The sequence below is a fragment of the Sus scrofa genome, chromosome 14, assembly GCF_054392235.1.
Source record: "Sus scrofa isolate SSC_HxYL_T2T_F1_AM1 chromosome 14, Sscrofa_HxYL_maternal_Yorkshire_Landrace_v2.0, whole genome shotgun sequence".
NCBI classification, from domain to species: Eukaryota; Metazoa; Chordata; class Mammalia; order Artiodactyla; family Suidae; genus Sus; species Sus scrofa.
Window position 1 is genome coordinate 54,846,665 of NC_139396.1, and position 288,358 is coordinate 55,135,022.

At 45.5% G+C, this 288,358-nt stretch overlaps 3 protein-coding genes across 27 annotated transcripts in view; all 3 read right to left on the reverse strand.

Moving 5' to 3' along the window:
• HSPB8 (heat shock protein family B (small) member 8) overlaps positions 1 to 8,559 on the reverse strand; it is a 13,460-nt gene extending 4,901 nt beyond the window's left edge. The window contains exons 1-2 of the mRNA XM_001929585.6: positions 7,817 to 8,559; positions 1,315 to 1,378 (exon numbers count right to left, since the gene is read on the reverse strand). Of these exons, the coding sequence (XP_001929620.1) occupies positions 1,315 to 1,378; positions 7,817 to 8,183 (431 nt within the window). The 5' untranslated portion in view covers positions 8,184 to 8,559. The remainder of the gene's footprint in view (positions 1 to 1,314; positions 1,379 to 7,816) is intronic.
• A 13,953-nt stretch (positions 8,560 to 22,512) lies between these two features.
• Positions 22,513 to 185,703, reverse strand: SRRM4 (serine/arginine repetitive matrix 4). The gene is made up of 13 exons (XM_021072457.2): positions 185,206 to 185,703; positions 73,717 to 73,863; positions 68,647 to 68,733; positions 64,573 to 64,644; positions 61,596 to 61,622; positions 59,814 to 59,864; positions 56,567 to 56,665; positions 53,535 to 53,691; positions 38,883 to 39,187; positions 34,173 to 34,376; positions 31,050 to 31,160; positions 30,308 to 30,448; positions 22,513 to 28,547 (listed from the first exon to the last, which is right to left on the reverse strand). The coding sequence occupies exons 1-13, from the start codon at positions 185,334 to 185,336 to the stop codon at positions 28,244 to 28,246; spliced, it is 1,836 nt and encodes a 611-aa protein (XP_020928116.1). The 5' UTR covers positions 185,337 to 185,703; the 3' UTR covers positions 22,513 to 28,243.
• Positions 185,704 to 270,082: 84,379 nt separating this feature from the next.
• Positions 270,083 to 288,358, reverse strand: part of SUDS3 (SDS3 homolog, SIN3A corepressor complex component) — a 423,529-nt gene continuing 405,253 nt past the window's right edge. For 14 of the 25 annotated variants that reach the window (XR_014825532.1, XR_014825527.1, XR_014825537.1 and 11 more), the window contains one exon: positions 270,083 to 270,793. The gene's annotated coding sequence lies outside the window, so the exon portion shown is untranslated. Of the gene's footprint in view, positions 270,794 to 284,207; positions 284,385 to 286,615; positions 286,814 to 288,358 lie in introns of all 25 variants that reach the window. The other 11 variants (XR_014825529.1, XR_014825519.1, XR_014825517.1 and 8 more) reach the window with 3 other exon arrangements.

Consider the following 288,358-nt stretch of genomic DNA (forward strand, 5'->3'; position numbering starts at 1 on the left):
CTTGCTCATCGTTCCCCTCTCAGCAAGGTTTGATCTGGCTGTGGTACTAGGGAAAGGGGTAGGTCTTGGGGATAGCCAGAGAGCCAGTGCACTTGAAGAAAACAGGCGATTGCCTTATCAGGAAGTGTCCGCAGGCTTCTAAGTACTCCAGAGGCGCCGGGTGGGTTAGGGATGGGCACAGGCTGGAAGAGACAGGACTGCAGAATCCTAAAGCTGAAAGAAGTCTCAGAATTCAGGGCATTCAGTCTCTCTAGACACAGGGCATCTTTGTCATGGTGCGGGGAGGAGTCAGGGAGTCAGTAACAACGACAATAATATCCAACCGCCACTTTCAAGGACCTCATCTCATTTTCTGTTGGTAACTCCGCAAGGCTGGAATGAGCATCCATCCATCCCTTTCACGGATGAGGAGAGGGTGTTCCTTGCTCAAAGGATGAACACTGTGAACCCAGAGTTCAAGGGCCTGTTTGGGGCCATTGAAAATGCTAATTTTAAGGACCTCGGGTACATCGCTTCACCTCCGGGAAATTTAGTTTCCCTAGAATACATGAGGGTAATGTCTCTTTTCCCCACTGCATCCCTCTGTGGCAAAGCCTAAGTGGGACTGGGAAAAGATTTTGGGGCCAGGAGCCCCCGCTGAATGGGGGAAGGTGCATGTGTGAAGCCCCAGGCCATCAGCGTCTGTCTCTTCCTCCTACAGGTATGGCCATCAGGGTCTTGGTGTCGCTTTGATCCAGGGACTCAGCCTGGTGGTCTTCCTGCTGCTGGCGTGATTCCCCAGCCTCAAAACCCCTCTAGACAGTGAGAGAGGATGATGTCAGGGTACCTTCCAGCTGGATTTTTAGGGATGCTCCAGGAAAGGGACACATTCTCCCAGCCACAGGAGACCAAGAGCAAGCAGCCTTCGAAGGATGCTACGGGGGAGCTGGGGGCATGCGCAGAGGGTCTCTATGACGGCGATGGAGATCCTCTCTGTCATGTCATGGGAGTGTGTGAGAGCCCTGATTTTCATGGAATTGTGGACAAGTCATTTTGTCTCTCTCAGTCTCAGATTCCTCATCCACAACGTGGGATTGCTAATCCCACCTCATGGGGCACTGAGCCGATCAGATGGCACATGGTCTAGGCACCCTACCCTCCTTCCTGGGAACCTAGTGCAGGTTTCCTGTGATATCTTCTACCCTGTAGGTGTGAGGGTTCAACTCCCTGACCTTGGAGGCAGGGGTGTCTTGAAGGAGAGAGGCCCAAGAGGGAGAGAGGCACCCCCATCCCGACTCCAAGACTACCCTGAAATCCAAATGCCCAGTTACTTACTGAATTTTCTTGGTGAAGTTCTTAGAAACGATGCCGCCTTCCTGCTGCTTCTCCTCGTGTTTGCCTGGAAGGGAGAGGAAGGCCACCTGTCAGCACCTATGTCCCTTGGGCATCGTTCAGGACTTGGCTCCCACTTCTCTTTGTGGCTGAGGGCTTGGTCTAGAGGCTCCAGTTGTCTGAGCCTCCAGTCCCTCATCTTCTAAGTGGACCCCATTCGATACCACCTCCCAGGCTGCTGTGAAGATGCAGTGAGATGAAGGGCAGGTCATGAGGCCTTGACTGTGGTTTGTGGACAATGATGAGCTACACTCAGGAAATCACAGAGACTATCTCCTGCTTCCCAAATGCGGCCCTGCATCTTCCAGATCTTGCATCTCACCCCTCTCTCCCAGTTGATCAGGGGAACCCTGAGGCTCACAGCCCAGAATGGGTAGAGGAAAAAAAGTGAGGCTAGGGAGTTCCCCTTGTGGCTCAGTGGGTTAAGAACCCAACGCAGTCTCTGTGAGGATGCAGGTGCGATCCCTGGCCTCACTCAGTGGGTTAAGGATCCGGCGTTGCCGTGAGCTATGCTGTAGGTCACAGATGCGGTTCAGATCTGGTGTTGCTGTGGCTGTGGCTGGCAGCTGCAGCTCTGATTCGACCCCTAGCCTGGGAATTTCCATATGCCGAGGGTGTGGCCCTAAAAAGAAAAGAAAAAAGTGGGGCAAGTTTGCACCCAGTTGGTTTTATAACACACAGAGCCCTTTCCCAGCTCTGAGGATGGGCTTCTTTCGAACCCTTGTTTACTGATGTGAAAACTGAAGTCCAGGGACAAGTCCAAGGTCACTTAGCTAGAGGGTGGCAGCCCTGGCCTCAGAATCAAGTCTCTGAACCTAAGCCAAGGGCTGGGGTCCAATGCCCCTCTGCCTATTCCAGCTTCTGATGTGTTTTTTAAGCCCCATTATCTGGACCTAGTTCTGGAACTGCCTGGAAGCAAGGCTTCAATGTGCTAAAAAACAAAACAAAACAAAAACATCCAAAGGGGGCTTTCCCTCAGAAATGACACACGAGCCCCAAAGATGTTAAAGTCTGCCTGCCCTTCCTCCTCCAGGCTGGCAGGCGAGGGCTTTTTTTTTTTTTTTTTTCCATTCCTTAGGAAGAAAGAATGTGATATTACAAGAAGGCTTAGACCTAAACCGGCTGTCATCTTGCAATTTGTATAACAAATTCGGAGCCTACTGGCCCCTCCTCACTTTTTTTTTTTTTTTTTTTTTTTAAATGGAGAAAGCATCTCTAGTTTCTCTTTAAAAAATGGGATTAGTGCCCAGCTGAGCCATTAGGGACTTGTTACTATTCACTCCTCATCTGTGGGGCCACATTCCAGCTCCAAGAATCCTCATTTACATGGGGACATGGTTCTGAGGGGCTCTAGAGTCTAGACTGTAAATAACCTTGTGTAATATGCTGTTTTACTGCAGTCAAAGTTCTTGGTTTAAGCTGACAAGTTATAGGCGATTACATCATTAATTACATTTTTATTATTCATTATTCCTCTATAATTTTTTTTTTTTTTTTTAGGGCTGCACCCGCAGCATATGGAAGTTCCCAGGCTAGAGGTTGAATCAGAGCTATAGCTGCCAGCCTACACCACAGCCACAGCAATGTGGGATCTGAGCTGCATCTGTGACCTACACCTTAGCTCACAGCAACACCGGATCTCTGACCCACTGAGAGAGGCCAGGGATCGAACCTGCATCCTCATAGATACTAGTTGGATTCATTTCCGCTGTGCCAAAACAGGAACTTCCCATTATTCCTTTAGTAATAACTTTTTCTGATTATAAGACAATGCATGAATATGTTTGAAAATGTAGAAAATAAAGGAAAAAAACCAAACCCCTCTGTAATTCCATCACCCCAAGGAAACCACATTTTGTACATGTTCCAGACTTTTCTGTTACTTAGAAATGCATAAATGTTATATAGTATAGATATATCACCTATTTATTCAAATAAGATCATATTGTATATTATGCCTGAAATGTGTTTTTATCTCTTTCTGACATGTTACAATTATTTTTCCATATGACACCAAGTATTCTTTGACATCATGACTTTTAATGGCTCCTTTAATCATAAGCTTTGGCTGAGACAGTTTCTGACATTGGAAGAAATTCACTGCACTGAATTTTTTTTGGCCTTGCCAGAGGCATGCAGAAGTTCCCTGGCCTAGGATCGAACTTGAGCCACAGCAGTGATAACACCAACTCCTTAACAGCTAGGCCACCAGGGAACTCCTGCACTGGATATTCTTCTTCTTCTTTTTTTTAAACAACTGCATATGGAAGTTCTCAAGCTAGGGGTCGAATTGGAGCTGTTGCTGCCAGCCTATGCCACAGCCACAGCAATGCCAGATCTGCTGCATCCGTGACCTACTGGGCAGCTTACGGCAATGCTGGACCCTTAACCTACTGAGTGAGGCCAGGGATGGAACCTGTATCCTCATGGATACTAGTCGGGTTCTTAACTCCCTGAGCCACAGTGGGAACTCCTGAATATTCTTATAGCTAGGTTTTCAAATCTGGCTTGATAATGTCCTAGAATAAATTCCAAGTTCTAGAATTTCTAAGGCTTGAGTATATACTGCTAAATTTCCCTTAGAAAAGGCCGCATCAACGTAGTCGCCTACCAACTGGGCAGAGAGGGGTACATTTATAGGAATTCGTTTTCAAAGCAGAGTGCCTGTCTAACCAGAACATACTATTCCATGATCATGCTGCCACTTGAGGCTGAGTTTATTCTGCCTGCCAAGTCCGTGACCACCAGCTGCCCAACTCTAACACAGGCCCGTGGCCAGAGGAACACTGTCTGTGTCCTGGTCCCTTCCCCAAAGCCTAGGCCTCCAAAGACCTGCTTCCTCAAGGGACAGACCAGTGCCTCTGACTCAGCCTTTTTGCACACTTGGTGTCCTGGAAATAATAAATGATGATGATGATGATGGTGGTGAGAATAATAATAGCAAACTCTTACACAGCGCTTCCTTGTGTCCACAGCTGTTCTAAGCACCTGACTGACACCAACTCTAATTTCTCATAAAAATCTTAAGAGCAGGTACTTTATTATCTTTTTTTGGGGGGTGGGGTCTTTTTTTGTCTTTTTAGGGCCAAATCCACGGCATGTGGAGGTTCCCGGGCTAGGGGTTGAATTGGAGCTGCAACTGCGAGCCTACACCACAGCCACAGTAATGCAGGATCCGAGCCATGTCTGCGGCCTACACCACAGCTCACTGGATCCTTAACCCACTCTGAGCAAAGCCAGGGATTGAAGCTGCATCCTCATGGATACTAGTCAGGTTCATTACTACTGGGCCACATGGGAACTCCCTCCTATATACATTTTCTACCACAGAAATATTTTATTTTTACAAACAGAAAAAAATAATGATGATTCTTAAAAAAAAAACAAAAAACAAAACTCATCTCATCTGGAAAAGGGAACCACCAGTTTCTCAATATGCCACTAAGAAATGTAGGTGACAAGGAGCAGGAATCAGCACTTCAGGGAAAGCCATCAGCCCCACTAAAGAAAGAAGGTACTATTTCCAGAGGCGGCAGAGGCCCTGGGACTAAGGAGAAGGGGCGGAACAAACCCTTGGGGCTTTCCAGCCCCTTCCTTGGCCAGGGCCTGGGCCAGTGGCCCATGAAGAGAACATTTCTTGGCTAGTGGCTGCAGGGTTGGGAAGAGGTGTGTGTGAGACAGGATGGAAATCGGCTAGTCTAGCATTTTCCAAATACTCCCCTGGAACTAGACACTCATATGTGGTCAGATAAGACAGGGCCGCCTCTCAGAGACTCATAAACTGCTTTAGGAAATTCAAGGCCCTGATAAGTCCTGCAATGAGGAGACCTGTTTATAATTTTGTTTCATCGGCTACCTTCTAAAATCCTGGGAAACCCTCCCAAACCCCCATTTATCAGATGTGTAGTGATATCTTAAAACCCATCATTTAGCAAATTCTGATCTAGTCTAACTCCTCATAAGACCACGGGTAAAGGTGAGGCCCAAGAAGTGGTAAGATTTGCCCCCAGGCCATTCAATTAGGAGCAGATTTAGCCAACCTGACTCAGAACTGTCTAGGCAGGCCTGACTTTGAACTTCAGAGCTTGTTATAGAGAAACAGGTGATCATAGGTGCGTTACTGTCTTTGGGCCTCAGTTTCCCCATCTGTAAAATGGGTGTAGCAAACCTATATATATTTCCTTGGTGGTCCACAGGAGGAACTGGTGAGCCAACATATGTCTGCATTTAGCACTGCTTGAGGAAGAATAGCTGTGTCATTAAGTGAGGTAGGATGGGAGACTGATCTGGCTTCCCATGTACCTTGAAAGCTGCTTTTTAACTGGAGCCCCTGACATGGATCTGTTTTTTTTAAATCCCTATTATACAAGTCTCGGGGGACTGGGATGCCATCAAGCCGAGGTTGCTAATGCAGGGCTATGAAACATGTACAACCTAGAAAGGCCTTGTCTGTCTGTCTGTCTGTCTTATTTTAGCCTCCAATGACCCCGTTTTACAGATGTGGAAACGGAGGCTCTGTGACTGACTCAAAGCCTCTGGATTAGTAAGGTACTCAGCTGGGATCTCAGCCTGGAGCTGCCAGACCACACCCGTTAAGAAGCACTTAGAAAGGAGGATAGATGAAAAAGCCCTCCAGGCCGCACAGAGGTCTCCTGGGCCAAAGGGCATGGGAGACCCTTCACCCTGGGGTGGAACCCTGATTAAAACAAAGACAAGAAGAGTGGTGATAATAATCACCTTGTTTGCAGAGTGCCAGGCAGACACTATTATTAGCTCCCTTTTACAGACACTCTGCATTTATTATCATAGGGTGTCTGTGCATATTTAATCTTCTCTACAGCTCTGCAGGATGGATATTATTATGACCGCCTTTCTTCAGATGCGGAAACTGAGGCTCAGAATGGTGAAAAGACTTTCTTGTCCATATCCAACCAGAGAGTGAACAGCGGTGGTGGGATTTGAACCCAGGTCTCGAAGAGCATCTAGCATATACAAATGTGGATATATGTATTTGTGTGCCTAGCATTGTAATGACAACATCAACAACAATAACAATACTGATCCTTTGTGTTCTAGGCACTCTGGGCACACTTCACGTGCATTATCTCCTTGAAGACAACAATCCTTAGGCAGTGTAGCCATGTCTGAACCCCAATTTCCAGATAAGGAAACAGCACAGAGAAGTGGTTTCAGATGCCTGGCTCCCCAGCCAACTCACAAAGCCCTGACTGCCCCCTCCATCCATACAAGGACCCACCACACCTTCCGGAGCCACTGATATTTATAATTTTGCCCTGGGAGGTTTTGAAAGCATTATCCCCCCCCTACCCCCACACCCCCCCCCCAACCTCCCGCCCCAGGCTTGTTCCTGCCCAACCTGTCTGCAATGGCTTTTATTGATTTTCTGGCTGGTGGAGCCTGCCAGGAACAAGCTCTTTTTAATGGAGCGTTAATTGGGAGGGAAGGGACTGAAAGCCTTTTCCCTGCCACCCTGCTTAACAGGGACTGAACCTCCGACTCCTCTTTCCTGTTCTGCAAAACATCCTGTCTCCCAGGCTGGGATGTGGCGTGGGCAGCCCCAGACTCATCCGACTGCTGACTCACGGCGTGACCTTGGAGGAGTCCCTGCCTAGGCCTCAAACTCCTCAGCTGCAAAATGGGACCTGACACCCATGCAGCATCTCAGGGCTAGAGTGAGGATGATTTGTGAGCAGGAATATACAGGTTGTCGCCCTGGGCACCTGCTGGGTGCTCAGCAAACCATCGATTTGCTTCTGGTCTCCTCACCCTGGGCATGATTCCTGGTCGGCCTTGAGCAGGTTTTGGGCCTCTATTTCCTCATTTGTGAGGAGATAGGCAGGACTCACCTCCTCTGGTTATGTTCAGAGATGCCACAGGCAAAGTGCTGAGCACAGTTCCTGGCAGAGAGTGAGGGTCTATCAGGGTTACCAAGTTGCCTCCCTATACTGACGACTCTGCCTCAGTTTCCTTCCTGGGGACCAGAGAAGGTGTTTCTCTTGAATCCTGTGCTAGGTACTATCATGACACAGCAACAGGCACCCCCCTCCCGGACAGTGTCTTGATGCTGGGGTGCAGGAACCCCACTTTCTTTCCGGCTTTTTCCACCTTTTATATCTGCAAAGCTTTTTCTTTATATTAAATTCTATCAAAACTCTCCATGTGGCTTTTTCCCTCTTGTTCGCTGGTTGATGCAGTGCCCAAAGGACCCAGCAGCTGAGCCAGGTTAAAATTTCTCCTGGAAGCCAGGAGAGGAGTGCTTTTCGGTAAAGATAGCTTGTATGGGCTGCATTCCTGGGCCCTGAAGTCACCTGTGTCCTGCTGTCACAGCTTCCCTTCTTAGGGAACGGTCCCTTGGCTATTCCAGGTTGAAGCCCACACTGCCCCCCCACCCCAAGTCTCTCTCCCCCCACTGCTCCCCACTCACCAGACACCTCCACGTAGCCATCCTTGGTCTTTACCATCAGCTCCTCCGGCTTAAAGCTGTGCACGTTGACACACACTTTCCAGGGCTCCCCAGGGAAGGGTGGGGGGCTCCTGCCCTCGGCAGGGACCCCAAATCTGGCCATCGACGTTGGCCCCCGGGGCACCATGCCCGACCTCAAGGTCCCTGGCCAGGCAGAGGAGAGACGAGGCAGGGCCCAGTCGGGCCAAGAGGCAGTCAGGTCGTCTGGGAAGGGGTCCATGCCAAAGCCATCGTCCAACAGGCGGGAGGACAGAGGGGAGTCTCGGAAGGGGTCCCGGCGCCGGCGGCTGGCGTAGTGGCAGGGGAAGGGCATCTGACCGTCAGCCATGGTGGCCGCTGAGCTAGAGGGGAAACGGAGGCTCAGAGAGAGGGAGCCACCTGCTCAAGGTCTCACACAGCAAGGTGGTGTGGGTATGCGGGTCTTCCAAGCTTATTCTTCAGCTTCGGAATAATGCTGAACCATCCACTGCCAGGGACGGAGGCTGTCACACCAGGCCGGGGTCCCAGCCTCCAAAGACGCTCCAGCCACCAAAGCCGACCCCTAGCTGGTCCAGCAGAATTCTCCAGGCCCCCTTCTCCACACCAGCCTCCCCGGAGAACAGCCAGCCACCCTCCGCCCAGGCGGTCCAGGCTCTCAGCCAGAGCCGCTGGTGGAGCCGGGAGCTTAATAAACACCGAGGACGCAGGCCTAGAAACTTCTCCTTGCTTCTGGGCTGGGAGCCTTCTATTTATTGCTGCTGGGGGCTGGAGGCGGGTTTTGCAAGTGCCTCCTGTCACAGGAGTATTCGGAGGTGATGAACCAGCCCCCCGAGAATCCCGCGGAGGGAACAGCTGGGCTCCCAGGGGGCTGGGAGGGGCCTTCTCTGCCAAGTTCTGCCAGCCTCTCCGGACACTCCTCCCCCAGCTGCGCTCCGCTCCGCCCCCCTCCCGCTCCCGCTCCCGCTCCCTCTCTCTCCCTCCTCGGGAGCCCGCCCCCAGCAGGGCACTAAGGCCTGGCTATTAATAACCCTCGCCTGGCTGAGGGCTCAGGTCACCCTCTGGAAATACCTTCCCCAGAGCCTGCTGCATCCTGCCTACCCCCTGGGGACCTGGAGAAGGGGAGGAGAGAGACAGGAGCCTAGCGGTTTTGCAGGAAGATGGCCCAGGGTTGCAATCCCTCCCCACTTCTTCTTTTTTTTTTTTTTTTCTTTTTTTTGCTGTGCCCCCAGGGCAATCGAAAGTTCCCTGGGCCAGGGATCGAACCTGCACCACAGCGGCAACCCAAACCGCTGCAATGACAGCGCCAGCTCCTTAACCCACTAGACCACCAGGGAACTCCTGCCATCCCCACCTTCTAACCCTCCAGCATCTTCAAGCTCTTGGAGCTCACCTTTTGCACCCTCTGAGCGGAGTCACCATTCTTCCCCAGGTGGCTGTGAGCTGTCAGTTTTCCCTCCTGTAAAATGGAGAGTAATAATAGCCTCCTCACCATGAGGTCATCCTCCTTAAGCATTCGGCAGACTGACATTTTATATTTTCAATGTTGCTTCTCAATGACATAAAACTTGCTAGATGCCAGGCCCTGATCTAAAAATGCTTTACAAACATTCACTGGCTTCATCCTCACCAACAGTCCTGTGAGGCAAGGGTACTGCCTTATCCCCAGCTTACAGAAGGGGAAACCACCATAGGGAGTGTTAGCCAGTGGTAGCTTCTATTACTACGATGACAGTTAATAATGATAATTACCCAAAGATGCTGAATTCAAGGAGGGTGTCCGGTCTGAAACTCCAAGCCCAGAGAAGACCTCTTTTCTGGGTTTCCCTGCCCCTCCGTGCCCTTGAATTTACACCTTGTCCTTTGATCTCAAGGCCCCTTGAGCTCCCATTCCAGTTTTTGATCTGTCCCCAGCAGGTGTGCTGTCTGGGGGCGTGCCATCCTCTCTCTCAGGGCTTAGGGTCTGGGCCCCGCCTTCCTTGTGGGGTGGGGTGGGCTGGGCTGGGGGTGTTAAGGAATTCAGTGAGTCATGGGTTGAGAAATCCTTTTGGTATTAAGCTGGGCCCACGTGAGGCAGTTTGCTAAAAATAATAGTATGGAAAACAACAACAGTCCCCATCATTCCTGCCTGCTCTGTACCTGCCACGCAGTGAGCAGCTGCCCTGAACCCTCACCACTGCCACGCGGGCGCCGTCACCACGCCCATTTCGCAGATGAGGAAACTGCGGCGAGCGTGGTCCTCGCACACCGCTGGGGGGCGGCACGACCTCGGTGGGGACCCGAAAGTCTGTGCGGAGCTGAAGGATCCAGACCCCGCCGCTACTGCCACTGCACCCCCCCCCCCCCCCGCCGCCCAGTCTCTGGGCCCAGGAAAGGAGATTGGGGCGCCCTCGTCCCCAGTGACTAGGGTGAGGTCACCGGCTCGAGCTTCAGGCTGACGTCAGGGCCGGGCACAGGGCCTCAGCTCTCTCTGTAATTACAGCTGGGTGGGGCGAGGCTGGCTGGGTGTGGAGCCGCGAGGGGAAGAATCACTGCGTGACACAGAGAAGAAAGCAGGTCCTGCCCAGGACCTGGGCGGGGGCGGTTTCTGAGCAGGTGGAATAGTGTGGGGGTGGCTTTGAGTGGGTGGAGCGGTGAGTATGTGTTTATGTGCGGATGGGACTGTGTTTATTTACCGGCGAATTGGCTCATAGGTGTGTTCCAGAAGACCCTGCTCCTTCCTCCCAGACTTCCTGTCCTCCGAGCCTGGGAAGGGGTAGCGAGCACACTCTCAGCGCTCTCCCTACCCTCTCATTTCAAGGATGACTGCAGCGTCCAGAGCGTCCAGAGCGCAGGAGGAAAGGGATGCAGAGCAGCTAGGAAACAGCAACAGCAATCATTAGCATTTACCTGGCACTTCCCAGATGCCAGGCTTTGTCCTATGCACTTTAAATGTATGTGTAGTAACTTATCTAATCCTTCCTACAACTCTGTGAGAAAGGGACTTTTATTATCCTCATTTAACAGGTGAGGAAACTGAGGCACAGAGGGAGAGTGTATCTCGCTCCTATCTGCATACCCAGTTAAGCAGCAGAGCTGGGATTTGAACCTCAGAAGCTTGGCTCTTTATCCCTCCGCTGTACTGACTCTTCTAATCATAGTCATGGCTCACATTTATTGAGCACTGCCTGTATACCAGGCCCTGTGCCCAGCATTTTCATTCATCACCTAAATGAATCCTTATGGTTCAGAGAGGTGAAGGCACCTGCCCTGGGCCACACAGCTGCTGAGGATGACAACTAGAGCCAGTGGGACCTGGGAGCCCACAGTCACAACCAGAATGGGACAGTATTGCCCAAGCCTTGTCGGGTGATCCTCCTGCCTGTCCTCCTGTTTCCCCCTTGGACACTTTCTGTGTTTCTGGGTCAGGCCAGCCTTCCATTTTGGGAAGCTGAGCAGGGAGGCAGCTACTGGTCCTGCTGACCTGGTCACCTGGAGGGGAGTCAGTGAACACATGTGAAAAGTGGTGAAAACTGTCAGCAGGCAGAGAAAATATGGGAGCAACTAACTATATTATATATAGGATGGACAAACCACAAGGTCCAATTGTATAGCACAGGGAACTATATTCAATACAGACCATCATGGAAAAGAATATGAATAAGGGAGATCCTGTTGTGGCTCAGTGAGTTATGAATCCGAGTAGTATCCAGGAGGATGTGGGGTCCATTCCTGGCCTCGCTTATTGGGTTAAGGATCCAATGTTGCTGCAAGCTGAGACATAGGTCACAGATGTGGCTTGGATCCTGTGTGGATGTGACTGGTGTAGCCCATCATCTGCAGCTCCGATTCGACCCCTAGTCTGGGAACTTCGATATGCTGCAGGTGTGGCCCTAAAAAGACCATATATATATATATAGGAATCACTTTGCTGTATAGAAGAAATTAGCACAACACTGTAATCAGCTATTCTTCCATTTAAAAAATAAAGTAAGCTTAAAATCAATTTTTAAAAAAGGAAAAGAAAACATTATGTGAGTTCCGGGAGAGAGGCTTTTACGAGAGGAAAGCCCTCGTGGTGCTGGTGGGGGCGGGGGGGGGGCATGTTATACCCCAGGTCCCCAAACAAGTGTTTCTTGGCTGCCAGCCTCTTGGAGCTTTCACATGGGAAGGGCCACAATTAATTCTCACAGACAGCCTAGGGGGAGTGTGACATCACCCTGCATTCTGGAAGCTGGGGCCCTGGGAGGAGAAAGAACAGCCTGAAGTCACCCAGGTAGTGCTGGATGAAGACACAGGCTTGTCTGCTGCCGGATTATGCAGTAAGAAACCCAAGTTCTCTCCCTCCCCAGCCTCCTACACCTTCACTTGCAGGTCTAGCCCTGATGGGGGTAGGGTCTGCCAGAGCCGAAGGGAGGGCTCTGTGAATCCCTCCAAGATATGGCTTTCTGGATGTCCTTTTTTTTTTTTTTTTTTTTTTTTTTCCTTCCTTATGGCTGCACCTGTGGCATGGAAATTTCTTGGTCAGGGATTGAAGGGACTGAATCTGAGCCACAGCTGTGGCAATACCAGATCCTTAAACCCACTGTACTGGGCTGGGGATCAAACCTGTGTCTCTGCAGTTACCCGAGCCACTGCAGTTGGGTTCTTAACCTACTGCACCGCAGTGGGAACTCCTGGATGTCATTTCTGCCTGATGTTTTATTGACAACTCCAGGGGGCTGGAAGTCTTATTCTGGTGTGTGGAAGCAGATCCTGGTGGCCTCCCACATTCACTCAGCCTCCAGGTCCAGAAAGACACATCTGGGAGTTCCCTCTCCAGCCAGCTTACCCCCGGCAAATCGGGAGTGAGTATGCTCACCTCTTTTTCCCTTCCTTTTTTCTCAGCCCCCACCCCTCTGGATGACTTATGGAATTTCCAGCACCCTTGGCTCCATGAGGGCAGGACCCTTGGTCATGTTGTTCACAGCAGCATCCCCTGTGCTTGGAAGGGCACCTGGTGCATTATGGGAGCTCAGGAGATCTTGGCCAAGTAGATGATATCTTATTATCACTGTGTCTGAACTGCCTTGCTCACATGTGACAGACTCTGCACACAGTGGCAGCACTGGAATATTATTTAAAATTTTGGAAGTATTTAGAAGGTGCCAGGCACCAAGCTGAATGCTTCCCAAGCATATTTTTATTTAATCTTCAAAACAGCCCCCCTGCCCAGAGGCTTGTACTATCATCACCCCCATTTTATAGATGAGGAAGTGGAGGATTAAGGCATGATGTAACTTGCCTGAGGCTACCAGCTTGTGGGTTCTGAACCCAGGTGGGGCTGAACTTCAAGCCCAGTGCTCTTTCTTCTGCTGCACACCCACACAAACACTGGTGATTGATAAATAAAATAAAAAGCAACCCACACAATCCCTCCATAAACTATGCTCTCACAATCCCATGCAGGTAATGCTTATTTATTAAGCTCTAGCTTCCACTCACTGTAGTCTCCAAAATCCTTTCCAGAGGACTTCTTCTCAACACCCCATATGTAATTACAATAACCATAATAATAATAAATATAGCAAACATTTACCATTTTGTACCACTTATGTTTTGTATGTATCAACTATCAACTTATTTAATCCTCAGCCAAATTGCTCTAGGATCAGTATTAATACCTCCATTCATAGATGACAGTATTGAGGCACAGAGAGGTTAAGTAATTTTTTTCGAGGTCACACAGCCACTAAGTGGCAAAGCAGATATTCAAATCCAGGCGAGCTAGGAGTTTCCACTGTGGCAAAATGAGACTGGTGGTGTCTCTGGAGCACTGAGATGCGGGTTTGATTCCCGTCCCGGCACAGTGGGTTGATGATCTGGCGTTGCTGCAGCTGCAACGTGGGTTGCAACTGCAGCTCAGATCTGATCCCTGGCCAAGGATCTCCATATGCCTGGGGAGGGGGGGTGGGAGCAGCTAAAACAGAAAAACAAAAAAACAAATCCAGGCAAGCTGGTTTGAAAGTCTGTGCTCCTAACCTCGCCGTGATTTTGAGAATAAAAACAAAACAACAAAACAGCAATGATCCCACCATTATTCAAGAGCTGTTATGTGCCAAGCTCTGCTAAATGTCCCTTATGTCTTCTCTCTTTTCATTCTCTAACAACCCTATGAGGCTGTAGGATATTGCCAACCCCCTTTGATGTTGATAAGTCTAAGGCACAGAGTCAGATCCGCACTGACTGGTGCCCAAGCCTATACTTTTAGCTCCCCAGTGAGCTGTGTGCCCAGCCTGAGCACCAGCTCCAAACCCAGAGGGACCTGATAGGCCACAGCAGGCCTGCAGGTCATGGCCCACCACTCCCTCCACCGTCTCCCTAGGCCTGCTCTAGAACTTTCTCCCAGTCCTTCCAGACTTTCTCAGTAGAATAAATGACACCAGGCCACACTGACATTCGGGAGCCTGGAGTCTGCCTGGGATGAGCCATCATGGTGTCAACCAGAGAGATCCCTACATGTTATGTGAGAGCTGCTCAGAGTCAGGGGTGGGGCGGGGCCTCAGTGGACCCCGTGGGACCTCCTCTTAGCTGCATGTGGCCCTGGGGGAAGGGAGTCAGGGGTCAGCTCTCTCCACCCACCTTTAAAGATGGACAGCCTCAGCTAATGGCTCTCAGGGGCCCTTTTACTTACTTTCCATTATTTAGTCCTTTATCAGGACTCCTGAGATCCTCTTTTGTAACTCAAATAGTTATTGGGAGCCAGGGAACTAATCTCCCAACTAGCCTGATTTAAGTGAGAGTGCCAGCATTTACTGCTTATAAAAGAAGGCAAAGCATAATGAATAGGAATGTAAACAGACCTGATTTGAACCTTGTTAGCTGTGCTGCTCTGGGCAAGTGTCCCAGCTTCTCCGAGCCTCTGTCTTACCAGCTGTAAAATGGGGGTGATGATAACATCTATCTCGCAAGGTAACTGTTGGCATGGATCATGAGGGGGACATGGTTGGGGAGGGAGACATGGGCCAGGGGACGTAGTGCCCTGTAGACCCCACTGAGGAATTAGACTTTGTCCTGGGCCCTTTGAAGATCCACTGACCTGTCTGGAGGGGGACCGTGATGTGATGAGATGCAAGATTCTAGAGAAATCACCAACTGCTTAGGAAGAGTGTATTACTGGGCAAGACTCCAGGAACACTGGCAAAGACGGTTGTAAGATCCAGAAAAGATGGCAGCCTGGGCCAGGTTGTTGGCTGAGGAGCACAAAGCATGGGCCTAATCCTTGACATTAAAGAAGCAGAAGCATTTTGACCCTCAGTGGGCGGGCAGGTAGGAGGGGATTATGTCAATAGCATTGCCCAGTTTTTAAACCTGGGCAACCGGGTAGGTGGTGTTGCCACACAACGAACATGTGAGGACACGTGAGGACGAGCAGATGCAGGGGATGAAGAGACTCAATGCGTTCATTCACTCCTTTATTCACTCACAACGTAATCATTAAGCGCTTATGTGCCAGGCACCAGCCTAGGGGCTAGAGGGAGCCGTGAATGAGGCCCAAGTCTCTGCTCACATCTGTCAATCAACAAAGAATCAGATCAACAATTTAGTCAATTTTAGATACTGAAAAGTCTTGTGGAGGAAGTAAAGGCACTTGGCTGCATGTCTCATCTGATTTCCTGCTGCCGTTCACCCCTTGTTCCCCGGGGCTTAAGTCCCCGTGGCTTTTTCTCTGCCTGGCAGACAGCAGAGTCACCTGTGTTCTGTCCCTGTCCCTGTCTGAGGACCTTCCCACTTCCCCGGATTTCACGTCACTTTTGCCTCTATTTCAACTTCGCGCACTCGAAACAAACCTGAGGATTTTGAAGTTAAATTTAGGATGACCAAAGGGGAAACCTGGAGTGGGGAGGGGGAGGGATAAATTGGGAGGATGGGATTGACATACACACACACTGCTGTGTGTAAAATGGATAACTAACAAGGACCTACTGTGGAGCACAGGGCGGTCCATTCAATGTTCCGCAATAACCTATGGGCGGGGGGATGGATGTATGTGCATGTATATGTATATCCATATGTATATGACTATATGTGTATGATCCAGTTTGCTCTAAATATGACACTCGTACAACACTGTAAATCAGCTATACTCAAAAAAATTTTTTTTCACTCACTCGGACAAACCTTTTCCAATCCTGTTCTCTCACATCAGCTGGTTTCTTTTTCTTCACAGCCCTGGCCACTAACTGAGAATGACCTTTCATCATCACTCTATTGTTTGTTTTTTACCTGCCTCTTCCACTAGAGCGAAAGCTTTGGGAGGGCTGAGGTTGGGGACTTCTGTCATTCAGGGCTCTGTCCTTGGCACTAAAATAGTCCCTGGCACAGTGTTGGTATCCAGTAAAATTCTGGGCACAGGGTAGGTAGCAGTGCCCTTTCTGATCCCACTGTGGTTGGGAAAAGCCATGTAACTAGTGGCGGTGGCTGGTGAGCTAGGAGCAGATGTGACATCTGTCAATTCCAGTTTGAAGCATTTGATGTACTAGCCCAGGGAGACCTCGGCTCCACAAGGGGGGACCCTTGAGTGGGTCCCCTTTCTTTCTGCACTATGATCACCATGACAGGTGTCCCCCAGCTGGCACACAGTGGACATAGGTGAGAAATAAATATTTGGGTTTTTTTAGGGCTACACCTGCAGCATATGTAAGTTCCCAGGCTAGAGGTCCAATCAGAGCTGTGGCTGACAGCCTATGCCACAGCCACAGCAACAGAGGATCTGAGCTGCATCTGCAACCTATGCTGCAACACTGGATCCTTAACCCACTGAGCAGGGCCAGGGATCGAACCTGAGTCCTTATGGATACTCGTTGGGTTTGTTATTGCCGAGCCATGATGGGAATCCCCCCCCCCCCTTTTTAAAATTTATTTTCTTGGCTGCACTTGAGGCATGCAGAAGTTCCCTGGCTAGGGATCGAACCCGAGTCACAACAGTGACAACACAAGACCCTTAATCCATTACATTATGAGAGAACCCTAAGCTTGTGCCTTTAAGCCTGAAATTTGGGGTTTATTAATACAGTATGACCTAGACTATTCTTTATTTATTTTTTATTAAAGTATAGTTGATTTACAATGTTCTGTCAAGTCCTGCTGTTCTAGGCTATTCTGATGAGTAGCCGTCCAATTCTGCCTTCTTGTGCTTGTTGGTTTTGCCTCAAAAGAACTTTCTTGGTGTTAATATCATTCCGAGGGGTAAGTCATTCTATCTCCTCTGCCGAGAGAACCGGTTGGGAAAGTGGTACCTATTCCTCCCAGTTGGGGACATTTATGCTGAGTGCCACTAGGAAGAATTTGGGTGGAGTGTGGCTCTGAGATCTGGAAAGACAGTGATCTTGAGGGCCCCTCTCCCACATCTCTCTGAGGTCAGAGCCAGAGCTGGTTTGACCATTTGGTGACCATGACACCAGGCAGCTGCTTTGGAAACTTTTTTTTTTTTAGGTCCGGGAATGACAGCTCTTAGGAAGGACTCAGCTGGAGAGAGTTCTCACAGTTTGTGCTGGGAGCAGGAGTGGGGGGCAGGGGAAGGTTGGAGCCCTCAGAGAGAATGTTTCGAGATGGATAAGGAGAGATAGAAACAAGATAGCTCCTTCTATCTTTGTTTCTTCCTAGTGTTCAAGTCCAAAGACCTTCTGCCTGAGTTGGTGTGCTGCTGCTTCTCCATGCAGTCCCTAGAGACAGACACCCTTCCTTCTCATCACCCCATCTCTCTGGTCTCCATTCCCAAAGCCACCTCATGGGCCAAGGAGCCACTTGTGTTCTGGCCATCTTTCCACATTCTAGCCAGCAAGAGGGAAGGGATGAGGAAGAAGGAAAAGACACAACAAATCTCTTTTATAGAAATTTCTGGAAGCTACCATGCAAAAATTCTGCCTTTTCTCATTGGCCGAAATTAGCCATGCAGCCACCCTAGCTGCAAGGAAGCCTGGGAAATGCAGTCTTTATTCTAGGTGGTCATAAACACAGTTAAAAATTGGGGGTTTATTACTATGGATGAAAGGGCAATGGCTATTTGGGGACAACTAGAAACTCTGCCACATCTTAAGGTAGATTTTGCTGAAGATTCCTAAAGGCTTCAAGTTGGGTTCTTCTGGAAAACTGGTGGGAAATATATACTTCTCTGCACCAAAATGCTACTGTTTTCTTCCATAAAAACTTTGCATGGGATTTCACATGATTCACAGACTCTCTGAAGCCCAATCAGGGGAGGTCATGGATTTCTGTAGGTACAGATTACTTAGAGATAAAGTTTGAGGTGAGACTCTACAGAGAAAACAAACGTGTGTGTGTGTGTTTGTACACCCATTCCAACTCCTTTCCATTTGGCACTGTGCATATATTTGATGTGGTTGCTATTGTTTATTTTGGTTTAGATTCGAGAGTGGATTGTCAAAGGGACCCAGTGTCATACCTTGAGAAAGCATTGGACAAGTTTCACTGTTGAAAGAAAATGATGAAAAGAAAAACCACCCTGAGTCCTCTGACCAAGGCTGGCCACAGGTATAGAATGGTTTAGAGCCAGGATTCAGAAGGAGTGGAAGCCCCTATTGTTGTGGGAGAAATGCCTCCACAACGCCCACGTCTTTCCACTAGTGGATGGATGTGCGAACTATGCTGGTAAGAAATTGAAGAAATGTCAGGGTGGGGATACATGTGGGGAGATTGTCAAGTTCTTAGGAGAGTTCAGGTTCTTCTAAGTGGAGGAAATATTTATGGAGGGCGGCAGCTGGGAGTGCCTATCTTGAGGATTTGGTATTTGAGGTGATGAAAGGGGAGAAGAGAGGCTGATTGAGCTTTTGCCAAGGTGACCTGGAACCCTCCCAGAAACTTATTGTGAGCTTATCTAGGTACCTGTGCCAGCCCATCCCCATCCCCCCACATTTTTAGGATCAGTAACAATGACACTAACTCAATCAGGCATTGGACTAAGGGCTTTCCATGCGTCACCTCTATTCATCTCTGTGGCAGTCTTATGAGATAGATGCTTTCATTATCCCCACTGGAAACATGAGTCATCTGAGGTTCAGAGAGGTTGAGCCACTTACAGAGACACACAGCTAGGAAGTTGCAGAGTCGGGTTCAAACCCAGGTCTTTCTGTCTCCAAGCCCTCACTCTTAGCCACTGCCATTTAAAAATCATGCCATTTTTTCCCCATCCATAGGAAATACACCCCAGAGCCTCACAGGGTGCTGGGTGAACAGCAGGTGCTCACATCTGTCTGCCTCACACCCCATGCTGCCTCCTTTCACTCCCTGGGAGGGACACAGCTCCTGGGCGGGATGTGGGGGGAACAGTGTGTGCGCAAGAGATCCCACATGGGACAAGTCACTGCTTTGTCACTGCCCTTCTTAATCACGCTCCCCATTCCCCCACCACATAAAGTAAAAATTAACCCACTCAGAAATGCATGGGAATTGGAAGCCTGGGGCGGAAAGCTGGCAACCCCAAACAGATTCAATTATTTCACAGCCGCCCAGGGCCAGGCGTGGGGCTCCCTGCTGGGCAGGGCTGGAGAGGGTGAATGATGCAGACAAGGCTCCCGTCCTCTTGGATATGGGCAGCAACATGTAAACAAGCAAACACACTAATTACAGACAGTAGTAAGTTCTATGAAGGCGGGGGGTGGGGGTGGGGTGGGCAGACAGCCTGCATTTAGGCAGATGAAGTCACTCCTCCATCCCATCCAATGTACTTGCCCCCTGCGTGGGACCCCCGCTCTTCCTCCCACCCCTTTCTTGGGCCCCCTTTTCAGGCCTGGCCAACCCCACTCATTTCCCAGGCATTAGCCTACGTGTCAGTTTCTCTTTGATGCCCTCCTTGAATTGCCAAGGCTGTTCTGGCTGTCCCTTTGGACTCATCCTCATTTTAGTGTCCAGCTGTGCCCCTTACTGACTGTGTGACCTGAGGCCACCTATCTGGGCCTAAGTTTCTACATCTGCAAAATCGGCATAAAATAGTACTCACCTCTTAGGGATGTTGTGGGGATGAAATCAGGTAAGTAATTTGCATTCACATCCATGAGATACTTGGCATGGTGCCCGGCACACAGTAGGTCTTCTGTAAGTGGGGGTGTTGTTGCTAGTGGCATCAGTACCATGATGGCAGCTTGTACCATACTGCAGTCTATCAGATCCGGATGGCAGATGACATTTTAGGTGCCATCTAACGTGGTGATCCTCAATCCTGGCTTCATATTAGCGTGACCTAGGAAGTCTTTAACAAGGCTGCTATCTTGGGAATTTCCTGGCTGCCTAGTGGTCAAGATTTGGTGCTTTCAACCCTGCTGCCCGGGTTCAGCCCCTGGCCTGGGAACTGAGACCCCACATCAAGCTGCAGGACGAAGCCAATACTGTCTGGTGCCGATCTTTAGCCATTTTTATTTGGGCGGGGTGGGGGGCGGGACTTGTACCTGGGAGGCTTTGTAAAGGTTGCAGGTGTTTCTAGTGAAGAACCACAGGCCCAAGCCAACTTCTTTGATCAACTTCTTTGATCAGGTGGAGTAATTAGGGCTGGGAGAGGGCTTGATTTGTTTAGGTCACAAAGCAACCTAGGGGCCCCCGCCTCTTGGGAAGTTTTGTTTTCTGATGTTGCCCCCATTTCCTGCCTGTCTGATGGCCTTCACCCAGGAGAAGGGCTGTGTGTACTCTGGGGCTGCCTCTGTTCCATCCCTGGGCAGTTTCCAACCTGGCCAGAAAGAGAGATGCTTCTGGAAGCAGGTCTATCTCCCTTGGAGAGATGGTGGGTCGGGAAGGGGTGTCTGTTCAGGGCCAGTTACAGGAAGAACAAACACAAGGATTCCCGTAATTGGGCGCCAGGACACAGGGACAAGGGCAGAGACCTCCTCCATGAGTCACTGAGGGGTGGCTGGTGTCACAGGGATTACCTACGGGCAGACGTGTTTTCCAGAAAAAGCCATCATGGGCCCTTGGGGGGGCTCGCCCTTCGTTGATGGGGCTCACACCTTTGGAGGTGGAGAGGTGCAGCAGAAAAGGCCCTGGAGCCCAGAGACTTAGGTTCAGATATCCACTAGCTCCATGGACTTCTCTCGCTGAGCCTCAACTTTCTGCTCTGTCAAATGGGGCTAAATGGGGTTGTTAGGAAAATGAAATAAGTTAATGTACACAAAGGGCTTGGCACATGGTAACTGACCCACAAAAGGTAGTTATTATTATTATTATATTATTACTATTTATTTATTTTTTATTTTTTGGCCTCACCTGTGGCTATGGAGTTCCCAGGCCAGGGATTAGATCTGAGCTGCAGGTGCAACCTACACAGCAGTTGTTGCAAAGGTGGATCCTTTAACCTACTGTGCTGGGCCGGGGATTGAGCCTGTGTCCTGGCACTGCATAGAGGCCACCAATCCCATTGTACCACAGCAGGAACTCCTTATTACTATTATTCATTGATGAAGACTCAAGAGAGGACACTGGCAGTTGCCTCAACCAAGCCAATTTGGGAAGAAAGAAATTAGTGTGTATGTGATGGTGTGAGGGGGCGGGGAGGGAGTGGTGGCGGCTAGCAGTGGATTTACCCCAGGGAGATGTGGAGCCCGGCCAAATGATTCCCCGGGGAAGTTTCCAAAGGAGGGATGCTGGTAACCTGTTTGTGTCCCATCTTTCTCCCCTAGCTAAATTAATACCCCACTTTGGTGTAAACAGGTGCTGAAACAACCTCCCAGTAGCCCTGCCTGGCCTCTGGGATGATTGATATATATGTGTGTGTTTGTGTGTGTGCAATTTTTGACCCACATAGTATGGCTTTGAAAAGAGAACGTTAATGAACATTTAAAAAATCAGGAAATTCTATCTAAAAATTCAGGTTCTTTTTTTTTTTTTTTTTTTTAAGGCCTGCACCTGCAGCACATGGAAGTTCCCAGGTTAGGGGTCGAATCAGAGCTTCAGCTGCCAGCCTACACCACAGACATGCCAGATCCAAGCTGCATCTGTGACCTACACCGCAGTTTGCAGCAACATCAGATCCTTAATTCACTGAGTGAGGCCAGGGATGGAACCCACATCCTCACAGAGGCAACATTGGGTCCTTAACCCGCTGAGCCACAATGGGAACTCCTGTGTCCCCATTTTACAGATGAGCAAGCCAAGCCCCACATGGGGTGTGGTCCCTTCTCCATGGCACACCTCGGGTAACAGCAGGGGCCAGACTAGAATCCAGGTCCTTGGACTCCCACGTCTGTGCCCTACACTGACCTTCCTCCTGACCATGAAAACCTCAGAGAAAAATAATTCTACTGAAGAAAACTGGTTACGTATTGCATAAGCAGATGTGCTGTGGGCAGAGCAGTGAACAGCCTGGGGTCTGGAGTCGCCTTGCCTATATTCTATCATTGGCTTTGTGACCTTGGCTGGTGACTTTGCTATTCTGGGCCTCAGTTTTCTTCCTGGTTGAAAAGAAATCTTAACACCTATGCCTCATCAGCGTTGTGCTGGAGACTAAGATGATGCATATAAAAGGCTCAGGGAAAGGTGGATGCTTGGAATGTACGTATGAAACCAAAATACTTAACAGGCTTGTTTTGAAGAGGAAAGGAACGCGAGAGGAACACTGAGATGACGTGTGGCACACAGCAGGTGCTGCTTGGCTGTTCTCTATCCCCGTCATCCTCCCTCTGCTTCTGGACACCCTAGGTAGACAGGACGCGGGGTGGTGGATGAGAACACCATACCGTGGAACCTTTTATTAGAACAGAGACATGTTTCGTACAGGCTGAAAAAAATTGGAAACCCTGGGAAAGTTATGCTTAGCTGGGGACACCAGATATCAAACAAGCCATGGCCGCTGTGTCACTGGGTAGAGAGGACAGGTTCCCAGGATGCTGGAGGACACAGGAGCTGCTCCCCCTCTGATGCAGGCAGAGGCCGGCTGCTCAGGCTGAGCTGGGCTGGTGGTGGGTCCCCCGGGTTGGAGCTTGTTCTGGCCCCCAGGGCTGATGTGGTCGATTGTCCTGGGTCCTTGGCCATTGACTGCTGGAGGAAACGGCTGGGCATTGGGAGAGAAATGACGCAGCACAAAGGCCCCATAAGAAAGAGCTACCGAGAAGAGTGCGGGGCATGGAATCAGGCAGATTGGAACTCAAGGGGGCCTGGGCATGTCAGATGCCCCTTCCCGGGCCTCAGTTTTCTCATCTGAAAAAGGGCAATATGACCAGTGTCACTGGTTTGTTTGAACAACTGTACAAAACATGGCCTGACACGATGTGTGGTAGTGAAATCCAGAGCACAGCCAAGCCATCCTGGTCTCTCCTCTGATGACAATGGATGGCTGGGTTTGGGGAGAAATTCCAGCTCATATAGAGGACTTTAACCCAGGCCACTCCCCTACTCCCACCTCGTCCTGCAAATGAAATCCATGCCTTGTTTCTATTTTTTCTTCCTTGGGAGTGACCCTCCAACCTACACACAGCAGAAGACATGAGGGATCCTGCGTCTGACAGTTGGGAGCTCACATGTCATAGTCAGAACCCCCTGCCCTCCACCCTCCTGAGAACACTTAGGCCATGTCCCATTTTCAAATGATAAGACTGAGGCCTGAGATCCACTCCATTTCGCCCAGACAGACACACACAGGCAGGAGAACCACAAAGCGATACTGTTCTAGTCTCTTTGGCTCAGCTCGTTAGAGGATGAGGCATAGCGTTTTGGCCAGAGAAAAGGGATTACAATTTTTGTTCTTTCTCTTTCTCTTTCAAGGAGTTGTGACTTTTTAATAGAAGTTAGTTTGTGCACAGGCATTCTATTCCTCAATTAATTTCCATCTAAATGAGGTTTTCCTGGAGATAACTGGTGTTTTAGTTCCATTTGAGCTTAATTTGTATGACTGAAGCCTCCGTTTCTGCCAATTCCCATTTGCGTGGTGATTCTAGCACTCATTACCTGGGCGAAAAGCCCCCACCGCAGACAATTGCACTGGGAGCTGAGACCGACCTGATTTCCAAGAGCAATTCCAGAGAAGAAGAGCTGGTCTCTCACCTCTCCCAATACCACTCAATAAACAGGAAATAAATTATTAAATAAGCCACATTCTGATGAGGAGGTCCCCATCATTGGTATTTACAGTGCAAAACAACTACCACCAACAAAACAAAAACCCTTAAAAACCCAAACACAAAACAACAGTATCACAGGCTCATAGGTGGGAAGTGAAAAGGAAGAGGTTGTGACAAAGCGTGGCTGGATGACACTATCTACCATAAGTTCTGCATCCTTGACACCGTTGGCCAATGGAGGAGGGGCCGTGGTTTGAGGAATCCTGCTATTTTTTTTTTTAAATCAGACAACATTTTCCATTCAGCTGGAGAAGAAAGCAAAGCAAGACACAGGCACGTGAAACTATTTGGAATAACTGTGGCAAGGAATACAGCAGAAGAAAAGATGGAAGTGGGACTTAAGGAAAAAAAAAATGTACTTTCCCAAATGTACTTCGGGAGCACCCAAAATTTTGACCTCTTCAAGCAAAGCCTTTTGGGGAAGTAAGTAAATGGGGCGATGGGGGCTGAGACTGAGACCTTCTGAATTTTGCTTCTGAAAGACTGACTTTAAAAGAGGGACAGGCACGCTATCCAACCTGGGAGAACTAGAATGTTGCTGGGTGGGGGATTTAAACTAGCTTTTCTGAATCAACTGAAGGGAAGTCACATATTGCTTTTAGGTTTTAGTCTCATGACTGAGCATCTCCTAAAACTGTTTGAGGACCTTTTCCCTTTTCTTCTCTAAGTCTCAGTGAACTTACTCTCCGTCTTTGATGAAGTGCCCAGGCCTCAGGTCAATGTTTTGCGTCATATGTGGAAAACTCCTCCACTTCCCAAAGGTGGAAACTTTGGCTCAGAGAAAGGAAGCAGTTTGCCTCACTCACCCAGGGAATAATGCACAGCCAGAAGGTCAAAGGGCCGCATGTTACTTGGCCTCAAGCCATAGCTCCCTCCCACTTTCCATACTGGTGTTTAAAATACGTCCTCCCCAGGTGATGGGTCTCATTCTCTGGAAGCAGAAGGGTAATGAGAGTGAAGCAGGGCAGAGAAACAGCAGTGTCAGGGACCAGGGGTTCGGGTGAAACAAGGTTACCAGGGCCCCAACAAGAACGGACCAAAAGGAAATATAAAGGAAATCCGAGAGACACACCAAGTGTCAGGGGGAGAGACAGACACAGAGATGCCCTGGGAGGCATTCAAGCTCTTGCAAACTTTCCCCGAGTTAGGAGGACTCCCTTGCTTGGCTTGCTCGGGTTAGGACAGAATAAAGTCACATTGCCAGGGAAACAACCAGGGATGTTGCAAAAGTCACACCAAACCCAAAGCTGCACTGGGCCAGCTGGCCACTTCAAAGCAGTGGATAGGACTCTGGAAAGGGTGGGAGTCCTCTCTGGCCAGAAGATACTGCTAGTTGGTCAGAGAGGTAGGGCTGGTAAAGACCTCTGGATCCTGGTTCCCACGACAGGTTCTGAAATGACCTTCTTGGAGGGAAAATCTGGCTGCTCCCTTCATCTTGTTTGTTTTGTTTTCTAATATCAGAAATAGCTGTGTGCTCTCTCCTGAGGTCACAGAGAAAGGCTCTGGCTTTGGGTTTGGGTGTCTCTCCCAGAATGGCTGATAATCTTGTCAAAGCAGGTGCGTCCACAGAGCATGCTGTGGGGAGAAATTAACTAAGGGGGAAATCAGAAGCAAGTGTAACTTATATGAAACCAACTAGGTATGCTCAGAAAAGCAAATGATTTCAGCCACTAATATATGCCCTAGATTAAGGCTGAGGTTAAGGTGTGCACATCTGTCTCACATCGGGTGCGTCAGTAAAGGACTTTTGCAGGTATTTTAGACTGCAGCTTTTGCCTTACATGCTGACTTCAGACTCCAACCTGATGCCACTGTGTCAGTTCAGCACCTTAGCTCATAAGCCTCTTGTTTTCATCTTTCTGACACCTCAGTTAGGTAGCAGGTGGGCAGGGGGCTGGGGAGTGGCCCTGAAATTCACCAGACATGGACTTAGTCATGAACCTGTGGCCTGAGGTGCTTCTGAGCTTAAAGCTCTGTGGGTCACCCCTTTGGGAGAAAAGGCCCACATCTCCACCCACATCCAGCCTCTCAAATCCCATCCACAAAGACATGAGGGAGAAAAAGAGATGCACAAAAATGTTAGCAGTCCCCCTCCTCCACCCACCCACCCACACATACCCACCCACACTCACACACACACACACACACACACACCCTCTTCATATAAATAAATACTTGAATACTGCTGATGGCAACTGAGAAAGAGAGCGTGCATTACATAAATAAATAAATAAACATAAATAAATAAAATAAATAAGAGGTTCGATAGGAGCCCCAGGCAAAGGGTCCCTCAGAGTTGCTTGGATGAAGGCAGTCTGGATGGGAGGGGGGGGCTCTTGGATCTGTCACTGCTGTCCTGCTAAGGAGGTTCCGTGGCTCCGGAAAGCCTTTGTCCCCACAAAGGGAGACTGGAGTCCAGGCTGGGCTCCTGGGCGGGGAAGAGGGTTATTTACAGTTGCTGTACATGCCCTACCAGGGCACCTGCCCCTGTCCCAGGCACCTGCCACCAGGCCTTCTGTGGCGACAGCACTGGCATCCATGAGTCTTGGCGGGTGGAGCCCAGGTCTGGGCCAGAGGGCATCATGGAAAGGCCAGGTCCTCCTCTGTGCCTCGGTGCCTGGCTCCACTCTGCCTGGGGAAGAAGGACTTTCCCAGTGGTTGCAGGGCAGTTTCTGGCCCTGTGGGTTGATGTGATGGGGAAGACGGGTGGGTGGGGGGGAATGGCACTGCTTCCAAGAAAAAGGAGTTTTTTTAAATGTTCCCCCCCACACACACACACTGGGTGTTAAGGGATGAAGACTATTTGGTTCTCTGCTTCCCAAAGCCCCGCCCTCCAAAGCTGGGAACTGTCCCTTCCTGCCCTCTCCCTCCAAGCCCTGGCCAGCGGCTGTCTGTTGCCACCACAAACTTGAAACTCACCCGCAAGGCTCCGGAAAGCCAGTCAGCTGGTGAGGGGGATGCCCAAGAGGTTATTTTAAGGACCTTCTCCCTCGGGCTCCTGTTCTCAGTGCCTTCCGTGGCTGAAGCAGCTGGTGGTATTTGCCTGCTGGAGATTGACTTACCCTTGCTGCCCAGCCCGGGGCCGGGAGAAGGTTGGGGGGGAGGACAGAAATGAAGGTGGGGCTTTCCCAAGCCCCTGAGAAACTCCAGAAACCAGCGGGAGCCACGGAGCATCCAAGCCCTTTCCCGCCCCCACCCCAGACTCCCGAGATTTGGACCTTTTCCCCGCAACCTGAGCCACTGTGCCCCATCCTGGCAAAATTCCTGAGAGGCAAAGGGGGTGACTTAGGCTGAGGGTGGGTGGGTGCTTGGCTGCACTGGGTAGGATCCAGGGTGTGGCAGTCTGGGCAGTGGGGAGGGGGCGGGCAGGCGCCAACCAAAGGGTAAGGCCAGACTGGCTGGCGCTGGCAACTGGCAGCCGGCCATGGCGCTGGGGAATGTTCAGCAGATGGTCCCGTGGAATTAGGCTGTTGCCAGCTTGTGGGGCCCAGGCAAATTTGGGAAGTGGGGGCTGCAGACCAAGCTGTCCTGACGGGCCACTACGTCCTTTCTCAGAGGTCACGGGGTCCCTGTGAACAGCCAAGAGGCATTTTGTGTAAATCACGGGGTGGCCTCTCCATGGACAGAAACCACTGGGCTCCTCTTCCAGACCAGGCTGCGATACTGGGAGCAGCAGACTGACCCCACCCCCACCCCCTTTTGGCTTCTACCCTCATGACCAGAGAGCCCGTGTCCTATCTCTAACACCTACTACCAAGTGAAAGAAATGTTCGTGGCCCCTACTCAGACCATCCCCTTCCAGGACCCAAGAGCCTTCTAGCTTTTGCTCTGGCCTGAACGGCCCTGGGTCTCTCCTAATACCCACCCCCCATGCCCAGCGGGGTCCATACCCATGCAGCCATGAGATTGAATGTGGGGAGAAGGAGGGCAGGTGTGATGAATTACAGCTGGCCCTCAGGATGCATCCTGCGAGCAGTGGGGAGCAGAACTCTCTGTATGCTTTCCCGGCCAGAACCAAACTTTTGAGTCATGGACCCACGGCTTCTTGCAAACCTTTGAGGTTTTTCTGTGCCCACAGAAGGTGGTTCTCACCATTTGCTCAGGCCTGAGTGGAGCCCATGGGGTGGTGTGGTGGAGGCTCCTAGCAGCCCGACATACAGGTTGAAGCCCCCATACCCTCGATTCCTCCTCCCCAGGAGAGCAGGAAGGACAGGGCCCAGGAGCCCTCAATGTCTATCACCAAGGAGAAGGCAGGGCAGGCAGGGAGTTGGGGAGGCTGGCAGAGTGAAAGGGGCACCCCCTGCAGGCAGTTGGCTCAAGGGAGGGCCCTTGCTTAGCGCCTGGTGCTGGAGTAGCTGTCTGCTGAGCTGTAGCTCCCACTCCGACTCCGGCTCCGGCTTCGGCTCCGGGAGCCCAGGCTGGGGCTGCGGGAGCTGCAGCTGCTGCTAGTGCGGGTCCTGCTCCGGCTCCGGCTTCGGCTGTGGCTCCGGCTTCGGCTGCGGCTCCGGCTTCGGCTCCGGGAGTAGCTCCTGCTGACTGAACGGCTGCTGCTGCTACTGTACCAGGAGGAGGTGCTGCTGAGGCCGCTGGAGGAAGAGGGGCTGGGCCGGTAGTAGGGGATGGGGCGTTTCCGGGCACTGCAGAGACCAGAGGGAGAAGGCATGAGGGCAAGACTCTCCCAGCCTCAAGCCAGGGAGCGTCGGCATTGTCCCAAAAGACATGTCCCAGCTCCTTAGGGAAAAAAAAAAATCCCATTACTCTTCTCTTGCAGACCTGAGAAGATTAAGGAGATGGTCTCAGTCTTGTGCTGATATGTTTTGAAAAGTGGTAATCTCACATTCTTAACACAGCCAGGCTGGGCTCAGAGAACCTCCAGCTGGCAAAGGAATGTACATCTAAACTCTAGTCATAGTTTTGCTTCACTATTTTTATTTTTACTAGAACCTTCTATTTATGGCAAAAAAAAAAAAAAAAGAGGCTGATTTTCCATTTACCGTAGTGTATCAAGTTTCCTTTTGAAATAAATGTATAGACCTCTTTAAAAAGGGCATGTCTATTTAAAGAAAATTAAGTAAGTAGTGCACTTCATAAGCAGACACAAAAATGGTGGGTGACTAAAGTTTGGGAAACACTGAATGGGTTCATCAAGAAGGACTATTTGGGGGTGAGTAACGAAACCAGAGAGGGTTTTGGAAATGCCACTCTCTTTACCTCAGCCTTCCTGCAAGTCCACCCCAAGGACACCCGGGAAAGTCAATGCAGTGGGTGCAGGACTCCGTTCCTGTGGGCCAGGCCAAGGCAGGGTGTTCTATGAAACGTCTGAAATGGTGATGCCATTATTCTGACTTTATTTTCTGGGGCACAAGTTCTTTTTCCTCCTTCAGGGCATCTCCAGGAGGAGGCATGGGCAGCCACAATCCCCCTTTCCTTGTGGGTCTCTGCCCTGAGTAGCTAATACTTGGAGGACCACGAGGAAGACTAACTGATTGTCAAGGGTCATTTGTAGGGCAGCACTCAACCATTCTCTCCATTTTGAGGACGGAGAAGTTTGTGTCCACTCAGACCTCAGGCTTCTCTTCTAGGACTTTTCTCATCTAAGATTTTACCTGTTACAGGAAACTTCATCCACTGAGTCAGACCATTCAGTCCACCACAGTGGTAGACAGCGGATCCTAGTATTCTGCATCTAAGTTTACAAAGTGCATTCCCATCTCTTTGCCCCCTTTCATTTCGTCCTTATGATACTCTTGGTAGTCATTTCCTCCCACAGTTCATGGGTGAGAAAACTAAGGTTTTGGACAGGGGCGAGACTTTCTCACTTCACTTGGAAAGTGGCACGGCCAGGGTTCCACTCCAAAATGGTGCTCTTCCCCTTGCCCTCCAGGCTTCCAAGTCCTTTCTGCACCTTGACAATCCTATTGGCCTTCTCTACACTAGGTTCAGGGTATAATTATCTATGAATCTATTCAAGCTTTCATCAAGGCCTGTGGGTCTAAGGGTAGAGTGTGTGGCCACTACTTGACTCCATCCCCACGAAAAGTCCGGGTTCTGTCCTTAGCTTGGGTCCCCATTCCAAGTTCTGCCTCCTCCTTCGATTGCCCAGCCCTGCCTCCCCGCCCCCATCCCTGCCAAACCTGACTAGGTCATACCTGATTCCCGGCCCTACCCTTGGCCAGCCATCTCACCCCGTCATAGGTCCCGCCCCATCTTGCAAGCCTGCTGGGTGGGGTGAGGGGTGGGTGTCACCCGCCCAAGGCTTTGAACCAAAATCTAATTTCAACGGTTGGGGGAGGTCCCTGACCATCCAGAAATCCAGCCTGAGGGCCCAATTGGCGGTTGGGTGGGAAGGGAGTGGAAACGAGGGTGGAGGTGGGCACCGGGGCCCTCCTGGCCTCACCTGGTTATCCTCCGAGCCTCCAGGTGGCTCGGGGAGTCTCTCCTGCGCTTCCGCATGGGCGAGTAGGACCGCCGTCTCCGACGCGCACGCTCGCGCTCCCGCTGCTGCGAGTCCTTCTCACTGTACTTGGGGTCCCGCTCCCTGAAGGGGTGCGGTGGTGGAGGGGTGTTACCGGGGAGCTGGGCTGCTTGGCTTTTCTATGTGAGCGTGTGGGGGAGGGGCACTCACTTCTTACCCTCGCTTTCCACCCCTCTGGGGCTGGGAAAGGGGTCTGACCGGGCCCCTAGGGAGGCGGGAGGGAGTAGGACAGGGCTGTGGGGAGAGTCTGCGTGGGTAGGTGGGTACTGCGGAGGGGGTGCCGCCGGGCGTGTGTAGGGCTATCAGCCTTCGAAGGCATTGCAGGGGTGAGGATATGTTAGGTGGGCCTAAGTGCCTAGTAAGAATCAGAATCCCGGCTCTCAACAGAGGGATGAGGGGTAGAATTAGATGTAGGAGGAGACTAAGGGCTGGGGATGTGAATCCTGGGGTGCAGCTGTTGGAATGTTTGGGGTGACTACATTAGGACGCAAGGAGATATATTTGAGGCCTCACTGCCACTCCTGATATGACAAAGGGAACCACTAGGATGAAGAATCATCTCCCCATCTGTAACCGCTTAATTAGAGGCTGGGTTGGAGAGGCAGATCTGAGCGAAGAAGTGGGGCCTGGGAGGAGGGGCCTATCCTGGGGGCGGGGCCAGTACCTGCTGGGACTGTAGCGGGAGTAACTTGGGCTTCTTCGGGATCTCGAGCTTCTGCTAGGCGGGCTCCTCTTGCCAGATTTGGAGGAATAGCTGGGAGAGCGAGAGTAGGACCTGGGGGAGGGAGAGAGCCTCTGAGCGGCCTGTTGAACTCTGCTTGCTGGGGTTGTCCCGTCGATCTAGCTATTTTATTCGCTTGGTCCTCAGCGCCCCCCCCCTTTTTTTTTTTAAATTTCTGGAGGCCAGGCAGAGGAGCCCGGCCTTCCCTGAGAATGAAATCCTCTACCTTTTGTATATGGTTAATAATACTATCAACAAGTTCCCCTTATTGAATTCTTAGAATCCTGGCCACTTAATAGCTGTGTGACCTTGGGCGGATGATTTTTCTCTGGGCCACTGTTTTCCCATCTGTAAAATCGGGGTAATAATACTTACCTATTAGAATTTATAGAATTGTAAATTAAATTAAATTAGGGTAAATCACTTAGCATCTGGGCATATAGCCAGCACACAGGAAATACTGGCTATGCTTATTATGTATTTTACTATGTGCCAGACTTTGAACTAATGTTTTATGTACATCTCATTTAATCCTCAACACTTCCTAGGCTTAGGTACAATTATCAATCCCACTCTATAGATGGGGACACAAACGGAGAGGTGATGTCATTTGTTCAAGGTCACTCAGCTGGTAAAGGGATTTGAATCCAGGTTTGATTGGCTCTGAAGCAACTTGAACCCAGATCTGTTTGGCTACTACCTGCTCCTGACTAAAGGACTAACTCCTATGCTATTCCCAGGCCTCTTCCCTCTCTTCTAGTGCCTCCCACTTTTAGAGAACTACTGCCTCAGTTGCTCCACCAGTTTCCCAGGAACATCCGCCCTCTTTATCAAATAGTGATTCTTTCAAATAATTTTCATCTCGCAATTGCAGATTTGATCTGCTGGTAGTTCCTGCCAGGGTTGAGAGGGATTGTATGGCCATGTTGGTGTTCAGTGGGAAAGAGGGCTGTGATGGATTAGCAATGTCTGCTCTGGGCACAGGCATAGTGGTGGGGGACGCTCTCTCATGCTCTGTGTTTGCCAGGTTTTCCTCATTGGAATGCAGCAAACTTCTCCTATCCTTTTCAATTTGAAAAGAAGTCTTGCTATGACTTGCCCTCACCTCAGTGTTCTTTAATCCCTTCCTTCTTTCATAGGTGATCATAATAACCATCCACGTTAAATAGCGCTCTGGAACTCTGTTCTTACATGCTTCCCAGGATGATGAAAGGAATGTGGACAAGGAACAGCTCCTCCATTCTTAGTCCCTGAGACAGTGTCTGACCATAGCCCCCGGAAAATTTGCTTTTGCCCGCTTGCTCTTTGGCTATACACTGAGAGACACTATAAAAAGGAAGAACAGGCTTTTGGACACTTTGAAAGGACATCAGGCATTTCTACCCACTGCACCACATGATGTGCCTTTTCTATAGAGCCATATGAATCATTTTTCATACTTAAAAATCAAAAGTAACTGCTCTTCCGAGCCATTGGTTCAATTTTTATCTTCTTTGTTAATAATGTAAATGGGGAAATTTTCCCTTTTTGCTTTGCCTGCCAGGGAGCTCAGAGTCACATTTGCAGCCCACCTCCATAGCAACTATGGTCACTGTCAATACCTGTGAGTGACTGGTCCCAGGAGCCCTTGCATATACCAAAATCTGCAGATACTTAAGTCCCTTATATAAAACGACAGTGTATTGAACACATAGGCCTTCTATAACCAGGGAGGTGAAATCTGCAGATGCACAGGACTGACGATACAGAATGGTAAGACATGTCTTTGGGACTGAACCTTCCTCCTGATTTAATTTCATCTCTCAATTTTTCCTTTAGCCTGACTTCTTGTTCTGTTTATGTCATTCTACCACGTTGACTATTTCTGTCAGCTTCCTTGCCTCCTTATTTTGAATGAACTGGTCTTGAAATAATGACCTAAGTAAGCAACTGTTTTTTGATTACATGGTTGCAAAAGAGGAATAGTTGAGTTGCTGTTGGGAATTCTTGTTTCTAGAGGGAAGTTGGACTCCATGAAGTCATGGGTTGATTAAATTGGATGGACTCTTCCAATTCCTGAGATCTCATGGCTCTGTACTCTGCTGTATTATTATTCCAAATGAGAAAAAAAATCAAGCAATAACCAATAGTTATTGGAATTGAGTGGTGAAAATTGCAGAAGTGGGACAATTTATCTTCCTGTATCCATGTACACTGCAATGTGCCTTTACAGCTCCCCCTAAGAGCAGCATCCTTTGTTTCTATCTGGATTGGTCTTGTGACTTGCTATGGCTAAGAAAATGGCAGAAGAGCTGAGGCCTTGCATCTACTGCTATCTCTTGGAATCCTGCCATCACCATGTGAACAGACAAACCTGCTGGAAGATATGAGGCCACATGGAGCAGATATGAATCAGCTGGGGTCATCCAAACCAGCCAGCTCCCATCCAACCACCAGCTGATGGAAGACACATGCATGAACCCAAGGAAAAACAGAACTGCTCAGCTGAGCCCAGCCCAAACCCACAGAATCTGGAACTAGGTAAAAACTCATTGTTACAGCACAGGGAACTATGTCCAGTCTCTTGGGATAGAACATGATGGAAGACAGTATGAGAAAAAGAATGTATGTATTTGTATGACTGAGTCACTATGCTGTACAGCAGAAATTGTCACAACACTGTAAATCAACTATAATTAAAAAAAAACAAAAAACCTCATTGTTAAGCATGCTACATTTGGGGACAATTAGCCAAAGATCATTGATACACAGGAGCTCATCCTCATGCCAATAATGACAGTCGAAAATGATATTATGTTCCAAGTCCTGATAAGCATTTTACAGTCCTCAGAACAACCCTTCAGGGCAAGAAATGTTATGGTTTTCATTTTGCAGATGAAGAAACTAAGGCTCAGAGAGGTTAATTAAAACTCAAGGCCACCAGCTCATAGCGAATGGATAGAATGGGCATTCAGACTCAAGTCTGTTCTACTCCTCTCCCTCGGGGGTCAAAGGGCACCTCCACTTTCTTTAACTAGTTCTCTCAGGAAGAAAGCACTGCAGAGTCAAGGTCAAAACTGCACTCACCTTTTCCCAGAGGAGGTGGATCGGCTCCTGGTGTACCTGGGGGAGGCCCTGGGGTTTGGGGATCGGGAGGAGTGGCTGGAGGAATGGGTGCTGGCATAGGAGGAACTGCGGGAACACTCTCTCATGGGGGAGCTCCGGGCCATGGATGGGACCAAAGCGGATTTCTTCACCTCGGTGCATTCCGGGCATGGCGACTGGAATCCTCTGCAGTGGGGAGAATGGCTGTTAGCACTGGCCTGCCCGCTCTGAGAGGATACCCACCTCCCTACCTTGGCGCAGGCTGTGGTGCTCTCAGACGCATTTCCCCATCTTAGCACCTCTGCAAAGACTTCCCAGACCGTGCTTGTTGGAGAAGCAGAGATTGAGTGGACACATACCACAAGGTGTCTGATGGGCATGATCACATCACGTGATGGAAGATTGATTCCCTCTTTTTCAGTCCCTCTGATTATAGGAATGAGAAAGCCCGGGTTGGGGACTAGTGGGTTTTTACTGGCTCTTTAACACTTGCAATCTCCCAAAGAGAGAGAGCTGTAACTAACCAGAATTAAATATATTGTTTTATTATTATTTTATTTTGGCCACATCTATGCCACGTGGAAGTTCCCAGGCCAGGGAGTGAACCCATGCCACAGCAGCAGCCTAAGCCATAGCAGTGACAATGCTGGATCCTTAACTGGCTGAACCACCAGGGAACTCCTAAATACATTGTTTTAATCATGTACCTTCTATTTAGGATACTTGATAAATTTTCTATTGAAGATAATACTATCAGTTTCTTTACTTTAAAAAGTGAATTAAAGTAAATAAGAGTAACAGTCATTCGTGGATATAGAACAATTCAAGGAGATATAGTTGGCTGATGGTTGGGGAATTGGTGCAGCCCATTTTGCAGATGGGGGAATGGAGACCAAGAGAAGGGTGGAGGCTTGTTCAAACTTACCCAAGGGACAGGGTCCTATCACATTCTCACCTTGCCTAGAGCCATGCTGGGTTCCTGCTGGTTCTCAGTAAGGACAGGTTCATTGGGATTGAGCCAAGCATCAAGTTCAAATTATATTAATATGGTTTTGTCATGACCCTGCTCACCCTCCAGTCTCAGCTCTGGCACTTTCTTCCCTTGACTCCAGCTATAAGGGACCACCTGTTCCTCCCGGCGTATTCCTGTGTCCTTCCTAGTCTGCACGCTTTACAATATTCCCACTGCCTGGAAGCTTGTTCCCTCCCCTCTTCACTTAACAACTCTTTCTCACAGTGCTGGCTTCCGATCCCCTGCAGTCTGGTTGTGTGACCTCCAATGGGTTATCACAGCCCCCAGCCCCATTGTCTTCTCCACCTCAGATGGCTCACTTAGGGCCTAAAGTTGTTGTCTCCCTCCCCAGACATTGAGCTCCCTGGGGATAGGACTCATGTCTCTCTGGACACTATATCTTGGCACCCAGGACCGAGCCTGAAATTTATGTCCAAGGTCATTGGTAAATAGCTGTGGAATAACCACAGTGAACCTCTGAGCATCTGGGTGCTTCACAAGCATCATCTCACTCATTCCTCCCAGCAACCTTATGGAATTAGCACTGCTTTATCCCTTTTTTATGGAGAAGACCCAGAAGGGCAGTTACTTGCTCAAGGCCTCTCAGTCTCAAATCCTGACCTGTCCAGCTCCGAAGTCCACGTCCCTGCTGCCTTCTGAGCTCTTGCCTTTACTGTCTGTGGTTCCCCTGATTTAGAGCTGGTGTCTCTGCCACTCTGCTCACAGCTGACATGACGTAAATAGTCATGAATTTAAAGATCAGATCCTTTATATTTCAAAGTGAAAGGCTGGGTCTAAATTATTTAATTTGGTTGTCCATGTAGATCACGCTAAGCAGGTAACTGCTAGATGCCATTCAGGCTTAACTCTAGTTCTGGAGACAGATCTGTGTTTCAAACCTGGTCCTTATTAACTGAGTTTCTTAACTACTCTGAGCTTCAGTTTCCCCATCAGCTAAAAAAGAGTTCTTCTGGTACCTATCCCATAAAGGCCATATAAAGAGTTTAGGAAGTTCCCGCTGTGGTGCAACAGGATTGACAGTGTCTCAGTAGCATCTGGACACAGGTTCAATCCCTGGCTTGGCGTAGCAGGTTAAAGGATCCAGTATTTCCACACCTGCGGTGCAGGTCACAACTGCCGCTCAGATCTGATCCCTGGCCCAGGAACTCTGTATGCCACAAGCCAGCCAAAAAAATTTTAAAAATTTTAAAAAAGGGAGTTCTGGAAGATCTCCTGGTACAGCACTTGTCAAAGTACCTAGCATTTAGTCAGGGCTCCATAAATAATAGCTGTTGTTATTATTATTGTTATTGCTATTCTCAGTATTTCCTGCATCATGGCCCTGAAGTATGTCAGTAGATATCTGGCAACATCCCTGCCTGTTCCTGGAGACACTGATGTTTGCTCTGAACCAGCCCCAGCTCCCACTCAAACTTGGGTGTGTGCTGAAGCAGGCAAATCCAAGGCCAAATGTACATATCGATGCCAAGCTGTTTGGCCAGGACTGAAGTGGGCCATACATTGGGGACAAAAGGTGCTGTATCCTTGAAGAAGCTGTTAACTGCTTTGAAGCTAGGGCTTTGGCTAGCTTCCTGATACCCTGGCCACTATGGACCAAAGCAGACTGCCATCCCCAGAAGAAGGAAGACCCCCATCATCAGCATGGCAGGGTGCCCCCGCAAAATTTCTTCCATCTCTTCTGCCCTTCTGCATCTGCCCCACTGGTTAAAGGTTCCCGGTTTGAGCTGAGTGGCTGGCATATAGGAGGTGCCTGGTAACCGTCTAAGGCACAAGGAACTGGATGCGTAGTACAGAGTAAGTGTGCAGCGAATTTTACTAGCTATTGTTGGGCCAGTATCCTCTGTGATGAGTCTTTTGCCGTGATTTCTTGAGTGAGAGAGTGAAGGGGGTGATGAAACAGTAGAATTAGAATTGGTTCATAAGGAACTTCATGGAAGTGTTTCCCACAGGAAAACTGCATCTAGCAAGTGTGTTAAGATGGGGAAAAAGTTGAGAAGTCTAGGAGTTCCCGTTGTGGCGCAGTGGTTGACGAATCTGAATAGGAACCATGAGGTTGCGGGTTCGGTCCCTGCCCTTGCTCAGTGGGTTGGCGATCCGGCGTTGCCGTGAGCTGTGGCGTAGGTTGCAGATGCGGCTCGGATTCCGCGTTGCTGTGGCTCTGGTGTAGGCCAGTGGCTACAGCTCCGATTCGACCCCTAGCCTGGGAACCTCCATATGCTGCGGGTGCAGCCCAAAGAAATAGCAAAAAGACAAAAAAAAAAAAAAGTTGAGAAGTCTAAATGGTAAGTGGTCTGATAACTTGATCTCCCTTTGCCTAAAATTGTCCCATGGACTATATATATATATATATCTGGTGTATGTATATGTATATATATATATACATATACATACACCAGATATACAGGAATTGTTAAATGTACTTTCCACACATAATCTCTCCCACTACCATATCCTTTACCAGAGTTGTACATACATTACAATCAAAAACCTATACTCACACATCATTATCACCCAAAGTCCATAGTTTACATTAGGGTTTGTGCTTGTGAACCCTGTGGGTTTTGAAAAATGTATGATATGCATCCACCATTCTAGTATCATACAGTAGGGTTTCAGTGCCCTAAAAATCCATCCTTCTCTACCCTTGAACCCCTGGTAACCACTGATCTTTTTACTGTTTCTATAGTTTTGCCTTTTACAGAGTGTCATATAACTGGGAATCATAGAGTATGCAGCATTTTCAGATTGGCCCTTTCACTTAGTAACAGGCATTGACGTTTTCGCCATGTCTTTTCATTGCTTGATGCCTTGTTTCTTCTTAGCGCTGAATAAGATTCCACTGTGGGCATGTACCAGTTTATTTATTCATTCACCTACTGAAGGATATCTTGGTTGCTTCCAAATTTGGGCATGAATAAAGCTGCTATAAAAAATTCACGTCCAGGTTCTTGTACGGACACAAATTTTCAATGCATTTGGGTAAATACTATGGTATATTTTTAAATGACAGTGACTTAATGTTAGACTTTTTCCTGTGATTATTGATCAAATTGACATGTTTTTTTCTTGCTGTGCCTCCATCCCTCGTCCTGATAACAGTATCTTGCCTTTCCTTCAGAGAACTAGATTTCCCCCAATTTCTTAAATGGGAAGCCTCATTAGCCCTCATGGTGGCATGTGACAAATTCTAGCCAAGAACACTGCGTCCCCTGGGCAGTGTGATTGGCTGAGGGTGGGCAAATGACCCAAACTGGGCCGAAGCAGAGCCAATGAACACTTGCCCTGATAGTTTGCTGAAATCTGGGGGAAAGAGGCATTTTTCCTTCTATTAGCTGGCTAGACTGATAAAATGTTGACTGGATGGCATATTTGCCAGTACTTTGGGAGGATCCGCTTGAGAATAAAGCTAAGAGAGAAGGAAGCAGAGCTGAGAGATGTCATAGGAAATACAGATTCCCAGTGACATATTTTTGAGACCCTGGATCCAGCTATATACCCAAAGCTGATATCCTTCCCCTACTTCAAATTATGCCCATTTGAGTTTTTTCCCTCTCTATTGCATATAAGACTCCTGGGTCAGAGTGTGTGGTTCGAGGGTGAGAGTGTGAGATGGTGGAGCTCAGGTAAGAGCCCATCTCCTCCATTCCAGGTGCACTGACCTTGACTCTCTGCCCCTGCTGGTCGGGGAGAGATTCTCCGAAGTGGCCCCTTTGTTCTGGGGTGAGGAGGTGGTGAAGGAGTTCCCTGAATCAGAGGTGTGGCCGCTGTGTGGGTCCCGGCTCTTGCTCAGGCCCCCAGTGGGGCTCCCCTTCTCCAGACCCCGTGACCTGGCTGAGCTGATCTGCGTGGAGGGTGGTGAGGAGGTGTCATTGCCTGAGTCATACTCCTGGGAGCGTCCTCTGGAGGTGGTGAGCGGGCTGGCTGTTTTGGTAAAGAGGTCAGCAGCGGACCCCGACCCAGTGATCTGAAAGCAAAAACATCCGTTGGACACTGCTGAGCGCTAGGCCTGTGGGCTGTGTCTAAATAACCAAGAAATGTTTACCATCATGATGCACTGTAACGAAAGGAAAGAGAGAAGAGAGGAAAGAAGAGACGCCAAAAAACAAAAGCACAAATTCCTGAAAGAATACCACAGAAAGGAGATCTTTTTTTTTTTTTTTTTTTTTTTTTTTTAACCCCCTGCTAGGATAACTGGAAGATTTAGGTATCATGCAGAGAAAAAGCATGCGATCCAGATTAAACAAAAGAAAAAAGGAAATTATACAAAATTTAATTTCTAATGAATTAACTCAAACAAAAAGACAACTTAAGAGAAAGGGGGTGTGTGCGTAAACACCCTTAACCTAAAACAATAATAAAAATAAAGAAAGGGGGGGAAAAGAAAGGAGGCTATGGGCCTGAAAAAATATATATCTTGGAACTTAAAAACAAAAAAAGGAGATAAAGCCAAAATTTCAAACGTCAACCAAATCCTCAACGAATTTGACTACTTTTTTTTTTAAGAAAAAGTTGCCTGAATAGAACCCTAAACAAATATCACATGGGGAAAAGAAATGAAATAAAGATGAGAGTTCATTTTAAATATAAAGTCAAGGTCACAAAACGATATTTTAGTAGCTTCCAACTAAAGGGGAAAAGAAAGGGGGGGGGGACAAAAAAATGGAAGTCAAATCGTCTGACTGAAAACAAACGAAAAAAAAGCTCTCTACAGATATTTGCGTGTGTCCTTTTCCCCCTGGAGAAGGTAGCTAAGGTTCTCGAGTGGCTTCTAATAAATTCTCTCATGTCTTTGCGGATTATATCCACTTACCAAGCAAGAACTCCTCCTTTAGTAGGTAGGTAAGGTGTAAGAGAAAGGGAAGAGCGGGCAAGGTGAGTCCATCATTAGAGTCGCAATTGACAAGAAAAAACACACACCTTTCTGTACATCCTCACACTTGGCCCTGACCTTGGGGTTTGGGTTTTTCAGTGTTCCTGACAGGTGCAGCATCACTTCGGGTTGGTTTTCTCAGTAAGGGGACCTCAAGCCATAAACACTAACTTCTTCAGTCTCTTAATGCCCAAGCTGGATCAAGAAACCATTGCTGAAAATGCAAATGGCGGCTGGCGTCTGCATCTATCTAAGGTGTCAAGACGGAAGGGGCGGAGGGGACACAGGGAGGGTGTGCTTGCAACACACTGCTTTGGGAGGGGCTTGGAGGTTTGGTTTGGGGGTGACTTGGAATTAGGAGGGGTCCCCAGGATTCTTTGTGGGGCTGATCTAGGACAGGTGAAAGCGTAAAAGGAGGTGACGGAGAGCCAGCCCTCAGGAAAGCTATGGCGTGTTTAGAAGCACAATGGGTGGTTTTTCTTTCACCATTCAGACCAGTCTCACGGCTGGGATGACATTTGGCTTTGATTCTGGAGCCCACCGACAGTTCCATGCTCAGCTGAGGGCAAGAGAGATCCCTACCCTGTGTCTCCTCTAGCAATAACCATCCCTGTGGGGTGAGAAATCTTGGAGGCTGAGAAGGTACCATTTGGAAACCATTCCCCCCAAGATTACTCTGGGTACCTGAAATTCCAGAATTTTCTGTATAAGTTGCCCCTGAGCCCCCTCCTACGGTCTCTGCAGGCTCCTCCATGGATCTCTTCTCCCAGGGATGGGAGTGGAGGAGGGGCAGACCATGCTTCAGGCGTGTACGTTCCTAGGTCCAGAGTGGCTATTGGAACAGAACTTGGACGCTCAGGCTGAGGTGTCCATATGCATGGGTGGGAGGTCCATTATGGTGCTGGACAGTGCAAGGCATGGGGAGGGGGAAGGAGGGGCCAGGGCCGTGGCAGATTCTCCAGATTCTCCCCACATGGTTGTGCTGGGGCCTGGCACTTTGAGGGGTCTGAGATTCTAAATCCAAATCTGACTTTCCAGATTCTTTTCTTTTCTTTTTCTTTTTTTTAGCTTTTTAGGGCCACACCTTTGGCATATGGAAGTTCCCAGACTAGGGGTTGAATTGTTGAATTGGAGCCACAGCTGCTGGCCTATGCCATAGCCGTGCAACGCGAGATCCGAGCCTCGTCTGCGACCTACACCACAGCTCACGGCAACACCAGATCCTTCACCCACTGAGTGAGGCCAGGGATGGAACCCAAATTCTCATGGATCCTAGTCAGGTTTGTTAACCGCTGAGCCACGAAGGGAACTCCTCCAGATCATTTTGAAGGTGTGTTTGCCAAGAGAAGAGAACACATTTCATCTAAGTTTGCAGGTTTCATTTATAAATATTTAGATACATAGTGTGTGGCTCTCCTCTGTACTCTTGTCCCAGGCCCTGCAAATGTTAGCGTAGAATTCACCAGCCAAAGCCTGCTTGCCCCTCCCAGTGTCTCCCGTGTGCCTTGAGCCTAAAGAAGGGGGGCTTTGGGGATTTCTTAAGGAACAATTTCTGCCTCCTCAGCAATTGGTCATGAGGGTGAGATACAGAGACACTGGAATTGTGAGATAAACAGAGATGACTCCACCAGCTCAGGATGTCAGCTCCTGGAGCTGGGAAGGAGGGACTTCCTTTGTGGATTCTCCCAGGAGGCTTTGCACACAGACAAGGTGATGGTCCAGCTTTACCAAGTCCCACCCAGCATAGCTGCCACTGTACCCAATTGGCAATCTGGCTATCTTTGCTCTGGAACAAGGGACCTCAAAATAAGGTCGCCCAAATGGGGTTTTCTAGAGTGAGATTTCTTTAAAAATTAACGTAAAAGCCCATTTCTCATCCGCCTCCGTTTTGTCTTCCTGTTTGCCAGCTGGATGTCCTAACTTTCCCACCTCTGGGAGTTCAGGGGCAACATGTGTATTTCTACCTCTGTCCAGAATGAGAAAGCATCAGGCCAGGCAGCTGGACCCTGGGACCTTGGCTTTCAGGCTGGGGCTTGGACTGGGGATGGGCTCATGGAATGAATCTTTGCCTCAGAGCTGGTGAATGTTTGGTAGCCCTCCATGCCCTTCCTGGAGGCAACCAGGCTGGAGTTAACTGGAGTGAAGGTGCCTATGAGTATAATGCTTTCCATTATCTTGTGGCTTGCTTCCTGGAGGCATCCAAGCTGGGCCTTTTTCTGCCCAGGTATTTGACCCTGACTACTCATTTCAAAGCATATGCCCTGGTGCATCATGGGTGCCCAAGGGCAAGGATTTCCTGAACATAAGGCCCCTCGGGGCTAGTGAATATAGAAGGGGACTTTGCCTTCATCATATTCTCAACCCCATACCCTGAGCTCACAGGGACGCTTTTAGACTGTCTCTACCTGACCATGACCACCATCTTGTGTGATCAGAACTTGTGAGATGTCTATAAGTCATCACGCTTTTTCCATCATCACCAGAAAACAGAGATAAAGGTGCCACTGAAATGTTCTCATTGGGTTGACAGTGGTGGCTGAAAATACCAACTTCTTTTGCTTGTTTAAAAGACCCATTTCTTTGGATGAATCTAAATTCTTTGACATGCATGACAATGTCCTTTACAACCCAGCCCTGTGTCCTTCACAAACCTCATCTCTTCCATACACATCCCTGGCCCCCAGCCCCCACAACCTTAAGCTGATTGACTAGGAAGTTTTCCTGGTTCTGCCACTACATCTTGCTCTCCCCAACCCCAGGTCATTTGCATATGCCATTTCCTCTGCCTAGAACATTTTCCCTCTCTTCCTCACTTCACATGGCTAAATTTATTCATCATCCAGTTTACAGATCACCTCCTCTAGAAAGCCTTCTGAATCCCAGGCCAGGATAGCATAAAACTCTCTACTTCATTCATTCTCTCATTCATTCATTCATTCAAAAATGAGTGGCTTCTGTATGCTTCAACACTGTTACTCAGCGGGGAAATGGCTTGTTTTACTGCCTGTCTCTCCATCTGGGTGGGAGCTTGTTGAAGGCAGAGGCCATGCATGACTGGTTCAGCACTGTAACATGGCTGAACCAGTGCCCCCACCAGGACCTGGCACAGAGCAAGTGCTCGGTAAATCTTGCTGACTGAACAAAGCTGCTTCCTAATCTCTTGGAAATCTGACTTTGGAAGCCTAGCCCATCCTAACTTCATTCATTTTTGGAGATGGCTGGGTGATCAGGCCTTGGTGGGATCCAAGTGGGTGACTGCCAACTTTGGGAATTTAATGGATTTTTTTTTTTCTTCATTTTAGGGCTGCACCTGCAGCATATGGAAGTTCCCAGATTAGGGGTCAGACTGGAGCTGCAGCTGCCGACCTACGCCATAGCCACAGCAACGCCAGATCCGAGCCATGTATGCGACCTACAACACAGCTCACAGCAACGCCAGATCCTTAACCCGTGGAGCAGGGTCAGGGATCAAACCCACGTCCTCACGGATATTACTCAGGTTCTTAACCCACTAAGCCACGATGGGAATTCCCAGAGATTTAACAGATTTTTAAGGATGGACTAGCCTCCGTCATATTCAACACTGTTCTAGGAAATGAGGTGGACCCTTGGCTGAAAGTTGGGGTCTTGAGATGGGCTCAGGGCTGGGTTTTGAGCCAGAGAGAAACTCTGGGATCAAATTTTAGGTTCAGGCCCATGGCAATGAGAAGGAATGCCCTTTACTCCCCCATCTGGCCCCCCTCAGACCTAAGACCCTCAAACCACACACAGGGGCTCAATCTACAGATGCTCAACAGCTTGTTCTAGGCTAAGGTGAGAAGTTCTGGATCTAAGGAGCCTTCCAGGTGAGACAAGTAGTGGTGTCTCCTTATTTCCTTTTCCACTTGCTGCTATTCTGGGAAATCAGGTTAAAACCTGAACCTGAGGTCTGTCCACTCATATACAAAAGGGCTGCTGGCCCTTACAGGGACTCTGTTCAGATGCTAGAAAGGCATTCCCTCCGCATCAAGAAGTGAAAAATGGTGCCTCCTCCGGTCAGACAAATTGGAAAAAAGATCCACCTTTCTCTGGGCTGAGATGGCCCCATGTCAGTCTGCATAGCTTGCCTGACAAACGGAGGGCAGGGGGGTTGAACTCCAAGGCCAGCTGCCCTCGTACAGGGCACAAGCAGCATAAGGCAACATTCCTAGCAGTTCCTGGATACACAACTCTCGCTCTGTTTGATCTGCTGTAGGATTACTTTGAAGGCCCGGAGGAGAGGTGGTGGCCTGAAGACATTCGTTCCCGCCTCCCTCAGCTGACCTCTCCTGGGTTTGTCTTTCCCTGTCTTGATGGGCTCTGTCTCTGTTTCCAGGTGATAGAAACATTTTCAACACTCATTAGGGATGTCTGGATGGTTTAATGGCCTCTTAGCTTCAGATTCCCCCTTCTCTAGAACTCTCCATTCACCCCACACACAAAGGAGGAAAGATACAACTGAGGGGTGGAGGGGGGGCAAGGGCATATTGTGGAGTGTGTGTGTGTGTGTGTGTATGAGACGCCATCATAATGCAGAAGAGACCTTCAAAGTCAAGGACAACCCAACAGGCAGAAAACAGAGGCCCCTGTGCTTTTCCTTCTTGTGCACACCTCTCATTTCTAAGGGTCTCCTTCCTAGTCAGATACTCACTCTCACTTTGTCATGGAAGATGCAAATGGTTGCCCACTGGACACTGATATGACAGGACGGCTCCCCCCCTTACCCCGCCCCGTCTCCTCTTATGGATAATCGGCCTCTCCCTAGTCACCTTTGCGTTCTTCTTCCTCTGTTAGGAACTTCTCTCCTGTGCACGTAACTGCTCTCTGCTCCTGTATCCCCAGCTTAGCTGCAAAACGGTCTCCAATTCGCCTGCTGGGAGGTGTCATCCTGGACCCACCATGATCCAGGAACAATGCCTTCATGGTACCCGGGACCCCTACCTAAGACCTAGGACCCTCATACCAGGGCTTTTTTCTGTGGTCCACTCTCATCCCTTCCTCCATCTCAGCCTTGCCTTTCATGTCTTTACAGAGGTCTACTTTGGGGGTTTGGCAAAAAAAATCTGCCCCTGGAAGATGTGCTTAATCACCAAGTGAAATAATACCTGTTTTGGTATGGATTCTCCTAGCAATGGAGACAGGAATTTGAGTGCTAGAAGTTTATTTGGGAGGTAAGGAACCTTTGTCGGGGAGTAGGGCACAGAGCTGGGGGAGAGAAGGAGCCAGGTAAATATGCGTTATCAACCCAGAGGCCTCTGTCTTCTGCATGTCAGGATGCCCTTGACTTGAACGTCTCTTCTACATTATGGTGGCATCACACATGGCGGGTGGCTGCAGAACACTCTGGGAACCAGTACAGAACTGGCTCCAGAGTGCATCCCAGCCAAGAAGGGAGCTGGGATACTTATACATGAATTCCTTGACACTCATGGGTTACAGGCTGTACCCAGGGGTGTCAGTTCTCTAGTAGGTCCAAACCGCCTGACGGCCAAGCACAGTGGTCTCTGGCAGCCAGATGACATGACCTGGAGGCTGGCAGTTGGCAGTGTGTGAGGAAGGGTGAGGGGGTAAATGGCCAGCCTCTGTCTCAACACCCCAGATCACCCCTGCAACACCAATAGGCCAAGTTATGCTTTGTTTCAGATATGCTTTCTTTAGGCCCCTTAGGGGCCAAACAAATTTACGTTGGACAGTAAATCTGCACAAGCTATCAACCTGGTAGACTGGGGCAGATTCACATCACAGCCCGAATTCTAGTTCATGTTGAAAAAGAAGATCTGGCCAGACTGAGCTGATATTCCTGCTTGGTCATCACCGGCCTTGTGAGCAATTGCTGCCCCTGTTGACCAGGCACAAGTTCTCCTGGCCATGGGGCCCAACTGGGTCCCTGCAGCTAATATCTCTGAGCTGCCTGGCCCCCGAGGCATCTCAGTTGGTGACCCTCTGGTCTAAGTGTTGGCTGATATCTGGATCTATGTGAATGCAGCACAAAGTGCCTCCTGCATGGCTCAGCTCTCCCTTCCAGAACTAGGAAATGGACTTCTCCATTTTCCTCCCTGCTGCCTTTCCAGACCTTCTTGGACTTTGTCAATGAAAGGAACCAGGAGCCGTATCCAGACCCCAGAGCCATCACAAGCTCTTCACAAGCTCTTCCCTTCTCGGTCAGGATTGCCAATTTCAGATTTTTTTTTTTTTTTTTTTAAAGGGCTGCCCCAGCGGCCTATGGAGGTTCCTGGGTTAGGAGTCAAATCAGAGCTGTAGCCACAGGCCTATGCCACAGTAATGCAGGATATGAACTGAATCTGTGACCTATACCACAGCTCACAGGAATGCTGGATCCTTAACCCACTGAGTGAGGCCGGGGATTGAACCCATGTCCTCATGGATACTAGTCTGGTTCTTTACTGCTGAGACACAATGGGTACTCCTCAAACTCAGATTTTTTTAAGGGACAAAGTGCTTTTCCCAAACTCATGGCCGTGGGGAGAAAACAAACGCCTCTGTTCCCTTTATTCCCTGTTCACCCTCCAATGCGAAGCTCCAATTTTCTTTTCCTCTTGGACTCCTAAGCTGGCCTCTTCTCATTCCTTAATACATTCTGCATCAACCTTGGATTTTTTTTTTTTTCTAGTAAGTAATTACACCCCCCGCCCCAGACGAACTCCAGCTCCTGGTGTTTCAACTGGGAGTCTCTCTCAGCCCTCCAGGGAAGCCGGCACTGTTATTTATTGTTTTTGTTTCAAATCATTATTTAATCAAGAACGGGGGAAAAAAAGACAACCTCTCACTTACACTTCAAAATTTAATTTCAGCTGAATTCTGAGATCAAGAGGCAGCACGGCCTAATAGGTTACAAAAATACAATCAAGAAGAGAATTCCAATTAAACTGAACAAGTCCATTTACTGAGCTTCAAATGGCCCCATGGAGAGAGATGGCTATAAATTTTTTTTTTCCCTCCCTGCCATATGGGGGACTGGAAATTCTCATGTGAATGTAGAATTGCATGGCAGGGCTTTTAGCTAGAGGGTTTTGGTTATTTCTTTAAAAAAAAAAACAAAAAACCTTTTGTTTCACAAAGACATTGAGTTTATTTTTCTTCCTTTGCACACTAATTAGGAAGACAGCAAAAGAATGGATTCATTGACCTGTTAGGAGTTCATTTGAGAGGAGGTTGGGGGGATGGAGAAAGAGAGGGATCTGCTGAGGATGGTGGAAAGATGACAAACTAGGGCCCAGGGAAGTGGGGATCTCACAGGGCTGGGCACTGAAGTTGACCTTGGGCCCAGGGACATGGTCTGGCCTCCTCTCTCCTTCCATCAGACAGCTGAAGGGGCCTGGCAGCTGAAGCCTCATCATTTCTTGGAAGCCCCCCTTGATGGCCCATTCATTCTTGAAAATTTCTACATGGATCCAGTTAGGCAAATTTTCCACCAGTCCAAATGGAAATGATAAAAAAAAAAAAAAAAGTTCTATGGAATGAGTTTTTCATTCAGCTGAATGCATGTGATATAAAGGCTTATACTTTCTTCTGAGGCCATGCCTGTCCTCCCTCTTCTGATGGTAAATGTTCCTTTCATTACAGAAAATGGTGGTTTTCTTTTTTTTTCTGCCCTTGCAGTAAAAGTAAAAGTTGACAATGCTGTTCCACTTTCCATTAAAAAAAAACTTGGTCCACAAACCTCTGAGTATCAAGCCCCCTTCTTCTGCATTTTAGTCCCTCTCTTCTTCTAACCTACAGTAAATAGCATTGGCTAGCGAGTCTCAGTTTACCCAAGAGCCCAAAGGCTTTTGCAGAATGTGTGAGAAGCTGGGTCAAAGGTCAGAAGGCTGGGCCATCCACCTATGTTCACTCAGCCTCATTTCCCCCATTTGCAAAATAAGAGGCAGACTTCTGTCCTGCAACTCTCCTGGGGTTGTTCTGAAGTTCACCTGAGACCTTGGATATGATTCAGCTTTTTGAGGCTGGAGATACTTCAAAACCATTTCTGGGTTTATTGGGAGCAAGTTTAATTAGGCTGTTATGATGACAAATCCTAACACTAGCAACTACTGTATACAGTGTTAAGTCCCAAGCATCAGATCAGGCTATATTTTTCTCACAGAACAGAAGCTGCATAAAGATGGAAACCTGGTCTGTCTTGTTTGCTGCAATTCACCATGTGCCTGGCACACAATAGGTGCTTCATGCATCTTGAAAAACTGAATGGACACCTTACCTCACTCCACCCTCATGACCACTCTGTGAATTAGGTATGATTATTAGTTCCGGGTACAGAAGAGGACACAGAGGCCCATCAAAGTGAAATGACACAAGAGAGGTCAAGTAATTAAACACACGGACTCTGAGGGCAGACTTTCTGGGTTTGAATCCTAACTTCTCCATTTAATAGCTGCCTTTTCCCCAAGTCTTCTAGGCTGGAGTTTCCTCCTTGGAAAATGAGGATATCAGCGGAAGCTTCCTTGAATGTCTATTATAAGAAATACATGAGGTGACACATGAAAATAATTCAGCCTAGCACCTGGCACATAGTAGGTGCTCAGGAAGCATGAGTGATGGCTATGACACAGACTCCCAGGGAGATGAAATCAAGAACTCTGGAGTGTCTGGATCTGTCCCCAAACTCCTGTCTTTACTACTGTCCTTTCCTGCTTCCTCCTGGTCACAAATTTGATGAGGTCTTCCTTTACAGAACACACATTCTGTTTTTTTGTGGTATCTGTGCAGGTTTTTGTTGGCGAGGATTAGGGCAACTGTTGGCTCTCTGGAGGCAGAAGGAGGAGAAAAGGAGACTGCCCTCTCCTTAGTCTAACATTAGTCTAGATCATCCCCCTTCCCATTCCCCCTCCAGTTAGGGTGGACTTACAGAGGACACCACACTACAAGGAAAGGACTTTGCCAAACCTTGGGGTCACCAACCTCTCCATCATCCAGTTGTCCCTCTGGCCAGCAAAGTAAACTTCTGAGAAACAAGCCATGGTTCATATTAGCTCCCCTTCCTCCTAGGTGGGCTACTTACCTAAGACACTTCACCTCTCTGAGCCTCAGTTTTCCCCTCTGAAAAATAATGATAATAATGGCCCCGACCTCAAAGAACTGTTCTGTGAATCAAATGAGGAAAAAAAAGACTATAACTTATGTGACAGTGCCTGGCACATAGTGGTATTTCCCTCTCTTTATTCATCAACCATCTTAAGTGGGTGAACTCCTATCCACCCTTCAAAGCCCAGCTCACATGTTCCTTTATTGGTAAAGTCCTCTCAGACACCAAGACCTCTTGGTCCTTCCTCTGTGGTCCTCCTACATATTGTACTTGCTTCTATCACCTCTGGGGGTGATATTCAAAATATTCAACAACTGTTTGAGTGTGTGTACTGCCCCATCTGAAGGTAGCTGGGCTTGGCACTGAAGGGCTGTCAGGTATCACTCTTTAGCTGCTGGACTATGAGAAGGTCCAGAAGCTACCAGGGAAGGGAAGGAGTGGTTTTGTTGACTGAGGGACAGGCAGTAACAAGCTCTATTTATCAACTGGCGTGCAAGTACTTGAACAATGGAGGAGGTAACAGTACTCACAGGCTCATTCTCAGCTCTAGTGACAACGCATCCTGCTGTATTAAATCCTACTTATCCTGCTGATGACTAGATGGTGAGGCCTGGAATTCAGGAAGAGTGTTTATTCATCTCTCTGATTCCGTAATGTCTTGAACAGAGATGACTGAGGGTAGTTTAAGACCTCAGGTTCAATGCCTCATTCATTCCTTATCTACCCTCATAGATAGATAAGGAATGAATGAGGCACAAAGGGTTTTGATGCCTTGGGACCCTTTATTTGAATTTCAGCTCTGAGAAAGCCAGAGCTTTGGATTACCTTTAGCTCACCAATTGGGATTTCAACAAGACATAACGCATATTTTCATATTCATATATGCAAGGAGCCCATCTTGATGTCATATGCCCATCCTTGATTTTTTTAAAGAGCTATGCATATGAGATGCCTGAGGCTTAGAAGAGCCCCCATTCTTTGGCTCCTGTTCACCTCCAATCCCATCTCCAGCCCTGGGATTCTATCTCCATCCTGACTCCAGTCTTCCTTTCCACTGGCTGCTTCCACTGGCTGGCTTCTCAGTTGTCACCTCCTCTGCCCCAACCTCATGCTGGCCCTAATGCCCTTCCCTTCCTGCTTACCTCCCATCCTATCTCGACATTCATTGTTGTGCATTGTCTTTCACACTTTTCACATTGTCTGTCTTCCTCATAAGAAGGTACAGGCTGTTTGTTATTCACTGGGTCCTGAGAGCCACATCAGAGCTGACTCTTTATAGATACTCAGTAGATAATTGGTAGATTTGGGCAAGTGATTGAACACGTGACTCAATGACAATAACTTTGCTACTCTCTTAGGCAGAAAGCTTGGAAACATCTTGGGGCTGACACTCTTGGGAAAACCTTTGGTCCCACCTGGCATCCTCTTCCATCCTTGCCTGTGCAGGAGAAGATGAGAGAGAACCCAGCATGGACAGCACTCAGAGGATGCCCCCAGGAGTCAGGCAGCCATGAGCAGGGTGGGGCTAAGCATTTGGGCTGCAGCTGCCATGGAGGATGGGAGGAAACTGAGAACAGGGTGAGCAGGGGTCCTAGCTCTAGTCTCAGGTCATCCACAGACGAACCTGGGCCTGGAGCCATTCTGCTATTACTCTTACTCCACTGCTACTACCAGTGTCGCTACTACTGTTGCTACTGCTATTACCATTGCCAGTATTAATACTACTGTTGCTTCTGTCCATGGCCAGCAACTGTTACCTAGCATCCACCGCTCGCCTGTTATAGTCTAAAAGTCTTACTGACATTGAGTCACTACATCCTCCCAACATCCCTCTCATGAGGTAAGTCTTTTTTTTTTTTTTAATGCTTTTATCCATATATATATATTTTTTCTTTTTAGGGCCACACCTGCAGCACATGGAAGTTCCCAGGCTAGGGGTCAAATCGGAGCTGCAGCTGCCAGCCTACAACATGGCCACAGCAATGCTGGATCTGAGCTGTGTCTGTGACCCACACCCCAGCCCATGGCAATGCCGGATCCTTAACCCACTGAGCAAGGCCAGGGATCAAACCTGCATCCTCAGGGATACCAGTCAGGTTCGTTACTGCTCAGCCATAAAGGGTACTCCCTATCCTTATAATTTTAAAGTATAGTTGATTTACAATGTTGTGTCAATTTCTGTTGTACAGCAAAATAACACTGCTCCTATTTTCTGAGTTTCACCTCTGTGCCAAGCACTAGGCTCAACCGTTTACAAAATTACTTTGCTTTTGTTCCCAAAACAAGACTTTTGCAGAAGAGACTTATTATCTGCATTTTTTAACAGATGAGGAAAGTGGAGCTCAAAAAGGTTTAAGTAACTATCCCCAGTTCAGAGCCAGCCTTTGCATATCTAATCATAATCCTATATTTTTAACAACTCTGACTTGCCAGAGCCCATGGAAGTCATTTCTTTCCTGTGAGTTCAGGTCCTCTTTGAATCAGGACATTGGGTTGGGTGAGCTCTTAAGGCCTCTGCCTTCTAGGTATGGATGAGCTTTCTGCTCTTCTAACAGGGGCTGGGCCCACAGGGGACATCAAGACTTTAAGAACCAAGAGCCAATCTAGTACCTCACTAGCTAGTGTGGGAGGACTACAGTTTGGGGGGTGGGAGGGTAGGTGAGGATCAACATTCAGCTTTTTTGCAATATCTTGGACTGACCCATTAGGAAACCATCCCAGAGGTGGGAAAACTCAAGTCGGCTGCTCCCAATGGCACTTTTTCATGACGGTCAGTTGGGGCCGCTGTGTAGACTGCCACAAAGACCATGACCAGGGAGAGGGGGTGGCTTTTACTAACTTAAAAAACATTTTTCCACCTCTTATTGCTTGTTTTTAAAAATTTATTTCTACTTTTGCAACAATTCCCCCGGGAGCCAAGTGGCCTAATCATGCTCATTTTCCAGTTGAGGAAGCTGAGGCTGGGAGAGGTAAAAGGATTTGTCCAGCCAAACCAAGCCTTGAGCCCAGGCCTCCAGACTCTCTGCCTTACTGGGAAGAACTTTCATAGGATATTCATGGATGGGAGAATACAGGTGAGCATTTTTCACCTGCAAATATTGAGCAAATGCAGGTATCTCTACAAAGGAGGGGACTGGGATAACTTGTGGGTGGTTCCTGCTGCACAGGGGATTTGGGCAAAATTAGACCTTGGTGACATAGACTGCCTTGGCTGGTAGAAAAGAGTTTCCCAGAATGTACTGCAGATAATAACTATTGTGTCAGCCAGACCCAAGCAGTGTTTATCACCCCCTTCTCTTCTTAAACCTCCCAGCAAGAACCCCCGAGCTTCTCCCTACTTCCACCTCATCCTTTCTAAGGGAACAGCTCTCTGCAGTTTTCAGATTCAGTCCTAGCTAGAGGTGACGGGACCCTTCCCAGTGGTCAGCTGCAAGTGCAGGCCACATCAGTGTTGAATCTCCTCCTGTTTCTGCATCTGTCCCTTTAAAGTCCACAAAAGGCCTTCGAACACTTTCTGTTGTTGGAGGTCCCCAACAAGCCCACATGGACATAGTCTGATCTCAAACATAGCAAGGAGAAAACTGAGTTCAAAGAGGTGAAGTGACTTTCTCAAAGCCACACAGCCAGGAGTGGCCAAGCTGGGACCTGAGTCCAGATCCAAGTCCAAATCCCTCACTCAGTAAACCTCCTGAAATCACATTCCAGCCCCTCCTTCTTGACCTGAGGGACCATTCTCCGATCCCATTCAATGCCGGGTTGCAAAACTGGATTCACTCTTGCTCTGCTCTGTGGCTTTCCTCTGGACCTTAACCTTTCTGAACATTGGCTTTTCTGTCCCACCTGTGGAAGGGAGGAGTGAGGGTGGCTGCGTCCTCAACTCCCTGTGACTTCATGTGGACGTGAGAGGTCAAGTGCTATCAGCTCCTTGGAGGAAAATTCTCACATACGTTCAAGGCCATGTTTACACAAGTGAAATCAAATCCTGGATGCTCAGACTTCATCATTGCAAAGCTAGGCTGCCTCTGTTACAACAAAGACCCTCCTCTTTTCCTTCCTTCCTCCCCAAAGACCTCCCTACAGTGTCTCACACATGCCTTCCTGCAGATGTCACTCTGGAGACCAGTATGTGTTTTCAATGCTTCCAATAAAAAGCCTGGGTGTTTTGGTTTTTCCCCTCCCCCTCTCCCCCCCAAGTCCCCAAGCCGAGTGCTGCCAAAGGCTGGCGAATGACCATGTAGTTATCAATAAGGAGGTCTGAAACCAGGGGGGTAGTTGCCCGCCACTGAATTGAAATGTGTCATACACTGCCCTGAACTTGTGCCTCCACCTCCCCCCAGTGTCACGGCCAAGACAGACAGAGGAGGCTGTGTGAATACTTACTACACCCCTGGCCGACAGGAAGCTGAGCATCTGGAGGGGCTGGCTGGGCGGGGGGCTGGACCGGGCCTCGGGGCTAGCCTTGTAGAGGGTCTTGGAGCAGCGACGAGAGTGCCTTCGGTGGGACTTCCGCCTTTCCTCGGGGGACCGGCTGCGGTGCCTGCGTGTAGGGGAGAGAGACCTGAGGGTCTTTGGATGGGGAGCTTGGCAGACAGGTGGCTGAAGGACCACCAGGCTCTGAGGACAAGAGAGTGTGTTTGGGTGCGTCTATTTGAACTTCCTGTGCATCCTTCCCTCCCGCTTTAGTCCGTTCATTCATCTTCTCATTTGTTCACTTGATAAATGCTTATTCATGTACCTGGCACTGCTCAGGAGGCCAGGGACACAGCTATGAAGACAGAAAAGGTCCCTGTTCTGACTCATCCTGTGTGCCTCTGTGATCGTCTTTTCTGCCTGCCTGTCTGTACGTGACGGGGTGTACGTCTGGGTGTGTCCATCTGTGTTTTCATGTGTTTGTCTACAAATATAACCACGTCGATCTGTGTGTCTTTGTGTGTGTGACTTCACCATCTGTGACACAGAAGCATCTTACTGACTGTCACCCAAAACTTTTGAAAAAAAAAAAATTTGACAGAAATGACAGAGATACCTTCTGCAGGCTTGTCAGATCTAGATCTGGCTGCTGGTCTGCAGTGGAAAAAGCAAAGGAATCTGACTCCTCAGAAAGGGTGCATTTGGACTCTGCATTAGCTACTGGTTCTCAGTCACAGAACTAATAAAAATAAGACCTTATGGATTTGCATGGCATTGTAAACCCCTCTGCAGGCTTTTCCTGTACAACTTGAAGACATATAGACAAGGCAGGCATTCCTTTATCTTCAGATGAGAGAGCTGAGGCTCAAAGAGGTTTAGTGACCTGCCTGAGGTCACACAGCTTGGACGTGGCGGAACAAGGGCCCCCGTGGGAACAAATGCCTCTGGTTCTCACGCTGGAGTGTCCCTCTCTGCTGTGGGGCCCCAGTATCATTCTTCCACTGAGTCTGTGACCCGAGGGTCAGCTCTCAGGTTGCACCCATGCCTGTACTCAGCCCAACAGGTGCTGGGGAACTGGGGCTGCAGCACCCGCAGATGTGACAGCAGAAGGAGGGCTGGAGTGGGGGCCTGAAGCGGAAGCTCTTTCTGAAAGAGATAAGTCTCGGAGAAGGACGAATGCAGTGCTTAGAGGGTCTCCAAGCAAGCCCTGCACTATCCTCCGGCCCAGGCCTAGGCTGCAGGTGGGGGGTTCCGGCTGGGTCACACAGACCTGGGCGCCAGGGTCCCAGTTCTGCCAGTCACCGTGCCCTTGCTCGGGTCCCTTTGTCCACCAAAGCACAGGTCTCTCAGCTGTACATGTCAGTAGCATAGCTGAGCTGAGCGCCTCAGTGCCCTCCCGACAAGGCCACTGTGAGCACCCTGTACTTGAACGAGCCTCGTTCCCATTCTTTGCAATGATGCTGCAACGCACGCCCAGGGAAGTGGAGGATGTCTGTGTCCAGGGTATTAGAACCTATCATGAGCGTGTGGTGGGGAACTCTGGGGAGCATTTAAAGGATGGGGGGTTTGTTCTGGGCTGGATGCTGTCAGAAAGCAGAGGTCATTCTTGGACTGGGTATCTTCATAAGTCTTAACCTAGACAGAGGGGAGATGAGACTGAGGTCAAGGCTATGGTCACTGAAGAAGCAGCTGGATCTCCTCCAGGTTAGAGAGATGCTGGTGTCACTGTTGGATTTTGGACAACGTTCTTGCTTCATCCAGGCTCAGACCCGATTACAGAAGGCTCTTGTGTTTGTCTGCATCCCTCAGGGTCACAGAGTACCTCACTGTGTGACAGTGATGCTCCTTGACACTATCGCTATTCAGTGGGAACACCAAGGCTACGTGATGTCATGGGCTGAGCTTCTCCTTCTCAGATGTTTTCACACTTGGCTCCATGTTCACATCACCTGGGGAGATTTAAAAATCCTGCTGCTCTGTCCTCTGCCTCATCCAGATTAGATCAGAATATCTAGAGGTAGGATCCAGGCACTGGCCTTTTAAAACAACGTCCAAAGCGAATGCAGCACAGCCAAAACGGAGTGGCTCTGGTCCAGCTCATGGTTTTATTGGAATGATTAGGAGAGAGAACGTATTTGAAACTGTACCATGGTGCCGGGTTCAGAGCAGACTTCAGGCAAATATTTGTGCTCCTCCTCCTTCCTCTGGATATTCTGATTTAACTGGGATGGGGTGGGACCAGGATAGCGAGATTTTGAAATCTTCCCAGGTGATGTAAACATGTACCCAAGCAGGAGAAGCACTTAAGAAAGGAAAGGAGCCTCTGTCATGCAGAGGCTGGTCTGGTACCCTCCAGGGGACATTCCCATGGGACCTCAACAATTTCAAACATCAACATCAATAGAGCTCTGCTCCCTTCTTCTTGTTCTTCTCACCCACCAGAGCCTCTTCTGCCTTCTCAGGCCGGGACAGCCAACATGTCAGCATAAAAAGGGTCCAGGTCAGGAGAAACAAGTTTCAGAAGGGCCTCAGAACTATGTACTTTGCACCGTGCGACCTTTCATAGGTTGCTTGGCGTCTCTGTGCTTAGAACAACTCTTAGTGATGAGAAAGCCGAGTGGAGCCTGACTTTCCAGTTCAATCTGAGCTCTGTCACTTAGTAGCTTGGTGCCCAGAAAATTCCTTCCCCTCTCTGTGCCTCAGTTTCCTCATCTCTAAAATGTGGATAACAGTAGTGCCCATCTCGCTGGGCTGCAGAGGGGATCGTGCGGTGGATACCGTGCCAGGGGCCCTGAGGAACCCGTGTGTTAGCAAGTCCTGGGACTGGTGTTCCTGGAAGTGGAGGCGGCAAGTCCTTGGGCCTGCAGCCTTTTCTCTATGAGGAAGTGACCACAGCTGCCAGGGAAAGTAGCTTGGCAGTAGGGACAGTGGGAGGCAAAGCTGATGGTGAGGGGGCTCTAGGTGGTGACCGGGGTGGGGAGGTGCTTGGGGCCAGGGGTTACCTGCTGTCACAGCTTGAGGAACGGGATTCAGAGCTCTGGGACCTCGAGGGGCAGTGGTGGTGGCGGTGGCGGTGAGACTTTCGGGGCCGGCTTCTTGATCTTGGGTGGGGAATGGTTGGTGATGACAAGGGAGGAATGAAAGGAGAGAGAGAGAGAGAGAGAGAGAGAGAGAGATTGATTTAGATCTTGTGACACATTATTCTCCTGCACCCAAGTCACTGTCCCTCCCAGAGTCCTGTATCTCCCCACCCCCACCCCCACATCACCCCTCTTCCTGCCTGTGTAACTGATTGTTCTGAATGCAAGTGGGCGGAAAGGGGTCCTCTGGGGGAGACAGCCTGACTCTTGGGGCTCTGCTGGAAGCAGAAACATCCCCTCCACTCATCACCTCTCTCTTGCCTAAGGCAGGAGTCTCCATTTCAGACAGTTTTTTGAGCCAGTCAGATACCATAACATGTGAATCAGTCAGGCACTTGGAAAATATCAACTGAAGGGCATCAGCTGAAGAAAGTGGCTTTGCCTGGATCTTCGGTGGTGTGCTGCTGGATCTTCTCATTTCCCAAGCAAATGTAGAAATTGAGATATTTATGTAAATTATTCCTATCTTATAGGGAAGCTCTTTTTTTTTTTTGAAGACACTGTTTGGGGGCAAACAAAACACATTAGCAGAATACATTAGGCCTTTGGGCTGCCAATCTGTAACCTCAGATCTGGAAAATTAAATCTGGATTCTTAGCATGGAGTCAAAAGCCCTCTTTCAGAGTGAGTTACCAACATCATTGACAACAAAAATGACAGTGCCAATAATTGCTGCCACTAAAACTGGTATTATAACAGGTTACTTCAGCTCTCTCTAAATTAAAATAATGACTGAGAAGTAGCAGTAGCAGGGACAGTGGTCCCTGAGGATGTACAGGGGATGTCAGTAGTTTGGGCCAAGTCAGGAAGCCAGTGGGAGCTAGAGATGATTCTATCAGGAGGTACGATGGTTAACCCAACAAAGGACTCAGAGATTCTTGCAGTGTCTTTGTCAGACCATATCCCTTTTCTGTTTAAAACCCTCCCACTATCCTCATGTCAAGTCCAAACTCTGACCTTGAACCCCCAGGACCTTCAGGAGCTAGCTCCTGACTAGCTCTCCAGGGCATCTACAGCCCTGGTTTGAAAGGCTCAAGCAACCTCCAGATGCTCATGTTGTGGCCCAGGAGTTTCCCAGTTCACGAAGTCCCAAGGATGGTGGTGATGATGGCAAGTAGCTTGTCTCCAACACACACTGTGCCAGGCACTGTGTTCCAAGCATTTTCTGTAAATGGACTCATCTATTCCTCATAACAGCCTATGAGGTGGATTCTCTTATTACTCCCATTTTACAGATGCAGAAACTGAGGCAGAGAGTTGAAACCACTTGCTAACCTGCAGCCTGAAATGGGTACATCCATCCTTACCCTCAGCCTCGGGAGCCCCTCCCACAGGAAGCCTCCCCTCACTCCCAAGCCCTCTTTCCAGCACCCAGGCTCCCACTGTGCCCTGGGCTTCCATCGGCCACTGCTGTGCTGTGACTTGTCCCATGTCTGTCCCCTGTGTACTGTCGCACTGCGGGCTCCTGAAGGCTGGGAGGAATATTTGCCTACTCTCTGTCCTGGGGCCTATGCAGGGTCTGCTGTCTGTTAGGGCCTCTCTAAGAGATGCTGAATAAGAGGAGGTCAGTTACTCTGATGGTCCTCTCTTTAAAAGCAGCCTTGGCCATGGGTCGTGGTATGAATAACCACCTTGATCTCAGGGGCACCTCGTTTTTCTTGCTTCTCCCTTTCCTGACTCTTGCTGTTTGGCGCTCACAACCTTTTTCATGTCCTGCTAGTGATTCCTGAGACTCATCTAGCTCTTGGTGCTGGGCAGGGTGGCCATCTTGCTGACCTCTGGCAGGCGATCTGTGCCACACTGGCGATCCTCCCAGAACTCTTAGGGTCTGGGCCCAGCCCCGGCTCAGGGACTGTCTCTACTGCAGTGCCACTGGACAAGTGATGCTGGATGCTGATATCTCGGGGAATGGGCACTCTGTCTGTGCCTAGTGTGAGCATACACCCAATACAGTTGACCAGTGACTGCCTCTGGAATTGAACCAGCTTGATGATGGGGAAGTTCTTCCTAGAGTTAACTCACAGCTCTACTGCTTCCTTCTGGAGTGTTCCCCAGGTCCCAGGGTGGTGCCTGAAATGCCCTCTTTTGCACTGACCTTGGGTGAAGAGGCCCTTCGTGCCAGCAGAGCCGGGCGCCCTCCCTCTGCACTCTGCCTCCTCTTTTCCCTCCCCAGCAGCCTGCTGCCTTTCATCCCAGTGCCTTTGATTCTCACTTTAGAAGCTTCTTGGCAGGAGATAAAATATTAGTTGATTGGAAAACACACGCACTAACATTTGCAAGGGTATAAAGTAGGTGGGTTGTGACCAAATTTACTTTTAATTTGGCTGGGAACTGAACTCTGCAGGCAGCGCTGGCTGATTTGAATTTCTACTACCTGCTATAAACCGTGAACCAGCTGGGGCCCGAGGAGGAAGGTAGGGGCTCCACTCTTATCTCCATGCTCTGAGCCCAGTGGCCAGGGCCGGACTCACACGCATGCGCACGACCATGCCCCCGTCCCCACTCATGCTTGCACAGCACACGTGTGCCCAGGTAAAAGCCACACTACCTCCTCCCTGTGAGTAATAAACAAGCAATGCACACGCAGAGGGCACGGGACCATCACACAGTAGCAGGCAGGCCACCTGCATGCACAACATTCAAGCTCATGCTCACATCAGCACAGGCACACATAATGCATTCGGGTGAACACAGATGTACACTGCACACACACACATACTATGCACCCATGTTGCACACAAGTGTTTGCACGGGGGAAAAAGTACAGATATTTACAAACAGGTATACATCCATGTACAAATATGACACAACGCCCACGCCGGCACACAGAATTCACACACAATGGGCACGCCGGGCACACACGTGCACACTGCTGGGTGTCATGCACCACAGACACACATGCACAGACACAGCACACGCGCTACCTGTGCACTCAGGCACGCCAGCCCCACAGCTGCAGGTCTGCACACAGCTCTGTCTTCCCCTTCCCTCTGGCCCACGCCCTCTCCCTTTCTCTGTTTCTTTGGCAAGTCTTAACACTCTGGCCCTTCTGGGCTTTCAGTCCCCAGCTCCCCATCTGGAACATACGTTCCAGGTGGAATCTACTTACTGTTTTTTGTGCCTCTTCTCTTCCCTTCTTTTGCTTTTGGGGCTGGAGGAGCTGAAGGAGAAATAGCCTATTAGTGGAAAGATGCAAAATTCCAGCAAATGGTTAAAATGAAGTAGTTAAACTGCTTAACCCATGGTGGTCCCTGGATCCAGGTAGTTTGGGAATGGACCCCGATCATTTCTAACACCAGAGTGGTTGCTGCCAACATTTTTACCCAGTGGATTCAGCCAGAGACACCAACCACCGCGTAGAGACGGAAGTAGGGGGATGGAGGAGGCCAAGCTCGGCTTTGGTAGCTTAACGATAACGGTATAGTAAAGCGAATCATATCTGCCATTTTGTGAGGTTTTATTACCAGTAAGCACCTGCTGATACTTCCTGTCAGCCATCTCATTTCAGTCTCCTACAGCCTATGGGTAGGGGCATATTTAATAAGCACTCATTTTACAGCAGCAGAAACTGAGCCTCAGAGAGGCTAAGACACTTGACCAGGATGACACGGGGGGGCTGGAATGTGGCCCCAGACCATATGCTCCTGGGGCCCATCTTGACTGTTGTTCAATCAGTTTCTTAGAGAAAAGAGCAGACCATCCAAGGAGATATTCTAAAGCCTCCCAAGCTTGGCAGATTCTGAAATGTTCTGCCCATGAATATTCAAGTATCTGGGGTTTTTTTGTTTTTGTTTTTTTTAACTCGGAGTGCTAGGATGTGGGTAGAATGGAGAGTGATGACTCAGGGTCCCAGAATAATCAAATGGAGGACCCAGAGGGGGTTCTGCTATTGGATAGTTCAAGTCAGACCAGCTTCAGAGGGTCACCAGGAACACATCACGGGCCCAGGTCCTGGGAAGGGAAAACCTGATTTCCTCCAACTGAAATCACATCTTGACATTAGCTGTGGGGTTTATCTCCCTGTCTGGGACTCGGCCTGGGCAGTGGAAGAGCTGAGGAGAGGACCTCACTGAAAGATCCAAGTTCACATCCTGGCTCGACACTCAGTTGCTGTGTGACATCCAACAGGGTACCTGTCCTCTCGAAGACCCAGTTTCCTTGACCTTGAAATGGGGCCACTGCTCAAGGTGTTGGGCTGAATGGACGGATGACATTGGTAATCAGTGTCTCCATGTTAACAGAATGAATGAAAGGGCTTCACACTCTGCCAACTGCTGGAGTTGGGGCTATTGCTATCAAGGAAGACACTGTGGGATGGTGACCCTTTGTCTGACAGATCTGGTTTTGCATTTTTGGCTCTGCCACTTTCTGACTGGGTGTCTGCGGACATACCTGCCACACCTCCTATCTGAGTTTCTTCATCTGTGAAATGGAAATAATAAAGATCTCCTCTCCATAGGGTCATGTTGGGGATTGATGAAGATGAAACATATGTATATGGACAGGGCTTAACGCAGGATTAATTAACAGTGAACACCCCATAGGTGATAGCTTTTTGTGCTCGCCCAGTGTTTCCAGGACACTAGAACTTGGCCTCTGCCCCTCGGCTAGGATCTGGGAAGGCTTTGATGGGTGACTGGGGAGGGCATTTGGTAGGAGCTGGTCTAGCAGCAGCCATCTGGCCTGGAGGAAAGTGCAAGCTGGCTTGCAATTTTTAGGGAAACCAGTCCATGGGCCTTCATTTTGGAGGAAACGAAGGCCCGGGAAGGTGAAGGGGGCATGAACACGGCAGGGGGTGGGGGGGTGATGGGAGCTTGACCCCACACTCGGCCTAAACCTGGTTAGGAAAGCAGAAAGCCAAGGAGACAGCCAGAGGCAGCAAGATGCTTACCTGTGCCTTCTCTTCTTGGAGAATGACCTGATTGAGGGGGAGAAAAAGGAAAAGAGAGAGAGGAAGGGAGGGAGAGGAAGGAGGAAGGAAGAAAGGAACAGAGGGAGGGAAGAAAATAAATATAAGTGAGTCTGAAGTTTCTTTTCCTGGGATGAATGCATTTGTGATCATGCTACAAGGGGGCCGGGACACCTGCTGAATCCTCCTGCTCTTTTAGATTTGAAGATCAGATGGGAAACAGTGGTTTGCATTTGGAATTTCCAGGTCAAAACCTACCAGTGCTTCAATCCTCATCCAAATTTGTCAGGAAGCCTGTCCTGGATAAGGCCATGTGAGGGGGCCAGGAGCCAGTTCCTCTGCCTCTACCCTGTGTCCTCTCCCCAAGTCACACTTTAGTCTTTTCTCCCCCTACTTGGGGATCCATCGTCATCACCATTATCATCATTTTCATCGTCATGGGAACACCAGCTTCCATATGTGGAACTCTTACTGGGGGCCAGGCTCCATGCTAAGCATCTCTCACACACAATCTCATTCAATCTCCCCCCCAGACCTGGGGAGTACGACTAACAACCATTTGACCAAGACACTGAAGCTCAGAGAAGTTAGTTAAGTTGCCTAGGGCCACACAGCTTCACCTGTGTAATTCTGATTCATTCCTCAGAGCTCCACTCAGGTGTCGTCTCCTTTTTGGATCACTTTCTAATCCTCCCAGGCTGGTTTGGTGCCTCCTCTCAAGGCCTAGGTAAGGTTTTTTGTTTTGTTGTGTTTTGTTTTGGCTGTGCCTATGGCATATAGAAGTTTCCTGGGCCAGGGATCAAATCAGAGCTGCAGCTGTGACCTATACCACAGCTGTGGCAACACTCGATCCTTAACCCACTGTGCCAGGCAGGGCATCGAACTCATGCTGCCTCAGAGACAATGCCAAATTCTTAACTCATCATGTCATAGTGGGAACTCCCCTGGGTGAGCTTCTGCGCTTAGCCCCATTATAGCACAGACCTCTGCATACTATGATTACCACTTTCCCCACTAGAATGTGAGCAACTTGAGGCAGGGGCTAGGTTCTGGTCAGTTCTGTACCCAGAGCCCAGAATCCTCATTCCTGACATACAATGGGTATTCAATAAACAGATTTGGAAAACGGGGTATTTTTTTAACCCTGAAGGTTAGGTGATTGAAGGGAGGAAAAAAAAAAAAAAAAGAAGAAGCAGCTCAATGCATCCTCTACCCCCAGCTCCCATCTCCAAAAAGGTTAACGAAACATTTCAGATGAGATCAGGCGCATTCGGGGTGATATGGCTGCAGACTAACCAACTGTTTCAAGTACTCAGAGAAAATGGACTAGAATTAGAGTGGTGCTCAGTAGATGAGGGTTTGGAAAGAATCGGCAATAGCGTTTGCTCCCCTAATTCCCCATTTTACAGACCTCCTTCCCTTGAAACCTCCAACATCCTCTGGGCCAGCCAGGGCCAGCAGACAAAAAGCCTGTTTCTAACCTTCTGGCCTATAGACTCTTTCTCACGAGAAGAAACCCTTGAATGAGAAGCCACTTGGCTTCCAAGATCCAGATATAGAAAAAGGCTTCCACTTCCCACCCAACCCCTCAACTGGGACAAACTGCTCAGCATAGGTAAGTGGCAAGTTAGTCATCTACAATCATGGGCAGGCCCTTGCCTCTACAAAGGACCCTAGGTTGGGAAAGGTTTCAAACACCAGATTAACAGCCGTTCATGAAAGGGTTTGTGTTGAGCACAAACGCAGCATCCACCGAATGATCAGGCAGGTGGTGAACAGAATCAGTAACAATAAAAACTGAGTGGAAATCACTCTGGCACAAGGGCTGAGATTGTGCTCACACCCCCGGATGGGGAAAAGCCACGTGGGGGCAACTTTGAACCTGGGGTGAGATGTGGGGGTGGGGTGGGGGACCCAAATGACCTCTTACCTTTTGTTCTGTTGTGATTGTTTAATTGCACAAGTAATCCACCACCGAGGTAGGAAAATTGGAAGATACAGATCAGCAAACATAAAATGTAAACCACTCTTTCCCTGTCACCCACAGCCAACCACAGCAAATATTTTAACTTGCAAAGACAGCATCAAACTCCCTGCCCCAAGGGGCCAAACAGGCTTTGACCATGTGTGTAGACGGAGGGAGCTGGCTGAGTGGGGACCGTGCAGACCAGAGTACCCCTGCTCTGCCCCAAAGCACAGCAATTCCTCAGCTCCAGCTGAAGCCTGCCTGTGGGAAAACTGGCCCAACGAAGAGAGAGCTGCTGATTTTATAGAGGAGCTGGAAAACTGATTTGGGGATGGCAAAATCTTTCAATTACAAAATGATGGCTTGGCCCATGAACCATAGACTTGAGATCTCTGGTATATAGCTTTCTTGTCTTTAAGAAAAATAATTCCCCATAAACATACCCGAGGGAGCACCTTTAGAAATGTGTGTCCAGTTCATAATGCCTCTTAACTCCTGTCCAGGGGGGTGACAATCCCAGATGGCATGTTTCACATGACCCATCTTCTAGGACATAATTAGACCAACCAGAAAAGTCTCTTGGGAATTTGGACTAAAGAAGAAGACAGAGATTCAGTGCTTTCTCGTGGCTGGGCCTGCAGCATGGCGAGATGGGCCCGGGGTGCAGGATTCACGACCCCCACCCCCACCCCCAGAGGTTGTGTCAGCTTTCCACTCATCAGTTCCAGCCTCTTAGAGAGGCCTGGCTGGTCCCTGAGATATTCCTGTGTCCTTAGAACAAATCTTCCTCTGGCCCTAGTTAGCACTGGTGGGTCTGGTCCTTGCAACCAGAGTCCCAAGTTTATACGAGATGGAAATACATGACAATACATAAAGGAATATTTGACGTAAATGAAATGATAAGCTTCCATGTGACCTTCCAGTGCCATCCGCTGCCACCCCAGCCCCCACCCACCGGGGGCATCCCTGTTGGCAAAGGAGAGAGGACAGTACCTATGACGCTTATGTTTCTTGGAACTTTTCTTCTTCTTTTTCTTGACGGGCGATGGGCTATAGGATGGGGACCTGCCATGAAGGGGAGACGCATTTTCAGAGAGAGGCTTTGGAAGGCCAAGGTTGGTTTCATACAGACCCTTCTCCAGCCCCCACACACAGCCTCAGCTCTTCCAGTAATACCCATCAAGGAGGATAATTAGTCTGCATTTGTTTTCAATGTTACCGTGGTTTTCATTTAATTAATTAATTACTTTATATTGTTATTATTATTATTTTTTGCCTTCTAGGGCCTCACCCGTGGCATATGGAGGCACCTGAGCTAGTGGTCAAATAGGAGCTGCAGCTGCCAGACACAGCCACAGCAATGAGGGATCCAAGCCACGTCTATGACCTACACCACAGCTCACAGCAAGGATCTTTAACCAGCTGAGCAAGGCCAGGAATTGAACCCACGACCTCATGGATACTAGTTGGGTTCATTATCACTGAGCCACAATGGGAACTCTCTATTTTTATTTATTTTTATTTATTTATTTATTTATTTATTTATTTATTTATTTATTTTTTTTGTCTTTCTGCCATTTCTTGGGCCAGTCCTGCGGCATATGGAGGTTCCCAGGCTAGGGGTCGAATCGGAGCTGTAGCCACCAGCCTATGCCAGAGCCACAGCAACAAGGGATCCAAGCCGCGTCTGCAACCTACACCACAGCTCACGGCAACGCTGGATCCTTAACCCACTGAGCAAGGCCAGGGACCAAACCCGCAACCTCATGGTTCCTAGTCAGATTCGTTAACCACTGAGCCACGACGGGAACTCCTCTATTTATTTTTATTTTTTTATTTTTTTTTATTTTTTGTCTTTTTGCTATTTCTTTGGGCTGCTCCCACGGCATATGGAGGTTCCCAGGCTAGGGGTCGAATCGGAGCTGTAGTCACCAGCCTATGCCAGAGACACAGCAACGCTGGATCCCAGCCTCGTCTGCAACCTACACCACAGCTCACGGCAACGCCGGATCGTTAACCCACTGAGCAAGGGCAGGGATCGAACCCGCAACCTCATGGTTCCTAGTCGGATTCGTTAACCACTGCGCCACGACGGGAACTCCTCTCTATTTGTTTTTAAATGCAAGACCTCTTTTGTGGGTTTTTGTTTTGTTTTGTTTTTGGCCACAGCGTGCAGCAGCTTGATATGGAATCTTGGTTCCCAGACCAGGGATGGAACCTGGGCCGCGGTGGTGAAATCACTCTGTCCTAATCACTAGACTACCAGGAACTCCTACCATGTATTTTATATGTATTATCTCATTTAATTCTTCCACACACATCTTAGGTAGGGACAACTGCTACCCTCCTTTCTCAAAGAAAGTGAGGTTCAGAGAGGTGAAGGGACTTGCCCAAAGACACACAGCTAAGAAGTGGAGGAGCTGAAATTCAAGCAGAAGCCTCTCGGATCCCAGGGGCCTTGCTCTCAAGCACTGGAACACCCCATAGCCACCCTCCTGGTTGGGCCATCCATATTTATTTTTGTCTGCTGTCCTCTCTCAAGCTACATATACTTTAACTGTCTCTTCTCTGCCTCACCCTGTGGTCTCCCTGGTAAGACCAAACCCCTGCAGGAGATCTTGCCAGGACATATTCAGCACAGGGGACACTATCAGGGCACCTGAGAAACAGGCCCACCCTGGAATCATGACTAGGACTCAAGGCTGAGGTTCAGGTGAGCCAGGTTCCAATCTTGACTTGACCATTAATTCACAAAGCCACCTTGGGCATGGCACCGCGCACTCTAAGCCGCCAGTTCTCCCACTGACAAAATACCAAGGTTGAAATACACTAGGAGTCACTAACTCAATGGCCAACAGAGGACTGCCTTTCAGCTAGCTTAAACGGATTTGGCAGGGGTGATACAGTAGGGAGTGGTTGGGGCCTGCAACAAACCAGGGAGCACCTGACTGAGAGGGTGGCTGCTCCTCAGATCAGCTGAAGGTCCCAGGTAGGAATGTAGGCCTGGGTTTCTAAAGCACCTGCCTTTTCAACAGAAGTTGCCAGAAAAACATTTTTATATGAAATCTCCTAGTTCTTAAATATTGGCCACCAGTTAAAAAGACAAAAAGCACCTTGCAGGTCAAATAAAACATGTCTGCAGTTGGGAAATGATCTGCCTTAGGGAATCAGAGTGCCTGACCCCAAAGAGTGCTCAGCAGACACAAATGAATGAACGAATGAATTACTGGAGCCTGATGTCTGGGGTATCCTTCTTTGAAATGTTCCCCTGATCACCCCTAAAATCAGGAGCTCAAGCCACTTCCCCCAATGCCACCCGTCACCCTAGAATGGCTGGAACTCAAGAGTTATTCACATTCCCCTCTGGATCCTCTTTGGGCAGAGCCTCTTAGAACTAGGTTAATGGGGTGTAGAGGGAACAAGGTCCCAGAAAACCTGGAGGTGGAACCGGTGTATTTGAAGAGGCCTGGAGGGGGCAGCAGAGAGCAGGTGGGACTCTGCTCTCTGCTGCCCCCTCCAGGCCGCTTCAAATACTGCTTCTGCAGTTTGCTGTGATTTTCAACTCGCCCCTCTACCGACATCTCTCTGACCACCCCTTGGGGTATGGAACTGAATCTGCTGGTAGTCTAGGGATTGACAGCCTAGAAGAAAATCTGGGAATATTTATTTATGTATTTTCTTTTTAGGGCCACACCTGCGGCATATGGAAGTTCCCAGACCAGGGGTCCAATCGGAGCTGCAGCTGAGGCTTACACCACAGCCACCGCAACACAGAATCTGAGCCATGTCTGACCTACACCACAGCTTGCGGCAATGTGGGATCCTAACCCACTGAGCAAGGCCAGGGATTGAACCCCCATCCTCACAGAGACAACTGTTGGGTCCTTAACCCACAGAGCCACAATGGGAACTCTTGGGAATATTTTTCTTTGCAAAATTTACATAGGAAGGAGTTCCCGTCGTGGCGCAGCAGTTGACGAGTCCGACTAGGAACCATGAGGTTGCGGGTTCCATCCCTGCCCTTGCTCAGTGGGTTGACGATCTGGCGTTGCCGTGGGTTGTGGTGTAGGTTGCAGACGCGGCTCGGATCCTGCGTTGCTGTGGCTCTGGCATAGGCTTGTGGCTACAGCTCTGATTAGACCCCCTAGCCTGGGAACCTCCACATGCCGTGGGAGCGGCCCAAGAAATGCCAAAAAAAAAAAAGACAAAAAAAAATTTACATAGGAAAAATTTATAGGGTACCAAAGAGTCAAGAGCTAGCCAAAAAAAAAGTCCATTATCCTTGGCATTTGCATGTGGTAGAAACAACCGAGGAGCCTGGGATCAAGTGTGTCTGTAGGTCCCATCACCTCCTCTCTGAGCTTTTACTTTCTCATCTCTAAAATGGAGATAATAATTGTAAGAGAAGTGAGTCATAATGACTATAGTTAACAATACTGTATTGTGTATTTGAAAGTGGCTAAGAGACTAGATCTTAAAAGTCCTCACTGAAAGAAAAACAATTGTACTAGGTGAAGTGATGGATAAGTCAACTACGCTTATTGTGGTAACCATTTAGCAATACACACATATATCAAATCATGGCACCTTAAACTAATATAATGTTATGTATCAATTCTATTTCAATAAAATCTTGGAAATTTAAAAAAAATAAAATGGGGATAATAACACTCGTCTGGTAGATCAGGGCCAAGGGTGAACGGGATCATGGAGATCACAGCCATTACATGGGAGAGTTTTCCGAAAATAAGTAAATAAGGAAATATTCATGGTCATGACTACACTTTGGATTAACTTTACTATGTGCCAGATACTGTGACAGCTGATTCCACATCCATTTTCTCGTCCAATTCGCACAAAACCCCAAAAGGGAGGTATTTTCACTATTTTACGGAAGTGGAAATAGGCTCAGAGAGTGAAGAGACTTGCCTAAGGTCACACAGCTGGTTAAGAGGCAGAGCGAGGATGTGAATCTCGGGGAAGTCACTGTCTGACTCCCAAACCCTTGTTACCCCTGTTTTGTCCCTTCCCCCACCTTCCGGCTTCCATGCCCCTTGGGGCCCTCACCTCCTTCTCTTCTTCCGGGTAGCTTTCTTCTTTTTCTTCTTCCCCCGGGAGGAAGGTGGTGGTGTGAAGTCTTTGCTGCGGGAAGCACTGAGAGGAACAGAGAATCAGGCATTAGAGGACCCAGGGTACCCCAAGCCCTGAACCAGGACTGCGTAGCCAGGAAAGGATCCAGTTCTTTGAAGGGCGAAGGACCCATGGCGAATACCTAATTACTACTGCATGGCTGATTTGGTTACACTTCAGATTAAATGCCTCAATAAGGAGTTAATGATGACCTAATGAGACAGACGCTATCCGTTACCCAAAGACCAATTGATTATTTAAAACAGAGTTAGAGAGGTTAACTGCTCCTTAATAGATTTATTATTGAATTTGCAAATGACTCACCTTGGTAAATAAATCAGTTTTTAAATAATTAATCGGCAGTTCAGCACCCTTCCTCCCCAATACATCGTATCTGTAGTTCCTGCTGGAAATTAAATAGGAGGCGGAAGGTATGTTAAGTAGCAGCTGATTATTAAAAGTATATTTGCCAGTCTAATGTAACGAGATACATATCTTCTATCGCCTCACAGAACCTCAAAAACCTCCACTCTTCAGGAATAATTATTTCCCATTCAATTAAATTCAAATGCTCAGGCTGCAGTTAAATGAAGTCAAGTTATCTCCTTTTATAATTGGGGCAGGCTCCAGGGATTTTTTTTTTTTTTTTTAAAGCACTATCCCATAGCAAAAAAGATATGGTTTTGGATGAAAGACTGCTTGGGAATTGAAATATGCTAACCCAGCTGAACCTCACTGGGAATATAAATATGAATATTATTGTCATTATTAGTAATAAAACAGCTACCCTTTAATCACTTATTATGCACCAAAGGCTCTATACCCTTTGATACTCACAAAAGCACTTAGAGGGTGTTATGATTTTTATTGTTTCATTCTACAGGTGAAGAAAATCAGGCTCAGAAAAGTTGAAGTGCCTTGCTTATGGCTGCACTGTTAGGGAGTGTCCTATGAGTTAGGATCTGAATCAAGGTCTGAGAGCTTTCCCACAAAACCAGCTGCCTTCTCAAATGTGTGGCCGATCTTTTAGAAGTTACTCGACTCTATAAAAAACATCAGAGGATTCCCGTTGTGGTGCAGTGGTTAACGAATCCGACTAGGAACTATGAGGTTGCGGGTTCGATCCCTGGCCTTGCTCAGTGGGTTGGGGATCTGGCGTTGCCGTGAGCTGTGGTATAGGTTGCAGACGCTGCTCGGATCCCGCATTGCTGTGCTCTGGCGTAGGCTGGCAGCTACAGCTCCGATTCGACCCCTAGCCTGGGAACCTCCATATGCTGCGGATGCAGCCCTAGAAAAGGCAAAAAGATGAAAAATAAAATAAAATAAAATAAATAAATAAAGAATAAAAAACATCAGAAAATGCTGCTGTACGTAATTCCATTCTAAGAATCTGTATCACTATAGTTAGTGGGGAAAAAATGATACAGTGATTAGGATATAGGCAGGAAATAAAACTCATAAATATATCTAGGACATTTTCAGGAGAATCATTTTTGGCAGGTTAAAAATAAAACCCATAGGGATTCAGTACCTAGCTACTTAACTGCACTTACATGTGATAAAACACAAGACACAGATACATATCCAGGCCTCTTGTGTAAACATGGCAGGCCACTTCCAAATTTTTCCTTCATTGAGGGCCTGACCCAGAGTAAGAGCCTAATAAACATTGTTGAGTGACCAAATGAGGGATCCATGGATGAAATAATGTAGACACTTGTTATATCACCTTGTTTCATATAAACACTTCCCAGTGTGCGGCTACCAAGAATTTTGAGAGAAACCTGAAACGTTTAAGGTATAAATGTTTAAGAAAAAAGAGAAAACCTTTTAAAAGTGTGTCTTACAAAATAGACAAAGATTTTGTTTCAGTGAGTTACTCTCACTTCATTCTGAAACCCCAGAGTCTCAGAGAAGCAAGGTTTGGGAACCACTGTCCTAAATAAATGCAGCTTTAAGTGAGAAGGTAAAATAAAAAAGACCTACAGAGAAAGGCAAACATCATATGATATCACTTATGTGTGGAATCTTAAAAAAAGAGATACAAAATGAACTTATTTCCAAAACAGAAATAGACTCACAGACATAGAAAACAAACATATGGTTACCAAAGGGGATAGCAGGGGGGAGGAGAAGATAAATTAGGAGCTGGGGATTAACAGATACACATTACTATATATAAAACAGATAAACAACAAGGACCTGCTACAGAGCACAGAGGACTCTACTCAATAACTTGTGATAACTTATAATGGAAAAGAATCTGAAAAAGAATCGCTTTGCTGTATGCTTGAAATTAACACAACATTGTAAATTAATGATAACCTCAATTTTGAAAAAGTACTGTTAGAATTTTTTTTTTTAAATCCCTTGAATCTGGGTGGATTTGAAATCCACGAGGGGGATAAGCAGCCCCCTCTGTAACTCCCAAATGCCTTTCTTCTACCTCTTTATTTTCCGTGTACCAGTTCTCCTAGGCGTGCCCTCACACGCAGTGGTGGTGGGGGGGCCAAAACAGTGGTGAAGTGCGCCACGTACATGAGCAGCCGTTCAACACGTGTCGGTTCTGTATACAGTGGCTACAATACAGTTGTTCAGTACGCAGGGATCAGACATGTGGAGGGTACATACATAGCCGTACAGAATGTTGGCTCTAGAAACTGACACACTTGGATGTGAACTCCTGCTCTATCGCTTCCTAGCTGGGCAGCCTCTCTGAGTATCATTTTCATCATCTGTAAGATGCGAATAAAACATGATACCTGTGCCCTGAGCTCATCACAAGGAACAAGGGGGCTGACTCATGCAGTGTGCCTTGGGCTGGCACAGAGCCAGTTCACAGTGAATGCAGTGCCTGTTATTATCATGATCATGATTTTGATCATCACCAGTAATACAATTATCATCAATACTGTGGTTTTAATCATGTCAGAGAGTGGATCACAGAGCAAGGGGCCTAGACACCCCACAATCAAATGGATGACATGGCATCATTTTTAGATTATCAGGCCCAGAAGAACCTTCTTTTCTGGCTCCAAAGAGACTCCAACTAACACTTGAAGCATCTCTTATTTTTTCTTTCCTTTTTTTTTTGTCTTTTTAGGGCTGCACCCTCGACATATGGAGGTTCCCAGGCTAGGGGTCGAGTCAGAGCTGTAGCTGCTGGCCTATGCCACAGCCACAGCAATGCCAGATCCGAGTCGAGTCTGCGACCTACACCACAGCTTGAAACAACACCGGATTCTTAACTCACTGAGCAAGGTCAGGGATTGAACCCACGTCCTTCTGGATACTAGTCTGGTTCGTTAACCTCTGAGCCACGATGGGAACTCCTGAAGCACCTCTTATATTCTGGGCTTACTCTCAGGATCTGTACACCTGATGTGATTTAATCCTCACTGACCTTGAGAATCAGATCTCAACACCCCCATTTTATAGTTGTGAAAACTGACCTCACAGAAGAAAACAAACTTGCCCAAGGCCACTCAGTAAGTGGTAGTGTCTGAATTTGAATGCAAGTCCCTGCAACATACTAACTCCTCTCAGCTGTTAGGAGACGATGTTTTGAAAGGATGCGAATTCCCTCCCCCTCCCCTTCTCTCTTCCATCTCCTTCAACCTCTTAGGGAAATGACCTTTTTTTTTTCTTCCTGTTTCCTGCAGATAATTCTCTGGAACCGATGTTGAACATTGCTTCTCTAAGCCGATAGGACTTAACTGTTTCTCCCTCCTTGAAATCACAGCCTAACAAACTAAAGCCTGTAGCCAAGAACGAAGCCATGGTGGGGATGCAGCCTTCATCCCTGAAGCCGCTCTGGCTTCCCAAACCACTGCTTCAGGATTCAGATTCTTTACCAGAGACCCCTGTTCATTAGCCTTGGGGGCTGGGAATCCTCTGAAATGGCACACAGAATTCAGGGACTATTCTTGGCCCTCACTGTTTCCATCTAATTCTCAGATTTTTTTTTTTTTTTGCTTTTTGCTTTTTAGGCTGCACCCTTGGCATATGGAAGTTCCCAGGCTAGTGGTCCAATCAGAGCTACAGCTGTCGGCCTATACCACAGCTCACAGCAACACTGGATCCTTAACCCACTGAGTGAGGCCAGGAATCAAACCCGTACCCTCATGGATGCTAGATGAATTCATTTTGTGCCACAACAAGAACTCCCGTTTTTCGGGTTTTTTTTTTTTTTTTTGTTTTTTTGTTTTTGTCTTTTTAGGGCTGAACCCATGGCATATGGAAGTTCCCAGGCTAGGGGTTGAATTGGAGCTGCACCTGCCAGCCTACATAGCAACGCAGTATCTGAGCCATGTCTGCAGCCTACACCACAGCTCATGGCAATGTCAGATCCTTAACCCAATGAGCGAGGCCAGGTATGGATCCCATGTCCTCATGGATCCTAGTTGGGCTCGTTACCGCTGAGCTATAATGGGAACTTCTCGGATTTTTTTTTTTTTTTTTAGTTTTAATTTTTTAAGTTAAAGTATAGCTGATTTACAATGTTGTGCCAATTTCTGCTGTATAGCAAAGTGACCCAGTCATATATATATTCTTTTTCTCACATCATCTTCCATCATGTTCTATCCTAAGAGACTGGATATAGTTGCCTGTGCTGTACAGTAGGACCTCATTGCTTATCCATTCTAAATGTCAGATTCTTTTTAATTTAAATTTTAATTAAAGTATAGCTGATTTACAATGTTGTGCCAATTTCTCCTGTATAGCAAAGTGACCCAGTCATACATATATATGTATTCTTTTTCTCACATCATCTTCCATCATGTTCTATCCCAAGAGATTGAATATAATTCCCTGTGCTGTACAGCAGGACCTCATTGCCTATCCATTCTAAATGTCAGATGGGTTCTGATTTGATTTAAGGACCTCAAACAGGAACTTGCGAAAGAGAGAGGGGAAGAGAGGTCAGAGAGGCAAAACTTCAGTTCTCCATCCTCAACTTGACCTTCCTCGCTGGACTGAAGAGGGGAGTGGGGGGCAGGGTCTCACCTGCGGGCTCTGGCGGGACTGGGCTCCCGGCAGGCTTTCTCTCTCTCCCAGCTGTTGGTGCCCAAGACTCCAGTGGCCAAATGCTGGCTCAGCTTTTCTGAGGGTCCATCCTGAGCTGGGGCCATGGGGCTGCTCTGGGGTTCTGTCCTGTAGGGGAAGAAATAAGGAGGCAAAACTGTTAGGATGTGATGGAAATTTTTAATGATCCTCAAACACTCAGAGCCGTCTTATTATTTCCCACTTCCCTTGCAGTTGACTTGGGGCCAGAAGATCATTTGGGGCCCATGGTCTCTGAGTGGGAGTGGCATATATTGTTTCCTGTTTGAGGCCATAAAGTCTGTGTGCCATCTCCAGCTCTCTGTCTCCCTCTGTCACAGGGACCTTGGAGGCCACATATTCTAAAAGGTGAGGCTGCTTGATGGAGGAGAATGGCAGAACCACATCAGACTTCGCACGATAGAAATAAGCCTTCAGGAGTTCCCACTGAGGCTCAGTGGGTTAAGAACCCATATAGTATCCATGAGGATGCGGGTTCCATCCCTGGCCTCACTCAGTGGGTTAAAGGATCCAGCATTTCTGCAAGCTGCAACATAGATCACAGATATGGTTCAGATCTGATGTTGCCATGGCTGTAGCATAGGCCAGCAGCTGCAGCTACGATTTGATCCCTAGCCTGGGAAACTCCATATGCCATGGGTGGCCCTAAAAAGACAAAAACAAAACAAACAAACAAACAAAAATGAAAGAAAGACGTTTTCGTTAGGTTAAGCCACTGTGACTTAGGACTTTATTTTTTTACTGCAGTGAAGCCTATCCTATCCTGACAGAATCATTGGGAGAGGCTGGAAACCAGCATTTTACTTTCTTCCTCAAGGCTTATTTGAAGGCCAAAGCTGGATGGGATGAGTTCCACCTCCCCTTTGCCATTTCTATCCCATTTTTGTGCCTTATCAGTGTAAGGTGCATAGAGACATATTAATTCAAACACCATGTTCACCATTTAGGAGCTAGGTCCTGGGATCAGTCCCTGAACCTCTCTCTGAGTTGCAGTCTGCTCCACTATCACATAAGGAATATCAGCCTGTATATTGCTGAGTTGCAGGGAAAATAAAATGAGACAGCATATGCAAACAGAAAGGCTTAAACAAAGTCACTTCCCTTTCCCTTTGTTTCCCTGTGAACCACACCTCCCATTTGGTGTCCTTAGTGGGTATGAGGTCACCCCTTGGAATGGCAGTTCTCATGAAGGTGGGAAGTTCTCTCCTCTACGTCTGCCATGAGGTCCAGTCGACACTGGGAGACAGATGACCTGAGCCCCACCTCCTTTACTGAATCCCAGAGAAGGGAAGGAAGTTGCCTAGTTAAGCAGCTTTTGACTGTCCTTCACACCTCCTAACCAGGACGAGTCAGGTGTCTGAGAGCCACAGGTGGATCTGGAATCTTGATCTCCAGCTGTCAAGCCCTCCCCGCACCCCCCTCCCCAGTGGCCGATCTCAGGTCAAGCATAGATCAAAGGCATCAGCATTTCTCCTGCACCAAGCTCCTGCAGCCAGTGCTTCAAGATTGGTTTTAGGACTCAGGATGAATGCCTCTGATAAGCCCCCTGGTCCTTAGGGCTGCCACGAGAGCAGGCCAAGCCCAGTCAATATCGAAGGAAGGGCAGCAAAACACATCCGTCTCTGTCAGCCGCTTATCGGTGCATCTTTAGCAGCAGACTGGGAGATATTTCAAGCCCAGGAGGGCTGGAGATTCTGGTCAGATCTGCCCCGCCCTCCTCACCACCAACTCCATGCTTCCAGAACTCCTGTTTCCCCTACACCTCCCCGTCCTACTTCCCCCAGGATGACGGTTCCATTTCCATGCCTTAGTTTCCTCTGGTCTGTCTGTGTGGAATGCTGTCCTGGCTCTTTTCAGATAACTCAAAGCTTTCAATTTTTTTAAATTTAAGTATAATTAAAATTATTTCCATATAATTAAAATTATTCTCTTCTAGGTAAGCATTTCTGTTTTTCTCCAAGGGTTTCTACTTTTGGCTTTTTAAAAAATTAAAGTATAACTGATTTACACTGTTGCATCAATTTCTGCTGTACAGCACAGTGACCCAGTCATATCAATATACACATTTTTTTTTTCACACTACCTTCCATCATGTTCTATCCCAAGAGATTGGATGTAGGTCCCTGTGCTATACAGTAGGACCTCATTACTTATCTATTCTAAATGTAACAGTTTGGATCTACTAACCCCAAACTCCCAGTGCATCCCATGCCACACCCCCTTCCCGTGGGCAACCACAAATCTGTTCTTTATGTCTGTGAATCTTTCTGTTTTGTAGATAGGTTCATTTGTGCCATATTTTAGATTCCACATATAAGTGATATTATGTGGTATTTGTCTTTCTCTTTCTGACTTACTTCACTTAGTATAACAATCTCTAGGTGCATCCATGTTGCTGCAAATGGCATTATTTTGTTCTTTTTTATGGCTGAGTAGTATTCCATTGTGTATCTGAACCACATCCTCTTAATCCATTCATGTCAGTGGACTTCTAGGTTGCTTCCATAGTTTGGCTATTGTGAATAGTGTTAAAGCTTTCAATTTCTGCCCAGACTCAAGCAAGGTTTGCCTCTCCCCAGTCTTGTCCTAGCCTAGGCTAACCTAACACACATTCACTCCAATTCCCTGAGTGCCTGCAGTGTTTCCAGGCCAGTTCTAAGTGGGATGCAGCAAACAAGACAGAGATGTCCTCCATGATCACAGAGTTTAAATTTCAGGTGGAAGGCAGGTAATAAATGCATAAGCAATTGTTAATATAGCTTATCTGATGGTAATAAGTTCTGGAGAGAATAAATCAGTGTCATCGGAAAAGGAAATGGGAGGAGGTGACTGATTTTTTTAAGTACCAGGGAAGGGCTTTCTTAGGAAGTAACAAAAGAGTGGAGACTTGAAGGAATGGGTACTCACCTGTCAGTTTGTACTGGCTTTAAAATGTATTTACAGGAGTTCCCGCTGTGGCTCAGTGATAAAGAACCCAACTAGTATCCATGAAGATGCAGGTTTGACCCCTGGCCTCACTCAGTGGGTTAAGGATCCAGAGTTGCCATGAACTGTGGTGTAGGTTGCAAATGCGGCTTGGATCTGGTATTGCTATGGCTGTGGTGTAGGCCAGCAGCTGTAGCTCTGATTCAACCCCTAGCCTTGGAACATCCATATGCAAGGGGTGCAGCTCTAAAAAGACAAAAAAAAAAAAAATGTGTTCACAAATCCTTTGACACATACCATCAAACGATGGAGACTAATTTCCCTCCCTTTGAACACTGGATGGGCTAGTGACTCACTCTTAATGAAGAGAATGTAGTAAAAGTGATAATGGGTGACTTCTAACATCCAGTCACCAAGGCAGCTTCTGCCTCTTCCTCTTGGATTAATCCAAAGGGAACAATCCTTAGAGAGATGCTTTGAGAGAAGCTGGTTGCCATGTTGTGAGGACCCTCAAGCAGCCCTGTGGAGAGGCCCACGTGAAGAACTGAGGCTTCCTGACAAGAGCTAGCACAACCAGCCACATGAGTGAGTCACCTTAGAAGTGGATCCTCTGACCCCATCAAGCCTTCAGATGAGACAGTAGCTGTGGCTGACATCTGACCACCATCTCACGAGAGGTGGTGATCCAGTCACCCAGCCAAACTCCCGACTCATGAAAACTGCAAAACATGACCGTTTGCTGTTGTTTTAAGCCACAAATATTGGGGATACTTTGTTGCTCAGTAATATATAATCCCTCCACAGGTATCTGCAAGAAGTGGAATGTATATTGCAGGCAGAAGGAATAACAAGTTCAGAGACACTTGGCATATGCAAGGAATGGTAAGTAAGGGTTAGAGCAATAAAGAGGATAGGTGAGAGGTGAGGTCTTTGTAGTTCGTGGGAAGACCTTTGAGTTCCATGTGGCCAAGATGGGTGATGCAGTCTGGCTTTCATTTTGGGAGGTTCTATCCATTGGCTTAGGATAATGGGAGGAAGAGAGGGAAGGACAGAGAAGGGGAGACTATGGCAACAGACCAGGCTGAGAGCAGGGTGGCAGCAATGGAGGTGAGGAGATGTCATCAGATTCTGATTTACTTTGAAAGTGGAACTAGCATCCTTTGCTGTTGGTTCAATGTGAGAAGTCAGAGTAGGAGAAGAGGAAGGGTCAAGGAAGACTCCAAGGCTTTGGGGAACTGGGAGAAGGGAGTCACTATTGATGAGGCAGAGATGCTGCTTCAGGGAGCAGGATTTGGGAAGATCTAGCCCCCTTCTGAGGATATGAGAGTCCCTTTGCTACCATGACTCCAGCTCTTAAGAATACATGTTGTTGTGGCCATTTCATTATCTTCTCTTGCATGAGACTGTGAGCCTCCTGAGGACAAGACCATGTCCACTGTCCCAGAGCCCGCTGCTTGACAAACACTCAGCTCCATTTGTTCAAAAACCAAGGAAAAGAGCAAAGGCACTGGCTAAAGAGAACATTCATTTATTTCAAAAACTTCAAAAGAGCTTCTGAGATGCTCCAAGCCAATCTCTTCATGTTGCACTTGGTGGAAATAACCCAGCCAATGCCTCCATCTACTCAGATGGCTCAATCAATACCTTCTCTGATTTTTCCCATATTTCCCTTAGAAAAGAGATCACTGAGCATATCAGTGGAGGCGTACTGCCCAGCACAGTCCTGAGTTGGACCCACCCAGGAGAAGGGAATTGTGGACCTTCTGGAGCACTACAGGAAACCTGACACAAATGTGTGCCCAAGGCAAGCTTGCACTAGGCAGAAACTGAGAGCTGATGTGAGCAGTTGGGCGGTGAATAAATACACGATAAATAGTGCTGGCATTGGGCGGAAGGCCTCCGTGACTCGTGCTCATAAAGACATGGGTTATCTCCAGGGTAGGGCAAGCTGGTGATGCTACTGCCAACCACTGGGGAACAAAGCTTAAGGCGAGGACAAGGCCTCTTCCTTCACTGCTGGCTGTAGGTTTTCAGGATCAGGGATGGGGAACCCCTGACAATGGTGTGATAGGAGGCGGTATAATGCAGTAGCTGCTGTATATAAGCAGACACTCCCTGCTGTGGTAGTTTGTTCTTTTTTCCAGTAGCATTGGCTTCCCCTTCCTGGCATTGGGTACCTCACCTGGGATTATAACACAAACAACAACAGAATAAATTCTACCAGGCTGACAGAGAGTGGTGAGAGAAAGAAGGAAGGAATCCTTCTTCATACAACACAACATTTAAGATTTTTTTCAACATGTTCTGACACTTTGCTTCTCAGCTTTTTGAAAACTGAAAGAAACTTGGGGAGCGTGTAGTCCAGGCTTTGCCAAACCTGGCACCATATCAGAGGCCCCAAGGAGCTTTTTAAAATACAGATTCCTAGGTCCCACTTTTGCCCTAATAAATCACAGTCTCCAAGGGATGATATGCAGGAACCCACGTCTTAAAGAAACATCCTAGATAATTCTGCCTTCTCTTGGATCAAGAATAAATTCAAAGTGGAGTGTTCATTCTGGCTCAGTGGGCTAAGAACCAACTGGTATCTTTGAGGATGCGAGTTCGATTCCTGGCCTTGCTTAGTGGGTTAAGGATCCAGTGTTGCCATGAGCTGCAACGTAGGTCTTGGATGTGGCTTGGATCCCCCATTGCTGTGGCTGTGGTGTAGGCTGTCAGCTCTGGCTCTGATTCGACCTCTCGTCTAGGAACTTCCATATGCTGCAAATGTGGCCCTAAAAAGGCAAAAAGAAAAAGAAAAAAAAAAAAAAGGATGAATCCAGACTGACGATTTGGATTAAAAGGCTCTGAATGATTTGGTCCATGTCCCACTCTAGACCCATCTCCTACCCCTCTCCTTATCCCTTAGTCTGTTCCACTTCTGGCTGTGCCTCAAATGGAACAGGGCCCTTGCTCAGGGCCTTTGCTCTTTCTGTTCCCTCTAGCTAGCAGGCTATTCTTCCAGCTATTTGCATGGCCAGCTCTTCCTTTCACTCAAATGTCACCTCCTTGGAGAAGCCCTTCCTGACCCCCTATGTAATCTCGCTCTCTCATCACCTGCCTCCATCACAGTGGCCTTCCTTCTCAGTAATTGTCACTATTCAAAGTGACCATTTTACTTGTTTATCTGCTAACTGTTTGTCTTCTGGCCTGGAATGTCAGCTTCATGAGAGTGGGAACTAGTCTTTCTCTCACCACTGTCTCCCCAAGGATCTAGTGCCTGGTATAGCATACCTTCTTGCTCAATAAACATCTGTTGAATGAATGAATGCATTTACAAATAAATTCTGATGACCAATCTCATGTGAGAACCACAGATCAGATTCAACCTTTCCTCACACATAAAAATGTAGAGAGGTCCAGAGAGAAGGATCAGTCTGAGGCCACCCAGCACTTCAGCAAACTCAGGCCTCAGCCATGGCACCCCCCCACACACACACCACCACCACCCCACTCATCTTTCTTCCTCATCTCCAGCTTTGCATCCTTCCAGGGCTTTAAGAAAAACTCTGTGTTCCATCTTTGTTGAGGAGTACTGGCCGCTGCCTCGTTTTTACCACGCAGCCCTTTGATGTTGCATCGGAAAAAAATACTTAAAAGAAGGCAAGATCTTCAGGGGACAGCTAAAACAGTGAAGTCAAGGGCCGGCACACTCCACTTCACAGAAGGAGGGAGGGAGCCACGACTGCCGGATTCCTCAAGGCCTCCCCACTTCGTTCCTGCTAATCAGCGACCTGGAGCTTAGATGCTGCTCTCCGTAGCCATGGCAACCAGCAGATTCCCAGCCTCTGATAAGAGGGCTGAACTTTCTGCAAAACTCTGCAACATGCCTGGCTCCCTAGCTCCTTCCCTGCTTCTCCCATCAAAGCTCCTGACACCAATAAAGTGCGCCCTCAGCCCAGCTGGGAGCCTCAAATGCTTAAGTGAGTTAAACACCATTTGGGGAACCGGAGACAGCATCAGGGGAGAGGGAGGACCTCGGCCCCTGACCACCTCTGGGCAGAGTGGGGAAACTGAATGAGGTCCTAAGAAGCAAGGAGACTTATCCAAGGTCACCCAGAGACTCACGTCAGTGCTTTGGCTTGGACGGTGACCTTGTGACCCAGTCTGGTGCTCTTTCCACATCTTCTGATCATAACAACAGCTGGTACTTACCAAGCACCTACTCGATGCCAGACACCCAGCTAAGCCCTTCTCATGCGTCATCTCATTTAGATGCCAAAGAAACCCAGAAGAAGGCCCAGCCATCCCCACTATGAAGATGGAGAAACTGAGACCCAGGGATAAAAATGGCACAAGCACAAGCTGCCCTGCCTGTTTATGAGAATCAGCTGAGAAAAAAGGAGAGTCATCTGGAAAACACTCTGAAAATGTAGGGAAGGAGTGAATGGAGCATAGGGTGAATCTTAGACAGGGATGTGCTCATGTGTTTAGAGAAGGGGCTGTATCAGGATTTGGCCTGTACTTACATGCCATACCTAGAAATAACATTTGGCTATTAAATTCAGGACATCTTTGACACTTATATTCCCCATCTCATGAAGAGCTTCTGGTCGTAGCATGCTTGCAAATCCAGTGTCTCAATGGATGCTGACAAGGCTCTTGGAAAGGCACTCAGCTTGGTGAACTTAGTCCCATTATGCAGATGAAACACTGAGATCTGCTTTCCATCCAAGGCTTATGCCCCTGGTCCTCATTCTACACCTGCATCCAGGGCTCTGAATGATCTACCCTGTCCCTGCACTTAGCCAGACCTACCATTTCCTTGTTACAGTAGAGAATGAAGGCCCAGACTCTCAGCTCCCAGGTATACCAGAGAGCCCAGGGCTTAACATATGGCTGACCCTGACCTTGGACAAGGTGGACTTGACCGATTTGTGCCTTGACTCCTGGGACTTTAGTCCGGGCCCCGTTCACATTCTGGCCCAAGACCTCGGTACCAAGTCCTTTTCAAGGTTAATTAAGCCTGATTGGGGATAATCTGCGGGAGGTTTGCTCTCAGAGTTGGAAAGGGCATCAGAGTTCAGGGGAGGACCAGGGATTCCAGAGAACCACTGCAGGAAACATCCTCTGGGAGCAGGGTGGTGATGCTCGGCTTTGTAGGAACCAAAGGGGAAATAAAACAAGTTGTATGAGGCTGGCATTTTTCTCATTATTTCCTTCATTTATTCAAGAGGTGCTTCCTAAACACCTACTGGGTATCACAGTTCAAGAACCCAAAAGTAACTAAGACCTACCTGTGCCCTCAAGGAGCTTCCAGCCTGGAAGAAGAACACTGATTCCTCAACTAGGAATCACAATGGGGTATTTTAAGTTCTCTGATGGAGAGAAGCTCAGAGCACCATAAAACCACAGAGAGAGCACCTAATCCAGCCTGGGGACCATGAGCAGGTGGCCGTGGGAAGTTTCCTAAAAGATGTATGGAGATTGGTCACGTGCAAAGGCGGGTCCCAGAAACACAGCGAGGAACTTCACATAACCACCGGGGAAGCAGTAAGTTGGAAGAGATAGCTGGGGAGGTGGAGAGTGGAGGGTAAGACTTGGGACTGGCTTATTTCACTTAGCACAAGGCCCTCAAGGTCCATCTGTGTTTGCCTCGCAAATGGCAAGACTTCCTTCTTTTTGTTATAACTGAATAATATTCCATTTTATCTCTATTTCCATCCATTATATACAATAGGTATTGTATATATCTATCATATACATATGCATATGATATAGATCACACTTTCTTTATCCATTCATCCATTGTTGGGCACTTAAGTTGTTTTCCAAGTCTTGGCTACTATAAATAATGTTGCAATAAACATGGAAATGCAGAAAAAAACAGGAGTTGAGACTAAGGAGGCAGACAGGGGCTAAATTCTTCACAGCCATGTGGACAGGTGCTTCTCACACTTCCATGGGCATGTGAATCACCTGGGATCCTGGTAGAATGCAGATGCTGATTCAGTAGGTCTGGCTTAGGGCCTGAGCATCTGCATTTCTAACCAATTCCCAGGTGATGCTATGGCTCCACGGACCACACTTTTTGAGTAGCCAGGTTGCAGATCTCATAGAGGATTTGGACTAGATCCTGAGTTCAAGCCCAGCCCTCTGGTACCCTCTGTCTTCAGGTAGCTGGTGAGAATGGTTTAGTTCCATTCTCAGGGCTGGGAGCATGTGAGTGTGTGAACGTGTGTATGTATGCGTGGTAAACATGCTGGTACATCAAAAGTTGTCCGGTTCCCAAGTTCAAGTCAAAAGATCAAAGAACCATATAGAGAAAAATAAGCTCAGCACTTCTTACCCAGCTCAGCCAAGCAGGTCAGGCCCCCAACCTGCCTTGGTTTTGAACTCTCATCACATAACACATCTGCGGCTGGCCTCCCATCAACCCCCAATCCACCCAGTCATTTCTCCCTTCACAGGCTGGGATGTCAATTGCCTATTTGCCCAGTAAAGGTTCAAAGTCCTGAGAGGGGGACTTGGACTGGGTTCTTGGGGGCTGTCTGAAATGCAGGCTGCCCCCAGCTCGGGAGATGGCTGAATTCCAAAACGTCGTGGATTCGCTCTTGGACAAGCTGTGAACGTGATGCTAGGAAAGTGCACAGGTCCTGCAGTTCCACTGACCTGGAGTCAAGCCCTGATTCTACCAAGCTGTATCACCAAGGGCCAGACCAGCACCTCCTGCTCTAGCCTGGGGCACCTTCAAGACCTTTCTCTCTGCTGAAATTGCAGATAGGGTTTGGGTTTGGTTTTGGGTTTCTCCAGGGAGGGTGAAGTGCTGATTAGTTTTTCTTGCCCTGGGAGGGATTGTGCTAGGTGAGTGAGTTCCTCTGAGGCATCATGACAGCCACTGCTGGAGGAGGCACCAAGCAAGGCAGCTCTGCTGAAAAGAGGCAGAAGCCCTCAGCCTAATAGGAAACTTTCAGCCCAGAGCAGGAGCAGCCTTGGTTCAAGAGTGGAGAGAGTAAAATCTGGTCCCCAAGGGGGCTGGCACGGACTGTTCACTTATTCTTCATTCAGTCACTGATTCACCCAGTATTTACTGAGCACCTACCATGTGGAGGAAATGTTTGAGACATAGCAGGGAAGACAGAAAAAAATCCTCTGCCACGTGGAGTTTTCATTCTACTGGGATGGGCGGAGGGAGGAGGAAAGGAGAAAATAAGCAGAATTAAGTGGTAACTAAGTAGAGCATTCCAGGGCAATGGGAGCTATACAGAAAAGAGATGGGGCAGAATCAGGCAAAGTGGGAGGTTACCATGAGCGGGCTGCAGTTTTAAATGGGGTGATCAGAGAAGGCTTCATTGTTAAGGGGACATGTGAGTGAGACGTGAAAGTGATGAGGGAGTGAGCCTCGTGCATGCCTGGAAAAGAGCAAAATAGGCAGAGGGCACAGCCAGTGCAAAGGCCCTGAGGTTGGGACATACTTGATGCACTGAGACTGGAAAGGAGTGAGCAACAGGGACAAGGGCAGGGGGTGATGTCACAGAGGTAAGGAGGGATCAGATCATGGTCTGGGGGGCTATTGCAAGGACCTAGCTTTTTCTGAGTGAGATGAGAAGCACTGTAGGGTAGGGAGAGAGACGATAAAATCTGACTTAGGCTTTACAGGATCTCTCTGGCAGTTTGCTGATTGTAGATGGCGAGGGAGCTGGGGTAAATGTGGGAAGACCCATAGGAGATTTTTTTGCGACAACCCACTTGAGAGAAGATAATGGCTGGGATCAGTGTTATCCTTGCTGTAGTGGTGAGAAGGGGTAGGTTTCTGAACAGAGAGTGAAGTTGGAATCAGCCAAGTGTGATCATGGATGACTTCAAGGTTTTTGGTCTGAGCAGCTGGGAAGCTGACAATAACTGAGTTAGGGATAGCTATGGGTGGAGAAGGGTGTTTTGGAAGGTTCCCCAGAGCTCAGTTCTGGACATGTTAGGGCTTTTTTGGCTGCATATGCGGCATGGGGAAGTTCCTGGGTCATGGATTGAACCTGAGCCACAGCAATGATGACACCAGATCATCAACCGCTAGGCCACCAGTGAACTCCTGGACCCATTAGTTTTGAGATGCCAATTAGGACACCCTGGTGGAGATGGCAGGTGGGCAGCTGGGTACATGAGACCGGAGTTCAGGGAAGACAGCAGCACTAGCATTTAGAGGGTATGAGAGCTAGCAGACTGGTGCATCTGGGGAGTAACACAGAACACCTGGAACTGAGGTGGGCTCAGGTGGGGGTGGGATTTCAGAATAAGGAGATAGCTCCATAGAAGTCCCAGGCCTGGTGGACTGGCTCTTAAAATATACTCAGAAAATGTGTGATTCCTCTAACTCCTTCCTTTAGGTGCCGTGATTCATTTATTGTTCCTGCATTCATTCATCCATATCTTCACTAGCTACTTATTTATTCCCAGGTTCATTAGTCATTCACATGCTCATCTGCTCAGCATCATGTCACTTCTGGTGAAGGGTCATTTCAAGACGATCCAGACACAAGTCTTTCCCGTAAGAAGTTGACAGTCCAGAAGAAGAAGGCAAAGGGTCGGGAAAGAAGAAACTCTCACATGCAGTGAAAGTGACCCAAGGAAGGAGACGTGCCGAGCTGAGAGAGGGCCCATGTGCCCACAGGAACAGGACAGGCTGCCCAGAGGGGCTGAGCAGCTAGAGCTTGGTGACCAGCTTTTCTCGCAGACTCTGCCTGGGCACTCAGCGGCTGGGCTGGACCTCAGGCAAGTCTCCTCCCCTCTCAGAGGACTTCACAAGTTGTCTGTCCCTCTGAGGACTGTTGTGAGGATGAGATGGTGCAATGCCTGCCCAGTGCTGAATTTCTGGCACGTGGCTGCCCTTGACACGCCAGGGAGAGATCCTGCTGTTCTCCAGCCTCACTGCTTATTCTGATCCCCTTTCCCCAAACTGCTCAGGATGAGGGATTCTGGGAAGTGGAAAGGCAGGAGGTCACAGGGCTCTTGAGTGTCCTCAGGGATCCTCTTTACCCTGGGGCCTTTCTTCCCATCACCCAGTTGTAAGATGAATAGCCCAGGGATGAATTTCTCTCTTCCTGTCTTTTGGGAACAACCACTGGATCCTTTCATCACCGAGAACTACAGATGCGGTGGTGGTGATGGGGAGCGGGGTGTATCTGAGAGTATAGTGCAATCAGGACTTTGTGTTCCTGCAGACACACACAACACCCATCCCCGCCTTCCTGGGGCAGAGGTCTGGTAGAAAATTCCTAACTAGCAGAGAGTGAGCTGCTGCTAAAATCTGCAGAGAGGAGAGAATGGACAAGCCACAAATCTTGATGGCCGGCGGTGAGCAGGCAGCCAGCTCCTGAGGTCTGGGCTCGTTAGTTTTAAAATAACACAGCAGAGGAGTGAGATAAAGGGCTTCAGCGGGGGAAGCTGTCAGCCACCGCTCCTTACATGGTTGGAACCACAGAGGGGCCCCGTCTCTCCTCCTGGGATATAGAAACAGAGACTGCAACCTGGGCCAGTGGGCTATGCTGCCAGATCACGGAAACAGAACTTGTCAGCTCTAAGCCAGCCCTTGGAGGACATAAACTCTACCCAGGAGAGGCCGAGGTCCAGAGGGAGCCAGGGCTTTCCTCAAGGACACACGGTGAGTTAGGGGCTGAGCAGGGACCAGTCAGTTTTTCTGTAGCTGCAGGGAATGGTGGTGGTCAGATCTTAGCTGGTGTGAGTCTTGGCTGCAAATGCCTCAGAGGCACCCCTTCCAGAAGGTTCTGTCCACTCCTGAGGTGGCAAGGCAGCCCCTAGCCAAAGACTAGCTGACTTAGGAGTGCAAAAGACCTTCCCCCTGGCTTCAAGGAAGGACTAATTCTGTAGGGTGATTCACACTCCAGAACTCCCTGTAGGATCAGGCTAAGGCTGGACTCAGGCTGAAACTACATCTTTGCTTAGCTTTCTGCACTGTCCTAGCCAGCTTCCTCATTCCCTTTTTCCTGAGAGGACACCCTCAATAAGTCTGTGCACCCAAATCGCTGTCTCAGGCTTAATTTCTGGCGAATTCCTTCAAGACAAGGCCCAGTTTTCCTCTATCAAAATACTAAATGCATATCGAGAGTTAAGTACTATATTGTTCAGAGTAAAACAGACATGAGTTTAAAGCTCTGCTTTGCTACTTCCAGGCTGTGTTGATCCAGAGGAGATTACTCAACACTATCGAACAGTTTTTCCCGCTGAGGATGACAAATGTTCATGGGTATGTTAAAATTACCTTCCTCATGACAGTAAAATACTTAGCACATTTTCTGGACACATAAATGCTCAAAATATTATTTGACGATGATGCTGAGGAGGAAGAGTGCAAAATGAGGATGTGGAAGAGGAAGATGAGAAGGTGGAAGACTATGATGATGACAGCAGATGAATGGACAGGTTGGTCCATGCCAACTCCGCCAATCAGCAGAAAGCTCTCAGGAGACTCCGCCTCCAAAGCTCCTGTGCCAATCATCAGCGAGTTCTCAAATCACACCCTTCTGTTCGGCTGGCTTAGGCTTGTCCCAGAGGTCCCCTCCTTTGCCATTATCGTTCTTCTCTGACAAAGGATTTCCTCTGGGAGAGAGGGATCTCTGGAGAGGCCTTCACCCGGAAGTGACCATTTCTCATTGCAGGCCCAGGCATCGAGCTGGACCACCTGTAGAAAATGGCTCTTCCACAGTAATTCTGATTAAGCAGTTGATGGGAAAGGTCTGTCCCTCCACTGGGATTTTTTTACCTGCCTTTTAAAAGTCAAGCCCATTACCGCAGGATTGCGAGTTTATTAGGGAACTTTATCTTTATTAGGCAGTCAGCTTCATGACTATCTCCCACCAATCCTGATCGGTTCCCCTGGGCTCCAAGAAGACTTGGAGCTGTGGGGGGAGGGGTGGCAGGAACAGACCAGGAGGTCTCAGGACAGCCCCCACCACATGTGCAGAGGTCTGTTTCAGCTCTGTGGTTTCTTTGCTGACCACAGACAGCGCCTAAACAACCAGGAGCTGCAAGGAGCTTTGGAATCCGGCACCCTGCAGTTTGAAAGCTGGTTTGGCTGTTCTCAAGCTGTGATCTTGGACGAGTCACTTCATCTCCCTTCTGCAAAATGGGGTTAATGGTGGTGTCCAGCTCACAGAGGTGATGCATGTAAAGTGCTTAACACTGTTCCTGGTGCAGAGCAAGCACTTAATCAATGTTAGCTGTCACTGTAATTGCAATTATTCATTGTAAATAGCCTTTGGGGCAGAGTCTCTCAACTCCCCTATCTGCTCAAGCTGATCTCCCTGCCTGCAGAGCCCTCTCTTTCCTGCTCTGCCAGAAAAAGCCTCACTCAGCCATCAAGCCTCAGCTCAGTGGTTTCTGACCACCCCCACCCCACTGCTATTTCCCAATAGGAAAAATTCTCTACTCCAGCATCTCTTTTTGCTCCAAGATACTGCAGCGTAACCTTGACCAAGGTCCCTCATCTATTTAAGCCTCAGTTTTCTCATTTTTAAAGTGGGGATAATACCTTATGTATTGGGGTAGTCATGGGAAATATATAGTTTTTAAGCTAAGAACAACATCTTAACTCATAATTATATAATTATAATCTCGATTAGCATGAAAGAGACTTGGTCTCTGCCATTGGAGAAGGGATTTCTGCTTGGTGAGGAGCCTTATGGGTTATCCTTTCACAGTTAGCTTTGGGGAGTATATGGCTCCCAAGCTGCCTGGAATAGCTTGGGACCCTGAAGACAGGGGACTTTCCCCAAAGACCTCTTGAAAGCCCTCTGATTCAAAGACTTTTGTGGTTCACAGTCTCCTCCAGGTCTGGTGCACCTCCATCTCTTTGCCTCTTTCTGAATACATTGTAAGTGGCTTAGTAGGACCCAGAACCTCCCCACATGGCCCATTAGTCCCCAGTTTAAGGATGAAAGTTGTCATCTCTAAACACAGCTTCCGAGTTAGTATGCAGAAGCATGGATATACCAACTTCTCCAACCCACAGTGTTAAAGGGACCTCACGTTTATTGAGCACCTACTGTGTGCTAACTCGTCATCATATATTTAAAAGCCATCATTTCCTTAATGTCCCATAATAAGCCCTTGAGGTGGGTATGGTAAGGGCTGTTTTTAGATGAGAAGAACCAAGGCTCATAGAGGTGTGGCGACTTGCCTAAGGACACACAGCAAGCAAGTGATGGAGCCCAGCATTCTCGAGGAGACCAAGTATCCCTGGTCTCAGACTGAGGATGGCTACATGGTCCAGCTTTTGGTGTAACTGTGTCTCTTTCCCCTGTGACCATGTCTCTGCCTCCCCACACTGACTGGTGTTCTGTCTTCTTCCTGTTTGTTTGCCTGCCCCCGGTCCCCCCCGATGCTGTCTGCACAGTCTATTGACAGAGACACTCAATCAATCAGCCAACTTGCTCCGACAGCTCAAAAACACCCCATTGACCAATTTTCCCTCTAGCGCCTTTCCTCGGACCATGAAACCTCACTAATTTGGAATTTGCAATGATTTCTGACACAGAACCTGCATTTCTCATTCTTTGGGGAAAAAAAGTCTGAATGAAATGTTAACCCATGGACCCCTGGGGGCTTCTAAGCAAGACCCTGAGAGCCAAGAGGCCCTGTTTCCACTTCTCCTTTCTTTGGTCCTTCTCCTGATTTCTGCCCCTGCCGCATCCATTTCTATATTGGATTATAACTCGCAGCACCATTGTCCAAACTGGGGGCACTTGGTGATCAAAATGCTAACACTAATAATAATAATAACGGTGTATGTTCATGGAGCACCAACTGTGAGCCGGCAGTGCTCTAAGAGCCTTGCATGCATTTGCTCTGATAATCCTCATCACAATTATTCGAGGTTGGTATAGTTATCAACCCCATTTTACCAGTGAAAAAACTGAGGCAAGAGGAGATCCTGATAATAGGTGGTGGAGTTGGAATTTGAACCTGGGCAGTCTGCCTCCAGAACCCATGGTCCTAGCCCCTACCCCATTGTGCCTCTAAAGGTGACCACTACGGGGCCACATGTAGACTTTTGGTACCCCAGGAGTTACCTCCTGTTCTGAGCCTCTAAAAGCATCATCCAACAGGACAGATTCTACAGCTGGGTGATGGGTGTGAACACGAGCCAGGGATGGGAAGTCAGTGGAAAAGCTGCCTCCCAGCTTCCAACTCTACTGTGAGGGAAGCACAGAGCCTTCAAAAGAGACTGGTGTGAGGAATTGGAAGAAGGATCTTTCCCAGGTTCAAAATCCTCTTTTAGAGTGTTAATTGCCCTTGGGGGCCAACATCTAACCAAAGCCCTGGTTTCTCTCTGCAGATGTTTTGTTCTATGTTGACAGTTGTGCGAAACACAGCTGGAAAGCTCTGTGCGGTTGTGCCTGCCCCTTTCCTGTGCAAAGGCCCTGTGGCACCATTCTGCATGAGCCCAGAGTGGACTGGCCTTTGTGGACTTACAGTGGGACATCCTCATTTTCATGGAGGAAAACCCTGCCCACTCAGGTTGCTCTGGAATATGGTTTCAATGGAAAAGAAAGGCCAGACTGTTAAAAAGAAAAAAAATCATTGACATGGCTTGATTTCACCAATTACTCATTACTCTGTGGGGTTTTGACAGAGCCTTGGTTCCCTGAGCAAATCCCTCTCAGCCCCTGCAGCCTAAAACAAGTATGGGGACCTGGCAGGATTGAAGCGGAGACCTTTAACCTAGTCCAACCCTCCTCAACCGTAATGAAACCTCTTCCCTAGGAACTGTCACATTTTCATCTGTGTCCACTAAGACTCTCCACATGAATGAATATATAGGATGTGTCCAGAGGTGTGTGTATAAGGTGGGGGGCAGCCAGGACTCAGATGTTCTCAAGATCAGAATGTGTCATGTGATAGTGCAGATGTGTCCAGGGTGACCCTATAATTCATTGTCCAAAATGGGGCACTTGGGGATCAAAAGGAGCACAGACAGACGATACCCAGGGTCGATGGTCCTCCTGGCTCTCTCCCTTTTCTGACCTTGAGACTCCAATGTCCAGTTGTCTCTTCTATCTCTCCTGCTGGAGTTCCCAGAGGCACCTGAGGCTTACCTGTCCAGACCTCAACACATCACCACCCCCACAACCTGTTCTCCTGCTCCTCCTTCTACCTTCTCCTGCCAGCGGCAACCTGGCCATGCCCTGGACCCTCCCTTTCTTGTGCTCTCATGTCCAGCCCAGCAGCAGATTGTGACCGTTTCACCTTCAAAGCATCTCAGCATCTGTCTCCTCTCCAATTCCACTGTCACCTCCCTGGTTCAAGCCCTCATTGTCCCTCACCCAGACAACGGCAAGGGCTTCCTCTTTCACTCTGGCCCTACCCTGCCCACTCTCTGTGCCATAGGCGGGGTCCTTTTCTGAAATGCAGATTCAGTCACATCACTCCCTTCTTTAGACCCTGGAGAAGCAAGTCCAAACTACGTGACAGCCTGACCTCTCCAGGTATGCCATTCTCTGCTGCTTTCTCACTTACTGTGCCCAAACCATCTGAAATCCGTGCAGGGCCCCGAACAGCCCCTGCATTGGCAGAGTGTGAAACTTAAGGGTGCGGCCTGGCACCAGATCACTGGGTTCACACCCTTGTCCTGCCACTCCGTGACCTTGGGCAACTGACTTCACTTCTCTGGGCCTCAGAGCTTCATCTCTAAGATATGAATAATGAGAGGACCTTCCTCCTAGGGTTATTTCAGGGATGAACAGTGAATAAATGTAAAGCTCTTAGAATGGTGCTTATTTCTTACTAATTAAGAAATAGCATCATTTCTCTCACCTCCTTCAACCTAAGAACCTCCGGCCATTTTTCGGATTTCAACTTAGAATGCCACCTCCTCCAGGCAGCCTCCCCCGACTACTCAGACTAGTTACATTCTTTCTCTCTGCTCACAATATCGTTCATCATAATTGTTTGTTTAATTCTATGTTCACCTCTCCTGGACTGTGACGCCTTTGAGGCAGAGCCTGAACTTTTTGCAGCACTGTATCGGCAGCACCTGGAAGGTGCCAGGCCCATTGTATCATCAGTAAATATTGATTGAATGGCAGAACTGATTAAATAGTCCAAGCCAGCAAGGGAAAGGCTAACTGAGGGGACAGGCAGTGGATGTCAGTGTGTCTCACTGTCAGTGTGGCTACTTAGAGCTGTTTGGAACAGTTCCTGAGTCCCAGGTCACTGGGATTTGTCCTAGAGGTTTCTCCAAGATGGGCAGGTACTAATGGGCAGCTGCCCACCGCCACCAGTATGTTCCACACAGAGAAGGCACATGGCTCACTGCTGGTTTCCTGCTGCAAGCACCCCTACCCCCCGACCCCATTCCCATCCCCACCTTTCAGACAACCAGCTCCTTGGCTCCAGGAAGTGGAAGACAAACAGAACCCCTCTGCTGGATGTTCAGGAATCCCCACCCCCACTGAGCTCTCCTCCAGGAATTCCCCTCCCCCACCAGTTAGACTCGCTAGACCCAGAGGCCTGGGTTCCAGTCCTAGCTTTGCCACATACTTGCTAAGTGGCCTTGGGCAAAGGAATTCATCTCTCTGTGCATTGGTGTCCCCACCTAAAAAATGGAAAGCATGACAGTGTGTACATCACAGGGCTATGACGAGGATTCAGTAAGGACATGAAATTTGTGACATGCATGGTACATGGCAAGAGCGCAATAGTGCTTTTCCAGACTTAAAAAAAAAACGCTTCTCAATCCATGTCGTGTTCTCGCTCTTCTCCCCATGTTCGATGCCTTCCTCCTGCATCCCTGCTCCACGAGCCCTCCTGTGGTGTGTGTGGGGGGTGTCTCCACTTTCCATCTAGACGCCCCAGCTGCTCTTCTCGCCCCTGGTGCAGATCCACAGTGGACACCTGGAATGTTCTGGGCAGCTGCACTGTTGGCCTGGCTCTGGGCCGGTAAGTTTGAGCCCTTTTCTGAAGAATCTGCTGACATGCAAATGGACCTGGCCTTCTCAGGAACTGGACTATCCCCTTATATAGAGCCTTAGAGATAAGAGTTCAGGGGTGAGCTGCTTATTTGCAATGTGCTCCCAGCATGCTTTTGGTGGGAAGTGGGGAGGGAGTCAGGGAAGGAAGGAGCCACCATCACTGTGGGTACCCAGAGCTTAATCCTGCTGCACAGCCCTGGGAACCAGTGTAGACACACAACTCTGCATTCTTTCCCCGGAGGTGCCTGGAGAATTTACTCTTCAACTCCCATCATCAGGACTGGCAGGCTGCTTCCCAGGGGCACTTATTCCTGACTGTGTTGGGCGGAGCAGGCTCAGTGGCAGAAGAGAACCCGCACGTGTGCAGTCTCAGACCCTGTTAGCTGGAAGCCAGATTGGCATCCTCAGAAAAATGGGTGCTGAGCAGGGGACATGGGTGTGGGGACATCACTACCTAAGCCCCGTCTAGGTGATGAACCAGTCTGCAGCCCATGGCCACACCCCAGAAAAAAGGCCACCCAGCAGGAAAAGGGGCGTCCTGAATTCTTGGAAACACCAGACTTCACTCCCCTTGTCAAATCCTCTCACTTGCCTCCCTTCCTTCCTCCTTTTTTTTTTTTTTCTTTTTGGCTTTTAGGGCCACACTGGTGGCATATGGGGGTTCCCAGGCTAGAGGTCAAATTGGAGCTGTAGGCGCTGGCCTAAGCCAGAGCCACAGCAAAGTGAGACCTGAGCCATGTCTGCGACCTACACCCCAGCTCAGGGCAACGCCAGATCCTTAACCCACTGAGTGAGGCCAGGGATCAAACCCTCAACCTCATGGTTCCTAGTAGGGTTCGTTAACCACTGAGCCATGACGGGAACTCCCTTTCCTCCTTTCTTTTCCTCCTTTCCCAGACATTTCTTGAGCTCTGGCTCTGCTAAGCATACATGGGGTGTAAAGTTGAGCAGGACACTACGGTCCCCCAGTCTAAAGCCTTCTTCCTATTAAGTGCAGAGAGGGGATGTGACCTACTTCATGCAAGGTGGCAGAGAAGTAAGCAGAACACTGGTCCCCTGACCTCTTGTGCCTCCGGCTCCTCAAGGCTCTTTCCAGAACTTCATTCCTGCCCGGGTCCACCTCTGCAAGGTTGACGAGGTCAAGCTGGGCTGCTGGGGGCAGGGCTGGCAGCAAGCAAGGCCTTAGTCTCACAACTGCCTGGGGCTGAATCACCAGCCAGGCTGGCTTGGCTCAGCATTTCAAACCCATTCTTACACGCTGGAACAGTCTCAGGAAGAAAATAGGTTTGTGCCTTTCGTGGCGATTTGAAAGAGGGGGGAAATCACATACACATTCTCCGTCTTGCCAGAGAGCCACCCAGTTAAGAAGATCAATCAAGTGTTTTCAAGCCAAAGCCCAAATAGGTCCATGTTTTCCCAAATGACATCAGCCGAAAGGAAGATGGGAGAGAGGGAGAAAGAGGCCATGAGGCTAGGGTGGGAGGGGAGGGGCCAGAGAAGGGGCGATGTGGCTAGGGTTGCGGGTGTGGGCATGGAGCACCACTGTCTGTCTTCAGTGTGTGGAGGGGAGGCTGGACAGGTTTGGGGTTCCTTGTCTTGGTGAAGGGTCTTGTCCTGTGTTGAGAGGAGCTGCAGAGACCCCCGGCTGGGGGTTCAGCCCCCTCTCAGTAACTCGTGGATAACGAGGCTGATTGTGAGACCTGCAAACCAGAGCCAAGGGGTACTACTGACTCAAGGGACAAATGTCTCCTTGCAGAACAACTCAGCTGTTGTCAGCCACAGCATGACAAGCTGCTCCATCACGATCCATTATAAGCTCTGTCATGAGTTTGTTACTAATGATTATTAAAGATGGAAATTTGGGATTGGTTTCCAATTGAGATAAACGTCTAAATACATGAATCTTCATCATCTTAGCTAACAATAGCTCCCTTCTAGTGGTAACCTTGGAGTTGTCCTTGGCTTCTGTCTCGCAAACCCCAGGTCTATCCTGTCGGCAAATTTAGATGCTACCTGCAAAATCTATCCAGAATCCGAACACTTCTCTCCTCTTGTGTGGCCAACTCCCCCATCCAAGCCCCTATCATATCTCGCCTGCATTATTGCAGAGGCTCCTAATAGGTCTCCCTCCTTCCATCTGTGCCATCCTGCACCCCGCTCCCAAGGAGGCAACAGGAGGAGAGGGGTCCTACTACAACTCAAGCCAAGTCATGCACTCCTCTTTTCAAAGAACTTTCAGGGGCTTCCTTAAAGCCAAACTAATTACAAGCCTCGTGCAACCTGGCCCCTGTTACCACTCTGGCCTCATTTCCTACTCCTTTCTGCTGCTCTCTCTGCTCCTGCCCCAGTGGCCTGCTTGCTCTTCTTCCAATATGCCAGTTAATAATTCTGCCTCATGGAGTTTCTGTTGTGGCTCAGTGGTTAACGAACCCGACTAGCATCCATGAAGATGTGGGTTCGATCTCTGTCTTTGCTCAGTGGGTTAAGAATCCAGCGTTGCTGTGAGCTGTGGTATAGGTCACAGATTTGGCTCGGATCCTGAGTTGCTGTGCCTATGGTGTAGGCTGGAGGCTACAGCTCTGATTGGACCCCTAGCCTAGGAACCTCCATATGCCACGGGCATGGCCCTAAAAAGACAAAAAAAAAATTCTGCCTCAGGACCTTTGCACATGCCATTCCCACTGTCTGGAACACTCTTGCTATATCCACACAATTTCCTCATCTTTAAGTCTTTGCTCAAATGTCACCTTCTCATTTTTTCCCTGATAACCCTATACAAACCCTATTTAAGATCACAACCCCTTCTCATTGTATGATTATATGATTATCTCTTATTTACTTCCCTCTATGGTACTATATATTATGTAATATAAGATAACCATTTATAGCCTTATTTTGTTTATTTTATGAGTTCCCGACCCCCCTCTAGGATTGAACTTTCATGAGGGCCAGGGATTTTTTTTTTTTTTTTTTTTTTTTTTTTGTCTCCATTCACAGCTGTTTCCACAGACTCTTTTTTTTTTTTTTTTTTCTTTCCTTTTTCTGGCCACACCTGAGGCATGTGGAAGTTCCTGGGCCAGGGATCAAACCCAAGCCACTACAGTGACAATACCAGATCCTTAACCTGCTGAGCCACAAGGGAACTTCTCCCCCAAATCTTAAATAGTACCTGGCACCAAGTAAGGGGCCAATTAATGTGAAATGAATTAAGTAGATTCATGATTCCTCCTCTAAGAGAATCCTTTACCCTGAGTTGTCCTGTTTTATTGAACAGGAAGGAGAGGTGTGAAGTGAAGTTTAAACACTGAGAGTGGTGACCTGATGTCATCTTGGTTTATGCAGGGGTATGTGACCATTATCTGTCTCATGTCTGGGCTGCTGAAAAAAAAAGCTTGAGAACAATAAGACTGATGAGCAGATTTACAGCACTGCATGGCTCTTAATTGCTGTTTGGCTTAGAAGAAGTTGCCTGCCCTTTCTGAGAGCCAGCGGGGGAACTGTGGGACCGTCATCACAACCAGAGCCCTTGGGCTCAGGTCCTGATTCTGCCACCACTGGCTAAGGGACCTTGGCCAAAGAGCTTGATTTCAGAAACCTGTTTCTGCGTGTCCATCATAGGGAGAAAGAGGCCGCCTGCCCCCCGTGGGAGGGATGGCATTTCTGAGAATGAGCTGCGGAGCTGAGACCTACATTGAAATCTTGGCTCAGCCACTCCCTAGCTGTAAACTTTATTTCTTACCTTAAATGGAAATAACCCAGTCCCACAGGAGGGTTGTGAGGATTAAATGAGTTACTAGGTAGATGATGACATAAAAATAATAAGTACTTATATTCCAGTCGTTCTAAGTTTTTATAGATAGATAACTCTTTTTTTGCGTGTATGTGTGTGTCTTTTTAGGGCCGCACCCGCTGCATGTAGAGGTTCCCAGGCTAGGGGTCGAATCCGAGCTGTAGCCACCGGCCTATGCCACAGCAACACAGGATGTGAGCCTCGTCTGTGACGTACACCACAGCTCAGGGCAACACCGGATCCTTAACCCACTGAGCGAGGCCAGGGATCGAACCTGCAACCTCATGGTTCCTAGTCGGATTCGTTTCCGCTGCGCCAGGACAGGAACTCCCCGATAGATAACTCATTTAATCTTCATCACAATGCTATGAGGACATTATTATTGCCCCCGCCCCCTTTTTTGGCCATGCCTGTGACATGTGGAAGTTCCTGGACCAGGGATCAAATCTGAGCCTCATCAGTGACAATGCCAAATCCTTAACTGCTAGGCCACCTGGGAACTCCCTGTCTATTGTAAACATGAGGAAACTGAGGCCTTGGGTGGTTAAACAATTCACCCAAGGTCACACAGCAGGGCCAGGTTTCAAAGGTCTAAAATAAGCCCTTCTTCCTCCTCTTGCTCCAGCCCTAAATAGAGCCACCTGGGTCCTTAACATCCTCTTGCACCAGCTAACAGAAAGTGGGGCATAGGACCAGCCCACACCCGGCATTCTTGAGGCGTGGCCCCACATCTTGAAGCACCAGAGTTCTCCTGAGTATCTGAGTGGAGAGGTGCGTCAGGTAGCTGAATTGGGGTTGATTGAATCAAGGAGAAAATCAATTAAATTTAAATAAAGAAAAAAGATTGGAAATCAGGCACAATGGCTTCTTAATTACAGCACCTCATCACTGGCTGGAAAAAAAATAACTCTAGTACATTTCATTTCCTATATGGCCTTGTGTATCTGAAGTGAGAGGCTCCTAATGAAATGCACGTTTCCCCACTTGACTAGTAATTGACTAGGCGATCCCGACAGTTTCATGGGTGGAAATGATCAGGCATACTAGCCAGAGCTTTTTAAGGATGTGACAACACAGGACGCTTTGGGGGCTGACTGAGGGGCAGTTGACCCCAAGGTCCCTTTTCCTTGCAGTACAACTCACAATTCTCCCAGCAAAGAATGCAGCCACTGGGCAGGGCCAAGTGTGCAATGCAGCAGGCGAGTTTGATTAAACGGCTTTTCTCTGCACAGTTCGGAGTCATTGCACACGTGGCCAGGGAAGATCGCCGGCAATCAGCGACCAAATGCCTCAAAGAAATTGCTCTGACAAGTATCCCCGCCATTCAGATCCTAGATTATAGCCTTCTAATTGGTCTCCCTGTCTCCCATCTCTCCCCCTCCAATCTTTCACGTCCACAGCAGCTAGGGGCATCTTTATAAAGCACATCTCATTGAGTCACTTCCTTGATTAAAACACTTCATTGGATTCTTGTTGAGAATAGGGCTGTCCAGTCTCCCTACAGCCTGGCTCAGGAGACCAGACATAATCTTATTCCAGCCCATCATTATTTCTTCAGCCTTTGCTTGCCCCCTCCTGCTTCCTTTATTTCAAACATATTGACCCGACAGACTTCTTCCAAACCTTCCATGCACTCGTGGTTTCATGTCTTTGCACACGCAGTTCCCTCTGCCTGGAATACTCTTCCCTCCTTTCCCACCTGACTAACTTCTGCATCACATCCTCCCAAACCACTCTTTCACCTGGTTAGGTCTGCTTTTCAGAATAGCTTTCTCCTATCGTGGCAAACATTATTTGGAATAATAATTGTCTGTGAGTTCAAGCAGGGCAACTCTTACATCAATTGAATTGTTTTGTCCCCAGAACCCAGCACAGTGTCCATCCCTGCTTAAGGACTGTTGAATGACTGAGAGTAGGCTTGCTGGAAATGGTTGTGATAATCTGGATGATATGCAACCTCCTTCTTACAAGGTAAAACATCAAATACAGCATCTTTCATCTGGGATGCTTTATTGCCTTTTTGGACCATGGGTGAATGTGATAAGGCTCATATTTTGCTTGTTCTTCTGGCTCTCTTAGGATGTGGAAGCAGTGACTACAGCTCTTGGGGTCATCACTGACTCCAGTGATTCAGTCGTTTAGTCGACCAGCCCTCATTTACTGTACACCTGCCATTGCCCAGAGTTGTGCTGGACACCTGAACTTCAGAATGCTGACAAAGGTGCATTATCTGTGCTCGAATAGCTCACAGCTCGGTACACGACACATATGCAAACGGATGCTTCCAACACCAGGTCATAAAGAAGGAATCAGTTGAACAGCTTCTATGCCAGAGCAGGGGAGTGAGGCACAGAGATATGCTGTGGCTTTCCTGGAAGTCACAAATATGAAAAACACACATTCCACCTGCCTTCTCTCAAGATGCCCATGTCATCTTTAGGCGGGAGAGAATCTTCTGAGCCATCAAATAAGATAGATGCAGTGAAGCCACCAAATAAGACAAATCCAGTGAGGTTATTCCTTGGATGGATAAGCCTGAGTGCATCTGGGAGCAGGTGTGCTTTAGAGTAACAGTACAGTTAGAATTAGTGAAAGACAGTGACTCTGAGAAATGAAGGTCTACTCGAGACCCACCATATGGTGTTGGAGAGAAGTTCTCTTAAAATCCCTCTTATTGTCTGTAGTTGTGAAAGGCAAGCGTTGAACCACTCATTGAATTCATCCATGCATTCGTTCACTGAACAAATACCAGACATTTAAATGAGCCAGGCAGTGTGCTATGATTTTTGCAGACATTTTCCCATTTAATACACCACCCTTGAATTAAAGTTGATTTTAAGGTATTCTAATTTCTCCCCATTTGCATATATAGAACCTGGAGTCAGAAAGGAAAATAACTTGCCCAGGTAGTCAAAATGAATAATAATGATAATAGTTAACATTTGTGGATCATTTGTTGCATGCTTGATGCAGGGCTAATGTGTTCATATGTCAATTTTAATCCTCACAACAAAGTTATAGGGTAGGTACCCTTAATGTTTCATTTTACAGATGAGGTGACTGATATCTTAAAAGGTCAAGGAACTTGCCCAGAGTTGACAGCTGGTGCATGACGGAGTCAGAATCTTACCCTAAGTCTGCTTGAGTCCCTGTTCCAGTAATCCATCCACTGATCACCTACATGAGAATCAGCTGGAACAGCTGTGTAAAATGCAGGCTCTAAGGCCCACACAGCCCTCCAGAATCTGAGGCCGAGGCCCAGGCATCAGCATTTGATACCAGTTGCTCAGTGATTCTTATATTCACTAAAGTTTGAGGACTTTGCTGCCACTCTTTGGGTAGGGGCCCGGCCATTTTCTCAAAAAAGAAAATATTCCATATGACTTTCTCACTCAGTTGATTTGGAAAAACATAATGAAAGGAAGAAAATCAGTGCAACTCTCCCTTAGTCCCAGGAGGGCTGCGGGAGATAGAAAATGAAGACGGCAAAGACATTTTGATGCCAATCCTCCAGCAGATGTGTTTACGCAAGTCGGTTTGATTACAGGTGCTAAAAATACCCCCCTTTAAATTTAGGAGCCCAGAACATTTCCCAGTGCTTTACCAAAAAAGCCGGTTTTTTAAACATTTTAATTCATTCCTAACCCCTACCTTCTTCAACTAGTTATTAGTATTGATGCTGGAGTCCCAGAGTTTGTTATTGAGAATTATAATGGCAAATCACGAAGACATTTTCTCTGATTACACAGATTCTCAGAGTATTTGGCTCCCATCTCTCTGCCAGCCGTTCCTCTGAATCAGCAAAGCACCAGCTGTACTCTTTGACTTCCTCAGGATGGTCAAACACCAGACCTCAACAACTTCCCAGAATAAATCTTCCATCCAGAGGGATCGGCCCCCATTTCCTTCCCACCTGTCCCCCAACTCTCTTATTATGATTTTGTACTTTACATCTTTGAATCATATACTGTTAAGCCCCAAGAGGTTCAAAGACTCAATTCACAGATGAGGAAACTGAGGCACAGAGAGAAGGGGAGTTATTCACCGGAGGTGGCAAAGCATGTGTGTGATCAGGCTGGTCCGGAGCCCAGAACATCCTGCCTCCAAGTCTAGGGTTCTGCCCATTACACCTGGCTGCTTCTCCTGGAATTTGATCTCCACCACTTACCAGCTGTGACCTTTAATATAGCTTACTCAACCGCTATGAGCCTCAGTTTTCTCATCTGTAAAATAGGAATAGTAATACGACTCACCTCACTTTTTGTGAAGATTAAATGATTTTATCTATGTAAAGCACTTAGTAAACCCTCAAAAAATGACAGCTATCATCATCATCATTATGACAGCTATCATCATCATTATGCAGTCCATAACACATATTGATCAATGAATGGGTATTAATATCAAAATTTTTTATCATTTTTTTATCCTGTTTACTTTTTAATTTTTTTGCTTTTTAGGGCTGCACCCATGGCATATGGAGATTCCCAGGCTAGGGGTCAAATCAGAGCTACAGCTGCCAGCCTACACCACAGCCACAGCAACGCCAAATCTGAGCCACATCTGCGACCTACACCACAGCTCATAGCAATGCCGGATCCTTAACCCACTGAGTGAGGCCAGGTATTGAACCTACAGCTTCATTCAGATTCATTTCCACAGCTCATAGCAATGCCGGATCCTTAACCCACTGAGTGAGGCCAGGTATTGAACCTACAGCTTCCTAGTCAGATTCATTTCCACTGCACCACAACAGTAACTCCTATCCTGTTTACTTTTTTTAAAAAAAAATTTTAAATTCTATTTATGGCCGCACCTTCAGCATACAGAGGTTCCCCGGCTAGGGGTCAAATTGGTGCTGCAGCTGAGGCCTATGCCACAGCCACAGCAACGCTGGATCCAAGCTGAGCCACCTCTGCGACCAATGCTGCAGCTTGTGACAATGTCAGATCCTTAACCCACTGAACGAAGCCAGGAAGTGAACTCTTATACTCAGGGATGCTATGTTGGGTCCTTAACTCACTGAGCCATGACAAGAACTCCGTGCTTACTTTTTTTTAATAAGAAACAATGCCTTGTAGTAAAAAACATAGTCAAGTGTTTGATAAATGTTGGTTAGATGTTTTAGGAAAGAATAAGAAAGATCCAAAATTATGAACCTTGAGATTCTGATCATGATTTATTTCCATCAGAGATGAGGGATGCTGACCATTGGTTAACCTTCACACAACACATCAGCCCCTATAGAAGGGACAGGCCTTGATCCCTGGTCCTCCTTCAAGACTCACCTGAATGCTCCCCAGTCCCACCTTCTCTGAGCTTCTCCCACAAGGTGTGGCTTAGAGAAAACCTTCTCTTCCATCCCAAAGGGAAGCTTATTACCCTCACTCTGCCTGTGACTACATACTTCAAGGGCCACCTGCCTTGTACTTGGTGTGTCACACACACTTGATGGAATGAATTAGTTGGCTTATTTGCAGTCAGCTCCTGGCCTTTCTAGGCCTTCTTCCTTCTAGACCAGTACTAGCATCTTCACAGAAGAATCACCAGGGAGCTTTTAAAAAATTGCCATTGTTTAGGCCCATCTCAAAAAATTAAACAGAATCTCTAGGGCAGGGGCTTGGGTATTGATTTTGTTTTTCTTTTCTTTTTTTTTTTTTTTCTTTTTGCTTTTTAGGGCCACACCTGTGGCATATGGAAGTTCCCAGACTAGGGGTTGAATTGGAGCTGTACAGCATGGATCTGGTCTCCATCGGCAACCTACACCACACCTCATAGCAACACTGGATCTTTAATCCATTGAGTGAGGCCAGGGATCGAACTGGTGTCCTCATGGATACCAGTCAGGTTCAGTTGGTGACAGCTGAGCCATGACGGGAACTCCCAGCACTGACATTTTTTAAAAGCATCTCCCTCCTCTCGGGCATTTCTTCTCATGTAGAGCCAGAGATGATGATAACCACTATTTTAGTCCATAAATTTATATACATTTGTCTTTACATTTGCAGCTAACAAGCACTTAATAAATGTTTATTGAATTAGGTGGCAATAACCTTTTATACTAAACACCATGGCCCTTGTTAGCTCATCAGGGTGGTGCTTCTGATCTATTTAATCTCTGAGTCTCAGTTTCCCCATCTCTCCCTTGGGGGTGAAAATACTATCTATTGCTTGGAGCTATTTGTGGTGAGCATTAAATGAGATCACATGGGTGATATGCCTAGCTGGAGCCAGGAACATCACAAATGCCCACAAAATGTGATTCCCCACCCCTTTTCCCTTTACTGGTCCCCTGGCCAGCAGTCAGAGGAGAGGAAGGGAAGCAGTGGGAAGTGTACATAGCACCTATCACTGCCACACCCTCACCACCAACACCATCACTGCCAGCAACAGCACTACTTTTTTTTGTTCTTTTTAGGGCTGCACCTGTGGCATGTGGAAGTTCCCAGGCTAGGGGTTAAATTGGAGCTGCAGCTGCCTGCTGCCTGCTGCCTGCCTGCTGCAGCCACGGCAACGCCAGATCTGAGTCTGCTCTGTGACCTATGCCACAGCTTGTGGCAACGCTGGATCCTTAACCCACTGGGCAAGGCCAGGGATTGAACCTGAATCCCCATAGATATTAGTCAGGTTCTTAACCTGCTGAGCAACAATGGGAACTCCAGCAACAGCACATTAATAATGAACACAAACTCTCTTCAGACTTTTTTTTTTTTTTTTAACATACATTATTTCCTTCAAGCCAATGATAACCCTATATAGCTAGGATCACAGTGCTGGTTATCAGACGAGAAAAATGGAGATTCCAAAAGAGTATATGACGTGTCCAAGGTCACACAATGAAGCAGAAACACCAAGGTCAAACCCAATGTTTTTAAACACCTCCTTCATATTCGTCACTGCACTTCCTGCTTTTTCAAAGGGCTATTCATTTTGAAAACTAGCTCTCTGACTCCTGGAGAGTCACATTCTTTTCTTCTTTGTGTGCCCAGCTGAGATGACACATACCTCTTATCTCACACGTCAGCTCAGATCACCAGACAACGGAGAGGTGGGCTGTTCGCTGTTGACCCATCTCCTTTCTTTGTTCTCCTTTGGAGGCGATAATAATTGTGGCCCTTTTGAATCCATCTGAGTTAGATTCAAATTGGGACTCTGGCTCTGACTCTGGTTCTGGCTCTTGCTCTAGCTCTGTGACTTCGAGGCAAATGTCTTGACGTAGTTGAGCCTCAGTTATTCCTCCTGCACAATGGGGCTGAGAAGCATGGGCAACTCACAGGGTGACAATGAGGATTACATGAGAGTGCCTTAAACCCAATGGGGACTCCAAACCCAATAGTGAGTGGTATTAATAATAGTTGTTGTTCCTCTTTGGAGAAGAAGGTCTAGCAGCCCAGAGGCCAGCTACCTGCCTGTAACCAGAGCAGACTGGCTGGGTCCTGGCAATGTCCAATATCTCCGTTCAATTACCTCCATCTGTGGGTAAAACAGCCCCTGCATAATGGACTGATTAATCTCCTTATCACATGGAGCACACAGTGTAATTACATCAGAGAATTCAGATCCCCAAGCGCAACATCAATCAACTCAGAGAGGGCAGCTTCAACCTCCCCTCCCTAGCAGCCCAGGGAAAAATAATACGTCTTCCATCTCTGCCTCCCCTGCTCATCCTTCCCTCCAGGGCGAGACTGGGACTAAGAATACCTGTCTGGGTGTCTGGGTGAAAGGTTGTCTGGGGAGAAGGTAGGGAAGGAAAGTAAGAGGAAGGGACTTATTTTTTAGGTCTGTGACCTCTCTGGTTCTGTGACAGCTGTCACTCCCCAGCTCCTTTTTAAATATGGTTGCTAACTCAAGTTTGGAGTGCATTAGTAGTGGCAAGGTGGGAGAAAAAAAGCCACATTTTTTTTTTTTTTTTTAAGGAGGCTGTACAGAAGAGTAACAAATACTCGTAGTTATCTTTTATGGAATTCCGACTATTCTCCCTCACTCAGTGGGTTAAGGATCTGGCGTGACTGTGGCTGAGGCATAGGCTGGCAGCTGCAGCTCTGATTTGACCTCTAGCCTGGGAACTTCCAAATGCTACGGGTGTGGCCATTAAAAAAAAAAAAAGGAGTGATTTCTTGGTCAATTGGGTGAGCTCAGAGAGAGCCCCAAGGAACCCAGTCTGGAAACTACAGACATAGGGAGATGTGAAGACTTCCCAACTCTCAAAGCGGAGGAACCTATGACTCAGGAGGCTTGTTCACCGTGGAATCCCCTGTGCCCGAGAAAGAGATGTTGAGTGGACAGGGGATTCAAAAGTCAATTCAATTAATGGACAGGTAGAAAGAGGTCAGTTTTTTTGTTTGTTTGTTTGTTTGTTTGTTTTTTCCTCCCCTCCTCTGTTTTAAGATGCTCTGGGAGCAAAGAAGGCTGCAGACATGCTTTGCTTGTGCTGCCCAGTCCTTTCAAACACTGAAGTTCATGGCCGTTTCAAAAACAGGTGTTTCAGGGACACATTTTAATTTTAAGAAAGATGGATAATGAAGACAAGGAACTTGCATGGCTCTCCCAAGGCAGCTATCAGGGAGATTAGGTGATAGCTACCTCTTATGTCATCTTAGTTACCACTTATTGTCCTCAAAAGTGTGAGGGATGCACAGAGCTGGCCACACCTGGCAGGGCTGGACCCATAATTTGGGCAACAGTTGGTAAGCTGGTAGTGGCTTTCTATTCCCAGCACCTTCTAAGAAATAAACTGGCCTATATATAAGGCTGGACCAGAAAGCCAAGGCCCAACTTCCCTCCTCTAGCCAGGAAGAGGCAAGTGGCTTGACTTCTCATTGGCTGGGGGTGCTCCAGGAATTGCCCATATAGGCCCACACCCCATCCTCTTTTCCTGGGTAGGAAGAAAACAGCTAGCCTCCCACCTCCTCTCTTTTCACACAGGACTCTTTGTTCCCAGGTTCCAAAATGCATGGTTAAGCCCAAATTGGGTTTGGGGAGGGCTGTGAAGCTGACTCTGTGGACTCCAGCTGCCAGTATTAAATTTCCATCATGGAAATCCACAGTTCTCAAATGTGTGTCAACAGCCTGTGCTGATCTGGCTACTTTGGAATCATGGAAGGCACTTTGTGTAAATACAGGTTCCTGGGCCCCACCCCCCGGGGATTCTGATCTAATAGGTCACAGTGGAAGAGGGGTAGCCTCCAGTATTTCTATTTATGGAAAGCTCTTCAGACCAGATTCTAGTGCCCAGCCAGGGGTGGGAGCCGTAGATAACAGGCTAAACCACTCCTTCTTCCACCCGCTCTGCCTTCCAACTCTTTACATGTTGACTTTGCTATTTGGGGCTTTCCTGTTTCTATTTTTGCCTCACCTTGAACTTCCCCCCAAGGAGATCTCCCTAGGCCTAGTGGCTCTTTCCCTGCTCTTTTCCCCCCAGAAATCTTGAATTATATCCTTTGGGCTTGGCTCAGACCCCCCTCCTCCCTGCAGTTCCCAGTTCCCCAGTGCTACTACCCAAGCAGAAACAAAAGGCACTCCAGAATAGTATCTCTGGGGAGAGGCATGGCCCCCACCCATCACAAGCCTTGCATGGGGATTTCTTGTTCCTTCTCCCTGCATCCCCCTCCTCTCGGTTTCGAAGCCTCCCCTTCCTTTTAGGATCAGGTAAGGGGAACAAGTGCCACGTTATCTCTTGGCTTTGGAAATCCATCAGCTGTTCCTGACACCTCCATGGTGGCTCCTTGGAAGAAGTCAAGGAGGAGTAAGAGCACCACGCCCAGGGATCCTCTTGGATGGGAGATAAATATCTAAGACTCCCACAGCCGTGGACACGGCAGCTCTTCAAGGTGATTCTGCACATGCACAAAAGGAAAAGAAAGTGGGGTTCAGGCGAGGGCTCCGCCCCCACTCTGGCTACCCAGCCTTTTTGCTTGTAGATGGGGCCGGTTTAGGGAGGGGATAGAAGGAGAAAGAAGCTGGATGGAGGACTTGGCTGTGGTGTGAGCAGTCTGCACAAAGCCTGCTTTTTCTCCCTTTTTGTCCTCCAGCTCCCAGGCTGGGTCAAAACTGTGATAATGGTGGTTATGACGATGATGAGAGCTAACGGTATTCAGTGCTTGCCATGTGCGGGCTCAAGCCAGGCACTGTTCTACCTGCTCTATTTCCATTTGTTCCTTGCAACAGCTATGACATAGATCCTATGTTACCATTGCTGGAGGAGAAAACCGAGGCTGGGGGAAGTTGTGAAATGTAGCCAGGCTCACAGAGTGGCAGAGAGAGGTGGAAGAGCCAGGTGCTTTCTGAGTCTGAATCTGGAACCTGACACTAAGTGCCAGGTTATGCTGGCTCTGGTTATCCTAGGCCCTGTCCCCACTTCGACGTCCCTAGTGGACTCGTATTTTGTGAACATCTGCTAGGCAAGGTATGTGCCACCAGCCAGACAAGAACTTGCCATACAGCTGGGTGGCCAGATTGAATAAAAATGAACCTTTAGCTCTAGTATGCCAGGCACTGTGCTAAGAGCTTTATAGAGCTACCCAAATCTCCCAACCACTCAATGTCCTTTATCTTACAGGTAAAGGAACCGAGGGTCAGAGATATATATATATATATATATATTTTTTTTTTTTTTGGTGTGCTTGTGGCATGCAGAAATTCGCAGGCCAGGGATCGAACCTGTACCACAGCAGCAATCTTAGCCACAGCAGTGACAATGCTGGATCATCAACCCTCTGAGCCACCAGGGAACTCCCCAGAGAGATTAAATTACATGCCCCAGGTCACATAAGGTGTAGTGGAGGAGCTGGGACTTAAATTCATGCCTTTTGGCTTCCAGAGCCCAAGCTCTGACCCAACAGATTCATGAAAAGGTAACAAACCACACTAGGGCAGTTACAATAACCTATAGCATGATAAGAAATACTGGGCTCCTGAGTCTTATTTGTACAAGTGTTGACTGAGCACCTACTATGTGGCAGGCACAGTAGTGGGCACTGGGGATAGGCTGTTGAGAAAAACATACAACTTCTTTCCTTGTGGAGATTACAGTAAAGTGGAAGATGCAAAAGGTATGTCATTAAACCGAAGAACCCAGAAGAAAAATGGACAAGCACTAGGGGGGCTGGAGCAGAAATGAGTGCATGAGAGAGAGTGAGGAGAGATGGGCAGGACAGGTAGGAGCCGGCTCTGTAGAACATAATGGGCTATGGGTACCATTTGGACTAGATTCTGAGAGTGGTAGGAAGCTCTTGATGGACAGTGAGCCGGAGAGTGACGTGGTCAGCTCCACTCTGGAAAGAACTCTCTGGTATCAGTCTATGTGTGATGTTATACATGTGTATGTGTGTCATATGAATGTGTGGAGTCATATGAATGTATGGGTACCAGAGGCAGGGATAGGAAGGCAGGTAGGAGACCCTTTCAGGGATTCTGACAAGATATGATAGAAGGGTTAAGCAAAGAAGGGGGGTGGGTTGTGTCACTTGTTTCCAGGCACAAGTTCCTTTCCTAAATCCAGTCAGTTCTGCAGGTCCAAGCAACCTCAGGTGAAGGGATATGCATGATTCAGTATAAACACATCCCTGCAACCTGAGGAGGCAATGTTTCTACATGGATCAGTGGTCCTCAAACTTGAGCATGCCTCGGAAACACCTGCAGAGCTTGTTAGAGCTCAGGATTCCAGGCCCCACTCCTGGAGTTTCCGATTCAGTAGTCTGGGCTGGCACCCAAGAATGTGCATTCCTAACAAGCTCCCAGGTGATGCTATGTCTGCTGATGGTGCGACCACATGTTGAGAACGTGTAGTATGAAAAAAAAGAGCAGCCAGGGAGTTCCCATTGTGGCTCAGTGGGTTAAGACCCCGACTAGTATACTTGAGGATGTGGGTTTGATTCCTGGCCTTGCTCAGTGGGTTAAGGATTCAGCATTGCCATGAACTGTGGTGTAGATCACAGATGCAGCTCAGATCTGGCATTGCTGTGGCTGTGTTATAGGAAGGCAGCTGCAGTTCTGATTTGACCCCTAGCCTGGGAACTTCCATATGCTGCAAACGTGGCCCTAAAAAAGGAAAAAGAAAGGGGTGGGGGAAGGACGCAATTTGCAGCTACTTGCGTTCAGGGTTGAATCCAGTATCTGTCCCTATTTAACTTGGGTAGAACTGGATTACCTCTTCAGCATTCAGGTTTTTTTTTTTCCCCCATCTACAAAATGGAACCAGTAATATAAAAATTATGACTTTTTGCATATTTATAGCAAATCGGGTAAAAAATTTTTTACTAGTACTTGACACATAAAAGAGGCTCAATAAGTAATAGTCATTGCCACTGTTATTACCCAGATAAAAAGACTAAACCAGCACTTAGCCAATGATACATTAGGATTGGGACTGAAAAACAGTATCTTCAATGAGCATACAAAACCTTGGAGCCACTAAAGTGACAAGCAGCTAATATCAGTGAATAATAACAAAAATTTGGTAACACATATTAAGGTGTTATTCTTTGCCAAGAAAGACTTCAAGGACAGACAGGAAACAGAAGTATTCATGGTTGCTATATCAGCTTGTCTATTTATCTACCTATTAAGTGGGAAATCCCTTCATTAATCCACCATTTTTCCATCCATCCATCCATCCATCCATCGATCCATCCATCCATCCATCCATCATCTATTCATCCAATCATTTACCCATACATTTGTCTAAATCTCAACTGTTCTAGGTACTATAAAGTTCAATGAAAAAGACCCTCAGTCAAGTGGGTCTAGCATTTGTGCCCTTCTGGCATTCCAACTGGCTTCCGTTTCCATATTTTATCCAAGGAATCTGACTCATCCGGATCAGTCTACACCCTGGTGGAGGTGGGCAGGGGTGAAAAAAGGGCAGCATGTCCTCAGCTAACATGAAAACTAAAGGAGAGAGGTGGTTAAGAATTAAGGCCCCAGAGACAGACAGATCTGAGGTAGATTCCTGATTGATGGCTCTAACACTTATTGCCTGAGTGACCTTGGAAAGGAAACTTTGTGAGCCTCAATTTTCTTCTCTAGAAAAAATGGCAGTGTCAGAGTTCCAGTTGTGGCTCGGTGGGGTTGTGGGTTCGCTCCCTGGCCTTGCTCAGTGGGTTAAGGATCCGGTATTGCCGTGGGCTGTGGTGTAGGTTGCAGACACGGCTCAGATCCCCTGTTGCTGTGGCTCTGGCATAGGCCGGCGGCTACAGCTCAGATTAGACCCCTAGCTTGGGAACCTCCATATGCTGCAGGAGTGGCCCTAGAAAAGGCAAAAAGACAAAAAAAAAAAAAAAGGCAGTGTGACTAATGCCCACCTCATGGGTGCAGTTGTGAGATAATACCGAACATATATAAAGAGATTGGCATGATTACCAGTATATACTAGTTAAATGCTAAACAAATCGTAACTATTATTGTTAGCAGTGGAGCAGGGAACATAAGGGTCAATGAGGCAATTTGCTCAGATCAATGTCTTCTTTATCATCTGAAGTCAAACTTTGCTTGGGGTTTTCCCTGAGACTATAACCACTCCCCCAAAAGAAACAAGAAAGTAGCCTTCCTCTGACCTTTTCCACAAATTTCTGCATAATAAATCAGTATGTGCTTTGAGGAGCAAGAAAGAAAAACACTTATCGATACAAGTCTGATATTAATAAAGCAATTTCTGATATTAATAACATGCATTTCAAAGCATGTTTATATTTTTTCTCTCACTTAATCCTGAAAAAACCCTAAGCTTTAAGTAATCAAAGTTTTCTTTGCCTCATTTTGAAAAGAAGGAAAAAAGCCCAGAGAGGTTAAGTAGCTTACCTAAGGCCACACATCAAATTAATAGCAGGGCTAGTTTTCCTTCAATGTTCTTTCCATGATACCACATGACAACCTGAGTTCAATTTCTTGGTTTTACCCTTTTCAATAAATAGGAAGCCAGAGGATATTGGCTGGCTCCTCCAGGTTTTGTTTTTGTTTTTCTTTTTTTTTTATTTTTAAAAATACTCTAATGCCATCACTGGAAAAAATATGTATATGTGTGCAATTTGGCTACTGTGAATTATTAATGACAATCTCTTAGTGTGTCAATTCCATTCCTTTTTTTGAAACATTCCTTTTGGCATTGGCAGCAGCACTGAAATAAATAGTTTATTTGCCAATAACATAGCTTGTTAAATTTTAATCAAATAGAGTTTTGTAAGCACGTAGTTACTGGGATATACCCCTTGGGAATGAGAGAGATCACTTTAGAAATGAATGAATAATGGAGCCTTTGGAAGCTAAAATGAAATGGCCAAAGGAGCCTTGATGTGAATTATCCCTATTTGAGTTGTAAATCAATGAGTTGGTCTCACCTCACTCCCATTAAAATTTCCTTGTTAATTATTTTCAGAAGATAATAGGAACCACCAATGTGGGGGTATTATTTCACTTCTTATTTTCTTTTGAAAGGCATAAGCTCTTCTTACAATGTTTTAAGCATGGAGTCCAATATCATTGCGTGTTAAATCCTGAGGATCTGGTGTTGTGACTCCAGAATGGAGATGAAGGGCCAGACCCGTGGCTTCGATTAATTTCTCTCTCTTTCTCCTCTCTTCTGCATGCTCAAGAGAACATGGTATCATATTTTGTGTATGATGTTGGACATTACTTGTCATCAGGAAGATGGAATTACTGAGCTGTTTCTGTTGATGGAAAGGGTTTTAGGCAAAACCTTTTACTCTTACTCACAATATCCCTCATATGGACCAATGGCTAGCACGTGAGAAATGCTTGTATGGGCTGTTAATTAATATCCAAGTTCTTCTTTCAGGCACATAGTAGGATTGCACTTATTCTCCCCCTTAAATTTAGGCATGATGCCATGACTTGCTTTCACTGATGAAGTACGAAAGGAATTGATATGTGTAATTTTTGGAATGAAGCCTTTAAAGGCAAGTATGTAGTTCACTATTTTCCCTTTCCCTCTGCCCTAGCAACTACAGACTTTCCAAATGGTAGAAGTTCATTCCATGTGGGCTCTTATGAGAGGACAACGAGGAGCAGAGATTCCTGTCAACCCATGATGAACACGTAATGTGAGCCTGAGAAGAAACCTTTGTTGTTTTCAATCCCTGACATTTGGGGGTTGGTTGCTACTTCAGCACAACCCATCTTTACCAACAGATGCAGGATAAAGTCTCATGCATACGTTGCCATAGGAATCACATGCATTTATGAGCATGAGATCAAATTTGGGACTTCTAGTTCCTTGGGGGAAAAGAAAGTGGCTTGTTCATCTTGGAACATCCATTGCCTAGCAGAGTGCCAGCTATTTAGTAGATACTGGTTGTGTTTTCTGAAGAAATGATTTATAAATATGGCAGCATAATTTCTGGAGTTCAATGGTTAAGATGATGATAACAGTAGTGGCAATTTATTGATGATACTAGCATCTATTGAAGGCTTACTATGTGCCTAGCACTATGCTAAATAAGCTGACAAGCAATATATTATTTAGCCCTTACAGTAACCCCATAAGTCAAATATCAATGCTATCTTAATTTTGCATATGAGACAGCAGTGCCATGAAGCAGGTAAGGCAATTGACCAGGGCCATTAATAAGGGGCAGAATGAGGATTCAAATCAGGATACATTTATTCCATAGATTCTCAATGAAGGTGGGAGAATCTGCCTTTGGGGGGACATTTGACAATGTCTGGAAACACTTTCAGTTGTCACAACTGGGGAAATAGACCAGGCATTTTAGTAGATAGAGACCACGGATGCTGCCAACATCCTACAATGCACAGGAAATTTCTCCAAACAAAGAATTATCCAGTCCAAAATGCCAATCATGGTAAGAAACCTTGATATATTCTTATGATGCTCTTATCCACTATGTTACACTGTCTCTGAACATACCTATCTCATCAGAAATCAGGGAGACAAGAGCTTCAAGATTCCCACCTCATCCCCCTGAAAGATTTATTGGAAATAAGTACCTGTGTTTCTGACTTGATCGCATTATAAAATATAGATTTATATACAATTTTTCAGAAGCACACATTTCCCATATAGTGAGAGATGCTGGAATGGTTATGTAACTAGTAGTTTCAATAGGTAAGGATGGCTGGAATTGCAGACAGGTACTGGTTCATGGTTGGATTCACCACACACTTAAGTTGTTTAATCAGCACCTGCTGTCCTTGGTGCTGAACTACTGTCAGTCTCTCAGGGACATGAATCAGCAAAGCCCCTGGGTTTGAGCGGAAATTCTGCCCACGTGCTCACGCAGGGCTACACCTTTTTGCTTTTCTAGCCTCCGCACTTCAAGGACATTCTGCCCCCACCTTTGGAACAAGTTAATTAGCATGTGGGAAACTGCTATTTTTTGAGTCCATCTCGAAGAATTTTCGGTCTGGGGCTTGACAATGTGGTGATTGTTTTCCTTCCATTATTCATCCCTTCAACCCCTCAAGGACTTTTCTGCTGCTGAGTACACAGCCCTGCCACATATCCTGATGTGTGTGCACGTGCGCGCGTGCACACACACACAGACACATACACACACCCCACATTAAGATGTGCTGGAAGGAAGAGGCATACTCAGACAAGACCAGGACGTAGGGTGTCTGAAAGGATGAGGCTGGGATATGAAGTGATAGAATATAGGGCTTCATTATTAAAGCAAACTAGCTAGTGGCCAGGATTTGGTTGGTAGGTGAGGATTGTGTTCTTTCCTCCCGTCTTAGACTATGGGCTTTATAGGTTGATAAAATGTTCGATAAGATTAGGAGTGAGCTGACTTCATCCCAGAAGCCTGTCTTTGGAGTTCATTATGTCCTTCAGGAAGTTGGGAGAGCTGATATGTGAGAATGTGGAGGATCCAAAAAGGGGAGTAGTTTTATGAGGCTTAGGATGGGATGGAAAGTTGAGTGTTTTGGAGATGAAGTCCCTGTCCTCCTTAGGCTTTTTGGAGGGACACATTTGGGAAGGACTCCTGGCAAAGAAGTTATAGACAATGCATGGAGGAAGGTGACTAAGTCCCATTCAGCTAACAGACCTCACTGCTGAAACACCTTAGGGCCTGGGATGTTCTGCATTGTGTAGATTCCAAAAAGTATAAGGACTAATTCTGACGTGTGTGTGTGTGTGTGTGTGTGCCAAACCCAGATACAACAGCAGAACATTCATAGAGCTCTGACCCCTGTAGAGAATGTTTGAGGTATAGAAAGATCCTCAGGGAGTTTGGATAAATGGATGAAAGTGTACATGGATGTATATGTATATGCTTGCACCTGTGCACATACACATCATTATCTATTCCAGGGAGAATGTGGTAATGTGTACATGGATACATCTGAAAATGCCCATGAGTATCTATCGGTGTGGGATAGAAGTGTCATATCAATAGCAATTTCTCCTTTGGACCCATGGTTTTCCTAGACAATTTTTTTAAAGCTTTGTTTCTGCTGTTTTATCCATCCATCTGCTGAAGTGGTTGGTTGGTTCCAGAGGAAAGGGACTTTTGCATCATAGGCTGATATGTGAGATGTTCTCAGGTCCTAGTCTCCTTTGATACTCATTACACTTGTGGAATCTCAATGCTGAAGGAGCTTCCAATCACTCCAATTTATTGATAAAGAAGCTGAGGTCCAGAAAAATGAGACAAATCCATACAAAATCACAGGGCAGTCAAGGTCAGTGCCTGGACTGGGCCCACCCTTCCACTCTCTTACTCATGTTTCCTCAGCACCAAGGGATTGGATTGGCATCAAGCAGAGAACCGACTCAGAACCTGGGCAGCTCAAATCTCCTCTAATCCCCAGCATAAAGGAACCTTGCAGCCCTTCTCCTTTCCCCAAAGATGATGGAGATTTCCATCTTGGAATCTGGTCTGCTCCGGGCTCCTAGGATCTGACCTGGTAGTGGACAACATCTCTTGGGAGAAAGATCCAGAAGAGAGGTCAAGAACCAGATTGGCATGACACAAGACACCCAGAGGACACAGCTCCTCCCCTGCCTTTAAGATAAGATCAAACTCCTATGATGCTCAGGAGGGTCCAATCCTTTCCTATATCTTCCCAGATCCCTCTTCTTCAGCTCCCAACTTCTACCCACACTCTAGCCATGGTGGCATTTCCCAGAACAGGACAGGCTTTTTCTCACCTCAGGCTTTCCACACATTGGGAATACTTTCCACTATCCCTCTCCTCTTTCCTGGCCAACTCTTGCTTATATCTCAAGTTTTGTCCTAATCATTATGTCCTCTGGAAGTTTTTCTTGGCTCCTCAAATCCTTGATAAATGCCCCCCTCTGTTGCCCTATCACTCAGAAGGAGGGCAACAGGTAAGTTCTTATCTGGCATCTGCATCGGTTGGCTCAGCATTGTAGCCCCAGAGTCTCACTCAGTGCCTGTCTGAATGAATGAATGAATGAATGAACATCCTTCAGAGTTTCCTTAACAGAGTTGGCGAGGGACTGAGTGTGATGTAGAAGCCCTTGGAAGTGTGTAGAAAAGTGGACACTTAATTGGTAGAAGCAATGCCTCTTAAGCCAAAACCCAAAGAGAAGTGGTTTCAGGGCTGAGGACTGTCCCAGAAGCTCTGAAATGCTGCTCTGCCATTCACAGGTCTTGTGCTTGCTGGGCACGCAGGAGGGCTGGACGGAGGTGTCTCCAGCTAAATAGCTGCAATCTTGGGAGAGGTAATTGCAGGATTTGAAGGCAACTTTTCCAGGTCTGACTCTGCTCAGGGGAAGAAATGATCACAGGCCTCTCAATTGGAGGCTGCCAAGCGTCAGACAGCTGCAGGTGGGGTGGATGGTACTGAATTTTTCTGCCATGGGCAGGGCCAGCCTTACAGAGAAGGTGAAGGGTGTTAAGGGGACAAGGTCTCAGGATGAAAAAGGTGGGAGGGAGGAAGGGAAAGGCAGAGGGAGGGGGTAGAGGGTGTGCTCCAGGGAGGAGAGTGGCTGACTGGCCTCCAGCTTTCTGGAGCATCAGAAGAGGTGGGGAGGGAAGGGAGAGTTCTGATATGAGGAATGCTCATGTCATTATTTCTGGAAATTTATCTTATGATGGACCCTCATCTATAGAAGAGCTATAGAAGGGATGAGATGACCAATGGGGTTTTTTCCCCCTTAAGCTGCCTACATTGTTTTTCTTTGAAAAAAACTCAATTTTTATTACATTTATAGTTGTACAACAAACATCACAACCCAATTTTATAGCATTTCCATCCCAAACCCCCAGCTCATCCCCTGAGCTTCCCCCCAATGGGCTGAAGAACCTGAGCAAGTTATTTAATCTCTTTAAGCCTCCACCTATCCCTCTGTAAAATGGGTACAACTCCTGTACCAGTCTCAGGGACTGTCTCATTGTCATGAGGGTTGAAAATGAGATAGTCCACATAAGGTACTTTATACAGTGTTGGGGATACAATATGGGCTCAATAAAGATTAACTAGTATAATTCACGTCTTGTGTTACTAATTACCTATGCACTCCCAGTGCCCCCACCTCTGCCAATGTATGGCACATAGTAGATCTTAAGAAAATATGGCACAAATAAAGGAATGAATGGCTAAAGGAATGGATGGATAAGTGAATGGAATATCAACAAAATATTTTTTATGTGCTCAGGGCTTGCTATGGAGCAATTTCTTATATGAGTTGCATCTGTTGGTCCTTCTGCTTGGAACGCTCTTCCTCATCTTCTTTCCTGGTGATTACCGTTCCATAAGTCAAGATTCAGCTCACGGAGTCTATTTTCCAGGAAGAGTCTCCCTGGCAACACTTGGGGAGAAATCATGGTTGTATCTATTCTATAAGCAGCTATGAGGGGTAGAAAGGATCTTGGGCCCGGGAGTCTATGGCTTGGGTTTCCATTTCTGTTCTGCTCCTAGTCTGAAGAGTGACCTTGGAAAAATCCTTCAATGCTTTTGAAAATGGAAATACAGTTGGTTTGCAATATTTGGGTGTAAAGCATAGTGAGTTAGTATTTTTGCAGATTATATTTGTGTTTCTATCTTGCCATCAGTCAGGGATGATGATGCTTATCATATAATGTTGTTTTCAACATGCCTCTTCTTCAAAAATATTTATTGAGCTCCTCTTATGGTTCAGGCACTGTACTGGGCTCTGGAGAAAACTGAGTGAACAAGACAGGCAAGCTCTCTATTAAAATGGAGCTCACAATTTAGCAAGGAAGACAGAAATCGATGCTCTGAAAAAAAAAAGTATATATAATCTGTGATACGTGCAACAAAGGAAAGGGGAAGGAGGGAGAGACAAGGAAAGTCTTACTTGAAATCTGAGTGGCAAGAAGAAAATAACCATTCAAAAGAGAGTTAAGAGCCAGAGCAGCGTGTGCAAAAGCCCTGAGGCAGAAGAGAGAGCTTGGGGTGGGTGGGGTTGAAGAACTGAAAAGAGGTAGAAAGGCCGGAAGCAAAATGGGGCAGGAAAGCAGTACGGTAAGGTCAGCATGGTGAGCAGACGAAGTAGGTCTGCAAAGCCTTGCTGGCCGCAGCAAGGAGATTATAAATGAGACCAGGGATATCAGATCTCTTAGTAAAAGGTCAAGCCACATGGAAATGTCACGTAAGACCCTGGCTATGGACTGTAACTAGCCTTTTGGTTTCTCCACTGGCAAGGTGAGGGAATGTCACCTGTCCTATCACACGCCTCCCCTGAACCACCCCCCACCACATACACCCCAGCTGTAATGATGGGCATGACATCTTGCAAGTGAAAGCAAGTGACACCACTACATGACAGCATACTGTACCTAAGCCTTATTGTGGCTGCGCCAGGGACCGTGGCCCTGGTTATGGCAGCCCTTAGACAAGGCTGAGCTATTATCAAAGGGGAGGAAGCATCCTGCAGACTGTTTTGGAGCCGTGATGTATGTGGCTATTCTGGGCCTGGTGGGAGGGAGGCTGGGAGGGGTGCTGGCCGGAAGAGCAGAGTTATTTCGGGACATTGCAGCAGGCAATTTGTAGCCAGAGTACACAAAGAAAAATCTGGATAGAATGGAGGGGCCAGAGACCCTGAGATGCTGGAAGCTAAAGGACGTCCTTAGATGGCCCTAGAAGAGACGTGCTCCTGTTGTCAGGCAGCATGGCATGGGTCCTGGAGGCAGACAGGGCTGGGATGGATGCCTGCTGGGTGCTAGGCAAGCTGCCAAATCACTTTATATGTATCGGCTCATTGCGTCCTCCAAATGACCTTATGACATAGCCCCTGGCTTGTTCCCATTTTACAGATGAGGAAACTGAAGCCCAGAGAAGTTAAGTGACATGCCACGGTCCTGGTGCTATTAGGAGAAGAATCAGTTCTCCAGATCCCCAACCATCTGCCCTGTGTTATTCTCCCTGCCTCTTACTACCCATGACGGAACAGAGCTGTCAGGACAACTACAGGAGATGGTATCTGCAAAATACCCGGCACAGCTCTGGCCATATAGTATCTTGGCACATAGACATCTTGGTGAGATGTCATTTGATTTCACCTGCACTCTCTGAAACCACTTATTTGAAAGTACATACCAAATGTGAGGTACTTTATCCTTGTGGGGAGATAAAGGCAGGTCTTAAAAATCCAGCAGGGACTGGCTAAGTTGTGGTTCTGAGAGGGGCACTAGCCATTTGGAATAAAAAGCCAAAAAGTGTGGTTTTTTTAAAATAGAATCCGTGGAGGAAAAAACAAAAGCTACAATATTAATTTCATATACAAATGGCACTATCACATGTGCTCTTTCACATAGTCTTACAACGGGTCATGGCAAGAAGTTACTGCCCAAAGGAACAGCTAAAAACATAGAGACACATTAGGGTTTATGGGGTTGTCCAAGTCACAAAGAAAGAAGTAATGAAACCCCAGTCAGCTCCATCCCGGTGGAGGCCTCTTGCCCAGGAATCTTCTCAATGAAGATTAAAAACAAGATTTCAGTTTCCTCTGCTGAGCATCTTTTCTCCACTGTTATGATATGAGCAGTGGACTCTTCCTGAGTCCTGAGGGACCATCCCCTTCTCTGCTCTCAGTCCATCTCATTCCTGCAAAGGTACCTTGACCCCAGCTCCACAATGAGGCCATGATACAGTCCTGGTCAATCAAAGCACCACATGTCCATGGCCACAGTGATAGGTTCGGAAAGAGGCACCTATTCAAACCAGGCCAACAGAGCCAGTGAGACTCAATTGTGGGGCTTCTACTGACACCCTTGAGGGGGTGGCGTCTCCTTCCCAGAGGTTATTAAGAAGGATAAAATGAAAGCTTGGAACTCCTGGTAACCATCCTCTAACCCCAAGAGGAGAGGTTGCCTAAGAAATGAATAGGAGGACAATACTGTTTAAGCTTCTGGATCCAGCTAGGCCTGAAGATATTTAACTTTTCAGTTATGAGAACAAACACATCCTCTTTATTACCAGAGCTACCTCTGGTGTGGTTTTTGTCCCTATAACCAAGACTCCTAATTAATGCAATCACTTTCATCAACAAAAAAAACATGATAGAAGGTAATATGAGAAAAAGAATGCATATATATGTACGCCCGGGTTACTCTGCTGTACAGCAGAAACTGGTACAACATCGTACATCAACTATACTTTAATACAAAAAATAAAGTAACCACCTATGAAAGCCCCCCCCCCCGCCCCCGAAGAAATTTTTGCTGAGGGTCTACAAAACATAGGAGATTTTGGCATCCTTGAGAATAGTTAAGAACATATATGCTAGAAACAGGATCCCAGGTTTGAGGACAACCTCTGCTGAGTAATAGCTGTATGACTTTCAGAAAAGTACTCCACCTCCCTGTGCCTCATCTGTAAAGTGGGAAGATAATATCCCCTACTTGGCTGAATCACTGGGACTATTAAATGAGATAAGACATGGCTAAGGCTTAGAACAGTGCCTGGCACACAGTAAATACTCAACAAATGTTACTATTGGAATGTGGATCAGAAAGAAATTGTTTTACCCCAAACCTGAGACACTCAGAGGAACCATGTGTACCAATTGATAAGATGGTCACAGTGAGAGCTGTCACTTTTTGAGCCCCTCCTGGGTGCTTTATACGATTATCTCACATCAATCATACAAGACAGGTCATTTACTATGCTCACTTAATTGACTATAAAACTGAGACGCTGAGAGTAAAAAGCCTTATTCAAGACAACACAGTTAGTAATGGAGATGGCACTTAATGGAGACTTGCTTTCTTCAAAGCTGGGTCTACCTTAAGACAACTCTCCTAAACCTCAGCTGCTCACACAAGACCAATCATGTTTGTTGACCATTTATCCATGTGTTTCTTATGCTCACATTTGCTTAATTACTTTTTTTTTTTTTTTTAGGGCTGCACCTGCAGCATACAGAAGTTCCCAGGCTAGGAATCAAATCAAAGCTGCAGCTGCCAGCCTACACCACAGCCACAGCAACATGGGATCCAAGCCATGTCCGTGACCTACACCACAGCTCAAGGCAACGCTGGATCCTTAACCCACTGAGCGAGTCCAGGGATCAAACCCGCATCCTCCTGGATACTAGTAGGGTTTTTAACTCACTGAACCACAATGGGAACTCCTTAATATTATTCTTGACACTAACATGTTTTTCAATTCAATACATTAAGTTTAAAAAGAAACCTAACATCACAACTGTAAATGGAAAATGAGTGTCCTGTTCAGAAACAGAAGATAGCCTGAAAAATAGATTGCATGTAAACAAAAGACATTATTAAATTCAAGCCATACACTGCTACCTGCTTTGAGCTCTGGACCTGACACCTGCTCCTTCTTTTGTTAAGAAGATTAGCAAGTGTTGAGAGGTGTTAAAAACATAGCAGTCCCAAACTTAGACATCACTTTGATAGTCAGAAGAATAGAGAATGAATTGAAAGGGCAATCACATTCTCACTGAGTTATTACATGTTATTTCATGCTGTGTCCTTGGGGCCACCTGAAATATCTCAAATAATAACATGGGTCCAAAACTTCGGAAAACACAGTACTCCCAAATCCACTTTATCTATCCTCTAAAGACCCTCCCTTTCTATACTCCACCATGTTCCCCATCCCCTCACCATTGAACATCCTACATTATCAAGATGTCTTCAATTCACAAGGATCTTTTCCCACGGGAGTCTCGGAAACACTGTATCACACCCTGACATACACACCCACCCAATTACCACCTGACAGACACATATGGTCCTTATCAGCTGAAATTCATTGCCCTGCCCCTCTGTTTGGGATGAGCCAGCACCCACTCACTGCTATGCAGGATTCATCTACATCCACAGAAGAACAGCCACTGTTGCCACGGTGATATATTCTAAACAAGGTGGGTGATGTAATGCTCCTTGGGAGGTAGCATCAAAGAGGTAACTGTGGCACACTGCTTCTGATTGAGACTCCTAGGAAGAAAGACTTCACATTGAATCGAATGTACTCCCAAGAGTCAGAAAGAAGGATATGATAAAAAAGTGCCTAGTGAGCTCTGAAATGTACACTCTGGCTGTGTGGCCTTGGGTGAGTCATTTAGGCCAGATCCAGATACATCAAGTGACTCCAAACACCAGGACTTGCCCATGGTCACATAGATAGTAACAGAAGTATGGACAGACCCAAGGGACTGAGGGACTGTATCTGTACCATTCTGTACCTAACTGGGCCATCAATTAGCATTTGCCAAAACGCGTCCCAGTGAACACTGGTGCTACATGCTTGCTCCTCTCAAATAGTGTGGGGATGGAACCAGCTATGCCAATGCGATGTTGAGAAACACCAGGTTAAACAAAAAGGACCCAGTTTTGTTGCTGCAGGACTCATCATGGCTTTTAATGTGCTAAGTGCAGTGTGGAAGCCTGGGAAGGGACTATGTGAGGTAGCCTTTCTCAAAAATGCGTGGCCACATAATATTTTTATGGTCTAGTAGCTAATCGTGCATGGAGTAGCTGGGAAACATAGCTCCATGGAGTAATCTCAGAATATCTTCAATGAGGGGAAACTGACTCCTTTCAGAAAACTCTGAGGGTTAGAAAATTCTTCCATCCTAACTGAGAAAAACATCCTCCCTTGTCAATTGCACCCCCGAGTTCCATTTTGGCTCCCTTTTGAGACATAGAACATTTCTGAGCCTTGTTCTTTTTTCCGATAAACTGGGAGTGATTCTAGTCCTAATTAAATCCCAGAATTGGAAGAATTACATAGGAAAACTCAACTTCATAAACTGTCAAGCCTTGCAGATACGTGAGGTGTCATCTATAAAGCAGAGTCAAAACTGCTTCAGGGAGAAACTGTTAGGACCAGCCCTCATGAAGACAGATAATTTAGAAGAGATTTCTCAACCTTGGCACTATTGTTTCAGGGACCATCCTATGCACTGTAGGTGCTGAGTTGCATCCTTGGCCTCTAGCCGCTAGACACCAGTAGCAACTCCCCAGTTGTAACAACCCAAATCACCTTCAAACATTGCCCCTTGGGAGATAAAAACAATGGGTGAGAGCCATTGTTGTAGAACCGTAAGCTTTCTGTGATGATGGAGACAGTCTATATCTCGTATCTGTACTGACCAGTATGGTCGCCACTAATGCACATGGCTATTGAACACTTGAAACACAGCTGGGGGGACTGGGGAAGTGGATTTTTTATTTTAATAATAAATTTAATAATAAGTAAATTTATACATTTAATAATAAAATTTAGTATTATTTAATTTTTAATTTAAATGTAGATAACCACAGGTGGTGAATGGGTACCATATTAAACAGTATAACTCCAGATGATGTAATTTGAGGTCCATCTGTTACATCACAAATATTTATTGAGCACCTACTATGCACCAACTGCAATGCCCCTTACTGGATCTATAGTGAAAAATGACAAGATAGGCCCCCTGGGCTCACTAAACTGGTAGATACCAGCAAGTAAGCTAGTGTAGAAGATAATGTGTGCTTTGGGATTGCATGACAAAAGATATCTCCTCAATGAACCTGTCCCTCTGCCTGAAATCCTACCACATGCATTTCACTGAATTGCAAGGTCTCCAAAAGACAACACATTTGTTATCTCAACAGCAAAATTTATTAACACACATGGTGCGTCAGCCTAGGTTTGTTTATGTGATTAGCTACATTGATCAAGTTCCTGAAAGCTCTTTGTTTTTCTTTTATTTATTGGCTGTGCCGGTGGCACATGGAAGTTCCCCCGGCCATGGATCGAACCTGTGCCACAGTAGCCACCAGAGCCACAGCAGTGACAATGCTGGATCCTTAACCTACTGCTCCACAGGAGAATTCCCTTAAGAGATCTTTGAAAGCAGAGTCCTGTCTTGCTCATCATTGTCATCCCCAGAGCCATGGCAGAGCGCCTGACACAGGTGGGTGACCTGCAAATACTTCCTGAAAGGAGATCCAGAACAGCCTAAAGACAGTGAAGGTTCTAAAAACCATGTCATGTCAAGCACAACGGAACAACCTGACTGAACCTGACCGGGGCAGTACACCAGTACCTGGCACTGATTATGTGCTTAATAAATATTTGTTGACCAAATAGTGTGGGGGAGGGGGAGTGAGAACAGCTCAAATCCTTGTCAGTCCCTAAAAGGTGAGGTTTAGAATACGAAGAATGTGTGATTGGCATAGATAAGAGTATGGGGCATAAAAAGAATACTAATAATTTATCACTACTTTTTTTTTTTTTTTTTTTTTTTTTTGTCTTTTTAAGAGCTGCACCTGTGACATGTGGAGGTTTCCAGGCCAGGGGTTGTACAGGCGCTATAGCTGCCTGCCTATGCCACAGCCACAGCAACATGGGATCTGAGACATATTTGCAACCTACACCACAGCTCACAGAAACATGGGATCCTTAACCCATTGAGCAAGGCCAGGGATCAAACCTGCATATTCATGGATTTGTTTCCACAGAGCCATGACTGGAACTCCACTACTTTTATTATTACTCTTTGTTATGGGGGGCTGAATTGTGTTCCCCTTCCCAAATTCATATGCTGACATCCTAACTCCTGGTACCTCAGACTCTGACTATATTTGGAGATAAGGCCCTCAAAGAAGTGATGAAGATAAAATGAGGTCATATGGATGGGCCCTCACCCAATATGACCCTATTGTAGTCTTTATAAGAAGAGATTAAGACACAGACTGTCATCTCTCATACAGACTGAGAGATGGCCAGAGGCAGACACAGTAAGAAGGTGGCCATCTCTAAGCCAAAAGGAGAGACTTCGGGAGAAACCAAACCTGCCAACACCTTGATCTTGGACTTCTAGGCTCAGAACTGGGAGGAAATAAATTTGTGTTATTTAAGCCACCTGGCATTTTTGTTGCAGCAGCTGGCACTGACTAATACAATATTGTTACCTGCTCCATATGCATTATCTCCTTAAATCTTTGCCCTGGGCCCCTTAAGTCATCACTTTCCCTTGCAGCTTGATCTGACTCCTTTCAATGGGAGTCAGAGCATGTCACTTCTCTTTTCAAATCTGGGCTTCCTACCTCACTCAAGGTATAAATCAAGGTCCTTATAAATCGCCAAAAATCATCACACAAATAAGGCCCCCTGTTGACCCTCTAATCTCATCAAATTGCTTTGACCATCCTGGCCAAGTGTACCCCCACTTCAAGGCTTTTGCATTTGCACATCTCTGCCTGGGAAGCCTTCTGCCCAGATGTCACCTGGACTGTTCCCACGCTTCCTTCAAATCTTTGCTCAAATGTCACTCGATTAGTGAGGCTTTCCTTAAACACAAGATGTAAAAGGGAGTCAGGAATCTCCACCCAATGCAAGGCTTTCCCTAACCTCCCTTCCCCATTTCATTTCTCACCCTAGCACTTACCACAATCTATCATATTGTGTATTTACTTGCATATCAACCTCTGGCCTTTTTCGTTCCACTAAAACTTATGCTCCATGAGGGCAGAGGCTCTCTTATACTTACTGCTATGTCTCTAACATCTAGACTAGTGTCTGGCACAAAGTAGGTACTCAAAATATTTCTTCAATGAATGAATAGGTCCTCACAACCTTTCTATGCAAAAGCTATTACTATGATGCCCGTTTTACAGGCAAGGAATTGAGGCCTGTAGAAGTCAATTCACATATTCAAGCTCAAATAACAAAGGAACCTGCAGGTGGGCTTTGAGCCTGGTTCTCTGCCTGCAGTTCTCATGTTCTTAAACACCAGGAGGACTTTGGAGAACTATATTGTGGGCAGATAGTGAGAATAACCCCAGCAGCTCACAATTCATGCTTATTCTTTTTGCTCTATCTAGCTCCTTTAACACCATCACATGGGCTGGCTGAACAGGTCTTGGTAAATTGATCCTAGAAAAAAGAAAGGTAAAGGCCACTGGGGATCATCTCCTTCCATATGACATCATGAAACTAGTCCTGATCTGAGCCTGAGCTGGGGGACACAGATTCAGGTCCGGCGTGGCCACCCTCTCCAGGTGTGATCTGCGGCAAGCCCTATCTGTTACTTCTCTGATCTCCAGCTCCCCCAACTGTAAAATGGGGATTCTTACTTGCTTCACAGCATTGAGGTGAGGAAAACATAGAACATTTATTTGAGAATGGGAAACTTTGAATACTATAAAGTGCTATGCACACCTAAGGCAGTATTCAGGCCATAGAGTTCAAACATTTGTCCAGGAATCTTGGTATTTATTGTATATTGTGGTAGATTGTGTTATTGTTCACTTTTCTTTCTGCTTCCTTGTGTCCACCCCCTTTGTCATGTGACTTTGTAGTTCCACCCACTAGGGGTAGGTTTATTTCTCCATCCCATTGGTGTCAGGATTGGCCATAGAACTTGCTTTGGCCAATGTTGTGTGGTAGAAAGTGATTGTCCCAATTCCAAGCTCAGGCCTTTAGGGGCACTGTGTATTCCTAATTGTCTCTCTTGAACATCTACCATCACATGAGAACTTGACCCAGGCAGTCATCTGGTGCAAGGAAATGAAGGCATGCGAAGCAGATCTAAACCCAAACCCAACAAGACTCAGCCTAAACCAGATGACTCCCAGTCAAGCTGAAGATGCATGAGTGAGAATGAATGATCAATATTTTAAGGCACTGAATTCTTCTGGGGTGATTTGTTTCACAGCGCTATTGTGGCAATAGCTGACTGATATATTTGCTAAATGTTACTTTATGCACATTAACTCACGAAATAAGTGATAGATCCAACAATTATCTCCATTTTAAAGATAAGAAAACTGAGACCAGACTGTTTCAGAGGTTTGCTCAAGGTCTAGCAAGAAAATAGCATAACAAAGCCATAAAATATTGAACTGTGTGAGTGCAAAATCCTCACATCTTATACTCCAGGCTATGCTGCTTCCTTTCACCTGTGAAACAGAAACGAATTTGTATCCAAATTATTCAGGCTCAAGAAATGTCATATTCTTGTGTTCTGGATATTTCAAGAGAGATCAGAAAACAAAGACTTCAGTCACCATTGTGAAATAAAAAACAGACCAAAAACCCCAGTAACAGCAGACACAAAAGAGACATGGATTCTGATCCCAGTTTTTCCACAAACTGACTGTGTGTTCTTGGTTAAGTTCCCTCCCTTCTCTGGGCCTTCACTGTACAATGACAAGACTGAATTCTGAATCATTTATGAAAGTGACATGTCATTAAGCTCTAGGATGTTTCACAGATTGTCTCATTTAATCCATCCAATGATCCTTCCAGGTCCCGATGGTGACCTGAGATACAGAGAAGTTAAGTTACTTGTTACAGGTCACACAGCTGGACTTTGAAGCCAAACCTCCAGAATTATCTCAGGGCTCCAGAGTCCCATCCAGTCCAAGGTTCTTTGGATGAGCTTCATGTGGACAGAGGCCAAGAGATCTCCTTTCTCTGGCTAAGGGGTGAGGGTCACACTTGCATTTAATCCCCCCCGCCCCCGCAAGGGCTGTAAAGGGAATAGACAGGAATCCCGCTTCCCTCTCCCTCTGTCCAGGCTAGGCTGGGAAGAGATAAAAGGGTCCTGAAAACCAGCCCTGGGATAATGAATGGTGCCCAAATCAGGCCTCTTTTCCCCCTCAGTGGGTCGCCAGGATTGTTAATTATTTTCTTTATAAAAATAATTAGCCCCAATCAAGACAGGAGCTCTTCAGAATTATAGCTCATTAGCTGCATGTACATTTTTTCAGTTCCATAAAACATCTTGTGTCACTGATGAAAATTACAGGTCCCTGGAATCAGCATTAGAGATTAATCCAGCCTGTGTTGCCAGCCGATTACCATCAGCTATGTTGACTTGGCTTCTGTAATTATAGATGGAGATGGAGGTGTGTCTCTCTGTGTGTGTATCTCTGTGTGAGTGGGGGTGGGGTGGTGACAAAGGCCTGGGAGTTCCAAAGTCTGGATCATAACACGCTCTGCTCTTTCTCCTTCTTAAAAGGAGGCATTTGAATCAAAGATGAGGCTAGGGATTAATTCAGAAGGAACAAGCTACGTGGTGCTGGCAATGGTGATAGGCCAGGGGTCAGGGACTGTCTCCTTTGGGAAGTGTGGCTCTGTGGGAGGATTCCTTACCAGGGATTCTGGAGTCTTTGAGACAGCTTAAGCCAGCAGGCAGGGCTGGGTTCAGACCCCAGGTTTGCACCAACTGCTTGTGCCTATGGGTATGTCTACCTTTTGGTTCTTGGTCCCCACCTGCATTTGGCTGAGCCTAGCAAGACTTAAAATGAGAGCTAACCTTTACTAACACCTAGTATGCCTCAGACCCTGTTCTAAGCATTCCATCTATGTTAGCTCATTTGACCCTTGTGAACAATCCAATGAGGTAGGAACGAGTGGCATTCCCATTTTGCAGATGAAGACAATGAGGCACAGCAAGGTGATTCACTAGCCCAAGGTCATTAATGGCAGAACTGGGATTTCAACCTAAGCATTCCGGTTGATAGGGGTTCTATCAGAACCACAGTGCCACACTGTCCTTCTCCAATCCTAGCTAAGGAGACTCCTCTCAACTCTGCTTGGTATCTCAGTGCCCTCTTTTTATTAATCATAAAAATCATAATATATCAAACACTTTCTATGTGCCAGTCTTTTTCTAGATACTTCCCATGTATTTTTATCTCTGTGGTGCCTCGAAGCAACCTGATGACACAGGATGACCTTGATCTAGATTTGCAGAAAGTACAGCTTAGAAGAGTGAATGGGCTCGGCCAAGTTTGTAAGACTGAGTCTGTTTGGGTCCAAAGCCTGTGCCAACAACCACCGAATGACACTCTTCCAATAATCTGTTGTGCGGGTCCCGGTCCTGATCTGGGAGGAAGGTCAAGCAGCCTTTCCAACGTGGTCTCTGACTCTGCTTCCCTCCCCAGGTCCCCATCTTCCCATCTGTGAATGACTCAGGGTCTCTGCAGCTCTGAGATACTCTCCGTCTATGTCTCCTCATCTCCTGAGATACCTACAAGTCACTGCTCATCTATGCGCTGACCCCTGTCATGCAGACGGAGAGAGTACCAATGACCTAGAAGTGTTTCTTTTACAGGGGACTGGAAAACAATCTGGAGGGTGGCAAGCCCTTGGTGCCACCCTAGAGTCCAGAACATGTCCAGCCAATACATTCTTGGGGCCATTAGGAGATGCCTGAGACATGGCCCTGCCTGGGTGTGGGGGGGGTGGGTGTGTGTGGGGTGGGTGGGTGTGGGTGTGTTTGCAATGCATTGTTCCCCTAGACTTTTTCTCTGCCCCCCTTGTCCTATCTCTCTTGTTCTTCCTTTCTTTTTTTGCTTCTCCTTGTCTGAGCATCTGTACTCCTTCGATTTCTGACCTCCTGGGTCTCCCAGGTCCTGCTGACCTCCCCTTTGCTGAGCCTCTTTTTCTCCTCCCCTCTGCCGTCTCCTCAGTCTCTCCCCGCTCCTGGCTTGCCCTCAAACCCCTCCATCTCCAGGCTTCTTTCTTGTCCTTTATCACTTTTTTCTCTCCATCTCTTCTTCTCCCTCAGCTCTAATCTCTCCCCTCCATCTCTCTCCTCTCCTCTCTACGTCCCTCTCCCTTCTTCCTTCTCCCTGCTTCCTCCCTTTCCCTCTCCTCCATGCATTCTCTCTCCTGCTTTCCCCTCCTCCCCACCCGCACCTCATCCTCTATCACCCACCACCTCTTCCTCTTGGGGACACCATTTGTTGCTATTTGTAAAGGCTGGCGGTGTCCTTGGTGGGTGGTGGATCACACACATCAGAGGTTTGAATCAAATCAAACTGCGACTGAATTACACTAATAAACCAATTAAACGCCATTCAAAAAGTAATTTCCATAGCATCCCTCATATTTGCCAACCCCGTTTCTCTCTCCTGTCGCCTTCCCTCGTTCCCACCCCTCTTCACTCTTCTCTTTCTTCCCCACCCTCAGACGCTTTCACTTTCCTGTTCCCTCTCTCACCAGGCCTGCCTGCTCCACCCACCCAGCCCAAAGCACACCCTGCCTCCCCACCCTGGGATTCAAACTACATTCTAGGCAGTGGGTCAGATGAAAAGAGAGCTGAACTGGGAGTCAGGAGATTTGAGTTCTAGTTTTTGGCTCTGCACTCATTGGCTGTTCTTGTTCCAGTAAAGTCCTGGATTCTTTCTAAGCTCTTGTCACCTGCCAAGTTAAGGCACTGACCAAGCGATTTCCAAGGTCATCCTTAGCTTCTGCAGTCTACAGTTCCATGGCTGATGCTGGCAGACAACATCAATGATTCAGAGAGCTGAGGATCCTGCAGAGACCTTGTTGTCCCATCTCCCGCCTTGAAGCAAGACCCCTGGTGGGGCCAAGCCAAGCCAAGCAGATAGAGCTCAGCCCGTTTTGACAGCCATTGTTCACTCTTGCTACTCTCACTGAGAATGTTCTTGACCCTGAGACCACTACCCAGAGCATCTAACCACCTCTGTCCACTATTCCCATTTTACAGATGGAAGTCTCAACACAAGATGATTCTCAGTCAAAAACCAAATGGGGCAGTGGTTGGGCTCCACTTGTACACACTGCACCTCAGATCCCTCTAAAAACACAAAGGTGTCTTACAAAAGCTGAAGAGAATGGAGATTTTTGGTCTGGGGCCAGACCTCACCCTATCCCCTTACTTACTTTGTCTGAGAGTGTAACTCAGATATGCCCAATGCTATGGCTGGCACTTAAACTTACTGAATGAATTTGACTCAATAGGGAGCAAGCTGAAGGCAGCTTTCCTCTTTCTCCTACTAGAAAAAAAAAATTAAATAAAAAATAAAAATGTCCATGGGTTCCATATCACAGGGCTGTCTTTTGAACTTGTATGGCTCAGGGTTTTGTTCTTGAATTTAAAAACTCATTGATATTATAGAAATTATATAAAAATAATGATGTATGAGGAAGATTAGGGAAGCACTTTCACATCTACCATCTCATTGGATCTTCAGAACATTCCTGTAAGATTAATCAGGGGTCATCAATCTCTTGACAAATGAGGAAAGTGAGGCAGAGATACCTGAAGGAGCTCAGATGAAGTCATACAGATTTAGATTTGTGACTATAACCCAGATTACACAGTGAGATCTTTGGATTTGGCTTTATTAGCTGGGTATCTTAGGCAAGTGGTTTCATCTCTCTGGGTCTCAGTTTCTTCCTTTGATTGATGGAGGTAATAGGAAATCCTCTTATAGAATGAGGATAATTGTGACAATCAAATAAGCTAATACATGGAAGATACTTCATATGATGCCTGGATGACAATGAGCTGTCAGTCAAGAAGAGCCACTATTACTATTGTTCTTACTGCTACTGATGTTGGGACTAGTACCTTCTTCCCTGTCCTCAGGTTTATGTCTTGTCCCTTAGGGGAGATGGCTTCCCCCATTCTCCATTTCTGGCAAATTATAAGGAGCATTTCTGGCCTCCTCTCCACTCCCATGTTCACTCCTCTCCGGGCAAAGGTTGTCAGTCTAATTGGTCAGAGTAGGGAAATAACTAGGTCATGCTTTACCGGGGGTCACCGTGTACAAAGACAATGGACATGGACTGCAGGTGCTCGCCTCCTCCCGCATCTGGGTGGGTAAGAAAAGCTCTCTCACCCTCCATCCACATCTTAAAAGGTGGCTCTCCAGGTCTGAGACTTACTTACTTCGGGTGTTAAAGATGAATGCCTTAATTGAGCCTCAGACCCAGGTCACATTTTCTCCTGCAGCTTTCCCAAGTTCAGCAGTGGATGTTCATGTCCATACTCTGGTTCTCCTTTGGTCATTCACCTGCCACACTGCTCCTGCATCGCTTTAGTTGGATGACCAACCATCTTGATTTGCCCAGAAACCAGAGGGGTTCTCTGGGACAGAACTTTGAGTACTAAACCTGGGAAAGCCCTGAGCAAACTGGGACCCCTTGGTCACCCTCAACATTGGTTCATATTTTGAAGTGATGACTGACATTCCAATCCCCTTAAACAAGTAGTAACAATAATAGTCACACCAATGGTAAAACATCAAAATTATAGGACATTGGAAATATGTAAAAAAAGACACCCATTATCTCATCACTCAGGGACTCCCCCAGACACTCCTGGGTGCTCTTAAGGGCACACCCTTTACAGAGGCCATAGCATAAATGGGGCTGTCTTAGGGCTGTGCAGTGAGTTGCCACTGACCACAGTGTCACTGGTCTTGTCTTGTAGACTCTTCTCTGTGCTCTGAGGGGAGCCTGCCACCAAACAAGGAGTGTCTGTGGTGCTGACCGGTGATGAGAACTGATTTGAAACCTACTGGGTTTGACCCCTAACTTCCTTAACTGTTTCAGTTTCCTGTTTGGAATTCCTGTACTTGGAGTGTTGGGAGGGAGGACTGAGGTGGATGAGATCTGGTGCTCATTATTGAGGAAACAGCTGGACATCAAAAGACCCATTCAGCTCCTCCTTTTCACCCTCTTGGCTCCTGCTTTCATGGGAGGTGAGGGAGCTCTGTGATGGCTTTCCAGGGAGAGCTGATAATAAAGTGGGTCTAACTGGACAGGGGGGGTTCCTATTAGCAAATTCCTGGAGACACCATCCCTTTGTGGCATTGTAGGAAGATGTTCAAATGGAGAGGATAAGAGGGAAAAAAAAGCAGAACATGAATTCAGGACACAGGCAATAATGGAGCATGCAGAAATAATGAAGAAAACTTTGCTGGGTTGAAGAACAACTTCTGCTGGCAAATCAAATAGACTCAGCAAATTCCAGGAACAAATAATGAGGAAAGATAAACACCTAGAAATCTTGGTAAATGTTTTGAATTTCAAGAATAAAGAAGCAAGGATACATGCAAGGCAGGAGAGAAAGGTTAAATATTCGTTCAGTCACTGGACTGTGAGTATAGTGAAGACAGTGCAGGGGGCTCACCTTGATCACTGCCGTGTCCCAAGCACCTATCAAAGTATGTGACTCATAGCAGCTGCTCAATAAATGTTTGTTGAATGAATAAGTAAATGGCCATAATAGTATTATTAATACCTGCCCATGTTAGTCAATCCTGTAGTATTTCAGCCACAATCAGACCTCATTGGCCTGCTGGACCAGCATAAAATAATGACCACTCTCATTTTACAGTTAAGGAGACTGAAGTTCATCCAGATGATGCTCTTGCCCAAGTTTATGTATCTGGCAAGTGATGCAACTGTGATGAGAACCCAGGTGTCTCAATTGCCAGCCCTGGACCCACATACTGGGGGCTCAGGAGCAGCCCAGATACATTTCATGCCTTCCTTCTCCTTCTCTGCTGCAGACATATTACAGGGCTTTTACCCTGAGCCTGGGCAACACATGTGTAAGCCAGCTGTCCCTATGGTGATCGCAGTGTGGAAACCTAATAGACACCCACAGGGTACATACATAAATAAATAAGCCACACTGACCCATAGAGAAATTCCATGGGATAACGTGGCCCTTGGCAACAAAATCTTGATTCATGCAGCTCTATTTTCCATGGTGAGCCTGGGATCATTTTTCACTCAGACTGTAATGTGAGGGGAAGGCAAACAGACATTTATATAAATTCAACAGGAACCCAATTTCCATTCTGAAGGGTTAGTGGTGCCGTATCTCTCTTCTTCTCTCCTGGGCTCCCCACCAGCCCTATCCACGAGACCCCTGCCCTCTGTTTTGCATTTGGGACAGAAAAATCTATTTTCTGATGATGGTACTTAACTCTCAGGGTATAATTCCCTTCATATAATATGGCCTCTTGCAGTCTGGGTGGCATTCATTCTGAGGTGTGTGTGTTCCCACACACAGACTTCTGCCCCTACCTCTCTCCTTCCATTTCCCTTTTTTTTTTTTTTTTTTTGTCTTTTTGCTATTTCTTTGGGTTGCTCCCACAGCATATGGAGGTTCCCAGGCTAGGGGTTGAATCGGAGCTGTAGCCACTGGCCTACACCAGAGCCACAGCAACGCGGGATCCGAGCCGCGTCTGCAACCTACATCACAGCTCACGGCAACGCCGGATCGTTAACCCACTGAGCAAGGGCAGGGACCGAACCCACAACCTCATGGTTCCTAGTCGGATTCGTTAACCACTACGCCATGACCTTTTGACCAAAAAGGGCTAAGTCTGTGTCCCACCCAAGAAAGTTACTTCTTGTTTCACCAGCAGGGGGCAAGGATATCTGCCTTGCTTTTGACATCTGTTACTCCCACCACTATCCATTTCTAAGACCTTTTGAAATGAGAACAAAAGAATTCTTTGGGTGCCCTCTTTCCCCAGAAGAGTGGGTAGCAGACATGAAAAGAGCACCCAGAGCAGCACTCTTAGCACCAACATGGTCCTCAAATACCACTGAGGGTCTGGGACAATCCTAGGAAGCTGGAACACAGCTGGCTAGAGCAGTGAAGGGTATCCTATAGTACAGGTGGGCAGCACAGACCATTGTGTAGGTCCATTTTCCTTTCTGTCCTGTGTGATCTCCACTCTCTTCCTTCTCTTTCTGTACTCATCTGCCTCTTTTTCTTTTTTTGGCCACACACATGGCATGCAGAAATTCCCTGACCAGGGACTGACCTGCACCACAGCAGTGACAGAGCCACAGCAGTGACAATGCTAGATCTTAACCCTCTAGGCCACCAGGGAACTCCTCAACTACTTCTTTCCCTCTTTCCTTCTTTCAACGTGGATGATTATTTGCTTGAGCACTATCCAGAATCCAACTGGCAATCAAGAACTCCCCAAAGTGGTGATCTCTCTCCCTCATCTTGTGGTCCCCAGTCTGCCATCAAAACAACCAACAACCCATAAACATAGAGAGAAAACTGTGTTCTTCCTTTATTCAACCACAAGACATTCTGTGTATGCTAAGAGATGAGGGAAGGCAACCCTCACAAGCCAGGGGAAAACTAAAGAGTATCAACAAGGTGTTCAGTTGACAGGGAGAGCATGGAAGAAGACCCAGATTCAGCTACAAGCCACTGTGTTCTCAGAACCATGGAAGCAAAAGGAAGAGAGCCTGCCTAGACTTTACAAACACCTGGTAGAAGCCAAGGTGGGCCACAAAGTCATCAAGGGAAAACTTTAGAACACACTGGTACCTTTGGAAATTGAAGTGGAGCCAATGGCCACACAAAGTAGCTGATTCATAGTATTTCGAGCATGAAAAAAGGCAGGGCACTGCTGGGATCTTGCTGACCATATCTGGCTTCCCTACAAACAAGAAAATCTTTCACACGGGCAAAGCTCCTTGCCAAGATATCTTTGGCCCTGGCTACCTCTCTTATCTCTCCAAGCAGCTGAATCTATGAAAAGGAAAAGGAAAATTAAAATAAATCTAAATGTCTCCCTTTTCCTTCATCTGGCCTGACATAGCCAATCAAAGATCTACCTAATACCTCTTAGAACCTATTCAAGCTTCCAATTTATGATAAGCATGTGCCTCACTCTATAAGCATGAACCAACAAAGAACAATGTTTGGCCAAATGCAAAGACTCAAAGTTGAGAAAAAGATGATAAAGAATTTCCAAAAATATAAGAGAAAATTTTAGAAATTTTCTTGATAAGATGAATGTGTGTTGCATCTATGTAGCTAGAAGAGAGAGAGAATTAGAAAAGAGTAACTAAGAAATCTGAGAAAATGTCATGGAAATGAAAATGATGTTGGCCAAGTTTAAAATAAAATTGCAATTGAAGCATTAAAAGTAGATTGCATGTTATGGAGGATCAAATTTTAAAAATGTAAAGATATGCTCAAGAAAATCTCCCCTAATTCAGAAACGTAAGTGAAAAATGAAAATGAAAAGACATAAAAAATGGATCCCACAACATCAAATATTGTAAAATGAGAGGGAGAGTCAGGAGAACTTCGTACAATGAAGAAAACTTTGCTGATCCAAAAAGGACATTGAAATGGCCAATAGGCACATGAAAAGATACTCAACATCACAAATCATCAGGCAGTTGCAAATTAAAACCACAATAAGGTATTAACTCACACCTGTCAGAATGGCCATCATCAAGAAGACAAGACCACAATTACTGGCAAGAATGTGGTAAAAAGGGAATCTGAATTAATCCAACCACTGTGGAAAACAATATGGAGGTTCCTAAAAAATATTAAAATAGATCTACTATACAATCTAGCAATTCAAGCACTGGGTACATACCCAAAGGAAATAAAGATGGAATTTCAGTACAATATATGCATACTTATGGGTATTGCAGCATTATTCCCAATAGCCAACCTGAAATCTAAGCAACAGACTGATGAATAAAAAGGATGTGGTATCCTTCCCATACATATATCCAGAGAAAACCATAATTCAAAAAGATATATGCACTCCAATGTTCACTGCAGCATTATTCACAATAGCCAAGACATGAAAGCATCATAAATGTCCATTGACAGATGAATGGATAACAAAGATGTGGTACATATATAAAATGGAATATTACTCAGCCATAAAAAAGCATGAAATAAGGCCATTTGCAGCAACATGGATGGACCTAGAGGTTATTATGCTAAGTGAGGTAAATCAGACAAAGACAAATATCATATGATATCACTTATCTGTGGAATTTAAAAAAATGGTACAAATGAACTTATTTATAAAACAGAAACAGACTCATAGACTTTAAAAACAAACTTATGATTACTAAAGGGAACAAGTTGGGGCACAGATTGATTGGGGATTTGGGGTTGACATAGGCACACTGTGGTATATGGAATAGATGGTCAATGGAGACCTGTTGTATGGCACAGGGAATTCTACCTAATATTCTGTGATAACCTATATGGGGGAAAAAATCTGAAAAAGGACATGTGTATATAAAAAAAAAGATGTGGTATATGTACCTACACAATAGAATATTATTCAGCCACAAGAAAGGAAGACATCATGTCATTTGCAATGACATGGGTGAACCTTGAGCATATTATGTTAAGTGAAATCAATCAGACAGAGAAAGACAAGGACTGTATGCTATCACTTATATATGGAATCTAAAAAGAATCAAACCTATAAACAAACAAACAAAAAGAACAGAGAGTAAAATGATGGTTACCAGGGGATGTAGAGGGATAAGATTGATGGTGTTTAAGGGTACAACTTTATTTATTTATTTATTTATTTTTTTTTTTTGTCTTTTTGCCTTTTCTAGGGCCGCTGCCACGGCATATGGAAGTTCCCAGGCTAGGCGTCGAATCAGAGCTATAGCCCCCAGCCTACTCCACAGCCACAGCAACTCGGGATCCGAGCTGCGTCTGCAACCCACACCACAGCTCAGGGCAACACCGGATCTTTAACCCACCGAGCAAGTCCAGGGACTGAACCCGCAACCTCATGTTTCCTAGTCGGATTCGGTAACCACTGCGCCACGACGGGAACTCCTAAGGGTACAACTTTAAAATGAGTAGTAAATAGAGATCTAGTGCACAGTATAATGAATATAATATAAACAAAATGAATATACCAAATACAAATACAATACAAAAAATGAATAAAAAAAAATGAATATAAACAAACAAAAAGAATAGAGAGTAAAATGATGGTTACCAGGGGTTATGGAGGGATAAGATCGATGGTATTTAAGGGTACAACTTTATAACGAGTAGTAAATAGAGATGTAATGCACAGTATAATGAATATAGTCAATATTGTGCTATAATTATATAACATGACAAATACTTTTTAATGGCTATCATATTATAATATATAAATGTGTCAAAGTAACACACAACACACCTTCAATGTACAAAATGTAACATGTCAAATTTATCAAAGAAAAAAGAAAAAACTTTGCTGAACTAATTACTTCTATTTGCAAGTCGGACTTCAGCAAGTTCCAAAATAATAGTGAAAATAATCATAAGAAGAGACAAACACCTAGATACATTGGTGACTTTTTTTTTTTTAATTTCAATGATAAAGAAGCAATTCTGCAAGCAAAATTGGGAGAGAAAGTTTACTACTGAAAAACGAAAAACAAAGCAGACTCAAACTTTGCCTCTACAATATGAAATATAATGAACAGGGCAGTTTTGAGGTGAAATATTATGAGCCAAGAAATACATAATCAATTAAGTTAATATTCCAGCTGAAGAGAAAAGGTTAAAATGTAAGGGTTAAAATTTGTCATTTAAACACTGAATAAAAGTATTCATGTCAGTGAATCTCAATAAAACCAAAGAGAAAATATACTGCAATCATGTAAGAAATTAATAGAAAGTAATGAATTATATAGTTCATACAGTAAAAGGCAGGAAATGAAATAAATATTGATAAGATATAAAATAAGATGTTATACTGGTGATGACTATAAATGTAAAAAAATTAAATTCCATTATTAAAACACCAATATTCTCAATTGTGGGTCAAAAATAAAAATCTAAATGGAGTTCCTAATGTGGCTTAGCAGTTAATGAATCTGACTAGCATCCATGAGGACACAGGTGAGATCCCTGGCCTTGCTCAGTGGGATAAGGATCCTGCATTGCTCTGACTGTGGTGTAGGCCAGCAGCTGCAGGTCCCATTTGACCCCTAGCCTGGGAACCTCCTATATGCCGGGGGTGTGGCCCTAAAAAAAGGCCAAAAAAAATTATAAATGTGCTGTATGCTTTATACAAGGCATACACCTTGAAGATGATACAAATGGTTGAAAACAAAGGTATGGCCAAAGATATATTTGACAAAGCAGAGGAAACCAGAGTGAACATATCAATGAACCGAGAATTCAACACATAAGGAAACTATTCAAAGAGGGGGTTTTTCATGGGCAGGAGATTTAAGCCATAATGAAGACACAATATTCTAAATATTTATGTACTGAAGGGCACAGAATCAGAAGTTGTGAAGTAAAAACTGCAAAAAAATAAAAATTAAAAATAGAAGGAGGGACAGTCAAATCATATTTTTATTAGCATTATTTTTAACATGCCTCAAAAAATGAAGTAGGCTAAAATTAGGAAGTTTGAGTAATATATATATATATATAATGTATATAGTATATGTATATTAGATGTTTAACCTTCTGAAGAATAAACAAGATATTTGAACGAAGGTGGATCATTCATGAAAAAACAAATCTCCAAACTGAAAAATTCTCCAGGTGTGGTGGAGGTTGGGACGTCCTGCCCAGATTCAACTTTAAGAATGAAGGATGTATTCTCCCAGACCCTGGAAGTCCTGCCAGCAGACAGCACTCAGCTGCCAGCCCCATCAGGGATTGCCACCACTGCAGAGTGCAAAGCTCTGCTTCTTCCTAAGGCAGCCTGCATTCAACAGTTGATGATGGAGGCAATATAGGTTCACCTTCTTGCCCCCAACTCCGGACAACTCAAGGGTCCTCCATGCTTCAGAGCTCTCTGTGAGGTCAGCTGAGGTCTCCACTAAGATTTCTTTACAGACCAACTTTTCCCTCTGTGCCTGCTGCTTCCTTCTCTTCCCTTCCCTTCCCCAAGGATCACTTGACCCCAAGGTCACTTTCTTTTGCATTCCCTGCATCTAATCTCCATCTCAGAGCCTGTTTCCCAGGAAATCCAACCTGCAAAATAGACCTATGACTTGCTTCTAACAGAATATGACAAGAGTGATGGACTCTCCTAACTGTGATTGAGTTATGTAAGATTGTAACTTCTACCTTGCTGGCTTTAATGGCTGCCATGCTGTGAGCCATTCAATGGAGAAGCACACATGGCAAAGGGCCAAGGGAGGTCTCAGGTCAACAGCTAACAAGGCACCGAATCCAGCAAGCAGCAACCTAAAAGAATGTGGAAGCAGATTCCGCCTCAGTCAAGCCTTTGAAGGAGACCTCAGCTCTGACTTGTACCTACATTGCAGCCTTGTGAGAGATTCTGAAGCAGAAGACCCAGCTAAACCTGATCCGTGGAAACTGAGAGCTAAAAAAATGTGTGTTATTTAAGCTGCTAAGTTTGCATTATGTTAATTTGTTACAGAGTAGTACATGACTAGTGGATAAGGATTTACCATAAGAAAATGATCATGGGTATGTGCAATGATCTGGACACAAAGAAGTTCACCGTGAAATTTTTATAATTGAGAACATTTGGGAATAGTCTAAATGTCAATGAATATCAGGCTGGAGAAATCAATTATAATACAGGTGAACCATACTAAATTGCCATTTTTATAGGTTAAAAAAGGTCAAATATCACTAATTTTATATGTCTCAACCTAATGTAATCATATAATATAGATATTAAAAAATAGTATTCACAAAAAAAGTTTTTCATATGGGGGAAAATCTTGTGAAAATTTCATGACATATTAAGTGAGAACAGTTTATGCAACTATGGAAGTATGATTTTAATTTTTCAGTAGAGAGAGATGTACACATGCATATGAAAAAGAATATAGGAATATCAACTTAAAAAGTTAACAATATTTGGAGTTCCCGTCGTGGCGCAGTGGTTAACGAATCCGACTAGGAACCATGAGGTTGCGGGTTCGATCCCTGCCCTTGCTCAGTGGGTTGACGATCCGGCGTTGCCGTGAGCTGTGGTGTAGGTTGCAGACGCGGCTCGGATCCCGCGTTGCTGTGGCTCTGGCGTAGGCCGGTGGCTACAGCTCCGATTCGACCCCTGGCCTGGGAACCTCCATATGCCGCGGGAGCGGCCCAAGAAATAGCAACAATGACAACAACAACAACAAAGACAAAAAAGACAAAAAAAAAAAAAAAAAAGTTAACAATATTTATCTTTAAACTATGGGATTTGGAGTGATTTTTCTTTTCTTTCTTTCTGGACTTTCTGCCACAGACATATATTACCTTTGATGATCAGAAAGCAAGGTTAATTAGTGTAAGTCAACGATGGGATAGATTCCAAAACCAGAATGAAACTTTCTGCTTAGCATACGATCCCTTGTTTCTCACAAATCTTTCTGCCTGATTTCCTGGGTTTGCAGAATCACTGGGAGCACATTTGTAAGTGCCCTGTGATATCATCAACAGCTTTACCAGATTAGCTGCTGGTTTCTCGAAATCCGTCACCCCTCCCTTATGGACAGAGTCCTTCACATCCTGTGGAATACCCAAAGTTCTTTGAGTTGCTCTTTACAAATCCCTTGGCTTCTGACATTTCATGATGCTGGTCGGTCGAGGGAATTTTGAGAAAAACAGGTGTTCTGAAAGAATATGGGAAACTCACCATGTATTTTTCTCTCCTGCTTCAGTTACCTCTGCCTTTCTGTCGCTCTTCGTTTTCACCTGCTACCCAGCTAATGACCCTATTAGGAAGCTGAGACGCTCCCCAGCTTCATCATGAATGGCTGATGGATTTTCTCTCTCAGACCCCGGAATGCCTTGGGACAGCTGTGTGGGTCCCTAAGGGATGGGCCATTAGCTGGGAGGTCATCCTCAATGAGAAACAGACTCCCTCACATCAGAAGGCATCCCTATCTCGTTTACCTGGCACAGGCTGCTTACTGTGCCCCTGACCATGTCCTGTCTGCATTTAATCCAAGCTCCCCCTCTCCCTGGAGGAGAGAGGGTTCTGTACCTTTCACACAATTAAAGCATATGTTATCATTGCAGGAAAAAACAGGGTGGAGGAGAAGGGTTAGTTGGTGACAATCCACATTTTCTCTCACTGACAAGGGTCTTAAAAATGCTTCAACTTCAAAACATCCTAAGTTTTAACAAGATGGATTTAGGCCAACTGCAAAAACAAGAATTATTTATGTTCGATTCACCAAGGACCTAGGACCACCCCTGGCACACAGTGGGCTCCTAATGGTTGGTTGTTGAATAGCTCAGTGACCGGATTAACAGACGACGTCAAGAATTACTGGCATGCTATTTCTTTACATTCTTTTTTTAAAAATATTATTTTCTGTCATGGTCTACTCCAAGAGATTGGATATAGTTCCCTGTGCTCTACAGTAGGACCTTGTTGTCTATCCATTCTAAATATAATAGTTTGCATTTATTAACCCTAAACCTTCAGTCCATCTCCCCCAACTCCCCCCTCTCCCTTGGCAACCACAAGTCTATTCTCCATGTCTGAGAGTCTGTTAGCCTGCTCTTTCTTAATTTGGAATTTCCACCGATTGGTCCAACTTCTAATCTTGGCAACCGCACAGAAGAAACCTTCTCTCTTTTGCATATGGTTTTTGAAATGTTTGCTCACAGTGCTTGCGTCTTCGAGTCTGCATTGACAGTTTCCTTGAGGCTTAACAACCCTGGTGGCTTCAATCACAGAACCTTATCATTTTTCAATCAATGACAAAGGAAAAATCGCTGTCCTTGTCCTTTGCTTTGATAAAGGAAATTAGAATGGGAATAAGGGAGCAGGTTCTGGGGGGAGTATATCTAAGCCATGATGCTCATTCTCACTTGAGGGAATGAGTGGAGGCTGTGTAATGCCTACCCATCCCCTCCCATGAAAAAAGATACTGTAAGCTATTCCTCACCTTTGAGTATGTGGCGTAGTATTTTGCCACCAGTGTTTACCTTTTTCAGTGTTGGTCTCCTTAGCCAGTTCCTTCCTGCCCGAGATCCCTGCTGTTTTCTCCAGGGTGTGTGTGTGTGTGTGTGTGTATTCTCCAGTATATATATTCTGCCCAGACCTCCCTTTTATGGGGCAATCCTATGCGTCCTCACCATAAACCCACCCTTTATGTAAAAATTTAAGGCAAGAGGGTTTGTACAGCTATAATGTGGAAAGTCAAGTGTTCCTTTGGTTAAGCCTATATCCTGGGATGGCCAACTTAGGTTCATGCTTTTTAAGGTCTCCTCCTCCTCCAGGAAGCCTGCCCTGAGCATTCCAGTCCAGAGTTTTCTATCCTCCTGAATTTGTGATGCATTTTCTATCTCAAGGTGGCATGGCACAAAAGATAGAACATGGACCTTGGACCCAGTCTGAACCAGGTTCATATCCTGGGTCTGGCACTTACCCACCGTAAGGTGTGGGTAGAAGGGTTTTCCCAGTATAAGCCACTTTCTCCATCTGCCAAATAGGGATAGTAATCCCTCCTTTACAGAATTATTTTAAGGCAGTGGCCCTCACAGTGTGGTCCCCACACATTCAGTATCACCTGGGAACTTGTTAGAAATGCAAATCCTAAGACACCTTCCCACCCTGTATCTGCTGAATCAGAAACTGGGGATAGGTCCCAGCAATCTGTGCGTTTAACAAGCCCTCCAGGTGATTCCATTGCCTGCTCAAGTTTGAGAACTGCTACGGATTAGCGATAACACGTGCAAAGCACCTGCACATACATGTTTTAAGAATCTTCACTATTATCATAATGTGCATACATCACTTGGCTTGATGCTGTCTTGCATGAATTAATATCTGTTAGAGGAGGCAGTCTATCACAGTGGTTAAGAGTACAGGCTCTAGAGTCTGAAAGCCTTAGATTCCATGTGATCTTGGGTGAGTTAGTAACCTCCCTATGCCTCCATACCTATAATATGGTGACAATGATGATAACAGAAAATACCGTTTGTTGTGAGGAATAAACGTGAAGACGTGTGTTGACTACTTATCCCATTGTCTATCATGTCTTAATTGCCCTTTTAAAATGATCTATTATTCTAGTCCCTAATTATGTTCATTTATTCTCAGTTATGTCATGGACTCTTCAAAAGGAGGGCTAACATTTACGCTACTATGTCTTCTGCAATAATGTGCATTATGCAGAGTATACAGCAAGGGCACAATTAATGCTTGTTGCTTTAACTCTCATGGTCCCATGATTAATGCTTGTTGCTCCATATATTAATATCATACAGGGTAAGCACTTGAGCTTTATCATTATCAGGGGATTTAAGTTGATGAAGGAAAGTGCTCTTGGAGGAAGACCTGGGTTGTGTCCTTACTTTGCCATCTATCAACTATGTGATTTTAAGTTTCCATTTCCTTATCTGTAAAACAGGGATTATATTTTGTGTGAGTTTTGAAACAGAAAATCCTAACTCAAATCAGTGCAAATCGTAAAGAAATATATTATCTTAGTTCCAAGAAGTCCAATGGAAAGGTGGGCTCCAGGACTGGTTTAATCAGTGACTTGATGTTGTTCAGAGCCCAGCTCCTTTCCATCTTTTTGCTCTTTCATCCTTGATGTCAGGGCTGTGCTCTGAGGCTACCATGTCTTGATTTCAGGTTGGCCGACAGGCCCAGACATCCCACTCAGACACCAGGATGTCCAGAGAAAGAAAAAGACTGCCTTCAAATGTGACTCCTTCTTAAGAAGGAGAAATCTTGCCCCAAAGCTCCCCAGCAGACTTCTCCATAGATTAGGTCACAAAGAAAACATCTCAAAACAACTGCAGGTGAGAGAATGGGATTAGCTGAGGCCAATCACCTGGGGTGGTGGGGCTGGATGGGGCTGCACCAAGGCCACTCCTTAGAACCAAATGTACAGAGTTGCTGTGGCAATTAAATGAGATCCTTGTACCATACACTATACCCAGCACACAAGTGACCCTTGATAGTGTTGTCCTTTCCTCTTTCAGTCCCTTCTTTCACCTTCCACATAGAACAACCAAGCTCTAAACATTCTGCCTCCGACACATTTGCAATTTGGCCATTTCTCCACAGATCCCATCACCCCCCAAGTCCGGGTAAACATCATCTTTTTCCCGAACCTCTGCAATAGCTCCACCCCCTCTTTAAAAATTTCTTTCTTTTTTTTTCTTTTTAGAGCCAGGGGTCGAATTGGAGCTGCAACTGCCAGCCTACACCACAGCCACAGCAACGCCAGATCCGAGCCACATCTGTGACCTATGCTGCAGCTTGTGGCAACCCACTGAGCAAGGCCAGGGATCAAACCCACACCCTCATGGATACTAGTTGGGTTCTCAACCTGCTGAGCCACAATAGGAACTCCTAAAAAGTTTTTAATCTTTTCTTACCCATCATTTGCACAGTCACCAGAGTGATTTTTTTTTTTTTTTTGTCTTTTTCACCATTTCTTGGGCCACTCCCGTGACATATGGAGGTTCCCAGGCTAGGGGTTGAATCAGCTGTAGCCACTGGTCTACATCATAGCCACAGCAACTCGGGATCTGAGCCGCATCTGCAACCTACACCACAGGCAACACCGGATCCTTAACCCACTGAGCAAGTCCAGGAACTGAACCCACAACCTCATGGTTCCTAGTCGGATTCGTTAACCACTGAGCCATGACAGGAACTCCAGAGAGTGATTTTTTTTAATAACATAAATTGCTTAAAACCTTCTGTGGCTTACCGTTCTCCCTGGAATAAAATTGAATGCAGATGTAGGAGTCATGAGAATGTATCTCCCAGGTCTCCAACCAGAGAGAGCATAAGTGCCTGAAGGCCTCCAAGGCCCGGCTCTGACCTTTGGGCATCAATGGCCAGGGCACCAGGGTAGGGATGCCAGGAACTCCTCTGATGGCCACTGACTTGGGCCTGAGGGCTCCTTGAGAGCCTTGTTTCAACTTCCCTAGACTGCCTGGCAGACTGTGATGCCTCCACCCCACCTCCCTTCCTCCCTTTCCTTCTCTGTCCAAGGTCTGATGCTCTCCTGGCCTTCCCTGCCCCCACCCATCTGTCTTTCAGGCAGGTCCCCTAGTAAAGTCCTTTGTGTAGAATTCCTTCTTGGCATCTGCCTCTAGGAGGACCCAGACTCACAGACTGACCACCTCTGCATCTGGTCCAGCCTCACTCCCCTTGCATGGCATATGCTGACGACCCCGAAATATAGACCACTCCCTCTCACCTCCTGGTTTTGCACATGAAGCTCCTCTGCCCCAACCCCTCCCCACCTCAACACTCTCTGTTTGACCAAGTCTTCTGGAAATCTTTTTTTCTTTTCTTTTCTCTTTTTTTTTTTTTTTTTTTGCTTTTTAGGGCCTCACCCATGGCATACGGAGGTTCCCAGGCTAGGGGTCTAATCAGAGCTACAGCTGTCGGCCACAGCCACAGCCACAGTAATGCCAGATCCGAGCTGCATCTGTGACCTACACTAGAGCTCACAGCAACACTGGATCCTTAACCCCTGAGCGAGGTCAGGGATCAAACCTGCCATCCCATTGTTCCTAGTCAGATTCATTTCTGCAGTGCCGTGACGGGAACTCTTCTGGAAATCTTTATCCTCTCTTCCCTTGAGTGCGTGCACACACACACACACACATGCATGCATGCTGCACCAAGGTTCCATGCCTTTGCTCTGGACACCTGGAACACTCTTTCCAGATCCCTATCACTCGCAGTTTACAGTGTGATTTGTGACCCCAGCGCCTATCTGCAGGCAGGGAATCAAGCTCTGCAGGGGGCAGGGACACGTCTTCTCATTTCTCTTATGTGTTCAGCAGCCAGGACCTGTCAGTAAGTGCTCATCAGCTGATGGTCCCCTTCTCCTCCTATAGTCCCAACACACATCTAGGAAGATATACAGAGTCCCTGATAGGGCCCTGAAAGACCTGCATTTTACACCCACAGCATCAGACTGATCTGGATGTGGGGGGATCAGACAAGAACCTATGGCCCCAAGATCCAGCTCAGAGACCTGGCCAGCCTGGCCATCCCTCTGCTCCTGCAGGAACAAGCATTGGCCCCAGGGAGGCTCAGTTTAAAGGCACGTCAATCATGCTCTGGTGAATCCTGGATTAAAAGACCAAAGCTGACAGGCTGCGTGTTCCAGGCGGGGGCTAGCCAGGACATACAAGGAGAGGTTGGGTGTACAACACACACCAGACCAGGGCTTGTGAAGAGCAGGGCCTCTGTGTGTGTGTGTGTGTGTGTGCGCGATTGATGAACTGCACAAAGGCACCCAGCCCAGATTCCATAGGAGGGGAACCCGGCCTGGATTCTCTCCACCAGACTGTGTTCCTGGCTGTCAGGCTGCGTCAGCCAGCATCCAACCACCCAGAGAGGGCACCTTCAGAGGCCGCACAGAGATTCAGAATGAGCCAGCTGCATCCCTGAGGAGAGGCCAGGCTCAGGGAAGGAATCTGAGGCTGGAAGCCAGCCCAGTTGGGTTCCATCCCTTGTCAAGCCCCGCTACCCTGGAGGACGTAGGCAGACCACTCTCTTCCCAGGGCTTCAGGTACTGCATCTGAGGCCCCAGGATGGGTCGGGCATGGGGAACACAGCTGAGGAAAGACAGAGGGACAAACAGTCCTCCTGGACTTCACAAACAGAAGGCAAAAACAGGCTTAAACAGCCACATAAATACATCAAAACAACTGTGGTAAGTGCTGTGACGAAAGGTCTAGAGATCTATGAAAGAGAGTTATGTGTTTCATTAGCAAAGAGAGAAATAATTAGGAAAGAAACACAAGTAGGATAGAACTAGAATGTGGAAGGCGTGAGGGGAAGGGAAGAGTTTTGGCTTGGGGAACAGCATTTATCCAGGCAACAAATATTTATCGAGTACCTATTATTTGCTGAGTCTGAAGCAATGAAGAAAGGGGAAGAAGCCCAGTGGGGCAGGAGCAAAGGGATGGGAGGGAAAATGGGATGAGTTTATGTGGAAAGTGGAGGCTGGGGCCAGGCCATTTAGGACCTTGGAGGGAAGGGAAGGATCTGGAGCTTTCTTCTGGGAATAATGGAAAGATGTAGAAGGTTTTAAGCAGCTGTGTGACATGATCCGCTTTTCATGTTGAGGTCACACTGGCTGTTCTGGGAAGACAAGAGCCCAGCATGTTCTAGGGGCTCAGTGCCAGAGGCTGCCGTTGGGACGATGCTGAGGCCTCTGGCTCTGCTCCCCAAGTCGTAACTAGCAGCCCTTGGCCATGTATTCTGAGACCTGTGACCTCTTTCTTTATCATTTGGTTCTCAGTGGGGACCAGGGAAGTTTCTATGTCTTGGGGTGGGGTGGTCTTGGCTGTCATAGTTCCCCCCAACTAGGAGAACTACTGGTATAGAGGGAGTAAAAGAGGAGTACAGATAACCTTACCAGCAAATACTAAGCTACTGGCAGTCTCATCCTTCTGCAAAGGCACCCAGTTACTCTCCATGTTATGATCCAGGAATACAACCTTGTTAACCAGAATCCTGATTCTGTTTAGGTATTTGGGCTGAGGGAAGAGGGTGTGCCTCACTAGGGAAGGCTGGGCCCTTCTGCAGCACCAGAGAATGAATCTTGACTAATTAAATCCAATCACAGGAAGTCCATTCTCCTCACCAGTGACCGCTTAAGTATAAGCATGTGATACAATTCTGGGAGGGCTCAAGGGAATTCCTATTGTACAATTCCTAAAATACATGAGAGTACATGAGAGAGGATGCTCTGTCTCATTGTATCTGCATGCAATGGCTGGAGATGCTGCAACCTGCTCCAGCCATGTTGAGGGAAATACTATGAATGCCCTGAGAATGTCAGTGCCAAATCGAAGGTCTAGTTGCATTGCTGAATTAACCCTCCCTTGGGAGTTATGTTAAGTGGGAGAACATATTTCCCTCATTATTTAAGCCATTTTCCATTGTCCTGGGACCTGAAACTGAATACACTTTAATTGGCACAAGTTCTCTGGCCCTCTCTATGTGTATGTGTGTGTGTATATATATACAACAATGCCTCATAAATTTCAAAATCCCTCTGCCAAGTTATTTACAAAACAGAAATAGACTCACAGACATAGATAACAAACTTATAGTCCCCACTGTGGTGCAATGGGAGCAGCAGCATCTCTTCAGCACCAGGACGCATGTTCAATCTCTGGCCCGGCAGAGTCGGTTAAAGGATCTGGCATTGCTGCAGTTGCGGCATAGGTCACAACTATGGCTTGGATCTGACCCCTGGCCCAGGAACTCATATGCATATGCAGCCAGAAAAGGAGAAAAAGGAAAAAAAAAAAAAAAGGAAAACAAACTTAAGGTTACCAAAGAGGAAATAAGCAGGTAGGGATAAAAATTAGGAGTTTAGGAGTAACATGTACATACTACTATATGTAAAATAGATAACCAATGAGGACTTATTACAGGGAACTATACTCATTATCCTAGAATAACCTACAATGGAAAAGAATCTGAAAAAGAATGTGTATATATATATATATATATATATACACACACACACACACAGATATATACATACATATATATATATATATATAAGTGAGTCACTTTGCTATACACCTGAGAACAACACAATATTGTAAATCAATTACATGTCAAAAAAAATTGAAAACAAAAAAAACCCTCAAAATTCCTCTGCCCATACTGCCCATACTGGTTAGACTCCAGTTAGCAGCTCAGCTCCATAATATATAAAATCTATGTCCAGTAAAGCTTCCCTCCTTCATATCAGGTAGACATTCAACTCACTTGCCATCCAGAAGTTCTGCTTGGCATCTGGCTTTCATTTCTACTGCTGCTTTAGTGATGCTTCCTATGAAGGGAGTCCCAAAGAGATCATCTCTTTGCCTTAAACAACCACCTGTAATCTTGGCCCCATAGGGTAATAACCTTAGTTGTTGTTGGAGACCTAGCATCTAGACCAGTGTGCAGCACAGAGTGGATATTGAAAAGGGTGTTTGTGGTTTTTTTTTTTTAATGAATAAATATGAAGTCTTCATCAGAAGGTTGAGTGGAAGCTTCTCTATAAGAAGACAAGCATTCTCCTCTCTGGATTGAGTCACAAACATGTCCATTTCAACTAACTTCAGCTCATGAACGGGTCCCGTAGTGGGGTAGGACAAAAGCCAGAATTCTCAGCCCTTTTTGATAAGAATTCTGGCATCAGTGGCCACTGGGGGGCAGTGGTGTGCACACATTCCGACTCTGACTCTGGTCCTTGGGAGTTCTGGTCTGCTCAGGCTGATCCAAGAATCCTTATTCTCAGAACCACCTGCTGATGTATGTACACCCCTCCCCCACCTACAAATCAGCTGATCTCTCCTGTCATTCTGCCTCAATTCCACAGCTTTGGTGTCTGCCTTGAATTACAGGTAATCATTTGCCTACAGATTCCATCTGCTTTATGAGCACAGGTTAGTTCTTTTTCTTTTTTAAGTAAACCTTTAGGCGAACTATTACAGACTTGCAGAAGAGTTCCTAAATCATCAAGGTAGAGATCAATGCATTTCCACCAGATTAAAGAAACAATATCCCAATACCTAGAAGCCCCTCCTTGCCTCCCACCTGCTCACTTCCGGTTACTCTCCTCTCCTTTTCCTGACTTTTGGATGAGTTTTGCCTGTTTTTGTGCTGAATGTTGGCTGGAGGGGAGAAATTCCCCCCTCTATCCCTCTTGAGTGCTTGTGGCTGCACTAATAATAAAATCTACATAGGACAGATGAACAAGAGAAAAAGAAAAAAAATTTTAATTTGTGTGCATGAAGGTCTCACAGAAATGAGACCTAAGAAGTGCCCAAAGCAGGCAGCTTTTATGCTTTTTATAAATGTGTGAGGGATTGAGAGGACAAAGGAACAGGTTTTGGGTGCTCAGTGAGAAATGAATCTAAACGGAGTTTGGGGGCTTGGGGTAATAAAGAACAGAAATGACAAGGTCTATCTGCACAGGTTTCTTAACCCTTTATCTCTGGTGATAAGGTATCCTTCTACCTCTAGATCCTGGGAGTGCATCTTTCACCAGAGAGATTTATTTCCTGCCTTCGGGGAGACAGAAAAAAGGATCATAGTGTCCCTCTTGCATCAGCCATTTCTTAAATAACTTTAATTCAAAATAATCAATATGCCGTCATGGCATATCTGGGGGCAGCCTGCCCTCAGCCCCAATGATATCAATGGAATCACACAGTAGGTGCCCTTTGTGCTCAGTTTCTTTGCTTCAGTGCTAAGTTTGTAACATCCATCTCTCTCGTTGCCCAGAGGAGTTTGCGTGCACCCATTGTACAGAAGGGGAAACTAAGGCTGAGAAAGGGGAATCACAAGCAAGGCCCCCCAGACAACCAATGGAACCCACAGCTCCTCTCTGTTGTCTCTGGGAATCACTTTCTTGCTGCCACAATAGCACCCCTCTGTGGGGGGATCAGCATCTCCTTTTCTGGTCCACCCAATAGGACCATTTCTCTTTGAGAAAGACCAGCTAATCACTTCCCTACCTTTTTCTCCCCAAAAGCCTTTCCTCAGGCTTGGCTCCAAGATAAAATCCTCTTTATTTCTGCACCTCTTTCCTTCCTGTGCTCTCAACATAAAACCTTCACCAGCTTGGCTTACAATTACCACCGAGAGAAATCTCCTCTATTTTGGGCAATTCATTTGCGCTTTCACACCGGGCCGGTCTTTAACACACATGAATAGTCCTCTTCTAGGACAGCTTCCCCCTCGAGTCGCACCTTTTCAATGCCACCAGCCCCACTCACGCCCCCTCCATCCCGACTCTTATCCTCTCCGTGATTTCATTCCTTGCGCTGTTGGAAATGGATCATTCAACCCAGACTGTGCTGATAAGAGGAACAGCTCTTCCCTGCCTGGGGCCACCGGGTTTTCCAGCACCTCAATGCAAGCATCTTCTACAAGGATTTAATTTAGATATTTGGACAACGAGTTTTTATCTACCATGCGGGTTGCTTTGCCTCTGAGCAGAATGGGGATAGTCAGTTGGCTTTAATCAGGAGGTAGGTGAGAGGGTTTGTGTCTGTGGGATGCAGGGGATAAAGTTAGGAAGGCTTGAGAGTCAAGACCCTCATCCCGGGTACCTGACTCACCGTCTGACCTTGAGAATGTCACTTTCCCACTCGGAGAGCGGGTGACTGAGCTGGAGTCCAGGAGGGCCACCACTCACTCTTAGTCTCCTAAGTGACTACCCACACTTGAGGAGCTAAGCTGAGGACTGAAGTCCACCCAGAGTAAAGGGCTCCCCTGGTGCTGGTGTATGTGCCTGGTTTTTCTGGGGAAGTGTCCATAGCTTTCCGGCTTCTCCAGGCATCCTGCTCCCTCTGAAGGATTCAAAACCATTCTTTTCCACAGTCTCTCTAGCCTCTTGATTCTCTGCTATTTGGTGAGAGTTTGCTGGTGTTTCATTTCCTCAGCAAATACCCCCTTCCCACTTCTAGCTCAGAAATGATGAATAATCCCAGAGCCCTGCTCCTCAAACAGCCCTACTCCTCCAAAACAGCTGGAGGAGGGAGCTCTGGTCTGAGACAATTATTTCACTTCTCAGTCAAGCAGTTTGCCCCAGGGAGGTGGAAGGAGAAAGCTCATAGGCAGAGGAAGGAGCTGTTAGGAAGGTGGGGTAAAAAAAAATTCATTAAATGTCTTATTTAAGGAGGGAACAGAGTGCAAAAGGCAGCTGCTGCTGGAGACAGCGAAAAGCAGCTGCTGTTTGGGGGTTTGGGGCTGAACGTGAAACATTAAAACAAACTCAGCTGTGGTGGGTGGAGGATCGGTGAATGCTTGGGGGAATTCAAATTCTGGAAGCCTGAGGGATCACCTGAGTCCCTCTTTAACCCGTGCTGATGGGAGGAAGATAATAGGGTCAGATTTGCAGGCAGCTCCACCAGCAAGAAAACCATTATTGTGACACAGGGATGGCCAGTGTGTCTTTGATGAGGGCTTAATTGTTCACATGACACAAATTTTTTTAGGGCTGCACCTGCAGCATATGGAAGTTCCCAGGCTAGGGGTCAAATCAGAGCCATGTCTGCGACCTTACAACACAGCTCATGGCAATGCTGGATCCTTAACCTACTGATAAAGGCCAGGGATTGAACCTGCATCCTCATGTATACCACTCGAGTTCATTACTGCTGAGCCATGATGGGAACTCTGACACAAGGGATGTTGTTGTGCTCACTTTTTTTTTAAAGCCTCTGTTAAATATTTAAGGAGCTGGCCCCCCAGAATGTTTAAATCCCGATGTGGTTTTACATAGCACTTTTGCCAGTCAGGTCCTCTCTTCTGGGAATGTGGAAATGGGACAAGAGGATTCAGCTCATCAATTGTGGGGGGGAAGACCTGGAGAGTTGAGGGTTCCACCTGGTAATTTGAAGCAGTCGGGTTCTGGGGTGTTTTCCTGTGATAAACCCCCTTTTTTTCTTTGGCTTTGCTGAATCAGTCTTGGATTCTTGTAACCAAACCATCCTTAAGGAGACACCACTGGTGGGGTGGTGGAGGGGATGATGGCAGGATAGATGCTCTAGAATCTTCAGTGAGGTCCTCATGATTCCTAGGTGGCTGGAGAGTAAGCATGCCCCACTTTAAATCAATCTAGGATATAAAATCCCAATTTAAAACAAAGCAAATTAGTCATTCTTTCCATTCCTCTAGAGGACAGACTCCAGGATTCCTTTTCACTCCTGGTGGCCACCCAGTATTTTCAATTAAACCCATTCATTCTAGTTCTCATCCAGGACACAGGGGCATTTCTCTGTGTCTCTCTCCGTGCTTCTCTTTTTCTTGTGGTAATTATAATGGCTGTCCTGTTTGGAGCTTATACTCTTACACTTATATAGTGCTAACGCTGTACTAAGCCTTATATGGATGTTATTTTATTATTCACAACAACCTGCTAAGCTAGCCACCCCCCACACACACACATACAATGGAGGTTCAGATAGGTAACTTGCCAGAGGTTACAGAGCTGGTAAGTGGCAGAGTCAGGAGTTGAATCCAGGCCAGTCTGAGTCCAGAGGGTGGGACAGAATGGAGCCACCACTGTGCTGTAGGTGGGGGCAGAAGGGCTGGGAGGAAGCAGAATGAGGTCACTAGTGAACTGAGTGAGCCTGGAGAAGGTGGGAAAGGGGCGTGTTGAAGGAGGGCTTCTTGCTAAAGGAGATGGACCTCTCCCCAAAGGATGCCAGAAATCCTCACTGCTGGGGCTTTTGGTCATCCCTGGCCCCGGAATGTCTGGATGCTCCGGGTGTGGCCAAAAAAAAAAAAAAAAACAAAAACAAACCCCTCCTCCCCCCAAAAAACCCAGACATTTATTCTGCTGCAGTTCTGGAGGCCATAAGTCGAAAATCAAGGGGTTGTCAGGACCGCAATCTCTCCAAAGTCTCCAGGGGAGGATCCTTCACCTCTTCTAGCATCTGGCAGCTCTGGCTCTCCTTGGCCTCTGCCTCCATCTTCCCATGGCTGCCTGCCCTCTGTGTCTGTGTCTCTCTCTTTTCAGAAGGACACCGGTCATATTGGAGGATGGGGACACTCCACCCCAGCAGGACCTCATCTTAAATTACATCTGCATTGTCCTGGTTCCAAACAACATCACATTCAGAGGTTCTGAGTGGACTTGAGTTTTTTGGGGGGGACACTATTCAGCCCACTGCAGGTGGTATGAGAGGGTATCTCTGAGCAGGCCACCTTTTTGCTGGGGTCTGAAGAACGAGGAGGACCCGGCCACGCACACATCTGGGGGAGGAGTGGTCCAGGGTGCAGGGTGAATGCTAGGTTTGGGATGAACATTGTATGCAGGAGGGCCAGCAGGACCCCTGTGGCTTGAACAGTATGGGAAGGGGGAGGGTAGGGGGAGCACGGAGAGATGTCGAGGAAGGGGGAACTAGAAGGAAGATGGGACCATTGCCAGGAGCTGGGGACTTTTTTCATAGAGCAGCAAGACAGGTTTTGAGCAGAGGAGTCACAGAAACAGCTTTGGGTTTGTTTTGTTTTGTTTTGTTTTTTGTCCTTTTAGGGCTGCACCTGAGGCGAGGGGTTGAATCAGAGCTGTAGCCTCCAGTCTATACCACAGCCACAGCAACGTGAGATCTGAACCACCTCTGTGACCTATACCACAGCTCATGGCAACGCCGGATCCTTAACCCACTGAGCGAGGCCAGGGATTGAACCCATAACCTCATGGTTCCTAGTTGGATTCAATTCCCCTGTGCCACAACGGGAACTCCCCAGGTTTGGTTTTTAAGTGAGCACTCTGGCGGCTGCAGGCAGCACAGCTTGGAGGGGAATAAACACCTGTAAATGGCATCAGGGGATGTGGGAGACTGTCCCCATGAGTGCACCAAGGAGATGAAGGCAGCTCTGACCAGTTCAGGAGCCGGTGGGATGAAGAAGAAAGGATTCAGGCTACATTTATAGCTGACAGGCTCGCTGATGGATTGATTACATGTTGGGGGAGCAAAGGGCGATCCTGCCATCCTAAGTATCACACTGTACACGCATCCACCTGCAGCTGGCATTTGCACCCAACAAATACCTAGTTCCTCTTTCCATGCCCAGACTCAGAGTTCAGCCTCATTCCTTTTAATAGCAGTTTCATTGCCTTCCATATTCGGAGTTGATTACAATTTTTTTTCTCTTTTCTTTTTTCTCAGCTGCACCTGCGACATACGGAAGTTCCCAGGCTAGGAGCTGAATCAGAGCTGCAGCTGCCGGCCTACGCCACCAGCCACAACTCAGGATCCGAGCTGCATCTGTGACCTATGCCACAGCTTGTGGCCACTCTGGATCCTTAACCCACTGAGCAAGGCCAGGGATCAAGCCTGCATCCTCAAGGACACTGTGTCAGGTTCTTAACCTGCAGAGCCACAATCGAGAACTCTGGATACAATTTACTATTTCTAAATTCCCCCACTGTTGGGCACTTGGGTTGTCTGATTTCTCACAGTTACATCTGTGCTACAACAGACTTTCAGCCAATTACTCATGTCTTCAACATATTTCCGGAACAGAATTTGGGCATGTGTTTGAGGGTTTCTCCCAGCTAGCAGGGGTGTAGCGGGGTTGTACGGTACTCTCACTCTAATGGGATTACAGGTTTTTGCCAAAATATACTCCCATGGGTTCAGTGGCCACAGATGTGCTGGCTTCTCACTAAGCAGAGAAAAGCCCATCCCTTCCCTACCTTCTGAAGCTACACAGTCCCAGAAGGGCCCCCAACACACACACACACTTCCTCACTTCCTGTGCTTTCCTAAATTTAAAAATTGCCGAGTCTGTAGGCCATATGCTACCTTGTGTCTGGTCTTTAAAAACATGGAGTGGCATTTGGGGAATGGGACCAGGACTGCCAAGTATAGCTTGGATCCGGGAAATAGCCAGACCCTCCTTGCAGACGGATTTTCTCTCCTCTAATACATGCCCTCATTTGAACCCAGGTCCAGCAGGAGAAGAGGCGATTAGATCCTCATACCTGTTCTGACTCATAGTTCTCCATCTGCTACAGCAAAGCATTCTTGGTAGAAGGAGAGGATTGGGGAGGGAGAGAGAATCTAGCTTCACTTTCTATCCTTTCTCCAAAAGCTGTGTGTGTGTGTGTGTGTGTTTGGCTGCTCTGAATCTCCATCCTCATCAGAAACAAACAAAAAAGTGTAAGAGGTGACACACACGACAGAGAGAAGAATAATGTCCTTAATATGCAAAGAGCTTTTAGAAATTAAAAAAGGAAAAAAAGAGAACGACCTAATTCTATTAACTAGATGAAAGTGCATGGGCAAAGATGTGCACCCTTGCTCATTATTAAAGAAAGGGAAATTAGACCGTGCACATACTACTTGCTGGCTCTCAGAATGACAGATGAAGGCACTTGCTCATTCCCTACCTTGTAAACATCAGGAAAAAAGGCTCTCATACCCTTGGGAAGGGAGGATGCAAACTTGGGGAGGGCAAGAGGACAGGATCTTCTGCTGGGAAGATTAACAATTCCATTTCTAGGAATTTATGATAGATAGATAGGCAGATAGATAGATAAATAGATAGAGTGGGTCTCCAAAGTGGGGAGAGACATACCATAATGCTTATTACTGTATTATTTTTTTAAGGCACAAATTCTGAAAATGACCTGTTTGTGAATCAATGAGACACTGATTAAATAAAGGATGATACATCTAGAAAATAGAATACATAGCAGATTAAAAAAAGAACAGGGCAGCTCTAAAGGCACGGATGTATTTTAAAACCCAAGGTACAAAGTTTAGAAAAAAAGGGAAGTTTCCCAGCAAAATGCATTGAATGTTCATATAAAACATTTCTGGAAGAATGTACAGAGAGCACAATAGTGATGGCCTCTCGTAGACAGGAGTAGCAAATGAAGAGCCTTTCCCTGCGGTGTACTTCTACAGTGCTTCCCATAAACTATTACACTCTGTTTCTTTTAGGATTAAAATGTGTTGCAAAACACAGAAAGCAGAAAGCAGATGATTCAATACTGGACTTAAAATCTGGAAATTGGAACATCTGAGTCTTAACACCAGTGTATGTTCTAAATACACCTGTGTTACATCAGGTTCATTCTCAACCTCTCTGGGCCCAATTTTTTCATCACTGAACTGGAGATGCTATGGGTTCCCTGGTAGTGCTGTCCCTGTTGATCTTTTTTATGCTGCCAGAGGAGCACAATGGTACAGAGAAGCAAGCAGCTTAATTGTTTGTCTCCTAAATTTGTTTTGTTTCTTACTCATGGGCAAACGTCAATCTATTATCAGAGATCACGTCACTTCCTTAGTTAAAGAAATAATAAAGACACTTCCCCGCCGTGAAGGCATATCTGGAGATGTTGGAGGGCGATCCAATTTACACCTATCCTTCTGCTAATTCCACCTGTAGCCTGGTGCATGCTGGGAATAAATAGTATCACCTCCAGGGCTGATGTAAAACACCTGGCGAGATTTTCCTCGCACGCCTTCCCTCAAGTTGGGAGGGTAATTGGGCCGTCCCCCATCTTTGTAGGAGTAAATGAAGACATAGTAGATGTCAACAGGGGAAATTGCTACACAGGGGAGATACTATTAATAGGGACAAGAGAACCAGACATGCTTAGGTGAGAGGTAACAATTAAAAAAAAAATAAAATAAAGGAACTTGGCAGTGCCTTTGCAGAGAAATAGCAAAGAACTGTGGGCTAAGGAACAAAGGTGGAGGCCACCATGGGGCTGAAGGAAGAAGCTGGTCCAGGCAGCAGGAGCGCAGCTGAAAAGAGATGGAGGGTCTCAGGAGCAGAGACAAAGCTCATCTTGGGGAAGTTCATTGGTTGATTAAACAAAGGCAGGGACAGACAAGGTGAAGGACGGGAAGAATAAGAGAAAGCTGTTCTTCAGATCGTAATCAATTTGCCCTCCAATTAATTCCAAAGTGGGAAAAGGAGGAGGGGTGGAAAAGGCTGAATCCGGAGGCAGGGAGGATGGTAAGCAGAGACAGAAAGCTTTGTCTCTGAGGAGTGTCTCGAAGTCAGGGACGTCGTCCTGGGAGCTCTGTCATGGGAACCTTGGTTAGAAAGAGGCCGGATAAGTCCCAGCTCAGATGCCCTGTACAATGGCGTGTTGGAAATCCCCATGGGTGGGTCTCTGTACTTGATTCTTCTCCATCCAAAGAAGTGGTCCATCCTGAGAATGTCATGAATGCTGGCTGCACAAAGAAATGAATGTCCTCCCAGGGAGGTGAAAAGAAAAACTCTGACCCTCTTCCCCACGTAAATTCTATTGGCTTATGTCAGGACATTGGCTTCAGTGCAGCTCACAAATACTGCCACCCTGAGCATCATAGCCACCGCCACCAAGTGCTTCGCCATATCAGGACACTATGAATTGCTTGCAGATGTTGTGGTAAGTCATCCTCATATCCAACCCCGGAGAAAGGTATTAGCGTCACCCCCTTTTATAGATGAGGAGAGAGCTCAGAAAGGTGAAGCATCCTGCCTGAGGGTGCCCCTTTGGGATCTGAAGCCAGATCTGTCAATTCCAAAAGCCCAAGCCCTGACCGTGGCCCGCGTGGGAGAGGTACTAGTCTTCCCATTTCACCGAAGAGAAGGCTGAGACCCATCAACTAAATTTCAGATTGTCAAATACAAAGCATGTACTCCTTCTGCTGTGCAACTCTGCTCCTCGCTGATTCCCTGGGAAGGCAGGAGCCATGACTTGGTATGGCTTTTTTTTTTTTTTTTTTTTTTTTTAATTTTCAAAGTCTTCCAAAGTTGTCTGCACAATGCTGATTTTCCAGCCATGCCAGTTTTCTGACTGGATCAGTGGGTTTCAACCAGTGGCAATTTTGCTCCCCAGGAGATATTTGGCAATCTCTGGAAGACATTTTTGGTTGTCACCACTAGGGGTGTGTTGGTTGGGGATATTCTATTGGCATCTAGTGGGTGGAGCTTAGGGAAGCTGCTAAATATCCCTCAGAGCTACTTAAGTGTTCTCCACCTGTTCTCTTTTTTTAATTCATTTTTTAAAGTTTTACTGAAGTATAGTTGATTTACAATGCTGTGCCATTTTCTGCTGTTCAGCAAAGTGGCCCAGTCATATATATATATCCTTTCTTATATTATCTTCATCATAGTCTATCCCAAAAGATTGGATATAGTTTCCCATGCTGTACAGTAGGACCTCATTGCTTATCCATTCTAAATGTAATGGTTTGCATCTACTAACCTCAAACTCCCAATTCATCCCACTCTCTCCCCTTCCCCTTTGGCAACCACAAGTCTGTTCTCTATGTCTATGAGTCCATTTCTGTTTTGTAGATAGGTTCACTTGAGCCATATTTTAGATTCCACATGTAAGTGATATCATATGGTGTTTATCTTTTTCTTTCTGCCTTACTTCACTTAGTATGAGGATCTCTAGTTGTGTCTATGTTGCTGCCAATGGCATTATTTCATTCTTTTTTATGACTAATATTCCATTATATATATGTATACACACACACACACACATATGTACACACCACATCTTCTTAATCCACTCATCTGTCGATGGATATTTAGGTTGTTTCTCTTTTTTTTAATTAATGTTTATACACATAACCAATACAGGGGAAAATCTTGTGATTTATGAAAACCTTCTCATTAAATATATATGCCAGAGACAAAGCTAAATATCCACCAACCCCTCATCTGCCTCCTTCAGTAGCGAAACTGAAGCAGTTGTGCAGTATGTCCCAAAGTGCATGGGACAGTCCCCAGTGATGAAGGATTTATCAGGGTTTTTTTTGAAATGGATAATTCCCTCTTTGTCCTCCCATGTAAGGGCTGGTACTTTTCACCCCCAACCACTTAATATGTATAAGCCGTCTGAGCAATTCATCTCAGAAAACATTTTTGAGCCCCTACTATGTGCCAGGCACTGGCTTGAACCTATTCTGACACAGAGGAAACAGCCTCCCGTGGCAAAAGGTCACAAAACATCAGTGCCTACAGCCATGGCCATGACACATGTCAGCTCAGGGACTACGAAACAAAGAGGGAAAATAGTCTGATCAAGCGGAAGGGGAAGAAGCATCTGGAAGACTTGCTTGTAGCAACTAGTGTTGAGCCTTCTTTACACTTTATCAGTCGATTTCCTCATTGATGGTCAGCACCTCCCCGCACCCCAATCTGTCATAGGTTCTCTTGTATCTCTGACCCCCAGCGTAGTACCTGGTATACAGCAAGCAGTCAATACATATGTGCTCTCTGAATGAATCATCCTATCTGATTCAACAACCCAGTGAACAGATATTAAAATTATCTCCATTTTACACAGAGAACCTCAAGGCTCAGAGAAGTGAAGTACTTGGCTCAAGGTCAACACAGCCAGTGAGGAGCAGAGGCCAATGAGAACCCAGAGGTGCTTAGTCCAAAGTTCTACTCTTGACACTGGGCTTTAGAAGGCAGCCCTGATGGCTTAGTGAGTGAAAGTCTTGCTGGGCAGATGGAGTCAGGAAAGGAGAAAAGTGTGTAATTTTTCAAATCTTTTCTTCAACCTCTGGATTGAGGAAAGCCTGGCCCTTTGAGGCTGGGGTCTGCGTGCATCTCTTCCTTCATCCCTCCCCATCAGCTTGTGAGTCCCACGTCCCATCCCTTCTTGTGCCGATTCTCTTATTTAATTGTCTTTCTCTCCCCTGCCTGCCTCCCGCTTCCCCATCTCGTCCAGTCCCCTGGGGCTGCCAAAGATGCCATTCGGTGGGATAATTAAAGTTCCCCTCCTGTTAGCATCTCGCTCCTGAGCCCTCCCAGCAGCTGTTCAGCTGGAGTGGGTCTGGGAGAGCCGCACAAAAGCTTTACTAATAATTGTGTCTAGGAGCTGCGTGCGTGTGTATGTGTGTGTGTGTGTGTGTGCGCGCGCACGCGCGCACGCGGGTGCATGTACACAGCCAGTATGCAGCGTGAGCCTGGTCTCACCCCTCCCCCTTGGGCGGGGGCCATGGATTCATTACAGATTTTTCTTGGTGGCTTTGAGAGGAGGGAGGGGAAGGGGACCAGATGGCAGACAGGCGGGTGGTGGTGGGCCCTGCCTCCTCCTCCTCTCATCAAGCAGATGCCCTAGGAACAAGGGCCCTGGGGGCAGAGGCAGGATTAGACAGGGGAAACTCCGTATCAATTAGTGTCAAAGGCCAGCCCCGGAGCTGGTGGGGGAAGGGCAGCCAGTTGGCTCTAGCTGTTGGGGGAGGGGCCGGCACGCACTGATGGAGGAGAGGGGGGTCCAGACCAGCCCCCACAGCCCTCCGGGGTTAACATGCATACCCATGAGGAGCTGAGAGTGAGGATCAGAACTGTCATCAGAAATTGTCAAGGGCAGCACCGCACTTTCAGGTAAGTAAACTAAGGCTCAGGAGGAGAAGGAACTCATGAGAAGTCTCACAACCCCTGCCCTGGGGCTAATACTATTATTGGAGCTCTCATATTATTAGATAGTATACTGGATAATAATAGATATTAGGTAATGTTAATAACACTAATAAAATTGTTAATCTGTTCTTGTAACTGGTAACATCAAAGATCCTAGCAGCAATGAAACAGTATTTGCCTCACTGAGGCCTTATTATATGTCATATACGAGGTGGACAATCTCTTATCTGATCTAATCCCCCACAATGGCTTGATAAGCTAAATCTTAATAGCCTTGGTTTCGGGATGAAGAAATTGAGGCTCAGAGAGGGGCCTGAGGCTGCCCCAAATCACACAGCTAATGAAGATGGGGCTGAGATGCTAACCCAGAACTGAACCAACTAAACTGTCAACAAGCAAGGCTTGTCTGAACTTCCCTTTGGAGTAAGATTGGGTCCATATTTTTTTTTGTTTTTTAATGTTTTTTAAAATTTATTTTAAAAATTTTTAATCAAAATATAGTTGATTTAAATGTTGTGCCAATTTCTAGCTATATAGCTGTGTGTGTGTGTGTGTGTGTATACACACACACACACACACACACACTTATGAGAGCTCCAATAATAGTATTAGCCCCAGAGTAGGGCTAATATATATATATTCTTTTTCTCCTATTATCTTCTATCATGTTCTATCCCAAGAGATTGGATATAGTTCCCTCCATATTGGTTTTGAGGAGCAGCCGTCTTAAACCCTCATTTCTTTTACCATAAAAAAATAGAACTGAATTTAAAGTCCCAAGACCATATTTACAAGCTGTGTGACCTTAGGCAAGTCACTAAACCTCTCTGAATTTGATTCCTCCTCTGTCCTATGATATCATCCAACAATTGTAGATAGGTAAATTACTTTTGATGAATGCCTGTAATAGGATACTATGCAGGCTTTTAGAAATAACAAGATTGATGGGTATCTACTGACATAGAAAGATACTCAGACTGTATTGTTAAATTAGAAAAAAAAAAAAAGTCTGAAATTAAAAAAAAAATACCCAGTATTATCCTATGTTGATAAACACACACACACACATACACACACACACACACACACACACACAAGGGGATGAGAAAATGAGAAAGAAAGAGAGTAAGAGTGAGTTAGTGAGTCCAAAGGATAAACTCCAAAATAGTTACAGTGGTTATTCTGTGCAGTGATACTTCCTTTCTTTTTCTGTATGTCAATATTTCCAAAAATTGGTAGGAATACAAGCGATGATATTAAAAGGTGGTCTTATCATCTTGCCCAGTCCCGAGTGTTGTGAGAACCAAAGACTCTGGCTCTGCATCCTGTAAAGTACTGGATATAGGAGGGGTGGCTTGTCACCCGTATGATAAGATAAGGAGGGGAATGATAGGATGTGGGCCAGGGTCTCCTCTCCAGCTCAGTTAGAGACCCAGCAACGTCTATGGGTCAGGTCAAAGCCATAAAGAACCAACTTCTGAGGGCTGCTGGGAAAGGAAGGGTTAATGTGCAAATCCATAAAGCTGACCCCGGGGTGGCCCACTTAGGAGACCATCTGCCAGCAGGCCAGCAGCTGCCAATCCAGCCAGGCCCCGCCTTTTCCCAGGCTCCTCCCAGACCACACAGCTCCAAGCCAGTGGCCCAGATGCCTCTGCCTTGGCCCCTGACTCCAGCCAGGGGATTTGGCCAGGCAGAATCATTACTTCTCTCTCCCCTTGGCAGCAGCACTGCCTCTGAGGCAACAGAAGTTCCCAGCTTCCTCACTTGATGGTCTCATCTGACCAGCAGATAACGAGGTAGTGGTTTTACCATCTTATAGCCCAGGAAACTGAATCTCAGCAGGTGTGGGGGCAAAATGACTTGGCCGAGGATACCAACTCTTGGGAGACAGCCCAGGGTCTTGGGGGAAGCAGCAGCTCCCTGCCCTGTACTTTGGTACCCTCCCATGGCACTGACTGACTCCTCCAAGGGAGGTTGAGGGGCTGGATGAGGTGGATACTCCAAAGAGCCCATGGCCAAGCCACAGAGCAGTGGGGTGGGGGTGGTGGGGGAAGGAGAAGAGCACAAGATTGGAATGGGGAAGCTGGGTTCGAATCCCCACCCTGCCTCTCCACTCTGCCTCATCCGATGATCTAGCGAGAAAGTCTCAGAGGGACCTTCAATCTCTCCCACTGCGGGAAATCCGAAATCTCTGACAACTTCCTGACTCCAGGCAAAAGAAGGAGATGAGCAACTCTTGTCCCCACTGTCACCGCCCACTCTGGAGTCAGGTCCTGGCCCTGGTGGCCAAAAGAGGGGAGAGAAAAGAGTTAACTTGAGGGGCAGATGGAGAAGGGACAGAAGCCTCCCTGGAACCCGCCCAAATGTCACACTGAACCGCTCAGGACTGGCGGCCAAAGGAGGCAGAGAGAGACCCAAAAGCTCCCTGAACAGATGGGCCAGCCAGGGCACGAGGGGGATGAAATGGCCGTCATAATCGTAATATCTCAAATTCCTCTGGTGCATTCCTGTTTTCAAACCTCATTCAAATCCATTATCTTATTGGAATCTCATGTCTCCTCTGGACAGTAGATGGCTGGGGGGCTGAGAGACCCATCTGGCAAGATGAGTCAACCAAACTCAGAGAGGCTAAGAGGTTTGCCCAAGGTCACACAGCTCGTTTGCTGTCAGAACAAACAAAAAGAGAATCAGGTCTCCAGAATCCTAATTCATCCATCAGTGGACTTGTGATCTGATCCTCCCATTTCCCAACTTGGGAGTTTGGAATAATGATACATATTAGTAATAAAATAGCAACAACATCAGCAATAAAAACCAACATGCACTGGTCACTTATAGAGGTACTGCTTTCAGCACATAATAGATATTATCTCATTTAACTATCTATTATATGAGATAACATATATTATCAAGGGACCCTGTCTGAGGTAGATATTACCATGAGCTCCAATTTAATAGGTGGAGGAGATAGGCTCGCATAAATGAAATCAAGGACAAAGTTATAAAAAAGTGGTGCTAGGATTCAAATGTAGGATCTCCCTTCACCACCAAGCCAGCGGTTCCCAATCATCGCTGCACATCTGAATCACTTAAGGGGTGTTTAAAAATTCACGAAGCTCAGACATCACCTTGAACCAATTAGGAAGGTCTAGACGCGGGGCTTAGACAGTATTTCTTAAAGATGTCCAGGTGATTCCACTGTGCAGCCAAGTCTGGAAATCATCACACTATACTCTCCCCAGGGACTATTCCATTTATTATCTCAGAAGAGCTCTCTCCGTTTGCCCATCTGTGAAATGGAGCCCCTTCAGCATCAAGGGACCAGGATCCACCCTCTCCAGGCTCAGGGCAGGAAAGTGTTAACACCTCCAGAAGACAGTCTGCTTCCAGCTACTCCCCTTCCTGCCACCCCCTACCCCAGTCAGCTGGAGTTTGGAGACCCTACACCCCACCAAGCCTGTTGTAAATCTTTGATTATGTTTATTTCAAATGCGGCTTTTTTTTTTTTTTTTTTTTTGCAACTGCAAACACTGGCACCTACAGCCAGAGCCTCGAGGACTGTGTTGTCACCAGCCTGTTCTTCATCTTCTCTGGACGCACCAGTTGGGTGTCCCGCCCACATAAAAAAAATATAGTGAAGTCCTAATGGAGACAGGAGCCTGGCGTAGTGCCAGGAACAAAGGAAAACAGATCCTGGAAAAAGCGGCTGCTACATGATGGAAACTGGGACATTCCCCGCTCCTGCTGTTGAAATCACCCCCTAGTTTCTTCCTGGGCAGCAAGAAAAGGGCCTTCCCTGAACCTGCTCCCCTTTCTGAGTCTGAGGAAGCAAAATGTAGGGGAAAAGTAGTCTCTGCCCTGGGTTTGAGTCCTGATTGTTGGCTGATTTGTGTGGGCTTGGACCAGTTACTGCCATACTCTGGCCAGTTTCCTTGCTTATAAATAAGGGAATTGGGGAGTTCCTGTCGTGGCTCAGTGGTTAATGAATCCGACTAGGAACCATGAGGTTGAGGGTTTGCTCCCTGGCCTTGCTCAGTGGGTTAAGGATCCGGCGTTGCTGTGAGCTGTGGTATAGGTTGCAGACGCAGCTTGGATCCCACGTTGCTGTGGCTCTGGCGTAGGCTGGCAGCTACAGCTCCGATTAGACCCTAGCCTGGGAATCTCCATATGCCGCGGGAGCGGCCCAAGAAATGGGAAAAAGACAAAAAAATAAAAATAAAAAAAATAAGGGAATTGGAGCCCCTCCTGGTCCTGACCTATCTAGTTCTGTCTTCAGATCGCTCAGCCTTAGGATGGTACAGAAACCCAGATGCATGTAGAAATCCAAAGGAAAGCGGGCATCCTCCTCTGAGAACTCTCTGCTCCACACTAGGAGCAGGTGCCATCAGAAGTTGCAGCGCTTTCCTGACCCTCTTGGAACTCAAAGTCCTGGTCCACAAATGCTTTAGGCTCAAAGCAGGGACTTTTAGGATTGTGAAATCTAGGAACCAAATGTCCTGGTGAACAATGTCCCAGAGGATGGGGAGGTGACCCCCAAGGACTCAGGTCATGACAAAATCTTGGACCTGTGGAAAAACAGAACCACAGGCTTCTGTGGTCTCAGACGCTTAGAACAAACATAGCCAGGTGTGTGTGTCCCAAAGCCCATACGGTTGGAGGCAACCTTCTTTAGGCAAACAGCTGAAACACTTCTATCATCCTCTATCTCCCACATTTTTTGGTTGTATATTTTGATCGCCTCTTTATATGATGATTCTGCAATATTGTCATAGACAGAGAACAGGAAGATAACTCAGCACTTTCTCTGTGCTGGTTGCTTAGGAAGACTTGGAGACCATGTGGTTCAAAGGTCCCAATGAGATGTAAGAGTGAAGGGGACCCACAGCAGTGACTGACTTCAGGCCATGGTGACGAGCTTGGGTGGGACTTGAGAGGACAAGATCCATGGTCCCTCTGATCTTTTCACGGCCCATTAAGAGGGCTTCCCTTTGGAGTTGAGCTAGGAGTGAGCTACTCATGCATAGAGGAGATCTCATTTTCAGTTCTGACCTCCCCTCATAAATTCTACCAGCTCTCCTACTGAACAACCCCAACCCTTGGGGGAAAGCAAGCAGGGGTAACATGAATGGATAAGACAGACAAAATGGCCCTCATTTTTTGATAGAAATACATGCAATTGATGACCTTAGTCTTTTTGCAGGAGGTCCCTAAGAGAAGCAAGAATCAAAGAGGCCAGGAGTTCCCATCGTGGCTCAGTGGAAACATATCTGACTAGTATCCATGAGGACATAGTTTTGATCCCTGGCTTTGCACAGTGGGTTAAGGATCCGGTGATGCCATGAGCTGTGGTGTAGGTGGCAGATGTGCCTCTGGCATGGCTGTGGCTGTGGTGTAGGCCAATGGCTACAGGCCCAATTTGACCCCTAGCCTGGGAACCTCCATATGCAGCAAGTGTGGCCCTAAAAAGACAAAAGAGAAAAAAAAAAGAATCAAAGAGGCCACAGAATCCTGGGGTCTGGGGCTGGGGACGTGCTGGAGACCATGAGAGTGTGTTTTCTGCTTTGATTGGACTATGCTATTGCTCGGGGATAAGGGAAGGTAGGGTTCCCTATTGCTGGGTCCAATCTGCTTTCCCCCAGTGCTGGATCACAGGCTATACACCAGGCCTAGCAAAGCCTTCCCACAGTTCCCTTCCTCCTGGGGATCCAGAGATGATGGGTACCAGGGCAGTACAGAGGTTCAAATCCCTGATGCATTCTTCACTAGGTGTGTGACCTTGAACTGGCATTCTTACTTCTCTAAGTTCCTGGTTTCTCAGCTGTAGAAGGATCATGATGAAAACGTATCCACCTATAGAAGTAATATAATTCACACGCGGTTCTTAGCACTGCCTGGCTTGGGGATAAACACTCAATAAACACTGGGTGTTACAATTCCTGTCCAGCTTGGCTTTCCTCACCACCAGACCCCCATGCCCATGATCCCAGAGAAGGGCTGAGATTGGTTCTTTTAATACCATAGGCTAGCCCTGCACCAGTTATAGCATCTAGGGTAACTGAGGAACAGAATTGTGTCTTTTGGAGTTTCTGCTGTAGTGCAGTGGGGTAAGGATCCAGTGTTGCCACAGCTGTGGCGTGGGTTGCAGCTGAGTTCAGATTTGATCCCAGGAACATCCATATGCCATGGGTACAGCCAAAAAAAAAAAAAAAAAAAAAAAAAAAAAAAAAAAGAAAGAAAAAAGAATTGTGTCTCTTGCAGCCCTAATTTGTATGGAGGTAAGGCTCTGTCACTATATGGGAAAGGAAAAGCTTCCTGGAAAGACCCAAATAAAAATATTACAGTCTTTTATACCTGCCTACTAACTAGGTTTACCCTATGAAAGGGAAAGAGATCCTTCCAGTTCAAGTGAGTTTCTGTCCTATCCCAACTGCCAGTCAGACCCCAATTTTCTTTTTTCTTTTTCTTTAAATGTTATGGCTGCACCTGGGGCATATAGAAGTTCCCAGGCCAGGGACTGAATCCAATCCAATCTACACCACAGCTGCAGCAATACCAGATCCTTTAACCCACTCCCCCAGCTGGGGATTGAACCAATGCCTCCACAGTGACCTGAGCTGCTGCAGTCAGATTCTTAATCCATTGTGCCACAGTGGGTACTCCCTGGACCCCAATTTTCTGACAACCCTGGTGTCCCTTCTCAGAATCTCCAAGAATTCTGGGAGAAAAAAAGCTATCCCATATCATACCTCTGCTCCTTGAGATCAGAGACATTATCTAGTTCATTGTTACAACCCAAGCATCCCCCTCACCCCAGGTCTGGCACATAAAACACACTTGATAAATATGTTACTGAACGTGCACACAAAGAGATGGAATCCTAAATTTTCAAAGGAAAAAACTATCAAGGGAGACTGCTTCTCAACAATCAAAGAAAAACTTTGGCAGTTAAGTATTTTTCCTTGCTTTCCTTTTTGTATCTAACATTTAATAAGCATTCATGGAGGGCCAGGCACTGGGCTAATCACTGTCACCACATTTAATCTTCCTAACAACACTTTGAAAGTTGCCCTTCACATAGGCACTGTTGTCTAACAGTTAAGAATGCAGGCTTTAGAATCAGACCGATGTTCAAATCTCGGCTCCAGTAGCTTCAAGCTCTGTGATCTTGATCAATGACTTCTCTCCTTGGGGCTTTCCTTGTCCATAAAATGGGAAGAGCAATATAACTTGATGGAGGTAATGTATTAAACATATTACTGCATATAAAGAGTTTAGCACAGTGCCTGGATCACAGGAAATGCTCAATAAATAGTGACTGTTATTTTTTTCCTGCCCTCTACCTTTTATTTTTTTTAGGGCCCAGCCTGTGGCATATGGAGATTCCCAGGCTAGGGGGTCAAATTGGAACTACAGCTGCCAGCCTACACCAAAGTTACAGCAACATGGGATCTGAGCCACGTCTGCAACCTGCACCACAGCTCACAGCAACACCAGATCCTTAATCCAATGAGCGAGGCCAGGGATCGAACCTGCATTCTCAGGGATACTAGTTGGGTTTGTTTCCATTGAGCCACAGTGGGAACTCTGCTCTTCCTCTTATATGGAGAAAGAGCTTATCAGAGAGGCCTCACACTGGGATGTGATTCTGGGAATGAAAGGCAATTCCTGTGTATAGGAAAGGATGGCACCAAATTCTCTTCCCTTTCCATCCCAACTTGCTGCTACATTAACTCCCAATTCTCTTAGCACCAAGGAGGGAACCTGTAACTAGCTTTTGCCCATGGAACGTAAACAGAACTATAGGGTCAATTCAAGGCAGAGGCAGTTAAGAGCAAGTGTGACCTCTCCACTTTGGTTCACTTTCCTTGTCTTCCAGCTGAATCATGCCACATAACCTTGAAGCCACGTTATGGAGGTCAGTCCCTGTATGGCTACCTGAAGCTTAGTCCTCTTCCAACCCATGTAGGACTAAGACATGAACAAGAAATGCTTGGATCAGGTTAAGTCACTGAGATCCCACATAGCTGCTACTCTTGACTACCCTAACTACATTATTTTTATTTCATGATCTTCTTGTAACATCAAAGATGATCTCTATTCTGCTTATTCTTTGAGTCTAAATGCTCTCCAGCAGATGTTCTCTCATGATGAGACAGTGTGTTCCTGGGAAAAGAGGAGCGCTGAGAGATGGGACATGAAAGGAAGTCCCCATCTCTCCAGCAGCACTGGGTCCCCCATTGGGCAAACAACCCCATGACTGTGGAGAGTGCCAAGTTTCCACCTAGGTTACATCCTGGCAGAATGCCTTCATTTCTAGCTGTTTCTTGAGAAAACTCAGAACAAGCATAATTACTGCTCAAGGAGAGGGCTGTCCATGGTGAGTTGACTTATCACAAAATCTATCCAAGGGTAAATACACTTTCCATGTTCTTCTTCTTGCTTCTCTTTTCCCAGAGATGAAAGCTCTGGTCTTGATTTGTCCAAACAGAGACCAACACCACTCTGGTCTTTAATAGAGGGCCAGTCACTGGAAACAGAGTCCACTGGGGTAAAATATATTGGAGATTTTTCATGGCTCCTGAGTCCAAATTCCTTCCTTTTCAGTGACTAGTTGTGCAAGGGGTGAAAAGAGGATGCTAAAAATAAGTGGTGCTCCCTTTCAGTTACAGATGACCACACTAACTTCCACCAGTCACCTCCTATTTGTTCATTCCCATCCTTAAAGGGAACCAGTAAGAGAAGTATTTGCTCACTCCAATAAAATGATAGGCTCCAAGGTGTGTGTCTGGGCACTTCTTTGATGTACCAGATGTCTTAGGTTCTTTTCTAATTTATCATCTCCAACACTCATAGTAACCTTGAAAGAGTTATTTCTCCAATTTTAGAATGATGAAGTTGAGGCTTGGGGAATCTCACCCAGGGCCAACTCCTCTAGCACTCATTGATTCAACAGATATTTATTGGTATCGAGTTTATGCCAAGCACGGAACTAGATGCTGTCCCATTATATGTGCAGCCAAACGTCTTGATTCTCTAAACCACCCCTCCTGGGGTATATAATACAATGCCTGTTCCCAGTTCTCAGTAAATACGGATTGAGTATCAGTTGTGTCCTGGGTCCTGTGCTAGTTGCTGGGTATACGGAGATAAACAAGACAAACCCCTCTGGCCACATATATATGTTCACGCACTAATTAATGGGCTCCCAGATTGCTCTTCGATTGACATTTCTATTTATCAACCTAATGGTTTATGTATTTAACAGTAGTTATCAAAGCTGGTTAGTCACCATCTAGCTTCTTTAGTCTTGGGCAAGTGACTTGACTTTTGTGAGGTTCTGTTTTCTTATCTGTATAATGGGGGGGTATGTTTTGTGATGAACATTCATTGAAAGAATGAATGTAAAATGCATAGCACCAACAGCACAGTAAGTGTTCAAAGATGAGTACTTGAACTGATCCTTCCTAAAGCTGTGCCAGATGTCTTGGGCTCTTTTCTAATTTATCATCTCCAATGCTCACAGTAACCTTGGAAGATGTTTTTTCTTCCATTTTAGAGATGATAAAGTTGAGGCTTGGGGAAGTGAATTATAGTTCAGGGCTGGGGTTACTTTGCTGTGCTATTCAAAGTGTCACATGTACAAAGAATGTACAGTATGAGGCAGAGAAGAAAGTACCTTCCCAACTCCAGGTGCCATTTTTGATGTGTCAAAGAATATCTGTGCCACCCACCTTATGGTAGCAGAGCCACAGCATGGCTCAATGGCAGAAATATCCATAAAATACTTAGAAAAGGTAAGACACCATATAAATGCAAATTATTCATTGCTAAGCTGATTGATTGACAAGGAGGCCATATAGCATGGATGTGAAAAGCATGGGCTCAGGAATCAGATAGGATGGGGTTGGATGAAGTGATGACCTCTCTGAACCTCAACTTCCTCTTCTGCAAAACAGAGATAAGAATATTCCCCAGCTTGTAGGGCATATTGAAGCTTTAGTATATATGAAATGCTTAGTGTAATGTCTGACTCACACTGTCGCTATATTATTATTACAGATAACTTGATTAGTCTTAGTTTTTCTTCTGTGAAATGGAAAAAAAATAATTCTACCCATATCATCGTGCCTTCATAATTTGAACCTCTTTAAAAATTTTTTTTTGTCTTTTGAACGGCTACACCTGTGGCACATGGAAGTTCCTGGGCTAGGGGTCAAATTAGACCTGCAGCTCCCTTGGTGCAGGACACCCCCTTCTTCTCCTTGTCCTGCTTCAACTCCCTGACTTGCCTGAGGAAATCATGAAATGTGTCTGCTTAGCTTGGCATCTTGAGGATCAGCAGTGGGCAGACTGGTCCTTGAGCCATGTCATAATCAAAATTGCCTCATTTTAGGAGCTTAATGGGCTCCAAGGAAATACTGCGTGGAAATGGGATACTATTGTGAGATACTGATCTAGGTGTTTTTTCCTCCTCGTATTTTTCCCCTTTTCTTTTTTCACCATTTTAGCAGACCATGGGTTCTACCCTCCTTGCCTCAGGGAAGGCATATATTGGGGATGCAAACAGGAGTAATATGAGAGTGTTTTTAGCTTTTGCTTTTGGGAAAAGTCAAAGCCTTTAGGGGGAAGGGGATTTATGGACTTAGGAGAGAGTTGTGGAGAAACATAAAGAAAGAAAGATTTCTCCAGATTAGAAAGAAATTGCCTCTGCTGGAAGAGGAGAGGAGAGAGAAGGGGAACGGGGAGAGATCTGCAAGACCAGAAAGGTGCACATGGGCAGAAATGATGGGTGTCTGCATGGTCTCCATGGTAACATGTGTGAACTGACGGCCAATGACCAGAGCTCTGTCAAACTGGGCAACTCGGGGCAAGTAAAATAACATCTCTGTTCTCAAAATGTAAGGCTGTTTTTAATCATCCTACAAGTTCAGAGCAAGGAAGTGGGAAATCCTGGGGCTTAACAAGCATCTATTCTCCCAGGCCCTTCCTCAGCACCAAGGATCCAGCTTGTGGTCCTCTGCACTGCCATCTCTGGGTTTAGCTCTGGCCAAGAAAACACATGGTTAACTACCAATATCTCTTGTCTCCTTGTCTTGAAGGGTTATCCCTCTCCATGGATGGTTCGATAATCTGCTTGTTGAAAGAGCACTTCTAGCATAAAAGGCACTTCCTGCTGGCTGACTCCTTCTGAGTAATTGCCCAGGGTGAGAAAGGACTATCACTACCCCAGGCAACCCCTCACCCAGCCTCGTGAGGTCAGTCCCATGCTGGGGAGGCCCCTTGCTCTCTGCCTGAGTCCAGGCTTCGGGTAATCTTTCACTGAAGTGATCATCTAGCAACCAGAAAGCAGAACAGCTTGGCCTCATCAGTAACATGCTCCCCACCCCCCATCTTGCCTCTGGGGAAGAAAGTGTTGGGCAAGAGCGAAGGCTGTGGCAGCAAGTACATCTGGGTTATAATCCTACTGCTTATCCATACAAGGTGGTAACCTTGGCCAAGCTGCTTAAACTCTGAGCCTCACTTCTACCATCTAGAAAATGGGGACAAGTGTACCTCCTACAATGGGTTGGGACGTGAACACAGTGAAATAATATCTACAAATGGCCCAGCAAAGAGCTTAGTTTGTGAAAAGGAGATATCTAGAAGTGCACAGCAATACTAATAACTTGTATGAAGTTAGTAGTAACTTGTACTCTGGCTAGTCGTTTTTAGCTGTTCAGAATTTAACTGTCTTTTTGACAAAACTAACTCCTGCCCTGCCTACTAGTTGCTAGTTATTTATAGACATGTCTCCCCTACTAGAATGTAAGCAACTTGAGAGCAGAGAAATTTTGATTCATTATTATGCTTTGCTCAGTGCTGGGTGAAGGTATGAAAGGATAATCATAAGGAATTTTACCCAAGTTTTAAAAAAGGATCATGGCAATTGTGATTCTTTGTTTCTGATAAGAATGAATAAGTGCAATCATTTAAATCTCAATAGCAAAGGCCTCAAAGAAAAAAAAACAAAAAACCTAAGATGCCTAAATTCCTTGGGACCACAGTGTTTTAGCTGCCTTGGAAAGAACAAAGATTGGGACAACAGGTTCACTCAGGCTTTACCCCTGTAAGATCTTGGAAAATAAATTATCTGAGCTACTATTTATCATCTGTTAAATTAAATTAATAAAACTTACTTTATAAATATAGGGAAAGGGTAAAGAAAGGCATAAAGTAGATGCTCAGTATATGTTGGTTGGTTGGTTGGCTGGCAGGCTGGATGCATGCATGGGAGAAGAAAATAGTTGGAGAAAGGATGAAGGAACAAATTGCTGGAGAATAGATGGATGGATGAAATGAATACATAAACTAATAATAGTTTCTTGATCAATGGAGGGATGTAGGGTGGATGGATGGATGATGAATGGGAGAATAAAATAGAGAAAGGATAAAGGAACAAATAGCTGAAGAATTGACGAATGGATAGATGAACCAATGAATAAATAAACACAAACTATTTAATAATGGTTCCTTGATCAATGTATGGATGTAAGGTGGATGGATGGATGGATGACTAGGTAATAGATGGATAAATAAATGGATAGAGGAATAGCCGATGAGTGAATATATACTGAATGGATGGATGGGTGGATGTGTCAATCAAGTTCTCAACAAGCATGAAGTATTGTGTTTGTGCAGAATGATCATGTTTGCATGATGGATGCGTCTAAACAGGTCAGCTTAGGATAGGTGTTGCAATAAGAGGCCTCAGATTTCTCACTCAAGAAAAACTTATTCTCCTTGTTTCTCTCTCTCTTCCCTGGGGAAATTTGCTTCCAGGAAAGCTGCTTTATTAACATAGCATCAAACTTCTTCAGTGACTTGGCTCACCCCAAAATAAAACTGGGCAGTACTTGTGGGCACATATCTTGAACTATGTTTTCTCTTATGCATCATTGTGGCACTGGGATGGGGTAAGAGCTTCCTTGTTCCTATCTGGTGCTCCTAATTTTTCTGATCTTTCCTTCCCAAGAAGAGTTAGTAAGTGTTACCAGCACAGGACTCAAATTACATTTCTGACATTACCTGCTGTGTGAGCTTAGACAAGTTACTTACCTTTCTGATCCTTAAACTTCCCCTCTACAAAATGGAAATTGTCATACTACCCTTAAAGGATGGTTAAATGGATTAAGTGATAAACTACTGATAAAGCATTTTGCTCACTTATGGGCATATAGTTAGTATGCAGAAACTATTGTTAGGAGCTATTATTAAAACTTTGGCAGATGAAGAAGTTGAAACATTGACATTCATGAGGTCACTGAGGTAGAGAAGTAAACCCTGGGAGTCAGAAGACATGATTTGATTAGCTGTTTGACTCTGGGCAGGCAACTATCTTTTCCTCTCTAAGCCTTACTTTCTCTATGTGTATAACAGAGAGTGGAACCCACGAGCTCTTAGATTTAGGGTTCTTGATTAGGGGTATAACCCCAGTGTCTTTTGCCTTCCCCCTCTGCCAAACTGATTCTATTTTGAACATGACTCTTAATGTCCAGGGCAACCATTCCAAAGAGTCAGACCAGTAATCAGCAGTCACTCAAGTTAGAGATTTTTGTCATGTTGCTACAGATGAAGGGCACTGGGGCTCAGGATAGCGAAGTGACTTGCTCAAAATTGCACAGCTAATAGAAGATGGAATAGGATTCAAGCCCGAGCTCATTACCATAGAGCCAGAACTCATCCAACTATGCAACACCTCTTCTTGGCATATGTCATAGTAGCATTTGCTTGGAGAAGGGGAGTTGCTGCCTTCCTTAGGGTTGGGTGAGGGGGTGTGCTGAGCCCCAAAATTTTCCAAGGAGAGGGAAGGCACCAGAGTGGGGATAGCAAACATCAGATGGCCTGGATGGCATCTTGCCCAAGACACAAAATGGGGGTCCCTGTGTTTCTGATGGAAAACAGCAAAAACGTTGAGGAGCTCATAGACCTCAGCCTCGGGCTCCTGCATTCAAACCACCACTGGGGATGGTTCAAGAGTTGATTTGCTCAAAGACCATAAATGTTGTAGGTACAGGGTGGAACAGCTCGTGTTTGGGGTATGGATGGGTATGGGCAGTGAGTAGCTATCATATTTGCTCTTTTTCTCTTTTCCTGGAACCCAAGGGTGCTCTAAGAGGAACTTACCGTTTATAGCATTACTTGCTTGTGAGACCTTAGGCAAATTACTTAACTACTCTTGGCTGGATGCCTTCCATAAAATGAAGTTAGTGAGGGTGGGATGAAAAAACACTTAAGGCTACCCCTAACTCTCCTAGTGGTAAAATGTCCTTTCTTGGAGGTGAGGGAGGGTCATGCTTCTCCCACTGCTGTAGTTTGGGGCCTGTTTGCCCTCAATCAGGGCCCTACAATGATGGGGTGAATTTCCTCCTAAGGCTCTTGAGCTCTGAGTTCCCTTGCAATTTTGGGGATCCTACCCCCATCTCTCCCTTGGCCATTAAAAGGGATGTAACTCTAAGGGGCATCTCCACTTAGGGAAAAGAGCATACACTGGGGCAGGTGAAAAGGGCATGAAGCAGGTACACTCTGTGTAGAGAAAGGAGGCTTTAACAGGGGTGACACTGGCAGTGCAGCCTGGTCAATGAGCACGGTGCCCATGCCTTTCCTCCCCTTGCCTGGTGCATCCACACTCAGTGCATGGACTTCTGGGGTCACAGATTTTGTCAGCAATGGAATGAGGACACTGAACTTGGAGTCCAGAGACCCGGAGTTTACACTGGGTCTTCATAAGACCTTGAGCCTCAGTTTCTGCTTCTGAAAAATGGACATAAAACTGGCATTTACTGTTGTGAGCCTCAAATGGAGATCAACAGTCATTGTTAAAACCATCACCACCAACACAACAACAATAATATATCATTTCATGATGTGACCTTCAACAAGTCATTTCCTGTCTCTGAGCCCCACTTGTTCTATTTGTAAAATGGAAATCAATTAATTTTTCTGCCTTCTTCTCTGAGGAAGTCTGAGCAATGTGGTATCTTAGAACTGGGTGTCAGATGACCCATATTTCAGCTGTATTTCTGGCATTAACATTCGGAGGCCCCTCTTAATGCCCTGTGCTCTTGCTATGCCTCCATCTCCCCATCTATAAAATAAAGAGGCTGTATTCAAGTCCCTCAAATGTTCCCTCTGGAACCCCTCCCCCATCCTGACTGCAGACTAAATGCCACAATGAGCTGATACTGGTTTACAAGGAGCTGATCACTGGGAGGTGCTGTTATGATGAAGGTTTCCTGCTAGAAACAACTGTCCCCATGGTAAATATTTGCCCTGAACCTACCTTCCCTCTATGTGGGCAGGCTGGACCCCAGAATCACCTGCCACCAGGTTTTGGAAGGGAGGCTGGATGGGGAGGCTGGCTAAAGAAAGCCTTCTTATTGACTGAAAGCTCTGAAATATGAGCCCGGGAACAGCCTGAGCTGTTCACCTGCTCTTCGAGGCACAGGCTGGGTACAGATGGATGTCTCATCAGGATCCCCAGGCCAGGCTTCAGGCAGCATATGCCGCAAGAATTCCTCATGGGGCAGGATGCCACATCTCACGGTGAGGGAGAGGGTGGCAGGGGACAGTGGTGTCTGATCTCCTGATCACAGCAGGGAAGTGCAAACACAGACCATGACGTTGGGCAAACACCGCTTCACTGAACCCAGAGCTCAGCCAGGCTGACTCAGGCTACGTGCCTTAGGCAAATCCGTCATCCCCTTTCTTGAGTCTCAGTCTGCAAAATGAGGAGTGGAGTTACATGAGTGGGCCCTAGAGATCTTTTGAGCTCGTGTCTCTCTCATTGAAACTTTGAGAATGAAACCCCCATATAAGTGTATTTATTTATAAATTATATCTACACACTATTGTTCCAATCCATCATGACTATTATAAAACATATCCCTCAATCCTCTACACATAAAATGAGACTGGATGATCTCCAAGGTCCCTTTAGCCCTGAAATTCTGGTGAAGTACATCTCGGGTTTCTGAGTTTCCTCACCTGTACCAGGCACTTATACCTGCACACCCTCAATTATTCATTCAAAAAACATTTAAAGATCCCCCAACCATAGCCACTGTTCTAGGTGCTAAAGACAGCAAAGAATGAGACAGCATGGTCCCCACCCTCTGTGGTTCAGAGGGTTCTCCTGTGAATCAAAGGAAGCAGTGCCATTTTTGAATAGTAGAAATTTCATAGGGTTCCGACTATTAGGCATGAAAATGATTTGATAAGGGGAAAGTGTTACAATTCATGCATTTAACCAGCATTTGTTGGGTCCCCTGCTATGTATCACGTGAAAGAGATAAGCCAACAAGCAAATTGACACAGTCCTCATCCTCATGATTCCTTCAGTCCATTTAACTGGTGATCCCATAAGCCAATACAGAATTACAAATGTGTAGAAAACCAAGAGAGGTACTGTAGAAATAACAAAGTCTGTAATGCCGGAGTGACCTGGTGTAGAGCATTGTGGGAGGATTCCCTAAGGAAATGGCATTTGAGCTGAGATCCGAAAGTGGAGTAGGTGTAAATTAGATAACAGGGAGAGGGAGAGCTTTCTGGCGATCATGTGCAAAGGGCCTGTGGCAAGAAGGACACAGAAAATTTGAGGCACTAAAAAGAATGAGATGCAGCTGCAGTAGCTGGAATGAGGAGCAATCAGTTTAGAATGCTTTGACTATAAACACATCAGTTAAGAGCTCTGGGCTTTGATCCCAATTATGACTCTTACCAGCCATGTCTCCGGGAGCAAATCAGTCACTTCCACTCTTTGAGCCTCAGTTTCCTCAGCTGTAAAACTAGGCCTTAAAAATACCTCTCTCCTCAAGTTACTGTGAGGATGGAATCAGACAACAGAGGAAATGTGTTTAGCACAGGGCTGGGCACGTAATAACAAAGAGCTTGGCACACGCATTCCCGCTGGGATGAGCGCGTGCACACCCCATGAACACACACACGTCAGGTCCAGATGGCACCTCTCTTCCCGTAGGAGTGGTAACTGTCTTGTAAAATTCCAGCTCACTTGCCTAAGCATAACTTTTAATGAAGCTAGAGAACAGTGATCCGTTGGCGTTTCTGCTCTGTGAACCTGTCGGCGGGATGGAAGCCCAGGAAATCCGGCAACTCGGGGATTCTCCCGATGAGAAACATTTGCGTCCAGAGGCTCTTAATATTTGTTGTGAACAGACACATGTAGATGTGAATTACTTAATGACTGTTTTAGGGTTCGGCATTGTTCCTGCATTTGGTTTGGCTTTGTCTCTATGACATCTTAATTCCGTGTTGTATTTCACGGAGCTCCACATACAGGCTGTGGCATATGGGAGCTCCCTCAGCAAAATCTCGAGATGGAGATGGGGGAAGGCATGGGGGAGCACAGACTGTAGCCTCAAGGGTGTGCAGAGAAGGGGGGCTGCAAGGCGAGAGGGAGAGTCTAGATTTGCAGGCATGTATATGAGAGATGCACCGAACTCTCACTGTCATGGGAACAAGATTTGCCACTGCTATTTGGAGGCCGAAACAGTATTTTTTCAATTTCCTAATCTGATTGATCATAATCAGAGAGATTGTAAATTTCATGCTTGTCCATAATGCATGGAGGGGCCCACTAAGCTTCCAACTCTGCTGTTCAAAGTCATCCCTGGCTGCGTTAGAGTCAGGAGAGAAAAGCCAAGAAAAGCAGATCAGACCTGGACCCTGACTGGGAGTGCTCCCCTTGGACCTGCTCCCTGCCCTTAGCCTAGGAGCTGGGGGCCTGGGAAGCACTTAAATGTCTTACAAGGCCCTGCGTGATCTGTTTCCTGCCTGCATCTAGGGAGTCATCTTCTGCCAGTCTCCTCCTCACCCATTCTGCTCCAGCCACAATGACCTCCTTGCTATTCCTCAAATACGGTAAGCATGCATCTACCTCAGGGCCTTTGTACATGCTACAAGGCCATTGCCACTGTCTCCAACACTTTACCCCCAGTTATCCTCATGGCTGGTTCCCTCTCTTCTCCAGGTCCCTGACCACTCAATCCAATAAGGCAGTCCCCTACCTCACCCTCTAGCCCTGCTATTTATTTATTTATTTTTTTAGGGCCATACCTGTGGCATATGGAAGTTCCCAGCTAGGAGTTGAATCAGAGCTGCAGCTGCCAGCCTATATCAAAGCCACACCCATGGCAGATCTGAGCCGCATCTGTGGCCTACACCACAGTTCATGCATGCCGGATCCTTAACCCACTGAGGGAGGCCAGGGATTGAACCCAAGTCCTCATGGATACTAGCTGGGTTTGTTACTGCTGAGCCACAATGAGAACTCCTGCCACTCCTGCTGTGCAATATTCTTTAAAGTACTACCACCCTGACCTTGTATTATTTATTTGTTTTTCATTGATTATCTTTCTCCCCCATGAGAACTGAGGCTTTGTGCTCTTTACTGCTATACCAAATAGAGCTCAAGAAAACTGTTGAGTGAAATGAAAGTATGGATTTGTTTGTTTGTTTTTTGCTTTTTAGGGCCGCACTCTCGGCACATGGAGGTTCCCAGGCTAGGGGTCGAATTGGAGTTGTGGACCTGGCCTATGCACCAGAGCCATAGCAACGCCAGATCCGAGCTTCGTCTTCGACCTACACCACAGCTCATGGCAACGCCAGATCCTTAACCCACTGAGTGAGGCCAGGTATGGAACCCGCAACCTCATGGTTCCTAGTTGTATTCATTTCTGCTGAGCCATGATGGGAACTCCCTTTTTTTTTTTTTTTTTTTTTCTTAGCCAAATGCAGTTTCTCCTGCTTTGTATATTCATTCTCCTGTGGTTTATTTTCTCTTTGACATGTACGGGCTCACTCTGATCCCCACACCATCAGTGATTGCTCAAGGAATGGATTTCGTTTGAGCCAGAACTGGACCATGAAGGACAGGAAAGCTAATGGCCCACACCAGAGCCTGCCTCCTTGAGCCACTGACAAGGGAAGCTAGGAAATTCAGATCATAAAAGCACTTCCTTTCCACAGCCCTTCTTCACTGCACTGACTAGGATTCACCACAGATCAATATCCCCATCTGGAGAGTTTAACCTGCTCTTTCTCCTGGGAAAAGAAAAGAGCTTTCTTGAGACTCTACTGGGAAGAAAGGCCTTATTCATTCTGATCATTCCTTACACTTGAAGGTAAAACTGATGAAATTAAAGAATCATTCCCATTTTACAGATGAGATAACTAATCATTGCTGTGTGACGACAAAGGGCTCTATGCCTCACTGAGGGTCTCTTCTTCCTCTGGCTTTCCACATCCCCTGTTTTTATTCCTACCTATATTATAGTACTGAGGACCATCTGCCTCAGTCATATACACTTCTGCTTCTGTCTCCCTTGGCCGTGAAATTCTGAGGCCCTGAAAAGGAAAGATTGCATTTCATTCATCTCTTCCTCCCTGATGGGCTTGGCACAGAGTAATAATACAAACGATCATTTATTATTAATAGTAAGAGCTAACACTGACGGAGCCCTCACTATGGGCCAAACAGCACGTTTCATAAATTAGTTCATTCAGTCCTCCCATCCACTCTCAGAGGTGACTGCTATTATTAGCCCCCATTTTATGGATGAGGAGGCTGAGATTGAGAAGGTCAAGGTGCTTGCCAGAAGCTACGGAGCCCATGAGCATCTGCAAACAGTAAAAGGAAACAATTCTTGTGATTTCTTTGAGGCCTATCAGGTTTTTAAAACAGCTCTCTTCAAATCTTCAACGGCTCCTTAGGCAACTGCAGTAAGAAGTATCTCACTACAACCTGTTTCACCGATGGGGAAACTGAGGCATAGAGACCTGACTAGCAGGTTCCAAAGCCAGAAAGTGGCCCAGCAGGATGTCAGCTGGGGTCCATCTGACTTCAGAGTCCAAGCTCTTTGACATTCTGCCTCTTCCGCCTTAGGAATAGGTACTCACACCTCAGAGAAAGTCTGAGTAACAAGCAAGGAAAGAACTCCAGTGTTATGAATGCCCTGAGAGCCCCTCTACCTACCAGGAAGGTCAACCCAGTCACCCTGAAAGAAAGGATGTTTTAAAAATTGTATTATGACTGAGGTGCCCATGGAGCAAAAGGCACATGACCTAGGCTTCTCTCCTCATTACAGCAGTCAGGATTTGAGAAATGTTCCCCCTTCTGGGTGGCCTGGAATTGAGGTGGAGTTAATGGAGACTCAGAGGGGCCTGGAAAACATGTCTGGGTGGCATTAAGTTCAACCCCCTGCCCCTGCACTGCTGACACGTCTACTCAGCCAGCCAGCCAGCCAGACATCTCTATCTAGAAAGCTTAATTCCAGAGTCAAATCTATTTGCACTGTGTGTGTCTCCCGGTTGCATTGATCAGCATCCTCAGCATGTCAGGACAGCGAGGAAGGGCTGAGAGAGGGCTGATCTGCAGCTGGATTGGGACCAAGGGTACTTATTCAATGAACGCATCCAACTTTCATTGACCATCAACGGCAGCCCGGGTCTCTGAGACAGCGCGGTTGCCAAGTGCACGCGGCAGTGTCAGAGATGATCCCCTCGTGGACCTTGTACACCATTCAACACATTTCACCTTTCAGAAGGAGAAATATTTGACCTGAACAATAGCACTCCCTTCCCAGAGAAAACATTCATTCCTCACCAGGGCAAGCATTTTCCCTGACCCTCTGTCTATTGGCTCTTAACCACAGCCGGTCAGGAAATCACCTCCCAACAGCCCCTCACTCTGCTCCCAAAGATGGAGTCAGCACAACTGTGCTAACTGATCCCTTGGCAAGGAGGGGAGGTTTGAGTTAAATGGTTCAAAGGCATACATTCTTCCTGTCTTACAATTTGGCCACCTTTCCCTTTATGCAGTAAAATCTCCAACAGTTTGGAATTTATGATCCTTTGGACAGGGAATGGGCTGAAGTCTGCTTCTGGACTATTCTGCATGGAAAAGATTTTTGAAGAAAATGAATAGCTTGCCAAAAGAATGGTAAAAGGAATGCTTATTCTATTTAAGGGGGCCACCTCCCTAGCCCTTGCAAACATACCTGTATCTACAAACAACTGATATGCTAATTACAAATGATAGTTATTAGAGTTCATAAGTCCTCAACTACTCTTTTTGTTTTTGGCCATGGGTGCTGCATGAGAAATTTCCAGGGGGCAGGGGATTCTAGGAGCCACAGTAATGACAACACCAGAGCCAGACCTTAACCCACCGAGCCACGAGGGAACTCCCTCAACTGCTCTTTATTCCAGTTTGAACTGGCCTCCAACACTAGGTTTTTCCACTTCGAGCCTAAACTTCTTGGGTATAAACTTTTCTAGACTAAGCAATTTAAAAAAAGACTTAAATTAATGCCAGGAAAATGACTATACTTCTTTGGTAGGGACAAAAGAGGGGGTCTCTTCCATTTCTGTATCTTGTTGACTCATGCTGGCTCTCTTCCACATGGTATAGGATAGGTGTGCCTGGAATGGTCCCCATTAGAACGTCCCCATCCTAGAATTATCACTCATAGGCAATACCTTTCATTCCTGATATGAGCTATAAGTTACACAGTTACTTTAAATTTCATGGACTAGGGATTAGAACTGTGGGTTTCAAGGAGTTTGAGCCTTCTTTACACTGGCAACAACTGGTCATCTCTATACAAACCATAAGAATATTGTATTTCTGAATCCAGATAATTCTTCACCAGCCCTCCACCCCTAACTGAAAGAGAGGAGAAAGCAGCTACCTTTCCCTTAGGGAAGGAAATCTGAGACCTCAGGAAGGAAAACATGGGACAGCTCCCACCCCACCCTTCCATTTCAGTGCAATTGTCTGTCGGGAGTTGATATCTCACAATTTTTATTGTCAGCATTTTTGGGGGGATGGTGAGAAATGGGCAGGCATGAGAAACACAAAGCTGGAAGGAACTGTTGATTTCCTTTGGCTGTTAGAGCTCTGAGCTGTTTGTTTTAGAGGCAGTGTCTATGAAACAATCTCTTTTCCCACTTATGGGGGGAAGTACTGTACCTGACGCAGTGCTCCCAACTCACTGCCGGAAATGGCTACTGGTATTATTTCTATTTCCAAGCTGACAAAACAAGCTCAGCAAGGTAGAGCCAGTTGCCGAGGGCACTCTGCTAAGTGACAGAACCAGGGAATCCAGGTTTGTCTGAAGCTCAACTCTGAGCTGTTAACCACTGTGATATACTGCCTCCTACTCTGCTACACTGTTCTGACATTTGCGTCAGACATCTGCTTGCAGTTTGATACATTATAAAGATATTGCCTCATCAAGTATGCCTCACAGAGGGAGAGAGAGAAGGGGGACTAGGGGATGCTTTGCCTGGAGTGTGTTTGTATGATGTATGCATATTGCTATGAAACCAACGAATTGACTGTAAGCTTCTATCCTGGTATTCACTTATCTTCAGAGATAAACTTAAAATATACTGGGGAAGTTCATTCGGGGGTATCCCTCATCCATAAACAAATATTAAGTGTGTAACCAGGACTGGCTGGTGGTTCTTCCTCCCCCATCTCCCTGTAGACAGCTACTTAGGCAGATCTGCCAACTGTGAGCTGGGCCTCATTCATGGAACTAAACAACATTTTTGATGAGACCAAGTCCCCAGGTGGCCTGTAGAGGAAGCTACTAGGGCTCAGCTGATGCTATGCCCATGCCTCTGTCCCCTTCCTTTCTAAGAACTCTGCTTTAGAAACACCCTTAAGTAAGTATAGAATATTAAAAAGGAGGTAGAAATTGACCATTGCTGGATGTGGTTGGCTCGGGTGAAAATGGGGATGATTCAGACTTTACAGCTAGTCTGTTAAAAGACAACTCCAACCCAACCCTTCCCGAAGTCTTGAATATAAACATTCCCTGCTCACTCTCCACCCCAAACCAGGAGTAACAGCTATAAAACTAGAATCTAGTCTACCCAGAGGCCACGCCTGTTATAAAGGTATTCAAGAGGATCCTTTCAGCATGACAAAAATTTGGGGCTCTGTGCTCAGACTTTCAACACAGGAGTGCTTTTCCAGAGGGCAGTTGGGAGGAGACTCAGAACATTAAAAGACACCAGGAGTGAAATGATACCTGGGTGGGGAGGGTTGGTTACCGGAAGAGTTTCATATGGATTAATTTAGGATTTGCACAAAACAATGGAAAGCATGAGTGTCGGGAGACCTTGTGAGCAACTCATATGATTGTAAGTCTGACTAAGAAAAAGGCATGATAGTAACAGACTGACGGGCAAAAGGTGAAGGTACCAAGCAAGAGGACCTTAGGTATGCATTTCTGAATTAAAATACCACAGAGAATCTGCTCTCCTCTTTCTGCATCCCTGAAATATAGGGAAGACTCTGGACCAACTGCCACACTCTTAGTTTCCAATGAAATTTCCTCTAGTCCCTTCTACAAGGGCATGTTCTTTGGCCAATGCAGCACCTGATTTGACAACAGTAGATGCACCCCAAAGGTGGAAGGGATGGCAGAAACCCAGGAAGATAAAACCGCTGACGTCAAAGCTCTCTACAAAGAACCTCCTTAAGCAGAGCAACATCAGCTTTTGGTGGTATTGGGTGTTATTGCTCCCCTTCTCCAGCCTGTATCAGAGGATATCCCCTCATCCGAGCCACAATACCGGCTGTTGCTGCAGCTTGCAGCCTGCTACATTCTGCTGGCCCATCATGTTTCTAGTCCACCCATTCCCAACGTGGGGTACCCATTTTTCTAAAGACCTGTAGGAGCCAGGGCTCTATCAGACTATGAAAAGTTCTCCAGTCTGAGTCTGATTCTTAAGATATGATTCCCTGTCAGTCCTCCACCCTACACCCACTGGAAAGTTCAGATGCAGTTGAGCCAGAACAGGCATTCTGTCTGAAACACTTTTCCAGGCATATTTTCAACCTACTCCTTAATGTAGCCTGCCAAGATTAATCAGTCCCCCAAGTGGTCTCCCCTGGTCCACTTCTTTCTTTTTCTCCCACCCAACCACTCATCCAACACCAGCAAAAGATGACTTTCCATACAGCCTTGATGTGCCCTGACAGAGGGCACAGCCTTCTTCCTTTCATTTTCGAGCTCCACTAAATAGAAAGCTTTGTGAAAAGAATTGGGTTTTCTTTGTCTTGGAACGCTTCTGTTTTCCCCAGCCTCCTCCCAGTTTTATCCCACATCCTCTTCTTCCTCTTTCTGCCTTTCTTTCATTTCCTCCTTTATCCTGCCCCCATCATAACATTTCCTCCACCACCTAAGGGTCGGTTCTTACGCCTGAGTTCAAAGCAACTGGATTCTTTTTGAAAAACCAGATAAAACTCTTCCAAGACCATCTTCACAATCTTGGAAGGCTCCTCCCTGACTCTCAAGCTCAGAGTCCTGGTTTTGGATGCTGGAGACGAGATAATTCAGCAGCAGCAACAGCAGCAGCCAGAAAGGCATGGAGGAGGGTGCTGTTTAGGGTGTATTTGAGGGAACAGCATATGGGCTTTTGTCAAAACAGTCAGAGCTCGCTAGTTTCTGAGCTGAGTATAGAAATGTGCCACTGTCTCTGAACAAGGCTTGAGCTAGTTTAGTTCTCATCTTCTCTTCTGGTACAACCCTCATCACCTCAAATCCACCATGCCTTCACCCTCTGCCCTCTGAGCTCTGTGATACCAAGAAAAGTTTTTTAGTCAAGTCGTCTCCCACCTGCACTGTCCACCCAGAGACAGCAAAACCTCTTACACAGCAGCTGCCAGGTCAGCTGATTGAGCGTTGCTCCCCCTAAAGACTCTCTGTCCCTTCTCACCAGCTTCTACCTCACATAAGCAATTAGTTCCCATGCTCCAGTGGGAGATACAGAGTAGTGATGGGAAAAGACCGGCGCCCTGGCCCAGCTGCCTGCATCCACCCCTCTGGACTCCGGGGCACAGGCCAGAAATGGGGACCATCCAGTCTCCCCTCATAAGCAGGAGGTCATTTACCTTGGCAGCGGCTTGCGGGCGGTGATACTGGCAACAATGATGCTCTCAGGACGCGGGGTGGCCACGGCTTTAAAGGTTCCTCGCCAGAACTTCTCAAAAAGCTGTTTCTCTCCTTGCTGAACGCTCGCCATAGCCAACCCCAAGGGCCCGGGGCTCCGGGGCGCTGTCCGAAGTGCTGAATCGTGGATTCCAAACGGGGGCACACCGGGCTCCGGTCTCTGTCCGCGTGAAACCGAAAGGGGTGGGGTGAGAGAGATCGGGGTTCAGGGCGGGGGAGGGGGCGCCTCAGCTCGGGCAGGCGGGGGAGAAAGAAGGCTTGTCCGTCGGTTCTCTTCGCCTTCTGGGTTGGCTCTGGGCTGCACTCTGAGCTTACTGAGCCTCCGCACCCCAGGAAGGGAAGGGAGGGCTGGCTTTCTCGGCAGCGCTGGAGAGAAGAGGCGACGGGGTCGTCTGTGTGTGCGTGCGCGTGTGAGCTCCGGCGCGCCCGGGTTTTGTCTCTCTCACAATGTGACGTTGGAAGAGGAGGCTGGTCGCGCGAGCTGCACTTTCCTCTCCGCCTCTCCGCCTCTCCTCCTCCTCACCAACTCCCTCCTCCTCCGACTCTGCCTCCTGCCGCCATCTGCATAACAAAAGCCCGCAGGTCTTGGGAGGAGAAAGGGCGGGGCGTGCGCCTGTCACCCGGGCCCCGCGGCTACAGAGTTGCAGCGTTGACCCCCGAGAAAAGCAATCCGGAACCCTGAACTGAACCAGCCGTGAGATCCTGCTTCCCAGCCCCCTCTCCTCCCCTACCACCGCGAGCCTTCCCCCTACCCTTTCTTGTGCGCCCTCTGGGCCCGGCCTTCTCCCTTCCCACCCCGTTCGTAAATCTCCTAGATCTTCTATAGACGGAGAGAGAAAAAAACTTAATCTGTCCGCCCAAGCCAACCTGCCCCCCCGCCACACACTTCTGGGAGGGACTGTCTATACAGCAGTAAAATGGGGGGGGGGGGCTTGTTTCCTGAATTTCTCTTTGCGCCAGAGTGCTGAGAGATCCCCACCACCCAAAAGTGCCATTTGATGGACAATCCGTCAGCAATTCGGCCTCTCGCCATCTGCCGAGCCGGCCCCGCCCGCAGAGGGGTGCAGCCTTGCATCTGTGCACGCGGCTCTAAGGGACATCTCTTTTGTGCCTCACAGCCAGCCCGCCCAACGTCCCGCTGTCAACCCATCCAAAGGAAAGTGTGCCCCCGCCCCCACCCCATGCCGTCCACTCCTAGGGAACTCAGCTGCAGCCACTTTTTCTTAATACAGCTTCTCTTGGGAGAGGAGTCAGTTGTGAAAGAGAAAGCTCTTAGGGGTAGGGGTTTGAGGGGGGAAATATGAGGATTATAGGGGGATGGTTACTTTTCAGTTTCTCTCCTCTTCTACCCTCTAGCAGTCCGACCCTAATCCCAGAGGGTGGAAGTTCAGAATCATAATAAAACCTAGATGCAGAGACTTTCTTTCCTTCAGCCCCAGGGTTTTCATTAAGAAAAAGAAATGCTGGACCCCTCTGCCCATCTTTCCCTTGGAGTCCTTTACTCTCAGCAGAGTTGCTACCCCCACTCCCTAGACTGCACATTCTTGGAAGGAGGCTTTGCCAAGTCTTAAAGGCCTATGAGGGCTCTGGTTTTCAGCCCCAGCGGAAATAAACTCTTGTTTCTTGCTGATGATGAGGACGATGGGGATCCAGGGGACTAGGGCACCAATGTGAACTTCAGACATTCTTTGAAAGGGAACAGGAGGGGAATAGGAGAAACAGGGGAGGAGGCAGGCAGAGCGAACTCTGGAGTATCCAGGTATTAGCCCAGAAATGTATCTTCCTGTGGATATGCGTGCATTTGGATATTTGCGTGCCTGCTTGTTTGAGTGCCTGAGTGCGCTGCTCGCTCTGCAGTGACCCCTTCTGGTAAAAAACAAGAGATGCATTTGCTGGCTTCTTCAAGTGGGTTGTCCCAGTCGGGAGTTGGAGGTAGGGCTGGGGAGTTTGGAGATGGAGGAGAAAGTGGAGACTAGGCTCAAAAGCACCACCATCTCTCCCTCCGGCCCCAAACTCTCCCGTCTCCGATCACTCTTAGGTGCTATTTCCTATATCGAAATTAGTGTCACTTTAAATGCCTTTGAGAACTGGCTCTTTAAGTAGCCTGGGATATTTAAAACCATCCTTAGTCATGACATTTGGGGTCTAAACTGAGTCACTTGCAGGGAAGAGGTAGCTAGGATCCTACCCCCACAAGATCTATCAACCTTTCCCAGCCTGTTCCAGCTCTAAGTTCTTCGACTGTTGATAACGTTCCCATTTGCACAGATTTGCCTCTTTTGAACCTGAATAGCAGCCAGGGAAGGTGGGAGGGGAAGCTGTTCTTAACTGCACTTTAAAGGTGAGGAAGTTGAGGTGTAGGATGGTCAAGTGATTTGCCTAAGGTGATTCTACAGGGAGCAAAGGAGTCTGTACAAAGCAGTTTCTGTTTTCACTTGGGGAATGAGGGGTCTCAAGATACCAGGCACCCCAGGGTGGGCAGTGTAAAAACTGCCAGATACCAAAGGAACCACGTACTGAGAAGCACACAGGGTTGAGACTTCTTTTTCTTTTCTTGTTGTCTTATTAGGGCCGCACCTGTGGCATATGGAGGTTCCCAGGCAAGGGGTCGAATTGGAGCTGTAGCTGCCAGCCTACGGAGCCACAGCAATGCCAGATCTGTGTCTGCGACCTACACCACAGCTCAGGGCAATGCCAGATCCTTAACCCACTGAGCGAGGCCAGGGATCAAACCAGAAACCTCATGGTTCCTAGTCGGATTCGTTTCCGCTGTGCCATGACAGGAACTCCTGTTGAGACTTCTAAGTTGGGAGTCTTGGGTGATAAATTCAGGGCCTCAAAGCCAGACTGCCTGGGTTCAAATCCCAGCTCTGCCATTTCCTAAATGTGTGATCTTGGAAGATTGACTTCACTTGTCTATACCTCAGTTTCTTCAGCAGTTATACAAAGATTCTATAAAAATCAAATACCCTGGGTGTAAATAGACTTCAGGTCCGACTTCTCTGATGGGACTCAAACTCCAGTTCCTCCATCATATTATGAATACATAACCATCTTGTTCTCATTCCCTCAGGATACTGCTCTGTTTTCCAAGGTGCAGGCAGCCCACTGCTTAAACTGAGACATTTCAGTATGCTAGTAAATTAATAGGAACATGTGACACAATCGCTGCCTATTCTCTACACTATGCCAGTGACAACACCTTTCTGGATAAGACCTCGGAATCCTTCTCAACACATTCTCTAGATAGCCAGCACCGACTGGCTGGATTTGGCATTCTAATAAAAATCAGTTTGACACATCTATATGGGCAAAGAATCTGAAAAAGAATGGAGGTGTGTATATGTATAACTGAACCACTTAGTTGTACAGCAGAAATTATCCGGAGTTCCCATCGTGGCGCAGTGGTTAACGAATCCGACTAGGAACCATGAGGTTGCGGGTTTGGTCCCTGCCCTTGCTCAGTGGGTTAACGATCCAGCGTTGCCGTGAGCTGTGGTGTAGGTTGCAGACTCAGCTCGGATCCCGCGTTGCTGTGGCTCTGGTGTAGGCCGGTGGCTACAGCTCCGATTCAACCCCTAGCCTGGGAATCTCCATATGCCGCGGGAGCGGCCCAAGACCAAGAAATAGCAAAAAGACCAAAAAAAAAAAAATTATACCAATATTGTATATCAACCATACTTCAACGAAGCTTTAAAAGATGGGGGAAAAAAAGATGAAGAAAAAAATGAAAAAAAAAATCAATTTTCCAGCCATGTCTAAAGGGCTCTTCTTTACCTAATTGGCACTGTTCTTGTATTAGAAAAAGGGGAGACCAGGAAGAAGTGATTCTAGGATTTGCAAACCCAGGTAATCTAAAGCAGGAGCAAAAGAGATTCTTATACCTCCTTCTCCCTAATGATCCAAAAAACACCAGCTCAGAGAAATAGCTACCTCTCCTCCAGAGGCAGTTCAAATCCCACCTCATTGACATTACTATCTTACTGGGGTAAACCCCTTACTCTCTCTGTCCATAACTACTTTGACTGATATGGCCGATCATTATCCACCATCAAGGGACATCAGGGTTCTTAAGTCTGTACCCATTTTCAAGTGTCCAGTGAACAGTGAATGATTCAAATAATTACTGAGATAATGGGAAATATGGTAATGAGACCAATTCATCTGTCTTTGTGCCCTTACACAGGATCACGCTAAACTATTCAATTTACAAGATTCTGTATTTTTCCTATAGACTTTTGGGGAGAAAAAAAATGATTGTACTACTCAGGGCTTACTAATCCTCACTTCTTCAAAGTTCTACCTCATGTCTAACCTGAATCCCACCATCATCATTTATTGCCCATTTTTCTTCTAGAATACGCACTGCTTCAAATGTCCCTGGACTAACATGGATAAGCCAAAAGTATTCTCCTTCCTTGGTTGTAATAGGTCCCAAGAGTCTATAAGACAAACACATTCATTACTATCTCAGAGTAATAATTGCACATATCGAGTAAGTATTACTATGTCCTATGCTCTAGTCACCATTTATGCTAGACCCTTGATAAACATTATCACATTTAATCCTTGTCAACAACTCCATAAGAAAGGAACTATCACCGTCTGAATCTTGCAGATTTGGAAAACTGAGTTTCAGAACGGTAAGAGGATTCAGTATGTGCAGAGACCACATATTGGAAGCATTGGATACACACAAGGAAGAACCCAAAAACCAGAGAACATAGTAATGGAAGAATGGAAGAGAAACTGAAGAGTTGGTGATGAAGGAATATGCTTCATGCAATGAACTTAGAGGACTGCCATTATTCTGCTCAGTTTTAAAAGCCAATGATATTATATTGCTATTTCTCAAAGAGAGGTTCCTTGGAACCCTGGTGGTACTCCCCACCGGAAGGTTTTAGGTGGTATCCAGGCAGTTTAAATAACATCAGAGCGCATGGTCATACATGGTGAGAAAGTATTCCCCTTATCACTTGTTTTCCTAGCTATTTAGTCAGCTCCAGAAGTAAATCTCCATATTTTGATTTCCTGAAATTTTTTTTATTTTTTTTAATTTTTGTGGGTACAGCATATGGAAGTTCCCAGGCTAGGGGTCAAATCAGAGCTATACCTGCCATCTTAAGCCACAGCCATAGCAATGCAGGATCTGAGCCATGGCTGCAACCTACACCACAGTTCACAGCAAGCTGGATCCTTAACCCACTGAGCGAGGACAGGGATCAAACTCACATCCTCATGGATTCTAGTCGGGTTTGTTTCCACTGAGCCACAATGGAACTCCCTGAAAATATCCTGAACACATCTCGTAGGACTTACTTTTCAACAATGAGAAAGTGACTTCAGATTCAGAGGCATGGACCACTAGCATTTAATAATACTGCTTTGCTTTCACTGAATTGATCTTTCATAGTTATCTTCCATTATTGATATGTGATACTAGTTTTTCATTTCTAAAATGTCCTCTTTAAGTAAATACGTTAGATAAGAGGTGAGTCACTTTTTTTTTTTTTTTAACCTTACTCTGACCCACTTTCCACACTCCTAAATTATTTTGAAGCAAATCCAGGACATTGCATTATTCCAGTTGTAAATACTGCAGGATGTATCTCTACAAAAATAGGAATGGCCTTTTTTTTTTTTTTTAGCATAATTGCATTATCATCACACAGAAAAAATTATCAATAATTCCTTAGTCTCATCAAATATCCAGTCAATGTCCACTTTTCCCCAATTGTCTTTTTTGTTTATTAATTTGTTTGAATTGAGATTTAAATAAGGCTCATTCATTGTGATTCTCCTTAAGTATCATTTACTCTGTAAGTTCCCCCCCACCACACACACACACACACATACATTCCATTTCTCTTTCTTCTTTGTTTTTGATAAGAAACTTGGTTGTTTGTCTAGTAGAATTTCCCATAATCTGTATTTTCCTGATTGCATACCTGTGGCATTGATAACATGTTTCTCAGTGCTCTGTATTTCCTGCTAAGTGATGGTTAGATCTAGAAATTTAATCAGATCGAAGTTCAAAAGAAATTTCACCAGAAGGTTAATAATGTATGATTTTTTTCCTTTTCTTGTGATGCAAGCTGACACTGAAGATCTTTGCCTAATTTATTAATTTATTAGGGGTTGCAAAAATGGTGGTGTTCTAATCCATCTTGTATTTTTATGTATTAGCTAGAATACATAAAAGAGAAATATCCCTTCATCAACTATTTGGGCAGCTTAAGGCATTATTCATACAGAAAAGGCAGAATAAGTATTTGACCCTGTCCCTTTATTTACTAGTTTTAAAAATAATTGCTTGGTGTACTAACCTTCTTAAAAATGACTACTGAATTTTTTTATAGTTAGGATGAATTCATAGATTTAAACATATTTGATGTGCTCTAATTATTTGCTGTTATTATTCTTATTAATGCTAAAATTATCTCACCTTTAGCCAGAGAGTTTATTCAGTTGGTTTCTGAGTCCTGTGAAATGACCCTAGAAGCCTTTGATGATTTTCTTGCTTTCTGCCATGTCAAGATGTTCTAAGCTCAGCTTAGAAATTTCCTGCCTGCCCTAGACCTGGAACCAGCCAGTTCCCCAAACAGCACTCGTTCTTCTTAATGAGTGCCAAAGTTGTTCATCCCTGCTGGATTCGTTAGTCATTGTTTCTAAGACTTTTTATAGGAAATTTTATTTTAAGACAAAAAATACATCCTGAGTTTCTATGGCTAACTCCAGCTCAAATAAGGGCTGCAGGTTTTTTCTCATAAATCATACATCTTACATTTGTATCTCCTTTCCAACATGCCAAAATTCCAAGTTTAGTGACACTAACATAATTACTCATTTTCTTTATCCCACCATACACATGTTTTAGAACAGTCATACTTGTATTACCACATAAACTATGATTACTGAAATGTTTCAGATTTTTAAAAAAGACTCTTACTTGGTGTTTTAAATTATGGTGTTTTAAAGTCAACTGGAATAAAATCACATTGAGGTTTATTTATTTACTTTTATGCTCAATTTTTAGAGATTACTTTTTTTTTCTTTTTAGGGCAACACCTGCAGCATATGGAAGTTCCAGGGCCAGGGATCAAATTGGTGCTGCAGCTACCATAGCCACAGCAACACTCGATCCAAGCCACATCTGTGACCTACGCCACAGATCACAGCAAGCTGGCTCCTTAACCCACTGAGGCTGGGGATCGAACCTGCATCCTTACGGACACTAGGTCAAATTCTTAACCCTCTGAGCCACAATGGGAACTCCAGGACTGCTTTTAATAAGACTTTATTTTTTAACTATGTAAAATATTCACATGGTTCTAAAGTCAAAACTTCTACAAAGAATATTCATACAAGTCTAGATACCTTGTCCTGTCTATTCCCTCTCCATGGATAATCTAAATTCTTTTATGGTTTATCCTTCCATTTAAAAAACCTTCCTCATTCAAAATTATTCCATTTTTCCTAAAGTGTCAAGAGTAAGTAAGAGCACAGGTGAGACAAAGATGCTACAGAAATCCTAAAGTAGTATTCAAACAAACTCCTACTATTCAGGGCATACTGTATTATTTATCTGTGTATAATAGCTTGAACTGCCTTTTCCTAGCCTGGCATGTGACTTTTTGCACAGAAGTGTATAGCACAGCTCGTTGACTTACAAGCAAAACTTATTTGGTATATGTACAGGTGAGCATCTCATCAACTGCACTAAGCTGGTGTAACATGTAAATGTGGACACACAAATCCATCCATGTTCTAAACAGCAAGGTGGGAAAGGCCTAAGAGAACACAGTTTTGGATCTAAAAGCATCACTCTGTCCCTCAGGGTGGCTCCCCTTATTTAGCATGTGTGTGTGTGAGTGTGTGTGTGTGTGTGTGTTTACTATATCTTGCCTCTAGTGTCTTTGACTTTTAAAGGTAGGATGCAACTTCTCAATGTGGCTCACTTTGTCTTGTTTGTTACTTCTTTTCTCCTGAAAGGAATACAGAAGTCTCTCCTGGAATGCTTTGAAGCAGAAGACAAAAGCAACCAACCTTTGCTTTGGGTCGGGAGAAGGAGAAGAAAGAGAAAAACCAGGGCTATTCCTATTCCTAGGCCCCTGTGTACCGCAGATGTGGAGGCAGAGCTGAAGCCAGGCATCTTCTACAGCCAGGGCCTTCAGGACTAGCTCTCTGCAGCAGCACCTCCCAACTGCCTTGCCCCTTGATTGGATGTTATGGAAATAATTACCAAACAAATCAATAGTCAGTGTTGTGATGGGACCATGGCTGTTAACGTGTGATTTTCCTCCTGGAAACTTAGTTTGCCTTATAAGTGGGCCCAGATTCTAAGAAAGCTCCAGCTAACCCAAAGCCCAGAATAACTTCGAAAGCATTTAATCTTTCCTCTCTGTGCAAGAACTTTATTAGCATTTTTACATTTACTTCCTGCTGTGGCCCTCTGAAGCGGACTCTGTAAGAAGTGAAGGAACTTGTCTGAGATTAAACAGCCAGGATGTCTGGGGGGCATTTCCTTTTTACTTTTCTTTGGAAGGGATTGATTAAAAGAAATAAATTAATCACAAATAAATTCTGTTTTTAGAAAAGTGATAAATGCTATTTTTACAGAATTCTTCTGAACTAGACTTCATAGAGGATTCCCTTGGTTTGGGATTCAGGAATTTGAGCAACAAGCTTCTGACTCTCAGTCCCATCTCCTTCCCTGGGTCTTTAGATGACGTTGGGCAAAGCACAGAGGGCTTGTGGGGCCAGCATTCTTGTCCCCATTCAACTTGGGCAACTCATTCCTACCTTGGCCTCAGTTTTCACATCTGTGAAATTATAGGGTTGGGTTGTCACAGGTCTCAAACTGGCAGTTCACAGGATGAATTCCTGGCCCACAGATGTGTTCTGTTTTAATAAGTTTGAAAAATAGAGTATTTCAATGACTGCAGGGCAAAGGCAGATGCTCTCCTTTTTGCCACAGACCTCACCACTCCAAATTGCCCCTCATCCAGCCTTCCTCATGCATCTACATTTCCCGCCTCAACCCAGTGGGCAACTTCTGGACTTGAGCATCTCTAAGGGCCCTCCCAGAAGTAACACTCTATAGTTTCTTTATGTTTCTGTTTGCTTAAAACAGTCGTAACAATCGTTTTAATCACAGCAGAAATTTAGCATTTGTTGAGTGGTTACTGTCTGCCTTTGCACTGGGTTAAGCATGAATTACCTTGTTTCCCCCTTCTAATAATCCAAGGAGGAAGCTATTATTGTGATCCACCCTTTACAGAAATGGGAACTGAGGCTCAGAGAGAAAGTGCCTTGCCTAAGGTCACACAGGTAAGTGGAAAAGCTGGGATTTAAGTCTAGCCATTTCTGAGTCCAGGAGCAGCGAACCAGATGGATGCTAGGTATAGGGAGGGTAGCCTCATTTGCAGAGAAGCAGATAGAGTGGCCAGGACAGAGCAGACCGTGGGTTCTGGAAGTGGATGCGTGGAGCAGCTTTTTACTAAGACAAATGGAAGTACTTAAATATTAGGCATCCAGTGTGACTGCAACTGTGCTTTTTGGCTTTATGGCTGACTGCTTTTAACCATACCACTCACCTCATTTCATGGTGACTCAGAGACACTGCAAGTATCTTTAGAACCCATGTTCTAGAAACACACAAAAATGGTGCTGAACGGAGAGCAATGCTGCCAGATGATTCCAGAGTGGATGGGGTTTTCTGAGAGATGGAGAACTAATAGCCAGGCCCCCTGCTTTCAGAAACTTAGAAATAAGGAAGGGAGGTAGAACTGACCTGGAAAGACAGTTCTATGGGTTTCAACATGAGTCGATAGAGGCTAGAGTTAATATTAAGTGGACCACTTAATATGGCTCTGGCCCCAAACCACAGGGACTGTAACTGACTCTTAAAAATGTCATTCAAGTTATGGGCACTTTCTAATTATTATAACCCATTTACAAAATTTATTGGGCATGGACTGTGCCAGGGATTATACAGGTGCTGAGATTTCAAAAAGAAGTATGAAAATATCTTTGCCTTCAATGAGCACACAAACCAGGATGGGGGGAAGGGTGGGGACAGGTAGCCTGGCACTGTGCTGTGATCTGTGATGTTATGGGCTAAACTCAGACAGCTGAGGATGCACACAGGAGGAGCACTCTCCCCTGCGTTGAGGCGGTCAGGGCAAAACAAGACCCTAAGTGTAGGCTATCCAGGTCAAGGAGGCAGGGGGCGGGAGAAGCCCGTCCAGGGACAAAGACCCAGAGCTCAGAGTACACCAGCGACTATCCCAGTGGAGTCCAGACCAGCGGCAACAACATCTCCTGGGATCTTGAAAGAAACACACACTCTGAGGATCCCCCCAGACTTCTTGCATCATACACTCTGGGAAGCAGGACCCAGCAATTTGTGTTTTAACAAGCCCTCCACGTGCTTCTGATTCAAGTTCAAGTTTGAGAAACCCAGAGAACAAGATTTCACCATGGTTGAGTGGCCAGAAGTATGGTTGGAGATGAGGGTGGGGAGAGGTCACAACAAAACCTATGCAGTCGAGGTTTTATCTTTAGGGTAATGAGGCACTTTCGAGGACTTTGAGGAGAGCAGTGACACAACACTTTCCTTTACTTACATAAGTGTTCCTCAAAACTGCTGAGTGGGTTCAGACCTGTAAGCCTTTGTATTTGCTGTTTCATTTGCCTGCAACCTTCTACCCTTTGACTTTAAAAATACTAATTCCATACTCATGTCGCAACAGAAGAAAGGGTGGGGGAAAAAACTGTAACTGCAATGTATACATCTAAGGATGACCTGACCCCCTTGCTGTACAGTGGGAAAATAATAAAAAAAAAATAAATAAATAAAAAATAAAAATACTAATTCCTTCTTGTCATTCAGATCTCAGTTCAAATGCTCCTTCCTCTAATTACCCAACAATAAATGGTCCTTCTGCTCCTCCCTCTCCTGTCAGCTCGTTTTATCTTCTATATATACATTTTTTTGTCTTCTTAGGGCTGCACCCACATCATACGGAAGTTCCCAGGCTAGGGGTCAAACTGGAGCTGCAGCTGCCACCCTATGCCACAGTCATAGCAACTTGGGCTCCTTAACCCACTGAGGGAGACCAGGGATTGAACCCACATCCTCATGGCTACGAATGGGGTTTGTTACCGCTCAGCCACAATGGAAACTCCCTTCTTTTAAAAAATAAATTTTCTTAAAGTATACTTGGTTTGTAATGCTGTGCCAATTTCTGCTGTACAGCAAAGTGACTCAGTCATACATATATATATATACGTTCTTTTTTAAAATATTCTTTTCCATCATGGTCTATCCTAGGAGACTGAATATAGTTTCATGAGCTACACAGCAGGACCTTGTTGCTTATCCTTTCTATGTGTAAGAGTTTGCTTGTTTTCTCTCCCCTCCCCCAGTCTTTTTTTTTTTTTTTTTTGTCTTTTTTAGGGCTGCACTCACAGCATATGGAGGTTCCCAGGCTAGAGAGCAAATCAGAGCTGAAGCTGCCGGCCTACACCACAGCCACAGCAACGCCAGATCTGAGCTGCGTCTGTGACCTACACCACAGCTCACAGCAACGCTGAATCCCCAACCCACTGAGCAAGGCCAGGGATTGAACCTGCATCCTCATGGATACTAGTCAGATTCATTTCCTCTGAGGCACTATGGGAACTCCTTGTTTTATCTTCGTATAGCTCTTATCTCCACCCATAATCATCTTGTTTACTATGTGTTTATTGCCTGTCTCCCTCTATAAAAATGGAGCTCCAGAAAGGAAGAAACTAGTCTGCCTTGGTCATGCCTGTGCATCACTGCCCCCCCACCCAACCCTGCCCCAGTGCAGTATCCAGCACGCGGTAGGTGTTTTCAATAACTAAACTCAGTGAGGGGAAGAGGCATGGAGCCCATGACAATCATGAAATTCCCACAGCGGTGATCAAATATATAGATGCTGATGGAGCTCAGGGGAGAGGAACACCCAGCCAGGTGGGGTTACCTGGGGTGGCTTCCAGAAAGAGGCTGGTTTTGAGGGTTCTTCAGGATGATAAGGCAAGGGAAAGAGGAGAAGGGAGGAAGCCATTCAGAAAGAAAACCCAGAACAAATTCAGAATCCAAAATCAGCAAGCTGAAGGCAAGGAGGCCAGGTGGATGACGTACGTTAGGGCAAAAGAGAGAAGGGGAATAAGAGGGAGGTGAGTTGGCAGCAGGAAAGCAGGTAGGAGGGGAGGGGGTGGGGGTATCTGTGAACTTGAGACCAGAGATGAGTTCCCTTCTTAGCCACTGCTCAAGATGGCATTGAGCTGTCTGTCTGTCCATCTACCTTACTCTGACTATGACTTCTTCTAGGTTAGAAATGAGTGTTTCCAGGTGTTGGGTTTTGAAATATAAAGAAATGAAATAAGTAGAGGCTGCCAGTTTTGTCAGGTGTTGACAGGTTTTTAAAGAATCAACGACTGTAAATTATCATGATCATTTCACAAAAGGAGGACACTTTATACCCAAAAGGAGGAAAGAGAAAGACATTATCTCAGAATGAAGAACTTACCCCTCAATTGACTAAATCCCACTTGCTTATATAAAAACAAAACAACAAAACAAAATAAAAAAACCAACACCACATTGTCCATACTGGATTTTTTTTTTTTTTTTTTGTCTTTTTTCTCTTTAGGGCCGCACCCACAGCATATGGAGGTTCCCAGGCTAGGGGCTGAATCAGAGCTACAGCTGCCGGCCTGCACCACAGCCGCAGCAACACCAGATATAAGCTGCGTCTGCGACCTACATCACAGCTCACAGCAACCCACTGAGCGAGGCCGGGGATCGAACCTGCCACCTCACGATTCCTAATCAGAAATCAGATTCGTTTTCCGCTGCACCCCTACGGGAACTCCCCATATTGGATTTTTTGTTCTCATTTTTCCACAGATTGGTGGAAAAGACCCTCGTTTACACCCTGCCCTGGATGTGAGACAGCCAGCCCCCTAAGGAGGCTGGGCAGGTATTGAGTATATTTGAAACAAATAACAAAATCAGCGGCTTCTTACCCAGCTTGGAGTGTTAAATTCACAGAATCATTAATCTTATAGACCCATTTGTCCAAATCTCCTCCCCATTTGGGGGGTACTTTCTATTGTGGTAAAATATATTTTACCTAAATAAACCTAAATAGAACATAAATTTTACCATTTTAACCATTTCAAAGTACACAACTCAGTGGGGGTAAGGCCGTTCACAATGTTGTACAACCATCACCACTATTCACTTCCATTTTCTTCATGCCAAACAGAAACTCTGCGCTCATTCAGTAATAACCCCCCTCACTCCCATTCCCATACCCTGGTAACCTGCATCCAACTTTCTGTCTCTGGATTTGCATACATACCTTACATTAGTGAAATCATACAATATTTTTCCTCCTATTTCTGGCTAATGTTTGCAAGCATTAATGTTTTTAAGCATTTTTTTTTTTTTTTTGTCTTTTGTTGTTGTTGTTGTTGTTGTTGCTATTTCTTGGGCCGCTCCCGCGGCATATGGAGATTCCCAGGCTAGGGGTTGAATCGGAGCTGTAGCCACCGGCCTACGCCAGAGCCACAGCAACGCGGGATCCGAGCCGCGTCTGCAACCTACACCACAGCTCACGGCAACGCCGGATCGTTAACCCACTGAGCAAGGGCAGGGACCGAACCCGCAACCTCATGGTTCCTAGTCGGATTCGTTAACCACTGCGCCACGACGGGAACTCCTAAGCATAATGTTTTAAAGATTCATCTATGTTGCATCACGTATCAGAATTTCGTTCTTTTATTAAAAAATTTTTTTTTATTAGAGCATAGTTGATTTACAGTGTTGTGCCAATTTCTTCTGTATAGCATAGTGATCCAGTCAGATAGATAGATAAATATAGATAGATATAGATACACACACACACACACACACACACACTCACTCCGTTTCTTGTATTATCTTCCATCATGGTCTATCCCAAGAGACTGAATATAGTTCCCTGTGCTCTACAGTAGGACCTCATTGCTTATCCATTCTAAATGGGATAGTTTGCATCCACTAACCCCAACATTCCTTTTTAAGACTGAATAATATTCCATTTTATGTATATGTCATGTTTTGTTTATCCATTCATCCATCAATGGACACTTGCTTATTTCTACCTTTGACTATTGTGACTAATGCTACCATTAACATTGATCTATGTGTACCTGCTAGAATCTCTGCTTAAAGTTATTTGGGGCATGTGCCTAGGAATGGAATTGCTGGATCATATGGTAATTCTATGTTTAATGTTTCTAGGAACCTATCCCTCATTTTACACGTCAAGGAACTGAAGGTGGGAGTGGGTTCAGGATATGCCTAACTTCACACAACATTGAGTAGTTGGAGAGCTGAACGCTCTACCAATCCCAGACAGTGGAAAAAAACAAAGGGAGAGGAGAAACCAGAGGGTCCTGATCCAGGAGAGTTCACTCTTTGGCAGTCAATGTTTTTGAATATTGGGCCACAGGCACAAATAGTCAAGTCTCAGACTGTAAACCTAAGAGGCTGGACAAGCAGTACAGAGTAGAAGAGGTAAGACCAGGAATGAACAGGGATTAAATTAAAACAGTTTTGCTCAAGTGCTTGGGAGAAGTGGGGAAGCAAAAAGAATTGATGGGGGAGTTCCCTTCGTGGCTCAGTGGAAATGAATCTGACTAGCATCCATGAGGATGCAGGTTCGATCCCTGGCCTTGCTCAGTGGGTTGGGGATCCAGCGTTGCTGTGAGCTGTGGTGTAGGTCACAGACTCAGCTTGGATCCTGTGTTGCTGTGGCTGTGGTGTAGGCTGGCATCTGTAGCTCTGATTTGACGCCTCACCTGGTAACTTTCATATGCTGTAACTGCAGCTCTAAAAAGAAAAAAAAAAAGAAAAAAAAAAAAAAAAAAAGGAACTGATGGGAACATCTTGGCTTCAGAACTCTGGGCTAATTCTGTAAAATGCGTGCTTCTAAATAGATTATAACCAAAATGTGGAGGCATAGGATTCCTACCCAGGAGACAAAGTGCAGCATTAGTACAGGAAGAAAGAGAAAAGGCTTCTTTGTTAAGAGGGTGGGCTGGGAATGGAGTCTGCAGACCTGGATATAAATTCCCAGCTCTTCCACTTACCTGCTCTGTGACTTTTGGTAAGAGGCAGGCCTTCTCTGAGTCTCAGTTTACCCCCCTGTAAAATAAGATAACAGCACCTACCTCATAGGGAATTGATACAATGATGGTGATGCAGCTGCTGATGCTGATAATCTCACCCCAAAGATTCTGGACCCTGGCTGCACACTAGCATCACCTGGACTCAGTGTGAAATTCCAGATGCCTGAGCCTCACTCCCAAAGATTCAGATTCAAATGGTCTGAGAGGGGCTGAGTACATTTTTTAAACTCTCCAGCTGATTCTAATGTGCAACCAGAATTGAAAAAACAGTGTGTTTCAATATTTTTCAAGACTCAGTTTGGGATCTTGTTAAAATTTAGATTCTGATTCAGTAGGTCTGAATTTCTATGAGGTTCTGCATTTCCAACCAGTTCCCAGGTATAGTCACAGATGCAAGTCCTTGGACCGCACTTGGAGTAGCAAGATTTTAAAAAGCCTACCCTGGGCCTGGTATGACCCAGGTTAAGTGCTTAGTAAATGCCAGCTCAGAAATATCATAAGGATATTCAGTGGATTCTGGAGTAAGGAGGTGTAATCCAGTAGCTAGAGTACATCCACAAACATCCTAGAAGAAGCAAGGGGCCTGCTGCATCCCTCTGGCGTTTATTTGAAGGGGAGAACTCTTTAGAGTAGCTCCTGTTGCTCACAGAGATGGGAATTGGAAGGCCTGAGTGTAAAGATAATCATGAACCAGAGTCTCTAGGCTGGAAGTCAGCTGGAGTATGGTTCATGCATACAGGTTTGGGTCACACAGGAGGCAATGCTACAGGGTGAGGAAGTGGACTTTGGAGGACCAGGCTGGGGCACCCCATTAATTTATCACGCACCCTGCTTTCAAAAAAAACCACACTCCTGCTTTCAAAGAGCTCACAATCTGGTAGCTGGGGGACAAAGAATTAAACAGGCAAAATTTAGAATTTGGTGTGATTGGCACTCTGATGAACAGAGCTCTAGAGAGGGGTCCTTGGCCCAGCCCAAGGGAGTTTACGGGAAGATTCTCAGAGGAAGCCATGGCTGAGCTGAACTGTGAAAGGTAAATAACAGTTATCCAGGAGAGGAGCTAGGAGCAGAGAATGTCCCAGGCTAGGGGGAGATCCTAGGCTAAAGCAGGGAGGTAGGAGAGAATAGTCTCTTCCCAGAAGTCGCTCAGTTTACCAACAAAGGGGCTGGGGACACAGCCAGAGAAATAGCTGGGGATGCAGAAAGGGCACGAATGTCACACCAAAGCATACATACTTCTTTTGGAAGCCAGAAGTCTATGGGATCAATGAAGCCCATGAAGCCCATGAAGCTCTCTGAAAAGTTTGTGCTTACATGTCTATGTACATTATCCTGGGATAAAACTGCTGGGTCTCCCTCAGACTGTTCAAGATCACAGATCCTGGGATAGGTAAGAATCCCTGCGAGCTATAGCTGGGATCTAAGCCTCCCACTGGTTAGGGCTCATTCTCTGTGGGCAGGGGAATATCACAATGCTGGGATGGAGGAAGAAACGACCACCCTGTTCTTTCCTTCTCCCCTGAATCTTGGCACATCCTCTGCTTTGGATATTTTTTTCTTCCCTGCTGTCATTCACCTCTCACCTACTTAAGTCTTATTCAGATCTCAACTTAGAATCTTCCCCAGCCTTGAGGTCCAGCCCCCTCCTGTAATATACACTTGTAGCTCATCTGAAACAATTGCCACATTGTGATTATATAATAAATAACACAAGTCATCACTCAAGACTATCTGCTCCTCCCATACACTAAAATAGACACTCTTTGTTGGAAGATACCTTCCATCATGTTCATAGCTAGCACCTAAACACCATGAGTGGGTCCTGGCACAGAGTGGACACTCAATAAATACTACTGAGTGAATGCATGAACATTTGAGTGAATGGATGAATGAATTCACATAGTTGATCACCTCCACCTGAATGCATTCGCCTCTCAATCCTAGCCCTAACTCCCACCCAGCTCTTCATTTTGTATTTTAAGCCCCTCCCCTTCCAGTCCAGTAGGTACCATGGAGAAGTCTTGCGGTAGGGATTGTACCAGGCGGGTTTTCAAAGCCTGCCCCAGTGGTTTTCTGAGGATGCTCTTTTTAATTTATTTTTATTTTTATTTTTTGGATTTTTAGGGCCACAATTGTGGCATATGGAAGTTCCCGGGCTAGGGGTCGAATCAGAGCTGCAGCTGCCAGCCTCTGCCACAGCCACAGCAATGCCAGATCTGAGCCATGTCTGCAACCTACAGCACAGCTCATGGTAATGCCAGATCTTTAACCCACTGAGTGAGGCCAGGGATCAAACCCACATCCTCATGGATACTAGTCAGGTTCTTAACCCACTGAGCCACAATGGGAACTCCCCTAAGGATGCTCTTAACCACTTAGTGAGCAGATGCAGTCTATGGATGAGGATCCATGAACCTTTCCAAAGTGCTCACAAATTCCATCACTGACTGGCGCCAGCATGTCGTTCACGCCTGTATTTTGAAAATCCTGATATCTATTTTCTAACGAGCCTGTTGCTTTATTTGGCTTATTCCTTTGAAGCTGTAAGGAAGGTGGGAAGACTTTGATTTGTTCTACATCACCCTATGTGAAGAGGAGAAAAAGACCCGCATTACAATAGCAGCTTGGGGTTTAATATTATTAAAGTAAGGATGAGTAATTCTGAAGGCAAAGAGCGCAAATAGGGTGAGTCAAGAAAGTCTTTCAGTGGGTGTCAAGTTAGCAGCATCAGCCTCCCTGTTCTAACTCCTCCCCAAAGCCTTCACCTGATCTCACCTGGCCTGAACCTCCACGAGCCTCAGTTTCCTAATCTGTAAAGTGGGGAGAACAGCATTTTATATGATAAGATTGCTGAGGGGATTATATAAGATAATGTATGCGAAGTGTCTGCTTCTGTATTTCCTTTTCCCAACATATTAGCCTACATGTTTAAGCAACCTTAAGACTAGCATAACTATTGGACCTCAAATTCTAAACTGCCCCAGCAAAACAGGGGCAAAAATGTGAAGCTCTGAGACAGAGTGTTTGTAGAAAAATGGTCAAACCAAAAGAAACTACATAGAACAGCACTGGTTTTCATTAGCCTCAAAGGTTTGATTATGCATCTTTAACTAACAGGGGACTTTCTATGTCTTTCTCACGCTGTAAGAATTTTCTCTTCAAACTGTCACTTGGGGAAAAAAAAGCTGATGGAACAGGAAAGAGGAGGGAAAGAAGCCACTCTTTTTTCATTTCTTCAAAAGGCAACCCAAATTTGATCCCTTTAGTGAATGGCTCAAGATAAAAACTCCATCTCAGTCTGCTTTCTGTGATTAAACAACCCTCTTGTTTGTCAAAGAGCAGAGAGAAGAGAAGTAAGGGAAGCTCTTGGGACTGTTAAGTGCTCTGAAATCATACTCCCTCCCAGTTCCCTCTGGTAGGCACACAGATGCCCACAAAGGGATTCTCCAGATGGAAGGCAAAGCTGAGGTTCATCTGCCCAGAACAGAAGAGAAAATGAGGTTGGGATGGGAGGCCTAAGGAACCCCCCCCCCCCACGGGATGGCAGAATCCCCAGGTTGGAAGGTCTTAGATTCTTATGGCCCCTCCCAACCCCTCTTCCTTTAGGGACACCGCAACGTTTGAAACCACTCTTCTGCTCTATGACATTCTCCATGTAATAAATCGTAGTATTGAGTAAAACTAATAGACTGCCCTTTCTTTTGCAGGGGTGTGGAGGGGGTGGCTATCGCTTCACTGAAATCCAGTTTCACCTTGACAAAAGGAGAACTTGCATTTCCCTGAGAAAAAAGAACTTTTTACTCAAAGCACTTTGAAGTTCTATAAATTCTGATTGGCATGTAGATGTAAACGTGTTGGTCTGTTGATGAGGACAACAGATGTAGTCCATAAAAATACAGGACTCTTGGTTAAATTTGAATTTCAGATGAATAATGAATGTTTCTTTAAGTTTAAGTATGTCCCATGTAATTGTTGGGATATAATTATACTTAACAAATGTTTCATTGTTTATCTGAAAATCAAATTTAACTGGGCATCTTGTATTTTATTTGGCGAGCTTAGCTATTGACAATCTAACCCCAGCTTGCATTTCCTGTTTCATTTCTTTATGAGCAGTATCGGGAGTATGGCTAAGAGCAGAGAGCCACTGAAGGCTTTCTGAGGAAGTTTCCAGAGTAGTTAAATCCATGGGCTTTGAGATCAGGCAGGGCGAGATTCAAACGGCAGGTCTGTCTCTCACTATGTCATCTCCAGCAAGTGATTTTCCCTACTGAGCCTCATTTCTTCATGGTGAAATGAGAATTGTAATATCCATCTCAGTGTTAAGATTAAAATAGTAAAACCACTGTGGAAAACAGTAAGGAGGTATCTCAGAAAACTAAATATACAACTACCATATGATCCAGCAATCCCACTCCTGGACAAAACTGGACAAAAACTTTCATTGATAAAGATACATGTACCCCTATGTTCATTGCAGCACTATTCACAATAGCCAAGACATTTAGGAAACAACCTAAATGTCCATAGACAAATAAATGGTTTAAGAAGATGTGGTACATATACACAATGGAATACTACTTGGCCATAAAGAGGAACAAAATAATGCCATTTACAGCAGCGTGGTTGGAGACTCTCATACTAAGTGAAGTAAGTCAGAAAGAGAAAGACAAATACCATATGATATCACTTATATCTGGAATCTAATATATGCACAAATGAACCTATCTATAGAAAAGAAACAAACTCATGGACATGGCAAACAGACTCGTGGTGGCCAAAGGGGAGGGAGAGGTTTGGTAGTTTGGATGGACTGGGAGTTTGGGGTTAGTAGATGCAAACCATTGCGTTTTCAGAGGATAAGCAATGAGGTCCTGCTGTATAGCACAGGGAACTATATCTAGCCACATGACGGAGGATAATGTGAGAAAAAGAACATATGTATATGTGTATGACTGGTTCACTTTGCTGTGCAGCAAAATTTGACAGGACATTGTAAATCAACTACAATAAAAATAAAATAAAATAAAAATTTTAAAATTAGGTGACATTAAAGCATTTATCTGTAGCTCCAAGGTAAATGGCAGCCCTTAACCATGCTCTCTACCTTTCCACAGAGAGTTCCTTCTGCCTGGAAGATACTTCCTCGAATTCCTCCTCACCTATGAAGCTTTCTCCATCTTTCTCTTCAGCCCCAGTAGTTTTTGTCTAAACTACTAGAAATACCAATATACTCTGAGGTACTGTATTGGAATCAGCACCATTGCTGACAAATGTTTTCCCAATCAAGACTGCACTTTTTTTAAAGTCAGGTACCACGTTTCCTTCCTCTCCACTGGTCTGGCATTTAGCATGAGTCTTAACACATAGGGGGAGCTTGGTATTTCCTAAATGAACATGTTATGCAACCACTAACACCTTAGCATAAATTACTTATGACTACAGTTTTCCAAATGGTAGCACATGCACAAAAAAAAAAAAATAAATAAAGTCAGTGTAGGGAAAGTTTATTTCAAAAGCTGAAATTGTTTCATTTAAAGGACTGCCTTTATTTGAGACTATTCTTTCTTCCTTGAGGTTGAAAAAAATGTCATTTATAGAATAAGTTTTTAAAGGTATTTATTTGACAAAATAGAGTCAGTGACTTCCACGTTGAAATAAACCTGTATCTCTATACCTCTATCTCAACAAAGACGTTTCAACATAGAAAATGCACTAGTGCTTGAAATTCAAAAGCCAGAGGACCACCACTTTATGAGATAATAGATTGAAAAGCAGAATTAGAGGGAATGTAACCCACGAGTGGTAAGTTTCAATGGGAAGATGTGAGAGGAAAGAACTACGACATAAGACCCAACCACAGAGATGTATTTGATCTAAATAAAAAAGCCTAGAGGAGTTTGGGGGAGCAAAATGGTAAATGAAAAAAGCAAAAAAACTTCCCCTTCTTCCTCACTTACCTAGGATATAACCCTACCACCCCAGAGTTCAGGATCTTCATTTACTCAAGTCTGGGGTCCCTCCCAAGGGTCCCTTCCACAATTGCTCAGGTCAACAACCTCCGTCAAAGAATGACAACACGGTACCAAAAGGATGTCCATCCCATTGACCTCCGAGGACCCTCTCGTCTTGGAATCCAAGTCAGGCCTCTCTTTCTGAAGGAGAATGGCTGTACCAGTGCCCCATGCACATTCTGGGAACTTGCCCTTGACTTGGCCCCATAATTACATTTCTGTAAAGATGGTTCCTTAAACCTCTGCAGCTCCATTGGCCATGAGTCCAGGCATTGTCTGGTCATTCCTTGGCCCTTCCTCCCTTTGTCTCTCTCCTCTTTGTCCTATCCTAGTTGGACACATCTGTCACTTTTAAGTCCTCAGTGGACTCATTTGTCATGGTCCACAATCAGGAATAGTTAGTTGTCTTGTGGGAAAAGGGCAGATGAATGTTTTGCCACTAAGAGGAAGACTTGGATGTTTTATTCATCTGTCAGGGTAATTATGTCCCCCATGCTCAACTCATAAATAATAATAGTAATAATAACAATCATGGCAACTATTTACTTGTGGGGGCTATAATAATAATAACAACAATAATAACAGTAATGACAACTATTTAACTACTTGTTGCCTATGACAGGCATTACATTAAGCACTTTACAGCATTATTTCATTTAATCTTCACAACAAGCCCATGGGGGAAATGTTATCATGTTGCAGATGGAGAAACGGAGGCTCAGGAACTTAAATCACTTGCCCCAGGAGCTTCTTACAGCTTGTTGGCAGTAGAGCTAGGGATTAGAAAGTCAGTGCTTCTGGTACCAAAATTCTGTGCTTAACCTCACTTAATACAGCCTCCCCTCAACCACCTTCAACGACGCTTATCGGTCCACTCAATAGCACTCAAGATCTTGGGGGCTCTCAAGACCTTTCAAGACCAGATCTCCATCTGCTTCCATGATCTCATCTCCCACTAATGCCTAGATGCCCTAGAATCCTCCATGGCAGGTATCTCGGAGCCCCTTTTGCTTAAGAAGTCTCTCCTATCAGAGCCCTTTCCCACACTGTTCCTTAACCCTTAGCAGACCATTTCCCTACACCAAATTGACCCACCTTGCAAGCCCCAGTTCGAGCCCCACTAGCCCAGCATACCAAACCCAATGAATTCACCTTCATCTCAATTTCATAGTCCTAAGGGTCAGATGAACCACTCCACCCACCCCCCAGATGGCCTTGTGTTACTGTGTCATCATCCTTCATGTGGGCGTTTCATCTTCCCACCTTGACAGACACCCATGGGGAAGAGCCATTGTCACAGCCCAGGTGTCTCTTGTGTCATCCTATGGGGAACACAGCAGCTGTCAAATCAGTGTTTGATGGCCCTCCCCTTTTTCTCCTCTTCCTCTGTCATCTTTATTCCTATTTCTTCTTCCCCCTCTCCTCGCCTTTCCTCTTGGGATTTCATTCTCTTCTCTTTGTTCCCCCCTCCATTTCCAAGAGTGAGAGGCAGCTGCTGACGTGGCTCCCAGTGTTCTCTGCCTCCTGATAGTCACAGCTTCAGGTAACCCCCTCTCCTTGGTGTGGGCTGTTGCTTCTAATGAACAGAATAGAGTGAAGGCAATGATATGGCACTTCTGTGATTAGATTACAAAAGACGGTGACTCTCTTGTTAGCACTCTCTGACTGGCACTCTTTCTTGTCCCCTCTTTTGCTCACTTTGATGGAGGCAGTATCCTTACGGATACTAGATGGGTTCGTAACCTGCTAAGCCACAATGGGAACTTGGAAAAATATGATTTAATGTTCACTGTTAGGTTTTAATATGCAGTATCTCATGGAGTTCCTCTAACATTTCTATGAAATGGAAAATCTCCATTTATAGGTGAGGAAACTGAGGCTCAGAGAGTAGAAGTGAGTTGTTTAAGGTCACAGAGCAAGTTGCTGGCTAAGCTGGGATTTGAGTATTGATCTACTACTCCAGAACGGCTCCCTCCACAATTCACTGCTTGTGTCACATCTGTGACAGGTGATTCCAAAGGGAGAGGCTTCCAGCTTCTGCTGGATGAGTCTCTCCAAGCCTGTGGACCCTCACACTCCACTCACAGCCTGGTACGGAAATAAAGAAGCTAAGCCAGTCAGGCTCCCTGCCCTGGGGCAGGAGCAGAGTGCGGTGGATGAGGGTGCACGTCTGGGTTCAAACCATGGCTCCTCCATTTACCAGCTCAGTGAAAAGCATTTAACATCTCTGAGTCTCAGTTTTCTTATCAGGAAAATGGAGAGCTCATAACAGCAACCAAGTCATGGAATCAATGTTAAAATCCACAGAAAGCAGAAACAATGAAGGCAAGAAGATGCCATGTAGTTGAAGAGCCACAATAAATTTATCCATGTAAAAATCTAATAAAAGGGGTCCAAAAAAGAGAGAGGGAGAGACCAGGCAGTGTTGTATGTTTTCCACAGATTCTGATGACGTTGCACTTCTGATTCCCTTATATCCTTAAAACCAATATGTCATTTTCTTGAGACCAGCTGCTATTGCTGGAGGGGAAGGGGGGACCACTTATTCCTTAGGCCTCATGTTTCCCTAAGGGGGGACCTCCAGTAGAGTGACACTCCCAACCTCTTGACCCACCTGATTGGTGCATCTGACAGAAGGAACTGAACATGCTCAGCTAGTCCTCATCCTTTGCTGATCTGCCTGCCAGTAGAGAAGGTGCCCTCTGGGCTTAGCAAAGCAGGCCTCACATCTCTTTGGTTTTGCCTGATGTTGGGGTTGGGCGTAAGTTCAATTTAGAAGAGTATTAGCAAGATGTGTCTTCCAAAAGAGCTTCTTATCAGTAATAAAGCTGACACTTTGATCTCCATCTGACTGGATCTTTCCGTGTCTCTTATAATTAGTTTCGTACCACTTTGAAAAGATTCACTCCTCTCCTTTTATGTTGCTCATTCCAATCCTCCATTAAGTCTCCCTGTCACGATTCCAGATGGCTATCCTAAGCAAACTTTCTGCAAAGATAGCTCTTCTTTTGGCTTTCCTCTCCCCTGATATTCTAGCTTCCCACCCACCCAGGTCCTGAATCATAGAGCAATTTGGCAGATCCACTTTATACCCATGCCTCACCCTCTGCCAACCCTGCAGACGCCTCGACTCATCCAAGTCTTTTCTAATTACATCTTGGCTGATAACTATTCTAGCAATTTCTTCATGTCTGGTAAATGTTCCAACTTCTCCACTTTCTCACTGAATCCTTTTTTTTTAAAAAAAGGGACTTGGTAACTCTGGCATTTTTGAATCATCATTAATTTCAAGCTTGTCTTATTTTATTAGCTGTCCTACATTCCCTCTGAGATCTCTTTCCTCCTTGATGCCTTTGAAAACCTCCATGCATTTTCTTTCCCATTACTGAGCTAGGACTAAGTCAGACTAACTTGCTCTAATAAAGTTCTTGCAGAAGCGGCGGTAGATTTAGCATCAGGGTGAAGTTCCCCAGGGTAGACTGCTGGCACCGTGAGCTCTCAAAACATCTCTTCCAAGGACTTGCTGCTCCTCTTTCTGGTCTGAATTACCTTCCAAGAATTAGTCTTCCTGAACTAATCAGCAGTAGGCAAAGTCTCCAGAAGGGTGCAATGATCTACATATTCACTGAGAGGTAGGTGGGCTGACCCACTCGCCTTCCCCCGTTAATGCATATGACATTTTCATTTCTCCCTCCACATAAGCTCTCTTGTTGCTGGCTGAGATTTCCTCAGGGCATTAGGCAACAGAGAGGTATCCTACAGGGGAGGAGGAACAGGGTAAAGGGTCAGGTCTAGAGTCTGATTCTCAATAGTACTGTCCAGTTAGAATGTTCTGTGATGATGGAAAGGGTCTGTATCTGTGCTTCAGAGAGTAGCTACAAACTACATGACATGTGGTGAGTGTAACTCAAGAACAGAATTTCTACTTTTTTTTTTAGGGCTGCATCCACAACATATGGAGGTTCCCAGGCCAGGGGTCTAATAGGACCTACAGCTGCCAGCCTACAGTGAAATCTTGAATAAAATGAGATTTTTTTTTTTTTTTTTTTTTTTTTTAGAGGCTGCACCTGCAGCATATGGAAGTTCCCAGGCTAGGGGTCAAATCAGAGCTGCAGCTGCCAGCCTCTACCACAGCCACAACAACACCAGATCCGAGCGACATCTGTGAACTACATCAGCTCATGGCAATGCTGGATCCTTAACCCACTGAGCAAGGCCAGAGGTCAAACCTGCAACCTCATGGTTCCTAGTCAGATTCATTTCCACTGCACTACAACAGGAACTCCTATTTTTATTTAATTTTAATTAAATATAAATAGCGACACATGATAGCGGTTATGCTAGTCAACAGTGTAGCCCTACAAAATGCTAGTTTGGGGTCCTGGGGACCTTCCTTTTACAGTAGCCATAGTTCTTTATGGGGCCTGAGGTAACACACAAGAAGATGATGATCCATCTGATTCACAGCATCTTGGGTCAGTGGGTGGAGGTCGTGATGCTCCAGGCCTGTGGGAACTGCACGCCGGGGATGTTTCAAGCAGAGGTCACAGATTAGTAGTCCACCAGCTAAGTTCAGCCTGTAGGCTTGTTTGATTTACACAATTTAAAAATATCAATTAGTTGCTGACATTGAAAAACAAAGATATTTCTCATAAAGATACGGAATTCCAGCTTCCTTTGAAAAAAAATCAGAAGGCCCCACCTGGCAACATTCAGCTGAAGACAACTAGCAGCGGCCTCCTTTACACAGGACAAGGGCACCTCAGTTTGCCACAGTCTCCACCACTTCCTATGGCTAAACATCCCATACAGGAATCTGGGTTTGTTTGTCCTTGCATCATGGTTCTAAGCATGGGCTTTGTTTGGCATGAGACATCCTCAGTTCAAATCCTACCTCTGCCTTGTAACAAACTGTGTGGACTTGAGCAAGTGAACTGCATCTCTCAGTCTCTGCTTCCTCATAAGTGAACTGGGGAAGGTAATAAAACGGGTTCCAGAGTGTTGGAGGGATTCGAGGAAATAGGACTCATTCTTGATATGGAGCCAGCCTCAGGGAAGTGCTCCAAAAATACATGGTAGATGTTGGGAGGAGAAGAGGGAGATGAGGAGATGGAGGAGGAGGAGACACAAGAAAAAAAGAGAAGAGGAAGAATAGGAAGGAAACAAGAGCTTCTAGTCAGTTTCCAAACACATCAAAGGCCATCAAAGAAGCAAGAGAAAAACTTCTTCCCCCAGTGAAATATTCCCTAATTCCCTACCGCTTTAGCATCTTTCCAACATAATACCACAACCACCCACATCGTAAGCCCATGAGCATGGGGTGAGAGTTGAGAGGTTAAGAAGGAATGTAATAAAGCAAGGAAATAAATCAGGTGGCCCCTAGGACCTTTGCCCCTGGATCTGCAACCTTTGCTCTGAGAACCAGTTCTACTGCCCACTTATTGGGGGCATTTGGGACCTTGTGACAGAAACACAAAGGATCTGGGCTTCATAAAACCTGCTGGGGCTCAAGTTCCGCCCACTTGTCCAGCATCTGCAATCAGAAAAGATCTCCATGTGGCATACTTTGTACATGTCTATCAATGGATAAGGCAAGCCCTTCTAAGACAAATGCAACAAAAGTTACTAGCTATCTGTTGGCAAATAAATAAAATTAAGAAGGAAAGAAGGAAGGAAGGAAGGAAAGAAGGAAAGAAAGAAAAAGAAAGAGAGAGAGAGAAAGAAAAGGAAGGAAGGAAGGAAGGAAGGAAGGAAGAAAGAAAGAAAGGAAGGAAGGAAGAAAGAAGAAAGAAAAGAAAAGGAAGGAAGGAGATCTGGCAAAATCCTCAAGGAATTATGACCTCAGGTTCCCAGTGTTTAACTTTACCCAGTTTCTCAAAGTTAATTCAAGGACTGTATAATTCAGAATATGCTGGGGAGAGGCAGGTCAAAATGCTGATTCCAAGGCCCGGCACCAGACACATGGATTCAATCCATTGGGGACAGGGTTAGGAAATATGAATTTTGTAGATATATAGGCTGTTCTACTTATATGACTCACTGAATCAAGGCATATTAATGCTAGGAAAGCAACTGGTAAGAGCGGCCCAACACGCTTCCCACTTCTGGGAAGCATGATCACTGCAAATTTCAGTGGTCATGGAAGGCTTCTCAGAGGAAGAGAGCCAGCCTTTTACCGTGCTTGATGTATATAGACAGGGGCCATGGGAGGAGATTAATTCACTCAGCTATCCATTCACCAGATATTTACTGAACATCTGCTATGTGCCAGATTTGCTCTAGTAAGCAAGACAGAAAACCCTCTGTCTTCATGGATCTAGTTGGCAGAGGTGGGCAATAAACAAAATATGTAAGCAAAATACTTAGCTTATAAGATGGTGATAAGCACTAGGAGAAAAACAGAGACCTTTGGTAGAGACATGTCTCAAATGTGGATGTAAGATAACATTATACAAGCATGAGTCCTGGTTTGGTGGTCAGATGTTGGCGGAGGCTGCCTATCATGGTGAACCATCACACCCAAGATCCATTCATCCAGCCTTCTTCCTTCCTTCCATCCATCGACCCACCCATGCATTCACCCATCCTACCTCATCCTTCCATATTCTATTCCTTCCTTCCTTCCCTCCCTCCCTTCCTTTTTTTAAAATTGAAGTATAATTGACCTATAACACTATGATAGTTCCTTCCTTCATTTATCCAAGTTACTTAGGAACCTGCATGCTAAACCCTCTATGAAGTTCTGAGAATTCAAATATAAGACAAACACGGTTATGGGATGAATTGTATCTTCCTTCAAATTCATATGCTGAAGCTCTAACCTCAGACTATTGCTGTACTTAGAAACAGGGCCTTTAAAATGGTAATTAAGTTAAAATGAGGACATCAGGGTGGGCCCTAACCCAATATGCCTGATGTCCTGATAAGAAGAGGAAATCAGGATACAGACCAAGAGAGATAATAGACATGTACATGCAGAGAGATGACCATGTGAACACAGAGTGAGAAGAGAGAGGTTTGCAAGCCAAGGAGAGAGGCCTCAGAAGAAACCCACACCCGAGGCATATGGAAGTTCCCAAGGTAGGGGTCAAGTTTAGAGCTATAGCTGCTGACCTACACCACAGCCACAGCAACACGGGACCAAGCTTTGACTTACACGACGGCTCACTGCAATACCGGATCCTTAACCCATTAAATGAGGCCAAGGATTGAACCCATGTCCTCACAGATATTAGTCCAGTTCATTACCACTAAGCCCTCATGGGAACTTCTGTTAGCCTTGTTGATGAGAATTCAATAGGACTTTTTCTCATTGGCCTAAAAAGTCCTAAAAAAATAAAAGCATGAATTATGAGGTAAAAAAAAAAAAATCAAAGAAAAAGAAGAAACCAAACCTGTTGACCACGGTCTCAGACTTCTAGGATCCAGAACTGTGAGAAAATAATTTCCTGTTGTTTAAGCCACCCAGTCTGGGGTATTTTGTTATGGTAGCTCTAGCAAACTGACATGGACACCATCACAGAAGCAGGTGTTCACAATTCAGGGAGTGAGAAGGAAAATGAAACAGAAAATAAACATCTCTTCACCTTGCCTGAAAGCCCACTGGTAGAGGCACCTCCATCTGAATTCATCATTGCTTTCTCACTAATCCAACAAATACTTGTTGAGCACCTACTATATTTCTGGTTCTACACTAGATGATGGGGATAATGTGGTAGATAAGGTTGATCTATCTGTTGCCTTTAGAAGTTTCCAAGCTCCTCTACCCCTTCCTTGAGACCTAACCCCATTCTCTACCCATTCTCAAATAAGGCGCGGCAGCATTTTGTGGTAGATATGATCACAGACTGTGGAATCAAACAGATCTGCATTTGGGGCCCATGTTTCAGTGCACTAAAGGGTTGTGTGGCCTGGGGCAAGCTACTTAACTGGTCTGAGCCTCAACTCATCTCTAAAAGGCACTAACGACCCCCAGGTATGATTGCTGTGAGAATTAAAGAAGATCATGGACATAAATCATAAGAAGTACCCCATAGATGTTTGCTACGGTTATCACTGCAGCCTCTGAAGCCGAGCCAATCAAAGGATAATAAATATTATCACTAATACGGAGTGCTTTCTCAATACCCAAGCACTCCAAGTAATTTGCATATATTATCATTTTATATCCATGAAGTATCTTCCCTACAATTCCAGCCATTCCTAGTTTAATTTTCTGGTTTCTCGTTTGTCTACTTAGTGTTTTATCGCTCCCAGGAAAGCACTTAAGACCCAAGATCGTCTGAGGGAGAGGCTATATCCCTGTCTGGAAGGAACTTGTGTCTTTCTCCCCAACCACGGTCCCCCTGAATCTCTAGTTTGCACACTGGTTCAGACAAGCTGGAAGAGGTATCTGGAGAGACCAGCACCCCAGGGCTCTCTTGTACAGCTAGTAGCACATTGAATAGCAGGTCCCCAGGAAAGCAGTGCCGTTGTCCCTGTATATGTAATTCCTGGCAGGCTTCTGTAGTTCAATTTCCTCCAGTGCCATTGGAAGGTATGATCCGCTTCCCTTTGAGGGACTGGAGATGGGAGCCAGTGAGGACTTGTTAGCATGGAAACCACGTCTCCCCCTGGGCCCCAAGGGGCACTTCTGGAAATGGTCTGGAATTTGATCACAGTCTTCAAGCATAAGAACCGCGGTTAAAAGCTGTTATTTCCTCACTTCTGATAAACGCTTGTCAAGAAGCTGCCAGTCCTGCTTTTGCTGGGGGAGATGGGACAGGCAAGGACATGCTCGGGAGGATGGGGGGGAGAAGACAGGATGGGGATATCAGAGCCTCAGACCTGCACAGCATCCCACACTGAGATGACAGCTGGGAGGTGGTCCTGCCTGACTCCTTGTCAAGGGTAATACAGTCAAAGGACACTGAGATCAGATAGGGTGGGTCAAAAGTGACTACCTTCTCAGGTTGGAAAGGGGGCTCGGCTTTAGGTAAGGAACTGAAACATGTGAATAAGAGTCATTCTGAGTTCTAAAAAAGAATTCCAGGTACAGGGTTTGCAAACTCAAATACCTAATATACCTAGAGGAAAATACAATTAAGTGAAGCTGCAATGAGCTTGGTGAAGCTTTATGGGAACGGGAACTTGCACTCCATCGAAAGGAGAGGACACCTATCTGCTTCCCAGGTGGGTCTGCAACTCCAGCACAGACCAACCACCCATATGTTCAACAAAGCCCCAAATCTGGAACTTCAGGTGAAATCTCCTGATGTGGAAATGTAAGCTCTGGATTCAAGTATTTAAAAGTCACATTGTAGGCTAAATAACAACATGCCTGAAGGTCAAATACAGCTCATTCATTCAAGTTTGCAAACTGTACTGAGAGTGTTGAAAAGAAACTTGAAGTTCCAGAGGCGGAAGGGAGTTTTAATATATCATCAATTACCACAACAAAAAACACAGTGAAAAGAACAGTTATGATTTATTCAGTACTTACTGTGTGCTTAGCAATTTGTTTATATGACTCCATTGAGTCCTCGCCACAACCCCCCAACTTAGGAAGAAACAGAGGCTCGTAGAGATTAGGTCATTTGTCTGAGGTCATGCTTTACTACACTGGAGTCTCTGCAGGGCAGGGGGCATCATTTCTCCATGTATCTTCTGCGGCACAGAAGCCCCAGGACACCCCCCAAAGCTCCCTCTTTCTCCAAAAGTTTGCCTCCCTCTATCCATCAGGCTTGTTCTAATGTCGTGTTTTTTAACTGGGGGCAATTTTGACATTCAGCTATGTCTCTAGCCATTTTTGGTTGTCATACTGGTGGAGAAGGGAGGGGGCCCTACTGGCATCTAATCAGTAGGAACCAGGGATGCACTACACACCCTATGATGCACAGGACAGCACCCACACCCCCCAGAACTGTCCAGGCTCAAATGTCAAAGGTGCCAAGGGTGATAAATTCTTGTCTGAAAGGGGGTGGGGAGTGCTGAGGGCTGGAGGTTCCTAAGGAGATGAGGAGGAGGAGGAAGAGGAAAATACCGAGGATGATAACTTGCAGAAGCAGTTCTGTTGTCAGGGAAACAGCCCGATTTACCGAGTGTTCTCCCCACATTGTTTCACGTGTACTTCATGACATCCCTCAACACTTCTTCTTCTTCTTCTTCTTGCCATTTCACAGATAAGGACACTGGGGCCCAGAACCAGAACAAGAAAGAGATTTTCCCTCAGGCTTCATGAAGGGCACCTCACAAATACTTACTGAGTATCTGGGATATCTTGGTTCTGGTTGACGGATCTGCCCCTTTTGCTAACACTTTTTAAGTGTTTTCTACCTGTCAGGCACATCACTAAGAATTTTACATGTCTCCTCTTAAATCTTTCCAACAGCCCAATGAAACGAGCACTCTTCATAGCTCCATTTCTGAGAGCTGAAAAACTGAGGTTCAGAGGAGTGACGTCACTTGACCAAAGGCCTCAGAATGTGAACCAGGCATTCATGACTTTGAACCCTGGGCTCTTAACCATTCCACTGTCCTTTATTCCATGATAAGTATCCCCTGCTTGTCCAGTGAGGAAGCATTTATTGAGTTTCCTCTTTGCGGGTAATTGAGAATACACAAGAGTAATTCCAAACGCATCCTGACTTCACAGAGCTTACATTCTAATGCAATACATTCCAACGCAAAGATCAGACATATTCACCACTAGCTATAACACAAGACGAAAAGTGACTAGGTCACAAAGAAGAGTCAGTAAAGCGCTGAAAGACAGGAGTTAGCAAACTATGGCCCGTGGGCCAAATCCAGCCTGCTGCTATTTTTTTTTTTTTTTTTTTTTTTTTTTTTTTTTTTTTGCTTTTTAGGGCCACACCTGCAGCACATGGAGGTTCCCAGGCTAGGGACTGAATCAGAGCTACAGTTGCCGGCCCATACCACAGCCACAGTAACATAGGATCTGAGCTGCATCTTCGACCTACACTGCAGCTCACTGCAACGCCGGATCCTTAACCTGCTGAGTGAGGCCAGGGATCAAACCCACAACTTCATGGGCACTAGTCCGATTTGGGGAGTCAGAACTCCCCTGCTGCCTATTTTTGTAAAGAAAGTTTTATTGGCACAAAGCCAGGCCCCTTTGCTTATGTAATGCTCATGGATGCTTCTGAGCTGAGTAGTTGCCATAGAGACCACCTGGCCTGTAAAGCCCAAAATATTTACTACATGGCCCTTTACAGAGAACGTTGTCGGCCCCTGCTGTGGCACAAAAGAGAAATGGCCAATACTGAAAACAACCCACCTTCTGTGCTTCTTTCTAGATCCATCGGTGGTTGGTTATTCCTCATAAACATTAGGATAAGGACCTCAGAGATGACATTAATGACGTTACAAACCCCAGATACTGGGTGTTGATTGCATGCCAGGGATGGGCCTAATCCTCTCTAGTTCCCCCAAGAAATGCATTAGATTGGTACTATTAACCCCTTTCACACATGAGGACCATGAGGCCCAGAGAGGTCAAGCGGCAAACCCAAGTTCAATTAGCTATCTAGGGACAGAAGCAGGGTCCAAAGGTGGACATGCTCCAAAGCTCTCAGCCTCCTGTGTGTTGAAACCCTCAGCAGGAGCCTGGACTCTGCTGGGTCAGGAAACTCTCACAAGGTTTCCATAAATCAAACATTCTTTTTTTCTTCCTTGATCAGGGCTCCCACCCCTGTACACCAGTGTGATACTGTGATTTATAATAAGAAATATGTATTTGGTCTTTCCCCATTCCTGGCACAGAGATCCTAAAACCCATGGAATTTCCTAAGAGATGAGAATGAGAAAGGTGTCTCATTTGGTCGATGAGGTGACTTTTGGAGAACTCCTACTTAACCTAAGGTGGCTGGTGGTCAGGGGAACCAACCAGGTGATTAGAGGGCTGGAACTTTCAGTTTACCCCACCTCAACCTCCAGGGAGGGAAGAGGGGCTGCGGATTGTGTTTGTTCACCACTGGCCAAGGATTTCATCAATCGTGCCCCAGTAATGAAGCCTCCATAAAAATCCAAAGGACAGGTCTTGACGGCTTCTGGGCTAGTGAACACGCAGCGGTGCCTGGAGAGCGATGCTCAGAGAGTATGTGGAAGCTCTGCACTCCTTCCCACACTCCTTGCCTTGGGCATCTCTTCCATCTGAATGTACCTGAGTTACATCAGTTTAAAATAAACTGGTGCTCTAGTAAGTGAAATGTTTTTCTGAGTTTTTTGCTCTAGCAAGTCAGTTGAGGAGTGGGCTGTCAGCTCCTCCCTCCTATAGCCAGTAGGTCCCAAATAGGTGACAACCTGGACTTAATCGGCGTCTGCAGTGGGGGTGGGGCAATCTTATGAGACTGAATCCTTCACCTGTGGGATCTGATGTGATTCTCAAGCAGATAATGTCAGAATTAAGCTGAACTCCAGGACATCCAACTGGTATTGGGGTGGGGTTAGAACCCACAGGTCAGAATTATAACCAGCAAGAGAAGCTCCTGCCAGGCTCAGAAAGTCCTGGAAACTCTTTTCAGAACCAACTTGTCCATCTCAGACAGCCGCTGGAAGGTCCCAAATTTCAGAGGGCTGCAAAGCTGCTTTCTCACCCTCACCTCCGGGAGCTGCTGCTGCTTCTAGACGGGCTCAAACGCCCTTCCTGCCCCCAGTGGTCCAGCAGTTGATATTTACACAGCACTTTACAACCTCCTTTGGCTAATCCAGCATGCTCCCTGGTCACTTCTCATTAAGCCGAGTGAGCCTCCTTTTCTGAATTAAATTGTCACCTTCCCAGCAAGGGAAAGTAAGAGCACACCCTGGAAGACAAATGAGGGAAAGGGGACACCCCCAGTCAGCCCTGATCCCCTTTCCTGGAGCCACCATGACACTGCCACTCACCACCTCTGCCCACCTGCAAGTTAAACAAAAATAAGTCCCAGTGTGTTGGGGATTTTTAAGAGCTGAGGGTATTTGGCCCAGCTGGTGCAGGAAAATATTCGACTGCAGCATCTGGACCTGTAAATATCTTTCTTGGTGTTCCCAGGCTGGCCAATTATCCCAGCTGTGCAGTCAAGGCCCACCTGGGATGTTTTCAAAAGAACTAGCTCGCTACAGACGTGCTGCTCTGATTTCAGCTGTCCCCAGTCAAGGACCCTGGAGCCCCAGCTCTTCCTCTCCCCAGTTTGATCTCAGACCACAAAATCCAATTGCCTCCCCGAGGCATTCACTGACTGACAAGTTGCTGCCCCAGCAATGGTAAAATAGTTACCAGGCCTCCCTGTGGCAGCAAATCTAGGAGCAAGATGTATATTTTCTTGGAGAGAATTTAGGTTTAAATGCCCCAACTCTGCTCTTCCCAGCTATGTGATGCTGAGCAAGTGCCTTAGCATCTTGGAGCCTCTTTTTCTTCTCTCATAGGATGGGTTGTCATCAGGGCTTGTCTCCCAGATGTAATTAAATAACACAACAATGGTTTTTGGTTTTGGTTTTTTAATTTTTTTTTAGGGCTGCACCTGCCACATATGGAAGTTCCCAGGCTAGGGGTCGAATCAGAGCTGCAGCTGCTGACGTATGCCACAGCCGCAGAAACATGGGATTTGAGACACATTTGCAGCCTATGCTGCAGCTTGTGGCAATGCCAGATCCTTAGTCCATTGAGTGAGGCCAGGGATCAAACTCACATCCTCATGGATACTAGTCAGATTCATTTCGGCTGAACCACAATGGGAACTCCTTTTTTTTTTTTTTTAATTGTGGTGAAAAAAGACATAATGTAAAATTTTCCACTGGAACCATTTTTCAGTGTGCAGTTGGGTGGTATTAAGTACATTTGCACTGCTGCACAACGATCACCACTGACCATCGCCAGAACTCTCTTCATCTCGCAAAACTGAAACTCTGAACTCATGGACTAGCTCTCCTTTCCCCTTCCCCCTGCAACCACCATTCTGCTTTCTGTCCCCACTCTAGCCACCTCATATAAGTGGAATCATACAGGGTTTTCCTTGTGTTACAGGTTTATTTCACTGAGAATAATGTCCTCAAGGTTCACCCATTTGGTAGCATGTGTCAGAATTTTCTTCCTCTTTAAGGCTGAATTATATTTCATTGTATGTGTATAAGACAATACATTTGTGTATCCATTCATCCATTGATAGACCCTTGGGTTTCTTCTCCATTTTAGCCATTGTGAATAATGCTGCTATGAATAGGGTTGCACAGATATCTCTTTAAGTCCCTGCTTTCAGTTCTTTGTGGTATACACCTAGGAGTAAGATTGCTGAATCATACGGTAATTTTATTTTTAACTTTTGAGGAACTGCCCCACTGATTCCCTTAGTTGTTGCACCATTTTCCATTCCCATCAACAGTGCACAAGGGCTCCACTTTCTCCACATTCTCACCAACACTTTGTTATTCCAGTTCTTTTTAATAGTAGCCATCCCAGTGGGTGTGATGTGGAATCTCATTGTGGTTTTGACTTACATTTTCCTAATGAATAGTAATGTTGAGCATCTTTTCATATACTTGGCTATATGCAACAATATTTTTTATTAATGACTGGAATATGTAAGATCCAAAGCCCATAATTACAAATTCTGTAAGATACAAATTGTGATTCCAACTGAATCTTTCTTATAGGTCTGAATGTTTGTCACCTCCAGGTGACAACTTTATTTATTTATTTATTTATTTTTTTGTCTTTTTGCCTTTTCTAGGGCCGCTTCCATGGCACATGGAGGTTCCCGGGCTAGGGGTCCAATTGGAGCTGTAGCCATCAGCCTATGCCAGAGAGTGGCTCTGTTTTCAACATGGAAATGATAGGAATTCTCACTGTGCTAGTCAGCTGATGACCCTTGTTCCTAATACTCAAGTTCACTTTTTTTTTTTTTTTTTTTGGCTGTGCCCATGGTATGAGGAAGTGCCCAGGCGAGATATCAAACCCAAGCCACAGGAGTGACCCAAGCCACAGCACTGACAATTCCAGATCCTTAACTGCAAGGCCACCAAGGAACTCCTGTAGCCCCCATGGAAAATGAATAGGGTTGACCTACACAGACAACAGATGTGGCTAAAATGATGTAGCATGACTCCTGAGACCACCATAAAGAGCAATGCAGCCTCTGCTTTGCAGGCTTGCTCTCCCTTGGATTAGTCAGTCTGGAGGAAGCCAGGCATCATGTCATGAGGATATTCAGGCATTAGGCAAGGAATTGAGGCTTCCTGCCAGCAGACAGTACCAGCATGCTAGCATGTGAGTAAAACACCTTGGAAAAGGATCCTCCAGCCCCAGCCAAACCTTCAGATGAGGCCACAACCTAAAGAGAGAGCCTGACTAGCACCATTTGGCTAAGTCACACTCAAATTCCTATGAGAAAGTATCTGTAAGTATTTAAAAGACAATAAATAAAAATAAACTATGTGTGAGGTAGTAAATATTTATTGATGTTTTAAGATACTAAATTTCAGGGTGATTTGTAGCAATAGATTCCTAGTGTCCTCTCCTCAAAGGGCCATTGTGAATATTAAGTGCACATAAGGCTTTTTCTTGCACAGTGCTTGGCCCACAATAACAGCTCAAGAAATAACTCTCATCATTGTTATTTTCAGCCATAAAAAGAAATTATTTGCTCTTTGCTCTGATTCAACAACTTAGAAAAGGTATGTCTATAAAAACACGCACTAGAAAAGACATCAATGAATTACTTAAAGCACAGATGATGTGGGGCCAAGAATACAGCCTTTAGTCTAAGCTAACAAGAGGGGAGACGAGGCAAAGAAAAGCCTAAAAGGCTGAAGGTTTTTCCCAGCATTGCAAACATTTAAGTAAGTCAGTGGCAGAGACCCAAATTAAATACAAATTAAGACTAGAGCATTTGGAACACTATATAAACAGACATGGAATTATTCTGTACTTTATAAAGTCTATGAAGTGCTTATGGAATTATTTCTTTTAATCCTCACAATAAGGAGTTCCTGCTGTGGCACAGCAGGTTAAGATCCAGCATTGTCTTGGCAGTGTGGGTTTGATGCCCGGCCCAGCACAGTGGGTTAAAGATCTGGCATTGCTGCAGCTATGGCATAGGTTGCAGCTGTGACTTGGATTCAATCCCTGGCCTCGGAGCTTCTATGCTGCATGTGTGGCCACGAAAAAAAAAAAAAAAATCCTCACAATAAGACCTGTGAGATGGTTATTCTTGTGTCCATTTTATGGAAAGGTTAACTGAGACTTGGAGGGCTGAGGCCAACTTCTCAGAAATACATAGTCATCAGGTGCTAGCTATAGTCTTCAGACCCAGCTTCCAGTTCCCTTGACTCAGACTAAGCCTAGAGATGGTTCCATGATGACAGGCTTCTGTCTCTTCATCTCTCTGAGCCTCAATTTCATAAAAAGTGGGGTTTGGAAGAAACCAGAGACCACATATTCAGACACTTAATGCACAAGGCAGTTTATTTAAGTGCAAAAAGTAGGTCAATAGCGAATGATGTGTCTACTATAAGAAAAGCAAGAGCAACATGTAACAATACATACCAAATGACATTTGGCCTCAGAGTTGGGGAGGCAATAGGGACTGGTGAGGACTCTGGCAAAGCACATGTCCCTCCTTGAGAGGGTGTTCTCCTTGCTCTATACAGGTGTTGCCAATGTAGAAACATAAGCCCAGGGCTGCCAGATTGCAGACTTCTTCAAGAGAAGCCTGAATCTGTATGTTAGATGAATTCTCCCCAAGTTTAAAAGTTGTCTCGAAGAAAATAAAAACAAAACGAAAGAGTGTATGAGTCAAACACACACATCTACCAGCTAAATCAGCTCATGAGTCACCACTCAGTGATCTCCTGGACTAGCTAGTTTGCAAGGTCCCCACCTGCTCCAGAACATGCTATCTCTATCAGTACTCAGCAAGCACTGTCTGTTTACACAGGATATGGGGCAGCCTCATAAATATTCCAAACTGGTTTTCATATGCAGATGTGTGTTGTGTCCACAAATAAATTCCAGACCCTCTGAGGGCAGGGACTGGGTCCCTGGTTTCCTGGGGGTCTCTGTTTCTCTCAGTCTAAGGTGAAGCCTCTTGGGGTGAGGGCTCACCCCCAACTGGGACAGAGGGTCAAGCTGAAAGATTCTCCCCAGGCAGCGGCTCTGGAGAGCTGTGAGTCTCCCACCACTGGAGGAGTGGGGTGGGGTGGGGGTGGCAGAGCTCTGGATCTTGGGAGGGCAGCTTCCATTACTCCCAGTGTTCTAAGGAAGTAAGGCCAGGGAATCAAGGCTAATGACTTCCATTTACATCATGTCTGCCCAGATTTATAAATGAGGCTTCCTTTTCCTTTGGGAATCTGGCCTGCTGCTAGGCAGATGCGGCTGCTCTTGCAGAGGGAACTGACTTCCTCCAAATCATCCAAAATGAACAGACAGGTTCCTTGAGGTGACCCCTCCTTGGAGTCCCCAATCCACCTCAGAGTGTCTAATAGCAGGGGTTTTGGAGCCATCTTCTTGGGTTTGAATCCCAGCTCCTTCATTTATAAATAGGCAAAACTGAAATTGTTTCTTGATCATTCCTGTGACCATAACACTGAAGAATCTGTGTCAGAAATATAGCTTCCGTCCCCTGCTCTCCAGGAGATTATACGTTAATTGAGGAGATAGAACCAAAAAAGTTTCAAACGTTTAATAGAGATATGAGAAGGGAGTTCCCGTCCTGGCACAGTGGTTAACGAATCCAACTAGGAAACATGAGGTTGCAGGTTTGGTCCCTGGCCTTGCTCAGTGGGTTAAGGATCCAGCATTGCCATGAACTGTGGTGTAGGTTGCAGATGCGGCTCAGATCTCCGGTTGCTGTGGCTGTGGTGTAGGCCAGCAGCTACAGCTCTGATTCAACCCCTAGCCTGGGAACCTCCATATGCCATGGGAAGCGGCCCTAGAAAAGGCAAAGACAAAAAAAAAAAAAAAAAAAAAAATAGAGCTATGAGAAGTTATGGTCCACAGCAGTAAATGTTCATTGCCATTGAGTTGTGCAAAAAGAAGTAGTGTAAGAGCAGAAAGAGGACAGAAAAATCATGGTCAGATTCATGCAGGAGGGTTAAGGCTCTCAAAGCTGTGGGAGCTGGTGAGGAGACAGAAGCAGAGAGGATTGATGAAAACTGTTCTGTAGGCTCCCCCTAAAGAAGACAAGGTTGAAGAGTGGTTAGCAGTACAGACTTTGGAAATAGACCTGATTTGAATCCTGAATTTACCACAGGATTCTTTTAGTTGAAGGTGAGGGTCCTGGCTTCAGATGGCTCAAGCAAAATGGGGCTTCCATGGTATGCAGAAGAGGAAGTAGCTCACAGAATAAACTAAGTTAATTAGGGCAATTCCTAGGCCTGAGAAACTGAGGCCACTGGGATTGTCTGACTCTGTCCATCTCATTTCAGCTGTTTGTTTTTTTTCTTTCTCTGCCCAGCATCACACTCTCCTGTAGGAGATGCACATTCTCCATCTGGAAGCACACACGGCACCTAGAAGCTCTGGATGAGAGCCTTTGAGTTCCACAACCACAGAGAATAGGCTACTTCTCCTCTAGCTCCAAAAGTCCCAGGAAAGAGCTCTGATTGGCTTAGCTTGGTCACATGACTTTCACAGGCCCTTCTAGTGACCATGGAGGAGTGTGTTCCTATGACTGGATAGGTATGGATCTTGGATGAACTCCTGTGATTGGCAGTTCCACCAGAACCACAATAGTAGGGAGGGTGTGGAGAGAGGTTTCCACTATCCCAAGAAGGATAGGATATTTACCCAGGCTTTGTTTTGGTAAAAGGTTTTAGAAATAATCTAGCCCAGTGTTTCCTACTCCTGGAGGAGCTTGTTAAAATTCAGATTCCCAGGCATCACTCACTACCCTATAGCTGTATCTAGGCACTGGAACCCAGAAAACTGTTTTTAAACAGCTTTTCATGTGATTACAGTGATCAGCTAGGTAGAAGGACCCCCAGTTAGTCTATCCCAATTCTATAATTTTACTGGGGGAGAAACTATGCTCAGAGATGAAGGTTATTCATCCAAAATTACAGATCCAGGGAGTAGCAGAAGAGGAATAAGACTTGAGTTCACCTACTCTTCAGTCTCCACCTCATTCTCCTTATAGATTCTTGCTTTCCCAGGCTATTCCCACATCTCCCCAGACCATACAGGATGGAGGCCCCATGAGTCATCTTCTCTGTGGCCTTTATAAGACTAGATTTCTCCATTATTGAGTCCCCAGCACTGACCCTCACAACACACACACACACACACACACACACACGGAAACACACACACACAGCTAGACACTCTTCTTCTTTCTCCAGCAGCTGTGTCTCCTAAAACACAACTATAATCTGGCAAACAGGACACAGGGCTGGAGAAGAAAAACTAGTGGGCTGGAGACACGTTGATGTGATATAAGGGGTGGAAGAGAAGGGTACTTCAGGCAGGGGGACCTTAGGAAGAGAGGGAACCAGAGCAGGATTGTAGGAGGCATCCTCTGAAGATAGCCATGGCTAATCCCATGGGGCACTCTGAAGTGAGAGTGGTCCTTCAGAGGTGTCCCTAGCTGGGTCTAAATGGTCAGATCTTTATACCCCCAGGTGCCATTAATTCCCAGTGGGCTGTCCTAGGAAAGGTATTTCTTTGGGGTAGGTAGTTCTCTGCAGCAGAGGCAATCCCAGCAGGGCTGGCAGGTGAAGACCAACTACTAATAACACCCCAGTAGCTGCATAACAGGTTCTTCCTTGAAGGAGGATCCAGGCAGTACATTAGCATGCCCATCACATATAAATTTTGTAATTTATTGTAAATATTTAGAATTCATTTATTATATATATAGTTCTCTGAGTACTCTTCCACATAATGATAACAGCACACTTACCCAAAAATGTTCAACATGCATTGCCTGGTTACTCCATTTAACTGTTCCAAGAACACGGGGAAGTAGATATTGTTACCCCCATTTAACATCCAAAGAAGAAGAGGAGGCTCAGAGGGTTTAAATAAGCTTACACAACTAGTATGCAGTGGATCAAAGACTCAAGCCCAATTCTATCCGAGGTCAGAGCGCTAGAGTAAAACCACTGTATTAAAACTGCTGCATGAGTTTTTCAGGTAAAGTAGGGGAAGGAGGTTACCAAGAATTGGAAAGAGGAAATAACTGCATTTGGGGGAGCCTAGAGGCAGAGGAATGCACCAACATTTTCTGAAGGATTCCTTCATTTATCTACTAAGATTCACAAGAAACTCCACATTATTCAGTTTACCAGTGTTTTCAGTTACCTCAAAGAACCTGAGTACATGGTTATGGGGGATGGAGAACTTGACTGGGAAGAGAAGACAGATAAAGGAAAGAAAATTCCTGTCCATAGAATGGTCACAAAGTGCTGGGGAGGGAGTTCAAGCAGAGAGGCTTGGGGAGACCCCCAGCGTGTCCAGAGTCTGAAAAGGTAGGTTTGCACTAAAAGTGAAGTTAGGACAGTGAGTCAAGGGAACATTTCATAAATTAACCAAAGGCCAGCCCTATCTTGGGATTATGTCCCACAAAAATCCCGAAAATTAAAAAGGCTCTTGGAGATCATACAATCCAACGTTCTCAATTTTAGCAAGAGTGATAGAGACCTAGTTATGGCCTGGCTATGGCTTGACAAAGACTGAAGAGAAAGAAGTAAAGGATAAATGAAAACAGGAGTTCCTGTTGTGACTCAGCAGGTTACAAACTTGACTAGTATCCATGAAGATGCAGGTTTAATCCCTGGCCTCTCTCAGTGGGTTAAATATCCGGCATTGCTGAGAACTGTGGTGTAGTCACAGGCATGACTGGATCCCTCAATTTGACTCCTAGCCTGGGAACCTCCATATGCCACAGGTGTGACCCTAAAAAAAAAAAAAAAAAAAAAAAAAAAAAAGAGAGAGAGAGAGAGAAGAAAAGAAAGAAAGAATAAAGAATAAACGAAAACATAGATCTTTGAATGGCAGTTGGCACTATTTATTAACATTTCTTCATTTTTTTTTACCCCAGTGTTGTTTAAGTTCTCCAGGAAGCAGATCCTGAGATAAAACAAAGAATGCAAAAGGTTTACTGGGGAGTGACACCCTTGAAGGAAAAGGGGTAGGGAGAAGGATGTGACGGAGGCAGCTCTGAGACTGCAGTACATCCCAGGGCAGTCCTTACTAGCCTGGGGAGCTCTGGCACAAAGAGCATACATTAGAAGCATCTGCTTTGTTCTATTTTCTGCTTCTATAAGTTTGACTATTTTAAGTCTCTCACATAAATGGAATTAGTCCTTCTGTGCCTGGCTTATTTCATATAGTATAATGTACCAGGGGCTGCTGGGCGGGGAAAATGGGGGGTTGTTGTTCCACTGGTGTAAAGTTTGCTATGCAAAACTTCTAGAGATCTGCTGTAGCCACAGTGCCTATAGTCGACAATACTGCATTGTGCACTTAAAACATTATTGATAGACTTATGGTGGTGATCATTTTGCAATACACACAAACAGTGAATCATTGTGTTGTACACCTGAAACTAATAGAATGTTATACATAAATTATACCTCAATTTAAAGAAAAAGGAGGAGTTCCCATGTGGCTCGGTGGTTAACGAATCTGACTAGGAGCCATGAGGTTGAGGGTTCGATCCCTGGCCTGGCTCAGTGGATTAAGGATCTGGTGTTGCTGTGAGCTGTGGTGTAGGTCACAGATGCAGCTCGGATCCCGAGTTGCTGTGTCTGTGGCGTAGACCGGTGGCTACAGCTCTGATTAGACCCCTAGCTTGGGAACCTCCATATGCCTCGTGGGCGGTCCTAGAAAAGACAAAAAAAAAAAAAAGAAAGAAAGAAAAAGGAAACTTCTGGAGGTGATAGTCTATTACCTTGGCTGTGGTGATGGTTTCAAGGGTATAAACAAACCCACTGAATCGTATACATTAAATAAATGCAGTTTTTTGTATATCAATTATACCTCAATAAGACTTTTTTTTTTTTTAGAGCCTCTTCTGGGCAGAAATGGCTGTGTCTTTTTATCCCTCTCATGTTTAGCCATTGGCTGAGGTCACCCTCAAAATGTATGACCTTGGGAGGCTATCCACCAACAATACTCCTTACAGCTGGGCAACAAATCCTTTCTTGAAGGGGGATCTGAGCAATGTATTTCTATGTCTGTCACAACTCTCAAATAAAAGAGCTATATAAATAGTCCATATTCACTGTAAAAATTTGGATGGCATAGAAAAGTAAATGGCAAAAGGTAAAAGTCACCTAAAACTGCTAGTATTTTGAAAATATTCTGTTTATTTTTATGCATGTATATTTTATGTAAATGGCATCATATAATACAAGTTTTTATCGCTGACTTTAAAAAAAAATATATATATATACACATGTATTTTTTATTCTAACACTTCTCCACTCCTCCCTGCCCTTTCCCAAAAAAACAATAACAATAATCTAGTGTTTAATGCTTTATGGACATATAAGAATTTAAAAAGCATTTTTACATAATAGAATTTTATACACCCTCATAACAAGAACCTTGTCAGATGGCGAATGCAAACTCTGTTTCCCACTTCCAGAGGAGAAGACTAAAGTCTAGACAGATTAAGTGATGATCTAAGAAAGTCACTGAATTTGTAGGTGACAAAGCCAAGGCTTAAAGTCCCAGCTGGACTTCCCATCCAGGGCCCTTCCCCATAAGTGCCCTGGCCCTAAGACTGACCAGATCTTCCTTCTGCTTGACTGTGTGCACCTGCCTCCTCTCTGTGACTGGTAACATGTCTGGTAATGACCTTCCCATCCCAGGAAATAATCAAACTAAATTTCAATGGCCATTCATCAGAGTGTCAGGGTTGAGCAGACTCTCATGCTGCAAGCAGGTTCTGCTGCAAGGCCGTGAAAGCAAGTGCAGTGTTGTTATTGAATTAGCATCTATCAATAGACAAGAAATCAACTATCTCAGTTCCTGGGTTCACACCACCATCTCACCCTCCAAACAGCAGTGTTCAGATGGTTACTGGATTTGCTTTTGTTTTTCAAAATTTCTACTTTGCTCTGCTTCTCTACAGAACTGCAAATACTTGCCCATTAAAAGAGCACCAAGACAAATGACAATATAATAGTAGCAGCCATGTTTACAGTCCAAGGGAGCTGCTTCAGCCAGGGTGTAGTAGAAAATGTGCTTGTTCAAATGGGACGTGGTGTTTTGAATGGATTCCTTGGTCGAAACATAGACGTGCCAAGTAAGCAATTGTTATCAGAGATAACCAATGCATTGAGTTAGGTGATTTATTTATAAGTTTTCAAGGGTGAGTGAGAGCATGGGTCTCTCTCTCATTTTTATTTTTTTGCCTTTTTCTAGGGCCGCTCCTGTGGCACATGGAGATTCCCAGGCTAGGGGTCTAATCAGAGCTATAGCTGCTGGCCTACGCCACAGCAACGCCAGACCCAAGCTAAGTCTGCAACCTACACCACAGCTCGCAGCAACGCTGGATCCTTAACCCACTGAGCGAGGCCAGGGATCGAACCTTCAACCTCATGGTTCCTAGTCAGATTCGTTAACCACTGAGCCTTGACGGAAACTCGGAGAGCATGGGCCTCAATGTCAGCCAGACCTTGGTTCAAATATTGGTCCCTCCATCCACAGGCTTTGTGACCTTGGGCAAGTCATTCAACTTCTCTGAGCTTCTTCACTGTGACTGGCACATAGCAAGTGTTTGAAAAATATGAGCTATTAAAAGTAATAGTGCTACTACTACTATTACCCCACTACTAGTATTATAAACTCAAGTGCTGAAAAGGTTTCTGGGGCTAGAGGTTTCCCCTAACTCAGTATATTAGCTCCCTCTCCACTAAACTGACTTACACCATGGACCCAATCCCTGAGCACACTCGTTAACTACATTCGCACTATCAAACTCATGCGCTGTTAGCCTAAGATAGCGTGTTTCAGCTCCGTATTTCACAAAGTATGGAAATAGTAGACCTATGATATTAATTACTAGACAAAAGGAATTGGTGATCAAATACGTCTGGGATACACTTGGTTAAAGGAAGTGAAACACTTGGTTAAACAAAGTGAAACAGATTTCTTTCCTGCGGGACTTGTTAGAAACTTTTATATTCCAATAGGATTTGTGCCTCTCTAAGAAGCAGATACAATATTGTACCAATCTTGACATTTTCAGTTGCAAATGGCAGCAGCCCAGCTGAATTTAGATTAAGCAAGGAAGAGAATTTACTGGTTCATGTAACTAAATCCTAGGATTGTATACACTTTAGGTCAGACAGATCCAGGGGCTCAAATCATGCCATTTAATCTCTCTCTCCCCTCCTCCTCCTTCTTTCCTCCTTTCTTCTTCCTCTCTTATTCTCTCCTCAGCTATTTGAACATCTCTTCCCTGTTCGGCCTCATTATTAGGCTTTTATGTTTGACAGCAATACTGCTCCATGGAAGTCTCAAGCTTTACAGTCTATGATTCAGAGAAAGAATATATTTCCTTCTTTTTTACTTATCATGGGTCATTCAATCTCTGGCCAGGAGTGTGAAGTAGTCTGATTGGACAGGTGAAAATAAACATAAAACACAGAGGAGAGGGAAAGGTGTTTCCTCAAAAGAAGAACTGCAGTGGTGACCCCAAAAATGTATCCACTCTGAATGTTTAGCATTTCATCTCACTGGGCTACTGTTCTTTAAGAAAGGCTGGTTTTGTACAAACTCAGAGTCAACAGAGGACAAGGAAATCACCAACCAAGTGACCATTTTTTGAGTATCTTTTACATGCCTCTTACTGTTCATAGAACTTGGGTACAAAGATAAATGAGATATACTGACATCTTCCAGAAGTTCATAGTCTGAGAAGTAAAGATCTGAGGCAGACAGTAGGCAGCCAAGGACAAGGCAACTGTTCCAGGTACTACAGAGTGGTATAAATAAACCACCACCAGAACACAGAGGAGAGAGAGGGTTAGTGTGCCTTGGCGATGACAGAAACACTTCATGGAGAAGGAGACATCTGTGTTGAGTTTGGGAAAAGGCCAAGTTTGAGAAGGGCAGGTTATCTTGGCATAGGGAACGACCTAAGAAAGCTTCTGCTGTTTGAGAGCTTGTAGCTTAATTTGGAAGTGATGACAGCTGTTTGATTCTAATGCAGCCTATATGATCAAGTAAGAGAACTGAAGAATGCCGGAGTTAGGTTGAACTTCTGACTCCCAAGTCACTTCTTTCCCAGTGTCCCTCCTGAGAGCTTTCTTCATAGAACAATGGACTAAGGACACTGTTGTTTTGTGTATACCTAGAAAGCTTCCTCACCCCCATTTCTCTACTTTCTCCTGGTCCACAGGGGTTATCATGTGCCTCAGGCTGAGCCAATCATCTTCTATATTTTCCTGATCACTGTGATTGACCTAAGGGTTGTCATGTGACCCAGAAACAGCCAATCAGTGTCTCACCTTGCTCTTTAAAGAGACTTGCTTGAAGAAAGTTGTTTTTTATTCCTATTCTGGGTATGCAGCTAAGAATACACATCAGGGGCTTCAGCAGTATCCTCCCATGCAACATGTTTTGTAGCTTAAATTGGCCTTTGTCCTTCAAAATGGCCTCTTCTTTTTTTTTGTCTTTTTATCTTTCCTAGGGCCACTTCCCGTGGCATATGGAGGTTCCCAGGCTAGGGGTCTAATCGGAGCTGTAGCCGCCAGCCTACACCAGAGCCACAGCAACGGGGGATCCGAGCTGTGTCTGCGACATACACCACAGCTCACGGCAATGCTGGATCCTTAACCCACTGAGCAAGGCCAGGGATCGAACCTGCAACATCATGGTTCCTAGTCAGATTTGTTAACCACTGCGCCACGATGGGAACTCCAAAATGGCCTCTTCTAATGTTTCAACTGAATACTGCCAAACCTCTCTGCAGTTTCTGAAAAAAGGGAAGCCTATTTTATAGGGAAGCAGTATAGCCAGGAAGTGCTGTCTTTGGAGCACTGCTTCCTGCCTTGTATCCTGCTCCTTCTCAGGGCTGTGACCACTTAGAGGACTGGATGTCGAAGTCTGTCAACCCAGTTGCACTTCCTTAGTCAAGCCTCATCCCCTCCTCCTTAGGAGACCCACCTAATGTAGACACTTTCTTTCATGTTTGTCTCCACCTCCAACCCACTCTTCACACTGTATGGAGGACCCTCTGGGAGCCCAAATCTGACCATGTCACTTGTTGCTAAATCAAAATGTATTGCCTGGGGGAAAAGGGTCCCAGTTCTTCAAGTGAGCTTACAAGACCTCCCAAAGTTTGGCTTCTGACCATGTTCCAGCCTCATCTCTCACCACTCCTCATAATTTTCCTTCCATCAACAGTGTATGGCTTCCATTTCTCTGCATGTTTCATTTTTAATTTTATTTATTTATTTATTTTTTGGGTACCACCATGGCCTATGAAAGTTCCCAGGTCAGGGATTGAACCGCACCACAGCGGTGACCTGAGCCACTGCAGTGAAAACACCAGATCCTTAGCCCACTGGGCCAGAGGGGAACTTCTATACCGTTTTTAGAGCCTCCTCTTCTCTTGGGAAAATCCCACTCATCCTTTAAAACTAAGCTAAAGTATCTTCGCTACGTCTACACTAGGTGTCCCAGAAGCACTCAAATGTACCCTTATTTCCACACTTCACTCTGTTTCATGATCATGTGCTCAGGTGTGTGTCACCCCACGAGAGCAAAGGCCTGTTCTTAGCCTTCCTTCTCTCACACCTCATATCCAATCCACGTGCAAATCTTGTCAGCTCTACCTTTAAAATATATGTATATGTTCCAAACCCAATTCCTATTATCACCACCCCACACTACGTTGGTCTGAGCCCTCACTATTTCTCCCTCATATTGTTGCATTAGCCTCCTCCCAGGTCTTCCTTGATTCTGTCCTAGCCACCTTCCAGTCAGGAAGCAGGCTCCAAAAAGCTGCCATCATCAACATGTCAGCCAAAATGTATCTTAGTATCTTAAAAAACTGTAACGAAGTTTTGGTTGGTCCTCTGCTCAAAATCTTCAAGCGGGCTTCTCATTCACTTATAAAACAACTGAAGTCCCCCAGTGGCCTAAAAACCCTCCTTGGTTTTTCCCCTCTTCCTGCCTGATGTCATCCTCCACCATTCTCCTCCCATTTCGTGCCACTCCGGCCCCAGCAGCTGCCTCGCAGTCCCTCCAGCGTACCAGGCATGCTCATGCCTCACAGAAGATACACCTTATTATTCCCTCTGCATGAACTATTCTTCCACAGTCTTGTTCCCTCACCTCCTTCAGGTCTTTTCTCAAAATGTTACTCTCTCAGGCAGAACTTTCCAGATACCCTGTTTAAGATGACAGTTCCTTCGTCAACACTCTATCCTTTCTTATTTTCTTAATTGTGTACCATTATACCATGTATTTCACTTGCTAATTTACTTTATTTATTGTGTGTTATCTGAGGAGTCCCCCAGCCCCAAAAGATAAGCTCCCTCATAACAAGGAATTTTGAGTGTTCTGTTCATTGATAGAGTTGCAGTTCATTGATAAAAGCATGTGTAGTGCATAGTAGATGTCCAATACATACTTGTCAAATAAACGAATAAATAAACGAGCAAGTTATCTGAATAGAAACTATCTAGCATATAGTAGGCACTCAATATAATTGATTATGTAAATTAATTAACTAATAAAGGCTTCTCTAAGACTGTTTTTTTTTTTCTGGCATTTTCAGGGTTCTTTCTCAATCCTCTTCTCAAGTTTCTGATCTCCAGCATCCTAATTAATTGTCCATGGAGTTTATTTTATTTTTTTGCCACTATCCGGTGTGACTCTGTAAATATCTTCTCCAGGAGCAAGAACAAAGTCAATCAATGAGCCAAGAGGGGTCATATCCCAACTGACAAAGGAGAGTCTGTCGCTCTTAGTGACACAAAGCTGGGCAGTATCACAGTTCTTTATCAGGAGTTTTCAAAATACCAGGTTGCACATTCATCTGCAGGCAAAACTAACTGAACTCTTTGGATTCTAGGATTGTATAAAAAAGGGCTGGATAGAGTGAAATGGATGTTGAAATCAGAAGGCTAGCCTCAAACATGGTGGGGAAGATATTTGAAAACAAATAAATTTCCATACAATCAGAGAGATTCACAAAATATGTCTTCATTCATCCTCCAGGAGAGATTGAACCATTCAACCACAGAGAACTCGACATTAAAGAGTAATAATTAGCAGGCACACAGAACTTAATAGTTTGTAATAAACTTCTATGTATATTATTGCATTTGGGCTTCAAGATGATCATATGAAGAAGGGGTATTATCATCTCATCATGGTAGGCTGTATTACGGTTCCAAATTATTCACTGCCCAGACTGTAAAAGAGATTTTCTACCCTGCTTACTGCCATATGAGCCACTGCCTCTCTGTGGGAGACATATAACCTCCCTGCCCCCTGGCAATGGAATGTAAGTGGAAGTGAAGAGAGGGGACACTTTAGAGACACTGCACAACTCTACCTCATTCTTTATCCTCTGGGCACAAAACGAAGCTAGGAAGTGGATGCTTCTTCACCTTGGACCTCAGAATGAAGAATCCACATGGAAAAGAGCCACAAAACCATAGCTGAGAGCTGACCACAGTACAATACAATACGAGTGATAAACAAACCTCTGTTGCTGGAAGTCACCAAGATTTGGGGCACGTGGGGGCGGGGGGCTGTTTGTTACTACAGCATAACTAATTTAAGCTGACTAGCACACTCGTATTTACAAAGAATCTAAGGATTAAAGAGATGAGTGACTTTCCCAAAGGCACTCATCTAAAAAGGTGCCGATCAAACTCAGGATGCCTCACCCCCAAAACCATGTTCATTGTAGCAGATTATTTTGATTAAGAACAACGCCTCCTTCTGCACAGCTCCTGGAGTGACTTAGGAGTGGTATTACTCCAAGCTGGTGTGTTTTTCACCAGCAAGAGCCCTTTCCTCTCTGAGCCCCTGCCAAATCAGAAAGGGGCTCTGAATTTCACAGTTATGTAGGAAAACAGAGTTGGCTCAATCTAGTTGTTTTCACAGACTGGTCTCTGGAAACCATCCCAGCCCAGGGTAAAATATGAAATTTAATTACAGTGGGAATTTAGCCAGATCACCAAGCCCCATTGACTGTTCCTCTTGTTTCCTTTTAGGACTCAATTGTTTTTTCAGAAGCCCTTGGATGGGTCTGGAAGAGCTCTGTGGGGACAGAATCAGAATTTGCGTCTGGACTTTCCTTGATGTTCTTAGAAGGACATCTGGGGATGGAGGCACCCTTGCTACCAGGCTAATATTCCTGAACATGTGCATTCAACACCTATGTGATTTGTTCCCTAGGGACACAGTTTGGAGCATAAACACTGAATTCCCAAGAACTAAAATCTGGGCCATGGGCATGAAGCAAACAAGGAAATGATGCACATCACCCAGGCAACCTGACTGTCCAACAATGTTTCCAAGAATTCTACAAAACAAATGTCCTTGGGCACTTCTGGTAGAGAGAAAATGCCAACTGTACTTGGGACCTGTTCAGGAGGAGGCAGGAGAGAAAGGCTGAAGTTGGCTTGGATGTCCCACTACCTTTGTTAGAGCCCCAGGGTCACATACAAGAAAGCAAAGGAAATCAGCGAAGCCTGGGCATGGGTATTAGCCCAGGAGCTATGCAGGGAAATGCCAAAGAAGTTTCGTTTACTTAACAAACATTAGCTAGCATTTGACTATGTGTTAGACACTTTTCTGAGCCTTATGGCAGTATCCTTATTTAATGCTGGGAGTGATTCTCTGAGAATATAAACTCACATTGTCCCTATTTTCCAGATGAAGGAAGTGAGGCACAGAGAGATTAAGTATCTTTTCCAAGGTCTAAGAGCTAGAAAGGCAGCAGGTGCAGTAGTCTGCTTCTGGAGTCACACTTTTTTATCTCTACGCAGTGAAGCTTTTAAGGTATCATGGAAGAATCAGACCTTGGCAAAAAGTGAAATTGATTGCACGTCTCCAACAATGGCACAGTTTCTCTTTCAGTTTGACTTCACTCAGAAGGAGAGGGTAAGAGCCCACCTCCCAAGGTAGAGGTTGAACACAAGACACTTTTCCTACATCACATGTCCCTGGGAAACTTCTAGATATGTAGGCATAGAGCCATTCTCTGTACCACTGCTCCTAATGCAGTGCCTGAATCAGAGACTGTCCAGTAAGTATGTGTTAGAGGGAAGGGGGTGAGGGATGAAGAGAGCTAGGGGAAGGGAGGAAGAAGGGAGGTATGGAGGAGCTAGCTAGTTCTCAGCTATGCATCATCTCATCCCCTGCTATGAGTGAGCTGATGGCAGCTTAAAAGGTTGCTCCTCCTAAGGATGTTTAGTGATACTCCCAAAAGAACTTCAGAGAGTTCCTTCATGGCTCAGTGGGTTAAGGACCTACCATTGCCACTGCAGTGGCTTGGGTCACTGCTGTGGCATGGGTTTGATACCTGGCCCAGGTAAATGTCTGTATGCCATGGGTGTGGCCAAAAAAAAAATCTTCAGAAACTGTTGTGGTTTTTTCCCTCCTCACTCACTCTTCTGCAATATTTTCCCTCTGGTTTTCCAGATCCCTTATTTACTACTGAACATCAACACACACACACACACACACACACACACACCTACAGAACACCATTTGCCCAACCGTTAAGCCACGAGACCTTGTGTTCTGCTGTTCTTTTTTATCTTGGCACAGAACCAGGGAAAGGACCCAAGAAGGCCATCACTCCTGACCACCTTTTGTTTGGGGGCAGCAGGAATGCCCACAGCTCCAACCTCTTCTCTGCCCAGGAGAACCTCAGTGACCAGTAGCATTTAGCTGCAGGTGAAATGTCACAGAATCTGAAAACACAGCAGCCCCAAGGGACCTGTTAGATCACCCTGTCTAGGAATTCTTCATCTTAATTTGGGGGGAAGCCATTATTGTTCCCCCAAGACCTAACCCTTCTCATTACACTACACTGCCTTCCCACTCTTATGTCTTTTCCCATTATTTCCTCAGAGCAACATCTTCAACCAAGGCAGCACAGCATTTTAGTTCAAAGAGCTCAAACTGGAGAGAGATTTCAGTCCCCTACCTCACTTAGCCAGGTACAAGCTGTGAGTTCAGCTTGTGTCCTGCCCTGTCTGAGCCTCAGCTCCCCCATGCATACAATGGGGACAAGAACAGATGCTACAGCATAGAATTTCTCTAAGGATCCAATGAGATAATGCATCTAAAACACTTAGCACAGAGAGCAGCACATACTGCATCTCAGTAAATACCTGTGATGTTCCAAATTCTTCATGCTCCATCCATACTCAAAGCAGCAGAAGCATGGTTTTTGGTTTTCTTTTTCTCCTAAGGGCCAAATCCACAGCATACGGAAGTTCCCAGGCTTGGGGTTGAATCAGAGCTGCAGCTGCTGGCCTACACCACAGCCACAGCAATGTAGGATCCAAGCCGAATCTGCAACCTACACCACAGCTTGCAGCAATGCTGGATCCTACGTACTGAGTGAGGCCAGGGATTGAACCTGCATTCTCATGGATACTAAGTCTGGTTCTTCACCCGCTGAGCCACAATGGAACTCCAAGCAGCAGCATGTTTGTGATTTCATATTATTTCACTTGTTTCCAGAGATAGGAATAGCCCTCCCTTGTTAACCTTCACTTGGAAAGCAATTTAACTCTCTGACATTAAAATTAAAATATAAACAACCCAGTGCCTGATTTAATGGACAATTAAAAATTAAGTTAGCAATTAGTAAGTGATAAACTAATTTTGTTATTATAACGATATTAGCCTCATACTTGGAGGAATATAAAAGGGGGAAATGGTCCCCTTTAAAAAAAAATATATATATATATATATGAGCAAGGAAAAGTTTAAGTTCATATATCATAGCCTTGAAAGATTCAGTCTTTAAAGCTACTCACCCCAAAACTCAGTTGTCTGGCATTTATGCAAATATGTTTAGATGCCAGAGTAATGAGAACTAACGATCTGGTAGAAAGAAAAAGAATATTGAAGGAATATTTTGTTGCAAGATGTAAAGCAAACAGCTTTGTAGAGAAGCCCAGGTCATCTCCCCCTGTGCTCATCGGCAGCTTCTGGAAAGACCAAGGGTTTTCTTAGTTGTCTTCAATTATATGGATCTGCCAGGTGTGCTAACTACAAGTAGCACTCAGGTATGACATTTTCTGTCGGGGTCCTTGGGTTCAACTGTGATAGAAGGTATGGTGAAAAACAGCACAGGTGACCTGAGGGGGCTCAGCAGAAGATAGGCCGTGGAAGAACTCTTTTAAAAAGTCACAGAGCTTACCTTTTCTCCCTTACCCCCTTCTCTCTGTGCCTATTTTCCCCCACCGCTTCCCCCAGGGGTGTACTGCTTCCAAAGCTCTCATCACTTTAGGTTCCCTGCATATTCATGTATCTCTCTTTCCTGCTGATCCTTATGGTCTACGAGTCAAGCACTGCTTCTATCTTGTTTACCTTTATACGCCAGCATGCAGCATAGTGCCTGGCATCCAATAGATAGGTGCTCAGTGTTTGTCTTCTTGAATGGAGTTCATGTAAATGAGCCAAAACTTTGTTCAATCTCAGATGTTGAGGACCCAAGATGCTGCCCCTTCTAGGGGCATCTGCCATTTCAATAGGGGGATTGGAAATAGTGATGCTGAGTCCAAAAAGATGGCTTATATGCACAGTGTGATGCCAGGCACTGAGAAGTGGCCAGAGGCGAATGGGATAGTGCTGGGAGGGCAGGCTCCCACGAACTCATCAGATCACAGCTTGTAGATGCCTATCTGTTCTGATTACATGCTGGTCTGGCTTCAGTGAACAGAAACTGTCTAAGGAGCAAAGAACACCACTCAGTTCTCATGATGTGTGAAGTGCCTGACAAAATACGATCTGATTCTGATAAGAAGTGAACCGAATGGAGAGGCTTTCTGCCCACAGGGTCCTCCTCGCCTCTGTTTTTTGCGATTCCTACTGTCATAGTTTCTTCTTTGGAGTAAAGAGCGTTTGGAGGCTCCTGGGAGCCCAGGATCCATCCCCTCTAGCTTCACAGCTCCTTCATTTCCTTTGGGAGATTTCCTCTCTTTCAACCTGTACAGTCTCAAGGATACCAACAGTGAAGGCACTTTATCTCCCACCCCGGGACATTTGATTCAAGTGTGGCAGATCAACCCTTTCCTTCTGTGATGGTGAATCTTCAGTAGAGGACAACATGGAGGGAAAGAATTTGCCATCATTTCTTCCAGAGTGACACCTTTTCAAGAATGTCCAGTTCATACCACCCAGATACCAGAACATCCCTTTCCTTTTCTGAGCTCCACTCTCCAGGCTTCTCATTGATTCTATGATCCAATGTCCTTCTAATAACTTTGTTTTCTACTTAAATTAGCCTGAGTCTCTCTTAACATCTTTTTAAAAATTTTACTGACATATACAATATTGTGTTAATCGCTGTCGTACAGCAAAGTGATTCATTTATACACATACACATATCCATTCCCATACAGGTTATCACAGAATATTGAGTAGATTTCCCTGTGCTATTCAGCAAGTCCCCATTGACCATCTATTCCATATATCATAGTGTGCCTATGCTGTCCCAAGCTCCCAATCCTTCTCTCCCCCACCCTTCCCCTTTGGTAACCATAGGTTTGTTTTCAAAGTCTATGAATCTTGGTGCAACCACTATGGAAAACCTATGGAAGCTCCTCAAAAAAGTAAAAATTGAACTCCCATACAATTCAGCAATCCCACTCCTGGACATCCATCCAGAGAAAACCATAATTTGAAAAGATACAAGCACTCCACTGATCACTGCAGCACTATTTACAACAGCCAAGACATGGAAGTGACCTAAATGTCCATCAACAGAGGAATGGATAAAGAATATGTGGTGCATATACACAATGAAATGTTCTTCATAAAAAAGAATGAAATAATGCCATTTGCACCAACACGGACAGACACAGAAATTATCATGCTAAGTGAAGTTAGACAGTGAAAGACAAACATCCTATCATATCATAGCAACTGTATGTGGAATCTAAAAAAATAAAGGATACACATGAATTTATTTGCAGCACAGAAACAGACTCACAGACTTTGAAAAACTTATGGTTACCAAAGGGGACAGATGATGGGGGAGGAGGGATGGACTGGGTTTGGGATTGGCATGTGCACACTGAGGTATATAGAATGATTGGCCAACGGGGACCTGCCATATAGCAAAAAGAACTCTACACAGCAGTTCCCATTGTGGCGCAGTGGAAACGAATCTGACTAGGAACCATGTGGTTATGGGTTCGATCCCTGGCCTCACTCAGTGGGTCAAAGATCCAGCATTACCGTAAGCTGTGGTGTAGGTCACAGAAGCGGCTCAGATCTGGCATGGCTGTGGCGTAGGCCAGTGGCTACAGCTCCAATTCGACCCTTAGCCTGGGAACCTCCATGTGCTACATGTGAGGCCCTAAAGAAAGACCAAAAAAAGAGAGAGAGAGAGAGAGAGAGAGAGAGAGAGAGAGAGAACTCTACACACTATTCCGTGATAATCTATGTGAGAAAAGAATCTGGCAGAGAATGGATATGTGTATGTATGTGTGCTTCAACCTCCTCCTCCTGTCAGCTAACTGGGCCATGTATGGACTGTACAACTCAAGAATGATGGGTCCAGAACATGGCCATTGACTTATGACCTGTGGGACCTGGGGTGAGAAGGTACATTTGGCCAATCAGACAGCTCTGAGGTATTGAAAACTGTTAAGCTGGGATGTGAGCTGGCACAGGGGCTGAGGATGAAAAGACACCTTGAGATACAAAAAGCAAACCATGAAGAAACCAAAATTCTACATGAGCAGAAAAGATGAAGGGTGAGAAGAAATCAGCCAACAGAGAGAAAGGAGATGTGAACAAATAACTGGAGAGAACAAGAGAGAGGATGAGAGAGAGAGAATAAAAGTGAGACTCGTTCCTAAAACAGCTGTGGGTCCTGACAGCTTTCCAGATGTAATTACAGTTCACGGTTGTCCTAATAATACACTGCTGTTTTTTAAGGCAATGTGAAGGAGTCTATTTCTTGCAACTGAAAGAAACCAAATGAAACAAAGGGAAGCCAGACCACAGAGACTGGAGTGAAGACTACGTGAACCAATTTCCTATGGCCCTCACTTCCAAGCCAGACGGATCCATCTAAAAGAGCCTCTGGTGCCTGGAGCATGCTCTATTTCTCCAACAGTGTGCACTCTTACCCCATTTGAGCCTGATGACAACTCTGCCAGATAATAATGTCAGACACACATTCATTCAACAAAATTTGTTAAACTCCTGATATGTAGATCACCAGCCCTCTTCCAGGGGTCAAGAGGGGAAAGAAAGAAGACCAGAAAATCATGGCTCTTGCCCTAGGAGGAGGATGCCAGCTTGTGGACAGAGGCATTTACAACTTTACAGATGAGGAGCTAGACCAAGATGGGGCATGGGTATATTCAGGTTTACCCAGCCCATTAGACAAGGAGATGAGACTTAGCTCAGGTTTCCTGAACTCATCATCTTTATAGACTTCTATTACAAAGGACTCTACTTCTCCCACAGCCATGACCTCACTGAGGGTTGGCAAACTTTTACTTAAAGAGCAAAACAGTAAATATTTTAAGTTATGCAGGATATTTTTGGTCCCTGTCATGACTACTTAATTTTGCTATTATACCACAAAAACAACTTTTTTCTTTTTAGGGCCGCACCTGCAGCATATGGAATTTCCCAGGATAGGGGTTAAATTGGAGCTGCAGCTGCTGGCCTACACCACAGCCACAGTCGTGCCAGATTCAAGCCATATCTGCAACCTACACTGCAGCTCACAGCAACACCAGATCCTTAACCCACATAGTGAGGCCGGGGATTGAACCTGTATCATCCTTGTGGATACTAGTTGGGTTCTTAACCTACTGAGCCACAATGGGAACTCTAGCACAAAAGCAACTTTAGACAGTCTGTACACAAATGAGCATTACTGTGTGCCAATATAGCTTTATTTACAACAAAGTGGCTGGCTGGGTCTGGCCTGTGGACCAGAGTTTGGCACAGTTCAATGCCTACAAAACTCCTGTAGGCTTGAAGGAGCCTCCCCTTCCCATCCACAAGAGTCCCCAGAGCTTGAAAGATGGCAAAGCTGTGTGAGCCAAGTAACAAACGCTTAGGTGCTTTATCAATCTCATGATGGCTGACTGATGGGGCCATGGGAGGAGACCATACACCATTCCCAAACTGACTTACAAATGGATCATTGCACATAGATATATATTTTTTCCAAGAGTCTCTCAGTATCTCAGCTCCCCATTACCCTAACAACCCACATAGTATAATGAAAAAGTAGGAGCAAAAACAAATAAAGAATGAATTCAGGCATTGATTTTCTTGAATATAAGTTTTAGATATTTCAAGGTATGTTACAATAGACCAGCCATCAGTGTCTTCAAACATTCTGAATTTCTTGGATCTTCATATTGTGGTAAACATGTTTGTGTTTTCCTGAAGACCAGTGCTTGTATATCAAGAATCTTTAATTATTTAGAGCATATATATGTGCCAAGAATAAAACTCAGCCTCAGTAAGGGAAGGCAAAAATGTAGGATCAGAGAGGATAGATGTACTAAAAAATTAACTGAGAAGAGGCAATAGAGACCATTGTGGATGGAAAGACAATGAAGTCCTGCTGTACATCACAGGGAACTATGACTAATCACTTGTGATGAAACACGATGGAAGATAATATGAGAAAGAGAGTGTGTATGGATGTATTACTGGATCACTTTGCTGTACAGCAGAAATTGACAGAACAATGTAAATCAACTATAATAAGTTAAAAAAAAAAAAAGACCATTGTGGAAACACAGATGAGTCAGCTTTATGAAAATTCCTGGTGGGGCAGATATAGAGGGAGCCAGAATACATATATATTCATAGTTTTCTGCCTCTGGGAAGGATGCATTCTAATTCTGTTTGCAAGTGTCCTAATTTTTCTATCATCAGAGTCCACTCTGATTACAGGGATGAAAGACAGACCTCTGAGTCAAGCCCATGTCCTCCCCACTTCCTCTGGGTCCCTGTGAGATAATAGAAAATACATGTATTGGTCTCTGCCCTCAGTTCCTGGCACAGAGCTCCTGAAACCCATGTCATTTTTTAAATGATAAGAGCACCAGGAATACCTCTTGTTCTAATAGTTGGCCTTTAACTCCATTCCCGACACAGCATTCCTGAAACTCTTGTAATTTCCTGGGTGATCGGAGTGTCTTTTCTTCCAATGAGGCGACTCTGGGTGGTTTCTGGATGAGGGATGTTTACCAGAAAGACAAAGCCATGACTAGAAGCTTGGAATGTTCAGCCTCATCCCATCCCCAATCTCTTGAAAAGGGAGAAGGGCTGAAAATGGGGTCAGTGATGGGTTGTTCCTGCCTGATAAAGCCTCTGTTAAAATCCCCATATTATGGGGTTCAGGGAGCTTCCTGATTGGTAAACATATCCACGTCCTGGGAGCATGATGTACCCCAACTCCACAGAGACAGAAGCTCTTGTGCTTGGGGTGCTCCCAGATGGCATCCTATGTATCCCTTCATCTTTGCATCTCTGCCCTTTATCATATCCTTTAGTTAACTGGTGAGTGTGTTTCCGTGAGTTCTGGGAGCTGCTCTAGCGAATTAACTGAACCTTAGATTTACAGCCATGTTGGACAGAAGACTGGGTAACCTGGTGACCTGCTACTGACATCTAAAGTTGGGGGCGGGGACAGTATTGAGGGGCTGAGCCCTTACCCTGTGGGATCTGATACTATCTCTAAGCCGACAGTGTTGAAATTGAGTTAGACTGTAAAATGTTCAGCTGGTGTTGTGGAGGATTGCTTGATGTGGGGAAAATGCTCCACACATTTGGTGATCAGAAGGGACAGAAGTGAAGTGTTCTGGATGAGAAGTAAAGGAGGTATACAAAAGGGAGAGACAGAGTTTGTCCAGCAAGGCACCCATTTTGGGTGTCAGTACATGGTATCCTCATTCTTTACCTAAGCCCTTCCATTTCCCTGATCCTATACTCTGGGAAGGGTTGAAGGGCACATGCTGCCTGTTTGCCCAGGATACAGCCTCCAGAAACATTCTCTGCCCTGTAGCTCACTAAAAAAATGGGGGAGGAAGCACCCTAACAAAAATCAGATCAGTTCTGTTCATGATACCTTCACTTGTGAGGAAAACAGTATCCTAGGGTTGTTTATAACTGTCAACCCGCCCCCCCCCCCAACTATTGTGTTTGCTTGGTTTCAGACAAATCCTTCCTTCCTTTTCAGGGCTTCCAGGGAGACACTACAGAGAGGAGGCAAGATTGGACAAGCCAGCATTTGTGGGTCACCTGGGGACTGACATTTCAGGTTCCCCAGCAGCAGTGGCTCGTGAATGTTTTATTAAATACATTCCTTGGGATGATTCTTTTTTCTTTTTGCCATCCTGTGGCATGTGGAGTTCCCTTATCCCACTGCACTGGGCCCGGTGTTGAACCTGCATCTTGGTGCTGAAGAAATGCTACCTATTCTGTTGCACCACAGCGGGAACTCCAGGATGGTTCGGTTGTTTTGTGTTTGGTTGTTTTGTTTGCAGGGTGTTTTTCGTTTGTTTGTTTTTGCTGGGTTTTTTTTTTTTTTTTTTTTTTTTTTTTTTTTTTTTTTTTTAGGGCTGAATGTGCAGCATACTGAAGTTTCCTGCCAGGTGTCAAATTGGAGCTGCAGCTGCCAGCCTACACCACAGCCACAGCAATGCCAGATCCGAGTTACGTCTGTGACCTATACCACAGCTCACAGCAATGCCAGATCCATAACCCACTGAGTGAGGCCAGGAATACAACCAACATCCTCATGGATACTAGGCGGGTTTGTTACTGCTGAGCCACAACAGGAACTCCATGGGATGGTTCTTAAGGCAAAGAGCTTACTACTCTCTTGAAGGCAACTATGAGCATCTTCTCAGATTTCATGTTTATGGGACTGACTTTTCCTTGCTCATATCTTGAAGGTATCAAAAAAAAGGAAAGACAATAATCACTATATCTGAAATTAAGCCCTTACTAGGTGCCATGTGCTTTGCCAAGCATTTTATATTCATGGTATCATTTAATCTTTACAAAAACTTTTGAAGTAGGTATGAGAAGTATCTGCATTAGAGTAAGGTGGTAGAGTACAGTGTTTAAGAACATGAACTCCAGAACTTAGTTGCCTGAGTTTAAATCCACATTCTCTATGTACTAGGTGTGTAATCTGGGGCAAATGATTTAAGCTTTCTGGTTGTGTTAGTCACCAACTGCTGTGTAACAAATAACCCCACAATTTAGAGTCTTAAAACACCACTCATTTATGATCTCACAGTTTGGGGCATGACCTAATGGGGACCTCTTATTCATGGTGTCTCAGAAGATGATAATTCAGGTGAATCAAAGTGTCAGCCAGGGTTTTTGTCATCTTAATACTTGACACAGGGAGTGTATCTGCTTCCAAGTTCATGCAGGACTATCAGGACTCAATTCCTTGAATGTCTTTGGGCTGCTGGTCCCAGCTTCCACACAAAAGTTTGCTTCATCAAAGCCTACAAGCTGAGAAGGCAAATGAGATGGTCTGCTAGCAAAATGGAAGTCACAATCCTTTGTACTAATTAGGGAAGGGCCAGCCTATCATTTTTGCCATATTCTACTGGTTAGAAGTCATTCACTGATCAAGTCCACTCTCAAGGGAGGAAATAACACAGAGGCATGGCTTCCAGGAGATGGGGATCACTGGAGGCTATCTTAGAAGTCTACCTTCTAAGTATCTTCAACTGTAAAACAGAGGTAATAGTGCCTACATTATAAAGATGTTATGCATATTAGGTAAGTTATTATATGCAAAAAACATTTAGATTGGGGCCTGGCATATATAGAAAGTTATCAGGGGGTTATATTTTTATTTTTATAAAATTTAACAATGAAAATTTAAGTCACCTGCCCAACATCATTCAGCTAGTGAGTACCAAAAAGAGGATCAAAGTCAGGTTATGTTAACCAAGTCTCCACTCTGCCCTTAAAGAGGCAGCTGTAACTCAGGTCAGATATGGTCACTGATAATGTGGGACCTCTAGTCTAGAGAAGAGACATCAGTCAGAGAATTACTCAAATAATTGAAAGTGTGGTAAGTGCTACAAAGATGCGCCACATGCCAAGAAAGTGCATAAAAACTCCAGATGAGAGGGTTGTCTAACCTAAGTATGGCAGATGGAGAAAGGTTTCCTTAAAGATAAGACTCTTCAGTTGGGACCAGAAGGATAAGTAGAAGCTGATTGGAGGGAAGGAAGTGTGCTCCGGGAACTGGGAACAGCCTCTGGGAAGACCCTGGGACAGAAAATGCATAATCAACGACTGTTTTCCCCCAAATATTCCTCTCTAATCTTGCATGTACTCCCCATACACCAGGGACAGGTCAAACACCACCTCATCCATGCAGGCATCTGTGATTGTCTCTCTCCAATATCTGGAATAGTCTGGCTATTTTCCTGAAGCATTTGTATCTAGTTTAGAGGGCACCTGTCACACTGATCTTCTTTGTCCAAGTAAGTTTGCCTCTGTGTTGCTTTTCCTGGCTTCACAGTTGACCTTGAAGTACACAATGACCGCTTGTAGGACACTCCATGGAATTCTCACCTCCTCCTCTCTGGGAGATGTTCTTGTCAAACTTTGGGACCAGAAGATAGAGGTAGAAAGGAGGTTTTGCTTTATACACTCATGCACCTTTGGATTTTGTAACATTTAAAGATAAAACTTATTCTAAAAGATAAGAGAAATTAAAATTAAAAATAAAAACAGGAGGTAATGTTACACTTTGGGACAAGATGTGTATCTGCACCCAGTAATTCTGGGTAAATGTCTCAACTTCTTGGAGCCTGTTTCTTCTTCTGTGAAGGGGATTTGTCCCACCTCCTTTGAAGGGTGGCTGTGATGTTGTATCTAATGTGCCCAGTGAAATACCTAGCACAGAGTGGGAACTATGATCTTATAATGCAGGCCAATGGTGCTATTATCTTTAGTGATCCTGTGGGGGGTTTTAGATAGTTTAGCTTAGATTTTCCTTTTCCTTTCCCTCCTCTGCCTGCTAGTGGCACGGAGATTTTCCAATGCTGAGCTGTAAAGCATTTGTCTTAGGTGGAGGAAGAAGGCCAGGGTCTTGAAAGGTGTTACACGATGGGACTCAGGCAGCCTCCCCCACAGTGTTTTTGATGGAGCTGAGAAAAAATGAAGACATACAGGGAAAAGTGCTCATGGCAGTAAGCCAGGCTGCCATCCTTTTGGAAATTCTTACTGGGAAAGGGATCTGGGCAAATCAGTGAAGTGATTGAGACACTGAGCAAAACCTACATGAAACAGTGGGTTTTCTTATAGACTGAGTTATCTGAAGACAGGGCTGTGTCTTTTCATTCTTGCATCCCCAAAACCCACCACAAAGTGGACACGTTATAATTATCAGCTCACCGATCCAGCCAGCCAGCTCTTCACCCAGCCCTCCAGTTTCTCATGAGCCCTGGACTTCCTCAACTGGTTCATACACATTGAACTCCCAAGTTATAGACTCATCCTTGCACCCCTTCCCCCCAAAACACAAATGGCTTTTTTTTTTCTTCCACAGATCTGTTATTCTTCAGAGAGAGGCTTCTAGATGGGAGGTATTAGGGCCTAGTGTTTAAAGATCCAGGTACTAAGGTCAGACATCTGGATATGAAATCACAGCCATGCACTTCCTAGCTCTGTGACCTTGGCCAAGTCACTTCACCTCCCTGGATCTTCGTTTCCCCAAGTGTGTGATGGGATAACAACAAATTGTTAATATAATTGGGTACTTACCCTGTGCCAAGTGCTGAGTGAGTATCTCACACATAATCATTATTAATGGTACTTCACATAGGTTCTTAAACTAGCTAAGTGCTTAGCCCAGAGACAAGCATACAGTAAGTGTTCAATAAATGCTACTTATTGCCAATGTTATTCTTCTCCTGGGGCGTGAAGGCTTGATTAACTTCTATTTCTTGGTCCAGTACTAGCCTGATACCTAAGACAACTTCCTTCTGTCCTAATAGATGGAGGATAATTCCAGCAGAGAATAAAAGTTCAGCCCCAAATCTCAGGCACTGATGTTCACATTTGTGAGAATAAGAAGACCCACATTTTCAGCAACAGGTGTTATGGCAATACTACTAAATACATTGGCAAAAATCCCTTCCAGTCTAACGTATGATAAGCACCAACTGCATCCTTTTCCGCAGTGTCTGCTGTCCTTAGGGATTCATAAGTTAAAACACTCATATGCAAAAGCCACAGTCTTCTTCAGGAGGAACTTTTGCCAGTGTAGCTGCTTTTGAAAGTGTGGTTGAACAGCATTTTCCTTGGTTTATAAAAATGCCTGGACGGGCACAGGCCAGGCAGATAACTGGAGGCAGAAGCCCCTCTCTCCATGTTAGAGACCCCTTACATCACACACCATCATGCCCCGATGACGAGCCCATGCTCACTAAATTGTTCCTAACCCTTCTCATCTCCTATTGTGTATTACCACCTCCGCTACATTGCGGTATTAATTTGATTTATGGCCCAGCCGCCCCACCTGAGGCCCGAGAAGATGGCTCCCCTCCGATCGCTTCCATCAGCAGTGTAAGTGGAAGGTAATAAAAACTCATACATGGCTCAGACTTTCAATTTCAATTGGAAATTGAAACTGTGCAATATGATTAAAGTTTAATCTACATCATCAATAAACATGTGTGCTAAAGCAACGAGGGCTGCTTCACCTCCTGGTCGCTGGCATGGATTTGATGAGAGCATGTCTGCCATCTCTTGTCTAAATGAGGTGTTTACTGGAGTGGGGATTGCACACACCAACATACGTGAGTGGGCTGTGGGGACTTGATATATTTGTACAAAGAGAGGAAAATCATCATAGAGACAAGTTGGGAAGGAAAAGGTTGCTCCTGTGCAGATGAAACTGGACTGAATCAATAGCTCTACAAGGATTTGCTATGGGTGTTACGGTTTTTCAAGGAGTACTAATTACTATTCATGGATTCATTCATAAAGTATTCATTAAGTACCTACTGTGTGTCAGACCCCGTAATGGGTCCTGGGGTCATAATTGTGAAGAGGAAAAACGGGTACCCTTTCTGCTCCTGTGGAGCTTACAGAATGGTTGAGAGGGATGTCAGTCAAATAATTTGGTGATTAAAAGTAAAATTGCTCCAGTGAGAAGTGCCCACAATGAATAGGTTTCATAACACTCTAAGCACTGTCAAGAGGGAGATGTGACCTATCCTGTAAGGTCAGGGAGAGCTTCCTGGAGGTGGTGATGATTGAGCTAAGGTCTAAGGAGTAAGTTGTGCAGGGATAATTAAGCTGGGAGTGGGGACAGGGTTTGGGAGATGGTACAGACACACAGGAAGCCTCCTAGGCAAAGGCTGGGGAGGCAAGAAGAAACATGGAAGATCTGAGGAAAGGTTAAAAGAAGGCAGGGTGGCTGGAGCGGAGAGCAGGAGGCTCAGGGTGAGCCCCGAGAGTTGAGCAGAGAAGTCACACAGGACTCTGTAGGATGTGGCAAAGGGTCTTTTTTTCCTAAGTGCAAGGGGAAGCTATCAGAGGGTTTTAAGCAGGGCAGTTATGTGATCTACTTAAAAGGCTCCTGCCTGGAGAAGGAAATGGAGGAAGCAGGAATGAATGGGCAGGGACCAAAGGGGAAGGTGGGGGATAATTTAGCCTCAGTGATGACAGTGGAATTAAGTAGACACACTTTCTACAGGGTAGAACTCAATGCCTGCCCTTCCAACATATAATGAATTGACTCATCTCCATTCTCACAGCCCTTACTCAAAATCTCTATCACCCCCATTAGTTCCCCCAGACTCCTACTATCCAAGGAAAGAGATCACCCAATATGCACTTTGGCAAATTTGACTTCTACTCCCAAACTTACCATCTTTAACCATCCAACCTATGTCCGTTCCTCTTGAGAGTAAAAGGTAGACCATCTGTTCTTTGGCCCCTAGACCTTGACACACATTTTTCCTCCTGCAAGAACTCTTTCCTCATCCCCTTTAAAGACCCATCTAAGAGCTTTTCTTCCAGGAAGTTTTCTCTGATCCTCTCTAAACACCTGGGTTAGAGACCATGTGTCACAGTGCCCACAGCTGCCTGCTAAGTTGGCTCTTAGCAATGAATAGACAGTGAGAATCTTACAGAGATGGCCAGGACCTGTTTCCTATTATATTCTCCAGAACCCTGGACAGAGGCACATGAAAAGGGGCTCAGTAAATATGTCCTGTGATTGAAGAGCTCTTCCCTCTTTCTAAAGCCCTTGAGCTATTGACACCAATTCTTCCCACTTCAGCAAGACTTTGTGGCATCAACTGCCCTTCTCTCTTACATATTCAAGCTATCTTAACTAGATCCTCCTCCACAACAACAAAGTCATGCTTCCCTATTCCCAAAAGCACTTTCATTTAATCCTGGCCTCCCCCCAAGAATAGAATCATCCTCCAATCTTCTGTTCAGTCAAATGTCTAGAAAACATAGCCCATTCACTCTTTCTACTTTCTCATGCCCTGCTCCCTCTACCATCTGGTTTCCATTCACACAGTTCCAGCCAAATAGCTCTCGAGAGCCCTGGGACCTCTCTAGACCAAATTCAATGGTCACTTTTCAGCCCTCATTCTACTTGACCTTTCAGGAACAGTCTATGCTGTTGACTGCCTGCCTTCTGCTTGAAACTCTCTTACCCTTTGAGTTTCACAGTACTATTTCATGGCTCTTTACTTATATCTTTGACAGTGATTTCTCATTGATTCTTGTTAATGAACTTTCTGGATTTTTTTCATGCCATTTCATAGATGCATAAACTAAGGATACAATAAGCCAGATGACCGTGAATATGCTTTTTTCAAAAGTTTGCATCTTTTGGAGATACTCACTAAAGTGCCTTTTGAGTGAAAGGTTATGTCATATCTTGGAGTGCCTTGAAAATACCCCAGATATGGTCACATATTATTTGTGTAATTTAAAAGGTAAGCATAATTTTAAAATAAAATGAAATGAAAAGCTATATGGTCCACCATGAGTCCATCTTACAAAACCAGGTCTCTTTGGGAATCCCAAAACCAATGGTCTTTCTACCATAAAGATCAACATACTATGGTGACTCACGAGAGGTTTGGGTCAGAGTAAGGGTTCAGAGTGTTCTGCCTGATACAGGGAAGGTCAGGACCATGTGTGGATGTTACCATAGAGGACACTTGGGCATGTTGCCAGGCTGGCCCTGCCAGGATCCGCACATGGAACCTTGAATGGCATATTTATCTATACTGAGGTGCGTCTCTGTATATATGGAAGCATCCTATAGAAAAAGAGATTTCTGAAAGGGAAATCAATTTTGCATCTCTAAAATCTTAGAAATTATAACTATCCAGGAATCTGAAACGTTTTGTGATTTGTAAAGAAGGGCAGCATGGTGCCACAGTAAAGAACACAGGCCCTTGATTAAGACAGATCTGGATCGAAACCCCTGCCCAGTGACTTAGTAGCTAGGTGACCTTTGACAAGACACCAGGGCTTTGCATGTCAGTTTCCATATATGCCAGAAGGGGAGAGCAGCTCCCTACCCTGAGGGGTTATGGAAAGGGTGAAAACACCCACAATATAGCAGACGTTTGCAAATTCTTATGGAGTGGGGTGGACAAATGGGAGGCAGGGAGCAACGCTGGCTCTCCAGGAGAACCTTACATTGGTCCTTCTTCCCCTTTCCTGGGTATCTCTCTCACTCAGGATGATTTGCAGTTGGTGGCAAATTCAGCCCTGGGACCAGAGATCTGAGACTGGTGATAAAACTGTCAGCCAAGATTTGCTACATCTTTTTTTTCCACCCCCTAGCCTCCCATTAAAAATGATTTGTTGTTAGGACTAAACATGGAAAAACAAACGTGATTAAAATTTTCCCATATTAAATGTCTGCATAGCAATGGCAGGCCATAGCTGAGCTCTCTGGAAATGCTCTGATTCATCCATCTGGAAGGGGGACGAGCAGCTGGCAGAGTCAGGGAGCAGAGCAAGAGTCTGGGTTTGTTCCTCTGCTGCCTCTGACACATCCTGGCATCTTTCTTCCATCTGGCTGACTTCATTCCATTGACTCCATCCAACACAGGTACAAGAATTAAAGGTGTCTGGGGCCAGAGGTGCGTATCACTACAGCATTGGGGAAGTAGGAGAGGATGGGGAAGGAGGATGTGCTCCCCTGTCATACTCTGCATTCCCAGAGGTGAAAAGAAAATCTCTAGTAACCTTCGGAAATGCAGATCTGTCAAAGATCCGTGAGGTCAGTTACAAAGGCTATATAAAACTCACTTTGCAGCTTTTACATCTTTCAAAAACCTTTTACTTTCTTAAGTGCTATGGAAGGTCAATTGCAAAAGCATCCAAATTCTTCACCTCTTCCTGTATCCACGCCCCATGCAGTGTGACTTTGCAGCTCCTCTCAGCAAGAGGCACAGACTCTCCTAGATCCTTGACTATGGGCTGGTCTTGTGAGTTGGCTTTGGTTTAACTGAATGCAGTAGAAGTGAGCATGTGCTGGTTCCAAGCTTAGGGCTCAAGAGATCTTAAATGCTTTCTCTCTCTCCCTCCCTCTCTCTCTCTTTCCCTCCCCCCTCCCTCCCCTCCCTCTCCCTGCCTCCCCTCCCCCTCTCCCTCCCTCCCCTCCCCCACTCTCTCCCTCCCTCCCCGCCCCTACTGTCTCTCTCCCTCTCTCCCCTGCTCCAACAAGCTTGGGCTATTCTACGGAATGTTGAAGCATACAAGGTTCTGCCACCAGCTATCACCCCATCCAGCAACCACCTAACTTCTAGACATGCGAGTAAGGCCATTCTAGACTAGTAAGCCTCCAGCCAACAACAATCTGACCACAGATTCATGAGTAAACCCAGCCGAGATCAGCCCAGCCGAGATCAGCCCAACTTGTCTTAAATCAGTAGAACTGCCCAGCTGACTATTAAACAGTTTTTAAAAGTTTATTGTTTCAAGTCACCGATCTTTGAGGTGGTTTGTTATGCAGTGAAATTAACTGAGTAAAAGTCTGTATGTGTCTGACTTTTAAAATGTTTTTAACTATTTTAAAAAATTTTATTGAAGTATATACTTCAATACTTGATTTACAATGTGTTAATTTCTGCTGTGATCAGTTATATACATTCCTTTTCATATCCTTTTCTATTACGGTTTATCACAGGATATTGAATATGGTTCTCTGTGCTCTGCAGTAGGACCTTGTTGTTTATCCATCCTCTATATAATAGTTTGCATCTGCTAATCCAAAACTCCCAATCCTTCCATCTCCCATCCCCCTTGGCAACCATAAATCTGTTCTCTGTGAGTCTGTTTCTGTTTCGTACATTCACTTGTGTTATTTATATTTTAGATTCCCTACGTATGTGACTTCCCGTGATGACATTCTCATAACATTTATCTCCCACCCATCCCCTTCAGGAAGTAACTTTAATCCATTATGCTCTGAAATTGAAATGGGTGCTGTTACTGGTTTTCTTCAGCTCTGTTGAATCTGGTAAAAACCTCGATTAATGTGAAAAAAGCCCTCCCCAAGAGCTCAGACCATAGGAATTCCCTTTTGAAGAGGCCAAAGTATTCAGTCAGTCACTCAGGGACCAATGGAGAGATAAGCCCTTGCTCTACCAAACCCACCTGAGCATGATAAACAGGGCATGTATTCTCCCACACCAGGCTCAACTTACTGCATTGGTTTCTTCTCCTCAGAAAGAATATGATGACTGGAATATGCTTGGTTGGTAAAAATAAATAAATAAATAAATAAATAAATAAATAAATAAATAAATAAGAGAAAGAACCAGAACCAAAAGTAGAGGTATATTTGTCTTGTCATATTCACTGTACTCATAGAGAGTTCCCTTCCCTCATTTGATAAAGATGGCACAGTTTATCTGGATTGACCAAGCCAAGGACATGAGATTGGTGCAAAAGCTTCACTAGACCAAGGCTGCCAAGGTGACTCTCAAAATTTCTTGCTTGCTTGCTTGCTTTCTCCCCCCCCCCCTTTCTTTCTCTCTCTCTTTTTAGGGCCACACCTGCAGCATATGGAAGGTCCCATGCTAGGGGTCAAATCGGAGCTATAGCTGCTGGCCTACACTACAGCCACAGCAACTCAGGATCTGAGCCACATCTGCAACCTACACCACAGCTCATGGCAACGCCAGATCCCTGACCCACTGAGTGAGGCCAGGGATAGAACCCACATCCTCATGGATACTAGTTGGATTTGTTTCTGCTGCACCACAATGGGGACTCTTTCTTTCTTTCGTTCTTTCTGTCTGCCCCCCTCCCTGCCTCCCCCTACCCATTTCCTCCCCCACCTCTCCTTTTCATGAGACTGGAGAAAATACACTACCTGCTCCATCTTGGGAAGGGGCATTTCCCCCACGCCTTTGGATTTTAAGGGGAAACTAGGGGGAGACCCAGAGGAAAGGTTATCTCTGCTTGTCTAAGCTCAATCAAGGAAGCTACCCACATGCTCCAGCATTTGAGAGTATAAATGGTGGTTTGAGAGCAAGATTCATGCATTCTTTTAAGGGCATATATGCTCTTAAGGGTACCCCTCACATGCTTACTCCAACTCAAAGACTTTTTCAGGAAAGCTCTCTCCCAGAGGACAAACAAACAGGAAGGAGAGGATGCCCTGGAAAGTTACTGGACCCAAAGAAACACACGCAGACTGGGTTACTTTAAATACTGGTGCTGACCAGGAAGGAAATAAAAGTGGTGTCAGCAAGGTAGAAGGCTTGGCATTGTAGGCAAAACTGCATCCTGTGGAAATATTAGGATGCAAATAGAGTGTCTGAGATAGGACTCCCTTGACATGAAGGCATCAATCATCAACTGATCATGAAAAGGGAATCTGAACACATAAGAAGAAATTCTTTTTTGTTGTTGTCTTTTTGCCTTTTCTAGGGCCGCACCTGTGGTATATGGAGGTTCCCAGGCTAGGTGTCTAATCAGAGCTGTAGCCTATGCCAGAGATGCAGCAACATGGATCCAAGCCGTGTCTGTGACCTATGCCACAGCTCACAGCAACACCAGATCCTTAACCCACTGAGCGAGGCCAGGGATCAAACCCGCAACCTCATGGTTCCTAGTCAGATATGTTAACCACTAAGCCATGATGGGAACTCCAAGAAGAAATTTTGAAGTGTTTACCTAAATAGAAAGCTTTCCTCCTCAAACCCATCTCCACTGTGCAACTCTTTAATGTTATCAGAATTTTTATTACAAGGCCATTTCTCCTTCTTCTGGGCCCTGCTTACACCCACCAGTCTTATTTCCTTATCTTCCCCTTCTTGGATTTTATCTTCGAGACACTGTTGTACCTTGGGAAACATTGGGTTAACACCTCTCTCTGTGCTTTTGCAAATACATTGTATCTGGGATGTTCTTGCCCTTCTTCTCTTCCTAGATAACTGCTAATCATTCTTCAGGTTTCTGGTTTGATGTCCCCTTACCCTAGAATATGTGTCAGGGGACATTTGGACAGTCTTTTTCCAGCAGGTGGAGAACTCCTGGGCATTTTATATGTGTCATTGCTTCCTTCCCTTGAAGATACAGAGCTGGATAAGCTGTCACTTGGGGCTTATGGTACCATAAGGCTCTGGCCATTTCATGCCCTTGAGGTAACTTCTATGAGTTACAAGGGAAGAAACAGAATCATGAGTCTTTAAATTCATCTTGCTTTAGGGTCATAATTTTTTTTCCACACTTGCTAGTTATTTCTATAAAAGTATATAGGGAGCCTTGTAATTGGACATCATCACTGTCCATCATCCTGCTTAGGGAAGCAGTGGTGCAGTAGTGACCAGGTTGTGGTCAAGGAGTATGACCTGCACAAATCTTATTCTGTCATATTATCTAAGACAAAGGCCGGAGAAGGAGATGGGGGTGCTTACATTTAAGTGAGATCCTTGACATCCTTTAAGGAGAGAGCCCTATTAGCAGGGAGTTAAGAAACTAAGGAGGTAATATCTTATTATTTCTTAATGGTACCTTGAGTGGAAAAATAAAGGAATTGGGGGCAGGGGAGAAAGCTACTTTAATTGATTTCTGGTCCTTGGAGTTCTAAACCTCTCCCCTACTGCTTTATAAAAAGAAGCAATTAATGAATGCACTACTGGCAGGAAGACCGGTGTCCAACCTGTTATTTGAGCAAGATTACCCCTAAAATAGAATTTTTGCCAATCCTGCCAAGAATAGGTTTGGGCCACCTCCTCCAGCCCCCACAGATCCCGTGGAGGCTGAAGGCAGAATCCTTCCCAGATCTTTCTGTGTCCATCACCTCTCCTCACTGCCAGATTATGGGCTTCTTGAGGACATAGGCTTTGTCTTGTTCACCCAACTGTTGATGGGTTCTCAGAACTTATGGGAATGCTAATTTACGAGCCAGGGCCACACTCATGGGTCAGTTTGGTATTCCTTCAGCAGCCATAGAGCTAAGCATCAAGCGAAGATCTGACCACAAGTTTTGTTCAGACCGAGGTCCCCAGATCAACAAATTACCAGCTTTGTTCTCACCAACTCAACTGACTTCAAGCAAACAACCTTGAATTTATCAGCTTGTGATTTTCTCATGAGCAAATGTTCCAGCTGGCAGTTTACCTACCTTAGGTATCCAAGAACAGACCTGGGCTCAAATCCCAGCTCTGTCACTTACTTGGGATAATTACTTATCCTCTTTGTGTCTCAGTGTCCTTTTCTACAACATAGGAATAACAATAGTACCTCCTCTATAGAGTGCTTGTAAGGAATTAAAGAGAATAAATACACATATAGTCTTTGGGGAACACAGTAGACCTGAATATTTGCTATGATGACAGTGATAATTATCACATTATTGATGACACCATCAATGACACAATGATACTACTCCTGTTTCATTCTTGGAGAGTGTTCATTGGCTGGAAAACATTTCAAATGGGATGAAGAATGGATATGGACTCAATATACATCTGGTACCTGAGACAGGCTTCAACGTAATTAGCACACTTTGGGCAGGATGACAAGATGTTTCTGTGTTCTTATTTATGTTCCTTCTCCCTTTCCTTTCAGTGTTTGTATCAGCTGGTGATTTGCTATGCACAAACATTTCTGACTGACAGGAAAGTCAGAGAAAGTGCAATTTTACAGCTCAGATATTAGTTCGGTTGCTCCAAGTCTTGGTGGTGTGATTGATGGGAGTTTCATTGCAAATGTAAAAGATCTGTATTCCTTCCTTCCTGCTTTGGCACATCAATGTTTTGGTCTTGCACAATACGTCCTGGTGCATTGACGATAATAGAGCTCTAATGTGCTTGATGGCTCTGCATCAGAGCCGGTCAATGCACCATCCCCATGACAGAAACTGCTGGATCAACAACTCTCATACATCCACTGCCTACAAAAGACAGTGAAAACTCCAAAAGCCAGAGATGGAGAGCACTTCCAAGTGTAACACTAATTCCACCAACATTAATGGAGCGCCTGTGGGGTGAGGCTTAAGCCAGCACAATGTCTACTGCAGGGGTAGATGTGAAATAAATTCTCGTTACGTGAATGAGTGGATGAACAGAAGTCTGTATATAGTGAAATCATTGAGGAATCTATAATTCTTCCTCTTTTGGAAGCTGAATTTTCAAAAAGCAATCAAATCCTAAGGAAATTAGCTGGAAGAGATGAATATGTGGCAAAACCCCAATGGTGTTAGTCCAGCTGTGGCAAATGTGACAGATGCACAAACCCAGGGGAGTGGATAATGGCTTGGCTGCTAAAAGATGAAAATCCACAGAGGTTTAACCTAATTTCAAGAAGACAATGTTTGACCACCAGCCACAGGCACAAATTGGATCACACAGATGTGGTGAGGGTGGGCTTTGTTTTAGTCTAAGTGCTTCAAAAACCTTGACGTCATTCTATTCAGTGGTGACCAGATTACTACGGATGTTGGGAGCCAAAGAGTTTTTAGTCTAGAGAAGGAGAGACAAATAGATTCTAAGCTCTGTGTTCAGAGGTCCTATCAGTCTTTTCCATTGCTGTAACCCCAGTGGCTAGTACAATGCCTTGCACACAGTAGATGCTGAAATATAGATGAGTGGATGAATGAAGACATCTACAAAGTATACTACCTATCTCAACTGTGATACAACATGCTATCTGCATTACCACGAAGGTAATATACAGTGTAAAATTTATATCCAGTATATCTGCATTACTCTCATGGATCTAGAAAATAACATTTAGTTTATCATATTGGGTCTATAATTTATAATTGGAGGTACCTTAATAAAGGAGATATAAAACTGTGTGAGCAGCTAAGAGAAAAAGAAATGTCTTCAAACCTGGGGAGGTTAGGGAAAAGCATTATGGAAGAGGAGACAGCTAATGTGGGTCTTAGAGCAAAGGCAGAACCCAGGCAATCTGGACATTGCACAATCCAGGCTGAGGGAACAGTAAGAGAAATTTTTCAGAAAAACACAAATAAAGAGCAATGTAAACTGGTACAGCCACTATGGAGAACAGTTTGGAGATACCTTAGAAATCTATACATAGAACTTCCATATGACCCCGCAATCCCACTCTTGGGCATCTATCCGGACAAAGCTCTACTTAAAAGAGACACATGCACCCGCATGTTCGTTGCGGCCCTATTCACAATAGCCAGGACATGGAAACAATCCAAATGTCCATCGACAGATGATTGGATTCGGAAGATGTGGTATATATACACAATGGAATACTACTCAGCCATAAAAAAGGATGACATAATGCCATTTGCAGCAACATGGATGGAACTAGAGAATCTCATACTGAGTGAAATGAGCCAGAAAGACAAAGACAAATACCATATGATATCACTTATAACTGGAATCTAATATCCAGCACAAATGAACATCTCCTCAGAAAAGAAAATCATGGACTTGGAGAAGAGACTTGTGGTTGCCTGAAGGGAGGGGGAGGGAGTGGGAGGGATCGGGAGCTTGGGCTTATCAGACACAACCTAGAATAGATTTATAAGGAGATCCTGCTGAATAGCATTGAGAACTATGTCTAGATACTCATGTCGCAACAGAAGAAAGGGTGGGGGAAAAAACTGTAACTGCAATGTATACATCTAAGGATGACCTGACCCCCTTGCTGTACAGTGGGAAAGTAATAAAAAAAAAAAATAAAGAGCAATGTTTCTCCAAGCATTTCCTAAGGAATCATTAACACAAAACCACCTAGGAATGACCATTCGTAAACTAATGCATCAGAATCTCTTTGATGAGGCTCATGAATCTGAATCATTCTCATGAGCTAGACTTTGAGAACCATTTCCAGAAAACCGAGTTCACAATTTTATTGAATCCTCTCAACTATCCAAAGAGGTAGGCATGGTTATCCTCGATTTATGTCCAGGGATACTGAGGTTCAGGGAGGTGAAGTGACTTACCTGAGGTCACCCTGCAGATAAAAAACCTGTGATACAAACACAGAACCTCAGACAACAAACCTCCCATCTTACCCACCACTAGTCACTGCTTCTCTGAATGCAAGGTTACAAGGCAAGGTGTGCAAAAAGCAGCAACAGGGACTTTAAAGAGTATGTTCTGATAATAACTGTAGTAGAGATCGATAAAGACAGTGATATTGTTTTATATCTTTTAACAGAAAGAAAGAACATACCTCCACTCTAGCTACAGCAGACTTTATCAGGAGGCTCTGATTAATGAGCAAAGCCCTGGACTCTGCTCCCTAATAGATGCCTGTTATATCACCGGGAGATTTCCATCTCAGCAATACATTGCTATAATGTGTTTTGGGCTTCAGTGTTGGTTTCACCCTGTGTTTGATCAGGCTCATCTCAGTTGTTAAATAAAAAGGTCAGTAAGTACATGCAACCAATAGAGTAACTCATGATCAGGAGATGAAGTTAAAGCAATTGTTAAATAATTCCTGGGGTTCAGCTCAGCACTGGATGTGAATTGCGTGGCTAGACGTCTTATTTGTGGTTGGACATGGAAGGTTAAAATATCCAAGATCAAAGGTCCAAAGTCATGGGTCTAACTGACCAAGAGAGCCAAACTTTCTTATTGTTCAAAAGCCTCACTTGCCTCCAAACCCTACCTGGCCACCTGAAAAGTCCATGGAGGGGAGACCACCTGAGAAGGTCAAATGAATCAGAGGTCTGGCTTCCTCCAGTTCTCTGCTCAATGGTCAGCTTCAAAGGACTCTATGACCACCCATGGGAATAGCATGGACTTATGCTTTACTTCCGTTTGCCTTTCTTCATGAGTCTTAGCAATACCCAGTGTTACATTTTCTACTTATTTGTCCTTTTGTTTATTGCAATTCTCTCCCCACTGGACTGTAAGCTTCATAAGGTTAGAGACTTTTGTTTTCCTCCATTTCCTCAACATCCAGGGCTGTGCCTAATGTATCTGTAGACATTGCCTAAATATTTATTGAATGAAGAATAATGTGTTGGCACAAAAGCATCCTCTATTCCAAAAATGAACTTTATTCTTCTGTTTTTGCTTAGTGAGGTCACAAAAAAAAATTTCTAGTTAAATCTCTCAATAGCTTTCTTCTAAACCTCCTGAGGTTTACTTTGTGATGTTGTTTATTAGACCCTCTGGTTATGGCTGAGGTTTCTCTTCTAGCCCATCCCATGCCCCTTCTGTCTCATATCTGTGCCTCATGCATTCTTTCACTGGGCAGTAGTGCTCTGATTTCTCCCACTTTTGGGTTCTTTCTACAAGCACCCTCTCATCCTGAAACACCTTTTCTTCTTCCTCTATCTTTACCTGGTTATTTCCTCTACATCCTTCCATTCTCAGCTTAAACATTGCTTCCCAGGGTTACCTCTCCTGAATTCTCAGCTCAGCCAGCCCCTCTTCCTATATGTTTCAATGGCATCCTGCACTTCCAACTTTAATCATGTTTAAACATTTGAATATTTGTTCCATGTTTGTCTTCCCCACAGACTCCACTTGTGAACTCCACCAAGGTGGAGATGGGTCATTTCTCCAGACTGCTGAATTCCCAGAAGATAGCACTGTGCTGGAGAGAGTCAGTCTCAATAAATACCACCTTTATGAATGAATGCATGCATGTAGGAATAGCAGATCCCAAGAGTTCCTTCCCACCGAAATTACCTGCAAACACAGGACAAATGCAGATGTTCATTCCTGACATGGTGTTTACAGACAAGTGGGTGACTTCAGATCTTGGCATTAGCAGAACCTTATTCACCCCCACTACTCTTCAGGTCCAATCCCTCACTGAGCAAATTAAGTGACTGCTTATCACCAAAGACCCTGGCCCTCTCCTCAAGAGCTGAGGCCATTCCCCAGTCCAAACCCTGAATGGAAAAAACCTTAGGGAGATGGATCTTGCAAATATATTATTTAAGCCTCTAGCTAAGAAATAACACTTTTGTTTTGGGAGGTGAAAAATTTGCAACTAACTCAGCATCTAGAATGCTAGCAAAATTTGAAGCAATCTAGAGAATTGTGCTGAAATTGCAAAGCTGGGAGGCCAAGAGGAAGGGGCCATGCTAGCTTTATACTCATAGAAAATCCCAGAGCCAGTCTGGAGACCACAGGGGAGAAAGAGGAGCTGAGTAGGGGAGAAAAATACATGGAGACCTTTTATTGCTTTTGTTTAACTCTAATTACAAAAATCATAAACACATACAAAAATCTCCCCATAATTAACTAATGAGAGATAACAACATTTAATATTTTGTTGCATGCCCTTTTGGTACTGAAAAAGATGGGCTGGAGGCTGTACTTATTATCTCATAGCCAGCTTTCTTACTTAGCAATGCAACACAATTATATTCCAAGGGGAGGCAGATGGCATCACTTAAAACATAGACTTTGTAATAAGACAGACTTGCATTTTACTCTTACTGGACCATTTGCAATTTGGTTCTTTTGGCAAGATGCTTAAGCCTTAGTTTCCTCACCTATAAACTGGGGACAAAAATGGCATTGATTTCTCGGAATTGAGGAGATACAATGAAGTAAAATATGTAAGTTATTAATACCAAACATGTGGCTTAATAGATGTTTGAGTAGCTATCACTATTGCTGATATAGCATCAGAAATCACTTCTGCCCAGCATTTTTGATGGCCAAAAGTGTTCTAGTAAGCAGATTTTCTTAACCAATCCCCTACCGTTGGACATATATGTTGCTGTCATATTTCTTTTCTGTTGGGTGGGATTTTGAGACGAACAGCCATGCCAAGAGTCCCTAAGAGAAAAGAGAGCACAAAAAGAATGCATGGTTCCAGCAAATGCCCTTGTGCCAACAGGTGGCAGTGCCAATGACAAATGAGTCTCCGAGTGGGAAGGGAGAGGTAGGAAGGAGGATGATAGCTGAATTCATTCAAAGGATGACAACCAACTGTTTTTCATTTTTACACAAACTGACCAGATTATTTCACTGGATTCGAGGCAAGAGTGATGGAACAACATACAGCAACCAGAGCAGCATTTTAAAATCTAATTCAGAGAAATTTTTTTCCTTAAGACAAAACCCATTCACTTTACCCTGGCCTACAAATTCTAGGAGGAAGATCTGGCACTTGTCTCCCTCTCTGTGGCTTCTACACTCTCCCCTTTGCCCACACTAGTCCCACCACATTGGTCTCCTTGCTAGTCTTCCAACTTGCAGTGCTCATTCCTGCCACAGGACCTTTGTACTTGCTGTGCCCTTTGCTTGAAATATTCCCCCCTAGATGTTTGCATAATTCACTATTCATGATGCAGGTCTTTGTACCTGTTCTGAGAGGTCTTCCCTGACCACCCCATCTACAAAATAGCTCCCTTCTGTACCACTACCACTCTACTGCTTATAAACCCGTAGAGGTATTGTTTTTCCTCATAACATTTACTTATACATGAAAGCATCCGCACATCTGCTTATTACCAGGCTTCCCTACTAAAGCTCAAGCTACGTGTGGAGGCACAATAACTGTTTGTTCCTTAATGTCTCTCTGGTGCCTAGAACAGTGCCTGCCATATTGTGGGTGCTCATTATACACCTCTAGAATGATTGAGTACATCTCTAAGCTGGATTGAAGTACTGGGACCAACATCTGTCTATGGAGTAAAATAAGTCCACACATTCTTGTCAGTTGTGGTTAAAGGTAGAGATTAAAGCACTCCTTGGGATGCTGTCTATATTGTTTCCTGGCTGTTGATCTTGGGTGAGTTATTTGACCTCTACATGCCTCAATTTCTCATATATAAAATGGGGAAAATAATGGTGCCCCTTTACAGGGTCATTCTGAAAATTAAATGAGGAATAAATGTATATAAATTGCGAGCAGAGTGCCTGGTACTTAGGAAGTCCTTAAGGAAAGTTGTTTCTTATTATTCATCAATTAATTCATTACATCATTCCCACATTAATTATTCTAGTCATTTATTCTTTCGAATATTCATCCACAGAGTTAATATTGTTAAAATTTTCATATCACCCAAAGCCATCTATAAATTCAGTGTAATTGCTATCAAAATTTCAAAGGCTTTTTTTTTTTCAGAAATAGGGAAAACAATCATAAAATTCATATGGAACTGCAAAAGACCCTACATAGCCAAAGCAATCTTGAAAAAGAACAAAGCTTCACACCTGATTTCAAAGTGTAATTACAAAGATATAGTAATCAAAACAGTATGGTATTGGCATAAAAACAGCCATATAGACAAATGGAGCAGAATGAAAAACCCAGAAATAAACTAACACAGTGAATTAATATTTGACAAGGGAGCTAAGAACACTCAATGAGGAAAGAATAGTTTCATCAATAAATGGTGCTAGGAAAACTGGGTATTCACATGCAGAAGAATGAAACTGGACCACTATCTTATGCCACTCATAAAAATTAGCCAACACAGATTAATGACTTCAAAGAATTGGAATCATAAAATTTCCAGGAAAAAACATATGAAAAAATCCTTTTGACAATGGTCTTGGTAAAGATTTTTTGGATATGACACTAAAAGCAGAGCAATGAAAGCAAAAATCAGTAAGTGGGACTTAATGTTTCTATACAAACTAAAATGCTTCTATACAGCAAAAGCAACAGCAAAACAAAAAGGCAGCCTACAGAATGGAAGAAAATATTTGCAAATCTGTTAGGGAGTTAACATCCAAATACAGAAGGAAGTCATATAATGCAACAGCAAAATAGTCTTCCTCCTCCTCCTCATCATTGTATTTAAAGATGAATGGAGGATCTGAATAGACATTTTTCCAAAGAAGACATACAAATGGCCAATAAGTACAAGAAAAGGTGTCAATGGCCCTAAGCAGAGAAATGCGAATCAAACCCACAATGATATATTACCTTACACCTGTTAGGATGGCTATTATGAATTTTTCAAAAAAGGCAAGAGATAGGGAGTTCCCGTCGTGGCGCAGTGGTTAACAAATCCGACTAGGAACCATGAGGTTGCGGGTTCGGTCCCTGCCCTTGCTCAGTGGGTTAAGGATCCGGCGTTGCCGTGAGCTGTGGTGTAGGTTGCAGACGCGGCTCGGATCCCGCGTTGCTGTGGCTCTGGCATAGGCCAGGGGCTACAGCTCCGATTCGACCCCTAGCCTGGGAACCTCCATATGCCGCGGGAGCGGCCCAAGAAATAGCAAAAAGACAAAAAAAAAAAAAAAAAAAAAAAAAAAAAAGACAAGAGATAGGAGTTTCCACTGTGGCTCAGTGGTTAGCAAAACTGACTAGCATCCATGTGGACGTGGGTTTGATCCCCTGGCCTCACTCAGTGGGTTGAGGATCCAGAGATGCTGTGAGCTGAGGTGTAGGTCACAGATGTGCTCTTGCACAGACCAGCGGCTACAGTTCTGATTGGACCCCTAGCCTGGGAACCTCCATATGCCATGGGTACGGCCCTAAAAGACAAAAAGGCCAAAAACCAAAAATAAATAAAAATTAAAAAGTTAAAATAAAAAGACAAGAGATAGCAAATGCTGGCAAGGATGTGGAGAAAAGGGAAGACTTGTACACTGCTGATGGGTATGTAACAGGTACAGCCACTACAGAAAACAGTATGGAGGTTCCTCAAAAAACTAAAAAATATAACTACCATATGATCCAGTAATTCCACTCCTGTGTATTCATCCAAAAGAAATGAAACCTTTATGGTGAAGTGATATCTGCATCCCCATGTTCAGTGCAGCATTGTTAACAATGACCAAGACATAGAAACAACCAAAGTGTTCATTGACGGATGAATGGATAATGAAAATGTAGCATATAAACATAATGGAGTATTATTTTGCTACAAAAAAGAAGGAAATCCTGACATTTGTAACAACACGGATGGACCTTGAAGGCATTATGCTGAGTGAAATAAGTCAGGGAAAGACAACCACTATAGATCTCACATGTGAAATCTAGACAAGCCGAACTGAGAAACAGGGAGTGGATTGGGGGTTGCCAAGAGGCATGAGGGTAGGGGAAACAGGGAGATGCTGGTCAAAGGCTACAAACCTCTAGTAATAAGATGAATAAGTTCTTGCGGCAGGTAATGTTCAGCCTGGTGACTACAGTTAACCATGCTACACTATATATTTTAAAGTTACTCAGTACATTTCAAATGTTCTCGCCACCACAACCACCAAAATAATAATTATGCGAAGGATGTGTTAACTAACCTTATTGTGTGAAGGATGTGTTAACTAACCTTACTGTGTAATCATTTCTCAATGTATAGGTCTATCAAATCACCTCAAACTTATACAATGTCACAAATCATTCATATCTCAATAAAGCTGGATAAAAACCAAATATCCATTCACTCATCTGTTCATTTTTCAATGATTCTCTCATTGTGTCACAGTTCATACATCCACCTATTCACTGAATGCATCTAGCCCCATATATCCATCTATCCATCTATGTATAGTTTATTTTTTAAATGATTTTTATGTTTTCTATCATAGCTGGTTTACCATCTATGTACAGTTTAAACCAGTACTTCTCAAGCTTATTTTGAAGGATGCTGAGGCAACATTAGAAAGGTTAGAAGCATGAGCTTATAAGAGCACCAGCATTTTTAAACACCTTTCTGAACCCAGCCCAGTTATGCCTGGGCTCCCTCGCCCCCAAAATGAGCCCCTCTCCCAACACCTCTTCCTTCCGACCCAGGGATACAGGCCCAGGACTCAGTAAATATTCCTCCAGCTCCCTGCAGCCTGGGGCCTCCATCCCTCTCTCAGCTTGTACCGGTGTGTAGTCTGCAAACAAAATGTCTTCTGGGCCAGGGGAACACACTTCGCCCCAGCCTGGAACACTAGTGAAATCTCTTCATCTACCTTGTGCTGGGGTGGCCCTGTTCCCCTAGGTGCCTAAAGAACCCAAAGCTTGGGCCACCTGCCTCTACCCCAAACCTAGCCATTATTCCTAAAGTCTCATTCTTTGCATGCTGCCAGGGTGGGAAGGCCAAGGGGGATCAGGATTATGATGAAGATAAGCATGATAATGATGATGGTGCTAGAACCAATGCCCATGAAATTGGCTCCATGTGCCGGTTACCAAGACTGTTTGCCAGTTATCAACTAGGACAATCCAGCCAGCCAGAGCAGACGCTCCCTGGAAGTAACTGGCCCAGGTATCCCAAGGCCTACCAGCTAACCATGTGCCCTGATTTGCATGTCTATCAATGAATGAAACCCCTCAATAGGCTAAGAGGCAGTATTATGACCCCATTTCACAGAGGTGGAAATGGAGGCTCACAGAGTAGGTAAGCAGATCTGAAATTTGCTGAGTCCTCAGCTAGCTTTCTTTTCTTTTCCTTTTCTGTCTTTTTTAGGGCCACATCTGTGGCATATGGAAGTTCCCAGGCTAGGGGTCAAATCAGAGCTGCAGCTGCCAGCCTACACCACAGCCACAGCAATGCAGGATCTGAGCCACATCTGCGATCTACACCACAGCTCACAGCAATGCCAGATCCTTAACCCACCGAGTGAGACCAGGGATTGAACCTGTGTCCTCATGGATACTAGTCAGATTTGTTTCCGCTAAGCCACAATGGGAACTCCCTAGTTTTCTTATTACTCATTTTGTATATATGTATTTGCATTTATTATGAAAATATTTGCTTTATTTGGTAAATACCTTAGCTGTGTTTTTTTCCCATTTTTTTAATTAAAAAAATTTCAAACCTATGGTAAAATGAAAATTAGTTTATTGAACATGCATGTATGCTTCACCCAGGTTCATCCAATTCTCTCTTGCCTTCTCTCCCTTTGAAGGGATACACATTTTTTTCCTATTCCTTTTTTTTTTTTTCTTTTTAGAGCCACACCTGTGGCATATGGAAGTTCCCAGGCTAGGGGCTGAATCAGAGCTGCAGCAACAAGGGATCCAAGTCATGTCTGCGACCTACACCACATCTTGTGGCAATGCCAGATCCATAATACACTGAGCGAGGCCAGGGATCAAACCTGCATCCTCATGGACTACTCTATGTCAGCTTATTAACCCACTGAGCCAAAATTGGAACTCCTCCCATTTTTAATTAAGTTATAACCACTATGATGGTTCATCCCTGATTCCTCCATCGGCTTTATACTGGTAACCACTGCCCCAAACATAATCCTGATCACACAGCCCATTACAGGGCTTCTCTTCCTTCCTAACCAGCAGTGATCTCACCGGTGTTTCTAGACAAGCTTCTGCCTCCTCATCTATGCTCCCTAATGCAAGGGTCCTCACGCACAGCTCTGCTAGGTGGACTCCAACCCCTGACATGGGGAGCAGGGAGGATCTCTGACCCAGAGGGAGAACCCAGCCATGGGCTGGAAGGGGCCTTTGATTTGGATGAATTGAGTCAGATTTTCCCTCTTAGCAACTTGAACTCAGAGGAGAGGACAGTCTTTAGAGAGTTACAGGCACTAGAATTTAGACGGTCATGTTGACTTGCAAGCTACTGTGCAGGTGGAAGCCATGAGGAAATAACAGGAAGATGGAACAGTTGCACAAAAGTAATGTAGAAAAATATAACAATAATAACAGCTACCATGTATTGAACAGACAGTAGGTGCTAAGTATGGCATAGTCATTAACCCATTTAATACTTGACAGAGATGTACATACAATAGCTTCTCCCCTGTTGACACTGAGACACAGAGAAGTGAAGTCACTCACCTGAGGTCATATAACAAGCAACTGGAGGAGAGTGTTTGCAACAAGCATTCTGTTAGTTCCAAGTCTTCTGCCTTTCCTGAGACCCACTGTTCTGCTTTCTCTGGATTCCCATGTTTCTATATCTCATAGCAAAGCCTCAATTGCACTTGAGCTCACTGGAGTGGGTTTCTGGTGACTCCAATCAAAGGGACCCTGAGACCCAGGCCTCACCCGCGACTTCAATGTGCCTCTACCCTGAGACTGGATTTTCTTTAAAAAAAAAATACTCATGCCCACCATTCAGACCAATTACATGGAAGTTTGCAGCCATAGGCGCACACATCTGGGGAGCCAAGGATGAAGCATGAAGATTAGTTACACAAGACCTGTTATCAACAATTTAATATGCATAACCTGTCTTTGATGGTTTCCTTATTTAGATGCCACCTTTGCTTTACTTTATGTAAAAGAAAATTTATCAGGACTCTCACACTTTCACTTGTGACCTTATGCAACATAACCCAATTTCTCAGAGAAAATCCTAAGCTTCAGGGCTTGAATTTCTCCAACACTGAAATGTTCAGGAAACTACTGCTTGCTCAATTAGGGAGAAATTTTTTTTAGCATATTCAGGTAACCAATTTTTTTAAAATTAGCATTCCTCAAAGTACAGTTAACACTAATGACAGCAAACATAATTGGATCTCTCCCCAATGATTTAGGAGGTACTTCTGAATGTCACTTATCTTTTAGAAAAAAAACCTGGGTAATAAAATTAAAGCCTTACCTTTGCTTGCTGGAGCTTGCTGGGTGTTTTGTGGTCGTGGGACTAAGTCAAGCATATTGGTGTCACATCGGTATTTCAGGCTGTTTATCAGAATCATCTGAGAGGCAATGATGGTGTCAGAAGATACTCAGCTTCACTGTCTGAGGTCAGTGTACTGATTCTATGATAGAATGCCTCCACCAAGCAGGTTATGTGCCTAGATCAGCTCCTTTAAAAGTTGGGCATTAGCTCTGAATTCCAAGATGGCTGGGGAAAATGAAGGCATTTTCACGTTTGCAAGATAACAACTTCCACCCAGGAGAGCTGGGTTTTTGAGGACTGGTGATTTATATGCCATGTTTATAATGCAGTATCTGGTGCTTGATAAGTGCTCAATAAATAGTAAGTGTTATTAAGGAAATAAATACTTGAGAGTTTGAAAGGAGCCAAAAATCTATTCTTCTGGCTATCTCCTAGATATTCTGACTTGTATTTGTTTTCATAGCAGGTGGAAAAATCAATTGTACTCCATTATATTCCTCTTTTTCTTTTTTTCCTTTTTGGCTGCCCCGCAGCATATGGAGTTCCCAGGCAAGGGGTTAGATCCGAGCTGCAGCTGCCACGGTAACGCTGAATCTTTTAACTCACTATGCTGGACCGGGGATCAAACCTGCATCCTGGCACTGCAGAGATGCCACCAATCCCGCTGCACTGTAGCAGAAACTCCTCCGTTATATTCCTCTTTAGAGAACATTTCAGCTCTCTCTTAGTGGAGGAAGATCCAGAGAGAAGGAAAAGGAATGCAGGAGGAAGCCGCAGGTTTGAGGAAGCATTGATGTCATCATGGAAATTCATGGGACCTGAAGGCAAGAGTGAGATTTGTGTCCCCACTCTGTGTGGCCAGCGCTTGTGAAACAGCCCATTTCACAGCAGTCCATGTTGGGCAGGCTCAATATTATGTAGTGTTTCAATGAAATCCGCACCTGTTTCTTTTTTAGCTCCCACCTCCTGGCTTATCTGTTTCTTTGTTCATTGGGCAAAGGTACATTAGATGCTAGTTTGAGCCTGGAGCTGTTCTTGATACTGAAAAAAACACCAGGAAATGAATTGGACCTGGACCTGCCTTCAGAGAAGGTTTCCAAGGAGAAGTGCAGAGTGAGACAAGAGTGTGTGACAACTGTATCCCGTCTTACAGGTGGTGAGGAGGAGGTTCAGAGAAGGCATCCTGGAGAAAGTGACCTTTAAGCTGAGACCTAGAGGATAAGAAGATGTTAGCATCCAAGGTTTTTCCTGAAGAGCAGCACAGAAAAAATACTCATTTTCCAAACATTGGAGGTCAGCTCTCTGACCTCATTTACTATTACTGCCCTATTCTCTCAGTCCAATTTGACCACACTGGTCCACACTGAGGATTTCCCCTCTCTCAAAATAACATTCTCTCTCCCACAGACATATGATTCTAGGCCCTTTAACACCCTAAGTAACCCACCATCAACAGCTCCAATGGTCAAAACTTCTTAAAAGGGTGATGCCTCATTAGTTTCTATCCCTGGCCACAATGCCCTACTATGAAAAATTATACCCTGAAGGCGTATAATTGGAGTCTTCTTGTACACCAAAAGTTCCACATCTAGAATGCCTTTCCTGGAGCCTCCTTGTGGCTCAGTGAGTTAAGAACCCAATATATCTGTGAGGATGCAGGTTCGATACCTGGCCATGCTCAGTGGGTTAAGGATCCAGCATTGCTGCAAGCTGTGGCATAGGTTGCAAATGTGGCTCGGATCTGGTGTTTCTGTGGCTGTGGCATAGGCCTCAGCTGTAGCTCTGATTGAACCCCTAGCCTGGAAACTTCCATATGCCCCACAGGTGTGGCTATAAAAATATAAAATAAAAAATAAAAATAAAATAACGAATGCCTTTCTTACGTATGTCCACACAAAACGAGTATTCAAATGGTCAAAGCAGCCTCGCTCACAATAGCCAAAATGTGGAAACAATCTGAACATCCATCAATGAACAAAGGGACAAATAAAAGGTGGTATACCCACATGGTGGAGCATTACTTGGCCAGACAAAGGAATGACGCACTAACACATGCTACCATAAGAATGACTCTTAAAATCATGCTAAGCGAAAGAATCCAACCACAGAAACCCACATATTATGATTCCATTCATATGGAATTCTAAAGAGACAGGAAGTGGATCAGTGGCTCTGGGTAGGGTGGGCAGAGGGGCAACAGCTACAGAGAAGGAGGTTTCTTTTTAAGGTGATAAAAATGTTCTAAATTGACTATAGTGACTGTTTCATATTTCTATGAACATATTAGAACAACAGAATGGAACACTTTTTTTCTGGCTGTGCATATGGCAGGGGCCAGGAATCAAAACCATGTCACAGCAGCAAACCAAGCCACAGCAGTGTCAATGCTGGATCCTCAACCTGCTGAGCTATCAGGGTAATCCCCAGAACTGAACACTCCAAATGGGTGAATTGTATGATGTGTGAATTACACCTCAAAAAGACTGTTAAAACTTAAAAAAAAAAAAAAGTCTTTGTTTGAAAATGTTTCCAGAACTCCAATGATTTGCCAACTAATGTGCTGGTTACTGGGAGTTTCTATAAGTTGGGTTCCCCAGGAATCAGATGCCAGGACAGAGTCAGGAATGCAAAAGGGATCCCATGGAGTTTACACATGTGAAAGGGATAAAACTGTATTGGGTAGGAGGAGGCATTATATCCCAAAGCAGGTCTAATAAAGTCTCTACAAGTCCAGCAGAGGGCTTTGGAACAAAGACTAGATAAAATAGTCTTGAAAAAGAAGAACAAAGTCGGAGGCCTCTCACTTCCTAATTACAAAGCAGAAACAGACTCATGGACATAGAGAACAGACATGTGGTTGCCAAGGGGGAGGGGGCAGGGACTGGAATTTGGGGTTAGTAGATGCAAACTATTAATTACATCTAGAATGGATAAGCAATGAGATCCTATTATATAGCACAGGGGACTATATCCAATGTCTTGGGATAGAACAAGATGGAAGAGTGGGATGGACTGGGAGTTTGGGGTTAGTAGATGCAAACTATTACATTTGGAGTGGATAAGCAATGACATCCTGCTGTATGGCACAGAAAACTATATCCAATCACTTGTGATGGAACATGATGGAGGATAATGTGAGAAAAAGAATGTGTGTGTGTGTGTATATGTATATGTATGTATGTGTATATGTATGTGTGTATAAGCGGGTCACTTTGCTGTACAGCAGAAATGGACAGAACATTGTAAATTAACTATAATACAAAAAACTTTTTAAAAAAGAACAAGATGGAAGATAGTATGAGAAAAAATAAAGTGTATATATACATATATATATATATATATATATGTATGTATGGTTAGGTCAGTTTGCTGTACAGCAAAATATGGCACAACACTATAAATCAACTATAATTTAAAAAAAATTGGGAGTTCCTGTCGTGGCGCAGTGGTTAACAAATCCGACTGGGAACCATGAAGTTGCGGGTTCGATCCCTGCCCTTGCTCAGTGGGTTAAAAATCCGGCGTTGCCGTGAGCTGTGGTGTAGGTTGCAGACGCGGCTTGGATCCCGCGTTGCTGTGGCTCTGGCATAGGCCGGTGGCTACAGCTCTGATTGGACACCTAGCCTGGGAACCTCCATATGCTGCGGGAGCGGCCCAAGAAATAGCAAAAAGACAAAAAAAAAAAAAAAAATTGTACTGAAGAAATAATAAAAAATAAATAAAACAAAATAAAATGGATAAAAAATAATATTAAAAAAAGAAAAAACTTAGTACAAAATTATAATGATCAAAGCAGTTTGGTGCTAGCACAGGATAGACACATAGATAAATGAAACCAAACTGAAAATCCAGAAATAAATCCATGCGATTAACTGATTTTGAACAAGGGTGCTAAGACCATTCAGTGGAAGAAAAGAATAATCTTTTCAATAAATGGCAATAGAACAGTTGGATAGCCACATGCAAAAGAATGAAGTTGCAACTCTAACATATATAAACTTTTACTCAAAATAGATCAAAAACCTAACCATAAGAGTTAAACTATAAAACTCATAGAAGGAGCCAGAGGTATAAATCTTCATGACCTTGAATTAGGCAACCATTTCTTAAACATGAAAACTAAAAGCAAGCAACAAAAGAAAAAAATAGATAAGCTGGACTTCATAAAAGCTTAAAACTTTTGTGTGTCAAAAATCACTATCAAGAAAGTGAAAAGATAACCTATGGAATGATGGAAAATATTTGCAAATCATACACCTGATAAGGATCTATCGAGCATCTAAATATATTAAAATTTTCTACAACTCAACAACACCAGCAAAAAACAAACCAACCAAAAACAAAACAAAACCAAAAAACAACCCAATTTAAAAGCAACCAAAGGAACTGAATAGACATTTCTCCAAAGAAGATACACAAATGGCCAATAAACACATGGAAAAATGCTCAACATCATTAGTAATTAGGGAAATGCAAATTGAAACTAAGAGAGATACCACCTTACACCCACTAGGACGGCTGTAAGAAAAAACAAAACAAAACACAGAAATTATCAAGTGTTGAAGAAGATGTGGAAAACTGGAGCCCTTGTAGACCGCTTATGAGGATATAAAGTGGTGCAGTCAATGTGGAAAATGGTTTGGCTATTCCATAAAAAACACAGGACTAGCATACAACACAGTGATTTCATTCCTAGCTAAGAGAACTAAAAACATATTTTCGAACAAATGTTTGAACACAAATGCCCACAGCAGCATTATTCATAATGGTCAAAGAGTAGAAACAACCCAAATGTCCATCAATGGATGGATGGATGAACAAAATGTGGTATTTCTATGCAATGGGATACTATTCAGCCATAAAAAAAAGAATGAAGCACTGATACATGCTACATGAATCGACCTCAAAAATATTATGTTAAAAGAAAGAAGCCAGTCACGAAAGGCCACATATTGTATGAGTCCATGATTGGGAAATGTCCAGAATAGGAAAATCCATAGAGACAGAAAGTAGATTCGTGGTTGCCAGAGGCAGGGAAGAGGAAGGAATGGGGCATGGTTTCATAATGGGTATGGGGTTTCCCTTTGGGGTGATCAGAGTATCCTGGAATTAGAAAGTGGTGATGGCTGCAAAACTTTGTGAATATACTAAAAATAAAAAACCCCACTGAGCTGTACAATTTTAAACGGTTAAAAGGATGAGTTTTGTGCTATGTGAATTTTATCTCAATTTTAAAAGGGAGAGAAGGAGAAAGGAGAGGTACAGGGTGTGGAGAAAACTATCTAATAGGAGAGTCAGGCCGGGTGTGGAGCATCACGCACGGCCTGAGGGGAAGAAGGGCTTGTTTATTCTTCTCAAAATCCAGCTGCTGACTTTCAGATGGTGCCTCATCTCAGAACAAGGCTACTGCAACTTTTTCTCCGAAACAATGGAAAAAAGAAATTTAGGAGTTGAATGATAAAGTGGTGGTTGGGAAAAGTTTGTGTAACCTCTGGGGCTTCGATGACCCCAGTGTCCAAGGGAGGGTGGCCTCAGTGAGAACTTCCAGCCAGGCTACTTTATCTTCTGCAAGTGACTATCAGGACAGAATAGAGGATGAGGAAAGGAAAGAGGAGAAACAGCATGAAGGTCTGAGCCAGAAGGAGATGAGAGAGAGAAAAAAAAATTCTTTTCTTCCTTTGGTCTCCAAAGCCAGGTGACAGAGAATGGAAATGGGAAATGTAGATCAAAATGTAATTTTCCCTTACAAGCTGTGGTGAGGCTGGGGGGCTGGGAAGGTAGCCTGCCCTGGGGAGCTGCTCGTTCGGCAATAACTCATCAACAGCTCTGCACCAAAGCAGCACTTATTAAAGGTCAAACAGAGCCAGTGGGGGAAGGGTGAATAGACGCAATCAAGGGGCACAAGAGGGAGGGGGCCGAGGGGGCCGCTGGTTCTGATTGAGAAGTTGTCCCAAGCAGCGCAGAGGCCAGGCATTCACGGCAGCAGGTGATGACCCTGACACCCACCCAGGACCCCTGTGCTGGGAAACGCTGCCTTTATCTTCATGGCCCAAGAATTTCCCTGGCCCCGTACAGAGATCAATGACTAATCAATAAAACACTGGCTTGTATAAAAATAATTATCAGCAAGCTGGAAAAACCAGCACTGGGAGACCTCTGCTCCTGCCCACCTGCCAGTGGATGGGAAGGTTGCTAAACTCTCTCTGGTCAGGTAGCTAGAGAATGACCAGAGTTCCCAGTGCCCAGGTGCATCATCATCAGTTATTTCTCCAATTTGTCAAACATTCCACACAGCTCAAGATCTCACTGGATCCTCTCAACAATATATACACAAGTACTGTAATGATTCCCATTTTACAGTCAGGGGCACTGAGCCTCAGAGAGGTTAAGTCACCTGGCCAAGAGCACTTACCTAGGGAAAGGCAGAGTAGAACATGACCCTAATCTGTATGACCTCAAAGCCTGTGCTCTTAACCAAGATACTCGTCTGCTTCTCACAAAAACCAAGTGATTATTGAGGGCCTACAATGTGCCAGGTCATAGATATTTGTTGGGATTTGACTAATTCACTTTTTCCCTCGGGGACTCAGCTTTACTTTTTCTTTTTTCTTTTCTTTTCACGACTTCACCTGCAGCATATAGAAGTTCCCAGCCTCGGGGTCTAATTGGAGCTGCAGCTGCCAGCCTACACCACAGCAACACCTGATCTGAGCCTGAACTGCTACCTACACCACAGCTTCACAGCAATTCTGGATCCTTAACCCACTGAGCGAGGCCAGAGGTTGAACCCACATCCTCATGAAAACTAGTTAGGTTCTAAACCCACTGAGCCACAAAAGGAACTCCCTCAGCTTTCTATAAGTTACAGAGAGTTGATCACTAATGTTCTTATCTAGGAGGGAGGTTCTGGGTATTAAGCGATAGTCACTGGTATCCATTTGGATCATGGAAATTCTGTGTGTCTAAGAGGTTGTCCCTCTCAGAGTCTTTCTCACTGGGGATGCTGTCCTGCCTAGAATATAACATAACCCTCACACAGACAGGTATTGGAGTCCCAAGCTGAGACTAGGATAGATTGATTTGTCACTCATCTTGGAGCAGAAAACAACAACAAAAAAAAGTGAAGGTCACAGTGCAGTTGACCCAAGATAACCAAATGCAGCATTAAACAAAAGGCATGGCCTGAACCGTCAGGCCTCTGACCCTTCCCTGTGAACAGATAATCAATAACCCCTTGCTAGTCAGTTGCCCCCAAGATGCTGAGCTACTACATTTTTACATGTGTATATTAATTTTTAATTTTTTTAAGTGTGAAGCATGATTTTTACTTTTAAAAAGCCATATGATTCATTTATAGCCCTCACTTGGGTTGCTAAAAAAGCTGCTTAGAAAGTTTGAGAAGCATCCACCTCAGCAGAGAATAGGGACACAGATTTTTTTTTTTTTCCCTGAACAATGGAGGAAAGTGATTTAGGAGTTAAAGAGATGATAGAGTGAGAGTTGAGAAAAGTGTGTGTATCTGTGTGCTATCATAATAGAACATTAGAAGCACTAGAACTTTTATTTATTTTGGCTTTTAAATAGATCTTTAATGCCATTTTACTTTTTTTTCTCCTGACTCACTGGTATCTCTGAGATTTGACCTTGCAAACAATGAATTTGCCAGGATAACCGATGCTTCTGCTGCCCAAGTCACAGACTTTCAGCTCACCCTTGTCTGTGGCCTCGACAGCCTGGGTACACGGATGCCATTCAACTTCAAGCACCTGCCCAATGAACCTCTCTGCCTCAATGCTTTCCCTGATGCCACAAGAACCCACTCAGCCTCAAGCAGGTGAATTCCCAAAGTGTAGGGCAGTGAACACCCTCAGGGCAACCCTCAAATGGGTGAATGGAGCCAGCAGATCAATACCTTAGCTTTCCTGCCCCCCATGCCTCAAACAGAGACTTCTGGGAGACAATGTGCACACTTCTCAGACGCCCTAGTGGACTTGAGTCCCGCTGCCTACAGCGGCAGCTTATGAACAGTGAATACTGAATTCTTTATTGGCTTTTCTTGGCTTCCTGATTTCATTCTCCCTGCTCCTTCCCTTCTGTTTCCTGGGATTAGTGCCCAGATAAACTACTTGCCAGCAAGTACTCCTATCAGGGTCCCTCTTTGGGGAAATCCAAAATAAGACCCCAGGTATGCATCTTTTAGGAATAAAACTTCCATGGTAGATGTGTCAGTCAGGGTTCAATCAAAGAAGCAGGTCCCCTGGAAGTTGTATGTATATTAAAGAAGTCTTCCCAAGGCATGTGACCTTACTTCATTGTGATTGATTACAGAGTTTCTGTAAGGCTGCTATTGTCTTTGCATCTGATGCTGGAGTTTGAAATCTGAAGGGCAGGCAGTCCCAAAGGGCAGATAGATGAGAAGTCAGAGAGAGCAAGGACAAACCAGAATCTGTGAGCCCAAACCAGGACCCAGGAGGACGCACACTCGAACCCATGTCAGGTCTCAGTGCCTCTGGCCTCGGATGTGGGTGTCCTCAAGGACTAGCTGGTACCCTTCATATCATGGGAGCCAACACACACCTGGCCCAGGAATCAGAGAAGCTGAAGGAGGATCCGCGGGAAGGTGGCCCTGTACCAATGAGGTGAACCCGAGGCAACAAAAGGGAGCTACGCAAATGCCTTACCTGACCTACCTGGTGAAAACCAGGCTGGCCAGTGCCTCCCTTCCACCTCTCAAATCTCTCACAGAAATCTCTCTTGTGGTTCTGAGAAATACACCAGAAAGGGGATGCTGGGAAGTATAACTCAGGCTGGCCAAGTGGACACTTTACAAAACCACTCTAATAGAGGAAGGGACAAAACGTCAGAATTGGGTGAGACTTGGCCTCAGGCCCAACTGTACTTGGAAATGTCTCACGGTGACTCACAGACATTATAAAAAAGCGGCTACCTCCTTCTCAGCTGCTGAAGGTAGAGCCACTGCATAGTCATATTCGGTGGGGTTGTGTCCAGCAGGAATGCAGAGCGCCTCGGTCCTGACGCCCCCTTGAGCCAAGACCTCTGTGCAAAGCAACCATACCTGCCTGCAAGAGCTCCAGCTGGTAACAAGGGGGAGCATATCCTAGAACAGACCCCCAGCCCATCTGAGACATCCCATGTTGACATGGGGGGCAGCCATATGTTGGCCAACAATTGCTATTTAAAGGACTAAGCTAACTAGAGGAGGGGGGCCAGGACTAAGAAGGGCAGTCAGGTGGGTCTGGGGAGTAGCAGTAGTAAAAGCAGGAAAGAGATGAAGTCCAAAGAAGTCACCAGAGACAAGTAAGAAGAAGCACCTGGCTCTGACCCCAGGTAGGGGGCAGAGCCCAAAGCAGCAGGAAAGCAGGTGAGTACTTCCTGAGGGTCAGTTCCAGTGTGGTCCTGTGCAGTTTCTCTGGACTCAGGCCACGTGGCTCTGGACATCTTTACATTTAAACTTTAACCAGAAAAGGCCTCAGTAAAGGCTTCTTTAAAGGTTTAAAAATGCCAGAGTTGAGACAGAAAGAGTCAGGTTTGTAATCGGTGCGTGGGGGTTACTGCCCTACATCCATGCTCATTTCTCCTCACATGGCAACAATTTCCCTGGTGGACCAACTCCCCTCCCAGCCTCGGTCAGTGGGAAGCCTGATTCAAGGTTAGGAAACTGAGGCTCAGAGACACACGAGGTAACTTGTCCAATGTCGCACAGCATGGTGAAGCCTGATGAAGACCCCTGACTTCAAGGCCAGGGCAGTTAACCTCTGCGAGCCCACTAACCAACAATGGTTAAGCAATGCAGAGCCTGCACTGCAGGACTGTGGGTCAAGCTGTGGGGCGAAATTCGAATTTGTTTTCTCACCTTCGCTCTCCTGCTCATGTTCAGTCAGACAGTAAACACTGGAAGAGTACAGGCAGGAAGAGAACTGAGCTCATTAAATCGCTAATTCTCTCCCTCCTGCACCATCCCCAACACAGCCCCAGAGTCAGCAAAACGCGTTATCTACTTAATCTGATTTTATGCCATGGGGCAATTTATTTTTGAAATTTTTTCCTTGTTGGATGGATAATGGTGACTCTTGAGAAAGCTCTATTGATTTTTGACGGCAGGTTTACGGGGGCTGAGTCAGCCCAGGCTCCGCCAGCTGGAGTCACCATTCAGATCTTTATCTTGTCTCTTCATAGCTTGAAAGACCAAGCTTAGTCAAGGCCATAGGGATGGGTCCTGAGGGCTGCATTCACACTCATAATGAAACAAAATTAGAAACTGCTTTAGGTTCTAACAATGACTGTTCACTGTGCTGAACTATACACAGAAGAAAGAGTATGAGAACGAGGTGATGTTGGTATTTTACATATGCTTGTAGTCTAGCTGCAGCCCTATAACTTGCAGGGGGTTAAAGCAGACAGAAAATCTAAACTTGGCCCTGATGCTGACATTGTGCACCTATACAAAAGTGCTCAGCATCTCCAGATCTGTTCTTCATCCCCAAAGAAAGGAAATATCTATATTCCTTATGACATCACAGACTTATCAATAAAACTGATCGTCCTCAGTAGAAAAATATTTGAGAATAGATGATCAGTATCCACATGGTCCTCAGACTCAGCTTTCAGACACAGAAGGGGATCTTAAATCTCACTTCCTCCAAGAATCCTTCCATTATTTTTCCTTCATTTATTCATTCAGAAAACATTTGTTGAGTAGATACAAGAGATGTGAATTATTTCCACCCAGACTTACACTCTCTTCTAAGACTTCCTGTGCTAGACAACTTGTTTGCTCCATCTCACATCATTTGGCCCACTCTCCTGGCTCTAGCCATCACTGCATTAATTCACCTGCCTGCAGGTGTATTCCGACAGTACCTTGTTTTAGTTGCACCATGTACCTCTTGCTTTCTTCTCCAGGGCTTTGATTCAAGGACTATTCTGGTGCAAAGACACACTGGAAATGAGATAAAGATAGCACCCCTTGGGGTAATCCTTTGACCAATCCAAGATAGGAGCTGATGAATTCTTCCCTCTCCCATTTTTAGGAGGACACTTCTGAGATGCATTCTGAAAGGTTCTCAGAAGATTTCTGTTCAGTATAAGCCTCAGTTTCCCATGTCAGCTCAGTAACACATCTTTGCACTGGCTTTCCTTCCTTCTCTATGTGACTTTTCCAAGTCCTCCCTCTCCCATTCCCCAGCATTAATTCCCAACCAACCGAACTGTATGCAAGCCCTTCTCAAAAGCTTTGCTTGCAGGGGAGAATTTGAGCTAAGACTTGCATACCTCAAAGAGATATTTCAAATCTTTAGAACAGGACACATGATCCCATTCCCTCGCCCCTCAAACCAGTTGACTGGCCCAAGAGTGAATGCCTGGCAGGAGTTAGAGCCAATCAAATTTTCTCTTCCCTGGGAATTTAGAATCAAGATGCTATTTAGTCTCTGTGTAATATTTGAAGTGGAAAATATTGTAAAGCCTGGGCTGGGGATATCTATGTGCCCATAGAGCAGAGAAAGCCAATTTGCAAAAAACAAAGAAATATCATGCAGCCTTAGAGAGACACAGGGAGAAAACTGCTGGGTTCTTGGTCACTTTCTTCTATTTCTTTTCTTTTTCCTTCCTCCCTTCCTTCCTTGTTCAAGTTCCTTTCTAGCCCAGCTCCTTTCCCACCTTTAGGTTCTCTGAGACCCTTCTGTCCTTCCAATAAGTTCATTTTTCTGCTATAGTACCTTTAGGGAGATTCCATTATTTGCAATGAAATGGTTTCTAAATCAGAACATCTTATGTGCCAGGCACTGTGTTAAGCTCTGGATGTACACTAATGAATAAGACACAGTCCCTGCCTTCAAAGAGCTTAAGGTCAAAGTGATCAATAAAAAATGAGGTTATCTTATAAAATTTCCTATGCTGCCACAGCTAGTCCTTTTCATTATAATTCTGTAAACTACACCAAATAACTAATTAACCCATTCATAATAATTGCAACCATTTCCTAATCCCCACCATGTGTAGGGTACTGTGCTTTATATGTGTCAGACCTTTTTAGACTTTACTGAAATAGTTCATTTCTTTAGTGTTAGGGATAGTTCAGTAAGTAAGATCATTTCAAGTTATGATAAGTTCTGTGAAGGAAATCAATCAAGAGATGTGATAGATAACAGCCAGGGCAGAGAGAATAGATGAGAACTCTTTTAGATGGGAGAGATGAGAGGGTCAGAGAGAGCTTCCCTGAAGAATGAACATATTCACTGAGACTTACAGAATAAGAAACAAGTAGATGTGCAAGAAAAAAACAAGGATGGAAGAACATTCTATAAAGAGAAGAGAATGTGCAAAGGCCCTGAGGCAGGAATGAAGTAAAGTAATAAATGACTAGACTCCACCTAAGATAACTCTTCCTGACCCTTGAATCACATCTGTCATTCTCAGCTCTCTAGCTGCACAGTGAACTTTTAAAATACCCGTGTTTAGTCTGCTCCCCTTCCCCTACACCCAGAGATTTAGATTTGATAAATCTGGAGTGCAATTAAGTCATCTCTTTTTTTTAGCTCCCCAGCAACTCTGATTCATAGAGGGGGTAGAAAATAATTAGACTGGATGGACATTGGTGCAGAATAATTTACATTAAAAGGAGGCAAGCATGATGGGGAAGTGTGATGATTGGTTATCTTTCAAATCTTGGATCAATTTCTTGGTTCCTATGGCAATTGTCTGTATACAGGCAACAGTCTCCCAAATGTGAGTTTTGGGAGACTGGGCTAAAGGATGTGAATACATCCCAACCAGGAAGTGCTTCACTATAAGAAACTTTGTTAATGTTACCAGATCTACCCCCCTCCCACTAGGGCTGGGTAATGCCTCTACCTCTGTGCTCCTCAGCCCCCATACTTAGCCCCATAAACACTTAGCACACGGTGTGATATATGCCTATACATTTGCTCATTCTAATAGAATTCCACGAAGGCAGGAACTTACATGGCTTTCAGGTCTCAGATTAGACGCCACTTCCTCCAGGAAGCCATCCTTGACCTCATCCCATGAAAGTCTAGGTGCCTCCATTAGGAGTCCCTTTATCACCGAGTTTATTGTCCTATGTTTTAACTGTATATACATAAATTTCTCTCAATATTCTGGGAACTCTTTGAGTCTGAGACCATATTTATTGACTCATTCCACTAATATCTATTGATCACCTTCTACTGATGCATATTGTTCCAGACATTGGAAATATAGCAGTGAAGAAAAATGCACTGGTCTCTTGAGGCTTAAGTCACTCTGGTGGGAGGACAGGCAATCAACTCGTAAAGCACATGGGACATCAGACAGTGGTAAGTGCTCTTAGTGTGATGGGAAGATATGGGAAGCCATTGGGTGGTTTTAAATAAAGGAGTGAAATGACCTCATTTTCTTTTCAAAAGCATCAGTCTGAATTTTTTTTTTTTTTTTTTTTTTGGTCTTTTGTCTTTTGTTGTTGTTGTTGTTATTGTTGCTATTTCCTGGGCCGCTCCCTCGGCATATGGAGGTTCCCAGGCCAGGGGTCCAATCGGAGCTGTAGCCACCGGCCTACGCCACAGCCACAGCAACGCAGGATCCGAGCCGCGTCTGCAACCTACACCACAGCTCACGGCAACGCCGGATCGTTAACCCACTGAGCAAGGGCAGGGACCGAACCCGCAACCTCATGGTTCCTAGTCAGATTCGTTAACCACTGCGCCACGACAGGAACTCCGGTCTGAATTCTTTGTTAAGAAGAGAGTGTGAGAAAGCAGGGGTAGGTGCCAGAAGGGCATATTATGGGGCTATTTCAATTAGCCGGGTGAGACAGATGAAGTGGTAGCAATAAGGATGATGAGAAGTGGTCAGATTCTGGGTACATTTTTTAAGAGCTTAACTGAGGTAGCATTGGCATGCAGTCAACCACAGGTACTTAAAAATATAACTTGAAGAGTTCCTGCCATGGCTCAATGGAACCAAATCTGACTAATATCTGTGAGGATACTAGCATCCCTGGCCTCGTTCAGTGGGTTAAGGATCCGGCATTGCTGTGAGCTGCAGTGTAGGTCACAGATGAGGCTTGGATCTTGTGCTGCTGTGGTGTAGGCTGGAGGCTACAGCTCTGATTCAACCCCTAGCCTGGGAACCTCCATATGCTGTGGGTATAGCCCTAAAGAGACAAAAATAAATAAAAAGATAAACAATTTGATAAGCTTCCATACATATTATACCTGTGAAACCATCACCACAATCAAGGTAATGAATATACCACCACCACCCTCGTAGTTTCCTTTGTGCCTCCTGAGTCATTCTTCCTGCCTCCTCCCACCCCAGACAACCACAGATGTGCTTCCTGTCACTATAGATTAGTATGAATGTTCTGGGATTGTATACACATGGCATCATAGAGTACTCTTTTGCATCTGGCTTCTTTCACTCAGCATAACGTCTTTTTAAATCCACTCATGTTCCATGTACTGACAGTTTGTTCTTTTCCATTCTTGAGTATGATTCCATTGCACAGAGGTACCACAATTTGTTTATCGAACTACTTATAGATGGACATTTGGGTTACTTTCAAGAATGTAGGTATATCTTGAAGGTAGAGCTGAAAGAATTTACCAGTAGTGAGGCTGTAACATAGAAAGAGCAGAGTCGCAGACAACTCCCAGCTTCTTCCCTTGAACTGAGGAGATGGAGTTTCCAGTGGCTGAGATCCAAAACACTGCAGGGTTAGAGGAGAAGACCTCTGACACCAATATCCTGCCTAGCGCAGAGCAGGAGCTCAGTAATTGTTTGCTGAAGAAAGGAGGAGGACGGGGAGAACAAAAGGAAAAAATGTAAACTCAGTTTGGGGTGCTGGCAATTCAAATCCTAAGCTTCAAGCCAAGCTACACATATTCTATCCTTTTCCACATTCCCCATCTCCCTCCTTGAAGCTCAGGCAGTCATCATCATAAAGAGACTCCTCAGACACAAAGGAGGTAGAAGGCAGATTCAATTAGAGCAGGGCCCTTGTTCTCAAATGGCCCTAGGTCCAGGAAGCATTGTTTCCTCCCCAGCATGGGGCTGAATGCACAACTGTCCTCTTTGGTTTCTGAACAATAAGCTTCCAAATTACTCTCTACCTGGCAGATCCACTTAAGATCTGCGGCCACAAAGAAGTTCCCCACCCTTCCCCGCTCCCCCCCACCCTGTACTTCCCAAATGTTCCAACGTGTCTAAATGTGCTGAGCCTTAGCGTGAACTGTAATTAAAACCCGCACACACCAATGTTTTCAATGGCTAAAGGACATACAAGACAATCCACAAAACAAAAAATATAAATAGCCAATAAGCATAGAGGAGGGCAGAGGCCCAGCCTCATTATACTCAAAAAAAATGGAAATTCCTACAATCTGGAGAAAAACATCTTATCCCTACCAAATTGGCATGATTAGAACAAATGCAAATAAGCTAGCATTGGCAAGAATGTGAGGACACAGGCAGCGATGCTGGTGGAAGAGCAAATCAGTACAACTATTCTGGAGGAAGCTTAAAAAACAGCCATCGTCTCGGATCCAAAAATTCTACGTTCAGGAATTTGCCCTGAGCAAATTGTAATGGATATCTGAAAAGATATTCATCACATCATTATAATAGGAAACGTCACAACCAAACTTAACATGTAAAGTTATGACACTGCCTATCAACAGAATAAAGGCATTGTGTACATGCATACACAGCAATGAAAAGACACAGAGTAGTACTACAGGAAACGACATGGATGAATCTTTGAAATGAAACATTAAGTGAAAAAAGGAAAAAAGAGAACACGTAGAATGTGACTCCATCATATGAAGTTCAAAAATAGGAGAACTTAAACTATATTGTTTTAGGGATGCAAACACAAATGGTAAGACTGTAAGGAAAAACGATTTCAATAAAAAGACATTTATAGTAAGTTCATTCTAGGGAGGAGAGTGGGGGTGCATTCAGGGAGATTTGGCTGTGTTTTATTTCTTGCCCTGAGTGGTAATTATGTGGGTCCTCAAATCGCTACCACTCTTTAGGCTATATTTTCCTAACCCTGGTCATTCACTGCTAAGCAAGATCAGGAAACGAGATTCTTTCAAAGTTTATAATGGAACCATACCCAGGGCAAGGTTTGACCACTTTTACCTAAAAATTCTAACGAGCTTGGCATGAATAATCTGTCCTTAAGATTTCTTCTCTTAGACCTCTGGAAGAACTAAATTGGCTCCACTTTGATGGGATGGTCTTGGAAGATAACAAGGTCAGCTCATCTCTGAATTTGCTGAAATTTGGCATCACTGAGAGTGAGCGCATGTGAGAGAGTGTGAGAACAGGTGATATTTCTTGCTGAAGTTATGCCCTTTAAACAAGCTGGTTAAATAAAAATGTGTCTGAGTTGGGGGCAGTGATGAAGGAGAGAAAGACACCTCAGATAATCAGGGAGTCACAGACTGTGCCACGATATACAGAGCTCTGCTAAGTGCTAAGCACTGTCCTTGATATTGGGGCAGGATAAGTGATAGTCTCTGGCCTTAAGAAAATCATAGTGTGAAGGGAAGGTGGCAAAGCTGCACTGAAATCAGTCCACTGGGAGGAGGAGAGAAAAGTTTGAGGCCACAGAAGAAAAAAAGGAAATGAGGTCATATGTTTCTTTTCTAAACCACCTTTTCTTTCCTTTTCTTTTCCTTCCTTCCTTCCCTCCTTCTTTCGTCTTTTTGTCTTTTCTACGGCCGCTCCTGTGGCATATGGAGGTTCCCAGGCTAGGGATCTAATCGAAGCTGAGCTGTAGCCGCTGACCTACGCCACAGCCACAGCAATGCTGGATCTGAGCTGCGTCGGCAACCTACACCATAGCTCATGGCAACGCCGCATCCTTAACCCACTGAGCGAGGCCAGGGATCGAACCTGCATCCTCATGGTTCCTAGTCGGATTCATTAACCACTGAGCCACGACAGGAACTCCCCTAAGCCACTATTTCTATTCTAGCCCAATTCAGAAGGATTTAGAAACTCACTGGTGCACCCAGAATGAAAGAGCTGCTTCCTTCTTCCAGGTAGGCCTAAGTTCAAGCACATGCCAATGCACCTGGAGCCTTCTGCTAGGAGGTAATAAGACTTCTGGTCCACGGGAAAAAATAGGCTCTTTCTTGCCAAGCGGATGTGGTATCTCGAGCACTCTTCACGTTGAGGATATTCTGCATCTAATTCAGAAGCTAACATGACAATTTGTGATGATCATTAATTAAAACAACAGTAGCAGCAGCAATGATAAGGATGATGATAAAATTTATTGAGGAGACTCAAAAGTGTTAGAGGCTTAATTTGCATTATTTTATTTTTATCCATAACGGGTAGTAGTCTTAGATATTATTAATGCTCCCATTCTACCGATGAGGAAACAGTGGGAGAGAAAAGTGAAGCTACTTGATCAAGGTCACACAGTTGGCTGGTGGCCAAATTTGTGTAGCATCAGATCCTTCTGGCTTAAGCACCATGAAAAGAGGTACCATACGAATGCTGCCATGGTGCCAGCCCATCCTCCATGGGGGAACCTTAGCTTTTTTGTGTGTTTGTTTTTAGGGCTGTACCTGTAGCATATGGAAGTTCCCAGGCTATGGGTCCAGCTGGAGCTGCAGCTGCTGGCCTACACCACAGCCTACAACAATGCCGGATCCAAGCAGTGTCTACAACCTACACCACAACTCACAGCAACATTGGATCCTTAACCCACTGAGTGAGGCCAGGAATTGAACCCTCATCCTCATGGATCCTAGTCAGGTTCATTACCGCTGAGCTAGGACATGAATTCCTTGGCTATTTTGCTTTTGATCTGCTCACTCCAGGAGCATTGGTTTATGAGTGAGGGGATCTCCAGGCTAAGGAGACAGTACAGGGCAGAACTGGAATGATGTCGAATTGCTCTGGTGACTTATTTTCTGGCAATGATTGTGTGGCTCAGGAGGATGGCCAAGCATCTCTGAGGTCCTAACGACAGGTGGCTGCATTCCCAGGGTGCCTGTGATTTATGTAACAATCTCCCTTCTCTCTATCATGTTGGTCAGGGTCCTGGGCATTGGAGTTGCTGAGTGGTAGGGAAGTGAGAGAGAAGTTCTCAGGCTCCATCAAGTCACTGGAGGAGAGATTTGATGACTATGTCCCAGTAAGATCTTTGAATAATTCCCACCAGCACCAGGAGGAATGAGGAAGACAGCAGATTCCGCACCACTACTTCCTTCCTTCATCGCTTGTGTCAAAATGATGGGGCTTCTGCTATCTCCCCTCTAATCATCTTTTCAGCATCCTTTGGAGTCAGACTACAACAATGTGCACTCATGGCTCATTCTTATGTCTCTGAGAGAGAGGGGATCATTGTGAGTAGGCCTTGGAGAGGTAAATAAGACTACCGGAGAAAATAAATAGAATAAGGAGACTTGGGATGACTGGGAGGGAAAAGAAAGAAGTCATATAAAGATTCTAAGACTGGTTCCAATAATGACCACCATTTGCTAAGCACTTACTAGAGGCCAGACCATATACTTAACACTTTACCTACATGATCTCATTAAAATCTCACAAGAAATCTAAGTAGTAGGAATGCACTCCATTTGACAGATGAAGAAGTTGAGGCTCAGAGGGGTAAGATGATGTCACTAAGTTGTGGGTTTGGAACTTAGAGCCAAACCCTGATCTATCTGTTTCCATGGGCCATGGTCTTAGCATTACAAGACACTGCTGCTCATCGCAGAACAGTTAGTTCT

What these genes read in the sequence shown, in the direction of transcription:
- SRRM4 (XM_021072457.2), bottom strand. Translation starts at nt 185,336, where the DNA reads ATGGCGAGCGTTCAGCAAGGAGAGAAACAGCTTTTTGAGAAGTTCTGG. An exon ending in GAGAAGAGGCACAAAAAACA is followed by an intron (nt 56,666 to 59,813) that starts GTAAGTAGATTC and finishes TCCCCACCCAAG; the next exon opens with ATCAAGAAGCCGGCCCCGAA. An exon ending in GAGGCTCGGAGGATAACCAG is followed by an intron (nt 28,548 to 30,307) that starts GTGAGGCCAGGA and finishes TGGTCTCTGCAG; the next exon opens with TGCCCGGAAACGCCCCATCC.